The sequence below is a fragment of the Catharus ustulatus genome, chromosome 31, assembly GCF_009819885.2.
Source record: "Catharus ustulatus isolate bCatUst1 chromosome 31, bCatUst1.pri.v2, whole genome shotgun sequence".
NCBI classification, from domain to species: Eukaryota; Metazoa; Chordata; class Aves; order Passeriformes; family Turdidae; genus Catharus; species Catharus ustulatus.
The window spans coordinates 1,434,634-1,705,976 of NC_046251.1; the positions used below are offsets into that span (position 1 = coordinate 1,434,634).

Sequence of the window (271,343 nt, forward strand, 5' to 3'; positions counted from 1 at the left end):
CCCCCATGTCCCCCATGCCATCCATGTGTGTCCCCCGCTTGTCCCATCTGTCCCCCCCATGTCCCCAATGCCACCCCCGTGTCCCCAATGCCACCCCCGTGTCCCCAGTGCCACCCGTGTGTGTCCCCCCGGCTGTCCCTTCAGTCCCCCCCATGTCCCCAGTGCCACCCCCGTGTCCCCAATGCCACCCCCATGTCCCCAATGCCACCCCCAGCAGAGGCAGAGCTGCGATCCAACCCCAGCGCCTTTTATTGGGGACAGACTGGGACAGACTGGGACAGACTGGGACAAACTGGGACAAACTGGGACAGACTGGGACAGACTGGGACAGCCCTGTGCCCCCGGGGGTGCTGCCATGCGGGGGGGGGGGGTCCCGGGGGTCACTCGGGGGGAGGGGCTGAAACCGGAGAAGGTTCTGGATTTTGGGGGGGTTCCGGGGGGTCTCAGGGGGGTCCCGAGGGGCTCAGTTCGGGTAAATGATGAAGCTGGAGAAGGTTCTGGATTTTGGGGGGGTTCCAGGGGGGTCTCAGTGGTCCTGGGGGTCAGTCTGGTTGAATGATGAAGCTGGAGAAGGTTCTGGATTTTGGGGGGGTCTCGGGGCTCCCGGGGGGGTCTCAGGGGTCAGTCCGGGTAGATGATGAACCCCGAGACCGTGCTGGGTTTGGGGGGGCTCAGGGGGGTCTCGGGGTGTCCTGGAGGGTTTTGGGGGGTCCCGAGGGGGTCAGTCCGGGTGAATGATGAAGCTGGAGAAGGTTCTGGATTTTGGGGGGGTTCCGGGGGGGGTCTCAGGGGGGTCCCGAGGCTCAGTCTGAGTAAATGATGAAGCCAGAGAAGGTTCTGGATTTTGGGGGGGTTCCAGGGGGTCTCAGGTGGGTCCCGAGGGGCTCAGTTCGGGTAAATGATGAAGCTGCAGAAGGTTCTGGATTTTGGGGTGTCCCGGGTCAGTCCGGGTAGATGATGAACCCCGAGAAGGTGCTGGGTTTTGGGGGGCTCTCGGTGGGTTTTGGGGGGTCTCAGGGTGGTCTCAGGGTGGTCTCGGGGGTCAGTCCGGGTAGATGATGAACCCCGAGAACGTGCTGGGTTTTGGGGTGTCCTGGGGGGTCTCGGTGGGTTTTGGGGTGTCCCGGGTCAGTCCGGGTAGATGATGAACCCCGAGAAGGTGCTGGGTTTTGGGGGGGATCCCGGGGGTCTCGGGGGTCAGTCCGGGTAGATGATGAAGCCCGAGACCGTGCTGGGTTTTGGGGGGCTCTCGGTGGGTTTTGGGGGGTCCCGGGGGTCTCGGGGGTCTCGGGTCAGTCCGGGTAGATGATGAAGCCCGAGAAGGTGCTGGGTTTGGGGGTGTTCTGGGGGGTCTCGGTGGGTTTTGGGGGGGTCCCGGGGGTCCCGGGTCAGTCCGGGTAGATGATGAACCCCGAGAACGCGCTGGGTTTTGGGGGGCTCTCGGTGGGTTTTGGGGGGGGTCCCGGGGGTCCCGGGGGGTCAGTCCGGGTAGATGATGAAGCCCGAGAACGTGCTGTACTTGTTGGTGTTGCCCCCGTGCACTTTGCCCCCGTCCAGTTTGACGAACACCTCGTCGCCCACGTCCAGGTGCAGGATGACGCTGTTGCTCGCGTAGTCGTAGTTCTGGTCGGCGTCCTGCGCGATGGCGCTGGCCCGGACCTGCGGGGACGCGGCTGTCACCTCCCCTGTCACCTCCCTGTGACACCCAGGGAATGGGGAACACTCCTGTCACCTCCCCCTGTCACCCTCCTGTCACATCCAGGGAATGGGGGACACGGCTGTCACCTCCCCCTGTCACCCTCAGGGAATGGGGGACACTCCTGTCACCTCCCTGTGACACCCAGGGAATGGGGGACACCCCCCTGTCACCCCCAGGGAATGGGGGACACTCCTGTCACCTCCTCCTGTCACCTCCCTGTCACTCCCAGGAATTGGGGGATGCAGCTGTCACCCCCCTGTCACCTCCCTGTCACACCCAGGAGTGGGGGGACACTCCTGTCACCTCCCCTTGTCACCCCCAGGAATTGGGGGACACAGCTGTCACCTCCCTGTCACACCCAGGGAATGGGGGACACTCCTGTCACCTCGTCCTGTCACCTCCCTGTCACATCCAGGAATTTGGGGACACGGCTGTCACCCCCCTGTCACCTCCCTGTCACATCCAGGGAATGGGGGACACGACTGTCACCTCCCTGTCACCCCCAGGAATTTGGGGACACGGCTGTCACCCCCCACCCCCCCAATCCCCACCCTCTCTCTCCTTTCCTGATTGCCCAATTTTGTTCCCCCCCAAGGCCCCAAATCCCATTTCCCCATCCAATCCCCACCCCAAATTCCCATCTTTCCCCATCCCAGATTCCCAATCCCAAATCCCATTTCCCCATCCAAACCCACCCTAAATCCCATCCAGTCCCTCCCCACTTTCCATCCAATCCCCCCCAAAATTCCCATTCTTTCTCCCGTTCCCTGATTCCCAATCCCAAATCCCATTTCCTGCATCCAATCCCACCCTAAATCCCATCCAATCCCCCCCAAATTCCCATCCTCTCCCCTATTCCCTGATTCCCAATCCCAAATCCCATTTCCTGCATTCAATCCCCTCAAATTCCCATTCTTTCCTCATCCCTGATTCCCAATCCCAAATCCCATTTCCTGCATTCAATCCCCTCAAATTCCCATCTTTCCCCATCCCTGGTTCCTAATCCCAAATCCCATTTCCCCCATGCAAACCACCCTAAATCCCATCCAGTCCCCCCCAATTTCCATCCAATCCCCCCTGAAATTCCCATCCTCTCCCCCATTCCCCAATCCCAAATCCCAATTATCATCCAACCCCCCCCAAATTCCCATCTTTCCCCCATCCCTCATTTCCCAAATCCCATTTCCCCCATCCAAACCCCCCCAAATTCCCATCCTCTCCCCCATCCCTGATTCCCAAATCCCAATTTCCATCCAACCCCCCCCAAATTCCCGTTTCTCCCCCGCCCCCGAGCCCGGGACCCCCCCGGGACCCCCCCCGGGACCCCCCCGGGACCACCCCCATCAATCCTTGTTTGTTTTCCTCGTTTTTCCCGGAATAAATGGATGGGAAAAGTCCGGGATGAGCGAACAAAGGGAGCGGGAGGGGCAGAGCCCCCCCGGGAATCCGGGATGGGAGAAAGGGGGGGAAAATTTGAATTTGGGGGAGGAAAAATGGGAATTTGGGGGGGGAAATATGGGAATGTGGGGGGAAATATGGGAATTTGGGGGCGAAAATGGGAATTTGGGGGGGAAAAAGGGAATTTGGGGGAGGAAAAATGGGAATTTGGGGGGGGGAAAATGGGAATTTGGGAGGAAAAATGGGAATTTGGGGGGGAGGATGGGAATTTGGGAGGGGGAAATTATGGGAATTTGGGAGAGAAAATATGGGGGAAATGGGATCTGGGGATGGGGAATCAGGAATGGGGGAAAGAATGGAAATTTTGAAAGGAAAGGATGGAAAATTGGGAAGGAAATTATGGGAATTTGGGAAATAAATTATGGGAATTTGGGAAAGAAAGGATGGGAATTTGGGAAGGAAATTATGGGAATTTGGGAAGGAAATTATGGGAATTTGGGAAAGAAATTATGGGAATTTGGGAGGGAATTGGATGAGGGAAATGGGATGTGGGACTGGAAAGGAACAGAACTGGGATGGGAATTTGGGGAGGGGCTGAATGGGGGAAATGGGATCTGGGGACTGGGAATGGGAAATCTGGGATGGGGGGAGGAGGAGGGTGGGAATTAGATGAGGAAAATGGAATTTAGGGATTTGGGATGGAGCAGAAAGGATGGGAATTGAAAAGAGGATTGGACAGGAAAAATGGGAATGGGGCTGCTGGGGTGGAGGAATCGGGGATTGGATGGGAATTGGGAGGGGATGGGATGGGGAAAACTGGGAATGGGAAATGTGGGAATGGGAAATGTGGGATGAGGGAGAGGAGGACGGGAATTTGGGGGGGGGATGGATGGGAGAAATGGGATCTGGGAATGGGGAGGGACTGGGAAATCAGGGATGGGGGGAGGATGGGAATTTGGGGGCGGATTTAATGGGGGAATTTGGGATGTGGGGATTTGGGGGGGATTTAATGGGGGAATTTGGGATGTGGGGATTTGGGACGGAGCAAAACCGAGGATGGGAAATCAGGAGCAGAACCCGGATGAGAACCCAAAATTCCCAAACCAGCAAAACCGCGGTGGGGTCAAAACAACAACCCCGAGGCTGCTGAAAACCGGGGGGGTGAAAACCGGGGAGTGAAAACCGGGAATGAAATCCGGGAGTGAAAACCGGGAGTGAAAACTGGGGCTAAAAATCAGGGGGTGAAATCCGGGGGATGAAAACTGGGAAGCGAAAACTGGGGCTAAAAACCGGGGATAAAAACCAGGGGTGAAATCCAGGGGTGAAATCCGGGAGGATAAAATTCAGGGATGAAATCCGGGGCTGAAAACAGGGGCTAAAAAGCAGGGGTGGAATCCGAGGCTGAAATAGAACCCGGGGGATAAAATCCGGGGATAAAATCTGGGGATGAGCTCCGGGTGTGAAATCCGGGGGTTGAAATCCAGGGGATGAAAATCCGGGGATAAAAACCAGGGGTGAAATCCGGGGCTGAAATAGAACCCGGGGGATAAAATCCGAGGATAAAATCTGGGGGTGAGCTCTGGGGATAAAATCCGGGGATAAAATCCGGGGGTGAGCTCGGGGGGATAAAATCCAGGAGTCAAACCCGGGGATAAAAACCAGGGGTGAAATCCGGGGCATGAAATCCAGGGGATAAAAATCCGGGGGAATAAAATCCGGGGCTGAAATCCAGGGGATAAAAATCCGGGGGAATAAAATCCAGGGCTGAAATCCAGGGATAAAATCTGGGGGTGATCTCCGGGCGGGGGTCCCGGGTGTCCCGGGGGTTCTGGGGGTCCCGGGGGTGATCTCCGGGCGGGTGTCCCGGGGGTCCCGGGTGTCCCGGGGGTTCTGGGGGTGATCTCCGGCCGGGGGTCCCGGGGGTCGCGGGGGTTCTGGGGGTGATCTCCGGGCGGGGGTCCCGGGGGTCCCGGGGGTCCTGGGCTCCCGTTACCTGCCCGTTCTTCATGAGATCAGCCCACATGCTGGTGCCGTCGCCTCCTCGCATCAGGACGTGGTAGGTGAAGAAGTAAATCCCGGCCAGGGGACACGTGAACTTGCCGCTCGAGGGCTCGTAGTAATTACCCACGTTGGTCACCACATCGTCGAAGCGCAGAACCTCGTAACCCTCGTGCGGCTTCCTCAGGCCGGCGTAAAAAGCGATTTTGGGGCTGTAGAAGGACGGGATGTACCCCCCCGGCCCCGGCCCCGGTGGTCCCGGTGGTCCCGGCCGGCCCGGCTCTCCCGGGGGTCCCCGCGGGCCCGGTGGCCCCGGTGGCCCTCGGAGGCCGGCGCGACCCTTTCGGCCCGGCTCTCCCTTGGCTCCGGGCAGGAAGGGAGGGGGAGAAGCCGGGGCCAGCTCGGGGTAGGGGTCGCAGACCATGCGGCAGCTGCCCAGCATCTCGTAGTGCGCGGCCGCCTTGGAGCCGTGCACCAGCAGCGGGATGGCCACCAGCAGCACCAGCAGCATGGCCACGCCGATGGCCACGCCGGCCACTCGCTTCCTGCGGCTCAGCCGCGACGCGGCCAGCGCCAGCAGGTCCTCGTCGCCCTTGGGAGCGATGGTGGCGAGCGGGGGAGGCGGCCGGGCCTGGGGATGGAGAGCCGGAGGGGACGGGAGGGGACAGGGATGGGGACAGGGGACACTGATGGGGGCAGGGATGGGGACAGGGGACACTGATAGGGACACGGATGGGGACAGGGAGGGGGAGTGAGGCTGGGGATGGGGACAGGGATGGGGATGGGGACAGGGAGGGGGACAGGGGACAGCGGACACTGATGGGGACAGGGGATAGGGACGGGAAGGGGGACAGGGGACACGGATGGGGACAGGGATGGGGATGGGGATGGGAATGGGGACAGGAATAGGGAGACACGGATGGGGCTGGGGACGCTGTTAGGGACAGGGATGGGGATGGGGACAGGGATGGGACAGGGATGTGGCTGTTGCTGGCGTTGGGAGAGGAGGGAATGGCCCTGGGGATGGGGATGGGATTGGGCTGGAATTGGTGGGGACAGGGACAGGGAAAGGGATGGACACAGGGAAAGGGACAGGGATGGGGACAGCGGCTGCAGCTGCGGGTGGAGCCGGGGCTGAAATCAGAGAGCGGATGGGGCCGAGGATGGGATTGGGAACAGGGATGAGCCCGGGAACGGGGCCGAGGATGGGGATGGGGCCGGAGGAGAAGCTGCGGGTGGAGGCGGGGATGGGACCCGCAGCAGAGATGGGGCCGGGAATGGGATTGGGATCGGGAATGGGATTGGGATCGGGAATGGGATCAGGAGCCGGGATGGGGCGAGAATGGAATCGGGAGGAGCCCGGGAATGGGATCAGGAGCTGGGAATGGGATCGGGAGCCAGGAGGAGCCCAGGAATGGGATTAGGAGCCCGGGAATGGGATCAGGAACTGGGATGGGGCGGGAAGGGGATCGGGAATGGGATCGGGAATGGGATCGGGAGCCGGGAATGGGATCGGGAATGGGATCAGAGGCCCGGGAATGGGATCGGGAGCGGGGCCGGAGCCGCGGGCGGGGCCGGCGGTGGCACCGGGAGCGGGGCTGGGGCTGTGGCCGGGGCTGGGGCCGGAGCCGCGGGCGGAGCCGGGACCGGCGCTGGCGGAGGGGACGGAACCGGAGCCGATGGTGCTGGAGGGGCCGGAACCGGTACCGGGAGCGGAGCCGGGAGCGGAGCCGGGAGCGGAGCCGGGAGCGGGGCTGGGAGCGCAGCCGGACACGGAGTCAGAGCGGAGCTCCTGCAGCAGCCAGGACCGGAGCCGGGGTGGGAGCTGGTGATGTAACCGGAGCCGGGATGGAGCCGCCAGGGAGCCGCCACCGGAACCGGGACAGAACCGGGACCCGAGCTGGGATGGAGCCACGAGAGAGCCGGGATGGAACCGGGATGGAAGCGGGATGGAACCGCGATCGGAGCCGGGATGGAGCCGGGATGGAACCGGGAAGGATCCGCGACCGGAGCCGGGATGGAACCAGGGAGGAACCGGGGAGGAACTGGGATGGAGCCGGGATGGAGCCGGGGAGGATCCGTGACCGGAGCCGGGATGGAACCGCGATCGGAGCCGGGATGGAACCAGGATGGAACCGGGATGGAACCGGGGAGGATCCGCGATGGCCCCGCCGCAACTTCTCCCCAAGTTCCCGTGAGCGACACGCGGGGAGCGGCACCCCCGGGATTGTCCCCCCGGGATTGTCCCCCCGGGATTGTCCCCGCGCTGTCCCCGCTGCGTCCCGCGGGGCGGGATCCGGGCGGCAGCACCGGGGGGATCTCCGGGACCCCCCCGCGCTCCTCCCCGGGGACCCGCGGGACCGAGGGACCCCCCCCAAGGCCGGACCCCCCCCCGGTACCTGCGGCCGGTGCCGCCGCCGCGCCCGCAGCGAGCCCCGCTCCGCCCGCTCGCCCGACGGCCCCGGGCACGGCGGGGGCGGGGAGGGGCCGGCGCCGGGGGGGGGAGGGGGGGGTGAGTGTGCAAGGGGGGGGGTGGGGGTGTGCAAGGGCCTGGGATGGGGGGGGGGGTTGGGAATTGGGGGGTGCGGGAGGGGTTTGGGAACCCCAAATTGGGGGTGGGGGGCGTCGGGTCCTTTCCCAGCACCATCCTGGGGGTTCCCTCATCCCCCACCCCCGGTATTGAGGGTCCCACGCGGGGTGGGGTGGGGGGGGTGGGGGGGGTTTGCACACTCGTGTGAGGGGTCTGTGCGTGTCTGTGACTCTGGCTGTGACTCAGGTCCGTGGTTCGTGTCTGTGACTCCTGTCCGTGACTCGTGTCTGACTCAGGTCCGTGTCTCGTGTCCGTGGTTCTGGTCCGTGGTTCCTGTCCGTGTCTCGTGTTTGTGACTCAGGTCTGTGGTTCTGGTCCGTGGTTCGTGTTTGTGACTCAGGTCCGTGTCTCGTGTCCATGGTTCTGGTCCGTGGTTCCTGTCCGTGGTTTGTGTTTGTGACTCGTGTCTGACACAGGTCCGTGGTTCGGGTCCGTGGTTCGTGTCTGTGACTCAGGTCTGTGGTTCTGGTCCATGATTCTGGTCCGTGGTTCGTGTCCGTGGTTCGTGTCTGTGACTCAGGTTCGGGTCCATGTGGGCCCAGGGGTGCGGGGCTGGGGCTGGGCACGGCTCCAGTGCAGGTTCCAGTGCAGGTTCCAGTGCAGGTTCCAGTGCAGGTTCCAGTGCAGGCTCCAGTGCAGGTTCCAGTGCAGGTTCCAGTGCAGGTTCCAGTGCAGGCTCCAGTGCAGGTGTGCAGGGCCTGGGTAGGTGTGGGAGTGAGAGCTCTGAGTGTGAGATCTGTGTGTGAATCCTGTGAATGTCCTGTGTGTGAGCTCTGTGTGAGCTCTGTGTGCAAATTCTGTGTGTGAATCCTGGATGTGTGAACTCTCTGTGTGTGTGACCTCTGTGTGAATCCTGTGAACATCCTGTGTGCTCTGTGTGTGAGCTCTGTGTGTCATGCGGAGTGAGGGAGCTCTGTGTGTGAATCCTGTGAACATCTCATGTGTGAACTCTGAGTGTGAGCTCTGTGTGCGAATTCTGTGTGTGAATCCTGGATGTGTGACCTCTGTGTGTGAGCTCTGTGTGTGTCTGTTCTGTGTTCACACTCAGTTCTCATGTGTGAGCTCAGTTCCCATGTGTGCATCCTCTGTGTGTTCTCTGTGTATGTTCCTGCTCAGTCCATGTGTGTGAGCTCTGTGTGTGATGGGGAGTGCAAGCTCTGTGTGTGAATCCTGTGAACATCCTGTGTGCTCTGTGTGTGAACTCTGTGTGTGAATCCTGGGTGTGTGAACATCCCGTGTGTGAGCTCTGTGAGAGTGTTCATGCTCAGTCAGTGTGTGTGAGCTCTGAGTGGGAATCCTGGATGTGAGAGCTCTGTGTGTGAATCCTGTGAACATCCTGTGTACTCTGTGTGTGAACTCTGTGTGTGAATCCTGTGAACATCTCATGTGTGAGCTCTGTGTGTGAGTTCTATGTGTGAGTTCTGTGTGTGAATCCTGGGTGTGTGAACATCCCTTGTGTGTGGGGCTGTGTGCATTGAGTGAGAGCTCTGTGTGTGAATCCTGTGAATGCCCCATGTGTGAGTTCTGTGTGAGCTCTGTGTGAGCTCTGTGTGTGAATCCTGTGAACATCTCATGTGTGAGTTCTGAGTGTGAGTTCTGTGTGCGAATTCTGTGTGTGAATTCTGTGTGTGAATCCTGCATGTGTGAACATCCCGTGTGTGAGTGTGGGGATGTGTGCATTGAGTGTGAGCTCTGTGTGTGAATCCTGTGAGCTCTGTGTGTGAATCCTGTGAACGTCCTGTGTGCACTGTGTGTGAGTTCTGAGTGTGAATCCTGGGTGTGTGAACATCCCGTGTGTGAGCTCTGGGTGGGAGTGGGAGCTCTGTGAGGGTGTGCTCATGCTCAGTCCATGTGTGTGAGCTGGGTGAGCTCTGTGTGTGAGCTCTGTGTGTGAATCCTGCATGTGTGAACATCCCGTGTGTGAACTCTGTGTGTGACCTCTGTGTGTGTCTGCTCTGTGTTCACACTCAGTTCTTGTGTGTGAGCTCAGTTCACCTGTGTGCATCCTCTGTGTGTTCTCTGTGTGTGTTCCTGCTCAGTCCATGTGTGTGAGCTCTGTGTGTGATGGGGAGTGCAAGCTCTGTGTGTGGATCCTGTGAACATCCTGTGTGCTCTGTGTGTGAGCTCTCTGTGTGAATCCTGGATGTGTGAACATCCCGTGTGTGAGCTCTGTGTGTTCTCTGTGTGCTCTGTGTGTGTTCAGACTCAGCCCATGTGTGAGCTCTGAGTGTGGATCCTGGGTGTGTGAACATCCCGTGTGTGAGGTCTATGTGTGATCTCTGTGTGTGACCTCTGTGTGTGAGCTCTGTGTGTGTCTGTTCTGTGTTCACACTCAGTTCTTGTGTGTGAGCTCAGTTCCCATGTGTGCATCCTCTGTGTGTTCTCTGTGTGTGTTCCTGCTCAGTCCATGTGTGTTCACCCAGCTGATGTGTGTGAGCTCTGTGTGCATCCTCTGTGTGTGTGTTCTGTGTTCGTTCTGTGAGCTCTGTGTGAGCTCTGAGTGAGCCCTGTGGGACTGTGTCTGTGTGTCTGTGTGTCTGTGTGTGTTCTGTGCACGTGTGTTCACACTCAGTTCACACGTGAGGATCCTGTGTGTGTGTTCTGTGTGTGTTCCTGTTCAGTCCATGTCTGTGAGCTCTGTGAGGTCTGTATGTGTGAGCTCCATGCATGTGTGTGCATCCTCTGTGTGATCTCTGTGTTTCATGCTCAGTCCATGTGTGTGAGCTCTGTGTGAGCTCTGAGTATGAACCCTGTGGGACTGTGTCTGTGTGTCTGTGTGTGTTCTGTGTGTGTTCTCTGTGTTTCACGCTCAGCCCATGTGTGTGAGCTCTGTGTGTGAACATCCCGTGTGTGGATGTGAGCTCTGCTCATGTATGAACATCCCACGCATGTGAGAGAGCTCTGTGTAATCCCATGTGTGAGCTGTGTGTAAACTGTGGGTAATCTCTTGTGAGAGCTCTGTGTGTTCATCCTGAGTGAGCTCTGTCTGAGCTCTGTGTGCTCATCCTGTGTGTGTGAGCTCTGTGTGTGTTCTCTGTGTGTTCATGCTCAGTCCATGTGTGAGCTCTGTGTGTTCATCCTGAGTGAGCTCTGTGTGTTCATCTGTGCATGTGTGAGCCCTGTACATGCGTGTGCATGCCCTGTGTGCATCCTGCACGTGTATGTGCATTCCCTGTGCAATTCTGGGTGCATTTCTGGGTGCATTTCCTGCATTTCCAGGGGTATTCTGTGAATTTCCTGCATTTCCTGTGCATTTCTGGATGAATTTCTGAGTGCATTCTGTGCATTTCCTGCATTTCCTGCATGCCTGGATGCATTTCTGGGCAGAGTTCCCATGCATTTCCTGCATTTCCAGGTGCATTCTGTGCATTTCCTGCATTTCCTGCATTTCTGGATGCATTTCTGGGTACATTCTGTGCATTTCCTGCATTTCTGGATGCATTTCCTGCATTTCCCGTGCGTTTCGTGCCCTTTCTGCCCATCCACATGTGGATTTTGGTGCCATTTCTGTGTTTTTTGTATGGTTTTTAATATATTTTCTATATTTCCCACGTATTTCCATGCATTTCCTGTATTTCCTGTGGGTTTTCATGAATTTTCTGTTTTCCGTGTATTTTTAATGATTTTTTTCTATATTTTCCACGTATTTTTAATGCATTTTCTATATATTCCACATTTCTATGCATTTTCTATATGTCCCATCTATTTCTATATATTTCCTATATTTTCTATGTGATTTTTATGCATTTTCTATATTTTCTATGTGTTTTTTATAAATTTTCTATATTTTCCATGTGGGTTTTATGCATTTTCTATATATTCCACATTTCCATGCATTTTCTATATTTTCTATATGGTTTTTACACATTTTCTATATTTTCTATATAGTTTTTATGCATTTTCTATATTTTCTATATATATTTTATGTATTTTCTATATTTTCTATATATATTTTATGTATTTTCTATATTTTCTATATATATTTTATGTATTTTCTATATTTTCTATATATTTTAATACGTTTTCTATATTTTCCATGTGTTTTTAAATGATTTTTCTATCTTAAGTGTATTTTAAAATGACTTTTCTCCATTTCCCACCCGTTTTTAATGAATTTTCTCTATTTCCCACCCGCTTTTTCCACGTTTTCCCTCATTTCCCGTGCCTTTTAAATCGGATTTTCTCTTTTTTTCCGCTCATTTCTCGTCTCTCCCGCTCCTCTCCTGCACTCCCGGCGCGTTTTTGTCCCCCCCCGTCCCTTGGGGACAATCCATCGCGACAATTCCAAAGGTCTCGGATCGCTCGGATCCCGCGATCCATCACGGATTTACGGCCGGGATCGATGTTTGTGCGACAAATCCTGGGGGGGACAAGGGGGGGGACAGTGGGGACAGAGTGACAGCGACACCGCCACCCCCCCCCCCCCCCCCCCCGAGCGGCGACACCGCCGCCCCCGCGCAGCCTCGGCCTTAATGAGAGAATTAATTAGAGAGGAGAGAGGGGGAAACCCTAATTAGCGGGGATGGGGACAGGGGGGGACAGGGGGGACATGGATGGGGACAGAAGGGACAGGGAGGATGGGGGGGACAAAAACAGGGATGGGGACAGGGGGGGACAGGGACAGGGATGGGGGGGACAGGGAGGACAAGGGGGGACAGGGATGGGGATGTGGGGGGACAGAGATGGGGACAGGAGGGGACAGGGACAGGGATGGGGGGGACAGGGAGGGGGACAGGGATGGGGACGGGGGGGGACAGGGACAGGGATGGGGACAGGGAGGGACGGGGGGACGGGGGGGGACAGGGAGGGGGACAGGGGGGACAGGGGGGGACAGGGGGGGACAGGGACAGGGATGGGGGGGACAGGGAGGGGGGGACAGGGGGGGACAGGAGGGACAGAGACGGGGATGGGGACAGGGAGGACGGGGGGACAAGAGGGGACAGGGATGGGGATGGGGACAGGGGGGACAGGCGGGACATGGGGGGACAGAGGGGACAGGGGCGACAGGGATGGGGACGGGGAGGGGACGGGAGGGGACAGAGACAGGGATGGGGACACGGGGGGACAGGGGGGACATGGATGGGGACAGTGGGAGACGGGGGGGACAGGGATGGGGGGGACAGGGAGGGACAGGGGGACAGGGATGGGGACAGAGATGGGGTTGGGGACAGGGGGGGACAGAAACAGGGATGGGGATGGGGACAGAGGGGACGGGGGGGACAGGGATGGGGACACGGGGGGACAGGGGGGACAGGGATGGGGATGGCGGGGACAGAAGGGACAAGGGGGGACAGGAGGGGGACAGGGGGGACAGGGGGGACAGGGATGAGGGGACAGAAGGGACAAGGGGGGACAGGGATAGGGGGACAGGGATGGGGATGCGGGGGACAGGAGGGACAGAGACAGGGATGGGGACACGGGGGGACAGGGGCTACATGGATGGGGACAAAGATGGGGACGGGGGGGACAGGAGGGGACAGGGACGGGGACAGGGATGGGGACAGGGAGGGACAGAGGGGACAGGAGGGGACGGGGGGGACAGGAGGGACAGGGAGGATGGGGGGAACGGGGGGACAGAGATAGGGATGGGGACAAGGATGGGGACTGCGGGGGACAGGGAGGGACAGGCGGGACAGAGACGCGGGTGGGGACAGAGGGGGACAGAGAGGACAGGGATGGGGACAGAAACAGAGATGGGGACGGGAGGATAAGGATGGGGACAGCAGGGACAGGGCCCCAATCCTGTCCCCGTCCCCGTGGGTGGCACCGGGGTTGGGGCTTTGGGGACAGTTTTGGGGTCCCTGGGTTGGTGTCTCAACATTTGGGGGGGTCTCAGCCCCAGTTTTGGGGTCCCTCAGCCCCGTTTTTGGTGTCCCCAAATTGATGCCACCAGGCCTGGGGTGGGGGGAGGGTCTCCTCCCCTCCCTGCCTCAGTTTCCCCCCCGCCCTTTGCCGTCTCCGTGTCGGGATTTGGGGACATTCGTGTCCCCCCCCTTTGCCATCTCCGTGTCCCCCCCAGGTGCCATGGAGGGGTTTGGGGACATTCGTGTCCCCCCCCTTTCCCATCTCTGTCTCCCCCCCTCTCCCAGGACCCGCGGGGGGGGTTGGGGACAGGCGACATTCCTGTCCCCCCCCCGCTGGTGGCGGTCGGGCCCAGCCCATGAATAAAGCATCAGCCACGTCCCCTCGGTGTCCCCTCGTGTCCCTCCCTGTCCCCTCGTGTCCCCCCGTGTCCCCCCCCCGGTGTTCTCTGTGCCCCCCCCGTGTCCCCCCGTGTCCCCCCCGCGCGGTGACAGCGCCACCACCTCGGTCACCAGCTGCCACCGCGGGCCCCCAGGAGCCCCGAGCGCGGCGGCGGCGACGGGAGGGGACAGGGGGGGGGACGGGAGGTGACAGAGAGGGGGGGGACAGAGAGGGACGGGGGGGGGGACATTATGGGGGGCGGGAGGTGACAGATCGGGGGGGGACAGGGGGGGACGGGGGGGGACGGGGGGGCACAGGGGGGTGACAAATGGGAGGGACACGGGGGGGGACGTGAGGTGACAGATCTGGGGGGGGACATGGGGGGGGACAAGGGGGGTGACAGCTCGTGGGGGGGGGGTGAGTGACAGCCCTGGGGGGACACCGGGGAGGACACTGGAGGGGGGACAGTGAGGGGACACTGGGGGGACACCGGGGGGGACAATCGGAGGGGACAGACCACGGGGTGACAAATGGGGGGGGAGTGACAATCCTGGGGAGAGACATCGGGGGGGGACAGGGAGGGGACACTGGGGGGGACAATGGGGGGGGGGACAGTGAGGGGGGGACCCGGGGGGAGGACAACGGGGAGGGGGACAATGGAGGGGGGACACCGGGGGGGACACTGGGGGGGACAGGGGGTGACAGAACGGGGGGGACATTGAGGGGCACAGAGGGGTGACAGCTCGTGGGGGGTGGTGAGTGACAGCCCTGGGGGGACACCGGGGGGGACAGGGAGGGGACAACGGGGGGGGGACAATGGGGGGGGACAGGGAGGGGACACTGGGGGTGACAGTGAGGGGGGACAATGGAGGGGGGACACTGGGGTGGGGACAGTGAGGGGGGACAGGGGGTGACAGAACGGAGGGGGACAGGGAGGGGACACTGGGAGGGGACAGGGAGGGGACACTGGAGGGGGGGACACTGGGGGGACACCGGGGGGGGACACTGGGGGGGACAAGGGGGGGTGACAAATCGGGGGGGGGGCGAGTGACAGCCCTGGGGAGGGACATGGGGGGGGGACAGGGAGGGGACACTGGGGTAGGACAACGGGGGGGGGACAATGAAGGGACACTGGTGGGGGGGACAGGGGGGACAATTTGGGGTCCATTATTGGGAATTAATTATTGGGGATTCATTAATTGGGATTCATTAATTGGATTTTTAAATTGGGAATTAATTATTGGGGATTCATTATTTGGATTCATTAATTGGGATTCTTTATTTGGGATTCTTTATTCAGGATCCGTTATTTGGGGTTCATTTTATGGATTCATTATTTGGGATTCTTTAATTGGGAATTAATTATTGGGGATTCATTAATTTGGATTCATTAATTGGGATTCTTTATTCAGGATCCGTTATTTGGGATTCATTTTATGGATTCATTATTTGGGATTCTTTAATTGGGATTTTTTTATTTGGGATTTTTTTATTTGGGGATTTTTTTATTTGGGGATTTTTTTATTTGGGGATTTTTTAATTGGGATTCTTTATTTGGGATTATTTATTCAAGATTAATTAATCGGGGTTCTTTATTGGGGATTCATTATCTGATTTTTTTTATTTGGGTTTTTTTATTTGGGATTCCTTATTGGGGTTTCTTTATTTGGGATTTTTTATTTGGGATTTTTTATTTGGGATTCTTTATTTGGGATTTTTTATTTGGAATTCTTTATTTGGGATTTTTTTATTTGGGATTTTTTATTTGGGATTCTTTATTTGGGATTTTTTATTTGGGATTCATTTTATGGATTCATTTTATGGATTCATTATTTGCGATTCATTATATGGATTAATTATTCAGGATTAATTATTCGGGATTCATTATTGGGAATTCTTTATTTGGGATTCATTAATTGGGATTCATTAATTGGCATTCTTTATTTGGGATTCATTATTCGGGATTATTTATTCAAGCTTCTTTATTTGGGATTAATTATTTGGAATCCATTATTTAGGATCCATTATTTAGGATTATTTATTCAAAATTAATTATTTGGGATTCTTTATTCAGGATTCATTATTTAGGATTCATTATTTGGGATTCATTATTTAGGGTTTTTTATTCAAGATTCTTTATTGGGGATTCTTTATTTGAGGTTTTTTATTTGGGATTCTTTATTCAAGATTCATTATTTGGGATTCATTTTATGGATCCATTATTTAGGATTATTTATTCAAGATTCATTTTTTAGGATTATTTATTCACGATTCATTATTTAGGATTCTTTATTCAGGATTCATCACTGGGGATTCTTTACTCGGGATCAATTATTTGGGATTCATTTTATGGATTAATTATTTAGGATTCTTTATTCAGGATTCATTATCGGGGATTCTTTATTCAGGATTCATTATTGGGGATTATTTATTCAAGATTCATCACTGGGGATTCTTTACTCGGGATCAATTATTCAGGATTTGGGATTCACTCGGGGGTGTTGTTTGGGATTTATTTCAGGAGATGGATGGGGCTGGAGCCGAGGATTCGGGGTCAGGGATTTGGGATTCATCCCCTGGGATTTGGGGTCCGGGAATTCCAATCCTGCTCCAATTAGGATGCCTAGTTAGGATTTATTTAGGGTTTTTAAAGGGTTTTTAAAGGAATTTTTTAGGATTTTTTTTAGGTTCTATTTAGGATTTTTTAAGGATTTATTTAGGGTTTTTTAAGGATTTTTTTAGGATTTTTTTGGGATTTTTTTAGGATTTTTTTAGGATTTTTTTAGGATTTATTCAGGATTTTTAAAAGGATTTTTTTAGGATTTTTTAGGATTTTTAAAGGATCTATTTAGTATTTTTTAGGATTTATCTAGGTTTTATTTAGGTTTTATTTAGGATTTATTTAGGCTTTATTTAGGATATTTTTAGGATTATTTTAGGATTTTTTAAAGTTTTATTCAGGATATTTTTAGGATTTTTTAGGATTTATTTAGAATTTATTTAGGATTTATTTAGGATTTTTTAAGGATCTATTTAGGTTTTATTTAGGCTTTATTTAGGATATTTTTAGGATTTTTTTTAGGATTTTTTAAAGTTTTTTTTAGGATTTTTTAGGATTTATTTAGAATTTATTTAGGATTTATTTAGGATTTTTTAAGGATCTATTTAGGTTTTATTTAGGATATATTTAAGTTTTATTTAGGCTTTATTTAGGATATTTTTAGGATTTTTTTAGGATTTTTAAAGGATTTATTTAGGATTTTTTAGGATTTATTTAGGGTTTATTTAGGGTCTATGTAGGATTTATTTAGAATCTATTTAAGATCTATTTAGGTTTTATTTAGGATTTATTTAGGTTTTATTTAGGATTTTTAAAGGATTTCTTTAGGATCTATTTAGATTTTATTTAGCATTTTTTAGGATTTTTAAAGCATTTTTTTAGGATTTATTTAGGTTTTATTTAGAATTTATTTAGGATTTATTTAAAATTTATTTAGAATTTATTTAGGTTTTATTTAGGATTTATTTAGGTTTTATTCAGGGTGGGTTATTTGGGATTCAGGGTCGGTTATTTGGATTTGTGGATTCATTCTCGGGGATTTTGGGATTTCAGGAGCTCCAATTAGGGGAGGGGTCCCGGGGGGTCCCAGGGGGGGATTTAGGGGAGATGGATGGGGCAGGGTCAAAGCCCGTTTATGGGAATTGCTGCTTTGGGATTTGGGATTTGGGAATCCCAATCCTGCCCCAATTAGGGCTGGGGGAGCTCTTCCTATTTAGGATTTATTTAGGATTTATTTAGAATTTATTTAGAATTTATTTAGAATTTTTTTAGGATTTTAAAAGGATTTTAAAAGAAATTTTTTAGGATTTATTTAGGTTTTATTTAGAATTTATTTAGGTTTTATTTAGGTTTTATTTAGGATTTATTTAGGATTTTTTTAGGATTTATTTAGGATTTATTTAGAATTTATTTAGAATTTTTTTTAGGATTTTTAAAGGATTTTTAAAGAAATTTTTTAGGATTTATTTAGGTTTTATTTAGGTTTTATTTAGGATTTATTTAGGATTTATTTAGGATTTTTAAAGGATTTATTTAAGATTTTTTAAAGGGTTTTTTAAGGATTTTTTTTAGGATTTATTTAGGATTTCTATAGGATTTATTCAGGGAGATGGATGGGGCAGGGTCAAAGCCCGTTTATGGGAATTGCTGCTTTGGGATTTGGGATTTGGGAATCCCAATCCTGCCCCAATTAGGGCTGGGGGAGCTCTTCCTATTTAGGATTTATTTAGGATTTATTTTGGATTTATTTAGGATTTATTTTGGATTTATTTAGGATTTTTAAAGGATTTTTTTAGGATTTATTTAGGATTTTTTTTATTTTTAAAGGATTTTTTTTAGGATTTTTTTTAATTTTTTTTAGGATTTATTTAGGATTTTAATTTTTTTTTTTTGGATTTTAAAAGGATTTTTAAAGGATTTATTTAGGTTTTATTTTGGATTTATTCAGGGAGATGGATGGGGCAGGGTCAAAGCCCGTTTATGGGAATTGCTGCTTTGGGATTTGGGATTTGGGGTTTGGGAATCCCAATCCTGCTCCAATTAGGATCCCTATTTAGGAATTTTCTTAGGTTTTATTTAGGAATTGTTAAAGGATTTTTTTAGGATTTTTAAAGGAATTTTTTAGGATTTATTTAGGATTTTTTTAGGATTTATTTAGGATTTTTTCAGGATTTATTTAGGATTTTTTTAGGATTTTTTTTTAATTTATTTCGGATTTTTTTAGGATTTATTTAGGATTTTTTAAAATTTATTTAGGATTTATTTAGGTTTTATTTAGGATTTATTTAGAATTTATTTAGGATTTATTTAGAATTTTTTTAGGATTTATTTAGGAATTTTTTAGGATTTATTTAGGAATTTTTTAGGATTTATTTAGGATTTTTTTAGGTTTTATTTAGGATTTTTAAAGGATTTATTTAGGATTTTTTTTTTAATTTTTTGGGCTCCCCCTCCCCGCTCCTCCCCGCTCCTCCCGCCCCGATCGATCCAATAAAAATTCCCGGGATTTGGAAATGTCAACATCGCCTCGGATCGATCGGGGGGGGGGCGGGGCGGCGCCGTCCCCCTCCCCCTCCCCCAAATGGAACAGAACCCCCCCCAAAGGCTCAGACCCCCCCCAATTCTCTCCCAGACCCCCCAAAATGGGTCAGGACCCCCCCTCCAAAATTCTCAGAGCCCCCCCAGATGCTCAGAGCCCCCCCAGTTCTCTGCCAGGTCTGGAGATGGATGAGTCCCCCCAAAATGAGTCTGGACCCCCCCAAATGCTCAGAGACCCCCCCAAACCTCAGAGCTCCCCTCTAACACTCAGAGCCCCCCCCCCCAAATGTCCGTGCCCCCCCAATTCTCTCCCAGAGCCCCCCAAATTCTCAGAGCCCCCCCAGTTCTCTGCCAGGGCTGGAGATGGATGTGCCCCCCCCCCCCAAAATGGGGCTGGACCCCCCAAATGGATCAGAACCCCCCCCCAATTCTCTGCCAGACCCCCCCAGATAGATCAGCCCCCCCCAAATGGATCAGGACCCCCCCCCAAAATTCTCAGAGCCCCCCCAAACACTCAGAGCCCCCCCAATCTGTGCCAGGCAGGAGATGGATGTGCCCCCCCCCCCCCAAAATGAGGTTGGATTCCCCAAAATGGATCAGGACCCCCCCCCCCCAAAACGCTCAGAGCCCCCCCCAATTCTCTCCCGGACCCCCAAATAGATCAGGACCCCCCCAAAATGGGGCTGGACCCCAAAAATGGATCAAAATGCCCCCCCAAATGCTCAGAGCCCCCCCCCCAATTCTCTCCCGGACCCCCAAATGGATCAGGACCCCCCCAAAATGGGTCAGGACCCCCCCCCAAAATGGATCAGGACCCCCCCAAAGGCTCAGACCCCCCAGTCTGTGCCAGCCCGGAGATGGATGTGCCCCCCAAAATGGGGCTGGACCCCCCCAGATTGACCAGAACGCCACCCCAAAACGCTCAGAGCCCCCCCCCCCAATTCTCTCCCGGACCCCCAAATGGATCAGGACCCCCCCAAACAGATCAGGACCCCCCCCAAAATGGGTCAGGACCCCCCCAAACAGATCAGGACCCCCCCAAATGGGTCAGGACCCCCCCAAACAGATCAGGACCCCCCCAAATGAGTCAGGACCCCCCCAAAGGCTCAGACCCCCCCAGTCTGTGCCAGGCAGGAGATGGATGTGTCCCCCCCCCCCTCTGTCCCTCCCCCCTCCCCTCCCCTCCCCCTCTCCCTGACAGCTCCTCCCGCGGGACCCCCGGGCACGCTCGGCTGCCCCCGGCCCGGAACGGCGGGGGGGGCACGGGGGGGGCACGGGGGGGCACGGGGGGGGCACGGGGGGGGCACGGGGGGGCACGGGGGGGCACGGGGGGGCACCGGGGACATCGAGCCGCGGGCTGGCACCGACCGGGGGGGGCTGGGGGGGTTCTGAGCATTTTGGGGGGGGTCCTGACCCATCTTGGGGGGGCACATCCATCTCCGGGCTGGCAGAAATTGGGGGGTCTGAGTGTTTGGGGGGGGTCCAGCCCCATTTTGGGGGGGGGGGGGGGCTGTTCTATTTGGGGGGGTCTGGGAGAGAACTGGGGGGGGCTCTGAGCATTTTTGGGGGCTCCCGGCACTTGGGGGGGGGGTCTGATCCATTTTGGGGGGGCACATCCATCTCCAGCCCTGGTAGAGCATTTTGGGGGGGCTCTGAGCATTTGTGGGAGGGGGTCCTGATCTATTTGGGGGGGTCTGCCAGAAAATTGTTGGGGGGGCTCTGAGCATTTGGGGGGGGTCCAGCCCCATTTTGGGGGGGCCACATCCATCACCAGCACGGCACAGACTGGGGGGGCTCTGAGCATTTAGGGGGGTCCAGACTAATTTGGGGGGTCCTGATCTATTTGGGGGACTCTGGCAGAGAACTGGGGGGGGGGCTCTGAGCATTTGGGGAGGGGTCCTGACCCATTTTGGGGGGGCACATCCATCTTCGGGCTGGCAGAAATTGGGGGGTCTGAGTGTTTTGGGGGGGGGGGGCTCTGAGCATTTTGGGGGGTTCTGACCCATTTGGGGGGGTCTGGCAGGGAATTGGGGGGGTCCTGATGGATTTGGGGGGGTCCAGTCCCATTTTGGGGGGTCCTGATCTATTTGGGGGGTCTGGCAGAGAATGGGGGGGGTCTGAGCCTTTGGGGGGGGGGGTCCAGCTCCATTTTGGGGGGGCACATCCATCTCCAGCCCTGGCAGAGCATTTTGGGGGGGGCTCTGAGCTTTTGTGGGAGGGGGTCCTGATCTATTTGGGGGGGGTCTGTCAGAGCTTTCTGGGGGGACTCTGAGGGTCTGGGGGGGTCCTGATCCATTTTGGGGGGTCCAGATCTATTTGGGGGGGGGTCTGGCAGAGAATTGGGGGGGCACTGAGCATTTTGGGGGGGGTTCTGATCCATTTTTGGGGGTCCTGACCCATTTTGGGGGGCACATCCATCTCCATCCCTGGTAGAGACTTTGACAGGGATGGGAAAAAGGGGGGGACCTCAAAAAATAAAGGAATTGCACCCCAAAAATTTTGGGTGGGTTGGATCCCAAAAATGGGGAATTTGATCTCAAAATCCAGGGTGCCCTTCCAGCAGCGAGGGGAGGGGATTGAACCCCAAAATCCGGGGGGGGGGAAGTTCCCATTGGTGACTTCACCCCCAAATTTCTGGGGGTACCCCAAAATTCCCCCCCAAAAAAACCCAGCCCAGAGACCCCCGGGAACCTCCCCCGGCGGCACCTCCGGGCTCGTTAATTATGGATGAGCCTTAATTGGCCGCTGGATTCCGGAAAACACCCCAAAAATGGGGGGTACCCCAAAAAAGGGGGTGCAAAGCCGGACTAGGCGGGACTCGAACCCGCGACCTCCCGATCTCGGCGCCGCGCGTGGCTTCGGCCGTTCCCGGAGCGCGCTCGGGCGTTTCCGCCGCTCTCGGCAGTTTCCGTCCACGTTCGGCACCCGCCGCTCCACCCATAAAAGGCGTGGTTTGCCAATGCCGCGATATGATTGGTTCACTGCGAGGAGTGGGCGTGGCTTGGTGGCAGAACCGCTCTACCATTGGCTGGCGGCTCCCTCGCGCCTCCGCCCCGCCCCTCTCTGAATGGCGGCGGGAGGGGGGCGGGACAAACGGTGCTTCTCCGCGCTTTGATTGGTGGAAACGCTGAGGGCACCGCGCTCTGATTGGCTGGAGGGCGAAATGCGCTCTCTGATTGGCTGGTGCGCTGTGAGGGCTCTGCCGGGCCGCGGCCCCCGCCCGGAGCGTCGCGGTTGAGGCGGGGCGGGGGGGGCAGAGACCCCCGGGACCCTCAGGACCCCCCGGGAGCCCCCGGTGAGTGCGGGACCCCCGGGAGCTCCGGGGGCAGCGAGGGGAACGCGGCCGAGCGGGCGGAGGGGCCGCCGGAGGGGATGGGGGGGGAAGAACGGTGGGGGCTCGTGAGGGGATGGGGGGAGTTGAGAGGCCTGAGGGGCTTTGGGGGGGCTCTGAGGAGTTTTGTGAGGGGATTTGGGGGCGCTGAGGGGATTTGGGGAGATCTGAGGAGTTTTGTGAGGGGATTTGGGGGGATCTGAGGAGTTTTGTGAGGGGATTTGAGGGGAGTGAGGAGATCTGTGGGGGGATTTGGGGGGGCTGAGGGGATTTGTGAGGGGATTTAGGGGTGGTGAGGGGATTTGGGGAGATCTGAGGAGTTTTGTGAGGGGATTTGGGGGGGTCTGAGGAGTTTTGTGAGGGGATTTGAGGGGAGCTGAGGAGTTCTGTGAGGGGATTTGAGGGGTCTGAGGGGATTTGTGAGAGGATTTGGGGGAGTCTGAGGAGTTTTGTGAGGGAATTTAGGGGATCTGAGGAGTTTTGTGAGGGGATTTGTGGGGGTCTGAGGAGTTTTATGAGGGGATTTGGGGGGGTCTGAGGAGTTTTATGAGGGGCTGAGGGGATTTGGGGTGGTCTGAGGAGTTTTGTGAGGGGATTTTGGGGCGCTGAGGGGATTTGGGGGGAGCTGAGGAGTTTTGTGAGGGGATTTGGGGGATCTGAGGGGTTTTATGAGGGGATTTGGGGGATCTGAGGAGTTTTGTGAGGGAATTTGGGGGGAGTGAGGAGTTCTGTGAGGGGATTTGGGGGGATCTGAGGAGTTTTATGAGGGGATTTGGGGGAGATCTGAGGAGTTTTGTGAGGGGATTTGGGGGATCTGAGGAGTTTTGTGAGGGGATTTTGGGGGATTTGAGGAGTTTTGGGGGAATCTGAGGAGTTTTATGAGAGGATTTGGGGGCGCTGAGGAGTTTTGTGAAGGGATTTGGGGTGGCTGAGGGGATTTGGGGGATTCTGAGGAGTTTTTTTGGGGGGGGTCTGAGGAGTTTTGTGAGGGGATTTGGGGGACTGATAGAATCTAGGGCAACCTGGTGAGGGTTTGGGGGGAATCTGAAGAGTTTTGTGAGGGGATTTGGGGGCCCAGTGAGGATTTGGGGGAGTCTGAGGAGTTTTGTGAGGGGATTTGTGGGGCCTGATAGAACCTAGGGGGACCCAGTGAGGATTTGGGGGGGGGTCTGAGGGGTTTTATGAGAGGATTTTGGGGCTCTGAGGGGTTTTATGAGAGGATTTTGGGGCTCTGAGGGATTTTGTGAGGGGATTTTGGGGCTCTGAGGGGTCTTTTGAGGAGTCTGAGGAATTTTGGGGGGACCCTGAGAGGTTTTTGGGACTCTTTTGGGGTCTGTGGTGCTTTGGAGCAGATTTTGGGGGGCTCTGAGGAATCCCAGGTGAGCTCTGAGGGGATTTTGGGGAGTTCTGAGTGATTTTTGTGGGGTTCTGAAGGAGTCTTGTGAGGTATGAGGGAATTTTGGGGTCTCTGAGGGATCTTTTGTGGGGTTTTGGGGTCTCTGAGTGTTTTTTTTTGAGGAGTCTGAGGAGTTTTTGGGGTCTCTGAGAGTTTATTGTGAGCTCTGAGGGGTTTATTTGAGGTGTCTGAGGAGTTTTTGGAGTCTCTATGAGGTTTTGGGGCTTTTTTTGTTGTCTGAGGGGTTTTGGGGGCTCTGAGGGTTTTTTGTGGGGTGTCTGAGGGGTTTTTTTGGGTCTCTGTGTGGTTTTTTTAGAAGTCTGAGAAATTTTTGAGGTCTCTGAGGGTTTCTTTTATGGATTCTGAGGAGTTTTTGGGGTCTCTGTGGGGTTTTGAGTCTCTTTTTAGGTGCTCTGAGGGATTTTTTAATGTGGTCTGAGGAGTTTTTGGAGTCTCTGTGAGGGTTTGGGGCTCGTTTTTTGTTGTCTGAGAGATTTTGGGATCTCTGAGGGGTTTTTGTGGGGTGTCTGAGGGGTTTTTTGGGATCTCTGGGTTTTTTGGGGGACTCTAAGGACTTTTTTGGGGAGTTTGAGGAGTTTTATGGTGTCTTTTTGTGGGCTCTGAGGGGTTTTGGGGTCTCTGAGGTTTTCTTTTATGGATTCTGAGGAGTTTTTGGGGTCTCTGAGTGTTATTTGTGGAGAGTCTGAGGAGTTTTTGGGGTCTCTGTGGGGTTTTGAATCTCTTTTTAGTCACTCTGAGGGATTTTTTATGGGGTCTGAGGAGTTTTTGGGGTCTCTGAGAGTTTATTGTGAGTTCTGAGAGGTTTATTTGAGGAGTCTGAGGAATTTTTGGGGTCTCTATGAGGTTTTGAGACTCTTTTTTGTTGTCTGAGGGGTTTTGGGGGCTCTGAGGGTATTTTTGTGGGGTGTCTGAGGGGGTTTTTTGGGTCCCTGTGGGGTTTTTTTAGAAGTCTGAGAAATTTTTGAGGTCTCTGAGGGTTTCTTTTATGGATTCTGAGGAGTTTTTGGGGTCTCTGAGTGTTCTTTGTGGGGAGTCTGAGGAGTTTTTGGGGTCTCTGTAGGGTTTTGGGGCTCTTTTTGTGGGGTCTGAGGGGTTTTGAGGTCTCTGAGGGTTTCTTTTATGGATTCTGAGGAGTTTTTGGGGTCTCTGTAGGGTTTTGAATCTCTTTTTAGGCTCTCTGAGGGATTTTTTATGGGGTCTGAGGAGTTTTTGGGGTCTCTGTGAGGGTTTGGGGCTTGTTTTTTGTTGTCTGAGAGATTTTGGGATCTCTGAGGGGTTTTTGTGGGGTGTCTGAGGGGTATTTTGGGATCTCTGGGGTTTTTTGGGAGCTCTAAGGACTTTTTGGGGAGTTTGAGGAGTTTTTTGGTGTCTTTTTTGGGGTCTCTGTGGGGTTTTGGGGCTCTTTTTGTGGGGTCTGAGAGGTTTTGGGGTCTCTGAGAGTTATTTGTGGAGAGTCTGAGGAGTTTTTGGGGTCTCTGTGGCTTTTTGAGTCTCATTTTAGGCGCTCTGAGGGATTTTTTAATGGGGTCTGAAGAGTTTTTGGGATCTCTGAGAGTTTATTGTGAGTTCTGAGAGGTTTATTTGAGGAGTCTGAGGAGTTTTTGGGGTCTCTATGAGGTTTTGGGGCTCTTTTTTTGTTGTCTGAGTGGTTTTGGGGGCTCTGAGAGTTTTTTGTGTGGTGTCTGAGGGGTTTTTTTGGGTCTCTGTGAGGTTTTTTTTGGATGTCTGAGAAATTTTTGGGGTCTCTGTGGGGTTTTGGGGCTCTTTTTGTGAGCTCTGAGGGGTTTTGGGGTCTCTGAGGTTTTCTTTTATGGATTTTGAGGATTTTTGGGGTCTCTGAGTGTTATTTGTGTAGAGTCTGAGGAGTTTTTGGGGTCTCTGAGTGTTCTTTGTGGAGAGTCTGAGGAGTTTTTGTGGTCTCTGAGTGTTCTTTGTGTAGAGTCTGAGGAGTTTTTGGGGTCTCTGAGTGTTCTTTGTGGAGAGTCTGAGGAGTTTTTGTGGTCTCTGGTTGTTATTTGTGTAGAGTCTGAGGAGTTTTTGGGGTCTCTGTGGGGTTTTGAGTCTCTTTTTAGGCGCTCTGAGGAATTTTTTTATGGGGTCTGAGGAGTTTTTGGGATCTCTGAGAGTTTTTTGTGAGCTCTGAGAGGTTTATTTGAGGGGACAGAGGAATTTTTGGGGTCTCTGTGGGGTTTGGGACTCTTTTTGTGAGCTCTGTGAGGTTTTGGGGGCTCTGAGAGTTCTTTGTGGGGTGTCTGATGGTTTTTTTTGGGTCTCTGTGGGGTTTCTTTTGGGAGTCTGAGAAATTTTTGGGGTCTCTGTGGGGTTTTGGGGCTCTTTTTGTGAACTCTGAGGGGTTTTGGGGTCTCTGAGGTTTGCTTTTATGGATTCTGAGGAGTTTTTGGGGTCTCTGAGTGTTGTTTGTGGAGAGTCTGAGGAGTTTTTGGGGTCTCTGTGGGGTTTTGGGGCTCTTTTTGTGGTGTCTGAAAGGTTTTGGGGTCACTGAGAGTTCTTTGTGGGGTGTCTGAGGGGTTTTTTGAGGTCTCTGAGGGATTTTTTTGTGGATTCTGAGGAGTTTTTGGGATCTCTGAGAGCTTTTTTGTGAGCTCTGAGTGGTTTATTTGAGGTGTCAGAATTCTTTTGGGTCTTTGTGGAGAGTCTGAGGAGTTTTTGGGGTCTCTGTGGCTTTTTGAGTCTCTTTTTAAGTGCTCTGAGGGTTTTTTTAATGGGGTCTGAGGAGTTTTTGGGGTCTCTGTGGGGTTTTGAGTCTCTTTTTAAGTGCTCTGAGGGTTTTTTTAATGTGATCTGAGGAGTTTTTGGGGTCTCTGTGGGGTTTTGAGTCTCTTTTTAGGCGCTCTGAGGGATTTTTTTATGGGGTCTGAGGAGTTTTTGTGGTCTCAGAGTTTTTTTCTGAGTTCTGAGAGGTTTATTTGAGGATTGTGAGGAGTGTTTGGGGTCTCTTGGAGTTCTTTGTGAGGTGTCTAAGGGGTTTTTTGAGGTCTTTGGGTCTTTTTGGGCTCTGTGAGGGCTTTTTTTGGGAGTTTGAGGGGGTTTTTGGTGTCGTTTTTGGGGTCTCTGTGGGGTTTGGGACCCTTTTTGTGGTGTCTGAGAGGCTTTGGGGTCACTGAGAGTTCTTTGTGGGGTGTCTGAGGGCATTTTTGAGGTCTCTGAGGGGGTTTTTTTGTGGATTCTGAAGAGTTTTTGGCATCTCTGAGAGCTTTTTTGTGAGCTCTGAGGGTTTTATTTGAGGAGTCTGAGGAATTTTTGGGATGTCTGTGAGGTTTTGAGGCTCTTTTGTGAGGTCTCTGGGTTTTTTTTGGGGTCTCTGGGTTTTTTGGGGGGCTCTGAGAACTTTTTTGGGAGTTTGAGGAGGTTTTTGGTGTCATTTTTGAGGTCTCTCTGAGGGTTTGAGGCTCTTTTTGTGGGGTCTGAGGAGTTTTTGGGGGCTCTGAGGTTTTTTTTTAGGGAGTTTGAGGAGGTTTTTCCTCCCTCTTCTTTTCTCTCTTTTTCTTCTCATTTTTTCCTCTTTTCCCTCTTCTTTTCTGTCTTTTTTTCTCCTTTTTTTCTCTTTTTTATCTCCATTTTTTTCTCCTTTTTTCTCCTTTTTTCTCCTTTTTTCTCCTTTTTTCTCCTTTTTTCTCCTTTTTTCTCCTTTTTTTCTCCTTTTTTTCTCCTTTTTTCTCCTTTTTTCTCCTTTTTTCTCCTTTTTTCTCCTTTTTTCTCCTTTTTTCTCCTTTTTTCTCCTTTTTTCTCCTTTTTTCTCCTTTTTTCTCCTTTTTTCTCCTTTTTCCTCCTTTTTCCTCCTTTTTCCTCCTTTTTCCTCCTTTTTCCTCCTTTTTTTCCCCTCCCTTTCCCCTCTTTCTTTCCCATTTCCTCTGGTTTTTACAGGATTTGGGATTTTTGGGACAATTCTCCCATTTTTAATGATGAATATTTGGGATTTTTGGGATGGTTTTTACAGGATTTGGGATTTTTGGGACAATTTCCCCATTTTAAACAACGAATATTTGGGATTTTTGGGATGGATTTTGTGGAATTTGGGATTTTTGGGATGTTTTCCCCATTTTTAATGATGAACATTTGGCATTTTTGGGGTGATTTTTACAGGATTTGGGATTTTTGGGGTGGTTTCCCCATTTTTAACAGTGAATATTTAGGATTTTTGGGATGGATTTTATGGAATTTGGGATTTTTTGGGATGGTTTTTACAGGATTTGGGATTTTTGGGACAATTTCCCCATTTTTAACAGTGATTATTTAGGATTTGGGGTTTTTGGGATGATTTTTACCAACAGATTTTTTGGGATTTGGGATTTTTGGGATAATTTTCCCATTTTTAATGATGAATATTTGGGATTTGGGATTTTTGGGGTGGTTTCCCCATTTTTAATAATGAATATTTGGGATTTTTGGGATGGATTTTATGGAATTTGGGATTTTTTGGGATGGTTTTTACAGGATTTGGGATTTTTGGGACAATTTCCCCATTTTTAATGATGAATATTTGGGATTTTTGGGATGGATTTTATGGAATTTGGGATTTTTGGGATGTTTTCCCCATTTTTAACAGTGAATATTTGGGATTTTTGGGATGGTTTTTACAGGATTTGGGATTTTTGGGACAATTTCCCCATTTTTAATGATGAATATTTAGGATTTTTGGGATGGATTTTGTGGAATTTGGGATTTTTGGGATGGATTTTACAGGATTTGGGATTTTTGGGATGTTTTCCCCATTTTTAATGATGAGTATTTGGGATTTTTGAGAGGATTTTTATAGGATTTGGGATTTTTGGGATGTTTCCCCCATTTTTAATGATGAATATTTGGGATTTTTGGGATGAATTTTATGGAATTTGGGATTTTTGGGATGGTTTTTACAGGATTTGGGATTTTTGGGATAATTTCCCCATTTTTAATGATGAATATTTGGGATTTTTGGGACAATTTCCCCATTTTTAATGATGAATATTTGGGATTTTTGAGAGGATTTTACAGGATTTGGGATTTTTGGGATGATTCCCCCATTTTTAATAACGAATATTTGGGATTTTTGGGATGGATTTTGTGGAATTTGGGATTTTTGGGACAATTCCCCCATTTTTAACAGTGAATATTTGGGATTTTTGGGATGGATTTTGTGGAATTTGGGATTTTTGGGATGTTTTCCCCATTTTTAATGATGAATATTTGGCATTTTTGGGATGGATTTTGTGGAATTTGGGATTTTTGGGGATGGTTTTTACAGGATTTGGGATTTTTGGGACAATTCCCCCATTTTTAACAGTGAATATTTGGGATTTTTGGGATGGATTTTATGGAATTTGGGATTTTTGGGACAATTCCCCCATTTTTAATGATGAATATTTGGGATTTTTGGGATGGATTTTATGGAATTTGGGATTTTTGGGACAATTTCCCCATTTTTAATAACGAATATTTGGGATTTTTGGGATGGTTTTTACAGGATTTGGGATTTTTGGGACAATTCCCCCATTTTTAATGATGAATATTTGGGATTTTTGGGATGGATTTTGTGGAATTTGGGATTTTTGGGACAATTTTCCCATTTTTAATGATGAATATTTGGGATTTTTGGGATGGTTTTTACAGGATTTGGGATTTTTGGGACAATTCCCCCATTTTTAATGATGAATATTTGGGATTTTTTGGGATGGATTTTATGGAATTTGGGATTTTTGGGGATGGTTTTTCCAGGATTTGGGATTTTTGGGATAATTTCTCAATTTTTAATAACAAATATTTGGGATTTTTGGGATGGATTTTGTGGAATTTGGGATTTTTTGGGATGGTTTTTCCAGGATTTGGGATTTTTGGGATGGATTTGTTGATTCCCCCTCCCAGCCCATGAATCCCCCCAGGATTTAACCCCTCCCTGCCCGGCTCTCTGCAATTCCCAGGCAGTTTTGACCTTTTCCAGGTGAATCCCATGAATTATTCAGGAGCCAATTAAAGAATTCCCCGTTTATTTCCTGCCCAGTGCCTGCATCCAAACTCCCTTTATTCCATTTTATTGCAATTTTTATTCCCACTTTTATTTTTATTCCCATTTTTATTCTCATTTTTATTTTTATTTCCATTTATTCCCATTTTTATTTCCATTTATTCCCATTTTTATTTCCATTTTCCCCCATTTTAATATTTTTATTCCCTTTTTTATTCACATTTTTAATTTTTATTCCCATTTTTGTTCCCTTTTTTATTCCCATTTTTATTTTTATTCCCATTTTTGTTCCCATTTTCCACACTTTTTATTTTTATTTCCATTTATTCCCATTTTTATTCCCTTTTTTCCTATTTTTTGTTTTTGTTCCCATTTTTGTTCCCATTTTTGTTCCCATTTTTGTTCCCATTTTTGTTCCCATTTTTGTTCCCATTTTTGTTCCCATTTATTCCCATTTTTATTTTTATTCCCATTTTTATTCCCATTTTTTTCCATTTTATTTTTATTCCCCTTTTTCATTCCCTTTTTTCCCACTTTTGATTTTATTCCCATTTTTATTCCCATTTTTATTCCCATTTTTATTCCCATTTTTATTCCCATTTTTATTCCCATTTTTATTCCCATTTTTATTCCCATTTTTATTTTTATTCCCATTTTTATTTTTATTCCCATTTTTATTTTTATTCCCATTTTAATTTTTATTCCCAATTTATTCCCATTTTCCCACTTTTAATTTTTATTCCCATTTTTATTCCCATTTTTATTCCCATTTTTATTCCCATTTTTATTCCCATTTTTATTCCCATTTTTATTCCCATTTTTATTCCCATTTTTATTCCCATTTTTATTCACATTTTCCCACTATTTATTTTTATTTCCATTTATTTTTATTCCCATTTTTATTTTTATTCCCATTTTTATTTTTATTCCCATTTTTATTTTTATTCCCATTTTAATTTTTATTCCCATTTTTTTCCCATTTTTATTCCCCTTTTCCCCCACTTTTTATTTCCATTTATTCCATTTTTATTCCCATTTTTATTTCCATTTTTTCCCCCATTTTTCCCTACTTTTTATTTTTATTCCCATCTTTATTCCCTTCTCCCCCCAATTTTTATTTTTATTCTCATTTATTCCCATTTTTTTTCCATTTTATTTTTATTCCCCTTTTTTATTCCCTTTTTTTCCCACTTTTGATTTTTATTCCCATTTTTATTCCCATTTTTATTCCCATTTCCCCACTTTTCCAATTAAAAAATCCTGAGGTTTTTTGGGGATATTTTAATTTAATTTTATTTATTTTTATTTTTATTTTATTTTTATTTTATTTTTATTTTATTTTATTTTTATTTTATTTTATTTTATTTTATTTTATTTTTATTTTATTTTATTTTTATTTTTATTTTTATTTTATTTTAATTTAATTTTACTTTATTTTTATTTTATTTCTTTATTTTTTAGGAACATTCCAGGGTTATTTTTAGGACATTCCTTGGATATTTTTTAGGACATTCCTGAGGCTTTTTTTAAAATATTTATTTATTATATTTTATTTATTTTATATTTTTAATTTCTTTATTTTTGGGGACATTCCAAAGGTTTTTTTTAGGGACATTCCTGAGGTTTTTGGGATTTTTATTTTTATTTTAATTTAATTTAATTACATTTCATTTCTTTTGTATATTAGTTTTTAGGAATATTTCTTTATTATATTTAATCAATTTTATTGATTTGATTTTTTGGGACATTCCCAAATTTATCCCAAATTTATCCCAAATTTATCCCAAATTTATCCCAAATTTATCCCAAATTTATCCCAAATTTTCTCTTTTTTTTCCCCCATTCCAGAGGGGAAATTCCCCTGGAAAATCAAACAGAGAGAGGAGACAAAGGAGAGGAAAAATTCCATTTTTCTTCTGGAAAACTCTGGAAAATCCAAAAAAAATTGGGATTTTGGGGGGCAGGGAATTAAAGTTAATTAGGATTAATTAGGATTAATTAATTAAAGATGGATTTTACAATAAAACTGGGAAAAAATGGGAATTATCCTTTTTTTTTCCTATGGAAAAATCCCCAAAAATTGAGATTTTGGGGACAGGAAAAGCCAGGATTAATTAACAGAAAACTAAAATTAATTAGGGTTAATTAGGGTTAATTAGGATTAATTAATTAAGGATGGATTTTACAATAAAACAGGGAAAAAATTAAGGAATAATCCTTTTTTTCTATGGAAAAATAAAAAAAAATTGGGATTTTGGTGCAGGAAAAGCCAGGATTAATTAACAGGAATCTAAAGTTAATTAGGATTAATTAGGGTTAATTAGGATTAATTAATTAAGGGTGGATTTGTGAATAAAACAGGAAAAAAATCAGGAATAATAATTTTTTTTCTATGGAAAAATAAAAAAAAATTGGGATTTTGGTGCAGGAAAAGCCAGGATTAATTAACAGGAATTAAAGTTAATTAGGATTAATTAGGATTAATTAGGATTAATTAATTAGGGATGGATTTGTGAATAAAACAGGGAAAAAATGGGAATAATCCTTTTTTTCTATGGAAAAATAAAAAAAAATTGGGATTTTGGTGCAGGAAAATCCAGGATTAATTAACAGAAAACTGAAGTTAATTAGGATTAATTAGGGTTAATTAGGATTAATTAATTAAGGGTGGATTTGTGAATAAAACAGGGAAAAAATCAGGAATAATCCTTTTTTTCTATGGAAAAATCCCCAAAAAATTGAGATTTTGGGGCAGGAAAAGTCAGGATTAATTAACAGAAAACTAAATTAATTAGGATTAATTAGGATTAATTAGGATTAATTAATTAAGGAATTTCCCCAGGAAATTAATATTCCAAAATAAAGAAATATCCTAAAATAATGTCCCAAAAATGAATTAATGTCCCTAAAATAAATTTTTAAAAAATTAAATTAATATCTTTAAAATAAATAAATGGCCCAAAAATAAATGTCAAAAAAATAAATTAATGTCCTTAAAATAAATTAATGTTCCTAAAATAAATTAATGTCCCTAAAATAAATTTTTAAAAAATTAAATTAATATCATTAAAATAAATAAATGTCCCAAAAATAAATTAATGTCCCAAAAATAAATTAATGTCCTTAAATTAAATAAATTAATATCCCTAAATTAAAAATTGGGATAAATTTGGGATATTCCAGGATATATTTTTAAAAATTCTTTATTTATTTCCCATTTTTTAATTGTTTTTTTTTCTTTTCTCACTCAAACATTTAATTTGAATTTTTTTATTTTTATTTTCCAGGAAATTTCCTCCTTTTGGACATTCCCATAAATAAAAAAAAATCCAAATTTTCCTGCTCCAAATCCTCTGGAATTGCAGAAATGTCCAGGAAGCAACACAAAGGTAAAAACTAAAAAAAAATAAAAATTCAAAAATATTTCAAAAATAAAAATAAATTTGGGGGTTGGGTGAGAGGAAAATTGGGGAAAAAAGGGAAAAAAATAAGGAGGGAAAAGTGAATAAAAAAATGGAATAAATGAGGGGAAAAGTGAATTAAAAAATGGAATAAATGAGGGGAAAAATGGGAAAAAAAATGGAATAAATGGGGGGAAAAATGGGGAAAAAAGGGAAAAATAAGGAGGGAAAAATGGAAAAAAAAATGGAATAAATGGGGGGAAAATTGGGAAAAAAAATGGAATAAATGAGGGGAAAATTGGGAAAAAAAGGGAAAAAAATAAGGAGGGAAAAGTGAATAAAATAAGGGAAAAATGAGGGGAAAAATGGAAAAAACAATGGAATAAATGAGGGGAAAAATGGAAAAAAAAAATGGAATAAATGGGGGGAAAATTGGGAAAAAAAATGGAATAAATTGGGGGAAAAGTGAATAAAAAAAATGGAATAAATGAGGGGAAAATTGGGGAAAAAAGGGAAAAATAAGGAGGGAAAAGTGAATAAAAAAATGGAATAAATGGGGGGAAAATTGGGGAAAAAAATGGAATTAAAAAAAGGGAAAAATGAGAGGAAAAATGGAAAAATAAGGAGGGAAAAATGGAAAAAACAATGGAATAAATGAGGGGAAAATTGGGGGAGGAAAGGGAAAAAAATGAAAAAAATGAAAAAAATGAGGGGGAAAATTGGGGAAAAATGAGGGGGAAAATAAAGGAGGAAAAAGGAGAAAAATAAGGGAAAAATTGGGAAAAAAGGGAAAAAATGAGGAAAAATAAGGGGGGGAAAGGGAAAAAAAAAGGGAAAAATAAGGGAAAAATGGGGAAAAAAATGGGAAAAAAATGGGAAAAAAATGGAAAAAAAATGGAAAAAAAATGGGAAAAAAATGGGAAAAAAATAAGGAGAGAATGGGGAAGATTGGGGAGAAATAAGGGGAAAAATGAGGGGGAAAAAATGGATTTTTCCCTTTTATTCCAGGTTATTTTGGGTTTTTTCCCTGCATTTTTCCCCTTTTTCCCAGTTTTTTTGTTTTTATTTTTATTTTTATTTTTCCCTGCATTTCCCCCTCTTTTCCAAGTTATTTTTTTTAATTTTCCCATTTTATTTTGAGTTTTATCCTGCATTTTTCTCATTTTATTTTTGTTTTTTTTTTCCCCTGCATTTCCCCATTTCCCTTTTTATCTTTATTTTTATTTTTCCCCTGCATTTTCCCCTTTATTCCCCCTATTTTTAATTTTTATTTTCCCTTCCTTTCCTCTTTTTCCCAGTTTTTTTTAATTTTTATTTTTCCCCTGGATTTTTTTCTTTTCCCCCAGTTTATTTTTATTTTATTTTAATTTTTATTTTATTTTTATTTTATTTTTATTTTTATTTTTATTTTTATTTTTATTTTTATTTTTATTTTATTTTTATTTTATTTTTATTTTATTTTTATTTTATTTTTTATTTTATTTTTATTTTTATTTTTATTTATTTTATTTTTCCCCTGCATTTTTCCCTTTATCCCCCCTATTTTTAATTTTTATTTTTCCCTTTTTATTTTATTTTTTCCCTCCCTTTCCCATTTTTTTTGTGTCTCTGGAGCCTCCCCTGGGATCTCAACCCCCCTCAGTGTTTGCAGAGGGGGAGGGGCCTCGTTTGTCTTTATTTAATTTCAATTAATTCTTGAGAGGCTTCCTGGCAGCAAAATCCCAATTTTCTGTGCCAGATGGGGATGGAAAAATGAGGGAAAAAGGGAAAAAAAATGGGATAAAAATAGGGAAAAATATGGGGAAAATATGGGAAAAATATGGGAAAAAATAGGGAAAAATATGGGAAAAATAGGGGAAAAAAATGGGAAAAAAATAGGGAAAAATATGGGAAAAAATAGGGAAAAATATGGGAAAAAAATAGGGAAAAATGTGGGGAAAAATAGGGAAAAATGTGGGAAAAATATGGAAAAATATGGGAAAAATAGGGAAAAATATGGGAAAAAAATAGGGAAAAATATGGGAAAAATATGGGAAAAATAGGGAAAAATATGGGAAAAAAATAGGGAAAAATATGGGAAAAATATGGGAAAAAATAGGGAAAATATGGGAAAAAATAGGGAAAAATATGGGAAAAAAATAGGGAAAAAAGGGAAAAAAATGGGAGAAATATGGGAAAAATATGGGAAAAATATGGGAAAAAAATAGGGAAAAAAGGGGAAAAATAGGGGAAAATATGGGAAAAAAATAGGGAAAAATATGGGAAAAAATAGGGAAAAATGGGGAAAAAAATAGGGAAAAATAGGGGAAAAATATGGGAAAAATATGGGAAAAAAGGGGAAAAAATGAGGGAAAAAAGGGAAAAAATATGGGATAAAAATAGGGAAAAAAGGGGAAAAAATGAGGGAAAAAGGGGAAAATATATGGAAAAAAATAGGGAAAAAATATGGGATAAAAAATAGGGAAAAAAGGGGAAAAAATAGGGAAAAATATGGGAAAAAATAGGGAAAAAAGGGGAAAAAATAGGGGAAATATGGGAAAAAAATAGGGGAAATATGGGAAAAATATGGGAAAAAATAGGGAAAAAAAATAGGGAAAAATATGGGAAAAAATGGGATTTTTTTTTATTATTTCCTGGGATTATTTCCCAGTTTTCTGTGCCAGATGGGGATGGAAAAATTTGGAAATGGGGAGGAAAAAAAGGGGAAATATAGGGGAAAAAGGGGGAAAAAATAGGGGGGAAAGTAGGGAAAAAATATGGGAAAAAAAGGGAAAAATAGGGGAAAAATAAGGAAAAAAGGGGGGAAATGGGAGAGAAAAAAATGAGAAAAATGGGGAGGGAAAGGGAAAAAGTAGTGAAAAAAATGGGGAAAAAAGAGGGAAAAAATAGGAGGGGAAAAGGGGAAAAAATAGGGGGAAAAAGAAAAAAATAGGGGAAAAATAGGAGGGAAAAAAGGGTGAAAATGGGGGGGAAAAGGGGAAAATAAGAAAAAAATTGGATTTTTTTTTTTTATTTTCTGGGATAATTGTCCCAATTTTTGGTGCCAGATGGGGAATGCAGGATGGGAATGGAAAAAAATGGGATTTTGGGGGGAAAAATGAAGAGGAAAAAAGGGATTTTTGGGGTCAGGGCATTATTTGGGATCAGGGCAGGGTTTGGGGTCAGATCAGGATTTGGGATCAGGGCAGGATTTGGGATTAGAGCTGGTATTTGGGGTCAGATCAGGGTTTGGGGTCAGATCAGGATTTGGGGTCAGGGGTATTTGGGATCAGGACATTATTTGGGGTCAGGGATATTTGGGGTCTCTCACCCCAGGATTTGGGGTCAGATCAGGGATATTTGGGATCAGGGGTATTTGGGGTCAGGGATATTTGGGATCAGGGATATTTGGGATCAGGGATATTTGGGGTCAGGGCAGTTTTTGGGGTTCTCTCACCCCAGGATTTGGGGTCAGATCAGGGATATTTGGGGTCAGATCAGGATTTGGGGTCAGGGATATTTGGGGTCAGGGGTATTTGGGGTCAGGGATATTTGGGGTCAGGGATATTTGGGGTCAGGGGTATTTGGGGTCAGGGATATTTGGGGTCAGGGATGTTTGGGATCAGAGCAGTTTTTGGGGTCTCTCACCCCAGACCTTTCCCTTCCCCCCAGACCCCTCGGGGTTCGTGTTCGACGCTCGCTCCGGGGCCGTGCGGGCGCAGGGCGGCTGCAGCGAGAGCATCAGGGACAAGGTGCCTGAAACCCCAAATCCCAAATCCTGCTAATCCCAAATTCCTGCTAATCCCAAATCCCAATTCCTGCTAATCCCAAATTCCTGCAAATCCCAAATCCCACATTCCCAAATTCCTGCAAATCTCAAATCCCAAATCCCTGCTAATCCAAAATCCCACATTCCCAAATTCCTGCAAATCCCAAATTCCTGCAAATCCCAAATCCCAGTTCCTGCTAATCCCAAATTCCCAAATTCCCAGTTCCTGCAAATCTCAAATCCCAAATTCCCAGTTCCTACAAATCTCAAATCCCAAATTCCCAGTTCCTGCAAATCCCAAATTCCCAATTCTTGCAAATCCCAAATTCACAAATTCCTGCAAATCCCAAATCCCAAATTCCTGCTAAAGCCCAATTTCCTGCAAATCCCAAATCCCAAATTCCTGCAAATCCCAAATCCCAATTCCTGTAAATCTCAAATTCCTGTAAATCTCAAATTCCTGCAAATCCCAAATTCCTTTAAATCCAAATTCCCAATTCCTGCAAATCCCAAATTCCCAATCCCTGCAACTCCCAAATCCCCAATTCCTGCTAATCCCAAATCCCTGCAAATCCCAAATCCCAAATTCCTTCAAATCCCAAATCCCTTTAAATCCCAAATTCCCAGTTCCTGCAAATTGCAAATCCCAAATTCCCAAATTCCTGCAAATCCTAAATTCCAAATTCCTGCAATTCCCAAATTCCCAATGCCCAGAATTCCCAAATTCCCAGAATTTCCAAACAGAGATTTTTTCTCTGGTTTTCCCATGGATTTCCCCCCCAGTTTTCCCGAGTTTTTCCCAGTTCCTTGTCCCCAGTTTTTCCCAGTTCCTTGTCCCCAGTTTTTCCCAGTTCCTTTCCCCCAGTTTTTCCCAGTTCCTTTTCCCAGTATTCCCAGTTATTTTTCCCATTATTCCCAGTTCCCTTTCCCATTTTCCCCCATTATTCCCAGTTCCTTTTCCCATTCCCAGGTCCAGGCCGTCCGTGCCGTGGTTCCCAGTTTTTCCCCCATGGATTTTTCCCATTTTTCCACAGTTATTCCCAGTTACTTTTCCCAGTTTTCCCAGTTCCTTTTCCCGTTATTCCCAGTTGTTTTTCCCATTATTCCCAGTTCCTTTTCCCACTTTTCCCAGTTTTCCCAGTTCCTTTTCCCACTATTCCCAGTTCCTTTTCCCATTATTCCCAGTTCCTTTTCCCATTATTCCCAGTTATTCCCAGTTCCTTTTCCCATTATTCCCAGTTCCTTTTCCCAGTATTCCCAGTTCCTTTTCCCATTATTCCCAGTTCCTTTTCCCATTCCCAGGTCCAGGCCGTCCATCCCATGGTTCCCAGTTTTTCCCCCATGGATTTTTTTCCCATTTTTCCCCAGTTCCTTTTCCCATTATTCCCAGTTCCTTTTCCCAGTATTCCCAGTATTCCCAGTTCTCCCAGTTCCATTTCCCGTTTTTCCCATTTCCCAGGTCCAGGCTGTCCGTGCCGTGGTTCCCAGTTTTTCCCCCATGGATTTTTCCCATTTTTCCACAGTTATTCCCAGTTCCTTTTCCCAGTTTTCCCAGTTACTATTCCCTGTTTTCCCAGGTCCAGGCTGTCCATGCTGTGGTTCCCAATTATTCCCAGTTCCTTTTCCCAGTATTCCCGGTATTCCCGGTATTCCCAGTATTCCCAGTTCCTTTTCCCATTATTCCCAGTTTTCCCAGTTCCTTTTTCCATTTCCCAGGTCCAGGCCGTCCATGCTGTGGTTCCCACTTTTCCCATTTCCTTTTCCCATTATTCCCAGTTCCTTTTCCCATTATTCCCAGTTCCTTTTCCCAGTTTCCCCAGTTCTCCCAGTTCCATTTCCCATTTTTCCCTGTTTTTCCCAGGTGCAGGCCGTCCATGCCGTGGTTCTCAGTTATTCCCAGTTACCTTCCCCATCATTCCCAGTTCCTTTTCCCACTTTCCCCATTATTCCCAGTTACCTTCCCCATCATTCCCAGTTCCTTTTCCCACTTTTCCCATTATTCCCAGTTCCTTTTCCCATCATTCCCAGTTCCTTTTCCCAGTATTCCCATCATTCCCAGTTCCTTTTCCCATTTCCCAGGTCCAGTCCGTCCGTGCCGTGGTTCCCAGTTTTTCCCCCATGGATTTTTCCCAGTTTCCCCATTATTCCCAGTTCCTTTTCCCAGTATTCCCATTAGTCCCAGTTCCATTTCCCATTTTTCCCTGTTTTCCCCAGGTGCAGGCCGTCCATGCCGTGGTTCTCAGTTATTCCCAGTTACCTTCCCCATCATTCCCAGTTCCTTTTCCCACTTTTCCCATCATTCCCAGTTCCTTTTCCCATCATTCCCAGTTCCTTTTCCCAGTTATTCCCAGTTCCTTTTACTAGTTTTTCCAGTTCCTTTCCCCATTTTTCCCATTCTCAGGTCCAGGCCGTCCGTGCCATGGTTCCCAGTTATTTTTCCCATTATTCCCAGTTCCTTTTCCCAGTATTCCCAGTATTCCCAGTATTCCCAGTTCCATTTCCCATTTTTCCCTGTGTTCCCAGGTCCAGGCCGTCCGTGCCGTGGTTCCCAGTTTTCCCACTATTCCCAGTTCCTTTTCCCACTTTTCCCATTATTCCCATTATTCCCAGTTCCTTTTCCCATTATTCCCAGTTTTCCCAGTTCCTTTTCCCATTATTCCCAGTTCCTTTTCCCAGTATTCCCATTATTCCCAGTTCCATTTCCCATTTTTCCCATTCCCCAGGTTCAGGCTGTCTGTGCCGTGGTTCCCAGTTTCCCCAGTTATTTTCCCATTATTCCCAGTTCCTTTTCCCATTTTTCCACAGTTATTCCCAGTTCCTTTTCCCATTATTCCCAGTACCTTTTCCCATTTCCCAGGTCCAGGCCGTCCATGCCGTGGTTCCCAGTTTTTCCCCCATGGATTTTTTTCCCATTATTCCCAGTTCCTTTTCCTGTTATTCCCAGTTATTTTTCCCATTATTCCCAGTTCCTTTTCCCATCATTCCCAGTTCCATTTCCCATTATTCCCATCATTCCCAGTTCCTTTTCCCATCATTCCCAGTTCCTTTTCCCAGTTATTCCCAGTTCCTTTTCCCACTTTTCCCATCATTCCCTGTTCCTTTTCCCATTCCCAGGTCCAGGCTGTCCATGCCGTGGTTCCCAGTTTTTCCCAGTTCCCTTTCCCATTGTTCCCATCATTCCCAGTTCCTTTTCCCATTTTTCCACAGTTATTCCCAGTTCCTTTTCCCATTATTCCCAGTTCCATTTCCCATTTTTCCCATTTCCCAGGTCCAGGCTGTCCATGCCGTGGTTCCCAGTATTCCCAGTTCCTTTTCCCAGTATTCCCAGTTCCTTTCCCCATTATTCCCAGTTCCTTTTCCCAGTATTCCCAGTATTCCCAGTTCCATTTCCCATTTTTCCCATTCCCAGGTCCAGGCTGTCCATGCCGTGGTTCCCAGTTTTTCCCCCCTGGATTTTTTTCCCATCATTCCCAGTTATTTTTCCCATCATTCCCAGTTCCTTTTCCCAGTTTCCCCAGTTCTTCCAGTTCCATTTCCCATTTTTGCCTGTGTTCCCAGGTCCAGGCCATCCGTGCCGTGGTTCCCAGTTTTCCCATTATTCCCAGTTCCTTTTCCCATTATTCCCAGTTTTCCCAGTTCCTTTTCCCATTATTCCCAGTTCCTTTTCCCATTATTCCCAGTTCCTTTTCCCAGTATTCCCATTATTCCCAGTTCCTTTTCCCATTATTCCCATCATTCCCAGTTCCTTTTCCCAGTATCCCTAGTTCTCCCAGTTCCATTTCCCATTATTCCCTGTGTTCCCAGGTCCAGGCCGTCCATGCTGTGGTTCCCAGTTTTTCCCCCATGGATTTTTTTCCCATTATTCCCAGTTATTTTTCCCATTATTCCCAGTTCCTTTTCCCATTATTCCCAGTATCCCCAGTTCCTTTTCCCATTATTCCCAGTTCCTTTTCCCACTTTTCCCAGTTTTCCCAGTTCCTTTTCCCATCATTCCCAGTTCCTTTCCCCATTATTCCCAGTTCCTTTTCCCAGTATTCCCATTAGTCCCAGTTCCATTTCCCATTTTTCCCTGTTTTCCCCAGGTGCAGGCCGTCCATGCCGTGGTTCTCAGTTATTCCCAGTTACCTTCCCCATCATTCCCAGTTCCTTTTCCCACTTTTCCCATCATTCCCAGTTCCTTTTCCCATCATTCCCAGTTCCTTTTCCCAGTTATTCCCAGTTCCTTTTACTAGTTTTCCCAGTTCCTTTCCCCATTTTTCCCATTCCCAGGTCCAGGCTGTCTGTGCCATGGTTCCCAGTTATTTTTCCCATTATTCCCATTATTCCCATTATTCCCAGTATTCCCAGTATTCCCATTATTCCCAGTATTCCCAGTATTCCCAGTATTCCCAGTATTCCCAGTTCCTTTTCCCATTTTTCCCATTCCCAGGTCCAGGCCATCCGTGCTGTGGTTCCCAGTTTTTCCCAGTTCCTTTTCCCACTATTCCCAGTTCCTTTTCCCAGTTTCCCCATTATTCCCAGTTCCTTTTCCCATTTTTCCACAGTTATTCCCAGTTCCTTTTCCCATTATTCCCAGTTCTCCCAGTTCCTTTTCCCATTCCCCAGGTCCAGGCTGTCCATGCCGTGGTTCCCAATTATTCCCAGTTATTTTCCCCATTATTCCCAGTTCCTTTTCCCATCATTCCCAGTTTTCCCAGTTCCTTTTCCCATCATTCCCAGTTCCTTTTCCCATCATTCCCAGTACCTTTTCCCATTTCCCAGGTCCAGTCCGTCCGTGCCGTGGTTCCCAGTTTTTCCACCGTGGATTTTTCCCAGTTTCCCCACTATTCCCAGTTCCTTTTCCCATCATTCCCAGTTCCTTTTCCCATTATTCTCAGTTCCTTTCCCCAGTTTTCCCATTATTCCCAGTTTTCCCAGTTCCTTTTCCCACTTTTCCCAGTTTTCCCAGTTCGTTTTCCCATTATTTCCAATTCTTTTTCCCAGTTTTCCCAGTTCCTTTTGCCAGTTTTCCCATTATTCCCAGTTCCTTTTCCCTGTGTTCCCAGGTGCAGGCCGTCCGTGCCATGGTTCCCAGTTTCCCCAGTTATTTTCCCCATTATTCCCAGTTCCTTTTCCCAGTTTTCCACAGTTATTCCCAGTTCCTTTTCCCATTATTCCCAGTTCCTTTTCCCATTATTCCCAGTTCCTTTTCCCATTATTCCCATCATTCCCAGTTCCTTTTCCCATTATTCCCATCATTCCCAGTTCCTTTTCCCATTATTCCCAGTTTTCCCAGTTCCTTTTCCCATTCCCCAGGTCCAGGCCGTCCGTGCCGTGGTTCCCAGTTTTTCCCCCATGGATTTTTTTCCCATTATTCCCAGTTATTTTTCCCATTATTCCCAGTTCCTTTTCCCAGTTTCCCCAGTTCTCCCAGTTCCATTTCCCATTTTTGCCTGTGTTCCCAGGTCCAGGCCATCCGTGCCGTGGTTCCCAGTTTTCCCATTATTCCCAGTTCCTTTTCCCATTATTCCCAGTTTTCCCAGTTCCTTTTCCCATCATTCCCAGTATTCCCAGTATTCCCAGTATTCCCAGTTCCATTTCCCATTTTTCCCTGTGTTCCCAGGTCCAGGCCGTCCATGCCGTGGTTCCCAGTTTTTCCCCCATGGATTTTTCCCCATTATTCCCAGTTCCTTTTCCCAGTTTCCCCAGTTCTCCCAGTTCCATTTCCCATATTTCCCTGTGTTCCCAGGTCCAGGCCGTCCGTGCCGTGGTTCCCAGTTATTCCCAGTTCCTTTTCCCACTATTCCCAGTTCCTTTTCCCACTATTCCCAGTTCCTTTTTCCATCATTCCCAGTTCCTTTTTCCATCATTCCCAGTTCCTTTTCCCATCATTCCCAGTTCCTATTCCCAGTTTACCCAGTTATTATTCCCTGTTTTCCCCAGGTCCAGGCCGTCCGTGCCGTGGTTCCCAACCGCAGCAACACCGAGATCGTGCTGGTGCTGCAGCACTTCGACAACGCCGTGGACAGGACGGTGCAGGCATTCATGGAGGGTAAAAAATCCAGAATTTGGGAAAAAATGGGAAAATTTGGGAAAAAATGGGAATTTTGGGGTGGGACAGGATGGTGCAGGCATTCATGGAGGGTAAAAAATCCAGAATTTGGGGAAAAAATGGGAAAATTTGGGAAAAAAATGGGAATTTTGGGAGGGGACAGGACGGTGCAGGCCTTCATGGAGGGTAAAAATCCAGAATTTGGGGAAAAAACAGGGAAATTTGGGAAAAAATGGGAATTCTGACAGAGGACAGGACGGTGCAGGCCTTCATGGAGGGTAAAAATCCTGGAAATTTGGGGAAATTTGGGAAAAAATGGGAATTTTGGGGTGGGACAGGATGGTGCAGGCCTTCATGGAGGGTAAAAAATACAGAATTTGGGGAAAAAATGGGGAAAAATGGGAATTTTGGGAAGGGACTGGATGGAGCAGGCCTTAATGGAGGGTAAAAAATGGGGAAAAAATGGGGAAAAATGGGAAAAAATGGGAATTTTGGGAGTGGACAGGACGGTGCAGGCCTTCATGGAGGGTAAAAAATCCAGAATTTGGTGGAAAAATGGGAAAAAATGGGAATTCTGGGGTAGGACAGGATGGTGCAGGCCTTCATGGAGGGTAAAAATGGGGAAAAAATGGGGAAATTTGGGAAAAAATGGGAATTTTGGGAGGGGACAGGACGGTGCAGGCCTTCATGGGGGGTAAAAATGGGGAAAAAATGGGAAAAAATGGGAATTTTTTGGGATTTGGGGTGACTGGAAATGGGAATTTTAAAGGACTGGAGAAATTTTGGGATGGAATTTTAGGATTGAAGAGGATTTGGGGTTGGAATTTTGGGGAATTTTTGGGTTTTGGGGTGACAGAAAAAGGAATTTGAGAGGATTGGAAGAATTTTTGGGATGGAATTTTGGGATTTAAGGAAATTTGGGGTGGAATTTTTGGGATGGAATTTTGGGATTGAAGGAAATTTGGGGTGGAATTTTTAGGAATTTTTGGTTTTTGGGATGGAAATTTTGAGGATTTGGGATGGAAATTTTGGGATTGAAAATAATTTGGGATGGAATATTCAGGAATTCTCATTTTTTTTCCACCTCATTCCCAACTTTTCCCATTTTTTTTCCAGGCAATGCCAGCGAGGTGCTCAAGGAATGGACGGTGACTGGGAAAAAAAAAGTAATTCCCAAAAATCCCAATTTTCTCCCCATTTTTCCCATTAAAATGTGAATTTTTCCCCTATTTTTCCCCATCTTCTCCCCAATTAAAAGATGGATTTTCCCCATTTTTCCTCAATTTTTTCCTCAATTTCTTCCCAATTTCTCCCCATAATTTCCCCCATTTTTCCCAATTAAAATATGAATTTAACCCCCATTTTTACCCCATTTTCCTTTTTTTCCCCCAATTAAAATCTCAATTTTCCCCCATTAAAATTTGAATTTCCCCATTAAAATTTATATTTCCCCATTTTCCCCTTTTCCCCCCATTTTTAGTAATTTTTCCCCATTTTCCCCATTAAAATTTGAATTTTCCCATTTCCCAATTTCCCATTTTCCCCATTGAAATTTGAATTTTCCCCATTTTTCCCCATTAAAATTTCAATTTTTCCCATTTTCCCTCATTTTTCCCCAATTAAAATCTCAATTTTTTCCCCATTAAAATTTGAATTTTCCCATTTTCCCCTTTTTTCCCCCCCATTAAAATTTGAATTTTTCCCATTAAAATTTGAATTTTGCCATTTTCCCCATTTCTCCCATTAAAATTTCAGTTTTTCCCTTTTCCCCCCAATTAAAATCTCAATTTTTTCCCATTAAAATTTCAATTTTTCCCATTTTCCCTCATTTTTCCCCAATTAAAATCTCAATTTTTCCTCCCATTAAAATTTCAATTTTTCCCATTTTCCAATTTCCCATTTTCCCCATTTTCCCCCAATTACAATCTCAGTTTTTTCCCCATTAAAATTTGAATTTTCCCATTTTCCCCATTTCCCCCATTAAAATTTCAGTTTTTCCCATTTTCCCCCATTTTCCTCCCAATTAAAATCTCAATTTTCCCCATTAAAATTTAAATTTCCCCATTAAAATTTAAATTTTCCCCATTTTCCCCCCAATTAAAATCTCTATTTTTTCCCCATTAAAATTCCAATTTTCCCATTTTCTCCCCAATTAAAATCTCAATATTTTCCCCATTGAAATTTGAATTTTCCTTTTTTCCCCCCAATTAAAATCTCATTTTTTCCCCATTAAAATTTGAATTTTCCCCATTAAAATTTAAATTTCCCCATTTTTCCCATTAAAATTTGAATTTCCCCATTTTCACCCCAATTAAAATCTCATTTTTTCCCCATTAAAATTTGAATTTTCCCCATTAAAATTTAAATTTCCCCATTTTCCCCATTAAAATTTGAATTTTCCCATTTTCCCCCCAATTAAAATCTCATTTTTTCTCCATTAAAATTCCAATTTTCCCATTTTTTTCCCCATTTTCCCCCATTTTTTCCCCAATCAAAATCTCATTTTTTTCCCCATTAAAATTTCAATTTTACCCATTTTTCCCATTTTCCCCCCAATTAAAATCTCATTTTTTTCCCCATTAAAATTTGAATTTCCCCATTTCCCCCATTAAAATTTAAATTTTCCCATTTTCCCCATTTTTCCCCATTTTCCCCCCAGTCAAAATCTCATTTTTTCCCCATTAAAATTTCAATTTTATCCATTTTTCCCATTTTTCCCCTCAATTAAAATCTCAATTTTTTCCCCATTAAAATTTCAATTTTCCCATTTTCACCCCAATTAAAATCTCAATTTTCCCCATTAAAATTTGAATTTTCCCCATTAAAATTTAAATTTCCCCATTTCCCCCATTAAAATTTAAATTTCCCCATTTTCCCCATTTTTTCCCCATTTCCCCCCAATTAAAATCTCATTTTTTCCCCATTAAAATTCCAATTTTCCCATTTTCCCCCATTTTCCCCATTAAAATTTGAATTTACCCATTTTCCCCATTTTCCCCCATTTTTCCCCCAATCAAAATCTCAATTTTATCCCCATTAAAATTCCAATTTTCCCATTTTCCCCCCAATTAAAATCTCATTTTTCCCCATTAAAATTTGAATTTTCCCCATTAAAATTTCAATTTCCCCATTTTCCCCATTAAAATTTAAATTTCCCCATTTCCCTCCAATTAAAATCTCATTTTTCCCCATTATAATTTAAATTTCCCCATTATAATTTGAATTTTCCCCATTAAAATTTGAATTTTCCCCATTATAATTTGAATTTCCCCATTTTTTCCCCATTTTCCCCCAGCCCAAGAAGAAGAAATCCAAGCCCCGCCCCCAGCCCGGGCCTGGCCCCGCCCCCTCCGCCCCCGAGCCCTGGCCAGGCCCCGCCCTCAACGGTTTCCATGGCAACGGGGCCGACACCATGGAGACGCTGAGCGACGGCGGGGACAGCGGTGGGGGATTGTGGGATACTGGGGGAGCCTGGGGGAATTGTGGGAAATTCTGGGGGATTGTGGGATACTGGGGGAGTCCGGGGGATTCTGGGAAATTGGAGGAGTCTGGGGGATTCTGGGAAATTCTGGGGGATTGTGGGAAACTGGGGGAGTGTGGGAAACTGGGGGAGTGTGGGGGATTGTGGGAAATTGGAGGAGTGTGGGAAAATGGGGAATTCTGGGAAACTGGGGGAGTGTGGGGGATTGTGGGATATTGGAGGAGTCTGGGGGATTCTGGGAAATTGGAGGAGTTTGGGGGAATTCCGGGAAATTGGGGGAGCGTGGGGGATTGTGGGAAATTGGAGGAGTGTGGGAAAATGGGGAATTCTGGGAAATTGGGGGGATTGTGGGATATTGGAGGAGTCTGGGGGAATTCTGGGAAATTGTGGGGGAATTGTGGGAAACTGGGAGAGTGTGGGGGATTGTGGGAAATTTGGGGAATTCTGGGAAACTGGGGGAATTCTGGGAAATGTGGGGAATTGTGGGAAACTGGGGGAGTGTGGGGGATTGTGGGAAATTGGAGGAGTGTGGGAAAATGGGGAGTTCTGGGAAACTGGGGGAGTTTGGGGGATTGTGGGATATTGGAGGAGTCTGGGGGATTCTGGGAAATTGGAGGAATTTGGGGGAATTCTGGGAAATTGGGGGAGTTTGGGAGTTTGGGGCATTCTGGGAAATTGGGGGAGTGTGGGGGATTCTGGGAAACTGGAGGAATTTGGGAAATTGGGGGAATTCTGGGAAATTTGGGGAATTCTGGGAAACTGGGGGCGTGTGGGGGATTGTGGGAAATTGGAGGAGTTTGGGAAATTGGGGGAATTCTGGGAAATTTGGGGAATTCTGGGAAGTCGGAGAAGTTTGGGGGATTCTGGGAAATTGGAGGATTCTGGGAAATTTGGGGGAAATTCTGGAATTTTGGGGATTTTGGGGAGAAATCTGGGAATTTGGGGGAAAAAAAATGAGAATTTTGGGAGGAGGAAATCTGGGAATTTCTGGGGATTTTGGGGGGAAATTTGGGAATTTGGGGGAAAAAAAATGAGAATTTTGGGAGGAGGAAATCTGGGAATTTCTGGGGATTTTGGGGGGAAATTTGGGAGGGAAAAAAAAATGGAAATGTGGGGGAAAAATCTGGGAATTTTGGGTAAAAAAATGGAATTTTTGGAGGAAATCTGGGAATTTTAGGGGCGAAAATGGGAATTTTGGGGAAAAAATTGAATTTTTTTTGAGGAAATCTGGGAATTTTGGGGGGATTTTTGAGGGAAAACCTGAAAATTTTGGGGGAATCCCAAATTTCTGGGAATTCCTGGAATTACCAAAGGGAATTTTCTGGGTTTTTTTCCTGCAGCTCTGGGGAATGGAATTCCAAATTTTCCCCAAAAATCCCAAATCCCAAATCCCAACCGGAGCAGCCCCGGATCCCCAGGGGGGAAAAAATCGGGTAAGGAGGGGAAAAATGGGGAAAAAATGGGAAAAAATGGGAATTTTTTGGGGGAAAATGGAGAGAAAATGGAAAATAATGGGAATTTGGGGGAGAAAATGGGAATTTAGGGGAAAAACCAGGAAAAATTCAGCTAAAATCCAGGAAAAATGTGGAAAAAAAATGAGAAAAATTTGGAAAAAAAAGAGAAAAAAACCTGTTAAGAAATAGGGGGAAAAGTGGGGAAAAATCAGAAAAAAAAATTTAAAAATGGGGAAAAAAGTGGAAAAAATCAGAAAAAAATTAGAATAAAAACCAGAAACAAACATTTTAAAATTTGGATAAAAAGTAGAAAAAATCAGAAACAAAATCAGAAAAAAGATTTTTAAAATTGGATAAAAAATGGAAAAAAATCAGAAAAAATCAGAAAAAAGAATTAAAAATTGGAAATTGGAAAAAATCAGAAAAATATAAGAAAAAAAATGGAAAAAAAAATTAAAATTGGAAAAATACAGAAAAAAATCAGGAAAAGTAAATTAAAATTGGGAAAAAATGGAAAAAAATCAGAAAAAAAGCCCAGAAAAAATCAGAAAAAAAATCATTAAAATGTGAGGAAAAACCATTTTAAAAATTGGGAAAAAAGTGGAAAAAAATCAGAAAAAAAAACATTTTAAAAATTGGAAAAAAACAGGAAAAAAACCTAGAAAACAACCAGAAAAAAAATCAGAAGAAAACATTTTAAAAATTGGAAAAAATTAGACAAAATGCAGGAAAAAAAAACCATAAAAAACTTTTTAAAAAATGGGGGAAAAAAGTCAGGAAAAAATCATAAAAACCTTTTCAAAAATTGGAAAAAAAACCCCAAAAAATCAGAAAGAAAATCAGGAAAAAAAATTATAAATTGGGGGAAAAATGGAAAAAAATCAGGAAAAAACCCCCAAAAAAAAATTAAAAATTGGAAAAAAAAAAGCGGAAAAAACCATAAAAAATCATTAAAAAGTGAGGAAAAACCATTTTAAAAATTGGGGAAAAAAATGGAAAAAATCAGAAAAAAAAATTAAAAATTGGGGAAAAAAATGAAAAAAAATCTGAAAAAAATCTGAAAAAAATCAGAAAAAAACCAATTAAAAATTGGAAAAGAATTAGAAAAAAAAACAGGAAAAAAATCAGAAAAAAACAGAAAAAAAAAACTTTTTAAAAACTGGGAAAAAAAATCAGAAAAAAAACCATTTTAAAAATAGGGGAATAAAAAAACCAAAAAAATCAGAAAGGAAATAAGAAAAAAAAATTTTAAATTGGAAAAAGAAAATGGAAAAAAATCAGGAAAAATCAGAAAAAAACCAGAAAAATTCAGAAAAAAAATTTAAAATTTGGGGAAAAAAAAGTGGAAAAAACCATAAAAAAAATCATTAAAAAGTGAGGAAAAACCATTTTAAAAATTGGGAAAAAAGTGGAAAAAATCAGAAAAAAAAAACATTTTAAAAATTGGAAAAAAACAGAAAAAAGACTAGAAAACAACCAGAAAAAAACTCAGAAGAAAACATTTTAAAAATTGGAAAAAATTAGACAAAATGCAGGAAAAAAAATCATAAAAAACTTTTTAAAAAATGGGGGAAAAAAGTCAGAAAAAAATCATAAAAACCTTTTCAAAAATTGGTAAAAAACCCCAAAAAATCAGAAAGAAAATCAGGAAAAAAAATTATAAATTGGGGGAAAAACGGAAAAAAATCAGGAAAAAAACCCCCAAAAAAAAATTAAAAATTGGAAAAAAAAAAGTGGAAAAAACTATAAAAAAATCATTAAAAAGTGAGCAAAAACCATTTTAAAAATTGGGAAAAAAGTGGAAAAAATCAGAAAAAAAAACTAAAAATTGGGGGAAAAAATGAAAAAAAATCAGAAAAAAATCAGAAAAAAACCAATTAAAAATTGGAAAAAAATTAGAAAAAAAACCAGAAAAAAAATCAGAAAAAAACAGAAAAAAAAAACTTTTTAAAAACTGGGAAAAAAAATCAGAAAAAAAACCATTTTAAAAATAGGGGAATAAAAAAAGCAAAAAAATCAGAAAGGAAATAAGAAAAAAAAATTTTAAATTGGAAAAAGGAAATGGAAAAAAAATCAGGAAAAATCAGAAAAAAAAAACCAGAAAAAATCAGAAAAAAAAAATTAAAAATCAGAAAAAAAGTGGGGAAAAAAATCAGGAAAAAATCAGGAAAAAATTGTAAAAATCAGAAAAAAATCAGGAAAAAACCCATTTTAAATTGGAAAACAAAATGGAAAAAAAAAATCAGGAAAAGTCAGGAAAAACCCAGAAAAAATCAGAAAAAAAAAAATTTAAATTGTAAAAAAAAGTGGAAAAAAAATAAAAAATCATTTAAAAAATCATTTAAAAAGTGGAAAAAAATCAGAAAAAAAAATCAGAAAAAAACATTTTAAAAATTGGGAAAAAAATTGAAAAAAATCCCAGAGGCAGCAGGGTCAGTTTGGGGGTTGTTCCTCATGGAATATTTTGATTTCCCATGGAATATTTTAATTTCCCCATGCAATATTTTGATTTCCCCATGGAATATTTTGATTTCCCATGCAATATTTTGTTTTTCCCATGCAATATTTTAATTTCCCATGCAATATTTTGTTTTTCCCATGCAATATTTTGATTTCCCCATGGAATATTTTGATTTCCCCATGGAATATTTTAATTTTTCCATGGAATATTTTAATTTTTCCATGGAATATTTTGATTTTCCCATGCAATATTTTTATTTCCCCATGCAATATTTTGATTTCCCATGGAATATTTTGATTTTCCCATGGAATATTTTGATTTTTTTCCCATGGAATATTTTGATTTTTTTCCCATGGTATATATTTTTTTTTCCATGCAATATTTTGCTTTTCCATGGAATATTTGATTTCCCATGCAATATTTTGATTTTTCATGGAATATTTTGATTTTTCCATGCAATATTTTAATTTCTCATGCAATATTTTGATTTCCCCATGCAATATTTTAATTTTTCCATGGAATATTTTGATTTCCCATGCAATATTTTGATTTCCCATGGAATATTTTGATTTTCCATTGAATATTTTGATTTCCCATGCAATATTTTAATTTCCCATACAATATTTTGATTTCCCATGCAATATTTTGATTTCCCATGGAATATTTTGATTTCCCATGCAATATTTTGATTTTTCATGGAATATTTTGATTTTTTTCCCATGGTATATATTTTTTTTTCCATGCAATATTTTGATTTCCCATGGAATATTTTAATTTTCCCATGGAATATTTTAATTTCCCATACAATATTTTTATTTCCCATGGAATATTTTGATTTCCCCATGGAATATTTTGTTTTTTCCCATGGACTATTTTAATTTCCCATGGAATATTTTGATTTCCCATGCAATATTTTGATTTCCCATGGAATATTTTGATTTCCCATGCAATATTTTGATTTCCCCATGCAATATTTTGATTTCCCATGCAATATTTTGATTTCCCATGGAATATTTTGATTTCCCATGCAATATTTTGATTTTTTTCCCATGGAATATTTTGTTTGTTCCCCATGCAATATTTGATTTTTCCCCATGGAATATTTTGATTGTTCATGGAATATTTGATTTTCCCCATGGAATATTTTGATTTTCCCATGGAATATTTTGATTTCCCATGCAATATTTTGATTTCCCATGGAATATTTTGTTTTCCCCATGCAATATTTTGTTTTTCCATTGAATATTTTAATTTCCCCATGCAATATTTTGATTTCCCATGGAATATTTTGATTTCCCATTGAATATTTTGATTTTTCATGGAATATTTTGATTTTTTTCCCATGGTATATATTTTTTTTTCCATGCAATATTTTGATTTCCCCATGCAATATTTTGATTTTTCATGGAATATTTTGATTTCCCATGGAATATTTTGTTTTTTTCCATGGAATATTTTGATTTCCCATGGAATATTTGATTTTTCCCATGCAATATTTTGATTTCCCTTGAAATATTTTGATTTTCCATGGAATATTTTGATTTCCCATGCAATATTTTGATTTTCCCATGCAATATTTTGATTTCCCATGCAATATTTTGATTTTCCCATGCAATATTTGATTTTTTCCCATGGAATATTTTGATTCCCCATGGAATATTTTAATTTTACATGGAATATTTTGTTTTTCCTCATGGAATATTTTGATTTTTCCCCATGCAATATTTTGATTTCCCATGGAATATTTTGATTTCCCATGCAATATTTTGATTTCCCCATGGAATATTTTGATTTTTTTCCCATGGAATATTTTGATTTTCCCATGCAATATTTTGATTTTTTTCCCATGGTATATATATTTTTTTCCATGCAATATTTTAATTTGCCATGCAATATTTTGATTTCCCATGGAATATTTTGTTTGTTCCCCGTGCAATATTTCGATTTCCCCATGGAATATTTTGATTTCCCCATGCAATATTTTAATTTCCCATGGAATATTTTAATTTTTCCATGCAATATTTTGATTTCCCATTGAATATTTTGGTTTCCCATGCAATATTTTGATTTCCCCATGCAATATTTGATTTTTCCCCATGGAATATTTTGATTGTTCATGGAATATTTGATTTTCCCCATTGAATATTTTGATTTTCCCGTGGAATATTTTGATTTCCCATGGAATATTTTGATTTTCCATGGAATATTTTGATTTCCCCATGGAATATTTTGATTTTCCATGGAATATTTTGATTTCCCATGCAATATTTTGTTTGTTCCCCATGCAATATTTGATTTCCCATGGAATATTTTGTTTTTTCCCATGCAATATTTTGATTTCCCATGCAATATTTTGATTTCCCATGCAATATTTTGATTTCCCATGCAATATTTTGATTTTCCATGGAATATTTTAATTTCCCATGCAATATTTTGATTTTCCCCATGCAATATTTTGATTTTTTTCCCATGGAATATTTTAATTTTCCCATGCAATATTTTGATTTTCCCCATGGAATATTTTAATTTCCCATTGAATATTTTGTTTTTCCATTGAATATTTTGATTTCCCCATGCAATATTTTGATTCCCCATGCAATATTTTAATTTCCCATGCAATATTTTGATTTCCCCATGCAATATTTTAATTTTTCCATGGAATATTTTAATTTTTCCATGGAATATTTTAATTTTTCCATGGAATATTTTGTTTTTCCATGGAATATTTTGATTTTTCATGGAATATTTTGATTTCCCCATGCAATATTTTGATTTTCCATGGAATATTTAGATTTTTTTTCCCATGGTATATATTTTTTTTCCATGCAATATTTTGATTTTTCATGGAATATTTTAATTTTTCCATGGAATATTTTGATTTCCCCATGCAATATTTGATTTTCCCCATGCAATATTTTGATTTCCCCATGGAATATTTTAATTTCCCATACAATATTTTGTTTTTCCTCATGAAATAATTTGATTTTTTCCCCCAGGGTGCAGCCTGGAGAAGTCCCTGAAGGACCTGCAGCGCTGCTCCGTGGCCCTGGCGCGGTTCCGGGCCCTGCTCAGGGACGAGGTGGAAAATTCCCTGAGGAGAGCAAGGGCAGCCTTTGGGGAGATCCAGAGCTGGTAAGGGGGAAAAATCCTGAAAAAAATGAAATTCCCAAAAATTCCCAAAGTTCTGGGGGGCTTCAGAGAGATCCAGAGCTGGTAAGGGGGAAAAAAATCCCAAAATCCTGAAATTCCTGAAAATTCCCAGAGATCCAGAGCTGGTAAAGGAGAAAAAAATCCCAAAATTCCTGAAATTCCCAAAAATTCCCAAAGTTCTGGGAGCCTCCAGGGAGATCCAGAGCTGGTAAGGGGGGAAAAAATTCCCAAAATTCCTGAAATTATAAAAAAATCCTGAAAATTCCCAGAGATCCAAAGCCTGTAAGGGGGAAAAAAATCCCAAAATTCCTGAAATTCCCAAAAAAAATCACAAAGATCCAGAGCTGGTAAAGGGGAAAAAATCCTGAAATTATGAAAAATTCCTGAAATTATGAAAAATTCCTTAAATTCCTGAAATTCCCAAAGAATTCCCAGAGATCCAGAGCTGGTAAAGGATGGAAAATCCTGAAATTATCAAAAATTCCCAAAAAAATCACAAAGATCCAGAGCTGGTAAAGGGGAAAAATCCTGAAATTCCTGAAATTATTAAAAATTCCCAAAAATTCCCAGAGATCCAGAGCTGGTAAAGGGGAAAAAATTCCCAAAATTCCTGAAATTCCAAAAAAATCACAAAGATCCAGAGCTGGTAAAGGATGGAAAATCCTGAAATTATCAAAAATTCCTGAAATTCTCAAAAATTCCCAAAGTTTTGGGGGCCTTCAGAGAGATCCAGAGCTGGTAAAGGGGAAAAAAATCCCAAAATTCCTGAAATTCCTGAAATTCCAAAAAAAATCCCAAAGATCCAGAGCTGGTAAAGGATGGAAAATCCTGAAATTATCAAAAATTCCTGAAATTCCTGAAATTCCCAAAGAATTCCCAGAGATCCAGAGCTGGTAAGGGGGGAAAAATTCCCAAAATTCCTGAAATTATAAAAAATTCCAGTGGGTTTGGGAATTCTCTGGGATTTTTCTCTGGGATTTTCTCTGGGATTTTTTGGGATTTTTTCTGGGATTTTTCTGGAAATTCTGTGGGATTTTTTTTCTGGGAATTTTCTGGAAATTCTGGGGGAATTCTCTGGGATTATTTTGGGATTATTTTTGGGATTTTCTCTGGGATTTCTCTGGGATTTTTTGGGAATTCTCTGAGATTTCTCCGGGATTTCTCTGTGATTTTCTCTGGGAATTCTCTGGGATTTTTGTGGGATTTCTTTGGGATTTTCTCTGGGATTTTTTTGGGATTTTTTTTGGGATTTTTTTTGGGATTTTCTCTGGGATTTTCCCTGGGATTTTTTGGGATTTTCTCTGGGATTTTTTGGGATTTTTTCTGGGAATTCTCTGGGATTTTCTGTGGGATTTTTTTGGGATTTTTTTGGGATTTTTTTGGGATTTTCTCTGGGATTTCTCTGGGATTTTGTGGGGAGTTTCTCTGGAATTTTTTGGGATTTTCTCTGGGATTTTTTTAGGATTTCTCTGGGATTTTTAATTGATTTTTTGGGAATTTTTTTGGGATTTTTTTGGGATTTCCCCTGCCCTGTCTCTCCCTTTTCCCATCCCCAATTCCCGATTTTCCCGCGGCTCCGGGCGCCCCCTGGCGGCGCCTCCTGCCCGGAATTCCCCCCTGGAATTTTCTACCTGGAATTTTAATCTGGAATTTCCACCTGGAATTTCCACCTGGAATTTTCCACCTGGAATTTTCCACCTGGAATTTCCCCTCTGGAATTTCCCCTCTGGAATTCCTGTCCAGAATTTTCCCCCTGGAATTTTCCCCCTGAATTTTTCACCTGGAATTCTCACCTGGAATTCTCACCTGGAATTTTCCCCTCTGGAATTCCTGCCCAGAATTTCCCACCTGGAATTTCTGACCTGGAATTTCCCCCCTGGAATTCCCTCCTGGAATTTTCCCCCTGAATTTTTCACCTGGAATTCCTTCCCTGGAATTCTCACCTGGAATTCCTGTCCAGAATTTCCCTTCTGGAATTTTCCACCTGGAATTTTCCCCCTGGAATTTTCCCCCTGGAATTTTCCCCCTGGAATTCTCACCTGGAATTTTCATCTGGAATTTTCCCCTGGAATTTTCCCCTGGAATTTCCACACCTGGAATTCTCACCTGGAATTCCTGTCCAGAATTTCCCCTCTGGAATTTTCCACCTGGAATTTCCCACCTGGAATTTCCCCTTTGGAATTCCCACCTGGAATTTCTCCTCTGGAATTTTCCACCTGGAATTCCCACCTGGAATTTTTCCACCTGAAATTTTCCCCCTGGAATTTCTGACCTGGAATTTCCCCTCTGGAATTCTCACCTGGAATTTTCCCCCTGAAATTTTCCACTTGGAATTCCCACCTGGAATTTCCCCTCTGGAATTTCCCCCCTGGAATTTTCCCCTGAATTTTTCACCTGGAATTCCTTCCCTGAAATTTCCCCCCTGGAATTCCTGCCCAGAATTCCCCCCTGGAATTTCCCCTCTGGAATTCTGACCTGGAATTTCCCCCCTGGAATTTTCCCCCTGAATTTTTCACCTGGAATTCCTTCCCTGGAATTCTCACCTGAAATTCCTGTCCAGAATTTCCCCTCTGGAATTTCTCCTCTGGAATTTCCCACTGGAATTTTAATCTGAAATTTCCCCTCTGGAATTTCCTGCCTGGAGCCTTCCCTGCTTTCCTTCCCTTTTCCCCATTTTCCCCTTTTATTTTTCCCCATTTTCCACATTTTTCTCTTTTATTTTTTTCCCATTTTCCCATTTTTCTCCCCATTCCCCCCTAACCACTCTCTCTTTTCCCATTTTTTCCCATTTTCCATGTTTATTTTCCCATTTTTTTCCCTATTTTCCCAGTTTTTTCCCAGTTTTTTCCCAGTTTTTCCCCAGTTTTTTCCCAGTTTTTTCCCCAGTTTTTTCCCAGTTTTTTCCCAGTTTTTCCCAGTTTTTTCCCAGTTTTTTCCCAGTTTTTTCCCCACTTTTTCCCCACTTTTCCCTCTTTTCTCCTTTCCAGCCTCATGGATCGCGAGGTGGCTCTGCTGGCTGAGATGGACAAAGTCAAGGCTGAAGCAAGTGAGCAAAATCCCCAAAATCCCCTAAATAATTCCCAAAATATACTCCCCAAAATTCCCAAAAGTCATTCCCAAAAAATTCCCCAAAAATTCCAAAAAAATTCCCCAAAATTCCCCAAATTAATTCCCAAAAATTCCCCAAAATTCACCAAAATTCCCAAATTAATTCCCGAAAATTCCCCAAAAATTCCCCCCAAATTCCCCAAAATTCCTCAGATTAATTCCAAAAAAATTCCCCAAAATTCCCCTAATAAATTCCCAAAATAATTCCCAAAAAATTCCCCCAAAATTCCCAAAAAAATTCCCAAAAATTCCCCAAAATAATTCCCCAAATAATTCCCAAAATTCATTCCCAAAAAATTCCCCAAAAATTCCAAAAAAATTCCCCAAAATTCCCCAAATTAATTCCCAAAAATTCCCCAAATTAATTCACCAAAAATTCCCCAAATTGATTCCTCAAATTTCCCCAAAAATTACCCATAATTCCCCAGATTAATTCCCCAAAATTCCCCCAAATCCCCCAAATTAATTCCCCAAAATTCCCCAAAATTCCCCAAATTAATTCCCAAAAATTCCCCAAATTAATTCCCAAAAATTCCCCAAATTAATTCCCAAAAATTCCCCAAATTAATTCCCAAAATTTCCCCAAAAATTCCCCAAAATTCCTCAGATTAATTCCAAAAAAAATCCCCAAAATTCCCCTAATAAATTCCCAAAATAATTCCCCAAAAATTCCCAAAAATTTCCCAAAAATTTCCCCCAAAATTCCCTGAAATTCCCCAGATTAATTCCCAAAAAAATCCCAAAATTCCCCTAATAAATTCCCAAAATAATTCCCCAAAAATTCCCCCAAAATTCCCAGATTAATTCCCCAAAAATTCCCCAAATTAATTCCCAAAATTTCCCCAAAAATTCCCCAAAATTCCTCAGATTAATTCCAAAAAAATTCCCCAAAATTCCCCTAATAAATTCCCAAAATAATTCCCCAAAAATTCCCAAAAATTTCCCAAAAATTTCCCCCAAAATTCCCTGAAATTCCCCAGATTAATTCCCAAAAAAATCCCAAAAATTCCCCAAATTAATTCCCAAAAAAATCCCCAAAATTCCCCAAATAAATTCCTAAAAAATTCCCCCAAAATTCCCCAAAATTCCCCAATTAATTCCCCAAAAATTCCCCAAATTAATTCCCCAAAAATTCCCCAAAATTCCTCAAAATTCACCAAATTAATTCCCTAAATTCCCCCAAAATTCTCCCAAAATTCCCCAAATTAATCCCCAAAAAATTCCCAAAAATTTCCCAAAAAATTCCCAAAAATGTCCCAAATTCCCAGGATTTCCTTTCCCTCATTCCCAAATTCCAGGGCTGGGGAAGGAATTTCCCATTTCCCTTCTGGGTTTTTGTCCTTAATTCCTCATTTCCCACTTTTTTCCTAAATCCAGCCTTTTTTTCCCCATTTCCCATCCATAATTCCCCATTTCCCAATGTTTTTTTTCCCCAGTTCCTGATCATTTTTCCCCAATTTCTGTTTTTTATCCCATTTTTCTCTCCCAGTGGAGCTGCTCTCTCACCAGGCTGGAATTCCCAGTGTAATTCCTGCTGTAATTCCAGGTTTAATTCCCGGATTAATTCCCATTTTTCTCCCATTTTTCCCTGTTTTTATCCCCAGTGGAGCTGCTGTCCCTCCATCAGCACTGGGCCGAGGCGCTGCGCCTGCTGGAATTCCTGCTGGAATTCTTGCTGTAATCCCTGCTGTAATTCCAGATTTAATTCCTGCTGTAACTCCTGCTGTAATTCTAGGTTTAATTCCCAGTTTAATTCCCATTTTTATCCCATTTTTCTCCCCAGTGGAACTCCTGTCTCTCCGGCAGCGCCGTGCCGAGGCGCTGCGCCTGCTGGAATTCCCGGTTTAATTCCCAGTTTAATTCCTGCTGTAATTCCAGGTTTAATTCCTGCTGTAATTCCCAATTTAATTCCTGGTTTTATTCCCATTTTTATCCCCAGTGGAACTCCTGTCCCTGAGGCAGCGCCGTGCCGAGGCGCTGCGCCTGCTGTAACTCCTGCTGTAACTCCCAGTTTAATTCCTGCTGTAATTCCAGATCTAATTCCTGCTGTAATTCCAGATTTAATTCCAGGTTTAATTCCCATTTTTCCCTGTTTTTCCCTGTCCCAGTGGAACTCCTGTCCCTGCGGCAGCGCCGTGCCGAGGCGCTGCGCCTGCTGGAATTCCCGGTTTAATTCCTGCTGTAATTCCTGCTGTAATTCCTGCTGTAATTCCCAGTGTAATTCCTGCTGTAATTCCCAGTTTAATTCCCAGTGTAATTCCCAGTTTAATTCCAGGTTTAATTCCCAGTTTTTATCCCATTTTTCCCTGTCCCAGTGGAACTGCTGTCCCTCCGGCAGCACCGTGCCGAGGCGCTGCGCCTGCTGGAATTCCAGGTTTAATTCCTGCTGTAATTCCAGATTTAATTCCTGCTGTAACTCCTGCTGTAACTCCTGCTGTAATTCCAAATTTAATTCCTACTGTAATTCCCAGTTTTATTCCAGGTTTAATTCCCAGTGTAATTCCCATTTTTATCCCCAGTGGAGCTCCTGTCCCTGCGGCAACACCGTGCCGAGGCGCTGCGCCTGCTGGAATTCCTGCTGGAATTCCCAGTGTAATTCCTGCTGTAATTCTTGCTGTAATTCCTGCTGTAATTCCAGGTTTAATTCCTGCTGTAATTCCTGCTGTAATTCCTGCTGTAATTCCCAGTTTAATTCCCAGTTTAATTCCAGGTTTAATTCCCAGTTTAATTGCCTCTTTTTCCCATCCCAGTAGAGCTGCTCTCTCTCCAGCAGCGGGGGCCGAGGCGCTGCGCCTGCTGGAATTCCCGGTTTAATTCCCAGTTTAATTCTTGCTGTAATTCCTACTGTAACTCCTGCTGTAATTCCTGCTGTAATTCCCAGTTTAATTCCCGGTTTAATTCCCATTTTTATCCCATTTTTCCCTGTTTTTCCCATCCCCAGTGGAGCTGCTGTCTCTCTGTCAGCGCTGTGCCGAGGCGCTGCGCCTGCTGGAATTCCCAGTTTAATTCCTGCTGTAATTCCTGCTGTAATTCCTGCTGTAATTCCAGGTTTAATTCAAGGTTTAATTCCCAGTTTAATTCCCTGTTTTTCCCTGTCCCAGTGGAGCTCCTGTCCCTCCGGCAGCGCCGTGCCGAGGCGCTGCGCCTGCTGGAATTCTTGCTGTAATTCTTGCTGTAATTCCAGGTTTGATTCCAGGTTTCATTCCCAGTTTAATTCCTGGTTTTTCTCCCCCAGTGGAGCTGCTCTCTCTCCGGCAGTGCCGGGCCGAGGCGCTGCACCTGCTGGAATTCCTGCTGTAATTCCTGGTTTAATTCCAGGTTTAATTCCCAGTTTAATTCCCATTTTTCCCTGTTTTTATCCCCAGTGGAACTCCTGTCTCTCCGTCAGCGCCGGGCCGAGGCGCTGCGCCTGCTGCAATTCCCGGTTTAATTCCCAGTGTAATTCCTGCTGTAATTCCCAGTTTAATTCCAGGTTTAATTCCCATTTTTATCCCATTTTCCCTGTCCCAGTGGAGCTCCTCTCTCTCCGTCAGCGCCGTGCCGAGGCGCTGCACCTGCTGGAATTCCTGCTGTAATTCCCAGTGTAATTCCAGGTTTAATTCCAGGTTTAATTCCCAGTGTAATTCCCATTTTCCCTGTCCCAGTGGAGCTCCTGTCCCTCCGTCAGCGCTGTGCCGAGGCGCTGCGCCTGCTGTAATTCCTGCTGTAACTCCTGCTGTAATTCCAGGTTTAATTCCAGGTTTAATTCCCATTTTTCTCCCCCAGTGGAACTCCTGTCCCTGAGGCAGCGCCGTGCCGAGGCGCTGCGCCTGCTGACCGAGGCGGCTCCGGGGATGTCGGAGGAGCAGCTGCTGGAGCTGCGGGCGGACATCAAGGTGGGGCCTGGAATTGTGAGCCAGTCCTGGGGAATTCAGGGAATTCTGATCCCTTCTCTGGGAATTCTGAGCCAGTCCTGGGGAATTCCTGGGATTCTGATCCCTTCCCTGGGAAATCTGACCCCATTCCCTGGGAATTCTGCCCCCATTCCCTGGGAATTGTGACCCATTCCCATAGAATTCCAGGAATTCTGACCCATTCCCTGGGAATTCTGACCCATTCCTGTGGAATTCCAGGAATTCTGACCCATTCCCTGGGAATTGTGACCCCATTCCCATGGGAATTCCAGGAATTCCAACCCCATTCCCTGGGAATTCTGACCCATTCCTGGGGAATTTTGGCAATTCCGTCCCCATTCCCCCATTATTCCATTTTCATTCCCCATTTTCATTCCCCATTTTCATTCCCCATTTTTACTCCCCATTTTTATTCTCCATTTTCATTTCCCATTTTCATTTCCCATTTTCATTCTCCATTTTCATTCCCCATTTTTATTCTCCATTTTCATTCCCCATTTTTATTCCCCATTTTCATTCCCCATTTTTATTCCCCATTTTCATTCCCCATTTTCATTCCCCATTTTCATTCCCCATTTTCATTCCCCATTTTTAATCCCCATTATTTCCCTTCTTTATTCCCCATTATTTTTATTCATCCCTCATTATTTCTATCCCCATTATTTTTATTCCCCATTATCTCCCCATTATTTGTATTTATCCCCCATTATTTGTATTTATTCCTCATTATTTTTATCCCCCATTATTTTTATTTTATCCCTGTTATTTTTATTTAATCCCCATTACTTTTATTTATCCCCATAATTTTATCCCCATTACTTGTATTTATTCCCCATTATCTCCCCATTATTCTCTCCCCATTATTTTTATTTATTCCCCATTATTGTTATTTTTATGCCCACAGTTTCTCTCCTGTCATTTCTCTCCCCATTATTTTCATTCCCCATTATTTTATCCCCATTATTTGTATTTATCCCCCATTATTTGTATTTATTCCCTATTATTTCTCTCCCCATCATTTTTTATTTATTCCCCCATAATTTTTATTTATTCTCCATTATTTTTATTTATTCCCCATTATTTTTATTTTATCCCCATTATTTTTATTTATTCCCCATTTCCATTTCCCATCATTTTTGTTCCCCATTATCTCCTCATCATTTTATCCCCATTATTTTTAATTGTTCCCCATTATTTTTACCCCTATTATTTATATCCTCCATTATTTGTATTGCCCATTAATTTTATTCATTCCCCATTATTTTTATTTATTCCTCATTATTTTTATTTATCCCCCATTATTTTATCCCCATTATTTCTCTCCCCATTATTTTTATTTATTTCCCGTTGTTTTATTTATTCCCCATTATTTCTCTCCTCATTATTTGTATTTATTCCCCATTATTTATTCCCCATTATTTTTATTTATTCCCCCATTATTTTGTATTTATCCCCCATTATTTTTATTTATTCTCCATTATTTTTATTTTATCCCCATTATTTTTATTTATTCCCCAATATTTTTACCCCCATTATTTATATTGCCCATTATTTGTATTCTCCATTATTTTTATTTAGTCCCCATTATTTTATCCCCATTATTTCTCTCCCCATTATTTTTATTTATTTCCCATTGTTTTATTTTATCCCCATTATTTTATCCCCATTATTTGTATTTATCCCCCATTATTTTTATTTTATCCCCATTATTTGTATTTATTCCCCATTATTTATCCCCCATTATTTGTATTTATCTCCCATTATTTTTATTTATTCCCCATTATTTTTATTTATCCCCCATTATTTTTATTTATCCCCCATTATTTTTATTTATCCCCCATTATTTTTATTTATTCCCCATTGTTTCATTCCCCATTATTTGTATTTATTCCCCATTATTTCTCTCCCCATTATTTTTATTTATTCCCCCATTATTTTTATTTACCCCCATTATTTTTATTTATTCTCCATTATTTTTATTTATTCTCCATTATTTTTATTTTATCCCCATTATTTTTATTTATTCCCCATTTCCATTTCCCATCATTTTAGTTCCCCATTATCTCCTCATCATTTTATCCCCATTATTTTTAATTGTTCCCCATTATTTTTACCCCTATTATTTATATCCCCCATTATTTGTATTCCCCATTATTTTTATTCATTCCCCATTATTTATTCCTCATCATTTTTATTTATTCCCCATTATTTGTGTTTATCCCCCTTTATTTTTATCCCCATTATTTGTATTTATCCCCCATTATTTGTATTTATTCCCTATTATTTCTCTCCCCATTATTTTTATTTATCCCCATAATTTTTCTTTATTCCCCATTATTTTTATTTATTCCCCATTATTTTATTTTATTCCCATTATTTATTCCCCATTATTTATTCCCCATTCTTTCTTTCTCCCCCAGCACTTTGTGAGCGAGCGCAAGTTCGATGAGGAGCTGGGCAGGGCCGGGCGCTTCGGCTGCGACCTGGAGGCGCTCAGGGGCAGCATTGGCAACTTTGGACATGGTGAGTGAGGAATGGAATTCCAGAAAATTCCAGAAAAATCTGGGAATTAAATCCTGGGGAAAATTCCAGAAAAATCCAGAAAAATCCAGAAAAATCAGCCCTGGGCAGGGCCGGGCGCTTCGGCTGCGACCTGGAGGCGCTCAGGGGCAGCATTGGGGCCTTTGGACATGGTGAGTGAGAGATTCCAGAAAATTCTGGGAATTCTGGGAATTACATCCTGGGGAAAATTCCAGAAAAATCCAGAAAAATCCAGAAAAAATCAGCCCTGGGCTGGGCAGGGCGCTTCGGCTGCGACCTGGAGGCGCTCAGGGGCAGCATTGGCAACTTTGGACATGGTGAGTGAGAGATTCCAGAAAATTCTGGGAATTCTGAGAATTAAATCCTGGAAAATCTGGGAATTAAATCCTGGGAAATCTGGGGTTAAATGCTGGGAAATCTGGGAAAATTCCAGAAAAATCAGCCCTGGGCAGGGCCGGGCGCTTCGGCTGCGACCTGGAGGCGCTCAGGGGCAGCATTGGCAACTTTGGGCATGGTGAGTGAGGAATTCCAGAAAATTCTGGGAATCCTGGGAATTACATCCTGGGAATTACATCCTGGGGAAAATTCCAGAAAATTCCAGAAAATTCCAGAAAAATCTGCCCTGGGCAGGGGCAGCATCGGCGCCTTTGGGCATGGTGAGTGTGGAATGGAATTCCAGAAAATTCTGGGAATTAAATCGTGGAAAAATCCCAGCAATTCCTGGGAAAATCCAGAGAAAATTCCAGAAAATTCTGGGAATTCTGTGAATGAAATCCTGGGAAATCCTGGGAAAATTCCAGAAAAATCCAGAGAAATCTGCCCTGGGCAGGGGCAGCATTGGGGCCTTTGGGCATGGTGAGTGTGGAATGGAATTCCAGAAATTTCTGGGAAAATCTGGGAATTAAATCCTGGAAAAATCTCAGGAATTCCTGGGAAAACCCAGAGAAAATTCCAGAAAATTCTGGGAATTCTGGGAATGAAATCCTTGGAAATCCTGGGAAAATTCCAGAAAAATCCAGAGAAATCTGCCCTGGGCAGGAGCAGCATCAGTGCCTTTGGACAGGGTGGGTATGGAATGGAATTCTGGAAAGTTCTGGGAATTAAATCCTGGAAAAATCCCAGCAATTCCTGGGAAAATCCAGAGAAAATTCCAGGAAAATTCTGGGAATTCCTGGGAAAATTCTGAGGGAATCTGCCCTGGGCAGGGGCAGCATCGGCGCCTTTGGGCACGGTGAGTGTGGAATGGAATTCCAGAAAATTCTGGGAAAATCTGGGAATGAAATCCTGGGAAAATCTCAGGAATTCCTGGGAAAACCCAGAGAAAATTCCAGAAAATTCTGGGAATTCTGTGAATTAAATCCTCGGAAATCCTGAGGAAATTGCGGGAAAATTCCAGAAAAATCAGCCCTGGGCAGGGGCAGCATCGGTGCCTTTGGACAGGGTGGGTATGGAATGGAATTCTGGAAAGTTCTGGGAATTAAATCCTGGAAAAATCCCAGGAATTCCTGGGAAAATCCAGAGAAAATTCCAAGAAAATTCTGGGAAAATCTGGGGAAATTCTGGGGGAATCTGCCCTGGGCAGGGGCAGCATCGGCGCCTTTGGGCATGGTGAGTGTGGAATGGAATTCCAGAAAATTCTGGGAAAATCTGGGAATTAAATCCTGGAAAAATCTCAGGAATTCCTGGGAAAACCCAGAGAAAATTCCAGAAAATTCTGGGAATTCTGTGAATGAAATCCTGGGAAATCCTGGGAAAATTCCAGAAAAATCCAGAGAAATCTGCCCCAGGCAGGGGCAGCATCGGCGCCTTTGGGCATGGTGAGTGTGGAATGGAATTCCGGAAAATCCTGGGAAATTCTGGGAATGAAATCCTGGGAAAATTCTGGGAATTCCTGGGAAAATTCCAGAAAAATCTGCCCTGGGCAGGGGCAGCATCAGCGCCTTCGGCCAAGGTGGGTCTGGGATTCTGGAAATTAAATCCTGGGAAAATTCTGGGAAAATTCTGGGAATTCCTGGGAAAATTCTGGAAAAAATTGTCCTGGGCAGGGATGGCATTGGCATCTTCCTCCCATTGATCCCAGTCCCTCCCAGTTCCTCCCAGTCCCTCCCAGTCCCATTCCCATTAACCCCAGTCCATCCCAGTCCCATTCCCATTAATCCCAGTCCCTCCCAGTCGCTCCCAGTCCATCCCAGTCCATCCCAGTCCATCCCAGTCCCATTCCCATTAATCCCAGTCCCTCCCAGTCCCATTCCCATTAATCCCAGTCCCATTCCCATTAATCCCAGTCCCTCCCAGTCCCTCCCAGTCCCATTCCCATTAATCCCAGTCCCTCCCAGTCCATCCCAGTCCATCCCAGTCCATCCCAGTCCCTCCCAGTCCCATTCCCATTAATCCCAGTCCCTCCCAGTCCCTCCCAGTCCCTCCCAGTCCCATTCCCATTAATCCCAGTCCCTCCCAGTCCCATTCCCATTAATCCCAGTCCCTCCCAGTCCCATTCCCATTAATCCCAGTCCCTCCCAGTCCATCCCAGTCCCATTCCCATTAATCCCAGTCCCTCCCAGTCCCTCCCAGTCCCTCCCAGTCCATCCCAGTCTCTCTCTCTGCAGTTTCCCACCCCAGGCCGAGCTATTCCAGCCGCTCCCGCTGCAGCTCCGGCCCCGCGGCTCCAGCGGGGTCGGGTTTGGGATCCACTGTGGGGTCAGCTCTGGGATCAGCTTTGGGATCATCTTTGGGATCAGCTCTGGGATCAGCTCTGGGACCACCCCCAGCATTCCCAGGATCCCCCCCGGGATCCCCCCCAGGATCCCCCCCGGGACCCCCCCAGGACAGAGCGGCCCCGGCGGAGCCGCCCCCGGAACCACAGGTGGGGATGGGAATGGGATTGGGAATGGGAATGGGGTTGGGATGGGGGGATTGGGATTGGGAATGAGATGGGAATGGGAATGGGATTGGGATTGGGAAATGGGGGAATGGGAATGGGATTGGGATTGGGATTGGGAATGGGATTGGGATTGGGATTGGGATTGGGATTGGAATGGGAATGGGATTGGGAAATGGGGGAATGAAAACAAGGAAGTGGGATTGGGGAGTGGGAGCAGGATTGAGGGAATGGGATTGGGGGATTGAGATTGGGGTTGGGATTGGGATCAGGGGATTGGGATAGGGGTTGGGATTGGGGATTGGGAATGGGGGAGTGGGATGGGATCAGGGGATTAGGGGAATGGGATTGGGGTTGGGATTTGGGAACAGGGGAGTGGGATTGGGATGGGGATGGGATTGGGGATTGGGGGAAATGGGGTTGGGAACTGGGGGATTGGGAATGGGGGATGGGGGTTGGGATTGGGGGAATGGGATCAGGATCAGGGGTTTGGGAATGGGATTGAGGGAATGAGATTGGGATCAGGGGATTAGGGTTGGGATTGGGATTGGGATGGGGGGAATGGGATCAGGAACAGGGGATTGGGAATGGGGGATTGGGGTTGGGATGGGGACTGGGGTTGGGATTGGGGGAATGGGATTGGTGTCAGGGATTGGGGTTGGGAATGGGATGGGAATTGGGATTGGGATCAGGGGATTTGGAACAGGATTGAGGGAATGGGATTGGGGTTGGGAGAACGGGATTGGGATGGGGATTGGGGTTGGGATGTGGATGGGGATTGGAGGAATGGGATTGAGATGAGGATGGAGATTGGGGTTGGGGGCAATGGGATTGGGAATGGGGGGAAATGGGGTTGGGATGAGGAGATTGGGATTGACATGGGGACTGGGATTGGGGGGCAATGAGATGGGGATTGGGATTGGGATTGGGGAATGGGATTGGAGATTGGAATGGGGGGAATGGGATTTGGGTTAGGATGGGGATTGGGATCAGGGTTGGGATTGGGATCAGGGTTGAGATTGGGATTGGGGAGGAATGGGATTGGGGGTTTGGACTTGGGGGAATGGGATTTGGGGTCACTCCCAGGATTTGGGGTTTGGGATCATTCCCAAGATTTGGGGTTTGGGGTCACTCCCAGGATTTGGGATTCGGGGTTTGGATCATTCCCAAGGTTTGGGATTTGGGATCATTCCGAGGATTTGGGATTTGGGATCATTCCCAGAGTTTGGGGTTTGGGATCATCCCCAGGGTTTGGGGTTTGTGTTTTGGGGTCACTCCCAGGCTCTGGGATCACTCTGGACCCCCCCTCTCCCCACAGCCCCCCCAGCGCCGCCGGAAACCGCCGGGACCTTCGGGGCCGCGCCCGCCGGGGAGCCCCAAACCCCAAAAACCCCCCCAGAGCCCCCCAGGGATCCCCACACCCCAAAAACCCCCCCAGAGCCCCCCAGGGATCCCCAAACCCCAACAACCCCCCCAGAGCCCCCCAGGGATCCCCAAACCCCAAAAACCCCCCCAGAGCCCCCCAGGGATCCCCAAACCCCAAAAACCCCCCCGGGGACCCCGGCGGAGCCGCCCCGAGGGGGCAAATTCCTGAACCCAGAGGGGTTTGGGATTTGGGATTTGGGGTTTGGGGTTTGGGATTTGGGATTTGGGGTCTGGGCTCGACCCCAGCAGCGTTTACAGTTCCCCCTCTGTGCCATTGCCCCTTTTCTGATTTTTTTCCATTTTTTTCTATTTTTTCCCCTCTTTTTTTTTCCACTTTTTCCCCATTTTTTCCTTTTTTTCCCTCATTTTTCCCCACTCTTCCCATCGGGATTTTTGGGATTCATTTCATTTCAATCCCAGAATTTTTGGGGTTTTGATTTCATCCCAATCCCAGATTTTTTTTGATTCATTTCATTCCAATCCCAGAATTTTTGGGGTTTGGTTTTGTCCCAGTCTTGGAAATTTTTGGGATCCATTTCATCCCAATCCCAGAATTTTTGGGATTAATTTCATTTCAATCCTGGAATTTTTGGGGTTTTGGTTTCATCCCAATCCCAGAATTTTTTTGATTAATTTCATTCCAATCCCAGAATTTTTGGGGTTTGGTTTTTGTCCCAATCCTGGAAATTTCGAGATTGATTTCATCCCAGTCCCAGGATTTTTGGGATTTTTGAGTTTCATTTCATTCCAGTCCTGGAATTTTTGGGGTTTGGTTTTGTCCCAGTCTTGGAAATTTTTGGGATTCATTTCATTTCAGTCCTGGAATTTTTCAGATTCATTTCATTTCAATCCCAGAATTTTTGGGGTTTTGGTTTCATCCCAATCCCAGAATTAAATTTCAAGATTTTTGCCTCAATCCCAGAATTTTTAGGATTCATTTCATTCCAATCCCAGAATTTTTGGGGTTTGGTTTTTTCCCAATCTTGGAAATTTTTGGGATTCATTTCAGTCCAATCCCAGATTTTTTTTGGATTTGATTTCATCCCAATCCCAGAAATTTTTGGGATTAATTTCATTTCAATCCCAAAATTTTTTGAGGTTTTGGTTTCATTCCAATCCCAGAATTTTTGGGGTTTGGTTTTGTCCCAGTCTTGGAAATTTTTGGGATTCATTTCATTCTAATCCTGGAATTTTTGAGATTTATTTCATCCCAATCCCAGAATTTTTGGGATTCATTTCATTCCAATCCCAGAATTTTTGAGATTAATTTCATTTCAATCCCAGAATTAAATTTTGGGATTTTTGTGCCAATCCTGGAATTTGGGGTCTCCTAAAATTTGGGATTTGGGGTCTCCCAAAATTTGGGATTTCCCTTCCAGGATTTGGGATTTTCCCTCTGGAACTTGGGATTTTTCCCTTTGGGATTTCCATTTGGAATTTGGGATTTCCCCTCTGAAATTTGGGATTTTTCCCTTTGGGATTTGGGATTTTCCCTTTAGAATTTGGGATTTTCCCTTTGGGATTTGGGATTTTCCCTTTGGGATTTTTTTCCATTTGGGATTTCCCCTCTAGAATTTGGAATTTTTTTTCCCTTTGGGATTTGGGATTTTCACTTTGGGATTTGGGATTTTTTTTCCCTCTGGGATTTGGGATTTTTCCCTTTGAAATTTGAGATTTTTCCCTTTGGGATTTTTCTTTTGGGATTTGAGATTTTCCCTTTGGGATTTTCCCTCTAAAATTTGGAATTTCCATTTGAAATTTGGGATTTCTCCTCTGAAATTTGGGATTTCCCCTCTGGGATTTGGGATTTTTTTTCCCTCTGGGATTTGGGATTTTTCCCTTTGAAATTTGAGATTTTTCCCTTTGGGATTTTTCTTTTGGGATTTTCCCTCTCAAATTTGGAATTTCCATTTGAAATTTGGGATTTCTCCTCTGAAATTTTGATTTTCCCTTTGGAATTTGGGATTTTTCCTTTTGAGATTTGGGATCTCCCTTTGAAATTTGGGATTTCCATTTGGGATTTCCCCTCTGGGATTTGGGATTTTTTTCTCTTTGGGATTTGGGATTTTTTTCTCTTTGGGATTTGGGATTTTCCCCTCTGCAATTCCAGGTTTTCCCCCAATAACACTCCAGGAATTTTTCTTTTTCTTTTTTATTTTATTTTCTCTGGAATTTATTTCAGGAATTTCCTCCTCCCCTCCCCCCTCCCCAAACCCCAAATTTTCGGGAATTTTCGGGAATTTTTGGGAATTTTTGGGGGAGTTCCCCAATTTCCCCCCCCCTTTTTTATTTTTTTTCCCCAATTTTGATTTTTTTGGGATTTTTTTCCCTTCCACCAACGAAAACTTGAGAACAAATCCAATAAAAACTTTGGAGCTTTAAAATCCAAAATATGGGAGAGGTCACTGGGAGAGTCCCAGTCCCAAACTGGGAGCACTGGGAGGTCACTGGGACAGTCCCAGTCCCAAACTGGGAGCACTGGGAGTCACTGGGAGGGTCACAACTCTCAAACTGGGAGCACTGGGAGGGCTCCAGTCCCAAACTGGGAGCACTGGGAGGGTCACAACTCTCAGACTGGGAGCACTGGGAGGGGCACACTCTCAAACTGGGAGCACTGGGATGTTCCCAGTCCCAAACTGGTGTCACTGGGAGAGCCCCAGTCCCAAACTGGGAGCACTGGGAGGTCACTGGGAGAGTCCCAGTCCCAAACTGGGAGCACTGGGAGAGCCCCAGTCCCAAACTGGGAGCACTGGGAGAGCCCCAGTCCCAAACTGGGAGCACTGGGAGGTCACTGGGAGAGTCCCAGTCCCAAACTGGGAGCACTGGGAGGTCACTGGGAGAGTCCCAGTCCCAAACTGGGAGCACTGGGAGAGCCCCAGTCCCAAACTGGGAGCACTGGGAGGTCACTGGGAGAGTCCCAGTCCCAAACTGGGAGCACTGGGAGGGTCACACTCTCAAACTGGGAGCACTGGGATGTTCCCAGTCCCAAACTGGGAGCACTGGGAAGCCACTGGGACAGTCCCAGTCCCAAACTGGGAGCACTGGGAGGTCACTGGGACAGTCCCAGTCCCAAACTGGTGGCATTGGGAAGGTCATACTCTCAAACTGGGAGCACTGGGATGTTCCCAGTCCCAAACTGGGAGCACTGGGAGAGCCCCAGTCCCAAACTGGGAGCACTGGGAGGTCACTGGGATAGTCCCAGTCCCAAACTGGGAGCACTGGGATAGTCCCAGTCCCAAACTGGGAGCACTGGGAAGGTCACACTTTCAAACTGGTTTTACTGGGATGTTCCCAGTCCCATACTGGTGGCACTGGTTGTCACTGGTGTCCCATACTGGTGTCACTGGGCTGTTCCCAGTCCCATACTGGTGTTACTGGTTGTCACTGGTTGTCACTGGTTGTTACTGGTGTCACTGGTGTCCCATACTGGTGTCACTGGGCTGTTCCCAGTCCAGTACTGGTTGTCACTGGTTATCACTGGTTGTCACTGGTGTCACAAACTGGTGTTACTGGTTGTCACTGGTTATCACTGGTCATTACTGGTGTTCCATACTGGTTGTTACTGGTTGTTACTGGTGTCACTGGGCTGTTCCCAGTCCCATACTGGTTGTCACTGGTTGTTACTGGTGTCACTGGTGTTCCATACTGGTTGTTACTGGTTGTTACTGGTGTCACTGGGCTGTTCCCAGTCCAGTACTGGTGTCACTGGTTGTTACTGGTGTCACAAACTGGTGTTACTGGTTGTCACTGGTTATCACTGGTGTTCCATACTGGTTGTTACTGGTGTTACTGGTGTCACTGGGCTGTTCCCACTCCTGTAGAGTCCCATACTGGTTTTTACTGGGACATTCCCAGTCCCATACTGGTTTTTACTGGGACATTCCCAGTCCCATACTGGTTTTTACTGGGACATTCCCAGTCCCATACTGGTTTTTACTGGTCACTACTGGTGGCTGAGGTCTCGCTGCAGATGAGTGCAATCAGAACTGGTGTCACTGGTTGTCACTGGTTGTTACTGGGCTGTTCCCAGTCCTGCACAGTCCCATACTGGTTTGTACTGGTTTGTACTGGTTTTTATTGGTGGCTGAGGCGCGCGGCCTCGCTGCGGATGAGCGCGATCAGAACTGGTGTCACTGGTGTTCCATACTGGTTGTTACTGGTGTCACTGGTTGTTACTGGGACGTTCCCAGTCCCATACTGGTTACTGGTCGTTACTGGTTTGTACTGGTCATTACTGGTTGTTACTGGTTGTTACTGGGCTGTTCCCAGTCCTGCACAGTCCCATACTGGTTTTTACTGGTTTTTATTGGTGGCTGAGGCGCGCGGCCTCGCTGCGGATCAGCGCGATCAGAACTGGTGTCACTGGTGTTACTGGTGTTACTGGTTGTCACTGGTTGTTACTGGGCTGTTCCCAGTCCCATACTGGTTTGTACTGGTTGTTACTGGTTTGTACTGGTCTGTACTGGTGTCACTGGTGGCTGAGGCGCGCGGCCTCGCTGCGGATCAGCGCGATCAGCTCCTGATTGATCAGGAACACGAACCGGAGACTGGCGATCTGAGAGAGAGAGAGAGCCCAAATAGAGAGATCCCAAAAACAGAAACCCCAAATACAGAGAGAGCCCAAATATAGATCCCAAATACAGACCCCAAAAACAGAAACCCCAAAAACAGAGATCCCAAATACAGACCCCAAATACAGAGAGAGACCCCAAATATAGATCCCAAATAGAGACCCCAAAAACAGAAACCCCAACAACAGAGAGACCCCAGAGAGAAACCCCAAAACCAGACCCCAAATACTGAGAGAGATCAGAGACCAAAAACAGAGAGATACCCCAAATCAGAGAGACCCCAAAAACGGACCCCAAATCAATCAGAGACCCCAAATATAGAGACCCCAAATACAGAGAGACCCCAAATACACAGAGAGATCAGAGAGCCCAAATATAGAGAGAGATCAGAGAGCAAAAAGAGAGACCCCAAAAACAGAGTCCAAAAACAGACCCTAAATACAGAGACCCCAAATACAGACTCCAAATACAGAGACAGACCCCAAATCAGAGACCCCACAGACCCGTTCCCAAATGGAGGGACCCCAAAGCCCCTCAGGAACCCCCCCCCGAACTCCTCCAGGCCCCCCAAAATCCCCTGGGGACCCCCCAAAGACCCCCCAGTCCCCCCCCAGTCCCCCCCAAGGACCCCCCAAGGACCCCCTAAAACCCCCCCAAAACCCCCCTGAGGAACCCCCAGGAACCCCCAAACCTCCCCAGGACCCCCCCAAAGCCCCCCCAACCCCACCCAGGGACTCCCCCAAGCCCCCCAAGGACCACCAGACCCCCCCAGGACCCCCCAGAACCCCCCCCCAAACCCCCCCAAGGATCCCCCAGGACCCCCCCAGGACCCCCCAAACCCACCCAGAGCCCCCCAGGACCCCCAAACACCTCCCCAAAACCCCCCCCATGGATCCCCTAAAGCCCCCCAGGACCCCTCCAGGACCCCCCAACCCCCCCTCAATCCCCCCAGGACCCCCTAAACCCCCCCAGGACCCCCTGAGGAAACCCCAGAGCCCCCTCAGGATCCCTCAGAGCCCCCCAGGACCCCCCCCCAAAATCCCCTGGGGATGCCCAAATCCCCCCAGGACCCCCCCCAGGACCCCCCTAAACCCCTCCAGGGACTCCCCCAACCCCCTCAGGACCCCCTGAGGATCCCCCCAGGAACCCCCAAAGCCCCCCAGGACCCCCTCAAAACCCCCCCCCCACCCCCCCAGGACCCCAAACCCCCCCAAGGACCCCCAGGACCCCCTCAGGACCCCCAGCCCCCCCCCAGGACCCTCTGGGACCCCCCCCCAGGACCCCCCAAACCCACCCAGAGCCCTCCAGGACCCCCTAAAACCCCCCCAAAACCCCCCTGAGGACCCCCAAAGCCCCCCAGGACCCCCCAAAAATCCCCTGGGGACCCCCCAAGGCTCCCAGGACCCCCCAGGACCCCCCTGAGGAAACCCCAAAGCCCCCCAGGGACCTCCCCAGGACCCCCTGAGGCCCCCCACAAACCCCTCCAGGACCCCCCAAACACCCCCCAATCCCCCCAGGACCCCCCAAACCCCCCCAGAGCCCCCTCAGGATCCCCCAGAGCCCCCCAGGACCCCCCCCCAAAATCTCCTGGGGATGCCCAAAACCCCCTCAGGGTGCCCCAAAACCCCCCCCAAGGACCCCCAGGACCTTCTGGACCCCCCCAGGACCCCCCAAAATCCCCTGGGGACCCCCCCCAAGCCCCCCAGCCCCCCCAGGACTCGCCTCCACCACGGAGTTGTTGCTCAGTTTCCATTTGTTGCCCCCCAGCACCGGGCGCCCGTCGATGTAAATCGGGCGCCGGCCCTCGTTGGCAATGAAGAAATCGCCGTTGTTCTTCAGCTTGATCACCCCTGGGGGGGAAATTCCAGAGAGTTCCCAACAATTCCAGAAAATTCCCAAAATTTCCAGAGGGTTCTGGGTGGTCCCAGAGGATTTTGGGGTTTTTTGGGGGTTTTTTTTAGTTTTTTTCGGGGGGTTTTGAGGGGTTAAAAGGGCTAAAAATTGACATTGTTCTTGGGGAAATCCCAAAATTTTAGGGAATTTTAGGGAATTCCAAAAAAATCCCAAAATTTCCAGAGGGTTCTGGGCCATCCCAGAGGATTTTGGGGTTTTTTGGGGGGGGTTTCAGGGGTTAAAAGAGTTTTAAATTGTCTTTGTTCTTCAGCTTGATCACCCCTGGGGGGAAAATTCCAGAGAGTTCCCAACAGTTCCAGAGAATTCCCAACAATTCCAGAGAATTCCCAAAAATTCCAGAGAATTCCCAAAATTTCCAGAGGGTTCTGGGCCATCCCAGAGGATTTTGGGGTTTTTTGGGAGATTTTTTTGGGGTTTTTGGGGGTTTTGAGGGGTTAAAAGGGTTTAAAATTGTCTTTGTTCTTCAGTTTGATCACCCCTGAGATGGGAAATCCCAAAATTTTAGGGAATTTTAGGGAATTCCAAAAAAGTCCCAAAATTTCCAGAGGGTTCTGGGCCATCCCAGAGAATTTTGGGGTTTTTTGGGGGGGGTTTCAGGGGTTAAAAGAGTTTTAAATTGTCTTTGTTCTTCAGCTTGATCACCCCTGAGAGGAGAAATCCCAAACATTCCAGAGAATTCCCAACAATTCCCAAAAAATCCCAAAATTTCCAGAGAATTCCCAAAATTTCCAGAGGGTTCTGGGTGATCTCAGAGGAATTTGGGGTTTTTTGGGGGATTTTTTTGGTTTTTTTGGGGGGTTTTGAGGGGTTAAAAAGGATAAAATTTGTCTTTGTTCTTCAGCTTGATCACCCCAAAAAAGTCCCCAAAACCCCGAAAACCTCCCAAAATCCTTCAGAGGGACCCCCTGAAACCCCTGAGGGACCCCAAAAAAACCCCAAATCCCCCAAAAAACCCCAAATTCCCCAGGACAATCTGTGATCCACCCAAAAAAACCCAAATCCCCCAAAAAACCCCAAAAAATCCCAAATCCCCCCCAGATCACCCCGAGATCCCTCCAAAACCTTCAACAATTCCCCAAAAAAACCCAGAAAAAAACCCCAAAAACCCCAAAAACCTCCCCAAACCCCCTCAAGGGATCCCCTAAAACCCCTGAGGGACCCCAAAAAAACCCCAAACCCCCCCAAAAAACCCCCAAAGCCCCAAAAAAACCCCAAACCCCCCAAAAAACCCCCCAAAAAAATCCCAAATCCCTCCCAGATCACCCTGGGAACCCTTCAAAAAATCCCAAGTCCCTACAGAAACCCCCCCCAAAAAACCCCAAAAACCTCCCAATATCCCCTCGAGGGATGCCCCAAAACCTCTGGAGGACCCCAAAAAAACCCCAAACCCCCCAAAAAAAACCAAAAACCCCAAATCCCTCCCAGATCACCCTGAGATCCCTCCAAAACCTTCAACAACTCCCCAAAAAACCCCCAAAAACCCCCCCAAACCCCAAAAATCTCCCAATATTCCCTCTAGGGATCCCCTAAAACCTCTGGATGACCCCAAAAAAACCCCAAACCCCCCAAAAAACCCCAAAAACTCCAAATCCACTCCAAGATCACCCTGGGATCCCCTTCAAAAATCTCAGTAACTCCCCCCAAAAAAAACCCCAAAAACCCACCCAAAACCCCAAAAACCTCCCCAAACCCCCTCAAGGGATCCCCTAAAACCCCTGAGTGACCCAAAAAAACCCCAAACCCCCCAAAAAACCCCCCAAAAAATCCCAAATCCCTCCCAGATCACCCCGGAATCCCTCCAAAAACCTCAACAACTCCCCCCAAAAAACCCCAAAACCCCACCCAAAACCCCAAAAATCTCCCAATATTCCCTCAAGGGATCCCCCAAAACCTCTGGGTGACCCCAAAAAAAACCCCAAAACCCCAAAAACCCCAAATCCCCCTCAAAAAAATCCCAAATCCCCCCCCAGATCACCCTGAGATCCCTCCAAAACCTTCAACAACTCCCCAAAAAACCCAGAAAAAACCCCCAAAAATCTCCCCAAACCCCCTCAAGGAATCCCCTAAAACCCCTGAGGGACCCCAAAAAAAACCCAAACCCCCCAAAAAGCCCCAAATCCCCCAAAAAACCCCAAATCCCTCCCAGATCACCCTGGGAACCCTTCAAAAAATCCCAAGTCCCTACAGAAACCCCCCCAAAAAAACCCCCAAAACCCCAATAAATCTCCCAATATTCCCTCTAGGGATCCCCTAAAACCCCTGAAGGACCCAAAAAAAACCCAAATCCCCCAGAAAAACCCAAATCCCCCCCAAAAAAAACCCCAAAAAACCCCAAATCCCCCCCAAAAAACCCCAAATCCCTCCCAGATCACCCTGAGATCCCTCCAAAACCCTCAACAACTCCCCCAAAAAACCCCAAAAATCAAAAAAATCTCCCAATATCCCCTCGAGGGATCCCCCAAAACCCCTGAGGGACCCCAAAAAAAACCCAAATCCCCCAAAAAAACCCAAATGCACCCCAAAAAAACCCCCAAAACACCAAATCCACTCCAAGATCACCCTGGGAATCTCTCCAGAAATGTCAGCAACTCCCCCAAAAAACCACAAAAAAACCCCAAAAACCTCCCCAAATCCCTTCCAAGAAACCCCCTAAAACCCCTGAGGGACCCCAAAAAAACCCCAAATCCCCCAAAAAAACCCCAAATCCCCCCCAAAAAAATCCCAAATCCCTCCCAGATCACCCCGGGATCCCTCCAAAAACCTCAACAACTCCCCCAAAAAACCCACAAAAAAACCCCCAAAACCCCAAAAACCTCCCCAAACCCCCTCAAGGAACCCCCTAAAACCCCTGAAGGACCCCAAAAAAACCCCAAAACCCCCAAAAAACCCCCAAAACACCAAATCCCCCCCAGATCACCCTGGGATCCCTCCAAAACCTTCAACAACTCCCCCAAAAAACCACAAAAAAAACCCCAAAAACCCCAAAAACCTCCTCAAATCCCTTCCAAGGAACCCCCTAAAACCCCTGAGGGACCCCAAAAAACCCCAAAACCCCCAAAAAACCCCAAAAACTCCAAATCCACTCAAAGATCACCCTGGGATCCCCTTCAAAAATCTCAGTAACTTCCCCCAAAAAAACCCCAAAAACCCACCCAAAACCCCAAAAACCTCCCAATATTCCCTCAAAGGATCCCCTAAAACCTCTGGGTGACCCCAAAAAAAACCCAAATCCCCCCGAAAACCCCAAATGCACCCCAAAAAAAAACCCAAAAAAACCCCAAATCCCTCCCAGATCACCCTGGGATCCCTCCAAAAATGTCAACAACTCCCCCAAAAAACCCACAAAAAACCCAAAAAATCTCCCAATATCCCCTCAAGGGATCCCCCAAAATCCCTGAGGGACCCCAAAAAAAACCCCAAATCCCCCCAAAAAACCCCAAAAACCCCAAATCCCCCCCAGATCACCCCGGGATCCCTCCAAAAATGTCAACAGCTCCCCCAAAAAATCCCACAGAAACCCCAAAAAAACCCCAAAATCTCCCTAAACCCCCTCCAAGGAATCCCCCAAAACCCCTGAGGGACCCCCAAAAAAACCCAAATCCCCCCAAAAAACCCCAAATGCACCCCAAAAAAAACCCCAAAAACTCCAAATCCCCCCCAGATCACCCTGAGATCCCTCCAAAACCTTCAACAACTCCCCAAAAAAACCACAAAAAAAACCCCAAAAATCCAAAATATCTCCCCAAACCCCCTCAAGGGATCCCCTAAAACCCCTGAAGGACCCAAAAAAACCCCAAATCCCCCAAAAAACCCCAAAAAAATCCCAAATCCCTCCCAGATCACCCTGAGATCCCTCCAAAAAAACCCAACTCCCCCCAGAAATCCCCCAAAAAAACCCCAAAAATCCAAAAACTCTCCCAATATCCCCTCGAGGGATCCCCCAAAACCCCTGAGTGACCCCAAAAAAACCCCAAACCCCCCCAAAAACCCCAAATCCCTCCCAGATCACCCTGAGATCCCTCCAAAAAAACCCAACTCACCCCAGAAACCCCCCCAAAAACCCCAAAAATCTCCCAATATTCCCTCTAGGGATCCCCTAAAACCCCTGAGGGACCCCAAAAAAACCCCAAATCCCCCCCAAAAACCCCAAAAGCCCCTCAAAAAAACCCCAAATCCCTCCCACATCACCCTGAGATCCCTCCAAAACCTTCAACAACTCCCCAAAAAACCCCAGAAAAAAAAACCCAAAAACCCAAAAACCTCCCCAAACCCCCTCAAGGAATCCCCTAAAACCTCTGGGTGACCCCAAAAAAATCCCAAATCCCCCAAAAAACCCAAAATCCCCCCAAAAAACCCCAAATCCCTCCCAGATCACCCTGAGATCCCTCCAAAACCTTCAAAAACTCCCCCAAAAAACCCCAGAAAAAAAACCCCAAAAATCCAAAATATCTCCCCAAACCCCCTCAAGGGATCCCCTAAAACCCCTGAGTGACCCCAAAAAAAACCCAACCCCCCCCCAAAAAACCCAAATCCCTCCCAGATCACCCCGGGATCCCTCCAAAAATGTCAACAACTCCCCCAAAAAACCACAAAAAATCCCACAGAAACCCCAAAAAAACCCCAAAATCTCCCCAAACCCCCTCAAAGGAACCCCCTAAAACCCCTGAGGGACCCCAAAAAACCCCAAACCCCCAAAAAAGCCCCAAATCCCCCCCCCAAAAAAACCCAAATCCCTCCCAGATCACCCTGAGATCCCTCCAAAAAAACCCAACTCCTCCCAAAAAACCCCAGAAAAAAACCCCAAAAACCCCAAAACCTCCCCAAACCCCCTCAAGGGATCCCCCAAAACCTCTGGAGGACCCCCAAAAAAAACCCCAAACCCCCCCAAAAAAAACCCCAAAAAACCCCAAATCCCTCCCAGATCACCCTGAGATCCCTCCAAAATCTTCAACAACTCCCAAAAAAACCCACAAAAAACCCCCAAAATCTCCCCAAACCCCCTCCAAGAAACCCCCTAAAACCCCTGAGGGACCCCAAAAAAACCCCAAAACCCCCCAAAAACCCCAAAACCCCCCCAAAAAAACCCCCCAAGCCCACCCTGCTTGCGGGAGATTTTCCAGGCCGGGCCCTCGAGCGCCAGGTCCACGTCGATCTGGTTGTCCTTGGTGGCTCTGCCCAGGGTGATCTGGGGGGGATTTGGGGTTTTTTTGGGGTTTTTGGGGTTTTTGGGATTTTTTTGGGATCACTCAGGGGTTTTGGGGGATCTCTTGTGGGGAATTTTGGGAGATTTTTTGGGTTTTTGGGGTTTTTTTGGGGGTTTTTGGGGGGAGTTGTTGATGGTTTTTGGAGGGATCCTGGGGTGATCTGGGGGGATTTGGGGTTTTTTGGGGTTTTTGGGGTTTTTTGGGGTCACTCAGGGGTTTTGGGGGATCCCTTGTGGGGAATTTTGGGAGATTTTTTGGGTTTTTGGGGGAGCTGTTGATGGTTTTTGGAGGGATCCTGGGGTGATCTGGGGGGAATTTGGGGTTTTTAGGTGGATTTTGGGATTTTTTGGGGGGGTTTTGGGGTTTTTTGGGGGGGTTTTGGGATTTTTGGGGTTTTTTTGGGGTTTTGGGGTCACTCAGAGGTTTTGGGGGATCCCTTGTGGGGAATTTTGGGAGATTTTTTGGGTTTTTGGGGTTTTTTTGGGGGGGTTTTGGGGGAGTTGTTGAGGTTTTTGGAGGGATCCCAGGGTGATCTGGGGGGGATTTGGAGTTTTTAGGTGGATTTTAGGATTTTTTGGGGGTTTGGGGGTTTTTTGGGGTTTTTGGGATTTTTGGGGGGTTTTTGGCGTTTTTTGGGTTTTTGGGGATTTTTTTTTGGGTTTTTTTGGGGTCCCCCAGAGGTTTTGGGGGATCCCTTGTGGGGAATTTTGGGAGATTTTTTGGGGTTTTGGGGGGTTTCTGGGGGGAGTTGTTGAGGGTTTTGGAGGGATCCTGGGGTGATTTGGGGTTTTTGGGGGGATTTGGGATTTTTTGGGGTCCCTCAGGGGTTTCAGGGGAGACTTTTGAGAGGGTTTGGGGAGGGTTTTGGGGTTTTTTTTGGGGTTTTTGGGGGAGTTGTTGAAGGTTTTGGAGGGATCCCGGGGTGATTTGGGGGGATTTGGGGTTTTTTGGGGATTTTTTGGGCTTTTGGGGTTTTTTTTGGGGGTGATTTGGGGTATTTTGGGTGTTTTTAGGGTGGTTTGGGGGTATATGGGGCATTTTTGGGGTATTTAGGGTGTTTCTGAGGTGTTTTGGGTGGTTTTGGAGTATTTTTGGGGTGTTTTTCAGGTGGTTTTGGGGCATTTTTGGTGTTTCTGGGTAATTTTGGGGCATTTTCGGTGGTTTTGGGGTGTTTCTGGGGTATTTTTGGTGTTTTTTGGGGTGGTTTTGGGGTATTTTTGGTGTCTCTGGGATATTTTGGGGTGGTTTTGGGTGTTTCTGGGGTGGTTTGGGGGTTGTTTTTGGGGTATTTTTGGTGTTTCTGGGATATTTTTGGTGTTTTTTGGGGTGGTTTTGGGGTATTTTTGGTGTTTCTGGGATATTTTGGGGTATTTTTGGTGTTTCTGGGATATTTTGGGGTATTTTTGGGTGTTTCTGGGGTATTTTTGGTGGTTTTGGGGTGTTTCTGGGGTGGTTTTAGTGGTTTTGGGATATTTTGGGGTGTTTTTTGGGGATATTTTTGGTGTTTTTTGGGGTGGTTTTGGGGATATTTTTGGTGTTTTTGGGGTTGTTTTTTGGGTATTTTTGGTGTCTCTGGGATATTTTGGGGTGTTTTTTGGGTGTTTCTGGGGTATGTTTTGTGGTTTTGGGGTGGTTTGGGGGTGGTGTTTGGGGTATTTTTGGTGTTTTTGGGCTTGGTTTTGGGGATATTTTTGGTGGTTTTGGGGTGGTTTTGGTGTGGTTTTTGGGGATATTTTTGGTATTTTTGGTGGTTTTGGGGTGGTTTTTGGGGTATTTTTGATGTTTTTGGGGTGGTTTTGGGGTATTTTTGGTGTCTCTGGGATATTTTGGGGTGGTTTTGGGTGTTTCTGGGGTGTTTGGGGTAATATTCGTGTTTTCTGGGCTATTTGGGGGTATCTGAGGGGTGTTTTTGGGGTGTTTTTTGGGTGTTTCTGGGGATATTTTTGGTGGTTTTGGGGTGGTTTTGGGGTATTTTTGGTGTTTTTGGGGTGGTTTTTGGGGATATTTTTGGTGTTTTTGGGGTGGTTTTTGGGGATATTTTTGGTGTTTTTGGGGATATTTTTGGTGTTTTTTGGGTGTCTCTGGGATATTTTTGGTGTTTCTGGGGTGGTTTTTGGGGATATTTTTGGTGTTTTTGGGGCCGCACCTCCCGCGAGCGCATCAGGTACCGAACCATCCGACCCCGCAGCACGGCCAGAGTCTGGCTGTCAAAATCTGGGGAGCTCATCCCTGGGGACAGACAGACAGACAGACAGAGTGAGGACAGACAGACACACAGAGTCTGGCTGTCAAAATCTGGGGAGCTCATTCCTGAAAAGGGACAGACAGACAGAGTGAGGACAGACAGACAGACAGACACACAGAGTCTGGCTGTCAAAATCTGGGGAGCTCATCCCTGGATGGACAGACAGACAGACAGACAGGGTCAGACACACAGACACACAGAGTCTGGCTGTCAAAATCTGGGGAGCTCATCCCTGCAGGGACAGACAGACAGACAGACAGACAGGGTCAGACACACAGACACACAGAGTCTGGCTGTCAAAGTCTGGGGAGCTCATTCCTGAAAAGGGACAGACAGACAGACAGAGTGAGGACAGACAGACAGACACACAGAGTCTGGCTGTCAAAATCTGGGGAGCTCATCCCTGGATGGACAGACAGACAGACAGACAGACAGGGTCAGGACACACAGACACACACAGAGTCTGGCTGTCAAAATCTGGGGAGCTCATCCCTGAAAAGGGACAGACAGACAGACAGAGTGAGGACAGACAGACAGACACACAGAGTCTGACTGTCAAAGTCTGGGGAGCTCATCCCTGCAGGGACAGACAGACAGACAGGGTCAGACAGACAGACAGACAGGGTCAGACACACAGACACACAGAGTCTGGCTGTCAAAGTCTGGGGAGCTCATTCCTGGATGGACAGACAGACAGACAGACAGACACACACAGAGTCTGACTGTCAAAATCTGGGGAGCTCATTCCTGGGAAAGGACAGACAGACAGACAGGGTCAGACAGGGTCAGACAGACACACAGACACACAGAGTCTGACTGTCAAAATCTGGGGAGCTCATCCCTGAAAAGGGACAGACAGACAGACAGACAGACAGGGTCAGACAGACACACAGAGTCTGGCTGTCAAAGTCTGGGGAGCTCATTCCTGCAAGGGACAGACAGACAGACAGGGTCAGACAGACACACAGACAGACACACAGACACACAGAGTCTGACTGTCAAAATCTGGGGAGCTCATCCCTGAAAAGGGACAGACAGACAGACAGACAGACAGGGTCAGGACACACAGACACACAGAGTCTGACTGTCAAAGTCTGGGGAGCTCATTCCTAGGGACAGACAGACAGACAGACAGGGTCAGACACACAGACACACAGAGTCTGGCTGTCAAAATCTGGGGAGCTCATCCCTGGGGACAGACAGACAGACAGACAGACACAGGGACAGACGGACACACAGACACACAGACACACAGAGTCTGGCTGTCAAAATCTGGGGAGCTCATTCCTGGATGGACAGACAGACAGACAGACAGACAGACAGACACACAGAGTCTGACTGTCAAAATCTGGGGAGCTCATCCCTGAAAAGGGACAGACAGACAGACAGACAGACACACAGACACACAGAGTCTGACTGTCAAAGTCTGGGGAGCTCATCCCTGGGGACAGACAGACAGACAGACAGACAGGGTCAGGACACACAGACACACAGAGTCTGGCTGTCAAAATCTGGGGAGCTCATTCCTGAAAAGGGACAGACAGACAGACAGACAGACAGACAGAGTGAGGACAGACAGACAGACACACAGAGTCTGACTGTCAAAGTCTGGGGAGCTCATTCCTGGATGGACAGACAGACAGAGTGAGGACAGACAGACACACAGACACACAGAGTCTGACTGTCAAAGTCTGGGGAGCTCATTCCTGCAGGGACAGACAGACAGACAGACAGACACACAGACACACAGAGTCTGACTGTCAAAATCTGGGGAGCTCATTCCTGGGGATGGACAGACAGACAGACAGGGTCAGACAGACACACAGACACACAGAGTCTGGCTGTCAAAGTCTGGGGAGCTCATTCCTGAAAAGGGACAGACAGACAGACAGACAGGGTGGGTCAGGACAGACAGACACACAGAGTCTGGCTGTCAAAATCTGGGGAGCTCATTCCTGGGGATGGACAGATGGACAGGGTCAGACAGACAGGGTCAGACAGACAGACACACAGAGTCTGACTGTCAAAGTCTGGGGAGCTCATTCCTGGGGATGGACAGATGGACAGGGTCAGGACAGACAGACAGACAGGGGGACACTGAGGGGACAGACAGACAGATGGACGCCAGGGGCACAGATGGACACAGGGACGGACACCAGGGTGGGCAGACAGACAGACAGACGGACACAGGGACAGACGGACACAGGGACAGACAGACAGACACAAGGACAGACAGACAGACAGACGGACACAGGGACAGACGGACACAGGGACAGAAGGAATGACAGATGACCTGTGATGGAATCCACCAGCACTGCAGGATGGACAGACAGACACAAGGACAGACAGACAGACACAAGGACAGACAGACAGACACAAGGACAGACAGACAGACAGACAGACACACAGACAGACACACAGACACACACAAGGACAGACAGACAGACAGACAGACACACAGACAGACACACAGACAGACAGACAGACACAAGGACAGACACACAGACACACACACAGACACACGGACAGACAGACAGACACACAGACAGACAGACAGACAGACACTCTCACCTGTGATGGAATCCACCAGCACCTGCCAGCGCTGCAGGACGGACAGACAGACACAAGGACAGACACACACAAGGACAGACACACAGACAGACACACACAGACAGACAGACACACAGACAGACACACAGACCCTCTCACCTGTGATGGAATCCACCAGCACCTGCCAGCGCTGCAGGATGGACACACAGACACACGGACAGACAGACACACAGACAGACACACAGACAGACACACAGACAGACACACAGACAGACAGACTCTCACCTGTGATGGAGTCCACCAGCACCTGCCAGCGCTGCAGCTCCTGCTCCAGCTGCCGGATCTCGCGCTTCTGGCGCCGGTCAGCGACCGTCAGCTCTGACAGACAGACAGACAGACAGTCAGCTGTGACAGACAGACAGACAGGATCAGACAGACAGACAGAGTGAGCTCTGACAGACAGACAGACAGACAGTCAGCTCTGACAGACAGACAGAGTGAGCTCTGACAGACAGACAGACCGTCAGCTCTGACAGACAGACAGACAGACCGTCAGCTCTGACAGACAGACAGACAGACAGACAGGGTCAGACAGACAGACAGAGTGAGCTCTGACAGACAGACAGACAGTCAGGGTCAGACAGACAGACAGACCGTCAGCTCTGACAGACAGACAGACAGACAGACAGGGTCAGACAGACAGACAGACAGCTCTGACAGACAGACAGACAGACAGACAGTCAGCTCTGACAGACAGACAGACAGGGTCAGCTCTGACAGACAGACAGACAGACACAGTCAGACAAACAGACAGAGTGAGCTCTGACAGACAGACAGGGTCAGCTCTGACAGACAGGGTCAGCATGGACAGACAGGGTCAGACAGACAGACAGAGTGAGCTCTGACAGACAGACAGACAGTCAGGGTCAGACAGACAGCTCTGACAGACAGACAGACAGACAGACAGACAGCTCTGACAGACAGACAGACAGACAGGGTCAGCATGGACAGACAGACAGACAGAGTGAGCTCTGACAGACAGGGTCAGACAGACAGACAGGGTCAGCTCTGACAGACAGACAGACAGACAGACAGACAGACAGAGTGAGCATGGACAGACAGACAGAGAGAGAGACAGGGTCAGCATGGACAGACAGACAGACAGACAGACAGACAGGGTGAGCTCTGACAGACAGACAGACAGACAGACAGGGTCAGCTCTGACAGACAGACAGACAGACAGACAGGGTCAGGACAGACAGACAGACGGACACACGGACACTGGGGGGTCCTGGAAGGTTCTGGAAAGTTCTGGGGAGTTCCCTGGAGGGATCCAAAGGGGCTCCCAGAGGGTCCCTGGAAGGTTCCAGATGGGTCTGGGGGTTCTGAGGGGTCCCAGGGGGTCCCTGGAAGGTTCTGGAAGGTTCCAGGGGGTTTTTGAGGGGCCCCAGGGAGGTTCTGGAGGGGGCTTGGAAGGTTCTGGAAGGTTCCAGATGGGTCTGGGGGTTCTGAGGGGTCCCAGGGGGTCCCTGGAAGGTCCTGGAAGGTTCCAGGGGGGTTCTGAGGGTCCCAGGGAGTTTAGGAGGGGAGGGGTCTGGGGGTCCTGGAAGGTTCTGGAAGGTTCCAGAGGGTTCTCAGAGCGCTGAGCGGGTCCTGGAAGGTCCCAGAGGGGTTTCTGGGGGTCCCAGGGAGGTTTCTGGGGATCCCTGGGGTTTTTTTTGGGGTCCCAGGGGGTTTTTTTGGGGTCCCAGGGGTTTTTTTTTGGGGTCCCAGGGGTTTTTTTTTGGGGTCCCAGGGGTTTTTTTTGGGGGTCCCAGGGGGTTTTTGGGGGTCCCGGGGGTCTCACCGTGCTCCAGCACCTCGTCCCGAACGTCCCTGTGGGGAAGGGGCTGTGAGACGAGGCCACAGAGACCCCAAAACCCCAAAACCCCAAAAATCCCCCAAAATCCCAAATCCCTTCCAAGAGCCCTCCCAGCCTCCCAAATCCCCCCCAAAAAACCCAAAAATCCCACCAAAAACCCCAAAATCCCCCCCAAAAAAAACCCCAAAAAACCAAAATCCCACCCCAAAAAACTAAAAAAAAACCCCAAATCCCCCTGAACAAACCCAAAATCCTCCCCAAGAGCCCCCCCCAAAAACCCCAAATCCCTTCCAAGAGCCCTCCCAGCCTCCCAAATCCCCCTGAAAAAACCAAAAAAAATCCCAAATTCCCCCCAAAACCCCAAAATCCCCCCCCAAAAACCCCAAATCCCTTCCAAGAGCCCTCCCAGCCTCCCAAATCCCCCCCCAAAAACCCAAAAAAAACCCAAAATCCCACCAAAAACCCCAAAATCCCCCCCCAAAAAAACCCCAAAAACCCAAAACTCCCCCCAAAAAACCCAAATCCCCCCAAAAAACCCAAAAAACCCAAATTCCCCCCCAAAAAACCCAAATCCCCCCCCAAAAAACCCCAAATCCCTTCCAAGAGCCCTCCCAGCCTCCCAAATCCCCCCCAAAAAATAAAAAAAACCCCAAAATCCCCCCAAAAAACCCCAAAAAACCCAAATCCCCTCCAAAAAAAAACCCCAAAAAACCCCAAAAAACCCCAAAACCCCCCAAACCTCCCCCAAATCCCCCCCAACCGACCCCAATTCCCCCCCCAGACCCCTCCCCAAATTCCCACCGCAGTTTGCCGTCGTCCAGCAGCTCCTCAGCGTCCGAGAAATTGAGAACCTGATCCCCCTTGGGGAGGGGCTGCACTGCAGGGGGGTCAGCACCCCAAAAAAAACCCCAAAAACCGCCCAGGGACCCCCCCCCAAATCCCCCTTGGGGAGGGGCTGCACTGCAGGGGGGTCAGCACCCCAAAAAAAACCCCAAAATCCCACCCAGGGACCCCCCAAAATCCCACCCTGGGACCCCCCAAAATCCCCCTTGGGGAGGGGCTGCACTGCAGGGGGGTCAGCACCCCAAAAAAAACCCAAAAACCACCCAGGGACCCCCAAAATCCCACCCAGGGACCCCCCCCCCAAATCCCCCTTGGGGAGGGGCTGCACTGCAGGGCCAGGGGGGTCAGCACCCCAAAAAAAACCCCAAAAACACCCCAAAAACACCCAGAGACCCCCCCCCAAATCCCCCTTGGGGAGGGGCTGCACTGCAGGGCCAGGGGGGTCAGCACCCCAAAAAAAACCCAAAAACACCCAGGGACCCCCAAAATCCCACCCAGGGACCCCCCCCAAATCCCCCTTGGGGAGGGGCTGCACTGCAGGGGGGTCAGCACCCCAAAAAAAACCCCAAAAACACCCCAAGGACCCCCCAAAACCACCCCAAAAACACCCAGGGACCCCCAAATTCATCCCCAAAATCCACCCAGGGATCCCAAAATCCACCCTGGGACCCCCAAAAACACCCCAAGGACCCCCCAAAAACACCCCAAAAACACCCAGGGACCCCTCAAAATCCCACCCAGGGACCTCAAAAACACCCCAAGGACCCCCAAACACACCCAGGGCCCCCCCAAAAACACCCAAAACCCACCCAGAGACCCTCAAATTCATCCCCAGGGACCCCCCAGGGACCCCAAAATCCACCCTGGGACCCCAAATTCATCCAGGGACCCTCAAAATCCCCCCCAAAACCTCCCCAAATTCCCTCCAAAACTCGCCCAAATTTCCTAAATATTCCCCAACTCCCCCTAAACCCTTCCCCAGGACCCCCCAAATCCCCCCCAGAACCCCCCAAATCTCCCCCCTGGGACCCCCCAGGACCCCCCCAAATTCCCCCCAGGACCCCCCAGGACCCCCAGGACCCCTCCCCACCTGTCTGCTCCTGCAGCAGGTGCCACTGGCACCGGATCCCAAACACCTTGGGGGATCTCTGACCTTCCAGGACCCTCTGAACTCCCCAAAATTCCCCCTGGGACCCCCCCAGGACTCCCCAAATCCCCCCAGGACCCCCCAGGACCCCCAGGACCCCTCCCCACCTCTCTGCTCCTGCAGCAGCTGTGACCTGGTGCAGGAGTTGCTGCACTTGGGGCATCTCGGACCTTCCAGGACCTTCTGAACTCCCCAAAATCTCCTCTGGGACCCCCAAATCCCTCCAGGACCCCCCAAATCTCCCCCCTGGGACCCCCCAGGACCCCCCAAAATCCCCCCAGGACCCCCTGAGCCCCCTCCCCACCTCTCTGCTCCTGCAGCAGGTGCCACTGGCACCGGATCCCAAATACTTTGGGGATCTCTGACCTTCCAGGACCTTCTGAACTCCCCAAAATCCCCCCTGGGACCCCTCAGATCTCCCCCAGGACCCCCCAAACCCTCCCCAGGACACCCCAGCCCCCTCCCCACCTCTCTGCTCACTGAGCAGGTGCCACTGGCACCAGATCCCAAACACTTGGGGGCATCTCTGAACCTTCCAGGACCTTCTGAACTCCCCAAAATCCCCCCTGGGACCCCTCAAAATCCCCCCTGGGACCCCCAAAATCCCCTCTGGGACCCCCCAGGACCCCCCCAAATCACCCCCAGGACCCCTCCCCACCTCTCTGCTCCTGCAGCAGGTGCCACTGGCACTGGATCCCAAACACCTTGGGGGATCTGTGACCTGCCAGGACCCTCTGAACTCCTCAAAATCCCCCCTGGGACCCCCTCAGGACCCCCCAAATTCCCCCTGGGACCCCCCAAACTCTCCCCAGGACCCCTGAGCCCCCTCCCCACCTCTCTGGTCCTGCAGCAGCTGTGACCTGGTGCAGGAGTTGCTGCACTTTGGGGATCTCTGAACCTTCCAGGACCCTCTGAACTCCCCAAAATCCCCCCTGGGACCCCCAAAATCCCCCCTGGGACCCCCAAATCTCCCCCCCCCAGGACCCTCCAGGACCCCCCAAATTCCCCCCAGGACCCCCTAAACCCCTCCCCAGGACCCCCAGGACCCCTCCCCACCTCTCTGCTCCTGCAGCAGGTGCCACTGGCACCGGATCCCAAACACCTTGGGGGATCTCTGACCTTCCAGGACCCTCTGAACTCCCCAAAATCCCCCCTGGGACCCCCAAATCTCTCCAGGACCCCCCAAATCTCCCCCCTGGGACCCCCCAGGACCCCCCCAAACCCCCCCTGGGACCCCTCCCCACCTCTCTGCTCCTGCAGCAGGTGCCACTGGCACTGGATCCCAAATACTTGGGGGATCTCTGACCCTTCCAGGACCCTCTGAACTCCCCAAATCCCCCCTGGGACCCCCAAAATCCCCCCCAGGACCCCCCAAATCTCCCCCCTGGGACCCCCCAGGACCCCCCAAACCCCTCCCCAGGACCCCCAGGACCCCTCCCCACCTCTCTGCTCCTGCAGCAGGTGCCACTGGCACCGGATCCCAAACACCTTGGGGGATCTCTGACCTGCCAGGACCTTCTGAACTCCCCAAATCCCCCCAGGGACCCCCAAAATCCCCCCTGGGACCCCTCAGATCTCCCCCAGGACCCCCCAACCCTCCCCAGGACACCCCAGCCCCCTCCCCACCTCTCTGCTCACTGAGCAGGTGCCACTGACACTGGATCCCAAACACCTTGGGGGATCTCTGACCTGCCAGGACCTTCTGAACTCCCCAAAATTCCCCCTGGGACCCCCTCAGGACCCCCCAAATTCCCCCCAGGACCCCCAGCCCCCTCCCCACCTCTCTGCTCCTGCAGCAGGTGCCACTGACACCGGATCCCAAACACCTTGGGGCATCTCTGAACCTTCCAGGACCCTCTGAACTCCCCAAAATCGCCCCTGGGACCCCTCAAAATCCCCCCTGGGACCCCCAAAATCCTCCCTGGGACCCCTCAAACCCCTCCCCAGGACCCCCAGCCCCCTCCCCACCTGTCTGGTCCTGCAGCAGGTGCCACTGGCACCGGATCCCAAACACTTTGGGGGATCTCTGACCTTCCAGGACCTTCTAAACTCCCCAAAATCCCCCCTGGGACCCCCAAAATCCCCCTCAAACCCCTCCCCAGGACCCCTGAGCCCCCTCCCCACCTGTCTGGTCCTGCAGCAGGTGGTACTGGCGCAGGAGCTGCCAGTGCAGCTGCAGGGCCTTGGGGGTCCTGGCAGGGTAAAACACGGCGGGGTGGCGCTGCAGCAGCTCCTGGAAGGTGTCCAGCGAGGGGACAGGGCTCTGGGGACACGGGGACAGTCAGGGACAGCAGGGGACAGCAGGGACAGGGCTCTGGGGACACGGGGACAGTCAGGGGACAGCAGGGGACAGCAGGGACAGGGCTCTGGGGACACGGGGACAGTCAGGGGACAGGGCTCTGGGGACACGGGGACAGGTCAGGGACAGCAGGGGACACAAGGACAGGGCTCTGGGGACAGTCAGGGGACAGCAGGGACAGGGCTCTGGGGACATGAGGACAGTCAGGGGACACAGGGACAGGTGAGGGGACATGGGGACAGTTCAGGGGACAGCAGGGACAGGGCTCTGGGGACACGGGGACAGTCAGGGGACAGCAGGGACAGGGCTCTGGGGACACAGGGACAGGGCTCTGGGGACACGGGGACAGTTCAGGGGACAGCAGGGACAGGGCTCTGGGGACATGGGGACAGTCAGGGGACAGCAGGGACAGGGCTCTGGGGACACGGGGACAGTCAGGGGACAGCAGGGACAGGGCTCTGGGGACACAGGGACAGTCAGGGGACAGCAGGGACAGGGCTCTGGGGACACGGGGACAGTCAGGGGACAGCAGGGACAGGGCTCTGGGGACATGGGGACAGTCAGGGGACAGCAGGAGACATGGGGACATTGGAGAGGGCTCTGGGGACACCAGGGGACAGTCAGGGGACAGCAGGGGACACAGGGACAGGGCTCTGGGGACACGGGGACAGTCAGGGGACAGCAGGGACAGGGCTCTGGGGACACCAGGGGACAGTGAGGGGACAGCAGGGGACACTGCAGGGTGACACCACAGCAGCTCCTGGAAGGTGTCCAGAGAGGGGGCAGGGGACAGCAGCAATGGGGTGACCCCTGCTGACCCCTGGTGACATTTGGGGACACTTGGGGACAGCCCTCACCGATGGCACGCGGGTCAGCAGCTCTGGGGTGACTGACACTAGGTGACATTTGGTGACATTTGGGGACATTTGGGGACAGTCCTCACCGATGGCACGCGGGTCACTGACCCCTGATGACCCCTGGTGACATTAGGTGACATTTGGGGACAGTCCCTCACCGATGGCACGTGGGTCAGTGACCCCTGGTGACCCCTGGTGACCCCTGGGGTGACCCCTGGGGACATTTGGTGACATTTGGGGACAGTGCTCACCGATGGCACGCGGGTCAGCAGCCCTGGGGTGACCCCTGGTGACATTAGGTGACATTTGGTGACATTGGGGACAGTGCTCACCAATGGCACGCGGGTCAGTGACCCCTGATGACCCCTAGTGACCCCTGGTGACATTGGGGACACTCCTCACCGATGGCACGCGGGTCAGCAGCCCTGGGGTGACCCCTGGTGACATTAGGTGACACTAGGTGACATTTGGGGACAGTGCTCACCGATGGCACGCGGGTCAGCAGCCCTGGGGTGACTCACACTAGGTGACCCCTGGGGACATTTGGTGACATTTGGTGACGTTGGGGACAGTGCTCACCGATGGCACGCGGGTCAGCAGCCCTAGGGTGACCCCTGATGACCCCTAGTGACATTAGGTGACACTTGGTGACATTGGGGACAGTCTCTCACCGATGGCACGCGGGTCAGCAGCTGCTCCTCGGCCTTGCTGAACAGGACCTTGCTCTGGATGGCGGCCACGGCCTCGGGGTGCAGCTGGCGCATGGCCTGGCACGACAGCCTGGGGACATTGGGGACATTGGGGACAGCCCTGTGACACTGCTGTGACAGCCAACCCCTCGGGGTGCAGCTGGCGCATGGCCTGGCAGGACAGCCTGGGGACATTGGGGACATTGGGGACAGCTGTGTGACACTGCTGTGACAGCCCTGTGACAGCCCTGTGACACCCAACCCCTCGGGGTGCAGCTGGCGCATGGCCTGGCACGAGAGTCTGGGGACATTGGGGACATTGGGGACACTGCTGTGACACTGCTGTGACAGCCCCATGGCCTGGCAGGACAGCCTGGGGACATTGGGGACATTGGGGACATTGGGGACAGCCCTGTGACACTGCTGTGACATCCCTGTGACACTGCTGTGAGAGCCCCATGGCCTGGCACGACAGCCTGGGGACATTGGGGACATCCCTGTGACACTGCTGGGACACTGCTGTGACACCCCTGTGACACCCAAACCCTCGGGGTGCAGCTGGCGCATGGCCTGGCACGAGAGTCTGGGGACATTGGGGACATTGGGGACACCCCTGTGACATCCCTGTGACACACCTGTGACAGCCCCATGGCCTGGCAGGACAGCCTGGGGACATTGGGGACAGCTGTGACACTGCTGGGACACTGCTGGGATACCCCTGTGACAGCCCTGTGACAGCCCCACGGCCTGGCAGCAGAGTCTGGGGACATTGGGGACATTGGGGACACTGCTGTGACACCCCTGTGACACCCCTGTGACAGCCCCATGGCCTGGCAGGACAGCCTGGGGACACAGGTGACACTTCTGGCATCGTCCCCAAACCCCTGAGACACCCCAGGACACAACCCTGGGACAGCTGGGACTGTCCCCAAATCCTCAGGGACACCTGAGACCCCCTGGGGACACCTGGGACACCCTGGGGACACCTTGGGGACACCTGAGATCCCCTGGGGACACCTGAGACCCCCTGGGGACACCCTGGGGACAAATCTGGGGACACCTGGGACACTCTGGGGACACTCTGGGGACACCTTGGGGACACCCTGGACACCCTCAGGGACATCCTGGAACTCTGGGGACACCTGGGACCACTTGGGGACACCCTGGGGACACCCCAGGGACACTGAGACCCCCCTGGGGTCCTAAAGCAGAAGCTCCCAGCGCTCCTGGGTGTCACACAGGTGTCACACAGGTGTCACAGGGGTGTCACACAAGTGTCACACAAGTGTCACCTGTGTCCCCCCAGTGTCCCCCCAGTGTCACCTGTGTCACCTGGCCCCCCAGAGCCCCCCAAATCTCTCACTTGCAGATGACGGGGTCGTAGAGCAGCGAGTGCCAGCACTGCTGAGTGTCACAGGGGTGTCACACAGGTGTCACACACGTCACACGGGTGTCACCTGTGTCCCACCAGTGTCACCTGTCCCCCCAGGACCCCCCAGAGCCCCCCAGATCTCTCACTTGCAATGACGGGGTCGTAGAGCAGCGAGTGCCAGCGCTGAGTGTCACAGGGATGTCACATGGGTGTCACATGAGTGTCACAGGAATGTCACACCTGTCCCCTCGGTGTCACCTGTCCCCCCTGACCCTGCCAGCCCCCCAAATCCCCCCTCACTTGCAGATGACGGGGTCGTAGAGCAGCGAGTACCAGCGCTGAGTGTCACAGGGGTGTCACAGGGGTGTCACAGGGGTGTCACACACAAGTCACACGGGTGTCACCTGTGTCCCCCCAGTGTCCCCTGACCCTGCCAGCCCCCCAGGACCCCCCAGGACCCCCGGGACCCCCCTCACTTGCAGATGACGGGGTCGTAAAGCAGCGAGTGCCAGCGCTGAGTGTCACAGGGGTGTCACACAGGTGTCACAGGAGTGTCACACCTGTCCCCCCAGTGTCCCCCCAGTGTCACCAGTGTCCCCTGACCCTGTCACACCTCTGGGACCCCCCAAAGCTCCCCAATTTCCCCCTCACTTGCAATGACAGGGTCGTAGAGCAGCGAGTACCAGCACTGAGTGTCACACGGGTGTCACACAGGTGTCACACACATGTCACACGGATGTCACACCTGTCCCCCCAGTGTCACTTGTCCCCCCTGACCCTGCCAGCCCCCCAAAGCCCCCCAGGCCCCCCCTCACTTGCAATGACGGGGTCGTAGAGCAGCGAGTGCCAGCGCTGCTGAGTGTCACACAGGGGTCACAGGGGTGTCACACAGGTGTCACATGGGTGTCACAGGAGTGTCACAGGAATGTCACACCTGTCCCCTCAGTGTCACCTGTCCCCCCTGACCCTGCCAGCCCCCCAGATCTCTCACTTCCAATGACAGGGTCGTAGAGCAGCGAGTACCAGCGCTGCTGAGTGTCACAGGGATGTCACACAGGGGTCACAGGGGTGTCACAGGGGTGTCACAGGGATGTCACACCTGTCCCCTCAGTGTCACCTCTGTCCCCTGACCCTGCCAGCCCCCCAAAGCCCCCCGGGTCCCCCCTCACTTGCAGATGACGGGGTCGTAGAGCAGCGAGTACCAGCACTGCTGAGTGTCACAGGGGTGTCACACTGGTGTCACACACATGTCACACGGGTGTCACAGGGGTGTCACACGGGTGTCACCTGTGTCCCCTCAGTGTCACCTGACCCAGCCAGCCCCCCAAAGCCCCCCAGAGCCCCCCAGATCTCTCACTTGCAGATGACGGGGTCGTAGAGCAGCGAGTACCAGCACTGAGTGCCAGCACTGAGTGTCACAGAGGTGTTACAGCAGTGTCACACACATGTCACATGGGTGTCACCTGTGTCCCCTGACCCCCCAGAGCCCCCCAATCCCCCCTCACTTGCAGATGACGGGGTCGTAGAGCAGCGAGTACCAGCGCTCCTGGATCTCCCGCAGGGTGAAGCGGCAGCTGAACTTCACCCCCAGGTGCACCGAGGTCAGGTCGTTGGTCTGGGGGGGATCCCCAAAATAAATCAGCTCAGGGGTGAAGGGAGGGGTCCTGGGGGGGCTGGGGTCTCCCCTAAACCTCACAGGTGAGGGGGGGGTCCCCAAAATCCCCCCAAAATCCCCCCAGGTGTGCCCTCACCTGCAGCACAAAAATCCAAGTGACCGTTCTGGGGTGATCTCCCCAAAATTCCCCAAAATTCCCTAAATTCCCCAGCTCAGGGGGGGTTTCCCGAATTGAGGGGGGTCTCCACAAATGGGTGGGGGTCTCCAAACCCCTCCAGGTAAGAGGAGATCCCCAAAATCCCCCGCAACCCCCTCACCTGCAGCACAAAAATTCATTGGGTCCCGAGTGACCATTCTGGGGTGAAACCCCAAAATCCCCCCAAATTCCCCAGGTCAGGGGGGTCTCCCCGAATTGAGGGGGGTCTCCATAAATGGGTGGGGGTCTCCAAACCCATTTCAGGTGAGAGGGGGTCCCCAAAACTCCCCAAACCCCCCAGGTGTGCCCTCATTGATGAATCCCCACCCGCCCAGGTCCTTCCATGGGGTTCCCCCCAAAATCTCCCCCAAATTCCCCAGCCCAGGGGGGTCTCCCTGAATTGAGGGGGGTCTCCCCGAATTGAGAGGGGTCTCCCCAAATTGAGGGGGGTCCCCAAACCCCTCCAGGTGAGAGGGGATCCCCCAAACCCCCCAGGTGTGCCCTCACCTGCAGCACAAAAATCCAAGTGACCATTCTGGGGTGAACCCCCAAAATCCCCCCAAATTCCCCAGGTCAGGGGGGTCTCCTCGAATTGAGGGGGGTCCCCAGTTTGAGGGGGGTCTCCACAAATGGGTGAGGGTCTCCCAAACCCCTTCAGAAGAGAGAGGATCCCCAAACCCCCCCAAACCCCCCAGGTGTGCCCTCACTGATGAATCCCCACCTGCCCAGGTCCTTCCATGGGGTTCCCCCCAAACTCTCCCCAAATTCCCCAGCCCAGGGGGGTCTCCCCGAATTGGGGAGGGTCTCCCCAGGTGAGGAGGGGTCTCCCCAGCCCCCCCAGCCCCCCTGACCTGCAGCACAGCGTTGATGAGCAGCAGATCATCGGCGGGTTTCCACCTGCCCAGGTCGCGGGGGGCGGGGCTGGGTTTGCTCTTCTTGAGCCTCTTGGGCAGCGCCGGGGGGGGGCCGGGCCCGGGGGGGGCCGGGGGGGGCACGGCCCGGGACACCTGGGGGGACACGGGGGGGGTGGCACCTGGGGACACCTCAGGGACACCTGGGGGGGGTGCCAGGTAACAGCTGAGGGGCACCTGAGTGACCCCAGGATGTCCCTGACTGATGGGGGGACATGGCCTGGAACACCTTGGGGGGCACAAGGTGGGGGGTGGCAGCTGGGGGACACCTGGGGGACACCTGGGGGACACCTGAGAGGTCCCAGGTAACACCTGAGGGACACCTGGGGGTCCTGGGGGACACCTGAGTGACCCCAGGATGTCCCTGACTGATGGGGGACACAGCCCAGGACACCTGGGGGACACCTGAGATGTCCTGGGTGGCACCTGGGGGGTCCTAGGGTGCATGTGGGGGGTCCTGGGGGACACCTGTGGGTCCCAGGTAACACCTGAGGGGCACCTGAGGGTGCTGAGGGGCACCTGAGATGTCCTGGGTGGCACCTAGGGGGTCCTGGGGGGCACCTGAGTGACCCCAGGATGTCCCTGACTGATGGGGGGACATGGCCTGGAACACCTGGGGAGGCACAGGGGGGGTGGGTGGCACCTGAGGGACACCTGGGGAACACCTGGGGGGTCCTGGGGGGCACCTGAGGGACACCTGGGGGGTCATGGGGGACACCTAAGGGACACCTGGGGGGTCCCAGATAAACCTGAGGTGTCCTGGGGGACACTTGGGGGGGTCCTGGGGGGCACCTGAGAGGTCCTGGGGGGCTCCCAGGTAACACCTGGGGGGTCCTGGGGGGTCTCAGGTAACACCTGAGGGATCCTGGGGGACACCTGAGTGGCACCTGAGTGACCCCAGGATGTCCCTGACTGATGGGGGGGCACGGCCCAGGACACCTGGGGGGGCACAAGGCAGGGGGTGGCACCTGAGGGACACCTGAGGGGTCCCAGGTAACACCTGAGGGACACCTGAGAGATTCTGGGGGGCACCTGAGGGTCCTGGGGGACACCTGAGGGGTCCCAGATAAACCTGAGGTGTCCTGGGGGACACTTGGGGGGGTCCAGGGGCACCTGGGGGGTCCCAGGTGGCACCTGAGAGGCCCTGGGAGGTCCCAGGTAACACCTGGGGGACACCTGAGATGTCCTGGGGGGCACCTGAGAGGTCCTGGGGGGCACCTGAGTGACCCCAGGATGTCCCTGACTGATGGGGGGACATGGCCTGGAACACCTGGGGAGGCACAGGGGGGTGGGTGCCACCTGGGGGACACCTGAGGGGGTCCTGGGGGGCACCTGGGGGGGCCTGGGTGGCACCTGAGTGACCCCAGGATGTCCCTGACTGATGGGGGGGCACAATCTGGAGGGGCACAAGGCGGGGGGTGGCACCTGAGGGACACCTGGGTGGCACCTGGGGGGTGTCAGGTAACACCTGGGGGACACCTGAGATGTCCTGGGAGGTACCTGAGGGGTCCTTGGGGACACCTGGGGGTCCCAGGTAACACCTGAGATGTCCTGGGTGGCACCTGGGGGATCCTGGGGGGCACCTGAGTGACACCTGGGGGGTCCTGGGTGGCACCTGAGTGACCCCAGGATGTCCCTGACTGATGAGGGAACATGTCTGGAACACCTGGGGGTCCCAGGTAACACCTGGGGGGTCCTGGGGGGTCTCAGGTAACACCTGAGGGGCACCTGGGGGATCCTGGGGGACACCTGAGTGGCACCTGAGTGACCCCAGGATGTCCCTGACTGATGGGGGACACAGCCCAGGACACCTGGGGGGTCCCAGGTAACACCTGGGGGTCACCTGAGAGGACCTGGGGGTCCCAGGTAACACCTGAGGGGTCCCCAACACCCCTGGGATGTCCCCAAGAGCCCCAAAATCCCTCCCCCAAATCCCCCCTTTACCCCAAACCCCCAAATTTCCCGATTTTTTTCCAAAACCCCATTTCCCCCATTTTTTCCCAATCTCATTTCCCCCCATTTCTCCCCATTTTTCCCATTTTTCCCCCCAAATTCCCCCATTTCCCCCCCACTTTCCCCCAATTTTCCCCTCATTTTTCCTCATTTCACCCCATTTTTCCCCCATTTTTCCCCATTTCCCCCCATTTTTTCCCCAAATCCCTTCCTTTCCCCCCATTTTTCCCCATTTTCCCCAATTTCCCCCCACTTTCCCCCCACTTTTCCCCTTTTCCCCCCCATTTTTCCCCAAATTTCTCCCTTTTCCTCCCCATTTTTCCCCAATTTCTCCCCATTTTTCCCCATCTCCTCCCCATTTTCCCCTCATTTTTCCTCATTTCCCCCATTTTTTGCCATTTTCCCCCAATTTCCCCCCATTTCCCTCCATTTTCCCCCCCTTTTCCCCCTGCTGACCTTTTTCCTCTCCCCAGGGGAGGGGTCTCCGGCCGCCCCTCCCCCTCCCGCGGTCCCCGCGGTGCCCCCGGGCCTGGGGGGGGGCTCGGGGCCGCCCTTGGCCCGGGAGGACTTGGCCAGGCTGCTCTCCACCAGTTCATCATCGAACTTCCTCCTCTTGATGAACCTGGAACAGACTGGGAGGCACTGGGAGGAACTGGGAACAAACTGGGAGGGACTGGGAGGGACTGGGAGAGCGGCACGGGGCACTGGGAGGGACTGGGAACAAACTGGGAGGGACTGGGAACAAACTGGGAGGGACTGGGAGGCACTGGGAACAAACTGGGAGGGACTGGGAACAAACTGGGAGGGACTGGGAACAAACTGGGAGGGACTGGGAACAAACTGGGAGGGACTGGGAGGGACTGGGAACACACTGGGAGGGACTGGGAGGCACTGGGAACACACTGGGAGAGCAGCACGGGGCACTGGGAGGGACTGGGAACAAACTGGGAGGGACTGGGAGGCACTGGGGGACTTGGCCAGGCTGCTCTCGACCAGCTCATCGTCGAACTTCCGACGTTTGATGAACCTGGAACAGACTGGGAGGCACTGGGAGGAACTGGGAACAAACTGGGAGGCACTGGGAGGCACTGGGAACAAACTGGGAGGGACTGGGAGAGCAGCACGGGGCACTGGGAGGGACTGGGAACAAACTGGAAGGTCACTGGGAGGTCACTGGGAGGGACTGGGAGACTTGGCCAGGCTGCTCTCGACCAGTTCATCGTCAAACTTCCTCCTCTTGATGAACCTGGAACAGACTGGGAGGCACTGGGAGGGACTGGGAACAAACTGGGAGGCACTGGGAGGGACTGGGAACAAACTGGGAGGGACTGGGAGGGACTGGGAGGGACTGGGAGGGACTGGGGGACTTGGCCAGGCTGCTCTCGACCAGCTCATCATCGAACTTCCGACGTTTGATGAACCTGGAACAAACTGGGAGGCACTGGGGGAAACTGGGAACAAACTGGGAGGGACTGGGAGGGACTGGGAGAGCAGCACGGGGCACTGGGAGGGACTGGGAACAAACTGGGAGGGACTGGGAACAAACTGGGAGGGACTGGGAGGGACTGGGAGGGACTGGGAGAGCAGCACGGGGCACTGGGAGGCACTGGGAGGCACTGGGAACAAACTGGGAGGGACTGGGAACAAACTGGGAGGGACTGGGAGGTCACTGGGAGGGACTGGGAGGCACTGGGGGACTTGGCCAGGCTGCTCTCCACCAGCTCATCGTCGAACTTCTGATGTTTGATGAACCTGGAACAGACTGGGAGGGACTGGGGGAAACTGGGAACAAACTGGGAGGGACTGGGAGGAACTGGGAGAGACTGGGAGAGCAGCACAGGGCACTGGGAGGGACTGGGAACAAACTGGGAGGGACCACAGGGTCCCCCTCAAGTGTCCCCGAGTGTCCCCAAGTGTCCCCATCGCCATCCTGGGCTGGGCTCAGCCTCAAACCCCCCAACCCCCCTCAAGTGTCCCCTCTTGTGTCCCCTCCTGTCCCTCACCATCACTGTGTCCCCTCCTGGTGTCCCCTCCCCTGTCCTGGTGTCCCCTGTGTCCCCTCTTGTGTCCCCTCCTTGTATCCCCTCCCCTGTCCTTGTGTCCCCTGTGTCCCTTCCCTGTGTCCCCTCCTGGTGTCCCCTCCCCTGTCCTGCTGTCCCCTGTGTCCGCTCTTGTGTCCCCTCCTTGTATCCCCTCCCCTGTCTCTCCTCTGTCCCTTCCCTGTGTCCCCTCCTGTCCCTGTGTCACCGTACCTGGAGGAGCTGCGCCGTTTGGGGACAGTCCCTGCCCTGTCCCCTCCCTGTGTCCCCTGTCCCTGTGTCCCCTCTCTGTCCCTGTGTCCCCTGTCCCTGTCCCTGTGTCCCTGCCCTGTCCCCTCCCTGTCCCTGTGTCCCCTCCTTGTGTCCCCTCTCTGTCCCTGTGTCCCCTCCTGTCCCTCACCATCACTGTGTGCCCTCCTGGGGTCCCTTCCCCTGTCCATATGTCCCCTGTGTCCCCTCTTGTGTCCCCTCCCTGTCCCTGTGTTCCCTGTGCCCCCTGTCCGTACCTGGACGAGCTGCGCCGTTTGGGGACAGTCCCTGTCCTGTCCCCTGTCGCTGTGTCTCCTGTCCCTGTGTCCCCTCCCTGTCCCTGTGTCCCCTTCTGTCCTTTCCTGTCCCCCACCATCACTGTGTGCCCTCCTGGTGTCCCCTCCCCTGTCCTGGTGTCCTCTCTCCTGTCCCTCCTGTCCCTCCACTGTCCCTTCTCTGTGTCCCCTGTGTCCCCTGTCCGTACCTGGATGAGCTGCGCCGTTTGGGGACAGTCCCTGCCCTGTCCCCTGTGTCCCCTGTGTGTCCCCTCCTTGTCCCCTGTGTCCCCTGTCTCTGTGTCCCTGTCCCTGTGTCTCCTGTCCCTGTGTCCCCTGTGTCCCCTCCCTGTCCCCTGTCCGTACCTGGATGAGCTGTGCCATTTGGGGACAATCCCTGTGTCCCCTCCCTGTCCCTGTGTCCCCTCCCTGTCCCCTGTGTCCCCTCCCTGTCCCCTGTGTCCCCTCCCTGTCCCTGTGTCCCCTCCCTGTCCCTGTGTCCCCTCCCTGTCCCCTGTCCGTACCTGGACGAGCTGCGCCGTTTGGGGACAGTCCCCGCGGGGGTGGCCGGGCCCCTCTTGGGCCCCGCCAGCGACTCCTCGTCCTCGGAGCGGCTCGTGGCCATCGCGGCAACCTGGGGACACCTCACTGTCACCTCGGTGTCACCTCGGGGTCACCCCAGGGGTCACAGCACAGCCGGGGGGGTTGGGGACACGGGGCAGGGGGACAGGGAGGGGACAAAGCACCCCCAGTGCCACCTCCCCCGGTGCCACCACACCCTGGGGACAGCCGGGGCGGGGTGGGGACACTGAGGGGACACTGAGAGTGACAGAAGGGGTCTGGGGACACTGAGGGGACACGAGAGGGCCCAAAGAGCCCGCGGGGCCCTCAGGGCGCCCCCAGCCCCAAACCCCGGCCTGGCGCGGCCACGATCGCGGGCCCCCCGCCCCGACCGCCGCCACCGGTGTCCCCAAGGTCCCCTCGGTGTCCCCAAATCCCTCCCGGTGTCCCCAAATCCCCCCCGGTGTCCCCAAATCCCCCCCGGTGTCCCCAAGGCCGCCCCGGCCTCACCAGCCCCGGCAGCTCCGGGCCGCCACGGCCGCGCCACTTCCGGCACGCACCGGAAGGAGAATGACGTCACTGATGCCGTCGCAGGATGCAGTAGGAGTCGCCATATTGGAGGTCCCGGTGAGGCCTCAGAGTGCGGCGCCATCTTGAGTGTGGGCAGGGCCGCGCTCGTGGCGCTTCAGGCGCCGTTACCGGGGTTGTGGCGGGTCCGGAACGGCCGTACGGGCCCGCGTGGCGCGGATGTGTCCCGTTAGTCCGGGAGACACGGCCTGGCCTGACGGAGAACAGGCCATTTTCGTGTGGAGGCTGACACACCCATCATGGCGGCTGTCACACCCATCATGGCAACCACCACTCTCATCATGGCGGCTGTCACACCCATCATGGCGGCCATCCCGGGACACTGAAGGAGCACTCGGGGTCTGTGTGGGGTCAACGCTTTTTATTGGGGACAAAAAGTGACCCCTGGGGACAAAAAGTGACCCCTGGGGACAAAGTGACCCTTGGGGCGATAGCTCTGTCTGACCACTGCCCGTCCTGGTTGCTCCAGGACATGGTGGGGCCTCCATGGGGCCTTCGCAGGGCACAGCCGGTGACCGTCCTGTGTCCCTGTCTCGTGCTGTGTCCTTGTCCTGTGTCCGTGCCCCCATCCCCTGTCCATGTCCTGTGTCCCTTATCCCATGTCCTGAGTCCATCCTGTGTCCACCCCGCACATGTCCCTCAGGTGGATCTGAGTGTCCGTGGTCTGTCCCTGTTCCCATCCCTACCGTGTCCATATTGAGTCCATCCCCATGTCCGTTTGTCCATACTGTGTCCATTTGTCCATCCCCGTGTCCATGTTCTGTGTCTATTTGTCTATCCCATGTCCTTCCCATGTCCCTTGTGTGTCCTTCCTCTATCTGTTGGTCTATCCCGTGTCCATTTGTCCATCCCTGTGTCCATCCCATGTCTATCTGTCCATCCCGCATCCATCCTGTGTCCGTTTGTCCATCCCTGTGTCCATCCCTGTGTCCATGTGTCCATCCCTGTGTCCATCCCTGTGTCCATCCCCTGTCCATGTGTCCATCCCCTGTCCATGTGTCCCTCCCGTGTCCGTGTGTCCACGCCAGGGTCCCTCAGGCGCTGCCCGGTCCGCGGGGCCCGTCGGCGTCGCCGTCGCGGTGCCCGTGTCCGGTTGCGGTTCCGGTTGCGGTTCCGGTTCCGGTGGCGGTTCCGGGGCTGGCCGCCCACTCGCGCCGCTGGATGGTGCCGGTGCGGCCCTCGCGCGCCTGCGGCCGCTGCTCCCGCGGGATCCGCACGGCCCGGAACCGCGGCACGGCCGGAGGCGGCGGCGCCCGCGCCCGCCTGAAGAACCCCAGCTGCGGAGAGAGGGCATGAGGTATCGCGATATGGTGTGAGATATCGCGATACAGCATGGGATATCACGATAAGGCACAATATATTGCTATATGGCACGAGATATAGCTATATGTCACGAGATATCGCGATATAGTGTGAGATATTGTGATACAGCATGAGATATCGCGATACGGCACACGATATTGCTATATGGCACGAGATATCGTGATATGGCACGAGATATCGTGATATGGTACAAGATATCGCAATATGGCATGAGATATCACAGTATGGCACGAGATATTGCGATATGGCACAAGATACCACGACACAGCACGAGCTATCGCGATATGGCACAAGATGCTGCGATATGGCACAAGATGCTGCAATACAGCACAAGATATCATGATACGATATATCATGATATGGCACCAGATACTGCACTGTAGCACAAGATATCGTGATATGGCATGAGATATCGCAATATGGCACGAGAGATGATGATGTGGCACAAGATATCACGATATGAATGAGATATTGCGATATGACACAACATAGCGTGATATGGCACAAGATACCGTGATACGACACGAGATACCATTGTATGTCGCAATGTATCATGACATGGCATGAGCTATCATGATATGGCATGAGATATCACAATATGCCACGAGATACCGTTATCTGTCACGATATATCACAATATGCCATGAGATATCGTGATAGGTCATGACACAGCACCATATATCGCGATATAACATGATATGACACAGGACACGGTTGGGGTGGCACGACACGATGGGGTATGTCATGATATGTTGCGATATGTCACGATATGACAACCGGGGCAGCACAGCGTGACATGACACGGCGTGGCACAGCACGACACACACGATGTGGCAGGGCATGTCGCGATATGCCACAACATGACATGGTGATATATCGCGATATATCACAGCCCTGTCGCGATAGCCGCTCACCTTCCAGAGCGCCAGCACGAGCAGCGCCAGCAGCAGCAGCCCCAGGAGCGCGGCCAGGGCCAGAACCCACCAGGGGACAGCGGTGACGGCCACACCCGGGTCCAGGTGCAGGGACAGCGACATCTGGGGACAGCGACAGGGTCAGGGGTCACTGGGGTCAGGGGTCAGTGGGGTCAGTGTGACATCCACCAGGGGACAGGGACAGGGGTCAGTGATGGGGTCAGGGGGACAGTGATGGGGACAAGGACAGGGGGACAGGGACACCAGGACACGACCAGGGGACAGCGGTGATGGCCACGCCCGGGTCCAGGTGCAGGGACAGCGACATCTGGGGACAGTGACAGGGGTCAGGGGTCAGGGGGACAGGGGGATGGGGACAGGGACACCAGGACACCACCAGGGGACAGCGGTGACAGCCATGCCCGGGTCCAGGTGCAGGGACAGCGACATCTGGGGACAGGGACGGGGTCAGGGGTCAGTGTGACAGGGGTCAGGGGGACAGGGACACCAGGACACCACCAGGGGACAGCGGTGACGGCCACGCCCGGGTCCAGGTGCAGGGACAGCGACATCTGGGGACAGCGACAGGGACAGGGGTCACTGGGGTCAGGGGACAGTGATGGGGACAGGGACAGGGGGACAGGGACACCAGGACACCACCAGGGGGCAGCGGTGACAGCCACGCCCGGGTCCAGGTGCAGGGACAGCGACATCTGGGGACAGGGACAGGGACAGGGTCAGGGGTCAGGGACACCAGAGGTCAGTGTGACATCCACCAGGGGACAGGGTCAGGGGTCAGTGATGGGGTCAGGGGACAGTGATGGGGCCAGGGGGACAGGGGACAGGGACACCACCAAGGGACAGCGGTGACGGCCACGCCCGGGTCCAGGTGCAGGGACAGTGACATCTGGGGACAGGGGACAGGGATCAGGGGTCAGTGTGACCATCCACCAGGGGGACAGCGGTGACAGCCACACCCGGGTTCAGGTGCAGGGACAGCGACATCTGGGGACAGCGACAGGACAGGGGTCACTGGGGTCAGGGGGACAGGGGGATGGGGACAGGGGTCAGTGTGACATCCTCCAGGGGACAGCGGTGACGGCCACGCCCGGGTCCAGGTGCAGGGACAGTGACATCTGGGGACAGGGGGTCACAGAGGGGTCACAGAGGGGTCACAGAGGGGTCACAGAGGGGTCACAGGGGTCATGGGGACACCAGGAGGGATCAGAAGGAACTGGAGGGTTTGGGGGGGATCTGGGGCCATTTTGGGGACATCCAGGGACATCAAGGGACATCAGGGAAGGCTGAAGGTGTCCAGAGGGGTCAGGGGTCATCAGGTGGGGTCAGGGAGGTCAAGGGGGCCTGGAGGGCTTGGGGACATCAGGGGGACATCGAGGGGGGGTCTCTGGGGGGATCCTGGGGAGGTTATGAGGGGTCTGGGGGTGTCCAGGGGTGTCTGGGGATGTCCGGGCTGTCCCCCCGGGGGTCTCGGGGCTGTCCCCGGGCTGTCCCCGGGGTGTCCGGGTGTCCCCCGGGGGTCTCGGGGCTGTCCCCAGGCTGTCCCCGGGGGCCTTGGGGCTGTCCAGGGGTGTCCGGGCCTGTCCGGAGATGTCCGGGATGTCCCCAGGGGTCTCGGGGCTGTCCCCGGGCTGTCCCCCCGGGTGTCCGAGCTGTCCCCGGGGGTCTCGGGGCTGTCCCCGGGGTGTCCGGACTGTCCCCCCGGGGTGTCCGGGCTGTCCCCGGGGGTCTCGGGGCTGTCCCCGGGCTGTCCCCACCTGCGCCACCGCGTCCTTGATGACGACGTTGCCGCGGGGGGACGCGACCGAGACCTCGGCGCGCACGATCAGCTCCAGGTTCTGCACGTCCAGGAACTCCTGCGAATTCGGGGAGGGGTCCAGGCCGGGCTGAGCCCCCTCCCCACCCCCGGGACCCCCCCCCCGGTTCCCCCCGGGGGTCTCTCACCTCCAGGAAGGTCCCGTTCCAGAGGCGGCCCCGCGCCCGCAGCTCCGAGCGCTCCAGGGACGGCAGCGGGCACCGGAACGGGACACAGCGAGCGGTGCCGCGGGCACAGTCCTGGGGTGGGGACACAGAGTGGGGTGACAGGGGGGGGACACCCCGGGAATGGGGGACACCCAGGGAATGGGGGGGACACCTCGGGATGGGGACGGGACACCCCGGGAATGAGGGGACACCCAGGGAATGGGGGGACATTGGAACGGGCACCGGAACGGGACACAGCGAGCGGTGCCGCGGGCACAGTCCTGGGACGGGGACACGGCGGGGGGTGACAGCGGGGGGACAGCCAGGGATGGGATGGGGACACCCCGGGAATGAGGGGACATTGGAACGGGCACCGGAACGGGACACAGCGAGCGGTGCCGCGGGCACAGTCCTGGGGTGGGGACACGGCGGGGGGTGACAGCGTGGGGACAGCCAGGGATTGAGGGGACACCCAGAGATGGAGGGGACACCCAGGGAATGAGGGGACACCGGAACGGGACACAGCGAGCGGTGCCGCGGGCACAGTCCTGGGGTGGGGACACAGGAGGGGGTGACAGCGGGGGGACACCCCGGGGTTTGGGGGACACCCCGGGATGGGGAGGGGACACCCAGGGAATGGGGGGACACCGGAACGGGACACAGCGAGCGGTGCCGCGGGCACAGTCCTGGGGTGGGGACACAGCGTGGGGTGACAGCGTGGGGACAGCCAGGGATTGAGGGGACATCCAGGGATGGGGGACACCCCCAGGGAATGAGGGGACATTGGAACGGGCACCGGAACGGGACACAGCGAGCGGTGCCCCGAGAACAGTCCTGGGGTGGGGACACGGCGGGGGGTGACAGCGAGGGGACACCCAGGGAATGGGGGGTGACACCTCGGGGATGGAGGGGACACCCAAGGTATGTGGTGACATCCTTGGAATGGAGTAGGGACACCCCGGGAATGGCGAAATCCCAAAACGGGGCAGTGACAAAGTGGGGACACCGCAAAATGGGGATACCCCAAAATGGGGCAGTGCCAGAACGGGGACACCCCAGGCTTGGGGACACCCCAGGCTTGGGGACACCCCGGGCTTGGGGACACCCCAGGAACGGGGACACCCCAGGCTTTGGGACACCCCAGGGACGGGGACACCCCAGGGACGGGGACACCCCAGGGACGGGGACACCCCACGAGCAGGAGGAGGTCACCCCAGCCCTGGGGACACCCCCGGGTCCCCCCCGGCCGCCCCCTCCTCACCAGGGTCACGTTCCTCCTCCTCCTCCCCGCCGCGGGCACCCACCACGAGCGGCCCGGGGGCTCCTGGGGGGGGTCCCCCCGCTCCGGCGGCTCCTGGGGGGGAGGGTGGGCGTGGGGAGGGGGACAGGGACCCCCGGGAACCCCGGGGAACGACCGGGAACACCGGGAACAACCGGGAACCCCCGGACACCCCTGGGAACCCCTGGACACCACCCCAAGCATGCCTGGGCACCCCCTGGACACCCCTGAACCCCTCTGGCCACCCCTGGACACCCCCTGGCCACCTTTGGTCACCCCTGAGCACCTCTGGTCACCCCTGGACACTCCTGAAGCCCTTTGGACACCCCTAGGACACCCCCTGGACACCACCCCAAGCACCCCTGGACACTTTTGGGTACCCTTGAACCCCTCTGGACATCTTTGGACACCTCTGGACACCCCTGAACCCCTCTGGTCACCCCTGGTCACCCCTAGACACCCTCTGGACACCCCTTGAACCCCTCCGGGCAACCCCTGGACACCTTTGGCCACCTCTGGACACCTTTGGACACCCCCAGGACCCCTTTGGCCACCTCTGGATACCTCTGAACCCCTCTGGTCACCCCTAGACACCCTCTGGACACCCTCTGGACACCCCTGGACAACTCTGGTCACCCCTGGCCACCCTTGAACCCCTCTGGTCACCCCTGAACCCCTCTGGACACCTTTGGACACCCCCTGGACAACACTCCAAGGACTCCTGGCCACCCCCAGAACCCCTTTGGCCACCCCTGGACACCCCTGGACGCCTCTGGTCACCCCTGAACCCCTCCGAGTACCCCCTGGACACCTCTGGACACCTTTGGCCACCTCCGGACACCCCCAGGACCGTTTTGGCCCCCCCTGGGCACTCCCAGGACCTCTTTGGACACCTCTGGACACCCCCTGGACACCTCTGGTCACCCCTGGACACCCCCCCGGCCACCCCTGGGCACCTCTGGACACCTCTGGCCACCCCCAGAACCCCCTTTGGCCACCCGTGGACACCCCTGAACCCCTCTGGTCACTCCTGGGCACCCTCTGGTTACCCCTGGACACCTTTGGACCCCCCCCAGGACCCCTTTGGCCACCTCTGGGCACCCCTGGACACTCCCTGGACACCTCTGGACACCTCTGGCCACCTCTGGTCACCTCTGGACACCTCTGGTCACCCCCAGGACCCCTTTGGCCACCCCTGGGCACCCCCTGGACACCCCTGAACCCCTCTGGTCACCCCTGGCCACCCTTGAGCCCCTCCGGGCACCCCCTGGACACCTCTGGACACCTCTGGTCACTCCCAGGACCCTTTTGGCCACCTCTGGACACCCCCTGGACACCCCTGGACACCCCGGGACACCTTTGGCCACCTCTGGCCACCCCCAGGACCCCTTTGGCCACCCCTGGGCACCCCCTGGACACCCCTGAACCCCTCTGGTCACCCCTGGACACCTCTGGACACCTCTGGACACTTCTGGACACCCCTGGCCACCCTTGAACTCCTCTGGGCACCCCCTGGACACCTCTGACCACCTTTGGACAACCCCTGGACACCTCTGGACCCCTTTGGCCACCTCTGGCCACCCCCAGGACCCCTTTGGCCACCTCTGGTCACCCCTGAACACCCCCCTGACCACCCCCTGGACACCTCTGGTTACCCCTGGACACCCCTGAACCCCTCTGGTCACCCCTGGACGCCTCTGGCCACCCCCAGGACCCTTTTGCCCACCCCTGGCCACCCCAGGACCCCCTTTGACCACCCCAGGACCCCCCAGGACCCCCCGGTCCCCCCCAGTTCTGACCAGGGCGAGGCGCAGGGGGTTGGCCGGGGGGCTGCAGGGCAGGGGGGGGGTCCCCAGCTCCAGGCTCAGGGGGTACAGGAGCCACTTCCCGTTGGGCAGCTCCAGCGGCCACTGCAGGGTCAGCGCGGCCGAGCCGGGGGTCCTGAGCACCGGACCCCGCTGTGACACCTGGGGGGGGACAGAGAGGGGACCCCCCGATGGTCAGGGACGGCCGAGGGGAGGCCCCGACCCCAAAATTACAGCCCTGGCCTCAAAATTATAACCCTGACCCTAAAATTATAGCCCTGACCCCAAAAAGAGTCCCTGTATGGAACCCCGACCCCGAAATTACAGCTCTGTCCCTAAAAATTACAGTCCTGACCCCAAAATTACAGCCCCGACCCCAAAAACAGCCCCTGCCCCGAAATTACAGCTCTGTCCCTAAAATTACAGCCCTGACCCCAAAAACAGTCCCTGTATGGAGCCCCCACCCCAAAACCAGCCCCCCCTCATTTTCTCCCCACCCCAAATCCCCCCACGAACCCCAAAGCGCTCGGGGCTCAGCCAGACCGAACCCCCGGGGGTCCCGCACCCCCTCCCCGTTTTGGGGTCCCTGTTTGGGGTCCGTGTTTGGGGTCCCTATTTGTGGTCTCTATTTTGAGGTCCCTGTTTGGGGTCCTGTTTTGGGGTCCTGGTCCCGGGGGTCTCAGTTTTGAGGTCCCTGTTTGGGGTCCCGATTTCGGAGGGTCTCTGTTTGGGGTCTCTGTTTGGGGTCTCTATTTTGGAGTCGCTGTTTTGGGGTCTCTGATTGGGGTGTCTGTTTGGAGTCCCTGTTTTGGGGTCTCTGTTTGGGGTATTTATTTTGGAGTCCCTGTTTGGGGTCCCGGTTTCGGGGGGGTCTCTGTTTGGGGTCTCTGTTTTCGGGTCTCTATTTTGGTGTCCGTATTTTGGGGTCCCTATTTTGGGGTCTCTGTTTGGAGTCCCTGTTTTAGGGTTCCGGTCCCGGGGGTCCCTGTTTTGGGTCCCTGATTTGGGGTTCCTGTTTTGGTATCCCGATTCCTGGGTTCTCTATTTTGGGGTCCCTATTTTGGGGTCTCTATTGGGTGTCTCAGTTTTGGGGTCCCTGTTTTGGAGTCTTTATTTTGGGGTCCCGATTTCGGGGGTCTCAGTTTTGGTGTCCCTATTTGGTGTCCCTGTTTTGGGGTCCCTGTTTGGGGTCCCTATTTGGGGTCCCTGTTTTGGGGTCCCGGTCCCGGGGGTCTCTATTTTGGTGTCCCTGTTTGGGGTCCCTATTTGGGGTCCGGTCCCGGGGGTCTCTCACCGTGACCTCGAAGCGGACGGCGCTGCCCACCTGGCTCTCCCTCCTCATGGCGCTCTCCCCCCGCACCTGCCCCCCAAAAAACAGCCGGGGGGGCACGGCCAGGCTGCGGGGACAGCGCTGCTGTCAGGGGGATCCCCGGCCCCAAAAGCGCCCCCCAAAACCCCAAAATTCCGTCCCCACTCACCCCAAAACCCCAAAACCCCAAAACCCCGTCCCCAAAACCCCAAAACCTCAAAGCCCGTCCTCAAAATCCCAAACCCCGTCCCCAAAACCCCAAAACCCCAAACCCCGTCCCCACTCACCCCAAAGCCCCAAAGTCCGTCCTCAAAACCCCAAAGCCCGTCCCCATTCACCCCAAAACCCCAAAGCCCGTCCCCACTCACCCCAAAACCCCAAAATCCCGTTCCCCAAAACCCCAAAGCCCCGTCCCCACTCATCCCAAAGCCCCAAAACCCCAAACCCCGTCCCCAGAACCCCAAAACCCCAAAACCCGTCCCCACTCACCCCAAAACCCCAAAGCCCGTCCCCACTCACCCCAAAACCCCAAAGCCCCGTCCCCACTCATTCCAAAGCCCCAAAACCCCAAACCCCGTCCCCAAAACCCCAAAACCCCAAGCCCCCGTCCCCAGTCAACCTAAGCCCCTTCCCCACTCACCCCAAAACCCCAAACCCCGTCCCCAAAACGCCAAAGCGCCGTCCCCAAAACCCCAAAACTCCAAAACCCCGTCTCCACTCACCCCAAACCCCAAAACCCCAAATCCCGTCCCCAAAACCCCCAAACCCCGTCCCCGCTCACCCCAAAACCCCAAAGTCCCGTCCTCACTTACGCCAAAACCCCAAAACCCCAAGACCCCAAACCCCAAAACCCCAAACCCCAAAGCCCGTCCCCACTCATCCCAAAGCCCCAAAACCCCTTCCCCAAAACCCCAAACCCCGTCCCCGCTCACCCCAAAAGCGTCCCCCACTCACCCCAAAACCCCAAAGTCCGTCCCCAAAACCCCAAAGCCCCGTCCTCACTCACCCCAAAATCCCAAAACCCCAAAGCCCCAAACCCCGGCCCCACTCATCCCAACACCCAAAACCCCGTCCCCAAAACCCCAAAACCCCAAAGCCCCGTCCTCACTCACCCCAAAGCCCCGTCCCCAAAACCCTAAAACCCTAAAACCCCGAGCCCTGTCCCCACTCAACTCAAAACCCCAAAGCCCCAAACCCCGTCCCCAAAACCCCAAACCCCAAAGCCCGTCCCCACTCATCCCAAAGCCCCAAAACCCCTTCCCCAAAACCCCAAACCCCGTCCCCGCTCACCCCAAAAGCGTCCCCCACTCACCCCAAAACCCCAAAGTCCGTCCCCAAAAGCCCAAAGCCCCGTCCCCACTCACCCCAAAACGCCAAAACCCCAAGCCTCGGCCCCGCTCACCCCAAACCCCAAAAACCCGTCCCCAAAACCCCAAAGCCCGTCCCCACTCACCCCAAAACCCCAAAATCCCAAAACCCCAAAGCCCCAAACCCCGGCCCCACTCATCCCAACACCCCAAACCCCGTCCCCAAAACCCCAAAGCCCCGTCCTCACTCACCCCAAAGCCCCGTCCCCAAAACCCTAAAACCCTAAAACCCCGAGCCCTGTCCCCACTCAACTCAAAACCCCAAAGCCCCAAACCCCGTCCCCAAAACCCCAAACCCCAAAGCCCGTCCCCAAAACCCCAAAACCCCAAAACCCCGTCCCCCAAAACCCCAAACCCCAAAGCCCGTCCCCAAAACCCCAAAACCCCAAAGCCCGTCCCCATTCACCCAAAGACCAGTCTCCAAAACCCCAAAAGAGCCCCCCACTCACCCCAAAACCCCAAAATCCCGTCCCCACTCATCCCAAAGCCCCAAAACCCCAAACCCCGTTGCCACTCACCCCAAAGCCCCAAAACCCGTCCCCAAGACCCCAAAACCCTAAAACCCGTCCCCACTCATCCCAAAGCCTCAAAACCCCAAAGCCCCGTCCCCAAAGCCCCAAAACCCCAAACCCCGTCCCTAAAACCCCAAACCCCAAACCCCGTCCCCAAAACTCCGTCCCCGCTGACCCCGTCACGGCCAGGGGCAGCTCGATGACCACTCGCGCTCGGACCACCACGGGCTCCAGCCCCGGCTGCTCGCTGGTTCTGGGGGGGAATTTTTGGGGTCGGGGGTGAAATCTCCCCCCAAAAAAAACCCCAAGGACACGTGTGTGGGGTTGGATCCCCAAATTGCAGCCCCCGGTCCTAAATTTTGGGGGCCGGACTCTAAAACTACCCGGGTTTGGCCCCCAAATCCTGCAGGGCTCTGGTTCCCAAAATCTGGGGGGTCTGACCCCAAAATTCCCCTGGGATTCCAAACCCCAAATCCTGGGGGTTCCAAACCCCAAATCCTGGGGGCTCCAAACCCCAAATCCCCTGGGATTCCAAACCCCAAATCCTGGGGGTTCCAAACCCCAAATCCTGGGGGCTCCAAACCCCAAATCCCCTGGGATTCCAAACCCCAAATCCTGGGGGCTCCAAACCCCAAATCCTGGGGGCTCCAAACCCCAAATCCTGGGGGCTCCAAACCCCAAATCCCCTGAGATTCCAAACCCCAAATCCTGGGGTCTCCAAACCCCAAATCCTGGGAGCTCCAAACCCCAAATCCTGGGGGCTCCAAACCCCAAATCCCCTGGGATTCCAAACCCCAAATCCAGGGGTCTCCAAACCCCAAATCCTGGGGGTTCCAAACCCCAAATCCTGGGAGCTCCAAACCCCAAATCCCCCGGGGTTCTGACCCCAAATCCTGGGGGCTCCAAACCCCAAATCCAGGGGGCTCCAAACCCCAAATCCTGGGGGCTCCAAACCCCAAATCCTGGGGGTTCCAAACCCCAAATCCCCTGGGATTCCAAACCCCAAATCCCCCGGGGCTCTCACCCTCAGCATCCCCGGGTTTTGGCCCCCAAATCCTGGGGGTCTCATCCCCAATCCCGGTCCCATCCTCAATTCCGGGGGTCCCATCCCCACCCCGGGGGTCCCATCCCCAATTCCGGGGGTCCCATCCCCAATTCCAGGGGTCTCCATCCCCATTCCTGGTCCCATCCCCACCCTGGGGATCCCATCCCCACCCCGGGGGTCCCATCCCCAATTCCGGGGGTCCCATCCCCATTCCCGGGGGTCCCATCCCCACCCCGGGGGTCCCATCCTCAATTCCGGGGGTCCCATCCCCAATTCCAGGGGTCTCCATCCCCATTCCCGGGGGTCTCAACCCCAATTCCGGGGGTCCCATCCCCATTCCTGGTCCCATCCCCATCCCGGGGGTCCCATCCCCAATCCCGGGGGTCTCCATCCCCAATTGCAGTCCCATCCCCACCCCCGGGGGTCTCCATCCCCACCCCGGGGGTCCCATCCCCAATCCCGGGGGTCTCCATTCCCACTCCCGGGGGTCTCCATCCCCAATTCTGAGGGTCTCCATCCCCATTCCCGGGGGTCTCCATCCCCAATCCCGGGGGTGTCCATCCCCAATCCTGGTCCCACCCTCACCTCGGGGGTCCCATCCCCAATTCCGGGGGTCTCCATCCCCACCCCAGGGGTCTCCATCCCCATTCCCGGGGGTTCCATCCCCAATTCCGGGGGTCCCATCCCCAATCCCGGTCCCATCCCCAATCCCGGGGGTCTCATCCCCAATCCCGGGGGTCCCATCCCCAATCCCGGGGGTCCCACCCCCACCTCGGGGGTCCCATCCCCAACCCCGGGGGTCTCCATCCCCAATTCTGAGGGTCTCCATCCTCCATCCCGGGGTTCCCATCCCCAATTCCGGGGGTCCCATCCCCATTCCCGGGGGTCCCCATCCCCAATTCAAGTCCCATCCCCAATCCCGGGGGTCCCATCCCCACTCCGGGGGTCCCCATCCCATCCCGAGGGTCCCATCCCGGGGGTCGCAGCCCCCCGCCCGCTCACGTGGACAGCTCCAGCCGCACCGCCAGCTCCGTGGTGTGGATTGAGACCCCCGAGGTGCTGAGGATGAGGAAGAAGCGAACCTGGGGGGGCGCGGGTGAGCGCTGGGGGGGGCTGGGGGCCGGGGGAGGGGTCGGGGGGGGTTGGGGAGGGGGCTGCGCCCACCTGGGCCCCGCGTTTGAGGGGGTTCCCCAGCTCGCACTCCACCCGGGAGCCGTTCTGGTTGGCCAAGCACAGAACCTGGAAATGGGGGGGGGGACAGGGCTGAGCCCCCCTGCGGGCACCGGAGTGACCCCCGAGACCCCAGAGACCCCGGAGTGACCCCGGAGTGACCCCAGAACCCCAGAGTGACCCCAGAGACCCCAAAATCCCGGAGTGACCCCCGGAGTGACCCCAGAGACCCCGGGGTGACCCCCGGAGTGACCCCAGAGTGACCCCCGGAGTGACCCCCGAGACCCCAAAATCCCGGGGTGACCCCCGGAGTGACCCCCGAGACCCCAAAATCCCAGAGTGACCCCCGGAGTGACCCCAGAGACCCCGGGGTGACCCCCGGAGTGACCCCCCGAGACCCCAAAATCCCGGGGTGACCCCCGGGGTGACCCCAGAGACCCCAGAAGCCACAGAATGACCCCCGGAGTGACCCCAGAGTCCCCAGAACCTCGGGGTGACCCCCAGGACTGACCCCACCCTCCAATTCCATCTTCCCCGTCCCCACTGTCCCCGAGCCCCGAGCCCCCCTGTCCCCCCTGTCCCTTTGTCCCCCTGTCCCCTATGTCCTCTCCCGTCCCCTCTGTCCCCCCTGTCCCCCGCCCCCTGTCCCCTGTCCCCGCACCCCGAGCTCCCCTGTTCCCCCCGTCCCCCCTGTCCCCGCTGTCCCCTCTGTCCCCTTCCGTCCCCCCGTCCCCCTTGTCCCCCTGTCCCCGCGTTCCCCTTGTCCCCTCTGTCCTCGCACCCCTGTTCCCCCTGTCCCCTCTGTCCCCTGTCCCCTCACTCCGCATCCCGAGCTCCCCTGTCCCTTGTCCCCGCACTCCTGTCCCCTCTGTCCCCTCCCGTCCCCACCCTATCCCCTGTCCCCCTGTCCCGTGTCCCCTGTCCCTCACCCCGATCCCCCCGCTGTCCCCCTCCTGTCCCCACCCTCTGTCCCCTGTCCCTGCACCCCGAGTCCCGCTGTCCCCCTGTCCCCCCTGTCCCCCCTGTGTCCCCTGTCCAGTGTCCCTGTCCCCGAACCCCGATCCCCCCTGTCCCCTGTCCCCTGTCCCTGTCCCCTGTCCCCTGTGTCCCCTGTCCCTGACCCCTGTCCCTTGTCCCCTGTCCCCTGTCCCTGACCCCTGTCCCGTGTTCCCTGTCCCTGTCCCCTGTCCCCTGTCCCTGTCCCGTGTCCCCTGTCCCTGTCCCTGTCCCTGTCCCGTGTCCCTGACCCCTGTCCCCGCTGTCCCCTGTGTCCCCTGTCCCCCCTGACCCCTGTCCCTGTCCCCTGTCCCTGTCCCCCCTGTCCCCTGTCCCTGTCCCCCCTGTCCCCTGTCCCTGTCCCCTGTCCCCGCTGTCCCCTGTCCCTGTCCCGTGTCCCTGTCCCTGTCCCTGACCCCTGTCCCCCCTGTCCCCTGTCCCTGTCCCCCCTGTCCCCTGTCCCTGTCCCCTGTCCCCGCTGTCCCCTGTCCCTGTCCCGTGTCCCTGTCCCTGTCCCTGACCCCTGTCCCCGCTGTCCCCTGTCCCCTGTCCCTCACCCCTGTCCCCCCTGTGTCCCCTGTCCCGTGTCCCCTGTCCCCGAACCCCGATCCCCCCTGTCCCCTGTCCCTGTCCCCTGTCCCCTGTCCCTGTCCCTGTCCCGTGTCCCCTGTCCCCTGTCCCCTGTCCCATGTCCCCTGTCCCTGACCCCTGTCCCCTGTGTCCCCTGTCCCCTGTCCCCTGTCCCCTGTCCCCTGTCCCCTGTCCCGTGTCCCCTGTCCCTGTCCCCTGTCCCCTGTCCCCTGTCCCCTGTCCCTGACCCCTGTCCCCTGTGTCCCCTGTCCCCTGACCCCTGTCCCCTGTCCCTGTCCCCTGTGTCCCCTGTCCCTGACCCCTGTCCCTGTCCCCTGTCCCTGTCCCCTGTCCCTGTCCCCCCTGTCCCCTGTCCCTGTCCCGTGTCCCGTGTTCCCTGTCCCTGTCGCTGACCCCTGTCCCGTGTCCCTGTCCCCTGTCCCGTGTCCCTGTCCCTGTCCCTGTCCCCTGTCCCGTGTCCCTGTCTCTGTCCCTGACCCCTGTCCCCTGTCCCCTGTCCCCCCCGATCCCCCATGTCCCCTGTCGCTGACCCCTGTCCCCGCCGTGTCCTCCCTCAGGGCAGCGTAGGGCAGCTCGGGTGGCAGCGCGGCCACCAGCAGGGCCTGGTGCGCATCGTCCCCGTCCCGCAGCGGCTGCGCGGGGTCCGAGGGCTCGTTGGTCACCGCCACCTCCAGGGCCACGTCCTTCTGCTCGCTCATGGCGAAGATGGCGGTGCCATCCTCGTCCCTGCGGGCAGTGCCACCGTGAGAGCCTTGGGGACATCCCGGGGCACTCACAGAGAGGGGACAGTGCCACCGTGAGAGCCTTGGGGACATCCCGGGGCACTCACAGAGAGGGGACAGTGCCACCGTGAGAGCCTCGGGGACATCCCGGGGCACTCACAGAGAGGGGACAGTGCCACTGTGACAACCCTGGGGACATCCCGGGGCACTCACAGAGAGGTGGCAGTGCCACCGTGAGAGCCGGGTCACTCACAGAGAGGGGACAGTGCCATCCTCGTCCCTGTGACTCCCCTGGGGACATCCCGGGTCACTCACAGAGTGCTGGCAGTGCCACCGTGAGAGCCGGGTCACCCACAGAGAGGGGACAGTGCCACCGTGAGAGCCTTGGGGACATCCCGGGGCACTCACAGAGAGGGGACAGTGCCACCGTGAGAGCCTTGGGGACATCCCGGGTCACTCACAGAGAGGGGACAGTGTCACCGTGAGAGCCGGGGCACTCACAGAGAGGTGGCAGTGCCACCGTGAGAGCCTTGGGGACATCCCGGGGCACTCACAGAGAGGGGACAGTGCCACCGTGAGAGCCGGGTCACCCACAGAGAGGGGACAGTGCCACCGTGAGACCCTTAGGGACATCCTGGGTCACTCACAGAGTGGTGGCAGTGCCATCCTCGTCACTGTGACTCCCTTGGGGACATCTCCGGTCACTCACAGAGAGGTGGCAGTGCCACTGTGACAACCCTGGGGACATCCCCAGTCACTCACAGAGAGGTGGCACTGCCACCGTGAGAGCCTTGGGGACATCCCGGGGCACTCACAGAGAGGGGACAGTGCCACCGTGAGACTCTTGGGGACATCCCGGGGCACTCACAGAGAGGGGACAGTGTCACCGTGAGAGCCGGGTCACCCACAGAGAGGGGACAGTGCCACCGTGAGAGCCTTGGGGACATCCCGGGTCACTCACAGAGAGGTGGCAGTGCCATCCTCGTCACTGTGACTCCCTTGGGGACATCTCCGGTCACTCACAGAGAGGGGACAGTGCCACCGTGAGACCCTTAGGGACATCCTGGGTCACTCACAGAGAGGTGGCAGTGCCATCCTCGTCCCTGTGACTCCCTTGGGTACATCCCCGGTCCCTCACAGAGAGCTGGCAGTGCCACCATGACAACCCTGGGGACATCCCGGGGCACTCACAGAGAGGTGGCAGTGCCATCCTCGTCACTGTGACTCCCTTGGGGACATCCCCGGTCCCTCAGTGACAGTGCCACCCTCGCCCCTGTGCCCTGGGGACATCCCCGGTCTGACTCAGGGTGAGGTGGCAGTGCCACCCTCGCTCCTGTCACTGCCCTGGGGACATCCCCGGTCCCTCAGTGCCAGCCCAGCCCCCCGGGGTGCTGGGGACAGCCCCGGTGACCTCTGGGGACAGCCCCGGTGACCGCTGGGGACATCCCCGGTGACCTCAGGGGACAGCCCGGTGGCCGCTGTCCCCTCACCTGGGCAGGGGCACGAAGTCGCTGTCGCCCAGGCGGGCGCAGAAGCGCGGCCGCAGCTCCAGGTGGCTCTGGCAGATTTTGTCATCGCCGCAGCCCTGGCGCAGGAAATGCACCTGGGGGGACACGGGGACAGTGCGGGGACAGTGCGGGGACACCCCGGGAATGGCAGGGGGACACTGCAGGTGTCCCCAGAGGGGAAGGGAGGGACACGGGGGGGACACGAGAGACACGAGGGACACGAGGGACACTCCAGGTGGCCCAAACTGGGACGGGAGGGACAGTGAGGGGACACGGGGGGGGACACAGGTGACACTCCCGGTGTCCCAAACTGGGATGGGGACACAGAGACAGACAGGAGGACACGGGGGGGACACAGGTGACACTCTCGGTGTCCCAAACTGGGATGGGAGGGACACTGGGTGACACGGGGGGACACAGAGGTGACACAGAGGTGACACACAGGTGACACACAGGTGACACAGGTGACACACAGGTGACACACAGATGACACACAGGTGACACACAGGTGACACAGAGGTCACACAGGTGACACACAGGTGACACACAGGTGACACAGAGGTCACACAGGTGACACAGAGATGACACAGGTGACACAGATAACACGGAGGTGACACAGGTGACACACAGGTGACACACAGGTGACACGGGTGACACACAGGTCACACACAGGTGACACACAAGTGACACACAGGTGACACAGAGGTCACACAGGTGACACAGGTGACACAGGTGACACACAGGTGACACACAGGTGACACGGGTGACACAGGTGACACACAGGACACACACAGGTCACACACAGGTGACACACAGGTGACACAGGTGACACAGGTGACACACAGGACACACAGGTGACACACAGGTGACACAGAGGTGACACACAGGTGACACAGAGGTGACACACAGGTGACACAGAGGTGACACGGAGGTGACACAGGGGTGACACAGGTGACACAGGGGACACGGGGGTGACACAGAGGTGACACGGAGGTGACACAGGTGACACACAGGTGACATTAATGACACACAGGGGGACACGGAGGTGACACAGGTGACACACAGGTGACACACAGGTGACACACAGATGACACAGGTGACACACAGGTGACACAGGTGACACAGGTGACACACAGGTGACACAGGTGACACACAGGTGACACGGAGGTGACACAGGTGACAGGGAGGTGACACACAGATGACACGGGTGACACACAGGTGACACAGGTGACACAGAGATGACACAGGTGGCACAGATAACACGGAGGTGACACAGGTGACACACAGGTGACACACAGGTGACACACAGGTGACACACCGGTCCCCACCTCGGCGCGGTGCGTGCTGGGCTGCCGCGGGCTGAGCGCAGGTGACAGCGGGGGCAGCGCTGTCCCCCGGCCCGCCCGGTGCCACCCCCGTGTCCCCACGATGGCGTAGGACAGGGTGACAGCGACAGGGCGCAGCTTGTCCCGGATGTCGTCCTGCACGGGAGGAGGAGGAGGGGGGGAGGAAGGTCAGGGTGGCACTCGGGGACACGGGAGGGGCTGGCACACCTGGGGGGTGGGGACAGGGGTGAGGAGGAGGAGGAGGAGGAAGGTGAGGAAGGTGAGGAAGAGGAAGAGGAAGAGGAAGAGGAAGAGGAAGAGGAAGAGGAAGAGGAAGAGGAAGAGGAAGAGGAAGAGGAAGAGGAAGAGGAAGAGGAAGAGGAAGAGGATGAGGATGAGGATGAGGAAGAGGAGGGTGAGGAAGATGAGGACAGGGCTGATGGTGAGGAAGATGAGGATGAGGAGGCTGAGCAAGAGGCGGATGAAGCCGAGGAAGGTGAGGAAGAGGAAGAGGAGGAAGATGAGCGTGAGGACGAAGAAGGCGAGGATGAGGAAGGTGAGGCTGAAGTTGAGGAGGATGAGGAAGGTGAGGATGAGAAGGGTGAGGATGAGGAGGGTGAGGATGAGGAGGGTGAGGATGAGGAGGGTGAGGATGAGGATGAGGAAGGTGAAGATCAGGAAGGTGAGGGTGAGGGTGAGGAGGGTGAGGATGAGGAAGGTGAGGAGGAAGGTGAGGCTGAGGCAGAGGCTGAGGCAGAGGAAGGTGAGGCACAGGAGGGTGAGGACGAGGATGAGGAAGGTGAAGATGAGGAAGGTGAGGATGAGGGTGAGGATGAGGAAGGTGAGGATGAGCAGGGTGAGGACGAGGATGAGGCCGATGCCGAGGCCGAAGCACGCACGTGCAGCCGGAACGTGAGGATAAGGATGAGGAAGGTGAGGCTGAGGAAGGTGAGGATGAGGATGAGGGTGAGGAAGGTGCCGAGGCCGAAGCACGCACGTGCAGCCGGAACGTGAGGATAAGGATGAGGAGGATGAGGATGAGGAAGGTGAGGATGAGGAAGGTAAGGATAAGGAGGCTGAGGATGAGGATGAGGATGAGGAAGGTGCCGAGGCCGAAGCACGCACGTGCAGCCGGAACGTGAGGATAAGGATGAGGAGGATGAGGATGAGGAAGGTGAGGATGAGGAAGGTAAGGATAAGGAGGCTGAGGATGAGGATGAGGATGAGGAAGGTGCCGAGGCCGAAGCACGCACGTGCAGCCGGAACGTGGCCGTCACGCAGCGGCGCTCGCGCTGCCGGGGCAGCTCCAGGCTCCCCGAGATTCGGTTCTCGGGATCCGCGGGACCCCGGCCCAGGAACGAGACCCGCGGGGGCAGCGCCCGGGCCCGGCGCTCCGAGTCCGCCTCCAGCACGAACTGCAGCTCTGCGGGAAAACGGGGGAACCGGGGGGGAACCGGGGGGTAAGGGGGGGAACGGGGGGAACCGGGGGGTCATGGGGGGCTCCAACACTGGGGGGTTGGGGGGCACCCCAGGGGAGGGGGGTGCTGGGGATTGGGGGTCCTGGGAATTGGGGGTGCTGGGGTTTGGGGGTGCTCAGGGATTGGGGGGCAGTTCAGGGTTGGGGGGAACCTCAGAGGATGGGGGTGCTGGGGATTGGGGGGTCCTGGGGATTGGGGGTGCTCAGGGATTGGGGGCAGTTCAGGGCTAGGGGGAACCCCCCCATAGCTCGGCGACCCCAGGACTCAGGGACCCCCCAGAACTCGGGACCCCCCAGAACTTGGGACCCCCCCTTGACTCAGGGACCCCTCCCACGATTCGGGACCCCCCAGAACTGGAGGACCCCTCACGACTCGGAACCCCCCAGAACTCGGGGTCCCCACGATTCAGGGTCCCTCCCCGTGACTCAGGAACCCCTCCCCATGTCTCGGGACCCCCCCCCATATCTCGGGACCCCTCCCCTCTCCGGGTCCCCCCGCTCTCACCCAGCCGCGGGCTGTAGCTCTCCGGGCTCGCGCTGTAGCTGAAACACGCTCGGACCTCCACGCTGGGGAGGGGGCGGTCAGGGGGGTCCGGGGGGACCCCGGGGGGGGACAGGGGGGGACAGGGGGGGGACAGGGAGGGGACGGGGGGGGGACACGGGGGGGACACGCGGGGGAGAAGGGGGGACACGGTGGGAACACGGGGAGACACGGGGATGGACAGAGGGGGACACGCGGGGGAAAAGGGGGGGACACGGCGGGGACACGAGAAGGGACAGGGAGGGGACACGGGGGACACGGGGAGGACAGGGAGGGGACAAGGCGGGGGACAGGGAGGGGGACACAGGGGGGAAAAAGGAGGGACACGGGGCGGACAGGGAGGGGGACATGGGGACACGGGGGGGACACGAGGAGGACACGGGGGGACACGGGGAGGACAGGGAGGGGACACGAGGGTGACGGGGAGACACGGGGATGGACAAGGAGGGGACAGGGAGGGGACAGGGAGGGGACAGGGAGGGAAAGGGAGGGGACAGATGGGGGACACGGCGGGGAAAAAGGGGGGACACGGAGGGGCAGGGAAGGGACACGGGGGTGACAGGGGGGGACAGTGAGGGGGACGGGGGGGGACAGTGACGGGGACAGGGAGGGGACAGGGAGGGGGACACGAGGGTGACAGGGAGGGGACACGGGGGGAACACTGAGGGGACACGGGGGGGAAAAGGGGGGGACACGGGAGGACACGGGGAGGACAGGGAGGGGACACGGAGGGGACAGGGAGGGGCACATGGGGGGACAAGGTGTGGGACAAGGGGAGGACACGGGGGGGACAGGGAGGGCACAGGGAGGGGACACGGAGGGGACACGATGGGGACAACAGGGGTGACGCGGGGGGACAGGGAGGGGACAGGGAGAGGGACATGGGGGGACACGAGGAGGGCACGGGGGCACAAGGAGGGACACGGGAGGGGGACGGGGGAGGACAGGGAGGGGACACAGAGGTACACGGGGTGACACGGGGTAACACGGGGTGACACGGGGATGACACGGAGGTGACACAGAGGTGACACGGGGTGACACAGAGGTACACGGGGTGACACAGGGTGACACGGGGTGACACGGGGGACACAGAGGTACACGGGGTGACACGGAGGTGACACAGAGGTGATACGGGACACAGCGCCACCCACCAGACGCCCTCCTGGTCGCGACAGTTGCTCTGCTCCAGGTCGATGTGCGGCGGCAGCAGCGACACGTTCCGGGACACGTGAACCACGGGGCGAGCCCTGGGGGGGGGAATGGGGGTCCCAGGGGGAGACCCCGGCCCTGAGTGCACCCCCGGGGGAGCCCCCCAATCCTGAGTGCACCCCCAAACCCCGGGGGGAGACCCCACCCCTGAGTGCACCCCCAAACCCGGGGGGAGACCCCAGCCCTGAGTGCACCCCCAGGGGGAGACCCCACCCCTGAGTGCACCCCCAGGGGGAGACCCCGGCCCTGAGTGCACCCCCAGGGGGAGACCCCAACCCTGAGTGCACCCCCAAACCCCGGGGGGAGACCCCGGCCCTGAGTGCACCCCCAGATCCGGGGGGAGACCCCAGCCCTGAGTGCACCCCCGGGGAGACCCCGGCCCTGAGTGCACCCCCGGGGGAGACCCCAACCCTGAGTGCACCCCCAAACCCCGGGGGGAGACCCCGGCCCTGAGTGCACCCCCAGATCCGGGGGGAGACCCCAGCCCTGAGTGCACCCCCAGGGGAGACCCCAACCCTGAGTGCACCCCCAGGGGGAGCCCCCCAGCCCTGAGTGCACCCCCAGCCCTAAGTGCACCCCCAAACCCCGAGGGGAGACCCCAACCCTGAGTGCATCCCCAAACTCCGGGAGGAACCCCCAAAGGGGCGGGGGGAGTCCCCAGGGGAGGGGGATTGGGGAGGGGGATTGCCGGGAGTGGGGGGCAATTGGGGCTGGGGGTTCTGAAGGGTTTGGGGGTCCCAAGAATGGGAATTCCCGGGATTGTGGGGAGGGGGCCTGAAGGGTTTGGGGGTCCTGAGAGATTTGGGGGTCCCAGGAATGGGGAGGGGGCGCTCCAGGGATTTGGGATTTTCAGGGATTGGGGGATTCTGGGGGTCTCAGGAATGAGAAGGAGGCGCTCCAAGAGTTTGGGATTTTCGGGAATTGGGGAATCCCAGGAATGGGGAGGGGTCGCTCCAGGAGTTTCGAATTTTCAGGAATTGGGGGATCCTGGAGGTGCCAGAAATGGGGAGGGGGCGCTCCAAGAGTTTCGAATTTTCGGGAATTGGAGGATTCTGAGGGTCTCAGGAATGGGGAGGGGACGCTCCGGAGATTTGGAATTTTTGGGAATTGGGGATCCTGGAGGTCCCAGAAATGAGGAGGGCGCTCCGGGGGTTTCGAATTTTCAGGAATTGGGGGATCCCGGAGGTGCCAGGAATGGGGAGGGGGCGCTCCGGAGGTTTGGGATTTTCGGGAATTGGGGGATTCTGAGTGTGTCAGGAATGGGGAGGGGGCGCTCCGGGGATTTGGGATTTTCGGGAATTTGGGGATCCTGGGGGTCCAGGAATAGGGAGGGGCCACTCTGGGGATTTGGGATTTTCGGGAACTGGGGATCCTTGGACCCCCCAGGGCTGGGGGGTCCCGCTCTGTGGATTTGGGATTTTCAGGAATTGGGGGATGCTTGGGATCCCAAGAATGGGGAGGGGGCGCTCCAGGGGTTTGAGATTTTCGGGAATTTGGGGATTTGGGGGACCCCAGGAATGGGGAGGGGTCGCTCCAGGGGTTTGGGATTTTCGGGAATTGGGGAATCCCAGGAATGGGGAGGGGGTGCTCTGTGGATTTTGGAATTTTCGGGAATTGGGGAATCCTGGGGGTCCCAGGAATGAGGAGGGGGCGCTCCGTGGATTTGGGATTTTAGGGAATTGGGGGATTCTGAGGATCCCAGGAATGGGGAGGGGGTGCTCTGGGGATTTCGAATTTTCGGGAATTGGGGGATCCCGGAGGTGCCAGAAATGGGGAGGGGGCGTTCCAGGGGTTTCGAATTTTCGGGAATTTGGGGATTTGGGGGACCCCAGGAATGGGGAGGGGGCGCTCCGGGGATTTGGGATTTTCGGGAATTGGGAGATTCTGAGGGTCCAGGAATGAGGAGGGGGTGCTCCAGGGGTTTGGGATTTTCGGGAATTTGGGGACCCCAGGAATGGGGAGGGGTCGCTCTGTGGATTTTGGGATTTTCGGGCATTGGGGGATGCTTGGGATCCCAAGAATGAGGAGGGGGCGCTCCAGGGGTTTCGAATTTTCGGGAATTTGGGGATTTGGGGGTCCCAAAAATGAGGAGGGGGCGCTCTGGGGATTTGGGATTTTCGGGAATTGGGGATCCTTGGACCCCCCAGGGCTGGGGGTTCCCGCTCTGTGGATTTGGGATTTTCAGGAATTGGAGGATCCTTGGGATCCCAAGAATGGGGAGGGGGTGCTCCGGGGGTTTGAGATTTTTGGGAATTTGGGGATTTGGGGGACCCCAGGAATGGGGAGGGGGCGCTCCAGGAGTTTCGAATTTTCAGGAATTGGGGAATCCTGGAGGTGCCAGGAATGGGGAGGGGGCGCTCCGGGGATTTGGGATTTTCAGGAATTGGGGGATCCTGGAGGTGCCAGAAATGGGGAAGGGGCGCTCCAGGGGTTTCGAATTTTCGGGAATTTGGGGATTTGGGGGACCCCAGGAATGGGGAGGGGGCGCTCGGGGGATTTGGGATTTTCGGGAATTGGGAGATTCTGAGGGTCCAGGAATGAGGAGGGGGTGCTCCAGGGGTTTGGGATTTTCGGGAATTTGGGGACCCCAGGAATGGGGAGGGGTCGCTCTGTGGATTTTGGGATTTTCGGGAATTGGGGGATGCTTGGGATCCCAAAAATGGGGAGGGGGCGCTCCGGGAGTTTGGAATTTTCGGGCATTGGGGGATTTGGGGGTCCCAAAAATGAGGAGGGGGCGCTCTGGGGATTTTTGAATTTTCGGGAATTTGGGGATTCTGAGGATCCCATAAATGGGGAGGGGGCGCTCCGGAGATTTGGGATTTTCGGGAATTGGGGATCGTGGAGGTCCCAGGAATGAGGAGGGGTCGCTCCGGGGGTCTCACCTGTAGAGCACCACGGTGTCCGACAGGGACCCCACCAGCAGGTCGGGGTACAGGTTCCCATCCACGTCCAGCCCCCCCGACAGCGAGTACCCAAAGGCCGAGACCCCCACGGCCTCCCCGTCCAGCACCTGGGCAGGGGGCGGCTCTGGGTGACCCGAGACCCCCCGGGACCCCCCGGGACCCCCCCCCAGGGACCCCTCGGACCCCTCACCTGCGCCGGGCTGGTGACGATGCCCAGGGCGCTGCCGTGGTAAATGAAAACTTTGCCCGCGCCGTCAAAAGGAGCCCCCACGGCCAGGTCTGGGGGGATTTGGGGGGATTTGGGGGGATTTGGGGGGATTTGGGGGGTCAGACCCTCCCCGGTTCCTTCTCGGCAGGACCCCAAAAAGCCCCTGAGCCCCCCGGGCTCGGTCCTGCCGTGGGGTCATCCCCGGATCTTGGGGACCCCCGAAAAAAATCCCCAAATCCCCCCAGGACAGAGGTCATGGTCGGGGTCTGCAATTCCAACACGTCCAGGTCTTGGAGACCCCAAATCCAACCCCAAAACCCCCCCAGCCCCTCACCCTCAAACCCATCGCGGTTCAGCTCCATCCCCACACCCCAAATCCCCCCGAAATCCCCCCCAAATTCCCCCCAAGACCCCTCACCCTCAAACCCATCGTGGTTGAGGTCCACCCCTAGACCCCAAATCCCCCCTCAAACCCCCCCAAATCCCCCCGAATTTCCCCCCCAAACCCCTCACCCTCGAACCCGTCGCGGTTCAGGTCCATCCCCACACCCCAAATCCCCCAAATCCCCCCCAAATTCCCCCCAAGACCCCTCACCCTCAAACCCATCGTGGCTTTGATCCATCCCCACACCCCAAATCCCCCCAAATCTCCCACAAACCCCTCCAGAACCCCCCAGCCCCCCCAGCCCCTCACCATCGAACCCATCGTAGTTTTGGTCCATCCCTAGACCCCTAACCCCTCCGAAATCCCCCCAAATCCCCCTCAAACCCCCCCAAAATCCCCCCGAAATCCCCCCCCAAACCCCTCACCCTCGAAGCCGTCCAGGTTCAGCTCCATCCCCACACCCTGAAATCCCCCCAAATCCCCCCCAAACCCCCCCGAATTTCCCCCCCAGCCCCTCACCCTCGAACCCGTCGCGGTTTTGGTCCACCCCTAGACCCCAAATCCCCCTCAAAGCCCCCAAAATTCCCCCTCAGACTCCCCCAACCCCTCACCCTCAAATCCATCGAGTCTGAGGTCCATCTCCACACCCCGAAAAGCCCCCAAATCCACCCAAACCTCCCAAATCCCCCTCCAACCCCCCCAAATCCCCCCGAATTTCCCCCCCCAACCCCTCACCCTCGCAACCGTCCCGGTTCAGGTCCATCCCCACATCCTGAACCGTCCCCCCAGACCCCCTCAGACGCCCCCAAATCCTCCCCAGCCCCTCATCCTCAAACCCATCGTGGTTGGGGTCTATCCCCACACCCCAAATCCCCTCCAAATCCCCCTCAAACCCCCCCGAATCTCCCCGAATTTCCCCCCAAAACCCCTCACCCTCAAATCCATCGTGATTGAGGTCCATCCCCACATCCCAAATCCCCTCGAAATCCCCCCAAAACCCCCTCAAACCCCCTCAAACCCCCCCGAAATCCTTCCCCAGCCCCTCACCCTCAAACCCAACGTGCCTTTGATCCATCCCCACACCCCGACTCCCCAAATCCCCCCGAAATCCCTCCCCAGACCCCTCACCCTCAAACCCGTCACGGTTCAGGACCATTCCCCACACCCCAAATCCCCCCCAAATCCCCCTCAAACCCCCCCAAATCCCCTCGAATTTCCCCCCCAGCCCCTCACCCTGGAACCCGTCCCGGTTCAGGTCCATCCCCACTCCACTCCCACACCCCAAATCCCCCCAAAACCCCCTCAAATCCCCCCGAAATCCCCCCAAAACCCCCTCAAATCCCCCCAAACCCCCCCAAATCCCCCCCCAAACCCCTCACCCTCGAACCCATCACGGTTGAGGTCCATCCCCACACCCCAAATCCCCCCGAATTTCCCCCCCAGCCCCTCACCCTCAAACCCATCCCGGTTCAGGTCCATTCCCCACACCCCGAACCCCCTCCCCAAACCCCCCCAGCCCCTCACCCTGGAATCCGTCCCGGTTGAGGTCCCCGGCCGCGCTCAGCGCCGCCCCGAACGCGGACCCCCGGGATCCGCTGAGCCTCAGGGGGGTGGCGCTGTCCCACAGCCCCCCCGGGTTGATGTACACGTACACCGCCCCCCCGAGCTCCTCCTGCCGCTCGAAAAAGTGGGGGGCACCCACGGCCAGGTCCGTCCAGCTGGGGAGGGGGCGAGGGACACGGAGCTGGTACCCCCAGGATGTGGGGGGGTGGATTCGACCGGCCGTGGGGGAAAAAAGGGGTTTGGGGGGGAAAAGGGGTTTGGGGGGGGAAAAGGGATTTGGGGGGGCTCGGAGGCTTGGGGGGTCCTGGAAGTGGGGGGGTTCAGGGTTTGGGGGTTCAGGGGGTGGGGGGGGTTCAGAGATTTGGGGGGTCCTGGGAGTGGGGGGGTTCAGGATTTGGGGGGTTCTCAGGGGTTTGGGGGTCTCAGGGATTTTGGGGGAACTCAGGGGTTTGGGGGGGTTCAGGGGGTTTGGGGGGGCTCAGGGGTCTGGGGGGTCTCAGGGATTTTGGGGGGCTTGGGGGTTTGGGGGGTTCAGGGGTTTGGGGGGGCTCAGGGGGTGGGAGGGTTCAGGGGTTTGGGGGTTCAGGGGTTTGGGGGGTCCCGGGCTGGGATTTGAACGAGGGGGGCTCAGGGATTTGGGGGGGCTCTGGGGGTGGGGAATCCCGGGGTGGGGGGCTTACTTGGATTTTGGGGGGGTCTCAGGGATTTTGGGGAGTCTCAGGGGTTTGGGGGGTCCTGGGGTGGGATCTGCACGGGGCGGGGGGGTCTGAACGGGATTTCGGGGGTGCCAGAATTTGGACAATCCTCGAGGATTTGGAGTCTGGGGATGGAGGTGTCCCCACAGTGACAGAGGTGACACGGACATGTCCCACAATGCCATGTGTGACACAGAGGTGTTCCCACAGTGACAGAGGTGACAGTTGTCCCCTCAGTGCCAGGTGTGACACAGAGGTGTCCCCACAGTGACAGAGGTGACACGGACACGTTCCACAGTGACAAAGGTGACAGAGTTGTCCCCACAGTGACAGAGGTGACACAGACATGTCCCACAGTGGCAGAGGTGACAGAGATGTCCCCACAGTGACAGAGGTGACAGAGGTGTCCCACAGTGACAGAGGTGACAGAGGTGTCCCCACAGTGACAAAGGTGACAGAGTTGTCCCCACAGTGACAGACGTGACACGGACGTGTCCCTCAGCGCCAGGTGTGACACCGAGGTGTCCCCACAGTGACAGAGGTGACACGGACACATCCCACAGTGACAGAGGTGACAGAGATGTCCCCACAGTGACAGAGGTGACACAGACGTGTCCCTCAGTGCCAGGTGTGACACCGAGGTGTCCCCACAGTGACAGAGGTGACAGAGGTGTCCCCACAGTGACAAAGGTGACAGAGGTGTCCCCACAGTGCCAGGTGTGACACGGACACATCCCACAGTGACAAAGGTGACAGAGGTGTCCCACAGTGACAAAGGTGACACTGACGTGTCCCTCAGTGACAGAGGTGACAGAGGTGTCCCACAGTGACAGAGGTGACAGAGGTGTCCCCCCGCACGCACCCGTCGCTGTTGAGGTCCAGCACGGCCAGGCTGTGGCCGAAGGCCGAGCTCAGTTGGTGGCCGGCCAGCACGGCCTCGGCCACCAGGCGGCTGGCGCTGTCGCGGCGCAGGATGACAACGGCGCCCGTGTGGTTGGCGCGGGGGGCGCCGGTGACAAAACTGAGCTGCTGCTGTCGCGTCAGCCCCGCCCCGGAGTCCACCGAGAACCCTGCGGGGACATCACGGGGACAGCGGGTGACACCGGGAACATCCCCAGAGCCACCGAGAGCCCTGCGGGGACATCACGGGGACAGCGGGTGACACCGGGAACATCCCCAGAGCCACCGAGAACCCTGCGGGGACATCACGGGGTTGGGGACAGCGAGGTGACAAAGGGAACCATCCCCAGAACCCTGCGGGACACGCGTGGGGACAGCGGGAATTGGGGACATGGGGACACCGGGAATTGGGGACACTGGGAATTGGGGACACCGGGAATTGGTGACACGGGGACACCGCAGGGTTGGGGACAGCCGGGTGACACCCGGAACCATCCCCAGAACCCTGAGGGACACGGGGACACCGGGAATTGGTGACATGGGGCCACCGGGAATTGGGGACACCGGGAATTGGGGACACGGTGGCACCGCAGGGTTTGGGGACAGCCGGGTGAGACCCGGAACCATGCCCAGAACCCTGCAGGACACGGGGAATTGGGGACACGGTGACACCGCAGGGTTTGGGGACATCCTGGTCGCCACCAGAACCCTGCAGGACACGCGTGGGGACAGCGGGTGACACCCGGAACCATCCCCAGAGCCACCGAGAACCCTGCAGGACACGGGGACACCGGGAATTGGGGACACGGTGACACCGCAGGGTTTGGGGACAGCCGGGTGACACCCGGAACCACCGAGAGCCCTGAGGGACATGGTGACACCATGGGGGTTGGGGACAGCCCGGTCACCACCAGAACCCCGTGGGACACGCGGGTGACACCGGGAACCATCCCCGGAACCCTGCGGGACACGGGGACACCGGGAATTGGGGACACGGTGACACCGCAGGGTTTGGGGACAGCCGGGTGACACCCGGAACCACCGAGAGCCCTGAGGGACACGCGTGGGGACAGCGGGTGACACCCGGAACCATCCCCGGAGCCCTGCGGGACACGGGGACAGCGGGAATTGGGGACATTGGGACACCGCGGGGTTTGGGGACACCGGGAATTGGAGACACGGTGACACCGCAGGGTTGGGGACAGCCCGGTCACCACCAGAACCCTGTGGGGACATGGGTGGGGACAGCCTGGTGACACCCGGAACCACCGAGAACCTTCGGGGACACGGGGACACCGGGAACTGGGGACACCGGGAATTGGGGACACGGTGACACCGCAGGGTTGGGGACAGCCCGGTCACCCCCCAGTCCCGGAATTCTCGTGGGGAGATTGGAGAAAAAACGGAGCAGAACGGGGGGAAATTGGGAATTGGGGGGAAATTGGGGGAAGAGGAGAAATGGGGGAATTGTCTTTGTGGGACTGGGGGGAATTTCCTTCTGGGAATGGGGAAATGAGGGAATTCTCCTGGTGGGAATGAGGGGAATGAGAATCGGCCCCGGCAGAATTTGGGGTGGAAATTGCAGAATTTGGGGTGGAAATTGCAGAATTTGGGGGAGAAATGACAGAATTTGGAGGGGAAATTACAGAATTTGGGGTGGAAATTGTAGAATTTGGGGGGAAATTGCAGAATTTGGGGTGGAAATGGCAGAATTTGGGAGAAATTACAGAATTTGGGGGAGAAATGACAGAATTTGGGGTGGAAATGACAGAATTTGGGGTGGAAATGGCAGAATTTGGGGGGGAAATGGCAGAATTTGGGGTGGAAATGGCAGAATTTGGGGTGGAAATTGCAGAATTTGTGGGGGAAATTACAGAATTTGGGGTGGAAATGGCAGAATTTGGGGGGAAATTGCAGAATTTGGGGGGGAAATGGCAGAATTTGGGGTGGAAATGCAGAATTTGGGGTGGAAATGTCAGAATTTGGGGGGAAATGGCAGAATTTGGGGGGAAATGACAGACTTTGGGGGGAAATGACAGAATTTGGGGTGGAAATTGCAGAATTTGGGGGGAAATTGCAGAATTTGGGGGGGAAATGGCAGAATTTGGGGAGGAAATTACAGAATTTAGGGTGGAAATTACAGAATTTGGGTGGAAATTGCAGAATTTGGGGGGAAATTGCAGAATTTGGGGTGGAAATTGCAGAATTTGGGGGGAAATGGCAGAATTTGGGAGGAAATTGCAGAATTTGGGGGGGAAATTGCAGAATTTGGGGTGGAAATTGCAGAATTTGGGGGGGAAATGACAGAATTTGGGGGGAAATGGCAGAATTTGGGGTGGAAATTACAGAATTTGGGGTGGAAATTGCAGAATTTGGGGTGGAAATGGCAGAATTTGGGGGCCAGAGCAGCAAAGTGCAGAGCAGAGCCCCCTCCCCACATGCGGTGGTTACCGTGAGCAGCCCCCCAAAGCCCCCCCGAGCCCCCCCGAGCCCCCCCGAGCCCCCCAAAGCCCCCCCCGAGCCCCCCCGAGCCCCCAGCCAGGCTCCAGCCCCCCCCAATCCATGCACCCCCCCCATGCAAAAACATCACGGGGGGACAAGCGGGGACACGGCGGGTGCGGGGACACTCCAGGCGCTGGGACCCCCCCCCAAAAAAAGCTCTGGGACCCCCCCCCAAGCCTGGCAGTGCCCCCAGCACAGCCCTGGCACAGCGAGGGGACAGGGACAGGGACAGGGACAGGGACAGGGACAGGGACAGGGACAGGGATGGAGACACAGGGACAGGGACAGGGGAGGGGGACAGGGATGGGGACACAGGGACAAGGGACAGGAATGGGGACAGGAATGGGGACAAGGGACAGGGGACAACGGAGGGGGACAAGAGAGGGCAACAGGGATGGGGACACGGGACAGGGGACAGGGGAGGGGGACAGGGACAGAGGACAGGGGTTTGGGGACACGAGAGAGGGACAGGAATGGGGACAAGGAATGGGGACACGGGAGGGGGACAGGGATGGGGACAGGGGACAGGGGACAAGGGAGGGGGACAAGAGAGGGCGACAGGGATGGGGACACAGGGACAGGGGACAGGAAATGGGGACAGGAATGGGGACAAGGGAGGGGGACAGGGACAGAGGACAGGGATGGGGACAAGGGACAGAGGACAGGGATGGGGACAAGGGACAGGGGACAGAGGTTTGGGGACTCGAGAGAGGGGCAGGAATGGGGACAAGGAATGGGGACACGGGAGGGGGACAGGAATGAGGGACACAGGGATGGGAGCACGGGGACGGGGGACAGGAATGGGGACAAGGATGGGGACACAGGGATTTGGGGACACGGGGATTTGGGGAGAAATGATTTGAAGGGACAGGAAGTGGGGGACACAGGGATTGGGGGACAGGAATGGGGACAAGGGAAGGGGACAAGAGAAGGGGACAAGGGAGGGGGACAGGGAATGGGGACAGGAATGAGGGACACGGGTGGGGACACGGTTTGGTGACACTGGGACGGTGACACAGAGGTGGTGACACAGAGGTGGTGACACAGCCCAGGGGAGGTGACAGACACGAGAGGCGGGCGGTGATGCGGCCACACGTGTGCGGGGCTGCGTGTGCGGGGGTGACATCCGTGGGGACAGCTGTGGGGACAGAGTGACATCCGTGGGGACAGGGGCGTGTTTGGGGACAGCTCTGGGGACAGGGTGACATCCGTGGGGACAGAGGCGTGTTTGGGGACACCGGGGATGGATCTGTGTCCGGAGGGGACACTCGTGGGGACAGGGGCGGGTCTGGGGACAGTTGTGGGGACAGGGTGACATCCGTGGGGACAGGGGCGAGTTTGGGGACACCGGAGGATTATCTGTGTCCGGAGGGGACAGCTGTGGGGACAGGGGCGAGTTTGGGGACACGGGGGGTGGATCTGTGTCCAGAGGGGACACTCGTGGGGACAGGGGCGAGTTTGGGGACACCGGGGATTGATCTGTGTCCGGAGGGGACACTCGTGGGGACAGGGGCGGGGCTGGGGACAACTGTGGGGACAGAGTGACATCCGTGGGGACAGGGACGTGTTTGGGGACACCAGAGGGTGGATCTGTGTCCGGAGGGGACACGAGCGCACAGGTGACACCCGAGTGCGTCACGGACACACCTGACACAGGTGCCACCCGTATCCACGTGACAAAGGGACACTCATGAGGGGACACGTGTGACACGCGGGGACAGCGCCACACGCGTGTGCCCGCAGGACCTTTCCGGGGAGGGGACGGCGACACGGGGAGGGTCACACACGGCACACAGGTGGCACACGGGTGGCACACAGGTGGCACACAGGTGGCACACGGGTGGCACACGGGTGGCACACGCGTGGCACGCACGAACCCAGGTAGGAATTGTGCGCCACGTCCGCGGCCGCGCCGGGGACCCTCTCTCCGGGCTCGGGGGTCCGGAACACCCGCTGGTCGGGGGTGGAGCTCTCAATGTTTGTCACAAAGAGCAGCCCTGGGACACGGGGAGGGGGCGTCAGGGGGGCTCGGGGGGCGCGGAGGGGCCGCGGCTGCCGTGGGGGGATCCCCGGGCCGGGCCCCCCCCGTACCGAAGTAGCTGTTGGCGGGCACGGGGATGAGCGAGGGGTCCTGGTCCTTCTCGCCCCCCGCCTCGAACGGGCCCGCGTCCGGCCGCAGCAGGTCCAGAGAGCTCTGCTCGAGCTGCTCCACGCGCACCGTGCCTGCGGGGCCCGGGGGACAGCGGGGACAGCGTGGGGACAACGTGGGGACACCGCGGGGACACCCCGAGACCCGAGGGTTTCGTGGGCAGGGACCCCTCCCCAGGTGAGGGGACACCGAGGGGACACCGAGGGGACACCGTGGGGACACCGTCTGGACACCCCGAGACCCGAGGGATCCGTGGGCAGGGAGCCCTCCCCAGGGTGAGGGGACGTGGGGACACCCCGGGACACCACAGGGGACACCGAGGGCACACCGAGGGACACCGAGGGGACACCGAGGGATCCCCCGAGACCCTCCCGACACCCTCGAGATCCGTGGGCAGGGACCCCTCCCCAGGTGAGGGGACACCGAGGGGACACCGAGGGCTCTGGGGAGCTCTGGCTGAGCCGCTACACCCGCGTGGGGACCCCAGGGGACAGCGGGGACACCGTGGGGACCCTCCCGAGACCCTCCCGAGCTCTGGGGAGTTCGGGCTCCATGGGCAGGGGACCCCTCCCCAGGGTGAGGGGACGTGGGGACCCCCAGGGACACCACAGGGGACACCCGGGGACACCACAGGGGACACCGAGGGGGCACCAAGGGACCCTCCGAGACCCTCCCGACACCCTCGAGATCCGTGGGCAGGGAGCCCTCCCCGGGTGAGGGGACACCGAGGGGACACCGAGGGGACACCGAGGGCTCCGGGGAACTCTGGCAGAGCAGAGACCCCTCCCCAGGGTGAGGGGACATGGGGACCCCCAGGGACACCACAGGGGACCCCCGGGGACACCGCAGGGGACACCGAGGGACCCTGGTGCTGCAGCCCCAGCATCCCCTGCACACAGCTGGGCACATCTGGGCACATCTGGGCACATCTGGGCACATCTGGGCACACCTGGACCCCACCCACCCCTCACACCCCTCCCCCTTCCCCGGGACATCCCCGAGCCCCCTCTGTGCCCCACTGGGGAGGGGTCCCAGCAGTGACACCCACCCAGACCCCCAAACCCCATTGGGGAGGGGTCCCAGCGCCCCTCACCCTTCCAGTTGTAGGTTTGGGGCTCTCCCATCAGTGACACCCACCCAGACTCCCAAACCCACCCAGGGCAGGGGTCCCGCCGCCCCTCACCCCCCCAGCTGTGAGTACCAGGCTCTCCCATCAGTGACACCCACCCAGACCCCCAAACCCCATTGGGGAGGGGTCCCACCGCCCCTCACCCTTCCAGTTGTGAGTACCGGGGTCTCCAACCAGTGACACCCACCCAGACCCCCAAATCCTCCCCGAGGGTGGTCCCGCCGCCCCTCACCCTTCCAGTTGTAGGTTTGGGGGTCTCCCATCAGTGACACCCACCCAGACCCCCCAAACCCCATTGGGGAGGGGTCCCACCGCCCCTCACCCTTCCAGTTGTATGTTCCGGGTGCCCCCATCAGTGACACCCACCCAGACCCCCCAAACCCCCCCTGGGCAGGGGTCCCACCGCCCCTCACCCTCCCAGCTGTGGTTACCAGGCTCTCCCATCAGTGACACCCACCCAGACCCCCAAACCACATTGGGGAGGGGTCCCGCCGCCCCTCACCCTCCCAGCTGTGAGTGTGGGGGTCTTCCATCAGTGACACCCACCCAAACTCCCAAACTCTCCCCGGGGGGTGGTCCCAGCGCCCCTCACCCTTCCATCTGTGGGTACCAGCATCTCTGAGCAGTGACAGCCCCCCAGACCCCCAAACCCCACTGGGGAGGGGTCCCGCCGCCCCTCACCCTCCCATCTGTGGTCACCAGGCTCTCCCATGAGTGACGCCCACCCAGACCCCCAAACCCTCCCCGGGGGGGAATCCCAGCGCCCCTCACCCTTCCAGTTGTAGGTTCCGGGCGCCCCCAGCAGCACGTAGCGGCGGTCGGGGCTGAAGGCGGCCGCCAGTCCCTGCTGGCAGGTGCCGAATCTCTCGTGTCCCTGCGCTCGCCCCTCGCAGAATTTCCACTCGCCGCCGTCCAGCTCGTCCCGCACCCGCAGGTCCTGGCTCAGCACGAAGCAGCGCCCGATCACGTCCCGCGTCTCCAGCGGCTGCCGCACGCGGTGCCGCACCTCGTACCGGTGCGCGCAGGTCTGGGGGACACCGGGGGATGTCACAGCGAGCCGGGATCCCCCTCTTCAAGGTGTCCCCGGTGTCCCTTCGCCACCCCCCGGCGCTCACCACGATCTTGCCGCCGGGCCCTTGGCTCTTGACGCTGACCCCGAGCCACTGGTTCTCTTTGCTCTCCCGCTGCGGGTCCGCTGGGGGGCACGGGGAGGGGTCAGCCCGGCCGGGAACCCCCTCTGGGACCCCCCCGGAGCCCCGGCTCACCTCCCTCATCGATGGGCACCCGCCAGCAGTCGGAGGGCTCGGGGCTCAGCGGGCAGGCGAACAGACCCCCGGTGCGGTTCGCCCCTTGGCTGGGCAGGGCCGGAGCTTGGGGGGCTCCCACCAGCAGCCTGGGGGGGTGACAGGGACCCCCTCAGGGTCTGGGGGGGACTGAAGGGCACAGAGACCCCCCCTCGGGGACCCCCGAGCAGCTGTGCCACCCCCGCATCCAGCTGTGCCACCCTCGCATCCAGCTGTGCCACTCCCGCATCCAGCTGTGCCACCCCCGCATCCAGCTGTGCCACCCCCACATCCAGCTGTGCCACCCTCGCATCCAGCTGTGCCACCCCCGCACCCAGCTGTGTCACCCCCACATCCAGCTGTGCCACCCCCGCATCCAGCTGTGCCACCCTCGCATCCAGCTGTGCCACCCCCGCACCCAGCTGTGTCACCCCCACATCCAGCTGTGCCACCCCTACATCCAGCTGTGCCACCCTCGCATCCAGCTGTGCCACCCCCGCACCCAGCTGTGCCACCCCCGTACCCAGCTGTGCCACCCCCGCATCCAGCTGTGCCACCCCCGAGCAGCTGTGCCACCCCCGCGCCTGTCGCGACACGCGTGGGGACACGAGGGGACACAGCCGGGACACCCCCCAGACCCCCGGGAGGGGACACGCAGGGGACACGAGGGGACACAGCCAGGACACCCCCCAGACCCCCGGGAGGGGACACGAGGGGACACAGCCAGGACACCCCCCAGACCCCCGGGAGGGGACACGCGTGGGGACACACCCCGAACACCCCCAGACCCCCGGGAGGGGACACGCGTGGGGACACGAGGGGACACAGCCGGGACACCCCCCAGACCCCCGGGAGGGGACACGCGTGGGGACACACCCCGAACACCCCCAGATCCCCGGGAGGGGACACGCAGGGGACACCCGCGGTGCCACCACCGGCGGTCCCGGTGCTCGCGGCCACCCGCGGTCGCCCCGCCAGGGGTGGCGGTGGCCTTGGGGACACGGCGGAGCCCCGGGGGGTGGCGGTGGCCTTGGGGACACGGCGGAGCCCCGGGGGTGGCAGGGAGGCAGAGGCGGTAAAAATAAACTGGAATTCTCTGGAAATAACCCCGCAGCAACGTGCCCAAAAAAGGACGGAGCGCGCGGAGCCCCACGGAGCCGGGCCAGGGCACCCTGAGAGGGGACAGGCGACAAAGCCGGGCCGGGGGACGGGGGGACAGGCAGGGGACAGGCAGGGGACAGCGGGGACAGCGGGGACACCTGCACCGGGCACCGGCAGCCAAACCGCCCCCGGTGCCAAGAACGCGGCGCGGGCGGCAGCGCTGCGACACCGCGGCGACAGCGGCGACACCGGGCTGGGCGGGGGGGGGGGGCGGAGGGGACGAGGGGTGGGGACACGCGGGTGACAGTGCGATGTGACAGTCCCGATTCGGGGGTTCCTGTGGTTGAGACTGGAGGGTGTCGGCGGGGACAGGGGGACACGGGGACAGAGACACGGGGACAAGGGGTGGGGGGACACGGGGACAAGGGGACATGGGAACTGTGGGACATGGGGACATGGGGACAGGGGGGCTGGAGGACACGGAGCTGGGGGACACAGGGACACGGGGGACAGGGGGAGAGAGAGAGATAGGGACAAGGGCTGGGGGGACATGGGGACAGGGGGACACGGAGACATGGGGTAGTGGGACACAGGGACATGGGGACATTGGGACATGGGGGACACAGGGACATGGGTACACGGGGACAGGGAGACACAGGGACAAGGGGACAGGGGGGGCTGGGGGGACATGGGGGACACGGAGACATGGGGACAAGGGGACAGGGGGACATGGGGACAGGGGGACACGGGGTAGTGGGACACAGGGACATGGGGACATTGGGACATGGGGGACACAAGGACACGGGCACACGGGGACAGGGAGACACGGGGACAAGGGGACAGGGGGGTTGGGGGACATGGAGGACATGGGGGACACGGGAACACAGGGACAGGGGGACACAGGGACAGGGGGACATGGGGGACACGGGAACACAGGGACAGGGAACACGGGGACACAGGCACACAGGGACAAGGGACAGGTGACACGGGTCCGTGGTGGCAGTCGCGGGTGGGCGCTCGCAGGGCCGGTCTCGGGGGGGTCCCTCCAGCCGAGCGCTCCGGGGCAGCGCCCCCCGAGCCCCCCCAGGACCCCCCTGCCCGGTTAATGCTGAATAATCCCGGCGGCGCGGCCGGCCCGGCCCTGCCACTGCCACTGTCACTGTCACTGTCGCCTGGCGCTGCCACTGTCGCCTGGCCCTGGCGCTATCCTTGTCCCTGTCGCCTGTCGCTGTCCCTCCTGTCACCGGGGGTCTCGGTCCCCCCCAGCCCCGCGGCTCCCGAGCCCCCAAATCCCGGGGATCGCGGTCCCGCCCTATCCCCGGTGTCCGGTTCTGCTCTCCCCATTCCCGGGGGTCCTGGCGACCCCAGCCCCATTTCAGTCCCATCCCAATCCCATCCCAGGTGGTCGCGAGTCCCCAGCCCCATTTCAGCTCCATCCCAGCCCCATTCCCGGGGGTCGCGAGCCCCCAGCCCCAAGCTTTCGTCCCACCAGACCCCTCCAAATCCCGGCAATAGGATCCCAAATCCCCCAAATCCCAGCAGTAGGATCCCCCCAGAACTCCCCAAATCCCCCAAATTCGGGTAATAGGATCCCCCCCAGACCTAGAACTCCCCAGATTCCCCAAATCCCGGCTATAGGATCCCAAACCCCCCAAATCCCGGCTATAGGATCCCAAACCCCCCAAATCCCGGCTATAGGACCCCGATCCCCCAAATCCCGGCTATAGGATCCCGATCCCCCCCCAAATCCCAGCAGTAGGATCCCCCCAGAACTCCCCAAACCCCCCAAATCCCGGCTATAGGATCCCAAATCCCGGCTATAGGATCCCAAACCCCCCAAATCCCGGCTATAGGATCCCAAATCCCCCAAATCCCAGCTATAGAATCCCAAACCCCCCCAAATCCCGGCAATGGGATCCCAAATCCCGGCTATAGGATCCCAAACCCCCAAATCCCGGCTATAGGATCCTAAATCCCCCCAAATCCCGGCTATAGGATCCCAAATCCCGGCTATAGGATCCCAAATCCCGGCTATAGGATCCTAAATCCCCCCAAATCCCGGCAATGGGATCCCAAATCCCGGCTATAGGATCCCAAACCCCCAAATCCCGACTATAGGATCCCAAATCCCGGCTATAGGATCCCGATCCCCCAAATCCCGACTATAGGACCCCCCTGCTCTCCAAACCCCTCTCCCCTCTTTCCCCCATTCCCGGGGGTCTCCATCCCTCCGCTCCCCCACGGCCGCGTCCCCCCGATCCCCCCGATCCCCCCAATCCCCCAGACCCCCCAGACCCCCCAGACCCCCCGGGACCCCCGGGACCCCCACTCACCACCCCGCGGGCTCGGGGCTCAGCTGCCGGTGCAGCGCCACGGCCGCTCCGAAGAGGCTCCCGCGCTCCCCGTCCTTGAGCACCGGGCTGCTCCCGTCCAGGTTGAAGGCGGCGGCCGCCGGTAGCCACAGGGCCAGCCACGGTAGCCACAGGGCCGGCCACGGTAGCCACAGGGCCGGCCGAGGTCGCCAGCCGCAGCCCCAGCTCGCCATCCCCGCGCTGCCGCCGCCGCCGCCCGCGGGAGGAGCCGCGGAGATCCCGGGGGCGGCTCCGGGACCGCCCCGAGGAACGGGAACGGCACCGGGAGGGGAGGGGGGGACCGAAAACAGGGGAGGGGGGATGGAAAATACCGGGAACGGCACCGGGAGGGGACGGGGGGGACCGAAAATAGGGGAGTGGGATGGAACCGGGAACGGCACCGGGACGGGGGGACACCGAAAATAGGGGAGGGGGATGGAAAATACCGGGGGGTGACCCCAAATAGGGGGAGGGAATGATCTTATAGGGGAGGGGGGACAGAAAATACAAGGGAGAGACCCCAAATAGGGGAAGGGGCACCGAATGGGGGAGGGGGGTACAGAAAATACGGGAGGGGGGGATCGAAAATACCGGGGGGTGACCCCAAATAGGGGACGGGGGTGACCAAAAATAGGGGAGGGGGGAACCGAAAATAGGGGAGGGGTGACCGCAAATACCAGAGTGACCCCAAATAGGGGAGGGAGAGACCCCAAATAGGGGAGGGGGGAACCGAAAATAGGGGAGGTGGGATCGAAAATACCAGGGGGTGATCCCAAATACCGGAGAGTGACCCCAAATAGGGGAGGGAGGACCTCAAATAATAGAGGTGATACCCCAAATAGGGGAGGGAATGACCCTATAGGGGAGGGGGTGACCCCAAATAGGGGAGAGACCCCAAATACGGGAGGGGGAGACACCGAATGGGGGAGGGGTGACCGAAAATACCGGGGGGTGATCCCAAATACCGGAGAGTGACCCCAAATAGAGCAAGGGGGGACCCCAAATAGGGGAGGGGGTGACCCCAAATACCAGAGAGCGACCCCATAGGGCAGGGACTGACCCTGCTGGAGAGGAGATTGAACCCAAATATCGCAGGGACTGCACCCCGTATCGCGATATTGCACCCCGTACCAGATTTATTGAATCCCATATCGCGATATTGCACCCCTTATCAGATTTATTGCATCCCGTATCAGAATTATTGCGCCCCATATCGCCGATATTGAACCCTATATCGCCGATATTGCACCCCGTAGTTGGGATTTGGGGGGGTCCTGGGGGCTTTTGGGGGGTCCTGAGGAGTTTTGGGGGGGTCCTGAGGGGGTTTGGGGGGTCCTGAGGGGGTTTGGGGAATTCTGGGGGGTTTTGGGGGGTCATCAGGGGGTCCTGAGGGGGTTTGGGGGGTCCTGAAGGGTTTTGGGGGGGTCCTGAGGGGGTTTGGGGGGTCCTGAAGGGTTTTGGGGGATATTCTAGGGGGTTTAGGGGGGTCCTGAGGAGTTTTGGGGGGGTCCTGAGGGGGTTTGGGGAGATTCTCGGCGGTTTTGGGGGGTCCTGGGGGGGTTTGAGTGGTCCTGGGGGGTTTTGGGGGGATTTTAGGGGGTCCTGGGGAATTCTGGGGGGGTCCTCAGGGGGTCCTGAGAGGTTTTAGGGGATCCTGGAGAGGTTTTGGGGGGTCCTACAGCCCCAGGACCCCCCCCCGACCCCCAAATCCCGGAGGGGAGGAGCCAAACCCAAAGGGGCGGGGCCGGGACCCCCTGGATTATTTTTTTGAGGAGGGGTCGCGACCCTCCCGTGCCTTTCCCCCCCCCCCCCAGATTTTCGGGAGGGGTTTCGGGGGTGGGGAGGGGGCTCTGTCACATTTTCCAGGCCCGGGTTATTTTTAGCCCCTCCCCAAATCCCGGGAGGATCCGCGGAGCTGCGGGGCCGTGGGAACGGAGCGGCCCCAAACGGGGGGGGTTGGGGGGTCCTGGGGGGGTTTGGGGGGGGTCCTGGGGGAATTTGAGGGGGTCCCGGAGGGGTTTGGGGGGGTTGAGGGGGTCCTGAGGGGAGTTTGGGGGGGTTCTGGGGGGGTTTGGGGGGATTGAGGGGGTCCTGAGGGGGGTTTGGGGGATCCCGGAGGGGGTTTGGGGGGAGGTTTTTGGGGGGTCCCGAGTGGTTTTTTGGGGTCCTGAGGGGATTTGGGGGGGGTCTCGAGGGATTTTGGGGGGGTCCTGGAGGGGTTTGGGGGGTCCTGAGTGTATCTGGGGGGGGGTTCGGGGGGGTTTCGGGGTCCTGAGTGCATTTGGGGGGGGGGGGAGAGGTCCTGAGGGGGTTTTTGGGGTCCCGAGTGGATTTGGGGGTCCTGAGGGGGTTTTTGGGGTCCTGAGTGTATTTGGGGGGGTCCCCGGGGGGTTTTCACGGGGGTCTCGAGGGGTTTTGGGGGGGTCCCGAGTGGGTTTGGGGGGTCCTGAGTGTATTTGGGGGGGTCCTGAGGGGTTTCGGGGGGGTCCCGAGTGGGTTTGGGGGGTCCTGAGGGGATTTGGGGGGGTTTTGAGGGGGTCCCGAGGGGGTCCTGAGGGGTTTCGGGGGGGTCCCAAGCGGATTTGGGGGTTCTGAAGGGATTTTGGGGGGGGTCCCGGGGGGGTTTGAGGGGGTCCCGAGCGGATTTGGGGTGTCCAACCCCCCCCAATTTCCCCTCCCCATCCCAATTCTTTCCAATTTTTTTCCAATTTTTTCACCCCAAAACCGCCCCGGGTGCGGATCCCGCCCGGTCTGACCCAGGTCGGGGGGAAATTTTGGGGTTCGGTTTTGGGGTTTGGTTTTGGGGTTATTTTTGGGGTTTGTTTTTGGGGTTATTTTTGAGGATTTGGGGGGTTATTTTGGGGGTTCATTCTTGGGGTTTGTTTTTGGGAGTTTAATTTCCAGGTTTATTTTGGGAGTTTGCTTTCGGGATTTATTATTGGAGTTTATTTCTGGGGTTATTTTTGGGATTTATTTAGAAATGAAATCCAGGAAATCCTGGGAGCAGCGACCCCGTCCCGCTGGGATCAATCCCAAATTTCCCATCACAGGATTTACCCGGAATAAATCATAAATTTCCCCTCAATCCCAGGATTTCCATGGAATTAATCCCAAATTTCCCAATCCCGAATTTCCCCCCAATCCCAGGATCTCACTGGACTCAATCCCAAATTTCCCATCCCAGAATTTCAGTGGGATCAATCCCAAAATTTCCCAATCCCGGGATTTCTCTGGAATAAATCTCAAATTTCTCCCCGATCCCAGGATTTCCCGGGACTCAATCCCAAATTTCCCATCCCAGAATTTTTCTGGGATCAATCCCAAATTTCCCACCCCAGGATTTCCCGAATTTCCCCCCAATCCCAGGATTTCTCTGGAATAAATCCCAGTTTTCCCCCCAGTCCCAGGATTTACATCCCAGGATTTCTCTGGAATAAATCCCAAATTTCCCATCCCTAGATTTCCCAAATTTCCCCCCAATCCCAGGATTTCTCTGGAATAAATCCCAAATTTCCCACCCCGGAATTTCCCGAATTTCCCATCCCGGGATTTCTCCGGACCCGATCCCGTTGCCCCTCCCGAGTTCCCGGGCTCGGTCCGGGATATTCTCACCCTCATTCCGGGTTATTTTGGGTTATTTTGGTTATTTTGGGATATTTTCGGTTATTTTTGGGTTATTTTTGGCCGCGTTCCCCACCCGAATTCCTGCGGCCGCGGGCGGAATTTCGGGATCCGCTGGGAGAACTGGGAGGGACTGGGAGGGACTGGGAGGGACTGGGAGGGACTGGGAGCGGCAGAGCGGGGGCGGCGGAGCCCGAGGTGACCCCCGGCTTCGGGCTGAGCCTTCCTCATCCTCATCATCATCATCATCTTCATCATCTCATCTTCATCCTCATCTTCATCCTCATCCTCCTCTCATCCTCCTCATCCTCATCTCACCTTCATCCTCTTCATCCTCCTCTTCTCACCCTCATCATCATCATCCTCTTCCTCATCCTCTTCATCCTCATCCTCATCTCACCTTCATCCTCTTCATCCTCATCCTCCTCATCCTCATTCTCATCTCTTCCTCTTCTTCATCCTCATCATCTCATCTTCATCCTCTTCCTCATCTCACCCTCATCTTCATCTTCCTCTTCCTCATCCTCATCTTCTTCATTTCTTCCTCATCATCCTCATCCTCCTCTTCATCCTCATCTCATTCTCCTCTTCCTCATCTCTTCTTCATCCTCATCATCCTCATCCTCTTCCTCATCATCTCATCTTCATCCTCTTCATCCTCCTCTTCCCATCCTCATTCTCATCTCATCCTCATCTTCATCCTCCTCTTCCTCATCTCACCCTCATCCTCATCTCATCCTCATCTCCTCTTCCTCCCCCTCCTCCCCACACCATTTCCCTCCTCATCCTCTCCGTTCTCCTGGCACCAAATCCCGGCAATTTTGCGGCTCCCAGGATTTCAAATCCCGGTTTTAAATTTTTGGGGTTTTTTTGGGTTTTTTTTTGGTGGGTTGGTTTGGGTTTTTTTTGGGGGGAGGAGTTTGTTTTTGGGTTTTTTGTTTGTTTGTTTTTTGGTTTCTTGTTTTATTTAGTTTTTATTTTTTTTGTTCCCAGGGTTTCCAGTCCCGGGTTTGGTTTTTTGTTTTTTTATTTATTTGTTTTTGGGTTTTGTGAGTTTTTTGTTTTGTTTTATTTTGGTTTTGTTTTATTTTTTTCCGGTTTCCAGTCCCGCCGTTTCCCAGCGCCCCCTCCCGCCTCTCCCGGTTTCGTTCCCAGGGAATTTCCCGGCAGCGGCTCCAGTCCCCTATAGAACCACCCCCCCATCCCCTATAGAACCCCCAGTCCCCTATAGAACCCTCAATCCCCTATAGAACCCCCATCCCCTATAGAACCCCTGTCCCCTATAGAACTCCCTGTCCCCTATAGAACCCCTGTCCCCTATAGAACTCCCTGTCCCCTATAGAACCCTCATCCCCTATAGAACCCCCAATTCCCTATAGCCCCCCCAATCCCCTATAGAACTCCCATTCCCTATAGAACCCCCTGTCCCCTATAGCCCCCCCCAATCCCCTATAGCCCCTATAGGGCTCCCCCCACTCCCCTATAGAACTCCCCCCAATCCCCTACAGTCCCCCCCGATTCCCTATATCCCCTATAGGACTCCCCTATAGCGCCCCAATTTCCTACAGCCCCTATAGCTCCCAGTCCCCTATAGCCCCTACAGAACACCCCCCAATCTCCTATAGCCTCTATAACTCCCCAATCCCCTATAGCCCCCCCAGTCCCCTATAGCCCCCCCAATCCCTTATAGCCCCTATAACGCCCCTCAATCCCCTATAGCTCCTATAGCCCCTCCAGTCCCCTATAGCCCCTATAACTCCCACCAATCCCCTATAGCCCCTATAGCCCCCCAATCCCCTATAGCCCCCCAATCCCCTACAGCCCCCCCATCCCCTATATCCCCTATAGCCCCTCAATCCCCTATAGCCCCCCAATCCCCTATAGCTCCCCCAGTCCCCTGTATCCCCCCATCCCCTATATCCCCTATAGCCCCCCAATCCCCTATAGCCCCCCAATCCCCTATAGCCCCCCCAATCCTTTATGTCCCCTATAGCTCCTATATCCCCTATAGCTCCCCCAATCCCCTATATCCCCCCCCATCCCCTATATCCCCTATAGCCCCTCAATCCCCTATAGCTCCCCAATCCCCTATAGCCCCTATATCCCCCTCATCCCCTATATCCCCTATAGCTCCCCCAGTCCCTATAGCCCCCCCATCCCCTATATCCCCCCAATCCCCTATAGCCCCTATAGCTCCCTCAATCCCCTATATCCCCCCCATATCCCCTATAGCTCTCCCAATCCCCTACATCCCCTATATCCCCCTCATCCCCTATATCCCCTATAGCTCCCCCAGTCCCCTAAATCCCCTATAACTCCCCCAATCCCCCATAGCACTCCCCTGTATCCCCTATAGCCCCCCCATCCCCTATATCCCCTATAGCTCCCCCATCCCCTATATCCCCTATAGCCCCTATAACCCCCCCATCCCCTATAGCCCCCCAATCCCCTATAGCTCCCCAATCCCCTATAGCCCCCCCAATCCTTTATGTCCCCTAGAGCCCCTATATCCCCTATAGCTCCCCCAGTCCCCTAAATCCCCTATAACTCCCCCTATATCCCCTATATCCCCCCTATATCCCCCATAGCACTCCCCTATAACTCCCCCAATCCCCTATATCCCCTATAGCTCCCCCAGTCCCCTATATCCCCTATAGCTCCCTCAATCCCCTATATCTCCCCCAATCCCCTCAATCCCCTATATCTCCCCCAATCCCCTATATCCCCTATAGCTCCCCCAATCCCCTATAGCCCCTATATCCCCCCCAATCCCCTATATCCCCCCCATATCCCCTATAGGACTCCCCTCACCCACTATAGGCCGGGTCACGTGACTCTCCGCGGGGCGGTCACGTGCCGCTGACGCGCGGGAGGGGGCGTGGCCTCAGCTCACGCGCTGTGCGGTCACGTGAGGCGCGGCGGTCACGTGGGGCGGGCCCGCCATGCTGTCCCGGCTGCTGAAGGAGCACCAGGCCCGCCAGAGCGAGCGGCGCGAGCTGCAGGGTGAGCCCCGCCCCCGTCCCCATGGCAACAAACCCCGCCCGCCGCCTCCTATTGGCTGCCGGAGCTGCCGCTCACCGCAGAGCGGCACCCCATTGGCTGGCGCGGCTGTCCGTCAAGAGTGGGGGAAAGGGCGGGAAGCCTGAGGGGCTCTGAGGGGGGGAGAGGCCGGTGAGGTCACGGCTCCGCGCGGTGACGTCACACGGCATTATGATGACGTCATGCACTAGCATGGTGACGTCACGCATGGCGGGTGGGGGTCCCGCCGCCCCTCACGGCGCTGTCCCCGCTGTCCCCTCGCAGAGCGGCGCCGCAGGGACGCGATCGCGGCCGCCACCCGCCTCACCGAGGCCTTGGTCGATCACCTCAACGTGGGGTGAGCCCGGGACCCCCCGGACCCCAAATTCCTCTGGGACCCCCCCCGGACCCCAAATTCCTTCTGAGACCCCCCCGGGACCCCCCCGGACCCCAAATTCCTTCTGGGACCCCCCCCGGGACCCCCCCGGACCCCAAATTCCTTCTGAGACCCCCCCCGGACCCCAAATTCCTTCTGGGACCCCCCCCGGGACCCCAAATTCCTTCTGGGACCCCTCCCCGGGACCCCAAATTCCTTCTGGGACCCCCCCGGGACCCCCCGGACCCCAAATTCCTTCTGGGACCCCCCCGGGACCCCCCGGACCCCAAATTCCTTCTGGGACCCCTCCCCGGGACCCCAAATTCCTTCTGGGACCCCCCCCGGACCCCAAATTCCTTCTGGGACCCCCCCCCGGACCCCAAATTCCTTCTGGGACCCCTCCCCGGGACCCCAAATTCCTTCTGGGAGCCCCCCCGGACCCCAAATTCCTTCTGGGACCCCCCCCGGGACCCCCCCCGGACCCCAAATTCCTTCTGGGACCCCCCCCCAATCCCCATAACCCCTCCTGGAGACCCCAGACCCCACCTGGGAGCGCCCAGCCCCACAGAGACCCCCCCGGGCACCCCAGACTCTGCCTGGGGACCCCCGACCCTGCAAAGCTCACAGGGCTGTGCCCCCCGAGACCCCCAGACCCACAAACACCCCCAACCCCACAGACCCCCACAGACCCACAGACACCCACAGACCCCACAGACCCCGTTTTTATGGACCCCCAGCCCCACAGACCCCCTTTCTCAGGACCCCCAGCCCCCCAAATCCCCCTCCTCACAATCTCCATCCCCCCAAATCCCTCTTTCCTGAAGACCCCCAACCCCATAAATCCCCATCCTCACGATCCCCATCCCCTCAAATCTCCCTTCTCAGGACCCCCAGCCCCCTCCTCACGACCCCCATCCCCCCAAATCCCCCTCCTCAAGACCCCCAGTCCCATAAATCCCCCTCCTCAGGACTCCCAGCCCCCCAAATCCCCATTTCCAGGGACCCCCAGCCCCATAAATCCCCTCCTCACTATCCTCATCCCCCCAAATCCCCCTCCTCACAATCCCCAGCTCCATAAATCCCCCTCCTCAGGATTCCCAGCCCCTCAAATCCCCCTCCTCAGGACTCCCAACTCCCCAAATCCCCCTTTCCAGGGACCGCCAACCCCATAAATCCCCATCCTCGGGACCCCCAGCTCCCCAAATCCCCCTCCTCAGGACCCTCATCCCTCCCAAATCCCCCTCCTCACAATTCCCAGACCCCCAAATCCCCCTCCTCAGGAACCCCAAATCCCCCTCCTCACGACCCCCACCCCCCAAATCCCCCTCCTCACAATCCCCACTCCCCCAAATCTCTCTTTCCTGAAGACCCCCAGCCCCCCAAATCCCCCTCCTCACAATCCCCAGCTCCATAAATCCCCCTCCTCACGACCCCCATCCCCTCAAATCCCCCTCCTCAGGACCCCCATCCCCCTCCTCAGAACCCCCAGATCCCCAAATCCTCCTTGCCAGGGACCCCCAGCCCCATAAATCCCCCTCCTCACCACCCCCACCCCCCAATCCTCCTTTCCTTCCCCCCTCCCCTTCCCCTCCATTCCCCCCCCAATCCCCCTCCCCACCTCTCCCCTCCCCTCTCTGGTGTCCCCCCTCCCTCGGGGGATATTGGGGAGGGGTCCCCACGCCCCCTGCGACCCCCGTGTGTCCCCCCAGGGTGGCCCAGGCCTACGTGAACCAGCGCAAGCTGGACCAGGAGGTGAAGACGCTGCAGGTGCAGGCGGCGCAGTTCGCGCGCCAGAGCGGCCACTGGATCGCCATGGTGGAGAGCTTCAACCAGGCCCTCAAGGTGCGACCCCAGACCCAAAACACACACCGGGGGGAGGGGAGGGACCCCAGACCCAAAATACACCGGGCAGGGGGAGGGGAGGGACCCCAGACCCAAAATACACCTGGGAACGGACCCCAGAGCGGCCACTGGATCGCCATGGTGGAGAGCTTCAACCAGGCCCTCAAGGTGCGACCCCAGACCCAAAACACACACCTGGGAACGGACCCCAGACCCAAAACACACCTGGGAACGGACCCCAGACCCAAAATACACACCAGGGCGGGGGAACAGACCCCAGACCCATATGGGGACGATGTTGCCCCCAGACCCATATGGAGAGGGGAATGAAGCCCCCAGACCCATATGGAGAGGGGAATGAAGCCCCCAGACCCATATGGGGAGGGAATGAGGCCCCCAGACCCTTAAATGGCAGGGGTAATGAAGCCCCCAGACCCATATGGGGAGGGGAATGAAGCCCCCAGACCCATATGGGATGGGAATGAAGCCCCCAGACCCATATGGGATGGGAATGAAGCCCCCAGACCCATATGGGGAGGGAATGGAGCCCCCAGACCCATATGGGGGTGGGAATGAAGCCCCCAGACCCATATGGGATGGGAATGAAGCCCCCAGACCCATATGGGGAGGGAATGGAGCCCCCAGACCCATATGGGGAGGGGAATGAAGCCCCCAGACCCATATGGGGAGGGGAATGAAGCCCCCAGACCCATATGGGGAAGGGAGTGAAGCCCCCAGACCCTTAAATGGCAGGGGTAATGAAGCCCCCAGACCCATATGGGGGAGGGAATGAAGCCCCCAGACCCATATGGGGAGCTCTGAGGGGGTCCTGAGGAAAATCTTGGGGGTCTTGGGGAGCACCTGGGGGGTCCTGGGCTCCTCTTAGGGGGTCTGGGCAGAACCTGAGGGGTCTTAGAGGACCTTGAGGAGCACCCAGAGGGTCCCAGGGGGATGGAATAGATGAGACACCCCCTCCCCAAACCCCCCTCGAGCCCCCTCCCCAAATTCCCACAGGAGATCGGGGACGTGGAGAACTGGGCCCGCAGCATCGAGCTGGACATGAGGACCATTGCCACCGCCCTGGAGTACGTCTACAAGGGACAGCTGCAGCCCTCCTGCTCCTGAGGGACCCCTGGGACCCCCCCTGACCCCCCCTGACCCCCCCAGACCCCCCCCAAAACCCCCCAGCCCCCCAGGTACCAGGGGGGTCTCCCCGCAGCCTCCTGGGCACCCCCAGCGCTGGGATGATGGAATAAATCGGGGGGGGGGCTCAGGGGGGTGTGAGGGGGGGTCAGGCCGGGTCAGTGGGGCCCTGGCACAGCCCCCTCCCCAATCCCCCTAAGCCCCCTCATCCTCTTTAGTGCTTAACGGGGCTCTGAGGCTGCTTTGATTCACACAAAGGGGCTCTGTGGGGCTGAGTGCTCCTGGGGGGTGGGAGGGGGGAATTCCATCGGGGGGGGGGCAGGGGATCATTGGGGGGGGGTGGGAGGGGGGAATTCCATCGAGGGGGGGGGGCAGGGGATCGTTGGGGGGTGGTTCCCTGCCAGATCCCAAAAGGGGAGGGGGTTAATCCCCTCCTTGGGGGGGGGTCAGAGCCCTGTTTTGGGGTGATGCCCCCCCAGATCCCAGCATGGGAAGGGGTTCATTCCCTCCTGGGGGGGACTCAGAGCTTGGTTTTGGGGTGATTCCCCCCCAGATTCTGGCACAGGAGGGTTTTAATTCCCTCCTGGGGGGGTCAAGGGTTTATTTTGGGGTGGTGCCCCCCCAGATTCTGGCACAGGAGGGTTTTAATTCCCTCTTTGGGGGGGTCAGGGGTTAATTTTGGGGTGGTGCCCCCCCAGATCCCAAAAGGGAAGGGATTAATTCCTTCCTGGGGGGGGTCAGGGATTTATTTTGGGGGTGGTGCCCCCCGAGATTCTGGCGTGGGAAGGGGTTAATTCCCTCTTTGGGGGGGTCAGGGATTTATTTTGGGGGTGGTGCCCCCCAGATTCTGACATGGGAGAGGGTTGATTCCCTCCTGGGGGGGTCAGGGCCCCATTTTGGGGGTGGTGCGCCCCCAGATTTCAGCATGGGAAGGGTTAATTCCCTCCTGGGGGGGTCAGAGCTCTGTTTTGGGGTGGTGCCCCCCAGAGTCTGACATGGGAGGGTTTTAATTCCCTCCTGGGGGGGTTCAGGGGTTAATTTTGGGATGGTGCCCCCCCAGATCCTGAGGACAGAAGGGATTTAATCCCCTCATGAGGGAGTCAAGCCCAAATTTTGGGATGGTGTCCCCCCCAGATCCCAAAAGGGGAAGGGGTTAATTCCATCGTGGGGGGGGTCAGAGCTTGGTTTGGGGGTGATTCCCCCCGAGATTCTGGCACAGGAGGGTTTTAATTCCCTCCTGGGGGGGGTCAGGGATTGATTTTGGGATGGTGCCCCCCAGATCTCAAAAGGGGAAGGGTTAATTCCATCGGGGGGGGGGTCAGGGATTTATTTTGAGGGTGGTGCCCCCCGAGATTCTGGCGTGGGAGGAGGTTGATTCCCTCCTGGGGGTTCAGAGCTCTATTTTGGGGGTGGTGCCCCCCCAGATTCTGGCACTGGAGGGTTTTAATTCCCTCTTTGGGGGGGTCAGGGGCCAATTTTGGGGTGGTTCCCCCCCAGATCCCAGCGTGAGAGGGGGGTAATTCCATCGGGGGGGGGTCAGGGGTTTATTTTGGGGTGGTGCCCCCCAGATCCCAAAAGGGGAAGGGGTTAATTCCTTCCTGGGGGGGATTAGGGCCCAATTTTGGGGGTGGTGCCCCCCAGATTCTGACATGGGAAGGGATTAATTCCCTCCTGAGGGGGGGTCAGAGCTCTGTTTTGGGGTGGTGCCTCCCCAGATCCCAAAAGGGGAAGGGGTTAATTCCCTCTTTGGGGGGTCAGAGCTCTATTTGGGGGTGATGCCCCCCCAGATCCCAGCGTGGGAAGAGATTAATTCCCTCTGGGGGGGTCAGAGCTCTGTTTTGGGGGTGGTGTCCCCCCAGATTCTGGCACTGGAGGGTTTTAATTCCCTCCTGGGGGGGGGGGTCAGGGATTCATTTTGGGGTGGTGCCCCCCAGATCCCAGCATGGGAAGGGTTAATCCCCTCCTGTGGGGTCAGGGATTTATTTTGGGATGATGCCCCCCAAAATCCCAGCATGGGAAGGGTTAATCCCCTCCTGGGGGGCTCAGGGTCCCATTTTGGGGCTGGGGGGGGCTTCAATCCCTAAATGGGGAGGGGTCTCACCCCCCCAATCCCAGGCACTGCCCCCCCCCATCCCAGCACCCAGGGGAGGGGTCTCAATCCCAGTGAGGGTCCCCCACAAACCCAGGGGTGTCCCAACCCCCCAAATCGCTGCCCCATCCCCCCCTCCCCCCCCGGAGCGTTCAGGGGGGGTCTGGGGGCAGGGGGGGCCCAACCCCCGAGCTTTGGCCGTGCCAGGCACGGGGAGGAGCTGCTGTGCCCCCCCCCCAAAATCCCCCAGACCCCTCCCCTGACCCCCCCCAAAATCCCCCAGACCCCTCCCCTGATCCCCCCCCAAAATCCCCCAGACCCCTCCCCAATCCCCCCCAAAATCCCCCAGACCCCTCCCCTGATCCCCCCCAGAATCCCCCAGACCCCTCCCCTGTTCCCACCCCCAGAATCCCCCAGACCCCTCCCCTGATCCCCCCCAAAATCCCCCAGACCCCTCCCCTGATCCCCCCCAAAATCCCCCAGACCCCTCCCCTGTTCCCACCCCCCCCCGGCTCACACGGCCCCGAGGGCACGGCCAGAGCAGAGCCCGAGGTACGTGGGGACCCCCCTGGGGATTGGGGACCCCCCCTCTGCCCCCCCAGGGACATGGGGACCCCCCCTCTGCCCCCCCAGGGACTTGGGGACCCCCCCTGCCCAGGGACCCCCCCTGTGCCCCCCCGAGGGACTTGGGGACCCCCCCCTCTGCCCAGGAGGGACTTGGGGAACCCCTGAGGAACATGGGGACCCCCCCCCCTTGCCCCTCGAGGGATTTGGGGACCCCCCCCTGCACAGGGACCCCCCCTGTGCCCCCCGAGGGACTTGGGGACCCCTCAAGGGACTTGGGGACCCCCCCTCTGCTTCCGGAGGGACTTGGGGACCCCCCTGAGGATTGGGGACCCCCCTCTGCCCAGGGACCCCCACTCTGCCCCCCCCAGGGACATGGGGACCCCTCAAGGGACTTGGGGACCCCCCCTCTGCCCCCCCAGGGACTTGGAGACCTCCCTGAGGAACATGGGGACCCCCTCTCTGGCCAGAGACCCCCCCTCTGCACCCCCAAGGGATGTGGGGACCCCCCTGAAGTGTGGGGACCCTCCTGTGCCCCCCAGGGACTTAGGGACCCCCCCTCTGCACCCCCCGCGGTGTGAAACCCCCAAATCAACAATGGGGAGGGGTCCTGACCCCCCAAATCAACAATGGGGAGGGGTCCTGACCCCCCAAATCCCGGGTGGGGATCCCGGTGGGGGGCACAGGATCAATCCCGGGTGTCCCCCCCAAATTCCAGGAGGGAATTCAGGGGTCCCCCACCCCCCTTTTGGAGGTTCCGCGGTGTGAGACCCCCGAACCAACAATGGGGAGGGGTCCCGACCCCCCAAACCAGCAATGGGGAGGGGTCCCGACCCCCAAATCAACAATGGGGAGGGGTCCCGACCCCCCAAACCAGCACTGGGGAGGGGTCCCGACCCCCCAAATCAACAATGGGGAGGGGTCCCGACCCCCCAATCCCCGGGTGGGGGTCCCGGATGGGGGCACAGGATCAATCCCGGGTGTCCCCCCCCCAAATCCGAGGGTGGGTCTGGGGTCCCAGCCTCTGCTTTGGGGCTCCCAGCCGCCCCTTTGGGGGTCCCAACCCCCCAAATCAACAATGGGGAGGGGTCCCGACCCCCCAAATCCCGGGTGGGGATCCCGGAGGGGGGCACAGGATCAATCTCGGGTGTCCCCCCCCCAAATTTGAGGGTGGGCGGGGGGTCCCTGCTGCCCTTTTGGGGGTCCCACCCCCAAATCAACAATGGGGAGGGGTCCTGACCCCCCAAACCCCAGATGAGGGTCCCAAAGGGGGGCACAGGATCAATCCCGGGTGTCCCCCCCCAAATTTGAGGGTGGGTGGAGGGTCCCTGCTGCCCTTTTGGGGGTCCCAGCCTCTCCTTTGGGGGTCCCACCCCCCAAACCATCAATGGGGAGGGGTCCCGACCCCCCAAACCAACAATGGGGAGGGGTCCTGAGCCCCCAAATCAACAATGGGGAGGGGTCCCGACCCCCCAAATCCCGGGTGGGGGTCCCGGAGGGGGACACAGGATCAATCCCGGGTGTCCCCCCCCCCCAAATCCGAGGGTGGGTCTGGGGTCCCAGCCTCTGCTTTGGGGGTCCCAGCCGCCCCTTTGGGGGTCCCACCCCCCAATCAACAATGGGGAGGGGTCCCAACCCCCCAAACCCCACATGGGGGTCCCGCAGGGGGGCACACGCGGTCCCTGCAGGGTGACACGACCCCCGCCTGTCCCCTCCCTCCGGGGGGACCCTGGGGGGGCTGGGCCGGGTTGGGGGGTCCCGGGCAGGGCGGGGGTCGCGCCGGGGGTCGCGGGGGGTCTCTGGAGCCGGGGGTGGGGGGGAGGGGACCCCCCCCGGAGCCCCCCCGTGCCCGGCCCGTGACGCGCGGCCCCGCTAATCCCGGCTGGCCCGGCACGGCCCGGCACGGAAAGGTGGGGCTGGGGTCCCGCGGGGGCTGGGGTGACCCCGCACCCACCCCGAGGGGGCAGAGACCCCCCCCATATGGGACAGGGTGGGGACAGTCGTGAGTGACACCTGGGGACAGGGTGGGGACAGTCCTGAGTGACACCTGGGGACAGAGCGGGGACACCCTGCGGTGACACCGGTGGCGCTGGGGACAGGAGCCAGCCCTGGGGTGGGTGGGGGTCTGGGGGTCGCGCCAGGGCCCACATGGGGTGTGGGGGAGGTCCCACGTGTCCCTTGTGTCCCCAGTCGTGTGGCACTGGTGACACTGGTGACACTGGTGGCACTGGTGACAGGCGGGACCCCCGTGGTCCGGGCAGGGTGGGGGTCTCTCCAGACGGCCGGGGGGCTGCAGGGGGGTCCCGGCGGGGGTCCCACAGGGTGGGGGTCTCTCCACACCCCACTCAGGGGTCCCACAGGTCCCTTGTACCCCCAACCATGTGGCACTGGTGGCACTGGTGACACTGGTAGCACTGAGGGGGTGACAGGTGTGACCCTCCTGGTCTGGACAGGGCGGGGGTCTCTCTGGATGACCAAGGAGCTGCAGGGGAGTCCCGAGGGGCTGCAGGGGGGTCCCGCCGGAGGTCCCACGTGTCCCCTGTCCCCCCGCAGGCCATGTGGCTCTACGTGGCCCTGGTGGCCCTGGTGACACTGGTGGCACTGGTGTCACTGGTGACAGGCGGGACCCCCGTGGTCCAGACAGGGCGGGGGTCTCTCCGGATGACCAAGGGGCTGCAGGGCGGTCCTGGCGGGGGTCCCACGTGTCCCCTCCCCCTCCCCGCAGGCCATGTGACACTGGTGGCACTGGTGACACTGGTGACACTGGGGGAGGGTGACAGGTGAGACCCCCGTGGTCCCACAGGGTGGGGGTCTCTCCATATGGCCGAGGGGCTGCAGGGGGGTCCCGGCGGGGGTCCCACGTGTCCCCTGCCCCCCCGCAGGCCATGTGGCTCTACGTGGCCCTGGTGACACTGGTGACACTGGTAGCACTGGTGGCACTGGGAGAGGGTGACAGGCGGGATCCCCGTGGTCCGGGCAGGGCGGGGGTCTCTCCGGCCGGCCGAGGGGCTGCAGGGCGGTCCCGCCGGGGGTCCCACGTGTCCCCTGCCCCCCCGCAGGCCATGTGGCTCTACGTGGCCCTGGTGGCACTGGTAGCACTGAGGGGGTGACAGGTGAGACCCCCGTGGTCCGGTCAGGGCGGGGGTCTCTCCGGATGACCAAGGGGCTGCAGGGGAGTCCCGAGGGGCTGCAGGGGGGTCCCGCCGGGGGTCCCACGTGTCCCCTCCCCCCGCAGGCCATGTGGCTCTACGTGGCCCTGGTGGCACTGGTGGCACTGGTGACAGGCGGGACCCTCCTGGTCTGGACAGGGTGGGGGTCTCTCCATACGGGTGAGGGGCTGCAGGGGGGTCCCGGCGGGGGTCCCACAGGTTGGGGGTCTCTGCACACTCCCACTCAGGGGTCCCTCGTGTCCCCTACCCCCCCAGCCATGTGGCACTGGTGACACTGGTGGCACTGAGGGTGTGAGGGGCGGGACCCCCGAGATCCAGGGAGGGTGGGGGTCTCTCCAGACAGCCAAGGGGCTGCAGGGGGGTCCCGGCGGGGGTCCCACGTGTCCCCTCCCCCCGCAGGCCATGTGGCTCTACGTGGCCCTGGTGACACTGGTGACACTGGTAGCACTGGTGACACTGAAGGGATGACAGGCGGGATCCCCGTGGTCCGGGCAGGGTGGGGGTCTCTCCAGACAGCCGAGGGGCTGCAGGGCGGTCCCGCCGGGGCTCCCACGTGTCCCCTGTCCCCTCGCAGGCCATGTGGCTCTACGTGGCCCTGGTGACACTGGTGACACTGGTAGCACTGGTGACACTGGGAGAGGGTGAGAGGCGGGATCCCCGTGGTCCCACAGGGTGGGGGTCTCTCCGGATGACCAAGGGGCTGCAGGGCGGTCCCGGCAGGGGTCCCACGTGTCCCCTGTCCCCCCGCAGGCCATGTGGCTCTACGTGACCCTGGTGGCCCTGGTGGCCTGGGCGCTGGGCTGGCTGGTGCGGGACCGCCGGACGCTGCCCACGGTGAGCGACAAGCACGTGTTCATCACGGGCTGCGACAGCGGCTTCGGCAACCTGCTGGCCCGGCGGCTCGCCCGGCGTGGCTACCGCGTGCTGGCCGCGTGCCTGACCCCGCAGGGAGCCGAGAGCCTGCGCGGGGACACCGCCGGGGGACACCTGAGGACAACCCTGCTCGATGTCACCCGCAGCGACAGCATCCGCAGGGCGGCCGAGTGGGTGGGGAAGGAGGTGGGGGAGAAAGGTGAGGGGGTCAGGGAGGGGGGAAAAGGGTCTGGGGGCTTGGGGAGGGGCTGGGGGATTGGGGAGGGGCTGGGGGATTGGGGAGGGGATGGGGGACGTGGGGGGGACACGTGGGGACAGCTCTGCTGGATGTCACCTGCGGGGACAGCAGCCACAGGGCTGGGGAAGGAGAAAGGGGAGGGATGGGGGAAAAGGGTCTGGGGGCTTGGGGAGGGGCTGGGGGGATTGGGGAGGGGGTGGGGGATGTGGGGGGGACACGTGGGGACAGCTCTGCTGGATGTCACCTGCGGGGACAGCGGGTGCAGGGCTGGGGAGTGGGTGGGGAAGGAGGAGGTGGGGGAGAAAGGTGAGGGGGTCAGGGAGGGAGGAAATGGGGCTGGGGGCTTGGGGAGGGGATGGGGGATTGGAGAGGGGATAGGGGACGTGGGGGGGACATGTGGGGACAGCTCTGCTGGATGTCACCTGCAGGGACAGCAGCCACAGGGCTGGGGGAGGAGAAAGGGGAGGGATGGGGGAAAAGGGTCTGGGGGCTTGGGGAGGGGCTGGGGGCTTCGGAAGGGGCTGGGGGCTTCGGGAGGGGTGGGGGGCACGGGGGGGACATGGAGGGACAAGGAGGGGACATGGGGGGAGCGGGCTGGGGGGCAGGGGGGACATGGAGGGACAAGGAGGGGCTGGGACACAGGGGGACACAGGGGGACATGGGGAGGGGGTGTGGGGCAGAAATGACCCCCAGGAGGGTGACACAGTGGGGACAGGGACATGGGGAGGGGGTGGATGGACCCCAGGAGGTGCCATGGGGGTGACACAGTGGGGACAGGTCAGGGGACAAGGAGGGGACAGTCCCAGCAGGGCACAATGGCCACGGGGTGGGGGGTCCCAGGGGCACAGGTGGCAGGGTCCTGCCAGGTCACCTTGGGGACACTCTGGGGGTCACACACACAGGGTCACAGGGTCTGTGTCCCTCCAGGGCTGTTCACTAAAGGGACAGGTCCTGCCAAGTCACTCTGGGGACATTCTGGGGTTCCCAGGGGACACTCTGGTGCCACTACAGGGGTCACACACACAGGGTCACAGTGTCTCTGTGTCCCCTCAGGGCTGTTTGGGCTGGTGAACAATGCAGGAGTGGCCAAACCCATTGACCCTGGGTGGCTCTGGGGACACTCTGGGGGTCCCAGGGGACACTGGGGGTGTCACTCTGGGGGTGTCACACGCTCTGTGTGCCCCCAGGGCTGTTCCTTGAGGGGACAGGTCCTGCCAGGTCACTCTGGGGACACTCTGAGGGTCTCAGAGGACACTGGGGATGTCATTACAGAGGTCACACACACAGGGTCACAGTGTCTCTGTGTCCCCAGGGCTGTTTGGGCTGGTGAACAACGCAGGCATAGCCAGCCCCATTGACCCTGGGTGACTCTGGGGACACTCTGAGGATCTCAGGGGACACTGGGGGTGCCACTCTGGGGGATGTCACACCCTCTGTGTCCCCCCAGGGCTGTTTGGGCTGGTGAACAACGCGGGCATAGCCAGCCCCATTGACCCTGGGTGACTCTGGGGACACTCTGGGGGTCTCAGGGGGCACTGGGGGTCACACACAGGGTCACACACACAGGGTCACACAGGGTCACAGGATCTCTGTGTCCCCAGGGCTGTTTGGGCTGGTGAACAACGCAGGAGTAGCCAGCCCCATTGACCCTGGGTGGCTCTGGGGACACTCTGAGGATCTCAGGGGACACTGAGGGTGCCACTCTGGGGGATGTCACACCCTCTGTGTGTCCCCAGGGCTGTTTGGGCTGGTGAACAACGCAGGCATAGCCAGCCCCAGTGACCCTGGGTGGCTCTGGGGACACTCTGGGGGGCTCTGGGGACACTGGGGGTGCCATTACAGAGGTCACACAGGGTCACAGTGTCTCTGTGTCCCCCCAGGGCTGTTTGGGCTGGTGAACAACGCGGGCATTGCCAGCCCCATTGACCCTGGGTGACTCTGGGGACACTGAGGGTGTCACACTGGAGGTCACACACACAGGGTCACACAGGGTCACAGTGTCTCTGTGTCCCCAGGGCTGTTTGGGTTAGTGAATAACGCAGGCATAGCCAGCCCCATTGACCTCAGGTCACACTGGGGACACTCTGGGGGGCTCTGGGGACACTCTGGGGGTGTCATTCTGGGTGTCACACCCTCTCTGTGTCCCCAGGGCTGTTTGGGCTGGTGAACAACGCGGGCATAGCCAACCCCATTGACCCTGGATGACTCTGGGGACACTCTGAGGGTCTCAGGGGACACTCTGGGGGTCACACACACAGGGTCACAGGGTCTGTGTCCCCCCAGTGCTGTTCCCTGAGGGGACAGGTCCTGCCAAGTCACCCTGGGGACACTGAGGGTCACACACACAGGGTCACACACACAGGGTCACAGTGTCTCTGTGTCCCCAGGGCTGTTTGGGCTGGTGAACAACGCAGGCATAGCCAGCCCCATTGACCCTGGGTGACTCTGGGGACACTCTGGGGGGCTCTGGGGACACTCTGGGGGTGTCACACCCTCTCTGTGTGTCCCCAGGGCTGTTTGGGCTGGTGAACAACGCAGGAGTGGCCAGCCCCATTGACCCTGGGTGGCTCTGGGGACACTCTGAGGATCTCAGGGGACACTGAGGGTGCCACTCTGGGGGATGTCACACCCTCTGTGTGTCCCCAGGGCTGTTTGGGCTGGTGAACAATGCGGGCATAGCCAGCCCCATTGACCCCAGGTCACACTGGGGACACTCTGGGGGTCTCAGGGGACACTGGGGACATCACACCCCCTGTGTGCCCCCAGGGCTGTTTGGGCTGGTGAACAACGCAGGCATAGCCAGCCCCAGTGACCTGAGGTGACTCTGGGGACACTCTGAGGGTCCCAGGGGACACTCTGGTGCCATTACAGAGGTCACACAGGGTCACAGTGTCTCTGTCCCCCCAGGGCTGTTTGGGCTGGTGAACAACGCAGGCATAGCCAGCCCCAGTGACCCTGGGTGGCTCTGGGGACACTCTGGGGGTCCCAGGGGACACTCTGGGGGGCTCTGGGGACACTCTGGGGGTGTCACACAGGGTCTGTCCCCTCAGGGCTGTTTGGGCTGGTGAACAACGCGGGCATAGCCAGCCCCATCGGCCCCACGGAGTGGATGGACATCGAGGATTTCCGCCGGGTGCTGGCCGTCAACACCTTCGGGGTCATCGAGGTGACGCTGGCGCTGCTGCCGCTGCTGAAGCGGGCGCGGGGCCGCGTGATCAACACCTCCAGCGTGCTGGGCCGCGTCTCGGCCAACGGCGGCGGCTACTGCATCTCCAAATTCTGCATCGAGGCCTTCTCGGACAGCCTCAGGTGGGGGCTGGGCCCTGGTTGTGTCCTGAGTCCTCTGGTCATCCTGGCCACACCCTGAGTCATCCTGGCCACGCCCTGAGACCTCTGACCACACCCTGAGCCCTCTGACCACACCCTGAGACCACTGGTCATCCTGGCCACACCCTGAGACCTCTGGTCATCCTGGCCACGCCATGAGCCTGCCAGCCATGTCCTGAGTCCTCTGGTCATCCTGGCCACACCCTGAGACCACTGGCCACACCCTGAGACCACTGGCCATGCCATGAGCCCTCTGACCACACCCTGAGCCCTCTGGTCATCCTGGCCACACCCTGAGCCCTCTGACCACACCCTGAGCGATCCTGGCCACACCCTGAACCATCCTGGTCACACCCTGAGACCACTGGCCACACCCTGAGCCCTCTGGTCATCCTGGCCACGCCCTGACCCCTCTGACCACACCCTGAGCCCTCTGGTCATCCTGGCCACGCCCTGACCCCTCTGGTCATCCTGGCCACGCCCTGACCCCTCTGACCACACCCTGAGCCCTCTGGTCATCCTGGCCATGCCATGAGCCCTTCAGCCACGCCCTGAGCCCTCTGGTCATCCTGGCCACACCCTGAGCCCTCTGACCCTCCCATGACCCCCGTGACCATCCCCTGACCCCCCGGCCACCCTCTGACCCCTCTGACCATCCCCTCAACCCCCTTGGTCACCCCCTGACCATCTCCTGACCCCCTGGCCACCCCCTGACCTCCCTGGTCGCCCCCTGACCCTTCTGACCACCCCCTGACACCCCTGGTCACCCCCTGACCCCTGTGACCATTCCCTGACCCCTCTGACCATCCCCTGACCACCTCAGCCACAGCCTGACCCCTCTGACCACCCCCTCAACCCCTGTGGCCACCCCCTGCCCCCCTGGCCACCCTCTGACCACACCCTGACCACCTCAACCATCACCTGACCCCCCTGGCCACACTCTGACCCCTCTGGCCACCCCCTGACCCCCTTGGTCACCCCCTGGTCACCCCCTGACCCTTCTGGTCACCCCCTGACCCCTCTGACCCCCCCTGACCTCCCTGCCCCCCCCCCAGGCTGAACATGCGGCACTTTGGGGTCAAGGTCAGCGTGGTGGAGCCCGGATTCTTCAAGACCCTCCTGACCATGCCCTGACCAACCCAGCCATGCCCTGACCCCTCTGGTCATCCCCTCAACCCCCCTGATCACCTCCTGCCCCCTCTGACCATCCCCTGACCCCTCTGGTCACCCCTGACCCCTCTGACCCTCCCATGACCCCTGTAACCATCCCCTGACCCCCCGGCCACCCTCTGACCCCTGTGACCATCCCCTCAACCCCCTTGGTCACCCTCTGACCATCCCCTGACCCCCCGGCTACCCTCTGACCCCTCCACCCATGCCCTGACTCCTCTGGCCATCCCCTGACCCCTGTGGCCACCCCCTGACACCCCTGGTCACCCCCTGACCCCTGTGACCATCTCCTGACCCCCCTGGCCACTCCCTGACCCCCCTGGTCGCCCCCTGACCTCCCTGGTCACCCCCTAACCCCCCGACCATCTCCTGACCCCTCTGGCCACCCCCTGAGCCCCCTGACACCCTGGTCACCCCTTGACCGTTCTGGTCACCCCCTGACCCCCCTGTGCCCCCCCCAGGCGGGACATGCGGCACTTTGGGGTCAAGGTCAGCGTGGTGGAGCCCGGGTTCTTCAAGACCAACGCCACGGACCTGGAGGCGCTGGAGGCGTCGCTGCGGCAGCGCTGGGAGCGCCTGGAGCCCGAGACCCGCAGCAGCTACGGGGAGAACTTCTTCCCCCAGTGTGAGGGGTCGGGGGGCACGGGGAGAACTTCTTCCCCCAGTGTGAGGGGTCTGGGGGCACGGGGGGAACTTCTTCCCCCAGTGTGAGGGGTCTGGGGGTCTGGGGGCACTTCTTACCCCAGTGTGAGGGGTCTGGGGGCACGGGGAGAACTTCTTCTCACAGTGTGAGGGGTCTGGGGGCACGGGGAGAACTTCTTACCCCAGTGTGAGGGGTCTGGGGTCTGGGGGCACGGGGGGCACGGGGGGCACGGGGAGAATTTCTTCCCCCAGTGTGAGGGGTCTGGGGGCACGGGGGGCACGGGGAGAACTTCTTCAACCAGTGTGAGGGGTCTGGGGGCACGGGGAGAACTTCTTACCCCAGTGTGAGGGGTCTGGGGGCACGGGGAGGGCACGGGGGGCACGGGGGGAACTTCTTCTGCCAGTGTGAGGGGGTTTCTGGGGGGCACAGGGCTCTGGGCTGGGGGCACTCACGCCCCAAACCCCCCCTGGGTCATCCCCGAAGCTCAGTCTCACCCGTGCCTCAGTTTCCCCTTTTTCCAGCCTCCCTTTTCCCCTCTACCCCACACCTCAAAACGCAGAATCTCCTCCTTCAGTTTCCCGTTTCCTGACCCTTTCCCACATCCCACAAAACCCAAAATTGTGTCTTACCCCTGCCTCAGTTTCCCTTTTCCCCAGAGCCCAGAACTCACCCCTGCCTCAGTTTCCCTTTCCCCCAAAGTTCATAACTGACCTCTGCCTCAGTTTCCCTTTTCCCCAGACCCCAGAACTCATCCCTGCCTCAGTTTCCCTTTCCCCAGAGCTCAGAATTCACCCCTGCCTCAGTTTCCCCAAACCCCAAATCTCACATCTCATCCCTGCCTCAGTTTCCCTTTTCCCCAAAGCTCAGAACTCACCCCTGCCTCAGTTTCCCCAGACCCCAAAGCCCAGAACTCACCCCTGCCTCAGTTTCCCCAGACCCCAAAGCCCAGAACTGACCCCTGCCTCAGTTTCCCTTTCTCCCAAAGCTCAGAACTGACCGCTGCCTCAGTTTCCCCTTTCCCCCAGACCCCAGAACTGACCCCTGCCTCAGTTTCCCTTTTCCTGCTCCCCCGTTCCTGCATCCCCCAAACCCCAAACCCCAGAACTGACCCCTGCCTCAGTTTCCCTTTTCCTGCTCCCCCTGTTCCTACATCGCCCAGACCCCAGAACTGACCCCTGCCTCAGTTTCCCTTTCCCCAAAGCTCAGAACTGACCCCTACCCCACTCCCCTTTCCCCCAAATCTCACAGCTGACCCCTGCCTCAGTTTCCCTGTTCCCAGACCCCAGAACTGACCCCCGCCCCTTTCTCACCCCCAGACCCCAAAGTTCATAACTCACCCCTGCCTCAGTTTCCCTTTCCCCAGACCCCAGAACTGACCCCTGCCTCAGTTTCCCCTTTCCCCCAGACCCCAGAACTGACCCCCGCCCCTTTCCCCCCCCAGACCTGCGGGTGCAGCGGCTGCTGCTGTCGCTGCTGTGTGACAGGGACCTGAGCAAGGTGACCAAGTGCATGGAGCACGCGCTGCGGGCGCAGCACCCGCGCAGCCGCTACAGCGCGGGCTGGGACGCCAAACTGCTCTGGCTGCCGGCATCGTACCTGCCCTCGGCCCTGGTGGACCTGGGGCTGGCCCTCATCCTGCCCCGGCCGGCCCAGAGCGCGCCCTGAGAGACCCCAGACCCAAATTAAACCTGGGGTGGGCAGTGGGGAATGAACCCTGCTGGGGTCTGTTACTGTTTGTTCTGCTCGGAAATGGGATTGGGGACACTGAGGTGGCACTTGGGGCCTCATGGACATGGCCCCGTGGCTCTGTTCCCTCATCCTGTCCAGCACTGAGAGCCCCCAGACCCAAATAAACCCCCCAGGGTGGGGAACAAACTCACTAAGTTGTCTGTTCTTGTTCTTGCTCGGGGTCATGGATGGAACGGGATTTGGGGACATTGGGGTGGCACATGAGGGTTTGGGGACACTCAGGTGGCACACACAGCCCCAGGGACCTGGCCCTGGCCATCATCCTGCCCAGGCCGGCCCAGAGCGCGCCCTGAGACCCCAGACCCAAATTAAACCCGGGGTGGGCAGTGGGGAATGAACCCTGCTGGGGTCTGTTACTGTTTGTTCTGCTGGGATATGGGATTGGGGACACTGAGGTGGCACTTGGGGCCTCGTGGAGCTGGTCCTGGCCCCATGGCTCTGTTCCCTCATCCTGCCCAGCACTGAGAGCCCCCAGACCCAAATAAACACCCCAGGGTGGGGAACGAACCTCACAAACTTGTCTGTCCTTGTTCTTGCTCGGGGTCGTGGTTAGAATGGGATTTGGGGACATTGGGGTGGCACGTGAGGGTTTGGGGACACTGAGGTGGCACACACAGCCCCAGGGACATGGCCCTGGCCCTCATCCTGCCCAGGCCGGCCCAGAGCGCGCCCTGAGAGACCCCAGACCCAAATTAAACCCGGGGTGGGGGGATGAACCCCTAAACCCCACCGGGGTCTCACCCGTGCTTGTTCTGCTTGGGAATGGGATTGGGGACACTGAGGTGGCACTTGGGGCCTCATGGACATGGCCCCGTGGCTCTGTTCCCTCATCCTGCCCAGCACTGAGAGCCCCCAGACCCAAATAAACCCCCCAGAGTGGGGAACGAACCTCACAAACTTGTCTGTCCTTGTTCTTGTTCGGGGTCATGGATGGAATGGGATTTGGGGACATTGGGGTGGTACATGGGGATTTGGGGACACTGAGGTGGCACACACAGCCCCAGGGACATGGCCCTGGCCCTCATCCTGCCCAGGCCGGCCCAGAGCGCGCCCTGAGAGACCCCAGACCCAAATAAACACCCCAGGATGGGCAGTGGGGAATGAACCCTGCTGGGGTCTCACCTGTGCTTGTTCTGCTTGGGAATGGGATTGGGGACACTGAGGTGGCACTTGGGGCCTCATGGACATGGCCCCGTGGCTCTGTTCCCTCATCCTGCCCAGCACTGAGAGCCCCCAGACCCAAATAAACCCCCCAGGGTGGGGAACGAACCTTCACTAAGTTGTCTGTTCTTGTTCTTGCTCGGGGCTGTGATTAGAACGGGACTTGGGGACATTGGGGTGGATCCCTGAGGGTTTGGGGACACTGAGGTGGCTCTTGGGGCCTGGCCCTCATCCTGCCCAGCACTGAGAGCCCCCAGACCCAAATAAACCCCCCAGGGTGGGGAACGAACCTCACAAACTTGTCTGTCCTTGTTCTTGTTCGGGGTCATGGATGGAATGGCATTTGGGGACATTGGGGTGGATCCCTGAGGGTTTGGGGACACTGAGGTGGCACACACAGCCCCAGGGACATGGGCCTGGCCCTCATCCTGCCCAGGCCGGCCCAGAGCGCGCCCTGAGAGACCCCAGACCCAAATAAACCCCCCAGGGTCGGGAATAAACACCTCAAACCCGCCCGTCCTTAATGAACCCCTAAACCCCGCCGGGGTCTCACCCGTGCTTGTTCTGCTTGGGAATGGGATTGGGGACACTGAGGTGGCACTTGGGGCCTCATGGACATGGCCCCATGGCTCTGTTCCCTCATCCTGCCCAGCACTGAGAGCCCCCAGACCCAAATAAACACCCCAGGGTGGGGAACGAACCTCACAAACTTGTCTGTCCTTGTTCTTGCTCGGGGTCGTGGTTGGAATGGGATTTGGGGACACTGGGGTGGATCCCTGAGGGTTTGGGGACATTGGGGTGGCATCTGGGGATTTGGGGACACTGAGGTGGCACTTGGGGCCTGGTCCTCAACCTGCCGAGCACTGAGAGCCCCCAGACCCAAATAAACCCCCCAGGGTGGGGAACGAACCTCACAAACTTGTCTGTCCTTGTTCTTGTTCGGGTTGTGGTTGGAATGGGGTTTGGGGACACTGAGGTGGCACATGGGGATTTGGGGACACTGAGGTGGCACACACAGCCCCAGGGACATGGCCCTGGCCCTCATCCTGCCCAGGCCGGCCCAGAGCGCGCCCTGAGAGACCCCAGACCCAAATAAACCCCCCAGGGTGGGCAGTGGGGAATGAACCCTGCTGGGGTCTCACCCGTGCTTGGGAATGGGATTGGGGACACTGAGGTGGCACTTGGGGCCTCATGGACATGGCCCCGTGGCTCTGTTCCCTCATCCTGCCCAGCACTGAGAGCCCCCAGACCCAAATAGACTCCCCAGGGTGGGGAACAAACCTCACAAACTTGTCTGTCCTTATTCTTGCTTGGGGTCATGGTTGGAATGGGATTTGGGGACATTGGGGTGGATCCCTGAGGGTTTGGGGACACTGAGGTGGCTCTTGGGGCCTGGCACTCATCCTGCCCAGCACTGAGAGCCCCCAGACCCAAATAAATCCCCCAGGGTGGGGAATGAACGTCACTAAGTTGTCTGTTCTTGTTCTGCTCGGGGCTGTGATTAGAACGGGATTTGGGGACATTGGGGTGGATCCCTGAGCATTTGGGGACACTGAGGTGGCTCTTGGGGATTTGGGGACACTGAGGTGGCTCTTGGGGCCTTGTCCTCATCCTGTCCAGCACTGAGAGCCCCCAGACCCAAATAAACCCCCCAGGGTGGGGAATGAACCTCACAAACTTGTCTGTCCTTGTTCTTGCTTGGGGTTGTGGTTGGAACAGGATTTGGGGACACTGAGGTGACATGGAGGTGACACACACAGCCCCCAGACCCACCAGGACCAGTCCCCCATCCCCACGGGGTCCATGGGGCACAGGGAGACCCCAAAACCCCAGGGTGGACCCCCCCAAACCCCAGGAGGGTCCCTGTCCCACCCAGGAGGGACCCCCACCCCAAAATCCCCCCCCAAACACCCCCAAACCCCTCAAAGGGACCCCCCACCCATCAGAGACCCCCCCACCCATCAGAGACCCCCCAACCCCACAGGGGACCCCCCCAAGCCCCCCCAAATCTCACTCAGCTCTCCAGAAGCTTTTCCTCTTTATTGCAAACCCGGGGGGGTCCCCGAGCCCCCCCAGGACCCCCGGGTGGGGGGGGGGTGTTGGTGGCACCTGGGCCCTGCTGGGACCCCCCAGAGCCCCCCCAGGACCCCCCGGGGGGGGCAGGAATTTGGGGAGGGGGCTACATGACCTCGTAGCCGCTGCGGATCCCCCGCATGAGGCAGCAGGAGAAAACAACGCCCAGGACCTGGGGGGGACAGGGACAGGGACAGGGGTCAGTGACAATTGGGGACAGGGACAGGGGTCAGTGACACCTGGGGGGGACAGGGACAGGGACAGGGGTCAGTGACACTGGGGGGACAGGGACAGGGGTCAGTGACACCTGGGGGGGGACAGGGACAGGGACAGGGGTCAGTGACAATGTGGGGACAGGGACACTGGGGGGGACAGGGACAGGGGTCAGTGACAATGGGGGGGACAGGGGTCAGGGGTCAGTGACAATGACACTGGGGGGGACAGGGACAGGGGTCAGTGACAATGGGGGGGTCAGTGACAATGGGGGGGACAGGGACACTGGGGGGGACACAGGGACAGGGGTCAGTGACACTGGGGGGGACAGGGACAGGGGTCAGTGACAATTGGGGACAGGGACAGGGGTCAGGGACACTGGGGGGGACAGGGACACTGGGGGGGTTCAAATCTGGGGGGGACAGGGACACTGGGGAGACAGATCTGGGGGGGGTCACCCCACATTAAAGGGGTTCAGCCCAAACTCAAGGGGTCTCACACCTCATTTGAGGAGGGGTCTCAGCCCCACATTTGGGGAAGGGTCTCATCCCACACTGAAGAGAGTTCACTTCCACACTCAGGGGTCTCACCCCCATTTGGGGAGGGGTCTCACCCCCACATTTGGGGAGGGTCTCGCCCTACACTCAGGGTTCTCACTCCCCATTTGGGGAGGGGTCTCACCCCCCAATTGAGGAGGGTCTCACCCCACATTTGGGGAGGGGTCTCATCCCACACTCACAGGTCCCACCCCAAATTTTGGGGAGGGGTCTCAGCCCCCACTCAGGGATCTCACCCCTCATTTGGGGAGGGGTCTCAGCCCACACTCAGGAGTCTCACTCCAAATTTGGGGAGGGGTCTCACCCCCATTTAGGGAGGGATCTCAGCCCTACACTGAAGGGGGTTCAGCCCACACTCAGGGGGTCTCCCCCCATTTTGAGGAGGGGTCTCCCCCATTTTGAGGAGGGGTCTCTCCCCATTTGAGGAGGGGTCTCACCCCACACTCAGGGATCCCACCCCCATTTGAGGAGGGAACTCCTCTCATTTTGAGGAGGGGTCTCCCCCAGTTTGAGGAGGGGTCTCACCCCATTTTGAGGAGGGGTCTCCCCCATTTAAGGAAGGGCCTCACTCCCCCCATTTGGGGAGGGGTCTCACCCCATTTTGAGGAGGGGTCTCCCCCATTTTGAGGAGGGGTCTCCCCCCATTTTGAGGAGGGGTCTCCCCCATTTGAGGAGGGTCTCCCCCCATTTTGAGGAGGGGTCTCCCCCCAATTTGAGGAGGGGTCTCCTCCCATTTGAGGAGGGATCTCCCCCCATTTTGAGGAGGGGTCTCACCCCACACTCAGGGATCCCACCCCCATTTGAGGAGGGATCTCCCCCCAATTTGAGGAGGGGTCTCACCCCACACTCAGGGGTCTCACTCCCCATTTTGAGGAGGGTCTCCCCCCATTTTGAGGAGGGGTCTCCCCCATTTTGAGGAGGGCTCTCCCCCATTTTGAGGAGGGGTCTCCCCAATTTGAGGAGGGGTCTCCCCCATTTTGAGGAAGGGTCTCACCCCCATTTGAGGAGGGGTCTCTCCCCATTTGAGGAGGGCTCTCCCCCAATTTGAGGAGGGGTCTCCCCCCATTTGAGGAGGGGTCTCCCCCATTTGAGGAGGGGTCTCCCCATTTGAGGAGGGGTCTCACCCCCATTTGGGGAGGGGTCTCACCCCACACTCAGGGGTCTCACTCCCCATTTTGAGGAGGGGTCTCCCCCCATTTGAGGAGGGGTCTCCCCCCAATTTGAGGAAGGGTCTTCCCCCATTTTGAGGAGGGGTCTCCCCCATTTTGAGGAAGGGTCTTCCCCCATTTTGAGGAGGGGTCTCCCCCCATTTTGAGGAGGGGTCTCACCCCCATTTTGAGGAAGGGCCTCACCCCCATTTGAGGAGGGGTCTCCCCCCATTTGAGGAGGGGTCTCACCCCCATTTTGGGGAGGGGTCTCACCCCACACTCAGGGGTCTCACTCCCCATTTGGGTAGGGGTCTCCCCCCATTTTGAGGAGGGGTCTCCCCCATTTTGAGGAGGGGTCTCACCCCATTTTGAGAAGGGGTCTTGCCCCACATTTGAGGAGGGTCTCACCCCCCATTTGGGGAATGGTCTCATTCCTACACTCAGGGGTCTCCCCCAATTTGAGGAGGGGTCTCACCCCATTTTGAGGAGGGTCTCCCCCATTTGAGGAAGGGTCTCCCCAATTTGAGGAGGGGTCTCCCCCCATTTTGAGGAGGGGTCTCACCCCATTTTGAGGAGGGTCTCCCCCCATTTTGAGGAGGGGTCTCCCCCCATTTGAGGAGGGGTCTCACCCCCATTTTGGGGAGGGGTCTCACCCCACACTCAGGGTTCTCACTCCCCAATTTGAGGAGGGTCTCTCCCCATTTGAGGAGGGGTCTCACCCCACATTTGGGGAAGGTCTCACCCTACACTCAGGGGGTCTCACCCCACACTCAGGGGTCTCCCCCATTTTGAGGAGGGGTCTCACCCCCATTTTGAGGAGGGGTCTCACCCCCCATTTTGAGGAGGGGTCTCCCCAATTTGAGGAGGGGTCTCACCCCCACACTCAGGGGTCTCACCCCCAATTTGAGGAGGGGTCTCCCCCATTTTGAGGAGGGGTCTCACCTCGAAGAAGGCGATGCCCAGCGCCACGGCCGCCAGCACCACGATGTTCCTCCTGAGCCAGGACTCCAGGCTGGGCAGGCAGCCCTGGGGGGGCACGGGGGGGGTCAGGGGGATTGAGGAGGGGGCGATGGCAATTTGGGGAGGGGTCTCACCTTGTCAAACACCGTGGCCGGGCCGGGCCGGGCGTTGCAGGCCTCGCTGACCACCCGGCAGCAGGACCTGGGCACCGTCCGGTTCCCCACGCTCGCCCAGTCCGTGAAGTTGTTCACCCCACAGCAGGAAAACTGCCCCAAAAAACCCCTCAGCGACGGTTGGGGGGTGGTCTGCAACAGCAGCCCCCTCCCCAAATTGGGGGTGAGCCCCCCCAGCCTCACCTCCTGCTGGAAGGTGTCCAGGGCAGTGGCCAGCGCTGGGTCCTGCTCGTATCTCCTCATTGCCTCCCACAGCCCCTCCTCCACCAGCCCGTGCACCTGGGGGGGTCATTGGGGTCAGGGGGGGTCAGGGGGGGTCAGGGGGGTCAGGGGGGTGCGACCCCCGTGGGGGGTGGGGCAGGGACCCCCCACCTTGTCCTTGAAGACGTAGCCGGCGATGGCAGCGGCGAGCTCCACCAGGAAGATGAGGCTGAGCAGGAGGGCGAACTGGGGAGGGGGCACGGGGGGGTCACTGAGGGGTCTGGGGGGGTCATTGAGGGGTTTAAGGGGGTCACTGAGGGGTCTGGGGGGGTCTGGGGGGGGTCACAGAGGGGTCTGGGGGTGTCCCGGGGTGGGAGATCCCGGGGGGGGCTGGATCAGGGGTCTGGGGGGATCCCGGGGGTGTCCCGGTAGGGTTGGGGAGGGTCTCGGGGGGGTCCCGGGGTGTCCCCGGGGTGTCCCCGTGGGGTCGGGGAGGGGTCCCGGGGCTTGTCCCGATGAGGGGATGGGGCTGGGTCAGGGGTCCCGGGGGTTCAGGGGGTATCCCAGGGGTGTCCCGGGGGATCTCGGGAGGGGTCCCAGGTGTCCGGGGAGGTTGGGGAGGGGTCCCGGGTGTCCCGGCTGTCCCCAGGGAGGTTGGGGAGGGGTCCCAGGGGTGGTCCCGGGGTGTCCCAGGTGTGTCCTGGGTGTCCCGGGGGGGTTGGGGAGGGGTCCCAGGGGTGGTCCCGATGAGAGGATGGGGCTGGGTCAGGGGTCCCGGGGGTTCAGGGGGTGTCCCAGGGGTGTCCCGGGGGGGCTCGGGAGGGGTCCCAGGTGTCCGGGGAGGTTGGGGAGGGGTCCCGGGTGTCCCGGCTGTCCCCAGGGAGGTTGGGGAGGGGTCCCAGGGGTGGTCTCGGGGTGTCCCAGGTGTGTCCCGGGTGTCCCGGGGAGGTTGGGGAGGGGTCCCAGGGGTGGTCCCGATGAGGGGATGGGGCTGGGTCAGGGGTCTCGGGGGTTCAGGGGGTATCCCAGGGGTGTCCCGGGGAGGTCTGGGGGTGTCCCAGGTGTCCCGTGGGGTTGGGGAGGGGTCCCGGCTGTCCCGGGGGTGTCCCCAGGGGGTTGGGGAGGGGTCCCAGGGGTGGTCCCGATGAGGGGATGGGGCTGGGTCAGGGGTCCCGGGGGTTCAGGGGGTATCCCGGGGGTGTCCCCAGGGGGTTGGGGAGGGGTCCCGGGTGTCCGGGGAGGTTGGGGAGGGGTCCCGGCTGTCCCGGGGGGGTTGAGGAGGGGTCCCAGCTGTCCCGGGGATGTCCCCAGGGGTGTTGGGGAGGGGTCCCGGCTGTCCCATAAGGTTGGGGAGGGGTCCCGGGTGTCCCGGGGGGGCTGGGGAGGGGTCCCAGCTGTCCCGGGGGTTTGGGGAGGGGTCCCGGCTGTCCCCAGGGAGGTTGGGGAGGGGTCCCCAGGGGTTTGGGGAGGGGTCCCGGGTGTCCCGTGGGTGTTGGGGAGGGGTCCCGGCTGTCCCGTGGGGTTGGGGAGGGGTCCCGGCTGTCCCGGGGGGTTTGGGGAGGGGTCCCGGCTGTCCCCAGGGGCGCTGGGGAGGGGTCCCGAGTGTCCCGGGGAGGTCTGGGGGTGTCCCGGGGCTGTCCCAGGGGTTTTGGGGAGGGGTCCCGGCTGCCCCCCCTCACCGTGGTGACCATGCAGTAGCTCTCCCGCCAGGCCCCGCAGCAGCCCCAGAAGGAGGTGCAGAAGATGGCGACCCCCAGCACCACGACCCCCAGCGGGGTCCAGCTGGACGCGGCCACCGCGGCCACCGGGGCGCGGCCCAGGGCGAGCAGCGCATAGACCCCGACGGCGATCAGCGCCACGCCGCACACCTGGGGAGGGGGCGCGGGTCAGCGGGACCCCCGGGGCACAAACCCCCTCCTCAAATTCATCCCCGGGCAGAAACCCCCTCCTCAAATACTCCCCAGGGCACAAACCCCCTCCTCAAAAACCCCCCAGGGCAGAAACCCCCTCCTCAAATATCCCCCAGGGCAGAAACCGCCCCCCCAAATATCCCCCAGGGCAGAAACCGCCCCCCCCAAATATCCCCCAGGGCACAAACCCCCTCCTCAAATACCCCCCGGGGCACAAACCCCCTCCCCAGATATCCCCCAGGGCACAAACCCCCTCCTCAAATACCCCCGGGGCAGAAACCCCCTCCCCAGATATCCCCCAGGGCACAAACCCCCTCCCCAAATACCCCCGGGGCACAAACCCCCTCCTCAAATACCCCCGGGGCAGAAACCCCCTTCTCAAATACCCCCCAGGGCAGAAACCCCCTCCTCAAAAACCCCCCAGGGCAGAAACCCCCTCCCCAAATACCCCCCAGGGCAGAAACCCCCTCCCCAAATACCCCCCAGGGCAGAAACCCCCTCCCCAAACCCATCCCAGTGCAGAAACCCCCTCCTCAAATCTATCCCAGTGCAGAGCCCCCCTCCCCAAATATCCCCCAATGCAGAAACCATCCCCAGGGCATAAACCCCCTCCCCAAATACATCCCAGTGCAGAGCCCCCTCCCCAAATACTCCCCCCATTCCAGAAACCCCCCAGTGCAGAAACCCCTCCCCAAATCCCCCCCTCCATTCCAGAGCCCCCCTCCCCAAATCCATCCAAGTACAGAAACCCCCTCCCCAAATCCCCCCAATGCAGAAACCCCCTCCCTAAATCCATCCCATTGCAGAAACCCCCTCCCCAAATACCCCTCCCATTGCAGAGCCCCCTCCCCAAATCCATCCCAATGCAGAACCCCCCCAATGAAGAAACCCCCTCCCCAAATCCCCAAGTGCAGAAACCCCCTCCTCAAATCCTCATTACAGAAACCCCCTCCCCAAATCCCCCCCAAGTGCAGAAACCCCCTCCCCAAATACCCCTCTCAGTGCAGAGCCCCCTCCCCAAATCCATCCCAGTGCAGAAATCGCCCCCAAGTACGGAAACCCCCTCCCCAAATACCCCCAGTGCAGAAACCCCCTCCCCAAATACCCCCAGTGCAGAAACCCCCTCCCCAAATCCATCCCATTCCAGAGCCCCCTCCCAAATCCCCCCCATTCCAGAGCCCCCTCCCCAAATCCCCCCCATTCCAGAGCCCCCTCCCCAAATCCCCATTCCAGAAACCCCCTCCCCAAATCCCCCCCATTCCAGAACCCCCCTCCCCAAATCCATCCCAGGGCAGAAACTCCCCCAGTGCAGAAACCCCCTCCCCAAATACATCCCAGTGCAGAGCCCCCTCCCCAAATCCCCCTCCCATTCCAGAAACCCCCCAGTGCAGAAACCCCTCCCCAAATCCCGCCCTCCATTCCAGAGCCCCCCTCCCCAAATCCCCCCCATTGCAGAGCCCCCTCCCCAAATCCCCCCATTCCAGAGCCCCCTCCCCAAATCCCCGCGCCGCCGCTTTGGGGACAAACGCAGGGGCGGGGGCGGGGGGGGGACACCGGGGCAGCCCCCCCGGGGGAGGGGACACGGGAGGGGACAGCGCAGGAAGTCCGTCCTTCCGGCCACGCCAGAGCCGGGGGAGGGGGGCACTGACCCCGCTCGGGGGTCCCGCCGGTCCTGGGGGGGTCTGGGGGGGTTCATCCCACCGGGAACCCCCTCCCCAAAACGGGTCTGTGCCCCCCCGGAGCCCCCTCCCCACCCCGGGGTGCGCAAACAACGGGGGAAGGAGGGGGGGGAGCTGGGGGGGTTGGCACCGTGTCCCGCCGTGTCACCGTGCGTGTCACCGTGGGTGTCACCGTGTCACCGTGCGTGTCACCGTGTCACCGTGCGTGTCACCGTGTCCCCCCCCGTGTCCCCCGCCACTCCAGGGGTGACTCAGCCCCGGCGGCGCCACCAGGGGTGGGGACAGCCCCGTGCGGGCGGGGGGGGGGGCAGGAAAAGGGCCCCGTGTGTCCCCCCCCGTGTGTCCCCCCCCCCCCGTGTGTCCCCCCCCCGTGTCCCCCCCTTATCTCCCGCCTGTCCCCGCTGTCCCCTCCCGCTCCGGCCGTTGCTCTCGCCGCTCTTTCCTCACCCCGACTTCCCCAAACCCTCCCGGGGGTCCCCCCCTGTCCCCCCCCCGGGGGTCCCCAACCCCCCCCCGGGGGTCCCCAACCCCCCCCTCACCTTGTGACCCCCCCCCCCCCCCCCCCAATCCCCATCCCGGGACAGGATGTGGCTTCACCCAAAGCGACAACAACCCCCCCTCCCCTCCCCCCCCATCCCATCCCCCGCCGCACCGGGACCCCCCCCCAAAGCACCGGGACCCCCGAAATTGGGGGGGTGGGATTTGAGGAGGGGGCTCGGGGGTCCCGCCCGGTTCTCACCCAGAAGATGAAGTTGAAGAAGAAAACCAAGAACTTGACGCATTTCATTCCCCCCTCGATGGCCATGGCCCCTCCGTCCTGCGGAGCCGCCGCTCGGCTCAGCCCCGGAACCGGTACCGGTACCGATCCGAACCGAACCGAACCGAACCGAACCGCCGGCCGGGCCCCGCCCCGCTACCGGTACCGCTACCGGAACCTGCTACCGGCCCGGTCCTGCTCCAGCCGGCCTGGAGTCCCTCCTGGTGCTCCCGGTACCGCTCCCGGTGCTCCCGGTACCGCTCCCGGTGCTCCCGGTACCGCTCCCTCCCCGCTCCCGGTGCTCCCGGTGCCACTCCCGGTGCTCCCGGTGCCGCTCCCGCCTTCCCCCCGGTGCTCCCGGTACCGTTCCCTCCCCACTCCCGGTGCTCCCGGAGGTCCCGGTGCCACTCCCGGTGCTCCCGGTATCACTTTTCCCTACTCCCGGTGTTCCCGGTGCCGCTCCCTCCCAAGTCCCGGTCCCGGTCCCGGTTCCGGTGCTGCTTCACCCCCCGGTTCCGGAGCTCCCGGGGTTGCTCCCCCGCCCTGTCCCGGTCCCGTTCCCGTTCCCTCCCCACTCCCGGTGGTCCCGGTACCACTTTTCCCCACTCCCGGTGGTTCCGTTCCCGTTCCCTCCCCACTCCCGGTGGTCCCGTTCCCGTTCCCTCCCCGGTTCCCGGCGGTCCCGGTGCGGTTTCCCCCCACTCCCGGTGTCCCGGTACCGCCTCCCCCGGCTCCCCGCGGTCCCGGTGCCGGTCCCGGTCCCGGTTCCGGTCCCCACCCGGTCCGGCGCTGCCGCCGCTCCCGGTCCCGCTCACCGCCGCCCTTCCCCGATCATGTGACGGGGGCGAGTCGAGAGGGACACCGGGACCGCCCCGGGACCGCCCCGGGACCGGCACCGCCCCCCCGGCCCGGAGGGACACGGGCGGCTCAGAGGGTCCCTTTATTGGGGGGGACACGGGGGGGACACGGGGGGGACATCGAGGGGACATGGGGGGGCACCGAGGGGACATGAGGGGGACACCGAGGAGACACGGGGGGACACCGAGGGGACACGGGGGGGACACCGAGAGGACACGGGGGGGACACGGGGGGACATCGAGGGGGCACGGGGGGGACACCGAGAGGACACGGGGGGGACACCGAGGGGACACCGGGGGTCCCACGCAGGGGATCCGGGACTCCGAGCTCCAACCGCGCCCCGCACCGAGGTCTCTGTCACCCCCCGACCCCAAACTCGGGGGTCTCTGTCACACACTCGGGGGTCCCTGTCACCCCCTGACCCCGCACCGGGGTCTCTGTCACACCCACCCCAAATCCAGGGGTCCCAGACCCCCCTGATCCTCCACCCAGGGGTCCCTGTCACCCCCTGATCCAGCACCCAGGTGTCCCTGTCACTCCCCGACCCCAAACTCAGGGGTCCTTGTCACCCCCTGACCCCTCACCCAGGAGTCACTGTCACCCCCCGACCCCTCACCCAGGGGTGTCCCCGCTGTCCCCCTGTCTTTGGTCCCTGCCACCCTGGTCCTGCACCCCAAGGTCCTCGGGACCCCCCACCCTTAACCCGGGGTCCCAGCCCCTCCTGACCCCCTAAACCGGGGTCTCAGCCCCCCAAATCTCCCAACCCCGGGGTCTCAGCCCTCCAAATCTCCCACCCCAGTGTCCCCCAGCCCCTCCTGACCCCACATCCCGGGGGTCCCAGCCCCTCCTGACCCCCTAACCCGGGGTCTCAGCCCCCAAATCTCCCACCCCCGGGGTCCCAGCCCCCCCAAATCCCCCACCCCAGTGTCCCCCAACCCCTCCTGACCCCATCCCGAGGGTCCCAGCCCCTCCTGACCCCCTACTCCAACCCCCCCAGCCCCCCAAATCTCCCATCCCCGGGGTCCCAGCCCCCCAAATCCCACACCCCGGGGTCCCAGCCCCCCAAATTCCCCACCCCATTGTCCCCCAACACCTCCTGACCCCCCATCCCCGGGGTCCCAGCCCCCCATACCCCACAGTCGGGGTCTCAGCCCCCCAAATCTCCCACCCCCGGGGTCTCAGCCCCCCCATACCCCCACCCCCGAGGTCCCAGCCCCCCCCCGCCCCCAATGTCCCCCCCGGTGTCACAACCCCCGCAGCTCTCCCAGCGCTGCCAGCACTGCCCGCAGGTGCTGGGGGTGCACGAAAGCCACGAGCCCCTCGCTGTTCGCCCACCGCTCTGGCCCCGCTCGCCCCTCCCGGGGTCGGTGATAAACCAGCTCGGGGGGGTCCCCGGTGTCGCCCCCCTCCCTCTGTGCCCGCAGCGCCCCCTCCAAGGCCACCACGCCCCCGCCCAGGGCTCGCAGGATGGCGTGGGGGGCACACGAGTCCCAGGCGAAGGTGGTGGCCTGCGACAGCACGAAGGCGTCCGCCAGCCCCAGCGCCACGCAGAGCAGTTTGTAACCGGCCCCGGCTGCGAAGAGCGGGGGACCCCCGCCCAAAGAGCCCAGAGCCCCCCGGACCGCCGCCCCCTCGGCCCGGCTCAGCACCACGCGGGGACACGGCCGGGGAGCGGGGGGGGACAGCGAGCACAGCCGGGTGTCACCGTGGGCCACCCCCCAGTGGTAGCGACCCTGCCACCTGCGGGGAGGGGAGGGGTCAGAGGGGGGGGTGGGGTGGGGGGCAGGGGTTATGGGGGGACAGAGAGTCCGGGATGAGGGATTTGGGGGGGTGGGAGACGCGGGATGGGGGATTTGGGGGGTGGGAGACGCGGGATGGGGGGTATGGAGGGCATAGGGACCCCGGGGTGGGGGGTCAGGGGTGACAGGGACCCCAGGGTGAGGGGTTTGAGGGGCTGTGGGGGGTTGGGACCCCCAGGGTGGGGGTTCAGGGGGGACAGGGACCCCAGGGTGGGGGGTTTGAGGGGGTGTGGGGGTGTTGGGACCCTGCGGGATGAGGGATTTGGGGGGCATGGGGACCCCAGGGTGAGGGGTATGGGGTGACAGGGACCCCAGGGTGGGGGGTCAGGGGTGACAGGGACCCCAGGGTGGGGGGTTTGAGAGGGTGTGAGGGGGTTGGGACCCCCAGAGGGGCAGATAGGGGAGGATGGAGACCCCGGGGTGGGGGGTCAGGAGGAATGGGGATCCCAGGGTGAGGGGTATGGGGGGGACAGGGACCAGGGTGGGATGGCCTGGGACCCCCAGGGTGTGGGGTAGAGGGGAATGGGGACACCAAGGTGAAGGGTCAGGGGGATCAGGGACCCCAGGGTGCAGGATCAGGGGTGTCAGGGATCTCGGGGTGCAGGGCCAGGGGTGGCAGGGACCCCCAGTGCAGGGTTTGGGGTGTCAGGGACCCCAGGGTGCAGGATCAGGGACCCCGGGGTGCAGGGTTTGGGGTATCAGGGATCCCGGGGTGCAGGTTCAGGGGTGTCAGGGATCTCGGGGTGCGGGGTTTGGGGTGTCAGGGAGGCCAGGACACAAGTTCAGGGGTGTCAGGGATCTCGGGGTGCCGGGTTTGGGGTGTCAGGGACCCCAGGACACAGGTTCAGGGGTGTCAGGGACCCCCAGTGCAGGATTTGGGGTGTCAGGGATCTTGGGGTGCGGGCTCAGGGGTGTCAGGGATCTCGAGGTGCAGAGTTTGGGGTGTCAGGGACCCCCAGTGCAGGGTTTGGGGTGTCAGGGACCCCAGGACACAGGTTCAGGGGTGTCAGGGATTTCAGGGTGCAGGTTCAGGGGTGTCAGTGATCTCGAGGTGCCGGCTCCGGCCGTACCTGCGGCTCTGGGGGTCCCTCTGGAAGAAGGGCTCGTTGATGACCCCCAGCACGGGGACCCCGGTGCTGCGTTCAAAGGCCCCCACGAGCACCAGGGCCGAGCGCAGCCCCCCGGGCGCGACCCCATCCACAGCGGCCACGTCCTCACGGCCCGCGATGAACTCGTTGGTGGAGTCTGGGGGGGTTTGCCCGGGGGGCTGGGGGCTGGGCCTGGGCCCCTCCCAGCCCACAGTCCCTGGTGCTGTTCCCATCTCTGTCCCTGTTCCTGTTTCTATTCCCTCTATTCCATCCTGTCCCATTCCCTGACCCTGTCCCTGTCCCCATCCCTGTCCCTGTCCGTGTCCCTGTTTCTATCCCCTCCATCCCATCCCCTCCATCCCATCCCGTCCCCATCCCTGTCCCCATTCCCGTCCCATCCCAGTCCCCATCCCAGCGTACAGTCCCTGTCCCATCCCTGTCCCCATCCCTGTCCCTATTCCTGTCCCTGTCCCCATCCTGTCCCAGTCCCTGCTCTCATACCTGTCCCTGTCCCCTCCTGCCCTTGTCCCCTCCCGTCCCTGTTCCCATCTCTGTCCCTGTTCCTGTCCCCATCCCTGTCCCTGTCCTTGTTTGTATCCCCTCCATCCCATCCCCATTCCCGCCCCTGTCCCCACTCCTGTCCCCTCCTGTCCCTGTCCCGTCCCATCCCTGTCCCTGTTCTCATACCTGTCCCTGTCCCTGTTTGTGTCCCATCCCATCCCCTCCATCCCGTCCCATCCCTGTCCCCACCCCTGTCCCTGTCCCCTCCGGTCGCTGTCCCCACCCCACCCCATCCCCCCCAGCCCCTCACCAATGGGGTCTATCCAGATTCCCAGCTCCCCCGGGGACACTCCGGGGTCGATGCCGGCCAGCTCCGTGTCCCCAAGTGTCACCTCCCTGTGCACGGTCTGTGCCAGCAGCTCGGCCGCCCTCGCGTGCTCGGGGCCCAGCACGGCCAGCAGCAGGGCGGCCGTGTCACCAGGGGTGGCACCGACCCGCACTGTCACCGTGCCACCTGCGGGGACCCCGCGTCAGCCAGGGACACGGCACAGACCCGCACTGTCACCGTGCCACCTCCCCCATCAGCCAGGGACACAACACAGGGACCCCCGGGGTGACACCGACCCGCACTGTCACCGTGCCACCTGCGGGGACACCGCGTCAGCCACAGGGACACGGCACAGACCCGCACTGTCACCGTGCCACCTGCGGGGACCCCGCGTCAGCCACAGGGACACGGCACAGGGACCCCCGGGGTGACACCGACCCGCACTGTCACCGTGCCACCTGCCGGGACCCCGCGTCAGCCAGGGACACGGCACCGACCCGCACTGTCACCGTGCCACCTGCGGGGACACCGCGTCAGCCACAGGGACACGGCACAGACCCGCACTGTCACCGTGCCACCTCCCACATCAGCCACAGGGACACGGGACAGGGACCCCCGGAGTGGCACAGACCAGCAGTGTCACCGTGCCACCTCCCCCATCAGCCACAGGGACACGGCACAGGGACCCCCGACTCTGCCACGGCCCCACTGACCCCGGTGTGGGGACCCTGGGACACGGGGACACGGGGCAGGGTGACACTGGGATATGGGGACATGGGACACAGGAACCCTCTCCTCAGCCTTGGCCCCAGGTCCCCACTGATGTCCCCACCCCACTGTCCCCGCTGTCCCCACACTGTCCCGCTGTCCCCACTGTCCCCGCTATCCCCACTGTCCCCGCTGTCCCGTTGTCCCCGCTGTCCCACACTGTCCCCGCTGTCCCACACTGTCCCCGCTGTCCCCACACTGTCCCCGCTGCCTCCACTGTCCCCACACCGTCCCCGCTGTCCCGTTGTCCCCGCTGTCCCCACACTGTCCCCGCGCTGTCCCCGCACTGTCCCCACACTGTCCCCGCTGTCCCCACACTGTCCCCGTTGTCCCCGCTGTCCCCACACTGTCCCCACACTGTCCCCGCTGTCCCGCTGTCCCCGCTGTCCCCACACTGTCCCCACACTGTCCCCACACTGTCCCACACTGTCCCTACACTGTCCCCGCTGTCCCCGCTGTCCCCACTGTCCCCACACTGTCCCCACTGTCCCCACACTGTCCCCACACTGTCCCCCTGTCCCCACACTGTCCCACACTGTCCCCGCTGTCCCCGCACTGTCCCCACACTGTCTCCCTGTCCCCACACTGTCCCCGCTGTCCCGTCGTCCCACACTGTCCCCACACTGTCTCCCTGTCCCCCCGCTGTCCCCGCTGTCCCCACACTGTCCCGCTGACCCCACACTGTCCCACACTGTCCCCCCGCTGTCCCCGCTGTCCCCACACTGTCCCCGCTGTCCCGTTGTCCCCGCTGTCCCCACACTGTCCCCCCTGTCCCCGCTGTCCCCGCTGTCCCCACACTGTCCCCGCTGTCCCCGCTGTCCCCGCTGTCCCGCTGTCCCCACTCACCCTCCGCGTCCCTGAACTCGTTGGACTCCTCCCCGTGGATGTGTCCCCGGAGCTCGGGGAACTGAGGGGACACCGCGGGGACACCGGGGGGGGCTCAGGGGGGGCTCGGGCGGTGCCACCTCCCCTGGGCCACCCCGGGGCTGTCCCCACCTGTGTCCCCAGGTCGTGTTTGATGACCTCCTGGATCAGGACATCCGCCAGCGTTTTGAAGTCCTGCAGGAACCGCGCGTTCCGCTCCGGGCCCGTCTTCTCGGCCACCAGCAGGCGGAAGAGCGGCTCCTCCGCCCGGCACAGCCGCGCCACCTCCGCCGCCTTCTGCGACACCGCCACCAGCGCGGCCAGCAGCCCCGACATGGCCGCGACAGCCGCGACAGCCGCGACACACAGCGCGACAGACAGGGGGACACCTGGAGGGGCGGCGGGGTCAGGGGCGCGCCCCGGAATTGTCACAAATGTGGAGGGGGAGGGTGGGGAGGGGGGGTTTGGGGACAGGGGGACACTGGGAGTGGGGACATGGACATTGGGGATGTGGGGACAGGGGGATTTGGGGACAGGGGGACACTGGGAGTGGGGACATGGACATGGGGATGTGGGGACAGGGGGACACTGGGAGTGGGGACATGGACATGGGGACGTGGACATTGGGATTTGGGGACAGGGGGACACAGGGACATGGGGACAGAGTAACATTGGAATTTTGGGACAGGGGACACTGGGAGTGGGGACAGGGGGATTTGGGGACAGGGAGACACAGGGAGTGGGGACATGGACATGGGGACATGGACATGGGGATGTGGGGACAAGGGAACACTGGAATTTGGGGACAGGGGGACACTGGGAGTGGGGACACTGGGACATGGGGACATGGACAAGGGGATGTGGGCACTGGGATTTGGGGACAGGGGGATTTGGGGACAGGGGGACACTGGGACATGGGGACACTGGGACATGGGGATGTGGGCACTGGGATTTGGGGACAGGGCGACACTGGGAGTGGGGACAGGGGGACAAAGGGACATGGGGACAGGGGGACATTGGAATTTGGGGACAGGGGCATGCGGATGTGGGGCCATGGGGACAGGGTGACACGGGGACACAACTGTGGAGACAGGGGGGACGTGGGAACGTAGGGGTGCGGGGACACGGGACACGCGGGTTTGGGGACACGGGGACAGTGAGGATGTGGATTTGGGCACAAGGGGACACGGGGACAGGGGGACACGCGGGTGGCGGCCATGTGAACACGGGCACAAGGGGGACACGGGGACACAAAGACGCGGCCACACGGCCACGGGGAAATGGCCACGGCGCTGCGGCTGCGGGGACACGGGGCTGTCCCCAGCGTGTCCCCGCCAGGGGGTGGCTCTGTCCCGCGGGGACAGGAAGCGCTCGGGCCGGGGGGGTCCCCGCTGTCCCCCCGGAAGGCGCGGCCCCCCCGGAACGGTCCCGGAACGGCCCCAAACTCCCCCCCCTCCGCCACCCCCCCGCGCAGGGGACACCCCCCAGAGCGGGTCCCCACCCCTGGGGACACCCCGGGGACCCTCGGGGACCCTCGGGGCCGCCCCCCGCCCGCGCTGCCGTTACCGGGGCCGCTGACAGCTCCTGCGGGCAGCCCGTGGGCGGGGACGGGGCCGCGTCACTGCCGCGCTTAACCCGCTCGCTGCCAGAGCCCCGCGAGCCCCGGGTCACAGCGGAGTGCGGGGACACCGCGGGGCGTCGCGACACCCCCGGGGAGGGGACAAAGCGGGACGCGACCCCTCCCCCCAAAATCCCACCGCTTCCCAGGGTGGTGACACGGGTGACACCGTGGCGGCGGGGGACGCTCGGTGGCGGTGCGGGGGTCCCGTGTCGCGTGTCGCGTGTCGCGTGTCCCCAAAGCGCCCCCGCTGCAGTTCCGCCCCTCGCCGCGGGGGGGAGCTCTGCCCGAGCGCTGCGGTACCGGCACCGCCCCCCCCCCCCCAGGACCGGGGGGCAACGGGGCCGCTCCCCCCCCCCCAAAACCCACCGGGACCCCCCCATGGCCGTGTGTGCCCCCCGGGACAGCCCTCCCGAGCCCCCCTGCCCGGGGGTTCTTGCCCTCTCCATGGTTCTGATGGGGCAGGAAATGTGGGGGGGGTTCCTGGTCAGCCGGGGGGTCCCCACGATGATCTCGGGGCCGGGGTCCCCTCGTTTCTCCCCCGGCTCCTCCGGAAAGCGCTGCCCGGTGCCGGTGAGGGGTGAGCGGGCTCCCCCTGTACCCCCCCAGAGCGACCCCCGTGACCCCCGGGGGTCCCCGTGCCCCCCAAGCCGGGGCCGGGTTGGGATGTCCCTGTCCCTGTCCCTGTCCCTGTCCCTGTCCCTGTCCCTGTCCCTCCTGCAGCCCAGCACTCTCCGGACTGGGCAGCCTCCCACCCCCTCCCCGAGTTTCAGCCCCCTCGGGGGTCCCCAAGCCCCCCGAACTCCCGGCCGGGCACCGCTGGGCCGGGATCTGCCGGTCCCGGTCCGTTCTGGAAGCTCCCGGTGCTCCTGCAGCGCTTCCCGGTGCCAGGCTGCTCCCAGAGCGGGCACTGTGACCCCCTCCCCACCCCCGGGGGTCTCCGAGCCCCCCAAAGTCCGATCTGGACACCCCCGGGCCGGGCTGTGCCGGTGCCGGTCCCTCCCGGAGCGATGCTCCCGCAGCGTTTCCCAGCTCCAGGATGCTCCAGCCCCGGCAGCTTCACCCCCTCCCCGAGTTTAACCCCCCCGGGGGTCTCCGAGCCCCCCAACTCCCGTCCGGCCACCCCCGGGCCGGGCTCTGCCGGTGCCGCTCCGTTCTGGAAGCTCCGCTTGGCGGAACCGGCGGCTCCCCGGTTGTGCGGGGCCGGTACCGGGGGGGTGGGGGGGGGCTCCGGGAGGTTTGGGGGGGGGGGTCCCGCACTTGCCGGGACGCGCATCCATCCCGCCGCACTTGCCGGGAGCCGGGGCCGCCCCCCGAGCCCCCCCCGAGGCGAGGGGCGGGCAGGGGGTGCCCGAGCGCACCGGGCGGCGCCGGGGCCGTTCCCGGGGCTCGGGGGGCCGGCGGCGGCTGGTGCCAAGCCCCTGCCAGAACCTCTTTTGTGCGCCCGCAGCCAATCAAGGCCGCTGACGACACACTTCTCTTGGGGTATAAAACCCCGGGGCCGCCGCTACCGCCGCTTTTTTTCATCCCCCCCCCCCCTTCGGCCCCCCCCGGGGTCCCCGCTCCCCGCCCCCGCCGCCGTTACCGCCTTCCCCCCCCTTGCGCGCTGCGGTGGAAGCGGGGCGGGGGGGCGGCCCGGTGGGGAAGGGTTTGCTTATTTTATTTATTTTTTTTATTATTATTTTTTTTCCCCTCCCTCTTTTTTTTTTCTTTTTCTGTGTTTTTTTTTTTTTTTTTTTTTTTCTTTTTCCCTGCCCTCGTCCTTCCGATGTATTTTTTGCTGTCCCCCCCCGGCATGGCCCCGCTGTGGTGGTTGCTGGGCTCGCTGGTGGCCGCGGTGGCGGGGGGGGGGTCGGTGGAGCAGCCCCCCGCCTCCGAGCCCGCCTGCCCCGTGTGCCTGTGGCGGCGGCAGAGCAAAGAGCTGCGGCTGGAGAGCATCAAGTCGCAGATCCTGAGCAAGCTGCGGCTGAAGGAAGCGCCCAACATCACCCGGGAGGTGGTGAAGCAGCTGCTGCCCAAGGCCCCCCCGCTCCAGCAGCTCCTGGACCTCCACGACTTCCAGGGGGACTCGCTGCAGCACGACGAGTACCTGGAGGAGGACGAGTACCACGCCACCACCGAGACCGTCATCAGCATGGCCCAGGAAAGTCAGTGCCGCCCTTTGTTCCGCTGCAAACTTCGCCGGAGGACTCCCCCCCCCCTCCATCCCAGCCCCCCATCCCAGCCCCCCAGCCCCGGACCTCACCCCCCTCGGGTTCCCTCTCGGGTCCCCGCTCGTCACCGATGTCCCCGCGGGGCGCCCCATCCTCGGCCGAGCCCCCCCCGGGGGTCCTGAGCCCCCCTCGGTCCCTTCTGGGCCCCCCCCGGTCCGTGCGGGTCCCGCGGGACGCGGAGAGTGCGCGGGGATGGGGGACAGGGGACGGGGGACAGAGGGACAGAGGGACAGAGAGACAAGGGGACAAGGGGACAGAGGGACAGAGGGACAAGGAGACGGGGAGACGGGGGACAGAGGGACAGAGGAACAGAGGGACAAGGGGACAGAGGGACAAGGGGACAGAGGGACGAGAGGACAGAGGGACAAGGGGACAGAGGGACGAGAGGACAGAGGGACAAGGAGACGGGGGATAGAGGGACGAGAGGACAGAGGGACAAGGGACAAGGGGACAGAGGGACAAGGAGACGGGGGACAGAGGGACAAGAGGGACAAGGGGACAAGGGAACAGAGGGACAGAAGGACAGGACAGGACAGTGCACCGGGAACTGGGAGAGCGGACTGGGACTGCCTGCCAGGGACTGGGAGAGGGGCCCCGTGCTGGGGACCGGGAGCTGGAACAGGGACACAGGACTGGGACTGGGAGCTGGGGACTGGGGACACAGGACTGGGACCAGGAGCTGGCACTGGGGACACAGGACTGGGACTGGGAGCTGGCTCTGGGGACACAGGACTGGGACTGGGAGCTGGAACTGGGGACACAGGACTGGGACTGGGAGCTGGCACTGGGGACACAGGACTGGGACTGGGAGCTGGCTCTGGGGACACAGGACTGGGACTGGGAGCTGGAACTGGGGACACAGGACTGGGACTGGGAGCTGGGGACTGGGACACAGGACTGGGACTGGGAGCTGGCTCTGGGGACACAGGACTGGGACTGGGAGCTGGCACTGGGGACACAGGACTGGGACTGGGGGCTGGGGACTGGGGACACAGGACTGGGACTGGGAGCTGGCTCTGGGGACACAGGACTGGAACCTGGAACTGGGAGCTGGTGCTGAGTGCTGGGAGTCCTTACTGGGAGGTGGCACTGGGGACACAGGACTGGGGCTGGGAGCTGGGGACACAGGACTGGGGCTGGGAGCTGGGGACTGGGGACACAGGACTGGGACTGGGAGCTGGCTCTGGGGACACAGGACTAGGACCCGGTGCTGGGGACCAGGAGCTGGCACTGGGGACACAGGACTGGGGCTGGGAGCCGGTGCTGAGTGCTGGGAGCCCTTACTGGGAGCTGGCACTGGGGACACAGGACTGGGAGCTGGTGCTGAGTGCTGGAATCGTTACTGGGAGCTGGTGCTGAGTGCTGGAAGTCCTTACTGGGAGCTGGCACTGGGGAGTGCTTGGTTTGGGGACTGGGTGCTGACACAGGAAACTGGGAGCTGGGACGTGGGACTGGGAGCTGGGACAGGGACTGGGAGCTGGTTCTGAGTGCTGGGACCAGGAACTAGAACACGGTAGTGGGGCTGGGGACTGGGAACTGGGAACTGGTACTGGAACGTGGTACTGGTACTGAGGACTGGGACCTGGTACTGGGGCTGAGGACTGGGAGCTGGTTCTGAGTACTGGGACATGTTTACTGGAACGTGGCACTGGGAGATGGGACTGAGGACTGGGAGCTGGGACTGGAACGTGGCACTGGGACTGGCACTGGCACTGGGACTGGCACTGGCACTGGCACTGGGACTGGCACTGGGGCTGGCACTGGGGCTGGCAGTAGCACCTGGCCCAGCAGCAGCACTGGGACCCGGCCCTGGGTGCTGGGAGCAGGGACTGGGAACTGAGAGGACACTGGGGACTGGGACTGGGGACTGGGGACTGGGAACTGAGATTGGGGTCTGGGAACTGGGAACTGGGAGCTGAGGGTACATTGGAGAGTAGGAACCGAAACTGGGACTGAAACTGGGAACTGGGGAGCTGGACTGGGAATTGGCAGCAGGGACCGTGCCCGGTCACTGGGACTGGGCACTGGGGACTGGGGACTGTCCCCAGGCGCTGGCACCGCTCAGCAGTGGCACGGGGGCACAGGGCAGGTGGCACAGTGACCTCGCGGTCCCCAGGGCTCGTGGCAGGGTGACAGCAGGGTGACAAGCAGGGTGACAGCAGGGTGACAGCAGGGTGACAGCAGGGTGACAAACAGGGTGACAGCAGGGTGTCGCTACGGTGACATCAGGGTGACGGCAGGGTGACAGCAGGGTGACAGCAGGCCGTGCTGGGGACAGGCCAGCGCCGCCGGGGGTCCCCGCGGGGACAGCGGGGAGGGGACACGGGCACTGGCTCGGCCCCGCCCCCTCCCCTGCCTCAGTTTCCCCCGGGATTTCTCCACCTGCTCCCGGCGCGGGACCCCCGGGGCGACCCCCGGGGGGAGGGGGCTCGGGGCCGGGGGCTCGGGGCGAGCGGAAGGGAGGGAGGTGTGAGGCGCTGCCGCCCCCTCCCCGAATTTCCTTCCCAGGCATTAAATGCACTCGGGCGGCTTTGAAATTTTATTACCCATAAAATTGACGACACGCTGGGGTTTTCCTCCCCGGGCCTCGGGCCCCCCCTCCCCGCCCCTTTCGCAGCTCGGGGGCCCCCAAAATAAAGGGCAGAGCCCCTCCCCCAGCGCCGGGGGTCCCGCGGGCCCGGACCCCCGGCCGGATGCTCCCCGGGGAGGGGGAGAGGGGGGCTCCTCTCCGTTATTATTTTGATTTTTTCACCCCTCTCTCCGCTCGCCCCCCCCGGGCAATTGTGGGGTTTTTATGGTTCCTGAACAGAAGGAGGGGAAAGCGCTTTATGGGCGCAGCAGAGCCATAAAGCTCTCGGGTTCCCCCCGACCCCCCCCCCGGCCCCGACCACCACCCCCAGCCCCCCCCGAGCCCCCCCAGCCCTCCCGGGGGGGGGTTTGGACTGCGGGAGGAGCGGGGGAAGGTTAATTGGCTCCTAAAGCCATCGAGGGGCTACCCGTGACCCCCGCGACCCGCAGGGGGGGTGGGGGAGCTTAATGAGACCCGGGGGGGCTCGGGGTGGGGAGGGGGCTGGAGGGGCCCGGGGGGCGCCGCTCAAGGTCAGAGGGACGTGGGGACACAACCGCAGGGGACACGGGGACAGCGCCGAGCACCTCGGGGAGGGGGGGCCCGGAGCTTGTGGGGAGGGGGGGCCGCGCTCGGGGGCCCCGAATGAGGGAACAAAGAGCAGGGGGGGGGTCCGGGGGCCGCCCCCCGCCCGGCACAGGCCCAGCTGTGACCGGTGTCCCGGTAACCTTTATCCCCCGTTGCCACAGCGACGGGACGAGCATCCTGGCACCGCGGCCGGCGGGGCACGGCCCCCCCGCGGGACCCCCCCTCACCGGTGTCCCCCGGCACGGCAGAGGGACAGCGGGGACAGCGCTGTCCCCAGTGAGGCGTTCTGGTGGCTTCTCCCACCTGGAGCCCCCCGGTGTCACCCCAGCCCCGGGTGACAAAGTGACAAAGCCCCCACCGAGGTGCTGGGAGGGCTGTGAGTGCAGAGGGGGGGGGTCCCCGCAGCCCCCAGCCCCATTTGCGAGCGGCGGGGATGGGCTGAGGAGGGGAGGCGACATTCCCGGTGTCGTGACCCCCGCGGGGCCGGCGCAGCAAATGGCCCCGCGCTGCAGCTGGGCGCTATTAAACCTGACCGGTGCGGGCAGGGGGCGGGGGGCTGCGCTGGGGGGGACACAAATTCCCAGCTCAATTCGACACAGATGTGGGGCCGGGCCGGGAGGGCGGCGGGGGGACCCCCGGAGCCGGGGGATGCTCGGGGGTGTCACCGCTCGGGCGGTGGTGGCGCTGGGTTTTGTCACCTCCCGGGTTTGGGGGGCTGCGGGAGCCTCCCTGAGGTGTGGGGCTGTCCCCTCCCTGAGGTGCGGGGCTGTCACCCCCCGAGGTGCGGGGCTGTCACCCCCCGAGGTGTGGGGCTGTCCCCTCCCTGAGGTGCGGGTTTGTCCCCTCCCCGAGGTGTGGTTTTGTCACCCCCAGGTGTGGGGCTGTCCCCTCCCCTGAGGTGTGGGGCTGTCCCCTCCCGAGGTGCAGGGCTGTCCCCTCCCAGGTGCGGGGCTGTCACCCCCCGAGGTGTGGGGCTGTCACCCCCCCCGAGGTGTGGGTTTGTCCCCCCCCGAGGTGCGGGTTTGTCCCCTCCCCGAGGTGCGGGTTTGTCCCCACCCCAGGTGCGGGTTTGTCCCCCCCTCAGGTGTGGGTTTGTCCCCCCCCGAGGTGCGGGTTTGTCCCCTCCCCGAGGTGCGGGGCTGTCACCCCCCCAGGTGTGAGTTTGTCCCCTCCCCGAGGTGCGGGTTTGTCCCCTCCCCGAGGTGTGGGTTTGTCCCCTCCCCGAGGTGTGAGTTTGTCCCCCCCCGAGGTGCGGGGCTGTCCCCTCCCCGAGGGGTGGGTTTGTCCCCCCTCAGGTGTGGGTTTGTCACCCCCCCAGGTGTGGGTTTGTCCCCCCCCAGGTGTGGGTTTGTCGCCCCCCAGGTGCGGGGCTGCCCCCCAAGCAGGGTGTGGGGTGTTGGGATGTTGGGGATGCTCTCCCGGCTCAGCCCCGAGCAGGTGCTGCTGGCTCGGAGCCCCCCGCCCCAAACAGCCCGGGACCCCCCCCCCGTGATCCCCTGAGCCCCCCGGGGCCGCGGGTCAGGGGCCGAGCCGGGACCTCCTCGAGTGCGACCCCCGGGGCGGCCTCTGACCCGACCTTCACCTCCCAACGAGCGAGGAGGGGCTGCCCCGACCCCCGCCCGCTCGGGGGTCCCAGAGTGGGGCTGGGGGGGCCCGGAGGGCGGCTCGGGGGTCCCAAGGGCTGGGGGAGGGTCAGGGAGAGGAGCGAGGGGGTACCAGAGTGTGGCTCGGGGGTCCCAAGGGCTGGGGGGATCCCGGAGAGGGTCTCGGGTCCTGGTGTGGGGCTGGGGGGGATCCCAGAGTGATGCTCGGAGGTCCCAGAGAGGATCTCGGGTCCTGGCAGAGGGGTCGTGGGTTCAGAGGGCGGCTCGGGGGTCCTGGAGTGGGACTGGAGTGTCCCAAAAAGGGTCTGAGCATCCCAAAAAGGGTCTGAGCATCCCAAAGAGAATCTGAGACATCTCAGAGAGGGTCTGGGGCATCTCAAAGAGGACCTGAGCATCCCAGAGAGGGTCTGAGCACTCCAAGGAGGTTCTGAGGCATCTCAAGGGGGGTCTGGGGCATCCCAAGGAGGGTCTCAGCATCCCAAAGAGAATCTGAGACATCCCAAGGAGGGTTTGAGGCATCCCAGAGAGGGTCTCAGCATCCCAAAGGGGGTCTCGGGTCCCATCACGGGGCTCGGGGGTCCTGGTGTGGGATTGGAGCATCTCAAAAAGGGTCTGAGCATCCCAGAGAGGGTCTGAGGCATCCCAGGGAGGGTCTCAGGTCCCATCACGGGACTCGGGGGTCCCGGTGTGGGACTGGGGTGTCCCAGAGAGGGTCTGAGCATCCCAAAGAGAATCTGAGGCATCCCAAAAAGGGTCTGAGACATCCCAAGGAGGGTCTGAGCATCCCAAAGGGGGTCTCGGGTCCCATCACGGGGCTCGGGGGTCCCAGCGAAGCTCTCGGGGGTCCCATCACGGGGCTCGGGGGTCCCGGTGCGGTACCGGGGCTGTCCCAGGGTGCGGCTCGGGGATCCCAGCGAGTCTCTGGGGGTCCCAACACGGGACCAGCGATGATCCCAAACCCCCCCTGACCCCTCCTCCCTCCTCTCCATCCCACAGCGGACCCGGTGGTGCAGATCGAGGGCAACCCGCACTGCTGCTTCTTCAACTTCAGCCCCAAGATCATGTTCACCAAGGTGGTGAAGGCGCAGCTCTGGGTGTACCTGCGGCCGGTGCAGCACACCTCCACCGTGTACCTGCAGATCCTGCGCCTCAAGCCCGTCACGGACGAGGGCAGCCGCCACATCCGCATCCGCTCGCTCAAAATCGAGCTCAACTCGCGCGCCGGCCACTGGCAGAGCATCGATTTCAAACACGTCCTGCAGAACTGGTTCAAGCAGCCGCACAACAATTGGGGCATCGAGATCAACGCCTTCGACCCCAACGGCAACGACCTGGCTGTCACCTCGCTGGGGCCCGGCGCCGAGGGGCTGGTGGGTGGCATCGGTCTGGGGGGGTGGGGGGCTCCGGGGGTCCCCAAGGGGCTGGGGGTGTCCCCAAGGGGGGCTCAGAGTGTCCCCAGGGAAGCTGGGGGTGTCCCCAGAGGGCTCAGGGTGTCCCCAGAGGGGGTCGGGGTGTCCCCAAGGGGAGCAGTGGGTGTCCCCAGGGGGATCAGAGTGTCCCCAGGGGAGCTGGGGGTGTCCCCAAGGGGCTTGGGGGGTCCCCAGAGGGCTCAGGGGATGTCCCCAAGGGGCTCGGGGGGTCCCCAAGGGGGATCAGTGGAGTGTCCCCAAGGGGCTCAGAGTGTGCCCAGGGGGCTCAGGGTGTCCCCAGGGTGCTTGGGGGAACCAGGGAGAGCAGCGGGGTGTCCCCAAGGGGCTCGGGGTGTCCCCAGGGGGGCTCAAGGTGTCTCCAAGGGGCTCGGGGGGTCCCCAGAGGGCTCAGGGGGTGTCCCCAAGGGGCTCAGGGTGTCCCCAGAGGGCTCGGGGTGTCCCCAGGGGGATCAGTGGGGTGTCCCCAGGGGGCTCGGGGTGTCCCCAGGGGGCTCGGGGTGTCCCCAGGGAGATCAGGGCGTCCCCAGGGGGCTCAGAGTGTCCCCAGGGGGCTGGGGGTGTCCCCAGGGGGGCTCAGGGTGTCCCCAGGGTGCTTGGGGGAACCAGGGAGAGCAGTGGGGTGTCCCCAAGGGGGCTGGAGTGTCCCCAAGGGGCTCAGGGTGTCCCCAGGGAAGCTGGGGGTGTCCCCAGAGGGCTCAAGGTGTCACCAGGGGGGTCAGGGTGTCCCCAGAGGAGCTGGGGGTGTCCTCAAGGGGAGCAGTGGGTGTCCCCAGGGGGATCAGGGTGTGCCCAGGGGGATCAGGGTGTCCCCAGAGGTGCTCGAGGTGTCCCCAGAGGGCTCAGGGGGTCCCCAAGGGGGCAGTGAGGTGTCTCCAAGGGGGGCTCAGGGTGTCCCCAGAGTGCTCGGGGGAACCAGGGGAGCTCAGGGTGTCCCCAGGGGGGCTGGGGGTGTCCCCAGGGGGGCTCAGAGTGTCCCCAGGGGGAGCAGTGGGGTGTCCCCAGGGGGTTGAGAGTGTCCACAAGGGGGCTCGGGGTGTCCCCAGAGGGCTCAGGGTGTCCCCAGAGGAGCTGGGGGTGTCCCCAAGGGGAGCAGTGGGTGTCCCCAGGGGGATCAGAGTGTCCCCAGGGGGATCAGAGTGTCCCCAGGGAAGCTGGGGGTGTCCCCAGAGGGGCTCGAGGGGTCCCCAGGGGGCTCGAGGTGTCCGCAGGGGGGCTGGGGGTGTCCCCAGGGGGGCTCATGGTGTCCCCAGGGGGCTGGGGGGAACCAGGGAGAGCAGTGGGGTGTCCCCAAGGGGAGCTGGGGGTGTCCCCAGGGGGGCTCAGAGTGTCCCCAGGGAAGCTGGGGGTGTCCCCAGAGGGCTCAAGGTGTCACCAGGGGGGTCAGGGTGTCCCCAGAGGAGCTGGGGGTGTCCTCAAGGGGAGCAGTGGGTGTCCCCAGAGGGGCTCAGGGTGTCCCCAGGGGAGCTAGGGGTGTCCCCAGAGGGCTCAGGGTGTCCCCAGGGGGGCTCGGGGTGTCCCCAGGGAGCTCAGGGTGGGTCAGTGGCTCAAGGTGTCCCCCGAGGGCTCGGGGGTCCCCAGGGGTATCAGTGGGAGGTCCCCAGAGGGCTCAGGGTGTCCCCAGGGGACTGAGAGTGTCCCCAGGGGGATCAGAGTGTCCCCAGGGGGCTGGGGGTGTCCCCAGGGGAGCTGGGGGTGTCCCCAGAGGGGCTCAGGGTGGGTGGTGCAGTGGCTCAGGGGGATGGGTGATGAGTCTGGGGGACAGTGACAGCTCCAAGGGGCTGGGGACAGGTCTGGGGGTGGTCACAGGTCATGGGGACAAGTGGCAGTTCCATGGGGCTGGTGGCAGTTTAGGGAGGGAGGTCACAAGTCTGGGGACAGTGACAGCTCCGTGGGGACAGTGACAACTCCATGGGGACAGTGACAGCTCCGTGGGGACAGTGACAACTCCATGGGGACAGGGACAGCTCCGTGGGGACAGTGACACCGCCATAGAGGGGGTGGCAGCTCTGTGGGCCTGGTGCCTGCCCGGGGGACAGTGACAGCTCTGTGGGGCTGGGGACACCTGGACAGGGCTGGGGACACCTGGACAGGGTTGGGGACACCTGGACAGGGCTGGGGACACCTCCGTGGCAGCTCCAGGGTGCCAATGACACCTCCGTGGGGATGGGGACACGTCCAGGGGATGCCACCACCCCCCGGCACAGCAGAGCCGGGCTGGGTGGAGCAGCGCAGTGGGGGGGGTGTGTCACCAGTGTCCTCGCCAGTGTCCCCGCTGTCCCCTCATCATTGTCCCCTCACTGCTGTCCCGTGTCTCTCATGGCTGTCCCCCGTGTCCCCTCACCATTATCCCTCATGTCCCCTCACGGTTGTCCCCTTCATCACTGTCCCCTCACTGCTCTCCCCTATGTCCCTCATGGCTGTCCCCTCACCACTGTCCCTTCACCATTGTCCTGTGTCCCTGACGACTGTCGCCTCACCGCTGGCCCCGTGTCCCCTCCTGCCTGTCCCCTCACTGTCTCATGTCCCTCACTGCCATCCCCTCACGATGTCTCGTGTCCCCTCACGGCTGTCCCCGTGTCCCTCATGGCTGTCTCCTCACGATGTCCTGTGTCCCTTCACCACTGTCCCGTGTCCCTCACGTCTGTCCCCTCACTGCTGTCCCGTGTCCCCACACCGTTGTCCCGTGTCCGTCACGGCTGTCCCCGTGTCCCTCATGATGTCCTGTGTCCCCTCACCGTTGTCCCATGTCCCTCACGACTGTCACCGTGTCCCTGTGTCCCCGCACCGCTGTCCCCTCACCGCTGTCCCCACACCATTGTCCCGTGTCCCTCACGCTGTCCCCGTGTCCCCCACACCATTGTCCCGTGTCCCTCACGATGTCCCCATGTCCCTCATGGCTGTCTCCTCACAATGTCCTGTGTCCCCTCACCATTGTCCCGTGTCCCTCACGGTGTCCCCTTGTCTCCCACCACTGTCCCGTGTCCCCACACCATTGTCCTGTGTCCCCTCACCACTGTCCCCTCACTGCTATCCCACGTCCCTCATCATTGTCCCATGTCCCTCACCACTGTCCTGTGTTCTTCACGGCTGTCCCCGTGTCCCTCATGGTGTCCCCGTGTCCCTCACGCTGTCCCCTCACCATTGTCCCCGTGTCCCTCACCACTGTCCCCTCACTGCTATCCCGTGTCCCTCACGGCTGTCCCCTCACCATTGTCCCGTGTTCCTCACGGTGTCCCCGTGTCCCTCACCACTGTCCCCGTGTCCCCAGCACCCCTTCATGGAGCTGCGCGTCCTGGAGAACAACAAACGCTCCCGGCGGAACCTGGGGCTGGACTGCGACGAGCACTCGACGGAGTCGCGCTGCTGCCGCTACCCGCTCACCGTGGACTTCGAGGCGTTCGGCTGGGACTGGATCATCGCCCCCAAGCGCTACAAGGCCAACTACTGCTCGGGCCAGTGCGAGTACATGTTCATGCAGAAGTACCCGCACACGCACCTGGTGCAGCAGGCCAACCCGCGCGGCTCGGCCGGGCCCTGCTGCACGCCCACCAAGATGTCCCCAATCAACATGCTCTACTTCAACGACAAGCAGCAGATCATCTACGGCAAGATCCCCGGCATGGTGGTGGATCGCTGCGGGTGCTCCTAGAGCCGCCCTGCCTCCCTCCCCTGCCTCCCTGTCCCCCCCAAAAAAAGCGCCGGGGGTTCCCCTCCGAGCGGACCCCCCCGCCCCCCGCGCCGCCGCTGCGGACTCCTCTTTTTTCCGCCTTTTTTTATTTTTTTTTAAATTTTTTTTTTGTTGTTGTTGATGGTTCGGGGCGGGGCGGGAAGCGCAAAGTGACAAAGGCCAAGCGTTGAAATCGGTTTGGATGGCGGAGGAGAGAGAGAGAGAGAGCGGGAGAATCGCACGGAGCAGCGAGCCCGCGATCCCAGCGCATTGTGCAATAAAAGCGACCGGACGGAGAAGGGAAGGACGGGGGGGGCCGGGACCCCCAGAACGCGGTGGCGACACGGGGACACCGCGGGGACACGGCCCCGAGTGGCGGCTCCCCCGGGCCAGCGGCAGCAGCAGGAGGAGGAGGAGGAGGAGGAGGAGGAGGAGGAAGAGCGAGCGCACCCCGCTGGTGCCTCCCCGCGCTCCTGGAGCAGCGCTGGGGACCCCGCTGGTGCCACCCGAGGGGGGGTGACCCCGGCAGCGAGGTCCGGCCGCGGGACCCCCGGCACCGGGAGGGAACCGCCTCCCTTCGTTTAATTTATTTATTTATTAATCACCCTCCCGGCCGGCGCTCGCCCCGCTCCCTCCCCTGGCAGCCCGGAGACCCCCGGGGACCCCCCGGGCGAGCGGGGCCGGAGGGGCCGGAGCCTCGGCCGGGCTTTGGCTGCAGCCCTGGCACCGGCCCCGGGGCTCCGCCGGGGGGTGAGGGCGGTCCGGCCGCCCGGGGGTCACCCGGAGGCGACACCAGAATTGTTGGGAGGCTCCGGCTGGGGCTGAAATTCCGCTTACGCCGCACATTCGCCTCGCGCTGCCCTCGGAGGGGTTTGGGTTTTGTTTTGGTTTTGTTTTTTTTTTTTTTTCCTTTAATTTTTTTTTTCTTTTTGTTGTTTGTGTTTGTTTGACGTGAGAACGAACCCCCCGCGCTCCCGGGGGAGGCTCCGGGAGGGGGAGAAGCCCCCGCGGCCCCAGCACTTATCCCCAGGGTGCCGGGGGGGGGACGCGGGCCCGGCCCGGGGGGCTCCGCAGCACTTAGGGGGACACGAGCGCCGGGGCCCCGCGGGATCTTTAGCACTTGTCACGGAGCCCCGAGGCGCTCACGGGGACGAGGCGGCCCCGGGAGAGGAGGACGCGACCCCCCCCCCCTCCCCTCCCCAAATTCCCCTCCCCGGGCCCCCCCCTCCTCCTGGCGCCGCAGCACTTAAGGGGCCCCTCGTGCCAGGCTGGTGCCACCCGCCCGGTGTCATTGTCACCGCCCCGGTGGCGCCGGCGGGGGCCGGACGAGGGGACGGGGATGGGGACAGCCCGGGGGGGTCCCGGGAAGGGAGGGGAGAGGTCCCCCAGCCCCGCAAAAAGGGGCGCAGCCACGAGGGGGGGACGCGAGTCGGAGGTCGGGGGCTCCGGGGCTGGCAGGGGGTGGGTGACACCCCCGGTGCCCAGCGCTGTCCCCACCGGGAAAGGGCCAGGAGCTGCTGGGAATGGACTGGGACGGACTGGGATGGGACTGGGAGAGACTGGGAATGGACTGGGACAGACTGGGATGGGACTGGGATGGGACTGGGACAGACTGGGACCCCAAAACCCCCCGGGGCTGGCACAGGTCGGTGGCGCTGAAGGGGACAGGACAGGGAGGGCGGGGCACTGGGACCAGTTCAGGACTGGACACTGGGACCAGTTCAGGACTGGGACCAGTTACCCCCGGGCACTGCACCAGTCCCATCAGTCGGCAGCACTGCTCCCAGTACCAGGTCTGACTGGTCCCAGTGTTCAGCACTGACTGGTCCCAGTTCCCAGGTCTGACTGGTCCCAGTACCCAGGACTGACTGGTCCCAATTCCCAGGTCTGACTGGTCCCAGTTCCCAGGTCTGACTGGTCCCAGTGTTCAGAACTGGACTAATCCCAGTTCCCAGGTCTGACTGGTCCCAGCTCCCAACACTGACTGGTCCCAGTACCGAACACTGACTGGTCCCAGTTCCCAACACTGACTGGTCCCAGTGCTGGGTCTGACTCGTCCCAGTGCTGGGTCCAACTGGTCCCAGTACCCAACACTGACTGGTCCCAGTTCCCAGGACTGACTGGTCCCAGTTCCCAGCGCTGACTGGTCCCAGTTCCCAGGTCTGACTGGTCCCAGTTCCCAACACTGACTGGTCCCAGTTCCCAACACTGACTGGTCCCAGTTCCCAACACTGACTGGTCCCAGTTCCCAGTGCAGACTGGTCCCAGTTCCCAGTACAGACTGGTCCCAGTTCCCAGTACAGACTGGTCCCAGTTCCCAGGTCTGACTGGTCCCAGTTCCCAGGTCTGACTGGTCCCAGTTCCCAGGTCTGACTGGTCCCAGTGCCCAACACTGACTGGTCCCAGTTCCCAGCGCTGACTGGTCCCAGCTCCCAACACTGACTGGTCCCAGTTCCCAGGACTGACTGGTCCCAGTTCCCAGGACTGACTGGTCCCAGTTCCCAACACTGACTGGTCCCAGTACCCAACACTGACTGGTCCCAGTTCCCAACACTGACTGGTCCCAGTTCCCAGGTCTGACTGGTCCCAGTACCCAACACTGACTGGTCCCAGTTCCCGGGTCTAACTGGTCCCAGTACCCAACACTGACTGGTCCCAGTTCCCAGGACTGACTGGTCCCAGTTCCCAACACTGACTGGTCCCAGTTCCCAGGACTGACTGGTCCCAGTACCCAGTGCAGACTGGTCCCAGTTCCCAGGTCTGACTGGTCCCAGTTCCCAGGACTGACTGGTCCCAGTTCCCAGGACTGACTGGTCCCAGTTCCCAGTGCAGACTGGTCCCAGTTCCCAGGTCTGACTGGTCCCAGTTCCCAGGTCTGACTGGTCCCAGTTCCCAACACTGACTGGTCCCAGTTCCCAGCGCAGACTGGTCCCAGTTCCCAGCGCTGACTGGTCCCAGTTCCCAACACTGACTGGTCCCAGTTCCCAGGACTGACTGGTCCCAGTTCCCAGCGCAGACTGGTCCCAGTTCCCAACACTGACTGGTCCCAGTTCCCAGGACTGACTGGTCCCAGTTCCCCGGTCTGACTGGTCCCAGTTCCCAGTGCAGACTGGTCCCAGTTCCCAGGACTGACTGGTCCCAGTTCCCAGAACTGACTGGTCCCAGTTCCCAGTGCAGACTGGTCCCAGTTCCCAGCGCTGACTGGTCCCAGTTCCCAGCTCTGACTGGTCCCAGTTCCCAGGACTGACTGGTCCCGCAGGCAGTGGGGGTGGCGGGGGGTGGCGGCCCCCCAGTATATTATTATTATAATTATTATAATTATTCTAATTATTTCCCGCTCTCGGGCTGTGCGTGACGTCTTAGGTTCCTTTTCTGTTGGTCCGTTCGTTGTTTTTGTTCCTCGTTCTGTCGCTCCGGGGGGGGCCCGGGGGGGTCCCGGGGGGGTCCCGGGGAAGGGGGGGGCGGGGCCGAACTCAGCACTTGAACAGCAAAAACATAAAAAGAAAGAATAAAAAAAAAATTAAAAAAAAAAATTAAAAATGTTTTGCAGAAAAAAAGGAGAAATAATCCGAGAGTTGCGAGGTTTCAGCTCCGTGGTGATGTCCCCATTGTCACCTTTGTCACCTCTGGGGGGCCGCTGAAGGGACCTCGGGGGTGACAGAGCTGGGACACGAGGGAGGGGACACAGGGGGACACCTCACAGTCCCAGGGTGGCACGGTGACAACGGCCCTGCTCCTGACTCTGGATCATTGGGGACGTGGACATGGGGACATTGGGCATGGGGACAGTGGGTAAGGGGACAGGGACACAGGGACAACGGCCCCGCTCCTGACCCCTGGATCCTTGGGGACATGGACATGAGGACATTGGGCATGGGGACACTGATATGGGGACATGGGCATGGGGACACAGACATGGGGACATTGAGTATGGTGACAACGGCCCCACTCCTGACTCCTGGATCCTTGGGGACATGGACACGGGGACATTGGACATGGGGACATTGAGCACAGGGACATTGGGCATGGGGACACTGGGCATGGGGACAAAGGCCCTGCTACTGACCCCTGGATCCTTGGGGACATGGACATGGGGACATCAGGCAGGGGGACATCAGGCACGGTGACAACAGCCCTGCTACTGACCCCTGGATCCTTGGAGATGTGGACACAGGGACATTGAGCACAGGGACATTGGGCATGGGAACACTGGGCATGGGGACATGGGGACACTGGGCACGGGGACATCAGGCATGGGGACATCAGGCATGGGGACATCAGGCACGGTGACAACAGCCCTGCTCCTGACCCCTGGATCCTTGGGGACATGGACATAAGGACATTGGGCATGGGGACATTGGATATGGGGACATGGGGATGGGGACACTGAGCATGGGGACACGGGTATGGGGACATGGACATGGGGACATTGGGCATGGGGACATCTGGCATGGTGACAATGGCCCCACTCCTGACCCTTGGATCCTTGGGGACGTGGACATGGGAACACAGACACGGACACATTGGGCATGGGGACGTGGACACGGGGACACTGGGCATGGGGACATGGGTATGGGGACACGGGTATGGGGACATCTGGCATGGGGACACTGGGCATGGGGACATGGGTATGGGGACACTGGGCATGGGGACATCTGGCATGGGGACAATGGCCCTGCTACTGACCCCTGGATCCTTGGGGACATGGACATGAGGACATTGGGTATGGGGACACAGGACAGGGCTGGGGACACTTGGGACAGGACTGGGGACATTTGGGACAGGGCTGGGGACATTCAGGGTACAAGAGGATTTTAACGGGGAACTTGAAGGGGGATTTTTAATGGGATCTTTAAAAGGGAGAATTTGAGGGGGGATTTTAATGGGGGGGAGTTTAGGGGAGGATTTAATGGGGGATTTTTAAGGGGGGATTTTTAAGGGGGGATTTTTAAGGGGGGATTTTAATGGGGGGAGTTTAGGGGCGGATTTTTAAGGGGGGATTTTAATCGGAATTTTTAAGGGGGGGTTTAGGGCAGGATTTAATGGGGGATTTTTAAGGGGGGGTTTTAATGGGGGGCGGTTTTAATGGGGATTTTTCAGGGGGATTTTTAATGGGGGATTTTTAATGGGGGATTTTTAATGGGGGGGTTTTAAGGGGGGTTTTTAATGGGAATTTTACGAGCGGCCGCAGGAGCCGCGCCCGGCGCTTTATGGAGCCTCATTAGGGACTGCAGCTATGCCGGGAATGTCCCCGGCTAATTAGGGCCGGGGGAGGGGACAGGGCTGGCACCAGGGGAGGGGACACGGGGCTGGCACCAGGGGAGGGGACAGGGCTGTCACCGCGGGAGGGGACACAGGACAGGGTGGGCAGTGACCCTCCAGTGTCCGAGTGAGGACTGGACACAAGGATGGGTCAGTGGGTCCTGCTGGGTTGGTGGCCCTGTGGCCACTGGCCATGTCCCCAGTGTCCCCTCTGGCCATGTCCCCTGTGTCCAGCCCTGGCCATGTCCCCAATGTCCCCTCTGTCCCCTCCTCCAGGACACTCCGAGGCCTCCCCAGCTCCTCCCCACAGGTGTGGTCACTCTGAGTGACCTCTGTCCCCTCTGGCCATGTCCCCTCTGTCCAGCCCTGGCCGTGTCCCCTCTGTCCCCTCTGTCCAGCCCTGGCCATGTCCCCTCTGTCCCCTCCAGCCCGGGGGGCTGTGCCAGGGCCAGGACCCCCGCAGTGACCCCGCAGTGACCACGGGGACATCGCCAGCCCTGAGCAGGGGACAGAGGGGACAGAGGGGACAGCGGGGCCAGGCCAGGGCGGCTGGGGGGACACTGGGGGGACACTGGGGGGCACAGGGACACTGGGAGCACTGGGGGGACACTGGGGACACTGGGGGGACAATGGGATTTCGTTTTCCGTTTCTCCAGTCCGAGCACTTTAACGAGCGCTCGCTTTTGTTCTGCTCCCGGCCCTGTTCCCATTTCCCCCATTCCCATTTCCCTGTTCCCATTTCCCATTCCCATTCCAATTTCCCCATTCCCATTTTCTCATTTCCCATTTTCCCATCCCCATTTCCATTCCCATTTCCTTGTTCTGGTTTCCCATTTCCCATTTCCCCATTCTCATTTTCCCATTTCCCGTTCCCCCATTTCCATTCCCCATTTTCTCATTTCCCATGTTCTCATTTCCCTGTTCCCATTTCCCCATTCCCATTCCAATTTTCTCATTTTCTTAGTTCCCACTTTCCCGTTCCCGTTTCCCCATTTCCCTGTTTTCCCGTTCCCATTTTCCTGTTCCCATTTTCTCATTTCCTATTCCCCTGTTCCCATTTCCATTTTCTCATTCCCCATTTCCTGTTCCCATTTCCCCGTTCCCCCGTTCCCATTTCCCCGCTCCCATTTCCCATTTCCATTTTCCTGTTCCCATTTCCCATTCTCTCATTTCCCATTCCCATTTTCTCAGTCCCCATTTCCATTTTCCATTTCCCATTCCCATTTTCCCATTCCCATTCCCATTCCCTCATTCCCCATTTTTTCTCATTTCCCATTTCCATTTTCCATTTCCCTGTTCCCATTTCCCATTTCCCCGTTCCCCCATTCCAATTTTCCCATTTCCCCATTCCCATTTCCCATTCCCCATTCCCATTCAAATTTCCCATTTATTCATTTCCCGTTTTCCCATTCCCATTCTCTCATTTCCCATTTCCCATTCCTGTTTCCCTGTTCCCATTCCCTCATTTCCCATTTCCCATGTTCCCATTCCCCATTTCCCCATTTCCCCATTCCCATTCCCTCATTTCCCCATTTCCCATTTCCATTTTCCATTTCCCCATTCCCCTGTTCCCATTTCCCATTTCCATTCCCTCATTTCCCATTCCCCATTTCCCATTCCCCATTCCCTCATTCCCCATTTCCCATTCCCTCATTTCCCATTCCCTGATTTCCCATTTCCCATTTCCCTGTTCCCATTTTCCCATTTCCCATTCCCCATTCCTGTTCCCATTCCCATTTTCCATTCCCATTTTCCATTCCCATTTCCCATTTCCCATTCCCCATGTTCCCATTTCCCATTCTCATTTCCCGTTTCCCCATTTCCCTGTTCCTCATGTTCCCATTTTCCCATTCCCTCATTTCCCATTCCCATTTTCCCATTTCCCATTCCCTCATTTCCCGTTCCCATTTCCCATTTCCCATTTTCTCATTTCCCATTCCCCATTTTCCCATTTTCCCATTTCCCATTTCCTGTTTCCCCATTTCCCATTCCCCTGTTCCTGTTTTCTCATTTCCCATTTCCCATTTCCCGTTCCCATTTTCCCGTTTCCCATTTCCCGTTTGTTTCCCCGTTGCCGGCCCCGCTCCCCCTGACCTAATTCGAGCCCAGCCCTTGTGACACAAATGAGGCCCGGGGACATCCGGGGGCCACCGGGGCCACCCACGGTGACAGCGGTGACAGCGGCTCCCGGAGCGGCCCCGGCGCTAATTAACGCAATTAACGCAATTAATGAAGGGAATTAATGAAGGGAGTTAATGAACGCGGGGCTTGGCCGCGATCCCGCCTGGACCGGAGCCACCAGAGCTGGGACAGGGAGGGGACAGAGAGAGGGGACAGGGAGGGGACAGAGAGAGGGGACAGGGAAGGGACAGGAAGGGGACAGGGGGGACGGGAGGGACAGAGGGGACAGAGAGAGGGGACAGAGAGAGGGGACAGAGAGAGGGGACAGAGAGAGGGGACAGAGCGGGGACAGAGGGGGGACAGAGGGGACAGAGAGGGGACAAGTGGGACAGGACGGACAGAGGGGATGGTGGCGACAGAGAGGGGACAAGGGACAGAGTGGACAGAAGGGACAGGGAAGAGACAGAGAGGGGACAGAAGGGACAGGGGGGACAGAAGGGACACAGACAGGGGACAGAGGTGACAGGGAAGGGACAGGGGACGGGGAGGGACAGAGGGGACAGAGAAGACGGGAGGGACAGGGAGGGGACAGAGAGGGGACAGAGGGGATGGGGGACACAGAGAGGAGACAAGGGACAGAGGGGATAGCGGGGACAGGGAGAAAAGGGAGGGGACAGAGGGGACAGAGAGGGGACAGAGGGGACAGGGAAGAGACAGAGATGGGGACAGGGAGGGACAGGGGGGACACAGGAGGGACAGGGAAGGGACAGGGGGTACAGGGGTCACAGGGGGGACAGGAGGGACAGAGGGGACAGAGAGGGGACAGAGAGGAGACAGAGGGGACAGAGAGGGGACAGAAAGAGGGGACAGAGGGGACAGGAGGGACAGAGAGCGGACGGGAGGGACAGAGAGGAGAAGAGGGACACAGGGGACAGAGGAGGGACACAGGGGACAGAGGGAACGGGAGGGACAGAGAGGGGATAGAGAGGGGACAGAGAGAGGGGACAGAGAGGGACAGGGAGGAAAGGGAGGGGACAGGAGGGACAGAGAGGGGACAGAGAGGATGGGGGGACAGAGGGGACAGAGAAGGGACAGGGAGGGACAGAGGGGATGGGGGGGACAGGAGGGACAGGGAGGGGGACAGGGAGAGGGACAGGGAGGACAGTGAGGGACAGGGAGGGACAAAGGGAACAGACAGGGGACGGGGGGACACAGAGAAGCGACAAGGGGGACAGAGGGGGGACAGAGATGGGGACAGGGAGGGGACAGAGGGGATGGGGAGGACAGAGAGGGGACAGAGAGGGGAAAGAGAGGAAAGGGAGGGGACAGAAGGGACAGGGAAGAGACAGATGGGGACAGGGGGGACAGGGAGGGACAGGGAAGGGACAGGGAGGGACAGGGAGGGGACAGCAGGGACATTGGGGACAATGGAGGGACAGAGAGGGGACAGGGAAGGGACAGAGAGGACAGAAGGGACAGAGAGAGGGGACAGAGGGAACGGGAGGGACAGGGAGGGGACGGGGATGGGGACAAGGGACAGAGGGGACAGCGGGGACAGGGAGGAAAGGGAGGGGACAAAGAGGACAGGGAAGAGACAGAGAGGGGACAGAGATGGGGACAGGGAGGGGACAGTGGGAACAGGGGGGACAGAAGGGACACAGACAGGGGACAGAGGTGACAGGGAAGGGACAGAGGGGACAGAGAGGGACGGGAGGGACAGGGGGGACAATGGAGGGACAGAGGTGACATTGGGGACACCCAAAGATTCCCGACCATTCCCAACCGATCCCAAAATTCCCGAATTTCCTGTGCCCTCCTCTGGGAAAGATCAGGAAAAACCTGGAGAAAATCTGGATTTAACTCCAGGAATTCCTGGAAAATTTCAGGAAAATCTGAAAAACCTTGGAACACCTGGAATATTCCTGGATAAACTCAAGAAAATGTGAAAAAATCTTGAGAAAATCTGGATTTCATTCCAGGAATTCCTGGAAAATTTCAGGAAAATCTGGAAAACCTTGGAACACCTGGAATATTCCTGGATAAATTCAGGAAAACCTTGATAAAATCTGGATTTAATCCAAGGAATTCCTGGGAAATTTCAGGAAAAACCTTGAGAAAATCTGGATTGAACTCCTGGAAAACCTCAGGAATTCCTGGAATAAAATCAGGAAAATGTGAAAAAACCTTGAGGAAATCTGGATTTTACTCCAGGAATTCCTGGAAAATTTCAGGAAAACTTTGGAAAACCTTGGAACACCTGGAATATTCCTGGATAAACTCAGGAAAACCTTGATAAAATCTGGATTTAATCCAAGGAATTCCTGGGAAATTTCAGGAAAAACCTTGAGAAAATCTGGATTTAACACCTGGAAAACCTCAGGAATTCCTGGAATAAAATCAGAAAAATGTGAAAAAACCTTGAGAAAATCTGGATTTAACTCCAGGAATTCCTGGATAAACTCAGGAATTTTCCACATCCAAACCCCTGGGAAAATGAAAAAACCAAAGCTGGGATTTCCTTGGAAAAGGGAATTTTTTTATTGGGAAATGGATGAGAGGCAGCGCCCGACCCTGCCCAGGGAAAAATGGGAAATAGAAAAAAATGGGAGTAAAAAATTGGGGGAAATGGGGGGAAATGGGGGAAAAAAATGGGGAAAAAATGGGAAAAAAATGAAAAAAAAGGGGGGGAAAAATGGGGAAAAAATGGGGGGAAAATGTGGGATAAAAAGGGGAAAAAAATTTTTAAAAAGGGGAAAAAAAGGAAACAAATGGGAAAAAAATGGGAAAAAAATGGGGGAAAATGGGGGGAAAATTGAGGGAAAGATGAGGAAAAAAAGAGGGAGAAATGGGAAAAAAATGGGAGAAAAATGGGGGAAAAAATGGGGGAAAAAATGGGAAAAAAATGGGAAAAAAATGGGAAAAAAATGGGAAAAAAAGGAAACAAATGGGAAAAAAATGGGGGGAAATGGGAGGAAAATTGAGGGGAAAATTGAGGGAAAAATGGGGAAAAAAGGGGGAGAAATGGGGGAAAAATGGGGGGGGGGGGAAAAACAAAAAAAGGGAAACAAATGGGAAACAAAGGGAAAAAAAAGGGGAAAAAAATGGGAAAAAAATGGGAAAAAATTTTAAAAAGGGGGAAAAAAAGGAAATAAATGGGGAAAAAATGGAACAAAAAAAGGAAAAAAATGGGGGGAAAATTGAGGGGAAAATGGGGAGAAAAATGGGGAAAAAATGGGAAAAAAATGGGAAAAAAATGGGAAAAAAATGGGAAAAAAATGGGAAAAAAATGGGAAAAAAATGGGAAAAAATGGGGAAAAAATGGGGAAAAAATGGGAAAAAATGGGAAAAAAATGGGAAAAAAATGGGAAAAAAATGGGAAAAAATGGGGAAAAAAATTGAAAAAAATGGGAAAAAAATGGGGGAAAAATGGGGAAAAAATGGGGAAAAAATGGGGAAAAAATGGGGAAAAAATGGGGAAAATTTTAAAAAGGGGGAAAAAATGGGAAAAAAATGGGAAAAAAATGGGGGAAAAAATTGAAAAAAATGGGAAAAAAATGGGGAAAAAATGGGAAAAAAATGGGAAAAAAGGGGAAAACTGAGAAAAATCAGGAAAAACTGTTAAAAACTGGGAAAAATCAGGAAAAGCTGGGAGTGAGGGGGGAGGCAGGCAGCAGCAGGACACGGGGATGTCCCTGGATCCCAAGGATTCCCCGAGGATTTTTGGGATGGGAGGAATTTCCCAGAGTGTCCCGAAGTTCCCAAGGGTGGGGAAGGAGAATTCCCCAAAAAAAAATAAAATTTTCTTGTGCTGGGAACGGCTCCAGGGGGAGATTCCTGAAATTCCAGCTGGGAATTGCAAATCCTGGCAGCTCAGGGGTCAGGCAGGGCCCACCTGGAAAGTTGAGAAATTTCTGGAATTTTTGCTCTGATTCCTTGGGGGGTTCCCATGGGGATGGGGTGGGGTGGGAGATGCTGCAGGAATCACCCAAAATTTATGGGAGAACAACCCAAAATTCCCTGGAAAACAACCCCAAAATCATGGGAAAACAACCCAAAATTCCCTGGGAAAAGAGCCCAAAATCCCTGGAAAAACAGCCCCAAATTCCTGGGAAAATAAGTCCAAATTCCAAAAAAAAAAGAGCCCAAAATTCCTGGAAAAACAATCCCAAATCCCTGGAAAAACAACCCCAAAATCCAATTAAAAACAAACCCCAAATCCCTGGGAAAAAGAGCCCAAATCCCTGGAAAAACAACCCCAAATTCCTAAAAAAAGAGCCCAAAATCTCTAGAAAAACAACCTCAAAATCCAATTAAAAACAACCTCAAATCCCTGGGAAAAGAGCCCAAAATCCATTTAAATACAACCCCAAACACTTGGAAGAGCAATCCCAAATTCCTAAAAAAAGAGCCCAAAATCCCTGGAAAAACAACACTAAAATCCAATTAAAAACAACCCCAAATTCCTGGAAGAACAACCCCAAATTCTCTGGAAAAAGAGCCCAAAATCCATTTAAATACAATCCCAAATCCCTGGGAAAACAACCACAAATTCATGGGAAAAGAACCCAAAAATCCTGGAAAAACAATCCCAAAATCCATTTAAATACAACTCCAAATTCCCTGGAAAAACAACCCCAAATTCCCTGGAAAACAATCCCAAAATCCCTAGAGAAACAGCCACAAATTCCTAAAATAACACCCCAAAACCCACTTAAAAAACAACCCCAAAACTAAATTTAGAACATCCCCAAATTCCTGGAAAAACAACCTCAAAATTTCTGAGAAAACATCTCCAAATCCCTGGAAAAACAGCCACAAAATCCTGGGAAAATGGCCAAAAATTCCTAGAAAAACACCCCAAAATCCAATTAAAACATCCCCAAACCCCTGGAAAAAACAAACCCAAATTCCTGGGAAAAGAGCCCAAAATCCATTTAAATACAACCCCAAATCTCTGGAAAAAATAACCCCAAAATTCCTGGGAAAACAACCCCAAATTCCTAAAAAAAGAGCCCAAAATTCCTGGGATAAGAGCCCCAAATTCCCTGGAAAACCAACTCCAAAATTCCTGGAAAATGAGCCCTAAATCCCTGGAAAAGGAGTCAAAAATTCCTAGAAAAACACCCCAAAAATCCATTTAAAAGCAACCCCAAATCCTTGGAAAAAATAACTCCAAATTCCTAAAAAAAAGAGCCCAAAATTCCTGGAAAAACAATCCCAAATCCCTGGAAAAACAACCCCAAATTCCTGGAAAAAGAGCCACAAATCCCCAGAAAAACAACCCCAAAAATCCATTTAAAAACAACCCCAAATTTCAATTAAAACCATCCCCAAATTCCTGGAAAAAACAACCCCAAATCCATTTAAATACAACCCCAAATTCCTAAAAAAAGAGCCCAAAATCCCTAGAAAAACAATCCTAAAATCCAATTAAAAACAACCCCAAATTCCTGGGAAAAGAGCCCAAAATCCATTTAAATACAACCCCAAATCTCTGGAAAAAAATAACCCCAAAATTCCTGGAAAAACAATCCCTAAATCCCTGGAAAAATGACCAAAAATTCCTAGAAAAACACCCCAAAAATCCATTTAAAAACAATCCCAAACCCCTGGAAGAATAACTCCAAATTCCTAAAAAAAGAGCCCAAAATCCCTGGAAAGACACCCCAAAATCCAATTAAAAACAACCCCAAATCCCTGGAAAAACAAACCCAAATTCCATGGAAAAATAGCCCTAAATTCCTAAAAAAAGAGCCCAAAATTCCTGGAAAAACAATCCTAAAATCCAATTAAAAACAAACCTGAAATCCCTGGAAAAACCCAAATTCCTAGAAAAAGAGCCTAAAATTCCTGGGAAAAGAGCCCCAAAATTCCTGGAGAAAGAGTCACAAATTCCTAGAAAAATAACCCCAAATTCCCAGGAAAATGCTCAGAAATTTCTGGAAAAAAAACCCCTAAATTCCTAAAAAAAGAGCCTAAAATTCTTGGGAAAAGAGCCCCAAAATTCCTGTAAAAACCACCCCAAATTCCCATTAAATTCACCCCAAAATCCAATTTAAACCACCCCAAACTCCTGAAAATCCCAAATTTGGGGATTTGGGAATTTTGGGAAATTTGGGGATTTGGGAATTTTGGGAATTTGGGAATTTGGGGATTGGGAGATTTGGGAATTTGTGAATTTGGGGATTTTGGGAATTTGGAAATCTGGAAAATTTGGAAATTTGGGAATTTGGAAATTTGGGAATTGAGGGAATTTGGGAATTGGGGGAATTTGGGAATTTGGAATTTTGGGAACTTGGGAATTTTGGAATTTGGGGAATTTGGGAATATGGGAATTTGGGGATTTGGGGAATTAGGGGAATTTGGGGATTGGGAAATTGGGAAATTTGGAAATTTTGGGAATTTGGGGATTAGGGGAATTTGGAAATTTGGAATTTTGGGAATTTGGGGAATTTTGGAATTTGGAAATTTGGAGAATTTGGGAATTTGGAAACTTGGGAATTTGGGAATTTGGGAATTTGGAATTTTGGGAATTTTGGAATTTGGAAATTTGGGGAATTTGGCAATTTTGGGAATTTGGGAATTTGGGAATTTTGGGAATTTGGAAATTTGGGAAATGTGGGAATTTAGGGATTTGGGGATTTGGGGAATTTGGGAATTTTTGGAATTTGGTAATTTGGGAAATTTGGGGATTTGGGGATTAGGGGAATTTGGGAATTTGGAGATTTGGGAATTTGGAGATTTGGGAATTTGGAGATTTGGAAATTTGGAAATTTTTGGGAATTTGGGAAATTTGGGAATTTGGAAATTTGGAGAATTTGGGAATTTGGAAACTTGGGAATTTGGGAATTTGGGAATTTTGGGGATTTGGGAATTTGGGAAATTTGGGAATTTGGGAATTGGGGAATTTTGGGAAATTGGGAAATTTGGGAATTTGGAAATTCTGGGAATTTGGAAATTTGGAGATTTGGGAAATTTGGGATTTGGGGATTTGGGAAATTTGGGAATTTGGGGATTGGGAAATTTGGGAAATTTGGGAATTTTGGGAATTTGGAAATTTGGGATTTGGAAATTTGGAGATTTGGGAATTGGGAAATTCAGAAATTTGGGAATTTGGGAATTTTAGGATTTGGAAATTTGGGAAATTGGGAAATTTGGGAATTTGGAGATTTGGGAAATTTGGGAATTTGGGGATTTTTGGGGAATTTAGGGAATCCTGACCTGGCCTCAGACGATCCCGAACCTTTCCGCCCTTTTCCGCTTCTTTGCCTGGATTTGGGGAAGGGAAAAAATGAGGGAAAATCCCCCAAAAATCCATGGGGGAGAATCCCAGGGAAGAGAGGAGGGGGAAAATGGGAAATTCCTGATGTAAAGGGAAGGAAAATCCTGGGATTGGGGGGGTTGGAGCAGAGAGAAATGGAAAGAAGAAATTCCTGGGAAAATGATCCTGAAATTCCTGGGAAAACAACCCCAAAATTCCTGGGAAAATGAGTCCCAAAATTCCTGGGAAAATGGACCTGAAAATCCTGGGAAAATGAATCCCAAAATTCCTGAAAAAACAGCCCCAAATCCCAGGATTTTCTCCCAAATCCCAGAAATCCCCTATCCCAATCCCAGGAATTCCCAGCCCCAATCCCAGGAATTCCCAGCCCCAAATCCCAGGAATTCCCAGTCCCAAATCCCAGGATTTCTGCCCCAAATCCCAGGAATTCCCAGCCCCAAATCCCAGGAATTCCCAGCCCCAAATCCCAGGAATTCCCAGTCCCAAATCCCAGGATTTCTGCCCCAAATCCCAGGAATTCCCAGCCCCAAATCCCAGGAATTCCCAGCCCCCAAATCCCAGGAATTCTGTCCCAATCCCATGAATTCCCAGCCCCAAATTTTGGGATTTCTGCCCCAATCCCAGGAATTCCCAGCCCCAAATCCCAGGAATTCCCAGCCCCAAATCCCAGGAATTCCCAGCCCCAATCCCAGGAATTTCCAGCCCCAATCCCAGGAATTCCCTGTTCCCAAATCCCAGGAATTTCTGCCCCCAAATCCCAGGAATTCCCAGCCCCAAATCCCAGGAATTCCCAGCCCCAAATCCCAGGAATTCCCACCCTCAATCCCAGGAATTCCCAGCCCCAAATCCCAGGAATTCCCAGCCCCAAATCCCAGGAATTCCCACCCTCAATCCCAGGAATTCCCAGCCCCAAATCCCAGGAATTCCCAGCCCCAAATCCCAGGAATTCCCAGCCCCAATCCCAGGAATTCCCAGTCCCAAATCCCAGGATTTCTGCCCCAAATCCCAGGAATTCCCAGCCCCCAAATCCCAGGAATTCCCAGTCCCAAATCCCAGGATTTCTGCCCCAAATCCCAGGAATTCCCAGCCCCAAATCCCAGGAATTCCCAGCCCCAAATCCCAGGAATTCCCAGCCCCAAATCCCAGGATTTCTGCCCCAAATCCCAGGAATTCCCAGCCCCAATCCCAGGAATTCCCAGCCCCAATCCCAGGAATTCCCAGCCCCAATCCCAGGAATTTCCCCAAATCCCAGGAATTCCCAGCCCCAAATCCCAGGAATTCCCAGCCCCAAATCCCAGGAATTTACCCCAAATCCCAGGAATTCCCAGCCCCAATTCCAGGAATTCCCAGCCCCAATCCCTGGAATCCCCAGCCCCAAATCCCAGGAATTCCCAGCCCCAATCCCAGGAATTCCCAGTCCCAAATCCCAGGAATTCCCAGCCCCAAATTTTGGGATTTCTGCCCCAATCCCAGGAATTCCCAGCCCCAAATCCCAGGAATTTCCCCAAATCCCAGGAATTTTTCCCCAAATCCCAGGAATTCCCAGCCCCAAATCCCAGGAATTCCCAGCCCCAAATCCCAGGAATTCCCAGCCCCAAATCCCAGGAATTCCCAGCCCCAAATCCCAGCAATTCCCAGCCCCAAATCCCAGAATTCCCAGCCCCAAATCCCAGGATTTCTGCCCCAAATTTTGGGATTCCAGCCCCAAAATCCCAGGATTTCTCTCCCAAATTTTGGGATTCCAGCCCCACCTCGGAGTCCTCGGCCGCGCCGGCCCCGGTGACGATCCCGAACCGTTCCTTCCTCTTCTTCAGCTTCTCGTCCTCCTCACTCTGGGAATGGGATCAGGAATGGGATTGGGATCAGGAATGTTGGGAATGGGATCAGGAATGGGATTGGGATGGGGATGTTGGGAATGGGAATGTTGGGATGGGATTGCGAATGGGATTGGAATGGGATTGGGATTTGGGAATAGGATTGGGAATGTTGGGATTGGGATTGGGAATGGGATTGGAATCAGAAATGGGATTGGGAATGGGATCAGGAATGTTGGGATGGGATGAGGATGTTGGGAATGGGCAATGGGTTTGGGAATGTTGGGAATGAGATTGGGATCAGGAATGGGATTGGGATCAGGAATGGGATTGGAAATGTTGGGAATGGGATCAGGAATGGGATTTGGGAATGGGATTGGAATGTTTGGAATGGGATTGGGATGGGGATCAAGAATGGGATTGGAATGGGATCAGGAATGTTGGGATGGGATTGGGAATGGGATTGGGAATAGGATTGGGATTGGGATCAGGAATGGGATTGGAATGTTGGGAATGGATTGGGATGGGAATGGGAATGTTGGGAATGGGGTTGGGAATGTTGGGAATGGGATTGGGAAAAGGATTGGGAATGGGGTTGGAATTGGGAATGTTGGGAATGGGGTTGGGATGGGATTGGGAATTGAATTGGAATGGGTTTGGAATGGGATTGGGATGGGATCAGAAATGGGATGGGGAACATCAGCAATGGGATCGGAATATTGGGATGGGATTGGGAAGGTTGGGAATGGGATCAGGAATGGGATTGGGAATGTCAGGAATGGATCCCTGAGATCCCTCCTGATCCCATTCCAGGGCAGGGAAACATTCCCGTTATCCCTGGGTGACCCAATTCCCAAAAACCCCAATTCCCAAATCCCAAAATTCCTGAAAAACCCCAATTCCCAAAAAAAAAAAACCCAATTCCAAAAAAACTCTAATTCCCCAAAACCCCAATTCTCAAACCTCAAAATTCCTGAAAAACTCCAATTCCCCAAAAACCCCAATCCCCCAACCCCAGAATTCCTGAAAAATCCCAATTCCTCAAAACCCCAATTCCCAAAAACCCCAAAATTCCCAAATTCCCAAGCACAGGGAAGGTTGGAGTTGGCAGGGCTGGAAAACTTTGGGATTTTGGGACAATCCAGTCCTTGGAATTCCCAAAATTCCCTAAAACCCCAAAATTCCCGAATTCCCAGAACTCCCCAAATCCCCCAAATCCCCCAAAATTCCCAAAAATTCCCAAATTCCCAACTCTCACCTTTTTGGACAGGGAGGAGACGTTGAGGCCGAACCTCTGGGCCCTTTCCTTGAGCTTCTCCAGGTTTATCTGGGAAATTTGGGATTTGGGATTTGGGGGAAAATCCCAGAATAAAATCCCCAAAAATTCCCCCCATTCCTGAGCTCCAGAGGAAAAAACCCTATGGAATTTCTGGGGAATCCCAACCCAAAATTCCAGGTCTGATCCCAAAAATTTCTGTTCCTGTTCCCAAAATTCCAGCTGTGATCCTAAAATTCCAACTGAGATCCCACCCAAAATTCCAGATTTGATCCCAAAATTCCCACTCCTGATCCCAAAAATTCCAGCTGAGATCCCAAAATTCCTGACCCCAAAATCCAGTTGAGATCCCAAAATTCTCACTCCTGTTCCCAAAAATTCCAGGTTTGATCCCAAAATTCCAGCTGTGACCCCAAAATTTCCAGCTGAGATCCCAAAAATTCCAGGTCTGATCCCAAAAAATTCCAACTCAGATCCCAAAATTCCAGCTGAGAGATCCCAAAAATTCCAGATCTGATCCCAAAATTCCAACTCAGATCCCAAAAATTCCCACTTCTGTTCCCAAAATCCAGCTATGATCCTAAAATTCCAACTGAGATTCCAAAAATTCCAACTGAGATCCCAAAAATTCCAGCTGAGATCCCAAAATTCCAGCCAAGTTCCCACCCAAAAGTCCAACTGAATTCCTCAAATTCCATTAAAATCCCCAATTCCATTAAAATTCCCAAAATTCCATTAATTTCCCCCAAATTCCCAGATTTCCTCACCGTGGGTTTGGAGTCTGCTGAGAGCCCTGGGGGAAAAAAGAAAAATTCCCATCAGGAATTGTCCAAAATTCCCAAATTTCACCTCAGAAATGGGAATTTGGGAACATCCCAAAATTCCAGCCCCAAATCCACCCCCAGGAATTCCAGGAAAATCCCAATCCTTGATTTTTTTTGGGATGAGGAATCCCAAATGTGGGATAATCCCAAAATTTCTGCTCCCAAAAATGTGGGAAAAGGGAAATCTGTGATCCCAGGGAATCCCAAAATTCCAGAAATTCCCAAAATTCCAGGAATTTCCATTCCCTGCTCCCCCTCCTCACCTTTTGTGGGAATTGTGGCCAAGCCAAACCTGTGGGAATAAAAAAAAAATGGGAATTAGGGCTGGAATTTTGGGAATTCTTGAAAAAAAAAGGGAATTAGGGCTGGAATTTTGGGAATTCTTAAAAAAAAATGGGAATTAGGACTGGAATTTGGGGAATTCTTAAAAAATAAATGGGAATTAAGGCTGGAATTTTGGGAATTCTCCTTCCCAGGGCTGGAATTTTGGGAATTCTCCTTCCCAGGACTTGGATTGGTTGGAAAATATTTGGAATTCCTGCAGGAATTCCCAAATTTTCTTTTCCAGCTCCATGCAAGGGACTGGAGAGGATTTTTCCATGGAAAAAAAATTTGGGAATGGGATGGGAAGGAGCAGAAATGGCACAAAATTCCCACCTGGAAAATTTCCCAAAATCCCAGGGGTGAGGAATCCCAAAAATATCCCACAAGATTAAAAAAAAAATCCCACAAAATCCCCAAAATTCCCTCAAAATCCCCCAAAAATCCCAACATTTTCCCATCCCAGGTAGGAATCCCATCCTGAATTCCCAGAATTCCCCAAATTCCCCCCAAATTTCCCAGAATTCCCAAAATTCCCATCCTGAATTTTCCCAAAACTCCCCCCAGAATTCCCAAAAATTCCCCAAAACTCCCCTCAGATTCCCCTCAGAATTCCCAAAATGCCCTCAAATTCCTGGAATTTCCCCTCAGCATTCCCAAAATTCCCCCCCAGAATTCCTGGAATTCCCAGAATTTCCCCCAAAATCCCCCCAGAATTCCCCAAATCCCCTCAGAATCCCCCTAGAATTCCCCTCAGAATTCCCAAAAATCCCAAAATCCCCCCAGAATTCCCCCAAGAATGCCCAAAATTCCTCAGAATTCCCCAAATTCCCCCAGAAATTCCCAAAATCCCCTCAGAATCCCCCCAGAATTCCCAAAAGTTCCAAAATTCACCCAGAATTCCCCCAAGAATTCCCAAAATTCCCCCACAATTTCCCCCCGAAATCCCCCAGAAATCCCCAGATTTCTCCCCAAATTCCCAGATTTCCCCCAGAATTCCCAGATTTCCCCCAGAATTCCCAAAAATCCTCCCCAAATTCCCAGATTTCCCCCCTGACCGTGCTGCCCTCGCTGCCTTTTTGCTCTCCAGGCTGACGGGAACATTGAAGCGCTCGGCGCGTTTCTGCATCCGCTGGAATGGGAAATTTGGGAATTTGGGATTGGGGATTTGGGGACAGGGAATGGGGCAGGGAATGGGATTTGGGATTGAGGAATGGGATTTGGGATTGGGAATTTGGGAATGGGAATGGGATTGGCAAATGGGAATGGGATTTGGGAATGGGAATTGGGATTGGGGATTTGGGAGTGGGATTTGGGATTGGGGGATGGAGTATGGGATTGAGACAGGGAATGGGACTGGGATTGGGAATGGGAATTTAGGAACTGGGAATGGGATTTGGGAATTGGGAAACAGGGAATGGGATTTGGGAATTGGGAATGGGATTTGGGAATGGGAATTGGGAATGAAGGACAGGGAATTGGATTGGGAATTGGATTGGGATTGGGAATGGGGCAGGGAATGGGGTTGGGAATGGGGAATGGGACTGGGATTGGGAATTGGGATTGGGGATTTGGGATTGGGGGACAGGGAATGGGATTGGGATTGGGAATTAGGATTGGGAGTGGGAACGGGGGATGGAGTATGGGATTGAGACAAAACATGGGACTGGGATTGGGAATAGGAGTGGGAATGGGGCAGGGATTGGGAATGGGAATTTAGGAACTGGGAATGGGATTTGGGAATTGGGAATGGGAATTGGGGATTGGGAAACAGGGAATGGGATTTGGGAATTGGGAATGGGATTTGGGAACGGGGCAGGGAATGGGACTGGGAATGGGAATTGGGATGGGATTTGGGAATGGGATTTGGGAATGGGATTTGGGAACGGGGCAGGGATTGGGAATGGGACTGGGATTGGAACTGGGAATAGGGCAGGGATTGGGGATGGGAATTGGGAATGGGGATTGGGAATGGGACTGGGAATGGGACTGGGAATGGGATTTGGGAATGGGATTTGGGAACGAGGGACAGGGAATGGGATTGGGAATTGGGAGTGGGATTTGGGATTGGGACTGGGAATGGGGTCGGGAATGGGATTGGGAACAGGACAGGGAATGGGATTTGGGGGACAGGGAATGGAAATTGGGAATTGGGAGTTGGGATTGGGACTGGGGATTTGGGAATTGGGAATGGGAATTGGGAATGGGATTGGAAATGGGGCTGGGATTTGGGAATTGGGATTTGGGAATTGGGATTGGGAACAGGACTGGGAATCAGAGACTGGGACTGGACTGGGATTGGAACTGGGAATAGGATTGGGATTAGGGAACAGGATTGGGAACGGGAACGGGAATGGGGCAGGGACTGGGACTAGGGGACAGGGAATGGGAGTGGGATTGGGAATTGGGAGTGGGATTGGGAATGGGATTTGGGAATTAGGAATGGGATTTTGGATTGGGAATGGGGCAGGGAATGGGGTTGGGAGCGGGGATGGGAGTGGGGATGGGGTTGGAAATTGGGAATGGGATTTGGGATTGGGGTTAGGAATGGGAGTGGGAATGGGAACGGAATGGGATTGGGGTTGGGACTGGGATTTGGGATTGGGAGTGGGAATGGGGTTGGGAACAGGATTGGGAATGAGAATGGGATTGGGACTGGGAACAGGGCAGGGATTGGGAATGGAACTGGGAATCAGGGACTGGGACTGGAACTGGGAATAGGATTGGGATTAGGGAACGGGAATAGGGCAGGGATTGGGAATTGGGATTTGGGATTGGGAGTTGGGATTGGGGCAGGGAACAGGAGTGGGGAACACGGAATGGGGCAGGTATTGGGAGTGTGACTGGGAATGGGATTTGGGATTAGGGGACAGGGAATGGGACTGGGAATTGGGACTGGGAGTTGGGATTGGGACTGGGAGTGGGAATGGGATTGGGAATAGGACAGGGATTGGGAATGGGAATGAGAATGGGATTGGGACTGGGAACAGGGCAGGGAATGGGAATTGGGGGACAGGGAATGGAAATTGGGAATTGGGAGTTGGGATTGGGACTGGGGATTTGGGAACTGGGAATGGGAATTGGGAATGGGATTGGAAATGGGGTTGGGATTTGGGAATTGGGATTTGGGAATTGGGATTGGGAACAGGACTGGGAATCAGAGACTGGGACTGGATTGGGATTGGAACTGGGAATAGGATTGGGATTAGGGAACAGGGTTGGGAATGGGATCGGGAATGGGGCAGGGATTGGGAGTGGGACTGGGGGACAGGGGATGGGAATTGGGAATGGGATTTTGGATTGGGAATGGGGCAGGGAATGGGGTTGGAGATTGGGAATTGAATGGGATTGGGAATAGGAATTGGGAATGGGACTGGGATTTGGGATTGGGAATTGGGAATGGGACTGGGAAATTGGGGTTGGGATTGGAAAGGGGACTGGGATTTGGGAATGGGATCAGGATAGGAATTGGGGACTGGGAATGAGAATTGGATTGGGATTTGGGAATTGTGAATGGGACTGGGAATGGGGCAGGACTGGGATTGGAACTGGGAGTGGGAACAGGACTGGAATTGAGATTGGGAATGGGATTGATATTGGGATAGGGACTGGGATTGGGAACGGGACTGGCAATTCCCAGGGGGAAATCTGGGAGTTTCCAGTGAAAAAAATGGGGATTTACCAGAAAAAAATGGGATTTTCTAGTGAAAAATTGGGATTTTCCAGGTTAAATTTGGGATTTTGCAGAGAAAAATGGGATTGTCCAGGGAAAAATCAAAAAGCAGGAGCAGAGTGCTGGGAATTGCTGCCCAGATCCCGAATTTTCCACCCCAAAGTCACTGTGGGATCCCAGCCAGGCCCCAAATCCCAGCGAACAGCTGGAAAGGAGCACGAGGGAATTCCAGGAATTTGGAGCTTTTCCAGAGGGGCCTCAGGGGGCTTTAGGGAGCCCAAAAAATGGGAAAAAAAGGAAAAAAAAAAGGAAAAAAATTGGGATTTTGGGAAGGGGACGGAGCTGGGGCTGATCCCAACCCAGGGGGATCCCAGGGGTGAGGAATCCTCTGGGAATTCTGTTCCAGGTAGGAATTCCATCCCAAAAATTCCACAAAATTCCCATTTTCCCAGAATTTCCCTATCCCAGATCACTCCAGCCTGGCCTGGGACAATTCCAGGGCTGGAAAATCCCAAAAAAATCGGGATCAGGGAATTTTTTACCTCCATCTGGGAGATTTCTGAGGAGATTTTCACCACCTTCTTCTCCTGGATCCTGGAAAAAGTTTGAGGAAAAAAAAGAGAGGAAAGGTCAGGGATGCTCCAGGTGGGATTTGGAATCCAGGAATTCCCAGCCCCAGGAATCCCAAATTCACAAAATCCCAAATCCCAGGAATCCCAAATCCAAGAATTCCCAGCCCCAGGAATCCCAAATCCAGGAAATCCCCAACTCAAGGGAATCCCCAAATCTAGGAAATCCCAAATCCAAGGAATCCCAAATCCAAGAATCCCCAAATCCAGGAATTCCCAAATCCAGGGAATCCTAACTCCAGGAATTCCCAAATCCAGGAACTCCAGGAAATCCCAAATCTCAAGAATCCCAAATCCAGGAATCCCCAAATCCAGGAATTCCCCAAAACCAGGAATTCCCCAAAACCAGGAATTCCAAATCCAGGGAATTCCAAATCTCACGGAATTCCCAAATGCAGGAAATCCCAAATCCAGAAATTCCCAAATCCAGGGAATCCCAGCCCCAGGAATCGCAAATCCAGGAATTCCCAAATCCCAGGGAATCCCAAATCCAGGAAATCCTAACTCCAGGAAATCCCAAATCCAGGAACTCCAGGAACTCCCAAATCTCAAGAACCCCAAATCCAGGAATTCCCAAATCTCTCACGGAATCCCAAATCCAGGAAATCCCAAATCCAAGGAATCCCAAATCCAGGAAATCCCCAAATCCAGGGAATCCTAACTCCAGGAAATCCCAAATCCAGGAATCCCCAAACCCAGGAAATCCCCAAAACCAGGAATTCCCCAAAACCAGGAATTCCAAATCCATGGAATTCCAAATCTCAGGGAATCCCAAATGCAGGAAATCCCCAAATCCAGAAATTCCCAAATCTCTCACGGAATCCCAAATCCAGGAAATCCCAAATCCAGGAATCCCCAAATCCAAGGAATCCCAAATCCAGGAACTCCAGGAAATCCCAACTCCAGGAAATCCCAAATCTCAAGAACCCCAAATTCAGGAAATCCCAAATCCAGGAATTCCCAAATCTCTCAGGGAATCCCAAATCTCTCAGGAAATCCCAAATCCAGGAAATCCCAAATCCAGGAAATCCCCCAAAACCAGGAATTCCCCAAAACCAGGAATTCCAAATCCAGGAAATTCCAAATCTCAGGGAATTCCCAAATCCAGGAAATCCCAAATCCAGAAATTCCCAACTCCAGGAATCTCAAATCCAGAACTTCCCAAATCCAGGAAATCCCCAAATCCAGGAATTCCCAAATCTCAGGGAATCCCAAATCTCAGGGAATCCCAGCCCCAGGAATTCCCAGCCCCCCCAGTGCCCTCCCCAGCCCCCATTCCCAAGGAATTTTCAGGAATTCTCTCTCACACGTCGGGGGATTTCACCGGCGCCTCCTCCACCTTGGCCGGCGGCTCCGGGGCCTTGGGCTCCTCCTCCTGAAAAAAACAGGGAAAACATGGCAAAAACATGGGAAAAACATGGGAAATCCATAAAATCCATGGGAAAAACATGGGAAATCCATCAAATTCATGGGAAAAATGTGGGAAATCCATGGAAAAACCATGGGAAATCCATCAAATCCAAGAGAAAACCAACAAATCTATGGGGAAAAAAAAAGGGGAATCCATGGGAAATCCATGGGAAATCATCCAGGGGAAATCCATCAAATCCATGGGGAAATCCAGGGGAAATCCATTGGAAATCCATCAAAACCATGGAAAAATCCATGGAAAATCCATGGGAAATCATCCCTGGAAAATCCATGGGAAATCCATCAAAATCATGGAAAAATCCATGAGAAATCATCCCTGGAAAATCAACCATGGAAAACCCATGGAAAACCCATGGAAAATCCATCAAATCCATGGAAAAATCCATGGAAAAATCCACGGAAAAATCCATCAAACCCATAGGAAATCCAGGGGGAATCCATGGGAAATCATCCAGGGGAAATCCATCAAATCCATTATAAAAACATGGGAAATCCAGGGAAAATCCATGAAAAACCCATGGGAAACCCATGAAATCCATGGAAAATCCACAGAACATCCATCAAATCCATGGGAAATCCACGGAAATCCATCAAAACCATGGAAAAATCAATGGAAAATCCATGGGAAATCATCCCTGGAAAATCAACCATGGAAAATCCATCAAACCCATGGAAAATCCATGGAAAATCCATGAATCCATCCCAGGCCAAGGCCATTCTCAAGGACCAATCCCCAAGCCAGCTCCAGAATTCCCAGATTTCTGCACAGCTGGACCCTGGCTCCCACAGAATTCCCAATTTTCCTGAGCTGCAGGAAGTCTGGGATTTACAAGGAGTTGGGAATAATTCCATCCCCATCCCAAATATTCCATGGGAAAATGGAAAATCCCCAATTTCCTTCATCTGTCCTGTGGGGAAAATCGATTCCTGAGTTTTTCTCAGCACAAATTCCCTTTTCCAGGCAGGAATTAATTCCCAAAATCCCAAAAATTCCCCAAAAATCTCCCTTTTCCCAGCCCTCCCCCATCCCAGGGACTCCAGTCTGGTCTGGGATAATTCCAGGGATGGGAATTCTGCTCCAGGCAGGAATTTCATCCCAAAATCCCACAAATTCCCTTTTCCCCAGAATTTCCCTACCCCAGGGAGGGACCAAACCCAAAATCTGAGATCCCAAAATCCGAGATCCCAAAATCTGGGATCCCCCATCTGGAATTCCAGGGATCTGGAATATCCCAGGCACCAAATCCAGCAGATTTAAACCCAAAAAAAAGATGGGAATACAGTTTAAATCCCACAAGGTGTTGGAATGCTGCCTCATTCCCACCCAGAACCTTCTGGAAAACCTGGAATATCCCAAAAATTCCCACCTCAATCTCCTCTCCCAGCACATCCTCCTCGTTGGGCTCCTCCTCAGCTGCAAAAGAAAACCAGGAGCTGGAAAATTCCATGGGAATTCCAGGAAAATTCCACGGGGAATGGCAGGAAAATTCCTTGGGGAATGGCAGGAAAATTCCATGGGAATGGCAGGAAAATTCCATGGGAATGGCAGGAAAATTCCTGGGGGAATGGCAGGAAAATTCCTGGGGGAATGGCAGGAAAATTCCGTGGGGAATGGCAGGAAAATTCCTTGGGGAATGGCAGGAAAATTCCATGGGGATGGCAGGAAAATTCCTGGGGGAATGGCAGGAAAATTCCATGGGGAATGGCAGGAAAATTCCTTGGGGAATGGCAGGAAAATTCCACGGGGAATGGCAGGAAAATTCCATGGGGAATGGCAGGAAAATTCCTTGGGGAATGGCAGGAAAATTCCGTGGGGAATGGCAGGAAAATTCCATGGGGAATGGCAGGAAAATTCCATGGGGAATGGCAGGAAAATTCCTTGGGGATGGCAGGAAAATTCCTCGGGGAATGGCAGGAAAATTCCTTGGGGATGGCAGGAAAATTCCTCGGGGAATGGTAGGGAAATTCCTGGGGAATGCCAGGAAAATTCCTTGGGGAATGGCAGGAAAATTCCTGGGGGAATGGCAGGAAAATTCCACGGAGAATGGCAGGAAAATTCCTGGGGGAATGGCAGGAAAATTCCACGGAGAATGGCAGGAAAATTCCTTGGGGAATGGCAGGAAAATTCCACGGGGAATGGCAGGAAAATTCCACGGGGAATGGCAGGGAAATGAGGATTTTGCTGGAGAAGGGGGCAGGGGGAATTCCAGCCAGGAATTCTGTGGGATTTGTTGGATTTGGGAATGCTCACCGTGCTCCTCCAGGTAGGCCTGCAGCCGATGGATCAGGTCCTGTTTGTTGCCTTTGGCTTCCAGCCCCCGGGCCAGGCACTCCTGCTTCAGCTCGGCCAGCTGGGGAAAGCCGGGGGGGGGAATTAAACAGCTGGGAATTGGGGATTAAACATCCGGGAATTGGGGATTAAACATCCAGGAATTGGGGATTAAAGATCTGGGAATTGGGGATTAAAGATCCAGGAATTGGGGATTAAACATCCTGGGAATTGGGGAATTAAACATCTGGGAATTGGGGATTAAAGATCTGGGAATTGGGGATTAAAGATCTGGGAATTGGGGATTAAACATCCAGGGATTGGGGAATTAAATATCCAGGAATTGGGGAATTAACAGCTGGGAATTGGGGATTAAACATCCAGGGATTGGGGAATTAAACATCCAGGAATTGGGGAATTAAACATCTGGGAATTGGGGAATTGGGGATTAAAGATCCAGGAATTGGAGAATTAAAGATCCAGGAATTGGGGATTAAACATCCAGGAATTGGGGATTAAACATCCAGGAATTGGGGATTAAAGATCTGGGAACTGGGGATTAAACATCCAGGAATTGGGGATTAAACATCCTGGAATTGGGGAATTGGGGAATTGGGGAATTAAACATCTGGGAATTGGGGAATTAAACATCCAGGAATTGGGGATTAAACATCCAGGAATTGGGGAATTGGGGATTAAACACCTGGGAATTGGGGATTAAACATCTGGAAACTGGGGAATTAAAGATCCAGGAATTGGGGATTAAAGATCCTGGGATTGGGGAATTGGGGATTAAACACCTGGGAATTGGGGATTAAACATCTGGAAACTGGGGAATTAAAGATCCAGGAATTGGGGATTAAAGATCCTGGGATTGGGGATTAAACATCCAGGAATTGGGGATTAAAGATCTGGGAATTGGGGATTAAACATCCAGGAATTGGGGATTAAACATCCAGGAATTGGGGATTAAACACCTGGGAATTGGGGATTAAACATCTGGAAACTGGGGAATTAAAGATCCAGGAATTGGGGATTAAAGATCCTGGGATTGGGGATTAAACATCCAGGAATTGGGGATTAAACATCCTGGGAATTGGGGAATTAAACAGCTGGGAATGGGGGAGTTGGGGATTAAACATCCAGGAATTGGGGATTAAAGATGCAGGAATTGGGGAATTAAAGATCCTGGGAATTGGGGAATTAAAGATCCAGGTATTGGGAATTAAAGATGTAGGAATTGGGGAATTAAAGATGCAGGAATTGGGAATTAAAGATCTGGGAATTGGGGAATTAAAGATCCTGGGATTGGAGAATTAAAGATCCAGGAATTGGGGATTAAAGATCCGGGTATTGGGGAATTAAAGATGCAGGAATTGGGAACTAAAGATCTGGGAATTAGGGAATTAAAGATGCAGGAATTGGGGAATTAAAGATCCAGGTATTGGGGGATTAAAGATGCAGGAATTGGGGAATTAAAGATCTGGGAACCAGGGATGTAAGATCCAGGAATTGGGGAATTGGGAATTAAAGATGCAGGAACTGGGGAATTAAAGGTCCTGGGATTGGGGAATTAAACATCCTGGGAATTGGGGAATTAACCGTTTCAGGAATTGGGGAATTGGTGAATTAAAGATCCAAGAATTGGGGATAAAGATCCAGGAACTGGGGAATTAAAGATGTAGGAATTGGGGAATTACAGATCCTGGGATTGGGGAATTAATGATGCAGGAATTGGAGAATTGGGGAATTAAACACCCAGGTTCCCTCAGAGCCCCCGCGGGCCCCGGTTCTCCCTCAGCCCCTCAGGCCCCTCAGAGCCCCCCCGGCCCCAGCGCTCCCTCAGAGCCCCCTCAGAGCTCCCTGCCCGCTTCCCGCCGCTCCCCCGCGCTCTCCCTCAGTCCCAGCCCTGACTCCCGCGCTGTCCCCGCGCGCTGTCCCGGTTGCCGGGCTCTGTCTCCGCTGTCCCCGCCGTTCCCCCGCCGTTCCCCCGCCGTGATCCCGGCCCCGTTCCCGCTCCCTCAGGCACCTTCAGCTTGTGCAGCTCCACCGGCTCCGCCGCCATCTTGGCACCCCCCCGCCGCCGGCCCCGCCCCTCACGGCGCGTCGACCAATCAGAGCCGCGCGTCCTCCGCAGTCCCGCCCAAATCCGCCGCTCGCCATTGGTCAGTGCTGCCGGTAGCTCCCGCCACTGATTGGCCTGTCGGGTTCTAAGGGGCGGAGCTATTTGACTGACGTGCAGATGAACCAATGGAAGGAGATACACGCTGAGAGGCGACCAATGGAAAGAGAGGGCGGGAACGGGGACTTCCGGGAGGTGAGGCCCGGACCGGCCTGGGGGTCATTGAGGGACTCGGGTGTAATTAATAAACTATTGTTGATTGCCGCATTTCATTAAACTGTTAATATTACTAGCTACAGTTCAATATCTAGTTCTCGTTATTATGTGTTTATTGCTTACGATGCTCTTGCATTCCTTGTGATGCTATTATGCATTAATATGTACTAGTTCTTAGGATTTAAACTATTGTATGGATACCAGACAAAACGTGACATTTATTATAACTTAATTTATTTGTATTATTATTTAGTAGTACTGTGTGTGTTATTGGCACTCCTTAAAAACATTTCAAATCTCCGGAACAGCCCCTGTTTCCTGCAGCTCCTGAGACACAGCTAATTAATTATTAAAATAATTTAAATAATTTAGAAAGTACCCCGCCTTGTGGGTGGGCGTGGCAGCAGCCATGATGGGTGTGGCAGCCGCCATGACGGGTGTGGCGACCACCGTGACGGGTGTGGCCGCTTCACCGTCGGGCCAAGCCGTATCTTCCGGACTAACCGGACACATTCTCACCCCACGGGTCGGTCCCGACCGCTCCGGACCCGCCACAACCCCGGTAACGGTGCTTCAAGCTCCACGAGCGCGGCCCTGCCCACACTCAAGATGGCGCCGCACTCTGAGGCCTCACTGGGACCTCCAATATGGCGGCGCCCACTGCGGCGTCGGTGACGTCATTCTCTTTCCGGTGCGTGCCGGAAGTGGCGCGGCAGAGGCAGCCTTGGGGACACCGGGAGGGATTTGGGGACACCGAGAGGGATTTGGGGACACGGAGGGGACCTTGGGAACACCAGGAGGGCCGTAATGAACCCCCAAAGCGCCCCCTGTTTCCCCAACCCCCCCATTCTATTTAACACAAAAACCACCACTCCATTTCTTTAAAAAACCCAAAACCAAAAGAAAAATAGATTTTTATTCCAAGCCCTTTTTTTGGGGTGGGGGTCGGGGGTGGGGGTCTCCTCAGCGCGGCAGCGGCCGCCGCCCCTTCTTCCTCCTCTTGTGCTTCGTGTCCCCCCTGGGGGGGCCCCCCTGGGCCTGGGGGGGTCCCTGGGGGGGTCCCGCAGCCCCGGGGGGGGTGGGGAAAACCCCCCCGGCTTCCCCAGCAGAACCCGGGGTTCCCTGGAAAACGCGAGCCAGGAAATCCTGGATCTCGGTGGGGGAGGGGGGGCTGCCCTTGGGGGGGGCCCTGCAGGGAGATAAAAAAGGGGGGGGAGGTTGGGACACATCTGGATGTACCTGGGACACACCTGGATACCCCCAGATCCCCCTCCCCAAGGACTGACCACTGGTGTCCGGCCACTGGCCACCCTCAGGACACCACTGGACACACCCTGGTCACTCCCCTAGACACCCTGAGGACACCCCTGGTCACTCCTGGCCACCCCTGGACACCCCCTGGTCACTGCCCAGACACCCTCAGGACATCCTTGGTCACTCCTGGCCACCCCCTGGTCATTCCTGGCCACCCCTGGACACACCCTGGACACCCTCAGGACACCCCAGGACACCCCTGGTCACTCCTGGTCACCCCTGGCCACCCCCTGGTCACTCCTGGCCACCCCTGGCCACCCTCAGATCCCCCCAGGACACCCCTGGTCATCCCTGGCCACCCCCTGCTCACTGCCCCAGACACCCTCAGGACACTCTTGTACACCCCATAACACCCCTGGCCACCCCAGAACATCCCCTGGTCACTCTTGGCCACCCCTGGCCACTCCCCCAGACACTCTGAGGACACCCCTGGTCACTCCTGGCCACCCTTACCCAGGACTGACCGCTGATGTCCAGCCCCTGGACACCCCCAGGACACCCCTGGTCACTCCTGGCCACCCCTGCCCAGACTGACCATGGTGTCCAACCCCTGGACACCCTCAGGACACCCCTGGTCACTCCTAGCCACCCCTGGTCACTCCCCCAGGACACCCTCAGGACATCCTCGGTCACTCCTGGCCACCCCCTGGTCACTCCTGGCTACCCCTGGTCACCCCTGGCCATTCCTGGTCACTGCCCCAGACACCCTCAGGACACCTTTGGTCACCCCTGGTCACTCCTAGCCACTCCTGGTCACCCCCTGGTCACCCTCAGGACACCCCTGGCCACCCCCGGTCACTCCCCCAGACACCCCTGGTCAGTCTTGGCCATTCCTGGTCACTGCCTCAGACACTCTCAGGACACCCCTGGTCACTCCTGGCCACTCCTGGTCACCCCTGGCCACCTCCTGGTCACTCCTGGCCACCCCAGAACATCCCGTGGTCACTCCTGGCCACCCCTGGACACTCCTGGCCACCCCTGGTCACTGACCCAGGACACCCCTGGCCACCCCTGGCCACCCCTGGTCACTCCCCAGACACCCCCAGGACACTCTTGGTCACCCCGGCCACTCCTGGCCACTCCAGAACATCCCCTGGTCACCCCTGGCCACCCCCGGTCACTCCCCCAGACACTCTCAGGACACCCCTGGTCACTCCTGGCCACCCCAGAACATCCTCTGGTCACTCCTGGTTACTCCTGGCCACCCCCTGGTCACCCCTGGCCACCCCCTGGTCACCCCTGGCCACCCCCTGGTCACTCCTGGCCACCCCAGAACATCCCCTGGTCACCCCTGGCCACCCCCTGGTCACCCCTGGTCACTCCTGGCCACCCCTGGCCACCCCTGGCCACCCCCAGGCCACCCCTGTCCCCCTGCCCAGACTGACCGCTGGTGTCCGGCCGCCGTGGCTGTCCTGGCGCCGAAGGACAGGTGGTAGGGGACACGGTGGCTGTCCGGGGAGATGGCCACACGCTGGCAGCCCGCCCACTCTGGGGACAGAGAGGGGACACTCGGTCATGGGGACACCAGGGACACCAGGGATGGTGACACCAGGGACAGCAGGGGTGGTGACACCAGGGACACCCCAGGGATAGTGACACCAGAGGGACCCAGGAATGGTGACACCAGCAACCCCAGGGATGGTGACACCAGGGACACCTGGGATGGTGACACCGAGGGACCCTGGTCACAGTGACACCAGGGACCCCAGGGATGGTGGCAGCAGAGGGACCTGGGGATGGCGACACTGGGGACACCCCGGGGATGGTGACACTGAGGGACACCTGGTCACAGTGACACCAGAGAAGTCCCCAGGACGGTGACACCAGAGGGACTTGGAGATGGTGACACCAGGGATGGTGGCAGCAGAGGGACCTGGGGATGGGGACACCAGGAACATCCGGTCATGATGACACCAGAGACCCCCAGGAATGGTGACACCAGGGACACCTGGTCACAGTGACACCAGGGACACTCCAGGGATGGTGACACCAGGGACACTCCAGGGATGGTGACACCAGAGGGACCCGGGGATGGTGGCAGCAGGGACCCCAGGAATGGTGGCACCAGAAGGCCTTGGAGATGGTGACATCTGGTCACAGTGACACCAGAGACCCCCAGGATGGTGACACCAGGGACCCCAGGGATGGTGACACCAGAGGGACGTGGGGATGGTGACACCTGGTCACAGTGACACCCGGGACACCAGGGATGGTGACACCAGAGGGACCTGGGGATGGTGACACCAGGGACACCAGGGATGGTGACACCAGAGGGACCTGGGGATGGTGACACCAGGGACATCCAGTCATGGTGGCACCAGAGACCCCAAGGATGGTGACACCAGGGGGACCTGGGGATGGTGACACCTGGGACACCCCAGGGATGGTGACACCAGGGACACCTGGTCACAGTGACACCAGGGACACCCAGGAACGGTGACAGCAGGGATGGTGGCAGCAGAGGGACCCCAGGGATGGTGACACCACGGACACCAGGGATGGTGACACCGAGGGACCTGGGGATGGTGACACCAGGGACACCCCAGGGCTGGTGTCCCCCCCAGGTGTCTCTGGGGACTCTGTCCCCCCCAGCTGTGTCTGTCCCCTCCCAGCTGTGTCTGTCCCCCCCAGCTGTCCCTGTCCCCTGTCCCTCACCGGTGACATCGTAGACGTGGCCGTCCATGCGGGCCAGGTAGGTGACCTTGAGGCCGAGCAGGCTGGACTCTGCCCACAGGTCGCCGTCCTCGGCCGCGTGCCAGGAGCCGCACTCGGAGCAGTAGCGGGCACTGCGGGGGTCCCTGTCCAGGGGGAACCGCCTGGGGGACATTGGGGACATTGGGGACATTGGGGACACTGTGACACACCCAGGGACATTGGGGACACTGTGACACCCACAGGGCACTGCGCGGGTCCCTGTCCAGGGGGAACCGCCTGGGGGACAGGGGGACATTGGGGACACACCCGGGGCACTGCGGGGGTCCCTGTCCAGGGGGAACCGCCTGGGGGACATTGGGGACAATGGGGACATTGTGACACATCCAGGGACACTGGGGACACTGACATTGGGGACACTGTGACACACCCAAGGCACTGCGGGGGTCCCTGTCCAGGGGGAACCGCCTGGGGGGACATTGGGGACATTGGGGACACTGTGACACACCCAGGGACATTGGGGACATGGGGACATGGGGACATTGGGGACACTTCCAGGGACATGGGGACATTGGGACATGGGGACACTGTGACACCCCCAGGGACATTGGGGACACTGGGACACTGTGACACCCCCAGGGACATTGGGGACATGGGGACACCTCCAGGGACACGGGGACACTGTGACACCCTCAGGGACATTGGGGACACTGGGGACAGGGGGACATTGGGGACACTGTGACACACACAGGGACATTGGGGACATGGGGGACATGGGGACATTGGGGACACTGTGACACACCCAGGGACATTGGGACATTAGGGACATGGGGACATTGGGGACACCTCCAGGGACATTGGGGACACTGTGACATTGTGACACCCCCAGGGACATTGGGGACACCTCCAGGGACATGGGGACATTGAGGACATTGGGACACTGTGACACCCCCAGGGACATTGAGGACATGGGGACACTGTGACACCCCCAGGGACACTGGGGATATTGGGGACATTGGGGACATGGGGACACTGCGCGACACTGTGACATGTCCAGGGACATTGAGGACACTGGGGACATGGGGACATTGGGGACACTTCCAGGGACATGGGGACATTGGGACATGGGGACACTGTGACACCCCCAGGGACATTGGGGACACCTCCAGGGTTACGGGGACACTGTGACACACCCAGGGACATTGGGGACATTGGGGACAGGGGGACATTGGGGACACTGTGACACACACAGGGACATTAGGGACATGGGGGACATGGGGACATTGGGGACACTGTGACACACCCAGGGACATGGGGGACATGGGGACACTGACATTGGGGACACTGTGACACACCCAGGGACATTAGGACATTAGGGACATGGGGACATTAGGGACACCCCCAGGGACATTGGGGACACTGTGACATTGTGACACCCCCAGGGACATTGGGGACACCTCCAGGGACATGGGGACATTGAGGACATTGGGACACTGTGACACTCCTAGGGACATTGGGGCCAGGGGGACATTGGGGACACTGTGACACCCCCAGGGATATTGGGGCACTGTGACACATCCACGGACATTGGGGACATGGGGGACACTGGGGACATTGGGACACTATGACACCCCCAGGGACATTGAGGACATGGGGACACCTCCAGGGACACTGGGCACATTGGGACACCTGTCCCCCCGTGTGCCCCCTGTCCCGAATGTCCCTGCTGTCCCCCTGTCCCCTGTCCCCACCTGTGGCATCCCCCCTGTCCCCTGTCCCCGTGTCCCCCGTGTCCCCCCTGTCCCCTGTCCCTGTCCCTGTCCCTGTCCCCTGTCCCTGTCCCTGTCCCTGTCCCTGTCCCTGTCCCCACCTGTGCCTCCCCCCGCAGCGCGAGCAGCCCATGGCATCCATGGCGTCCCTGAGCTCCTCCTGCAGCCGGCCCAGGAACGCGCCCAGCGCCCGCGCCAGCTCCCCCTGCGCCAGCTGCTTCCTGGAATAAACAAAATGTGGGATTTATACCCCAAAATATGGGATTGGCACCTCAAAATATGGGATTGGGACCCCAAAAAATGGGAATTATAGCCTCAAAAATGAGAATTACAGCCCCAAAACCGCGCCCAGCGCCCGCGCCAGCTCCCCCTGCGCCAGCTGCTTCCTGAAAATAACAAAATATGGGAATTATACCTCAAAATATGGGAATTAGAACCCAAAAAATGGGATTGAGACCCCAAAAATTGGGAATTAGAACCCAAAAAATGGGATTGGCACCCCGAAAAATGGGGTTGGGACCCCAAAAAATGGGATTTATATCGATAAAAATGAGAATTACAGCCCCAAAACCGCGCCCAGCGCCCGCGCCAGCTCCCCCTGCGCCAGCTGCTTCCTGGAAATAAACAAAATGTGGGAATTATACCCCAAAATATGGGAATTAGAACCCAAAAAATGGGATTGGGACCCCAAAAAATGGGAATTAGAACCCCAAAAAATGGGATTGGCACCCCGAAAAATGGGAATTACAGCCCCAAAACCGCGCCCAGCGCCCGCACCAGCTCCCCCTGCGCCAGCTGCTTCCTGGAAATAAACAAAATATGGGCTTTACAACCCAAAAAATGGGATTTATACCCAAAAAAATGGGAATTAGAACCCAAAAAATGAGATTAAAACCCCTAAAAATGGGATTTATATCGACAAAAATGGGAATTACAGCCCCAAAACCGCGCCCAGCGCCCGTGCCAGCTCCCCCTGCGCCAGCTGCTTCCTGGAAAAAAATAAAATATGGGAATTACAACCCAAAAAATGGGATTTATACCCAAAAAAATGGGAATTAGAACCCAAAAAATGAGATTAAAACCCCTAAAAATGGGATTTATATCGACAAAAATGGGAATTACAGCCCCAAAACCGCGCCCAGCGCCCGCGCCAGCTCCCCCTGCGCCAGCTGCTTCCTGGAAATAAACAAAATATGGGATTGGGACCCCGAAAAATGGGATTGGGACCCCGAAAAATGGGAATTATAGACCTAAAAATGGGAATTATAGACCCAAAAATGGGAATTACAGCCCCAAAAATGGGAATTATAGCCCCAAAAAATGGCCTGTGGCAGCTCCCCCTGCACCAGCTGCTTCCTGGGACCCAAAACCCGGGATTCCCACCCCCAAATCCCGAATTTTTCCCCCCAAACTCACGCCTGGAACTCGTGGTGCCTCTCGGGGCTGCTCACCCGCTCCCATCCCGCCCCAAAACCGCAATCCACACCCCAAAATCTGGGATCCACACCCCAAAAATGGAAATTCTCACCCTAAAACTCAGTATTCACACCCCAAAATCAGGATTCCCACCCCAAAAAACGGGATTCACATCCTAAAATATGGGATTTACCCTCCAAAACCGGGATTCTCACCCCAAAAAACAGGATTCAATCGCCAAAATTGGGATCCACACCCCAAAAAACGTGATTCTCACCCCAAAAATGGAGATTTCTGCCCCAAAAAACTGGGATCCACACTCCAAATCCGGATTTTTCCACCCTCAAATCCCGATTTTTTCCCCCCAGACTCACGCCTGGAACTCGCAGCGCCTCTCGGGGCTGCTCACCCACCCCAAAATCGGGATCCAAACCCCAAAAACCGCAATCCACACCCCAAAAATGGAGATTCCCAACCCAAAAACCCGGATTCCCACCCCAAAAAATGGAGATTCTCACCCCAAAACTGGGATCCAAACCCCCAAAAACCACAATCCACACCCCAAAATGGAGATTCTCACCCCAAAACCCGGGATCCACACCCCAAAAATTGGGATCCAAACCCCAAAACTGGAGATTCTCAACCCCAAAACCGCAATGCACACCCCAAAATCCGGATTTTTCCACCCTCAAATTTGAATTTTTTGGCCCCAAACTCACGCCTGGAACTCGCGGCGCCTCTCGGGGCTGCTCACCCTCTCCCACCCCGCCCCAAAAACCGCAATCCACACCCCAAAAACCGGGATCCAAACCCCAAAAATGGAGATTCCCACCCCAAAAACCGGGATCCAAACCCCAAAACCAGGATCCAAACCCCAAAAATGGAGATTCCCACCCCAAAATTCAGCATTCACACCCCAAACCCGGGATCCACACCCCAAAAATCGGGATCCACACCCCAAAATGGAGATTCTCACCCCAAAACCCGGGACCCACACCCCAAAAATCGGGATCCAAACCCCAAAAATGGAGATTCTCAACCCCAAAACCGCAATCCACACCCCAAAATCCGGATTTTTCCACCCTCAAATTGGGATTTTTTGGCCCCAAACTCACACCTGGTACTCGGGGCGCCTCTCGGGGCTGCTCACCCGCCCCAAAATCGGGATCCAAACCCCAAAAACCGGGATCTAAACCCCAAAAAACTGGGATCCACTCCCCAAATCCGGATTTTTTCGCCCCAAATCCAGATTTTTCCACCCCCAAAACCGGGATTTTTTCCCCCCAAACTCACGCCTGGTACTCGCGGCGCCTCTCGGGGCTGCTCACCCGCTCCCAGCCCACCCCAAAACCGGGATCCACACCCCAAAATCTGGGATCCACACCCCAAAAATGGAAATTCTCACCCTAAAACCGGGATTCCCACCCCAAAAATGGAGATTCTAACCCCAAAATCCAGCATTCACACCCCAAAACCCGGGATCCACACCCCAAAAGAACGGGATTCATTTGCCAAAATTGGGATCCATACCCCAAAAATGGAGATTCCCACCCCAAAAACCGGGATCCAAACCCCAAAAAACGGGATCCACTCCCCAAATCCGGATTTTTCCACCCCCAAATTTGAATTTTTTGGCCCCAAACTCACGCCTGGAACTCGCGGCGCCTCTCGGGGCTGCTCACCCGCTCCCACCCCGCCCCAAAACCGGGATCCAAACCCCAAAAATGGAGATTCCCACCCCAAATCCCGATTTTTTCACCCCAAATCCCGATTTTCCCCCCCAAACTCACGCCTGGAACTCGCGGTGCCTCTCAGGGCTGCTCACCCACTCCCACCCCGCCCCAAAACCGGGATCCAAACCCCCAAATCTTGATTTTTCCACCCCAAAATCCCGATTTTTCCACCCCCAAATCCCGATTTTTCCCCCCCAAACTCACGCCTGGTACTCGCGGCGCCTCTCGGGGCTGCTCACCCTCTCCCACCCCACCCCAAAACCGCAATCCACACCCCAAAATCCCGATTTTTCCCCCCAAACTCACGCCTGGAACTCGCGGCGCCTCTCGGGGCTGCTCACCCTCTCCCACCCCGCCCGCAGCACCTTGAACGCCGCCTCCGCCCGGGGGTCTCGGCTCTTATCGGGGTGCACCTGCCAAACAACACACGACCCTCAAACCTCCCAAAAACGTCCCCAAACGTCCCCAAACCCCCGTGTGACCGCGTCCCCAACACCCACCAGCACCGCCAGCCTCCTGTACGCCCTCCGCAGCTCCGCATCGCTCGCTGTCGCTTCCACCCCGAGCACCCTGAACGGGTCCAGCTCCTCCTCGGCCACCTCAGCCATGGCCACCAACCGTGTCACCTCCTGCTCGCCACCACCTCCGGCGGCGACACCAGCAGCGGGACAGCTCGCCCGTGAGCGGATCCACTCGGCCAGGAGCTGCCGGGAGCGGCGGAGCCCCGCGGAGCCCCCGCGGAGGAAGGAGCGGAGCCCCCCGAGGATGAGGAGGAGGAAGAGGAGAAGCAGCGCCACGAGAGCCCCGAGAAAGCGAAGGGACAGCGCGACCCCCGCCCGGGCCACCCGTAGGGCCACCCGTTGTCCCCTCTCGGTGTCGCCTCGTGGATTGTCTCGGTCCTCGTGGCGTTGTCGCGGTCGCCGCCGCGTCGTGCGGGTGTCGCCGGTGTCGTGCGGGGGGTGGCGGTGGCGGCAGCCGAGGCCGCACGGGGTGGGGCGGGTGGGGCTCGGGGGAGCGGCGGGGGGACCCCGGCAGCGACAGCGACCCCCGGGCGTGGGGACATTGTCAGGGTTGGGGACACTCCCGGAACCGGGAATGCCGCAGGGATTGGGGACACCCTCGGGGTTGGGGACACTCCCGGAACCGGGAGCGTCACAGGGGTTGGGGACATCCCTGGGGCTGGGGACACTTCGGGAGTTGGGGACACTCCTGGTACCGGGAACGCCGCAGGAGTTGGGGACATCCCTGGGGTTGGGGACATCCCTGGGGCTGGGGACACTTCGGGGGTTGGGGACACCCCCAGGGTTGGGGACATTGTCGGGATTGGGGACATTGTCAGGGATGGGGACACTCCCGGAACTGGGAACGCCACAGGGGTTGGGGACATCCCTGGGGCTGGGGACACTCCCGAAATCGGGAACGCCACAGGGGTTGGGGACATTGTCGGGGTTGGGGACATCCCTGGGGCTGGGGACACCACTGGGGTTAGGGACACTCCCGGAACCGGGAATGCCACAGGAGTTGGGGACATCCTTGGGGTTGGGGACACTCCCGGGGCTGGGGACATTGTGAGGGTTGGGGACACTCCCCGAATCGGGAACGCCACAGGGGTCGGGGACATCCCTGGGGTTGGGGACATTGTCAGGGACGGGGACACTCCCGAGACCGGGAACGCCACATGGGTTGGGGACATCCCTGGGGTTGGGGACATTGTCGGGGCTGGGGACACTCCCGAGACCGGGAACGTCACAGGAGTTGGGGACACCGGAGCTGGGGACACCCCCGGGGATGGGGACACGAGGGTCGCGCTCGCCGCTTTCGTCGTCGTCGTCGCCCGTCGTGCCGGGGGTGGTGGCGCTGGTGGCGCCGGTGGCACCGCGGGGGTGGCCGCAGGTCCCGTTCCAGGCACCGCTGGAGCCGCTCCCCGCTGGGGGCGCGTCCCGGTACCGGGGCTGCTCCATCGCACCGGGGTCAGGTCACGGCCATCGCTGGGACAGAGGGGACAGCGGGGTCAGCACCGGAACGGGCACGGGACACCCCCGGAACGGGAACGGGACATCCCGGGAACGGGAACGGGACATCCCGGGAACGGGCCCTGAATGGACCCGGGACCCTCCAAATGAGCCCGGGACCCCCTGACCGGACCCGGGACCCCCTAAACCGGACCCGGGACCCCCTGACCGGACCCGGGACCCCGCAGACTCTCGGACCGGCTCTCGGAGCCCCGGTACCGGGGGAGTGTCCGGGATTCACCGTGCCGGTACCGAGGGATGCTCGGGACTCACCACGCCGGTACCGCGGGGATGCTCGGGACTCACCGCGCCGGTACCGGGGGATGCTCGGGACTCACCACGCCGGTACCGGGGGATGTTCGAGACTCACCGCGCCGGTACCGGGGGGATGTTCGGGACTCACCGCGCCGGTACCGGGGGGACGCTCGGGACTCACCGCGCCGGTACCGTGGGGATGTTCGGGACTCACCGCGCCGGTACCGGGGGGTGTTCGGGACTCACCACGCCGGTACCGGGGGGATGTTCGGGACTCACCACGCCGGTACCGGGGGGATGTTCGGGACTCACCACGCCGGTACCGGTGGGGGGGGGGGGGTCACGCCGCCGCCCCCCCCCGGGTCCCCTCACGGCCGCACTTCCGCTTTCCGCCCGCCGCCGCGCTGGCCACGCCCACTTCCGGGGCGGGAGACCGCGCGGGCGTATCACGTGATACTGTCCATAAATGGTAAAGATCACGCCTCTTTCCGGCATGAGCCGGTCCCTAAATGGTCACGGCCACGCCCTTAAGGAATGAAATTAACATTAAATTTGCGTGATCACGCCCATTTCTATAGGGACACGCCCCTTAAAGGGGGCGACGCTTCTTAAAGGGGCAACGCTTCTTAAAGGGGCAACGCCGCCGTGCCGTCATTTTGGTGGGTTCCGCCCCAGTGCTCCCAGTGCCACCCCCCAGTGCTCCCAGTTCAGCGTGTGTCCCCTCCCAGTTTCACTTCCCAGTGCTCCCAGTGCCCCCCCCAGTTCTCCCAGTGCTCCCAGTTTGGTGTCTCCAAATTTCCCCTCCTGTCCTGGGCTCTCCTAAAACCCCAAAATCCCCAAATTCCCCCCAAAATTCCCTCAAAATCCCCCCAAAATCCCAAAATTCCCCCCAAAATTCCCCCCAAATTCCCCCAAAATTCCCCCTCAAAATCCCCCAAATCCACCCAAAATCCCCCCAAAATCAAAATTCCCCCCAAACCCCCCCTAAAATCAAAATTCTCCCCAAATTCCCCCAATATTCCCCAAAATCCCCAAAATTTCCCCAAATTCTTCCACAATTCCCCCTAAAATTCCCCCAAAATTTCTTCCAAATTCTCCAAATTCCCCCAAATTCTCCCAAAACCCCCCAATTTTCCCCAAAATCCCCCAAAATCCCCCCAAAATCCTCAAATTTCCCCCCGAAATTCTCCCAAAATCCCCAAAATTTCCCCAAATTCTTCCAAAATCCCCCCAAAATTCAAAAAAATCCCCCACAAAATCCCCCAAATTCTTCCAAAATCTTCCCAAAATCCCCAAAATTCAAAAAAATCCCCCCAAAAATTCTCCCAAAAATCACCCAAAATCAAAATTCTCCCCAAAATTCCCCACAATCCCCTAAAAAATCCCCCAAATCGCCCCAAAATTCCCCCCAAAATCCCCAAAATCCAAAAAAATCCCCCAAATTTCCCCACAAAATCCCCAAAATTCCCCAAATTTTGGCTCTCCCAACAATCCCAGCCCCACTTTGGGTCACTGGTTTTTTGTTTTTTTTTTTTTTATTCTTCCACCGTTTTTTAAAAATAAAATGGGAAAAAAAAAAAAAAGACAAAAAAGAGAAAATTTGGGGTCACAGAGAGGGGAGGGGTGGGGGGCACGGCCCCTTTTTTTGGGTTTTTTTTTTTGTTTTTTTTTTTTAATTTTGCCCTTTTTTTAAATCCCATTAAAAATCGGGAACGACCTCGGGATGAAGGAACCGAACCCAAAAAAAAAAATTTAAAAAAAATCGTGGAGAAAAGGGAAAATAAAATGAAAGAAAATGGGGGGAAAAAATGGAAAAAAATAGGAAATAAAAAGAAAACAAATAAAAAAAAAAAAGAGGAAGAAAAGAGGAAAAAAAAAATACTAAAAAAATTAAAGAAAAAGAGGAGAAAAAAGAGAAAAATGAGAAAAAAATGGGAAAAAAAGAAAAAAATGAAAAAATTGGAATAAATGAAAAAAAGGAAAAAAAAGAAAGAAAAGGAAAAGAAATTGGAAAAATGGGAAAAAAGGAGGAAGAAAAGAGGAAGAAATTGGAAAAAAAATTGAAAAAATGGAAAAAATGGGAAAAAAAGGAGAAAAAAGGAGAGAAGAAGGAGAGAAAAAGAGGAAAAAAACGAAGGGAAAAAGAGGAAAAAAAGAGAAAAAATAGGAAAAAAATCAGAAAAAATCAGAAAAAAAGAGGGAAAAAGGAGAAAAAAGAGGGAAAAAAGAGAAGAAAATAGAAAAAAGAGGAAAAAAGGAGAAAAAAATAGGAAAAAATCAGAAAAAATCAGAAAAAAATCGAAAGAAAATAAGAAAAAATCAGAAAAAAAAGAAAAAAACAGGAAAAATAGGAAAAAATCAGGAAAAAAACAGGAAAAAAAGGAAAAAAATCAGAAAAACAGAGGGAAAAACAGAGAGAAAAATCAGAAAAAAACTAGAAAAAAAATCAGAAAAAGAAGAGGGGGAAAAAAGAGAAAAAAGAGGAAAAAAAGAGGAAAAAAATATGAAAAAATCAGAAAAAAAAAGAGAAAAAAATCAGAAAAAAATCAGAAAAAAATCAGAAAAAATCAGAAAAAAGAGAGGGAAAAAAAGAGAAAAAAGAGAGAAAAAAAAAGAGAAAAAATCACAAAAAAGGAAAAAAATCGGGAAAAAATAGAGGGGAGGAAAAAGAGAGAAAAAACGAGAAAAAAGATAGGAAAACAAAACGGAAAAAAAAATCAGAAAAATAAAAAGAAAAAAACAAAAAAAATCAGAAAAAAATCAGAAAAAAATCAGAAAAAAATCAGAAAAAAAGAGAAAAAAAGAGAAAAAAATCAGAAAAAAAAGGAAAAAATCAGGAAAAAAAAGAGGGAGAAAAAGAGGAAAAAGAGAGAAAAAACGAGAAAAAAAATAGGAAAAAAAATCAGAAAAAAAAATCAGAAAAAAAACCAAAAAAATCAGAAAAAAATCAGAAAAAAATCAGAAAAAAATCAGAAAAAAATCAGAAAAAAATCAGAAAAAAGAGAAAAAAATCAGAAAAAAGAGGGGGAAAAAGAGAAAAAAAATCAGAAAAAAAGGAAAAAAATCAGAAAAAAAGCCAGAAAAAAAATCAGAAAAATCGAAAAAAAATCAGAAAAAAACCCCAAAAAAATAGGAAAAAAATACTAAAACCCCCCCAAAAAAAACCAGACAACCCCCCCAAACCCCCCTGAATCCCCCTCCCCAAATTAAGAGTCCATCTCCAACCCCCTGAGTTCCTCCTCCAGCGCTTTCCTCCTGCCCAGCTTCTCCAGCTGCTCCTTGGTGGGCTGGGGGATCGCGCCCTGCTCCAGGCGCTGCTGCAGCTCCTGCACCTGCCGCAGCTTCTTCCTCAGGCTCTTCATCCTCCTGCTCCTCTCGCTGCTCAAATCCGAATTTTCCACCTTTTTTTCTTCCTTTTTTCCTCCTCCTCCTCCCCCTAAATCGATTTTTTCCAGCGTTGAGCTCAGTCCGTCCTCGCCCTCCTCATTTTTTAATTTTTCTGGTTGTTCACCCTCCTCGTTTTTTAATTTTTGTTGTTTTTCGCCCTCCTCATTTTTTAATTTTTGTTGTTTTTTACCCTCCTCATTTTTTAATTTTTGTTGTTTTTCGCCCTCCTCATTTTTTAATTTTTGTTGTTTTTCACCCCCTTGATTTTTTAATTTTTCTTGCTGTTCACCCTCCTTATTTTTTAATTTTTTTTGTTCACCCTCCTCATTTTTTAATTTTTGTTGTTTTTCACCCTCTTGATTTTTTAATTTTTGTTGTTGTTCACCCTCCTTATTTTTCAATTTTTGTTGTTGTTCACCCTCCTTATTTTTCAATTTTTGTTGTTCACCCTCCTTATTTTTTAATTTTTGCTGTTTTTCATCCTCTTGATTTTTGAATTTTTGCTGTTTTTCATCCTCTTGATTTTTCAATTCTTGCCGTTTTTCTCCTCGATTTTTCAATTTTTCTCCTTGTTCACCCTCCTGATTTTTGAATTTTTCTTCTTCTTCACCCTCCTGATTTTTTTGCCGTTGTTCACCCTCTTGATTTTTTAATTCCTGCTGTTGTTTCCGTTTTTCTTTGCGTTTCAGGTTCCTGCGGGCGGTTTTGGATAAGGAGGGGGAGGGGTCGGAAGGGGCGCGGCTCGGGGGGGGAGGGGTTGGGATCCGGGTTTAAACCCGGGGGAAGTTCGGGTTTGCTCCGGAAAAATTTCACGTATTTGTTTTCGTAGCTGTTGGGTGGGGTTAAAAAAGAAAAAATTAAAAGAAATTTTTTAAAAAATAATAAAAATTAAAAGGGGGTTTTGGGGGATTTTTTTGGGTTTTTTTTCGATTTTTTAAAGGTTTTATTTCGATTTTTTTTCTGATTTTTAAATTTATTTTTCACTTTTTTTCCGATTATTAAATATTTTTTGGGGGTTTTTTTCGGTTTTTTTTAAGGGTTTATTTTCGATTTTTTTCCAATTTTTAAATTTTTTTTTCATTTTTTTCACCGATTTTTAAATATTTTTTTCGATTTTTTTTTCGATTTTTTTCTCAATTTTTCGCAACTTTTTTCTGATTTTTAATTTTTTTTTCCGTTTTTTCCAATTTTTTTCTGATTTTTAATTTATTTTCCAATTTTTTTCCCGATTTTTTTCCAATTTTAAAAATTTTTTTCTGTGTTTTTCCGATTTTTTTCCGATTTATTTCCAATTTTAAAAATATTTTTTCCAAATTTTAATTTTTTCCCCTTTTTTTCCGATTTTTTTTCCATTTTTTTCTTCCGTTATTTTCCAATTTTTAAATTTTTTTTCTGTTTTTTCTCTGATTTTTTTCCAATATTTTTCCAATATTTTTTCTTTTTTTCCCTTTTTATTTCCAAATTTTTTCCTTTTTTTCCCTTTTTATTTCCAATTTTTTTTCTTTTTTTCCCAATTATTTTCCAATTTTTTCCTCTTTTTTTCCCATTGTTTTTTCCTTCCCCCCCCATTTTTTCCTTTCTTTTTTCCTTCTTTAAATTTTTTTTTTTTTTAGATTTTTCTTTCCTTTTTCCCCATTTCTTTTTTCTCCATGGACAGGGTTTGGAGGGGACAGAAGGGGATGGGGGGGAAGTCCTGGAGAGGGTTTGGAGGGGGTGGGAGAGATTTTGGGGGAAGCCCTAAAAGGGTTTGGGGGTGTCTGGAGGGGTCTGGGGGGTCCTGGAAGGGACAGGAGGGGATTTGAGGGGTCCTGGAAGGGACAGGAGGGATTGGAGGGGTCTGGGAGGTCCTGGAAGGGACAGGAGGGGATTTGAGGGGTCTGGGAGGTCCTGGAAGGGACAGGAGAAGTCCTGGTGGGTCCTGGAAGGGACAGGAGAGGATTTGAGTGGTCTGGGGGGTCCTGGAAGGGACAGGAGTTGATTTGAGGTGTCCTGGAAGGGACAGGAGAGGTCTGGGGGGTCTGAGGGGTCCTGGAAGGGACAGGGGAGGATCTGAGGGGTCTGGGGGGTCCTGGAAGGGACAGGAGGGGATTTGAGGGGTCCTGGAAGGGATCTGAGGGATCTGGAGGGTCCTGGAAGGGACAAGAGGGGTCTGGGGGGTCCTGGAAGGGACAGGAGAGATCTGAGGGGTCCTGGAAGGGACAGGAGGGATTTGAGGGGTCTGGGGGGTCCTGGAAGGGACAGGAGTGGATTTGAGGGGTCCTGAAAGGGACAGGAGGGGTCTGGGGGATCTGAGGGGTCCTGGAAGGGACAGGAGAGATCTGAGGGGTCTGGGATGACTTGGAAGGGACAGGAGAGGTCTGGAGGGTCCTGGAAGGGACAGGAGAGGATTTGAGGGGTCCTGGAAGGGACAGGAGAGGTCTGGAGGGTCCTGGAAGGGACAGGAGAGGTCTGAGGGGGTCCTGGAAGGGACAGGAGGGGTCTGGGGGGGTCCTGGAAGGGACAAGAGGGGATCTGAGGGGTCAGAGAGGTCCTGGAAGGGACAGGAGGGGTCTGAGGGATCTGAGGGGTCCTGGAAGGGACAGGGAAGGATCTGGGGGGTCCTGGAAGGGACAGGAGGGATCTGAGGGGTCAGAGAGGTCCTAGAAGGGACAGGAGGGGTCTGAGGGGTCCTGGAAGGGACAGGAGGAGATCTGAGGGGTCCTGGAAGGGACAGGAGGGATCTGAGGGATCTGAAGGGTCCTGGAAGGGACAGGAGAGATCTAAGGGGTCCTGGAAGGGATCTGAGGGGTCTGGGATGTCCTGGAAGGGACAGGAGGTGTCTGGGGGATCCTGGAAGGGACAGGAGGGGTCTGGGGGGGTCCTGGAAGGGATCTGAGGGGTCTGAAGGGTCCTGGAAGGGACAGGAGGGATCTGAGGGGTCTGGGATGTCCTGGAAGGGACAAGAGGGGTCTGAGGGGTCCTGGAAGGGACAGGAGGGGTCTGAGGGGTCCTGGAAGGGACAGGAGGGGAACTGAAGGGTCCTGGAAGGGACAGGAGGGATTTGAGGGGTCTAGGATGTCCTGGAAGGGACAGGAGGGATTTGAGGGGTCTGGGATGTCCTGGAAGGGACAGGAGGGATTTGAGGGGTCCTGGAAGGGACAGGAGAGGTCTGGAGGGTCTGGGGGGTCCTGGAAGGGACAGCAGGGGTCTGGGGGATCTGAGGGGTCCTGGAAGGGACAGGAGGGGATTTGAGGGGTCCTGGAAGGGACAGGAGAGGTCTGAAGGGTCCTGGAAGGGACAGGAGGAATTTGAGGGGTCCTGGAAGGGACAGGAAGGAATTTGAGGGGTCCTGGAAGGGATCTGAGGGGTCTGAGGGGTCCTGGAAGGGACAGGAGGGGATTTGAGGGGTCCTAGAAGGGATCTGAGGGGTCTGGAGGGTTCTGGAAGGGACAAGAGGGGTGTGGGGGATCCTGGAAGGGACAGGAGAGGATCTGAGGGGTCCTGGAAGGGACAGGAGGGGATTTGAGGGGTCTGGGAGGTCCTGGAAGGGACAGGAGGGGTCTGGGGAGTCCTGGAGGGGACAGGAGTTGATTTGAGGGGTCTGAGGGGTCCTGGAAGGAACAGGAGGGAATTTGAGGGTTCTGGGAGGTCTTGGAAGGGACAGGGGAGGATTTGAGGGGTCCTGGAAGGGACAGGAGGGGATCTGAGGGGTCAGAGGGACCCAGAGCAAGGCCCCTCCCCCTCCCCACCCCCCGGGACCCCTCCCCACCCCCCCGGGACCCCTCCCCACCCCCCAGGACCCCTCCCCACCCCCCGGACCCCTCCCCCCCCCGCCCCACTCACACGGGCACCTCCTCCTGGGGCACGTAGCCCTCCTTGACCCGGCGCTGCTTCCGCCAGGTCCCGTCCGGCCGCTGCGTGGAGGGGATGTACCTGCCTGGGGACACGGGGACACTGTGGGGACAGCCACACACAGCCTGGGGACAGCCTGGGGACAGCCTGGGGACACACCCACACACAGCCTGGGGACACGGGGACACTGTGGGGACAGCCTGGGGACACACCCAGACAGCCTGGGGACACGGGGACAGTGTGGGGACAGCCTGGGGACAGCGTGGGGACACACCCACACACAGCCTGGGGACACGGGGACAGTGTGGGGACAGCCTGGGGACACCCACAGAGAGCCTGGGGACACGGGGACAGTGTGGGGACAGCCACAGAGAGCCTGGGGACATCATAGACACACCCACACACAGCCTGGGGACACGGGGACACTGTGGGGACAGCCTGGGGACACACACAGAGAGCCTGGGGACACGGGGACAGTGTGGGGACACAGCCACACACAGCCTGGGGACACGGGGACAGTGTGGGGACAGCCTGGGACAGCGTGGGGACACCCACAGACAGCCTGGGGACACAGGGACAGTGTGGGGACAGCCACAGAGAGCCTGGGGACACGGGGACAGTGTGGGGACAGCCACAGAGAGCCTGGGGACATGGGGACAGTGTGGAGACACACCCACAGACAGCCTGGGGACAGCCTGGGGACACGGGGACAGTGTGGGGACAGCCACAGAGAGCCTGGGGACACGGGACAGTGTGGGGACATCATGGACACACCCAGGGACAGCCGGGGGACATGGGGACAGCCTGGGGACAGTGTGGGGACACACACACACAGCCTGGGGACACACCCACACACAGCCTGGGGACACGGGGACACTGTGGGGACAGCCACAGACAGCCTGGGGACACGGGGACAGCGTGGGGACAGCGTGGGGACAGTGTGGGGACACCGTGGGGACACCCAGGGAGAGCGTGGGGACATGGGGACACCACAGGGACACCACAGGGACACGGGGACACCATAGGGACACCATGGCGACAGCATGGGGACACCCAGGGACAGCGTGGGGACACCATGGGGACCCTGTGGGGACATCCAAGGACACCATGGGGACACCCATGGGCAGCGTGGGGACAGGGGGACACCGTGGCGGCAGTATGGGGACACGCAGGGACGCCGTGGGGACACCATGGAGACACTTGGGGACAGCCAGGGACAGTGTGGGGACACCCGGGGACAGTGTGGGACATCCAAGGACACCATGGGGACACCACAGGGACATGGGGACACCATGGGGACAGCGTGGGGACAGCGTGGGGACATCCAAGGACACCACAGGGACATGGGGACACCCTGGGGACACTGTAGGGACATGGGGACATCCTGGGGACACTCCTGGGGACACCCATGGACACCAGGGGGGCTCCAGGACACATCCAGGGACACCGTGGGGACATGGGGACACCCTGGGGACACCACAGGGACACCCCTGGGGACATGGGGACACCCCCACAGACACCCTGGGGACACCTGGGGGACATGGGGACACCCTGGGGACACCAATGGACACCACGGGGGCTCCAGGACACATCCAGGGACACCGTGGGGACATGGGGACACCATGGGAACACCTTGGGGACACCCCTGGGGACATGGGGACACCCCCACAGACACCACAGGGACATGGGGACACCTTGGGGACACCCCTGGACGCCAGGGGGGCTCCAGGACACATCCAGGGACACCAGAGGGACATGGGGACACCTTGGGAACACCTTGGGGACACCCCTGGGGACATGGGGACACCCCCACAGACACCACAGGGACATGGGGACACCTTGGGGACACCCTGGGGTCACCCACGGGTACCAGGGGGACCCTGGGCCATCCCAAACCCCCCCCGGGGGGGCGCGGGGACATCCCCAGGGACCACCCCGGGGACACTGGGACACCTCATGGGGACCCCAACACCATCCCAAACGTCCCCAGGACCCCTCCCCAAATCCAACCTCCACTGAGGGACCCCAACCCCCTCAGAGACCCCAAATCCCTCACGGGGACCCCAAACCCCTCACGGGGAGCTCCAAGACCCCTCCCCAAAATTCTCGTTGTCCTCCCCCTCACAATCCTCAGCCCCTCACGGGGGTCCCGGCTCTCCCTCAAACCCCCCTTCGGCCATTCCCGACCCCCAGACCCCCCCTCAGAGACCCCAAACCCCTCACGGGGACCCCGAACCCCTCACAGCAAGCTCCAAGACCCCTCCCCAAAATTCTCATTGTCCCCCCCCGTCAAAAACCTCAATCCCCCACGGGGGTCCCGCTCCCCCTTCACCCCCTCTTCAGCCCTTCCTGACCCCGAGACCCCCTCAGGGGTCCCAAGACCCCCCCTCAGAGACCCCAAAACCCTCACGGGGACCCCAAAATCCTCACGGGGACCATCAAGACCCCTCCCCAAAATTCTCGTTGTCCTCCCCCTCACAATCCTCAGCCCCTCACGGGGGTCCCGCTCCCCCCTCACCCCCACTTCAGCCATTCCTGACCCCGAGACCCCCCCTCAGAGATCCCAAAATCCTCACGGGGACCCCAAAATCCTCACGGGGACCATCAAGACCCCTCCCCAAAATTCTCGTTGTCCTCCCCCCTCACAATCCTCAGCCCCTCACGGGGGTCTCGCTCCCCCTTCACCCCCTCTTTGGCCATTCCCGACCCCGAGATCCCCCCTCAGAGGCCCCAAAACCCTCACCGAGACCCCAAACCCCTCACGGGGAGCTCCAAGACCCCTCCCCAAAATTCTCGTTGTCCCCCCATCCCCTCAGAAACCCCGACCCCTCACGGGGGTCCCGCCCCCCCATTCAGCCCTTCCCGACCCCGGGACCCCCGCGCGGCTCTGGGGGGATCCCGGGGGTCTCGGGGGGGTTGGGGCAGCCCTCGGGGGGGGTCCCGGAGCGCTCCCAGCCCGCGGGGCCCCCCCGCGCTCACCGGTCTCGTCCGTCACATAGGGCGTCGCCATCTTTGCGCGCGCGCCGCGGGGCCGCCCCGGAAGTGACGCGATGACGGCGGAGTGACGGTGGGGGCGTGGTCAAAATGGCGGCATAAGCATATATGGTATATGGAATAGTGGGCGGGGCTAAAAGCGGAAGGGATTAGTTTTATTACTATTATGAGCGGGGGTGTGGCTTTAATATTGAAATTAGGGGGCGTGGTCAATGCTGATGATGGGGTTTAATTACTGTGGAAATTAAGGGGCGTGGTCAAAATGAGAATGTGATCTTAATTAATATGCAAAGTAGAGGGCGTGGTCTTTTGGTATGGAAAATAGTGGGTGTGGTCAAAAGGCAGAGGTGATTTAAATATGGAGATTGGGGGCGTGACCAAATTAAAACGACATTTAATTAATATGTAAGTTGGAGGGGGTGGTCGACAACGATCTGGTTTAAATATGCAAATTAGGGGGCGTGGTCACGGAGCAGAATGGGAATAGCAAGACAAACTATGCATAACCATATATGGAAATTAGGGGGTGTGGTCGACAGGAAACATGATGTGAATATGTAAATTAGGGGCGTGGTAATTACTTTGTTTTTAATATGAGGGTGTGGTCATTGATAGATATGGAAATTAGAGGGTGTGGTCAAATTAAATCTTTAATTAATATGTAAATTAGGGGGTGTGGCCACTGTGGTTGGGGTTGGGGTCTGGGGGCTGCTCTCACCCCTCGGGCCCCCCCAGACCCCCCAAAATCCACCCAGGAGCCCCCAAAATCCATCCCCAAACACCCCAGACCTCCCTGGACACCCCAAAATCCCCAAAACCACCCCAGGACAGCCCCTCTGACCGCCCTAAACTCCCCCAGGCCCCCCAAAACCTCCTCGGGACATCCCCAGGCCCCCCAAAATCCACCCAAAATAGCCAAAAACCTCCCCTGGATCACCTCAGACCCCCAAAACCCACCCAGGACCTCCCAAAATCCCCCAATTTCCCCCCCAGACCCCTCAAAATCCCCCTAATCGCCCCCAGGACCCCCCAAATCCCCCCCAGGAGCACCCAAATCCCCCCCAGGACCCCCCAAACTCCCCCAATTTCTCCTCTAGACCCCTCAAAACCCCACCAAAACCCACCCAGGACCCCCCCAATTTCCCCTCTAGACCCCTCAAAATCCCCCAAATCGCCCCCAGGACCCCCCAAATCCCACCCAGGACCCCCCCAACTTCCCCAATTCTCCCCCCCAGACCCCTCAAAATCCCCCAAAACCCACCCAGGACCCCCCAATTTCCCCTCTAGACCCCTCAAAATCCCCCAAATCGCCTCCAGGACCCCCCAAATCCCACCCAGGGTCCCCCAACTTCCCCAATTCTCCCCCAGACCCCTCTAAATCCCCCCATAACTTCCCAGGACCCCCCAAACTCCCCCAATTCCGCCCCCCAGAACCTTCTAAATCCCCCAAAAACCACCCAGGACTCCCCAATTTCCCCCCCCAGACCCCTCAAAACCCCCCAAATACCCGCCAGAACCTCCCAAAACTCACCTAAGACCCCCCCAAAATCTCCAAACCCCCCTCCCAGGCCCCTTTAAATCCCCCCAAAACCCCCCCAGGACCCCCCGAACTCCCCCAATTTCCCGCCCAGACCCCTCTAAATCCCCAAACACCCCCAGAACACCCCAAAAATCCCCCAGGACCCCCCCAAATCCCACCCCAGGACCCCCCCAACTTCCCCAATTCTCCCCCCCTAGACCCCTCCAAATCCCCCGAACACCTCCAAAACACCCTAAACCCCCCCAGGACCCCCCAAAATCCCTCAGTTTCCTCCCCAGAACCCTCAAAATCCCCCCAAAACCCCCCCAGGACCCCCCAAAATCCCCAAGTGTCCCCTCAGACCTCTCTAAATGCCCCCAAAATCCACCCAGAACCTCCCAAAACCCACCCACTTTCTCCCCCAGACCCCTCTAAATCCCCCCAAACACCCCACAGAACCTCCCAAAACCCACCCAGGACCCCCCCAACTTCTCCAATTCTCCCCCAGACCCCTCAAAATCCCCCCAAAACCCACCCAGGACCCCCCAAACTCCCCCAATTTCCCCTCTAGACCCCGCAAAATCCCCCAAACACCCCCCAGAACATCCCAAAACCCACCCAAGACCCCCCAAAATCCCCCAATTTCCCCTCTAGACCCCTCAAAACCCCCCAAATACCCGCCAGAACCTCCCAAATCCCACCCAAGACCCCCCAAAATCCCCCAATTTCCCCTCTAGACCTCTCAAATTCTCCCCAAATCCTCCCCAGGACCCCCTAAACCCCCCCAATTTCCCCCCCAGGTCCCTCTAAATCCCCCCAAAACCCACCCAGGACCCCCAAACTCCCCCAATTCCCCCCCCCCAGAACCTTCTAAATCCCCCCAAAACCCCCCCAGGACCCCCCAAATTCCCCTAATTTCCCCTCTAGACCCCTCAAAATCCCCCCAAACCCCCCCAGGACCCCCCAAAACCCACCCAGGACCCCCCAAAATCCCTCAATTTCCCCTCTAGACCCCTCAAAACCCCCCAAATACCCCCCAGAACCTCCCAAAACCCACCCAGGACCCCCCAAATCCCACTCAGGACCCCCCAACTTCCCCAATTCTCCCCCCCAGACCCCCCTAGATTCCCCCAAATCCCCCCCAGGACCCCCCAAACTCCCCCAATTCCCCCTCTAGACCCCTCAAAATCCCCCAAATCCCCCCCAGGCCCCCCCAAATCACACACGGACCCAGAGCCGAGGGCACATCTGAGCTTTTAATCTCGGTGCCACCGATGTCACCACGCGTGTCCCCAACCCCCCCCTGCTCCGGGGGGGTCCTGGGGGCTCGGGGGGGGGGGGGGTTGGGGGGCTGGATTTGGGGTGGGGGTCCCTAAACGGAGTGGCCCCGGAGGAGGGGGCTGCTCTCGCCGCTCGGGGTCCCGCCCAGGGCGCGTTGGAGGAGTCGCCGCACGGTGACATTTGGGGACAGCCACCCCCGGGAGCGGGCGGGGGGCGCGGGGGGCGCTGGGGACAGCGCTGTGTACTTGACTCGTCTGGGGGGGGGACACGGGGTGGGGACAGGGTGTGACTGCCAGCCTTGGGAGTGTCCCCAACCCCAGAGAGTGTCCCCAACCCCAGAGAGTGTCCCCAACCCCACAGTGTCACCTGACCCCACAGAGAGTGTCCCCAACCCCACAGAGAGTGTCCCCAACTCCATAGAGAGTGTCCCCAACCCTACGGTGTGACCGCCAGCCTTGTGGGTGTCACCAACCCCACAGTGTCACCCCCACCCCATAGAGAGTGTCCCCAACCCCAGGGTGTCACCCGACCCTATAGAGAGTGTCCCCAACCCCACAGTGTCACCTCCATCCCTTAGTGTCACCCTCACCCCATAGAGAGTGTCCCCAACCCCACAGTGTCACCTCCACCCTTGTGGGATGTCCCCAACCCCACGGTGTCACCTTCCATCCCTTAGTGTCACCTCCACCCTTGTGGAGTGTCCCCAACCCCGCAGTGCCACCCACACCCCATAGAGTGTCCCCAACCCCACGGTGTCACCTTCCATCCCACAGTGTCACCTCCACCCCATAGAGAATGTCCCCAACCTCACGGTGTCACCTCCACCCTTGTGGGATGTCCCCAACCCCACAAGGAGTGTCCCCAACCCTACAGTGTCACCTCCACCCCGTAGAGTGTCCCCAACCCCACAGTGTCACCTCCACCCCATAGAGAGTGTCCCCAACCCCACAGTGTCACCTCCACCCCAGAGAGAGTGTCCCCAACCCCATAGGGAGTGTCCCCAACCCCACGGTGTCACCTCGACCCTTGTGGGTGTCCCCAATCTCACAGTGTCACCCACACCCCATAGAGAGTGTCCCCAACCCCACGGTGTCACCTCCACCCCAGAGAGAGTGTCCCCAACCCCACAGTGTCACCTCCACCCCAGAGAGAGTGTCCCCAACCCCATAGGGAGTGTCCCCAACCCCACGGTGTCACCTCGACCCTTGTGGGTGTCCCCAATCTCACAGTGTCACCCACACCCCATAGAGAGTGTCCCCAACCCCACGGTGTCACCTCCACCCCAGAGAGAGTGTCCCCAACCCCATAGGGAGTGTCCCCAACCCCACAGTGTCACCTCCACCCTTGTGGGGTGTCCCCAACCCCACAGTGTCACCTTTCATCCCTTAGTGTCACCCCCATCCCATAGAGAATGTCCCCAACCCCACAGTGTCACCCCCCCCACCTTAGTGTCACCCCCACTCCATAGCGAGTGTCCCCAACCCCACGGTGTCACCTTCCATCCCACAGCGTCACCCCCACCCCATAGAGAGTGTCCCCAAACCCACAGTGTCACCCCCACCCCACAGAGTGTCCCCAACCCCATAGAGAGTGTCCCAAACCCCACAGTGTCACCTCCACCCCATAGAGAGTGTCCCCAACCCCGCAGTGTCACCTCACCCCATAGAGAGTGTCCCCAACCCCACAGTGTCACCTCCACCCTTGTGGGGTGTCCCCAACCCCACAGTGTCACCTTCCATCCCATGGTGTCACCTCCACCCCATAGAGAGCGTCTCCAACCCCACAGTGTCACCTCCACCCCATAAGGGGTGTCCCCAACCCCAGGGTGTCACTTCCACCCCATAGAGTGTCCCCAACCCCATAGAGAGTGTCCCCAACCCCACAGTGTCACCCCCACCCCACAGAGTGTCCCCAACGCCAGGGTGTCACCCCCACCCCATAAAGAGTGTCCCCAACCCCACAGTGTCACCTCCACCCTTGTGGGGTGTCCCCAACCCCACAGAGTGTCCCCAACCCCACAGTGTCACCCCCACCCCATAGAGAGTGTCCCCAACCCCACGGTGTCACCTCCACCCTTGTGGGATGTCCCCAACCCCACAGTGTCACCTTTCATCCCTTAGTGTCACCCCCATCCCATAGAGAATGTCCCCAACCCCGCAGTGTCACCTCCACCCCATAGGGAGTGTCCCCAACCTCACGGTGTCACCTCCACCCCATAAGGAGTGTCCCCAGCCCCACAGTGTCACTCGACCCCATAAAGAGTGTCCCCAACCCCACGGTGTCACCTCCACCCCATGGTGTCACCTCCACCCCATAGAGAGTGTCCCCAACTCCATAGAGTGTCCCCAACCCTACAGTGTCACCTCACCCCATAGAGAATGTCCCCGATGTCCCCAAACCGGGATCCCTCCCCCACAGAACCCCCCACCCGCATGGAATGTGTCCCCAATGTCCCCGCACCCCACGGGTTGTGTCCCCACAGTGTCCCCAGTGTCCTCTGACCCTTCCCATGTGTCTCTGTGTGTCCCCAGTGTCCCTTGACCCCCTCCCGTGTGTCCCTGTGTGTCCCCCCGGTGTCCCCAGTGTCCCCTGATCCCCTCCCGCGTGTCCCTGCGTGTCTCCGCGGTGTCCCCAGTGTCCCCTGACGCCCTCCCGTCTGTTCCCAGTGTCCCCGCGGTGTCCCCAGTGTCCCTTGACCCCCTCCCTTGTCCCCCCGGTGTCCCCAGTGTCCCCTGACCCTCTCCCACGTGTCCCCGAGGTGTCCCCACAGTGTCCTCAGTGTCCCCCGACCCTCTCCTGGGTCCCCCCAGTGTCCCCTGACCCTCTCCTGCATGTCCCCGAGGTGTCCCTGCGGTGTCCCCGCGGTGTCCCCAGTGTCCCCGCCGTGTCCCCGCGGTGTCCCCGAGGTGTCCCTGCGGTGTCCCCGCGGTGTCCCCAGTGTCCCCTGACCCCCTCCCGTGTGTCCCCAGTGTCCCCGTGGTGTCCCCGCTGTCCCCTCACCTGTAGGTGTACGCGGCCGTGCCCAGAGCTGCCGCCACCAGCACGAGCCCCACGAACAGCGTGGTCCGACCGGAGACCGGAGCGGGCCCTGGGGACAGCGACAGCTCAGTGCCACCCGGGCCACCCTGGGGACATCGCCCCGGGACCTGCCACCCTGTCCTTGTCACCTCTGACGGGGCAGGGACAGCCCAGACCCACCCGGGGCACCTTGGGGACATCGCCCCGGGACCTGCCACCCTGTCCTTGTCACCTCTGACGGGGCAGAGACAGCCCAGGACCTTGTGCCACCTCCTCTGGGGACAGGGGGATAGGGACAGCCCAGCACACCCAGGGGACACCCGGGGACATCCCCAGACCCTGTCACCCCTGTGCCACTTCCTCTGGGGACAGGGACAGCCCAGCAAACCCAGGGGACCCTCAGGACCCTGTCCCCGTGTCACACCTCCGACAGGGGACTTGGGGACATTCCTCGGACCTTCTGCCACCTCCTCTGGGGACAGGGACAACCCAGCCCCACCCAGGCGACCTTGGGGACATCCCAGGACCTTGTGCCACCTCCTCTGGAGACAGGAACAACCCAGCCCCACCCAGGCTAGCTTGGGGACATCCCCGGACTTTGTGCCACATCCTCTGAGGACAGGGACAGCCCAGCCGCACCCAGGGGACCCCAGGACCCTGTCCCCGTGTCCCTGTCACCTCTAGGGGAGCAGTCCCACCTTTACCCCACCCAGGGGACCCTCAGGACCCTGTCCCCGTGTCACATCTCCAACAGGGGACCTTGGGGACACCCCAGGACCTTGTGCCACCTCCTCTGGGGACAGGGACAGCCCAGCCCCACCCAGGGGACCCTCAGGACCCTGTCCCCGTGTCCCACCTCCCACAGCCACTCGGGTGGTGGCCACGGCCAGCCCGTTGCCGTTGGCCAGGGACACGTTGAGGCAGAAGAGGCCGCTCCTGTTGAAGTCCTGGCGCAGCACGAGCTCGCAGCCCGGCGACGGCGACACCGCCGAGCACGACTCCGCCTCGGCCGTGCGACATTCGGCGTCGGCCACCACCGTGCAAACCTCCTCGGGCATCCTGCGGGAACGGCTGTGAGCGGCGGGGACAACGCCCGAGGTGTCCCCCAGGTGTCACCGTGGTTGTCGCCGCGGTTGTCGCCGCTGTCGCCACTCACCCGCCCTCGCAGGTCACCGTCAGCTCCACGCTGCTGCCGCCGCCCTCGGGCAGCACCTGCACGATGGACACGCTCTCGATGCCCTCTGAGGGGTGGGGAGGGGGGGTCAGAGGGGTGGGGACATCCACGGGTTCTGTGGGATGTTCCCAAATTCTCCCGGATCCCACAAATCCTCCCGGGAATCCCCAAATCCTCCCGGATCCCTCAAATTCTCCCAGAACCCCCAAATCCCCCGGATCCCCCAAATTCCCCCAGAATCCCCAAATTCCCCCGGACCCCCTCAAATTCTCCCGGACTTCCCAAATCCTCCCAGGTCCCCCAAATCCCCCCGGACCCCTCAAATTCCCCCGGATCCCCCCAAATCCCCCCAGAACCCCGAAATTCTCCCAGAACCCCCAAATTCCCCCAGATCCCTCAAATTCCCCCGGACCCCCCAAATTCCCCCCAGAATCCCCAAATTCCCCCGGACCCCCCAAATCCCCCCGGATCCCTCAAATTCCCCCATATCCCTCAAATTCCCCCAGAATCCCCAAATTCCCCCCGACACCCCAAATCCCCCCGGACTCCCAAATCCTTCAGGGAATCCCCAAATCTCCCCGGATCCCCCCAATCCTCCCGGATCTCTCAAATCCCCCAGAACCCCCAAATTCCCCCAGAACCCCCAAATCCTCCCAGAACCCCCAAATCCCCCCGGACCCCACAAATCCTCCCCAGAACCCCCAAATCCCCCGGACCCTTCAAATTTCCCCAGACCCTTCAATTCCCCCGGATTCCCCAAATCCCCCCGTACCCCCCAAATCCTCCCGGACTCCCCAAAACCCCCCAGAACCCCAAAATCCTCCCGGACCCTCCAATTTCCCCAGAACCCCCAAATTCCCCCGGACCCTCCAAATTCCCCCCGACACCCCAAACCCTCCAGACCCCCCAAATTCCCCCCGGACTCCCAAATTCTCCCCGGATTCCCCAAATTCCTCCGGACCCTCCGAATCCCCCCAAAAATCTCAAATCCCCCGGACACCCCAAATTCCCCTGGATCCCCCAAATCCCCCCGGACCCCCCAAATTCCCCCAGAATCCCCAAATTCCCCCCGACACCCCAAATCCCCCCGGACCATCCAAATCCTCCCGGACTCCCCAAATTTCCTCAGAACCCCCGAATTCCCCCGGACCCCCAAATTCCCCCAGATTCCCCAAATCCCTCCAGACCCCCCCAAATCCCCCGGATCCCCCCAATCCTCCCCGAATCCCCCAAATTCCCCCAGAACCTCCAAATTCCCCAGAACCCCCAAATCCCCCGGATCCCTCAAATCCCCCGGATCCCCCCAAATCCTCCCGGACCCCCAAATTCCCCCGGACACCTCAAATTCCCCCGGACTCCCCAAATCCCCCCAGAACCCCGAAATTCTCCCAGACCTCCCAAATTCCCTCAGAACCCCCAAATGCCCCAGAACCTCCAAATCCCCCCAGACCCCTCAAATCCCCCAGGACCCCGCACATTCCCCAGACCCCCCAAATTCCCCCAGAACTCCCAAATTCCCCCAGAACTCCCGAATTCCCCGGGATCTCCCAAATTCTGCAGAACCCGCAAATCCCCCCGGATCCCTCAAATCCCCCGGATCTCCCAAATTCCCCCAGAACCTCTAAATCCCCCCGGATCCCCCAAATCCCCCCGTACCCCCCAAACCCCCCCGTACCCCCCACCCCCCCCTGACTCACGGACGATGTCCAGCTGGGTGGCGAAGGTTCCGTATCGATACAGGACACACCCGGGCGCGTCCTCGGCCGGGGCCTGGCGCTTGACCAGCGCCAGCGGCTGTTCCGTGCCTCCAGCTGTGGCTCCAGCTGTGGCTCCAGCTGTGGCTCCAGCTGTGGCAGCAGCCAGGGACACCGCGGTGGCTCCCAAGGTGGCCGCTAGGGTGGCATCCACAGTGACAGCGAGCGTGGCTGCAGCGGTGGCATCGAGGGCCGATCCAGCTGTGGCTGATCCAGCTGTGACCAATCCAGCTGTGGCTGCAGCTGTGGTTGCAGCTGTGGCCGATCCAGCTGTGGCTGCAGCTGTGACATCACCCGCGTCTTCTTCTGTCGCCACATCTGCAGGGACACGCGGGAAACGCTGGCGACACCGAGCCCTTGGGGACACCCCCGACGTGTCCCCTCCCCCGGGCAGGGCCAGCACCCACCTGCAGCCGCTGTCCCCTCCAGGGGGGTGACAGAGGTGTCCCCAGCCGCGGTGGCGACAGCGGGGGACAGGGAGGAGGTGACAGCAGCGGTGGCGGAGGGGACGGAGAGCTCGGTGACAGCGGGGACAGAGGGGTCGATGGCGGCGGTGACGGCGGGGACAGAGGGCTCGGTGACAACAGGGACAGAGGGCTCGGTGACAGCGGGGTCCGAGGGGTCCGCGGGTTCCCCGGACGCTGGGGGGGCTGCGGGGACAGCGGGGTTGGGGTCACCCCCGGGACCCCCCAGAGTCCGGGCTGGGGGTGCTCGGTGTCCCCTTGGGTGACACTGAGGGGACATACCGTGGGTTGGGGGGTCTGGGGGCTCTGTGGGGTGGGGGGCGGCACTGGGGACATTCAGTCTGGAGTGGGGGGACACTGGAGACACAAACTATGGGGTGGGGGACACTGGGGACACACACTATAGGGTGGGGTGACTCCGGGGAGCTGGGGACACTGGGGACACTCTCTATGGAGTTGGGGACACCGGGGAACTGGGGACACTGGGGACACTCTCTATGGAGTTGGGGACACCGGGGACACACGCTATGGGATGGAGGACACTGGGGACACACTCTGTGGGGCGGATCTGGGGACTTGGGGGGACACTGGGGACACATTCTACAGGATAAGGTGACTCCGGGGAGTTGGGGACACTGGGGACAATCTCTGTGGAGTGAGGGACACTGGGGACACATTCTACGGGATGGAGGACACTGGGGACACACTCTATGAGATGAGAGACACTGGGGACACACTCTACAGAACAGGGTGACTCTGGGGAGTTGGGGGGACACTGGGGACATACCCTATGGGCTGGGGGACACTGGGGACACACTCTACGGGATGGGGTGACTCTGGGGAGTGGGGGGGGACACTGGGGACACACTCTACAGGGCGGGGAACACCGGGGACACACCCTACAGGACGGGGTGACTCCGGGGAGTTGGGGGGACACTGGGGACACACTCTATGGAGTGAGGGACACTGGGGACACACCCTACGGGATGGAGGACACTGGGGACACACTGTACGGGGCGGGGTGACTCCGGAGACCTGGGGACACTGGGGACACACTCTATGGGCTGGGAGACACTGGGGACACATTCTGTGGAGCAGGGTGACTCTGGGGAGCTGGGGACACTGGGGACACACTCTATGGGGCGGCTCTGGGGAGTTGGGGGGACACTGGGGACACTCTCTGTGGAGTGGGAGACACTGGAGACACACTCTACAGGATGGGGTGACTCTGGTGAGCTGGGGACACTGGGGACACACCCTACGGGATGGGGGACATTGGGGACACACTCTACAGGATAGGGTGACTCTGGTGAGCTGGGGACACTGGGGACAAACTCTGTGGACCTGGGGACACTGGAGACACACACTACAGGACAGGGTGACTCTGGAGAGTTAGGGACACTGGGGACACACCCTATGGGCTGGGGGACATTGGGGACACACTCTGTGGGATGGAGGACACAGGGGACACACTCTATGGGGTGGGGGACACTGGGGACACGCTCTACGGGACGGGGTGACTCCGGAGACCTGGGGACACTGGGGACACACTCTATAGGGTGAAAGACACCGGGAACACCCTCTACATGACAGGGTGACTCTGGTGGGCTGGGGACACTGGGGACAAGCTCTGTGAAGTGGGGGACACTGGTGACACACCCTACGGCATGAAGGACACCGAGAACACCCCCTACATGACAGGGTGACTCTGGTGAGCTGGGGACACTGGTGACACACCCTACGGCATGAAGGACACCGAGAACACCCCCTACATGACAAGGTGACTCCGTAACCCTGGCGACACCAGCGACACACCCACCCCACCCCATCACCCTCCCTTACCGGTGCTGCCCGCCGCGGTGCTCGGTTCCCCGGCGGGGGTGGTGGCCGCGGGCTCGCTGCCCGTGGGTCCGGCCGAGGGCGCGGCCGTGGGGCCGCAGGGACTGAGCGGGATCGCGGCCTGGAGCACCAGGCGGGCCGAGAACGTTCCGGTGTCCAGGTAGGTGTGGGTGACAGTGGCGCTGCGCGAGATCAACGTCCCGCTCTGGTCGCCGAAGTCCCACGAGTAGGACACGTCGGCGTCGCGCAGGAAGCGGCTCGGGTCGTGCAGCCGCACCGCGAACGACACCGGGCGGTTCCGAACGAAGCGGCCGTCGCTTGTCACCGCGTCCTGCAGCTGCGACACGTCCACGGCCAGCGGGACCTGGTCTGGGGGACAGCGAGGGGACAGCGGTTGGGATGGGCGGAGGGGTGGGGGGCAGCTGGAGGGGTGGCAGGGGGGGTGACCTGTGCTCGGTGTCGCCTACGGTGTCACCTATAGGCTGTGACATCTGTACACAGTGTCACCTACAGTGTCACCTACAGGCAGTGACATCTGTACACAGTGTCACCTACACAGTGTCACCTACAGGCAGTGACATCTGTACACAGTGTCACCTACACAGTGTCACCTACAGGCAGTGTCATCTGTACACAGTGTCACCTACAGGCAGTGTCATCTACAGGCAGTGACATCTGTACACAGTGTCACCTACAGTGTCACCTACAGGCAGTGTCACCTGCACACAGTGTCACCCGTACCCAGTGTCACCTGCACACAGTGTCACCTACAGTGTCATCTACAGGCAGTGTCATCTGTACACAGTGTCACCTACAGTGTCACCTACAGGTAGTGACATCTGTACACAGTGTCACCCGTACTCAGTGTCACCTGCGCCTGGTGTCGCCTACAGGCAGTGTCACTTGCTCATAGTGTCGCCTATAGAGTGTCACCTACAGGCAGTGTCATCTGCACCCGGTGTCACCTACAGAGTGTCACCTACAGGCAGTGTCATCTACAGGCAGTGTCAGCTGCACAGTGTCACCCACAGCCAGTGTCACCTACAGAGTGTCACCCATACCCGGTGTCACCTGCACCTGGTGTCGCCTACAGACAGTGTCAACTGCACCTGGTGTCACCTGGACTCAGTGTCACAGCCCCGAAACCCGGTGTCACCTACGGTGTCACCTACAGGCAGTGCCACCCGCACCCAGTGTCACCTGCAGAGTGTCACCTACAGGCAGTGACATCTGTACACAGTGTCACCTACGGTGTCACCTACAGGCAGTGTCACCTGCACCCGGTGTTACCCACACCCGGTATTACCTACACAGAGTGTCACCTACAGGCAGTGTCACCTGCCCTCAGTCACAGCCCCGAAACCCGGTGTCACCTGCAGTCCCAGCACACGGTGTTACCTGCACCCAGTGTCACCTGCACAGTGTCACCCGTACCCACTGTCACAGCCTCGAAACCCAGTGTCACCTGCATCCTGTGTGACCTACACAGTGTCACCTACAGAGTGTCACCTACATCCTGTGTCACCTGCACACAGTGCCACTTGCACTCAGTGTCGCCTGCACACAATGTCACCTGCACTCAGTGTCACCTGCACTCAGTGTCATCTAGTGCCCCCAAAGTCCACTGTCACAACCCTAAAACCCAGTGCCACCTGCACCCAGTGTCACCTGCAACCCCAAAACCCCAGTGTCACCTTCGGTGCCAACACACAGTGTCACCTGCACCTACAACCCCCACCCTGTGCCCCCCCACCCCATTTCCCACCCCAAAACCCCTCTGCCCCATGTCCCCCATGTCCCCCCATGTCCCCCACCCCGTGTCCCCAACCCCATGTCCCCCGGGTCCCCCCGTGTCCCCCACCCCGTGTCCCCCCGTCCTGTCCTCTGTGTCCCCCCGTGTCCCCCACCCCTTTCCCACCCCAAAACGCCCCTGCTCCATTTCCCCCGTGTCCCCCACCCCGTGTCCCCCACCCCGTGTCCCTGTGTCCCCCCATGTCCCCCTGTGTCCCCCGTGTCTCCCCGTGTACCCTGTGCCCCCCATCCCTGTGTCCCCCCTTGTCCCCGTGTCCTGTTCCCCATGTCCTGTCCCCCGTGTCGTGTCCCCCCGTGTCCCCCACCCCATTTCCCACCCCAAAACCCCCCTGCCTCATTCCCCCCGTGTCCCCCCGTGTCCCCCATGTCCCCCGTGTCCCCCATGTCCCACATCCCGTGTCCCCCACCCCATCCCCCCATGTCCCCCATGTCCCCCATGTCCCCCCGTGTCCCTGTGTCCTGTCCCCCGTGTCCCCCACCCCATCTCCCACCCCAAAATCCCCCTGCCCCATTTCCCCCGTGTCCCCTGTGTCCCCCATGTCCCCCCCGTGTCCCCATGTCCCCCGTGTCCCCCTGTGTCCCACAACCGTGTCCCCCCGTGTCCCCCCATGTCCCCATGTCCCCCCCCGTGTCCCCGTGTCCCCGTGTCGCACCGGTGATGCTGAACTGGGTGCTGGCGTGGCCGATGGGGATGAATTTCTGGCGGCCCCGGTAGTGGTACACGGCCACCTCCATGGTGTAGGAGCCCAGCGCCACCCCCGCCGTGCCCACGGTCAGCCGCGACGCCGCGCCGTCCACCACCTGCCAGTAGCGCCCTGGGGACAGCGGGACAGTGCCACAGTGGGGACAGTGCCACCATGGGGACAGTGCCACCATGGGCTCCCGTCCACCACCTGCCAGTAGCGCCCTGGGGACAGCGGGGACAGTGCCACCATGGGGACAGTGCCACCATGGACCCCCATCCACCACCTGCCAGTATTGCCCTGGGGACAGCGGGGACAGTGCCACCACCACGGGGACAGGGCCACCATGGGCTCCCATCCACCACCTGCCAGTAGCGCCCTGGGGACAGCGGGACAGTGCCACCACCACGGGGACAGTGCCACCGTGGGGACAGTGCCACCATGGGGACAGGGCCACCATGGACCCCCATCCACCACCTGCCAGTAGCGCCCTGGGGACAGCGGGGACAGTGCCACCGTGGGGACAGGGTCATGGTCACTGCCACCATGAGCTCCCATCCACCACCTGCCAGTAGCGCCCTGGGGACAGCGGGGACAGTGCCACCACAGTGGGGACAGGGCCACCATGGGCTCCCATCCACCACCTGCCAGTAGCGCCCTGGGGACAGCGGGGACAGTGCCACCACGGGGACAGGGTCATGGTCACTGCCACCATGAGCTCCCGTCCACCACCTGCCAGTAGCGCCCTGGGGACAGCAGGGACAGTGCCACCGTGGGGACAGGGCCACCATGGACCCCCATCCACCACCTGCCAGTAGCGCCCTGGGGACAACGGGGACAGTGCCACCACCATGGAGACAGGGCCACCACAGCGGGGACAGGGCCAACATGGGGACAGTGCCACCATGGCAGGGACAGTGCCACCACAGCTGGTACAGTGCCACTACGGTGGGGACAGCGCCACCACAGCATGGTCAGCGTCACCATGGGGTCAGTGCCATGGTCAGTGCCACCACGGCAGGGACAGTGCCCCCATGGGGTCAGTGCCATGGTCAGTGCCACCATGGCAGGGACAGTGCCACCACAGCGGTGTCAGTGCCATGGTCAGTGCCACCACAGCAGGGACAGTGCCACCATGGGAACAGTGCCATGGTCAGTGCCACCACGGCAGGGACAGTGCCACCACAACGGGGTCAGTGCCATTGTCAGTGCCACCACAGCAGGGTCAGTGCCACCACATCAGGGACAGTGCCACCATGGGAACAGTGCCATGGTCAGTGTCACCACAGCGGGGACAGTGCCACCACAGTGGGGTCAGTGCCACCATAGGGACAGTGCCATGGTCAGTGCCACCACAGCGGGGTCAGTGCCATGGTCAGTGCCACCACAGCAGGGTCAGTGTCACCACAGCAGGGACAGTGTGACCACAGCAGGGTCAGTGCCACCATGGGGACAGTGCCATGGACAGTGCCACCACAGCGGGGTCAGTGCCGCCACAGCGGGGTCAGTGCCGCCATGGGAACAGTGCCATTGTCAGTGCCACCACAGTAGGGTCAGTGCCACCACGCCATGGTCAGTGCCACCACAGCGGTGTCGGTGCCCCCGTGGGGACACCCCGGGCCGGTTTTGGGGACAGTGCCATGGTCAGTGCCACCACAGTGGGGTCAGTGCCACCACGCCATGGTCAGTGCCACCACAGCGGTGTCAGTGCTCTCGTGGGGACAGCCCGGGCCGGTTTGGGGACAGTGCCACCACAGCGGTGTCAGTGCCCCCGTGGGGACACCCCGGGCCGGTTTTGGGGACAGTGCCACCACAGCGGTGTCAGTGCTCTCGTGGGGACAGCCCGGGTCGGTTTGGGGACAGTGCCATCATGGGGACAGCCCGGGCCGGTTTGGGGACAGTGCCATCATGGGGACAGCCCGGGCCGGTTTGGGGACAGTGCCATCATGGGGACACCCGGGCCGGTTTGGGGACAGTGCCATCATGGGGACAGCCCGGGCCGGTTTGGGGACAGTGCCATCATGGGGACACCCGGGCCGGTTTGGGGACAGTGCCATCATGGGGACACCCGGGCCGGTTTGGGGACAGTGCCATCATGGGGACACCCGGGCCGGTTTGGGGACAGTGGCCGCCGCGCTCACCCCATGTCCACCACACGTAGACGAACTTGCCGCGCCGGTCCCGGGGCAGGGGCTGCCCGTCCGGAAAGGTCCCGGCCGCGTCCGGCTGCTCCGGGAACACCGGGTCACCTTCTGTCACCTGCGTGCCTGAGGGGACAGCGGGGTGAGGGACAGTGTGGGGACAGCGGGGTGAGGGACAGCGTGGGGACAGAGGGGACAGCGGGGTGAGGGGACAGAGGGGACAGCGGGGACAGCGGGGTGAGGGACAGCGGGGACAGTGGGGACAGAGGGGGGACAGCGAGCTGAGGGGACAGCGGGGATATTGGGGACAGCTGGCTGAGGGGACAGCGGGGACACCGCGGGGATAGCGGGGACAGCGGGGTGAGGGGACAGCGGGGACATTGGGGACAAGCGGGGTGAGGGGACAGAGGAGACACTGCAGCCACACCGCGGGGACACTGCGGGGACAGCCGGGGTGAGGGACAGAGGGGACAGCCAGAGTGAGGGGACGGCGGGGACACCGCGGGGACACTGTGGTGCCACTGGGGACAGCCGGGGTGAGGGGACAGAGGGGACACCGCGGGGACAGCGGGAACATTGGGGACAGCGGGGATAGGCAGGGTGAGGGGACAGCGGGGACACCGCGGGGACACTGCGGGGACACCCGGGACAGGAGGGGACAGCGGGGACAGCGGGCTGAGGGGACAGCGGGGACACCGCGGGGACAACCAGGGCGAGGGGACAGCGGGGACAGTCGGGGTGAGGGGACAGAGGAGACATCGCGGGGACAGCGGGAGGACAGCGAGGACACCGCGGGGACACTGAGGGGACACTGGGGTGAAGGGGACACTCCGTACGGGGTTGGGGACATCGGGGACACTCCCTGTGGGGAGGGGGAGGGGCGCGGGGGGGGGTCCCTGGCTGGATTTTCGGGATTTGGGGGAATTTTGGGGGGATTTTGGAGTGGGTTTGGGGGATTTTAGGGGTTTGGGGGCGGTTTTGGGGGGGGTTTGGGGAGGTTTTGGGGGTTTGGGGGTTTAGGGGGTCGGGGGTGTTTTCGAGGCGGTTTTGGGGTTTTTTGGGTTTTGGAGGTTTTGGGGTTTTGGGGGTGGTTTGGAGGGATTTGGGGTGGTTTTGGGGTGGTTCCGGGGTGGTTTTGGGGTGTTTTTGAGATGGTTTTGGGGAATTTCGGGTTGGTTTTGGGGTGGTTTTGGAGGTGGTTTTTGGGGTTATTTCGGGTTGTTTTCGGGGTGGTTTCAGGTTGTTTTTTGGGGTGGTTTTTGGGGGCATTTTGGGGTTATTTCGGGTTGGTTTCAGGGTGTTTTGGGGGTGATTTCGGGTTGGTTTCGGGGTTATTTCAGGTTGGTTTTGGGGTTGTTTTGGGGGGTTATTTTGGGTTGATTCCAGGTTGTTTTTGGGGTTATTTCGGGTTGGTTTCGGGGTGATTTCAGGCTGATTTTGGGGTTATTTCAGGTTGATTTCAGGTTCTCTTTGGGGTTATTTCGGGTTGGTTTCGGAGTGGTTTCAGGTTGATTTTGGGGTTGTTTTGGGGGCGGTTTTGGGGTTATTTCAGGTTGATTTGGGGGTGATTCCAGGTTGGTTTTGGGTTGATTTCAGGTTGTTTTTGGGGTGGTTTCAGGTTAATTTTGGGGTTTTTTTGGGGTGATTTGGGTTGATTTGGGGTTGGTTTCGGGGTGGTTTCAGGTTGTTTTTGGGGCTGTTTCGGGGTGATTCCAGGTTGTTTTGGGGTTATTTCGGGTTGGTTTCAGGGTGGTTTTTGGGGGTGATTTGGGGGTTGTTTCGGGTTGTTTTTGGGTTGATTTCAGGTTGTTTTTGGGGTGATTCCAGGTTGGTTTTGGGGTTATTTCGGGTTGGTTTCGGAGTGGTTTCAGGTTGATTTTGGGGTTGTTTTGGGGGCGGTTTTGGGGTGATTCCAGGTTGATTTTGGGGTTATTTTGGCTTGGTTTCGGGTTGATTTCGGGTTGTTTTGGGGGTTTATTTCAGGTTGTTTTCGGGGTTGTTTTTGGGGTGATTTTGGAGTTATTCCCGGTTGATTTTGGGGTTATTTCAGGTTGTTTTCGGGGTGATTTCTGGCTGATTTCGGGTTGTTTTTGGGGTGATTTCAGGTCGATTTCGGGTTGTTTTTGGGGGTTATTTCGGGTTGTTTTTGAGCTGATCCCAGGTTAATTTTGGGGTTATTTCGGGTTGTTTTTGGGGCGGTTTCAGGGTGATTTCAGGCTGATTTCAGGTTGTTTTTGAGCTGATCCCAGGTTAATTTTGGGATTATTTCCGGCTGTTTTCGGGGTGTTTTCCCCCCCTCACCATTAACGGTGCAGTTCTGCCCCCACACCACGCGGCCGTCGGGCAGCGCTCTCTGCGAGCTCGGGAACCGCAGCGCGATGCTGAACGTGGCATCGGCCCCAGCCATGGTCGGGGCGTCATTGCTGATATCAAAAGTGACATCGCCACCTGCTCGGGGGGGACATCACGACCCTCAGCCACACCCGGTCGGTGACACGGGTGACACGGGTGACACGGGTGGCACCAACCTCGCCAGCAGTCGCGGCTCCCCTCGCTCCAGGGCAGGTAAAGCTCCGAGTTCCAGGTGTGGATCGGTCCCGGCCGTCCCCTCCACGCCGGGCTCCGGCCACGGCTGCGGCTGGTGGCTCCTTGGGACAGGGACAGGGACATCGGAGGGGTGAATGTCACCGGTGTCCATCGTGTTGTCGGTTTTTAGGGGTTTGATGTGTGCTCCGATGTCGTCGGTCTCAGTGGGATGGATGTTGTTGATGTTTCACAGGGGTCTCGCTTTTAGGGCGTTGTCACATCCCTCATGTCACCCGTGTCACCCGTGTCCTCCACTCTTAGGGCATTGTCACATTCCCCGTGTCACCCACTCTGAGGGGTCTGTCACATCCCCTGTGTCCCTCATGCCCCCCATGTCCCCCATGACCCCACTCTTAGGGCATTGTCACATTCCCCATGTCACTCATGTCACCCCACTCTCAGGGGTCTGTCACATGTCTGTCACATCCCCCATGTCCCCCACCCCTAGGGCATTGTCACATCCCCCGTGTCCCCCATGTCACCTCACTCTCAGGGGTCTGTCAGGTGCCCCCATGTCCCCCGTGTCCCCCACTCTGAGGGCATTTGTCACATCCCCCATGTCCCCTTCACTCTCAAGAGTCTGTCACATCCCCCATGTCCCTCGTGTCCCCCACTCTCAGATAATTTCAATGTCCCCCACTCTTCAGGCACTGCCACATCCCCCGCGTCCCCTCACTCTTAGGGCATTGTCACATCCCCCATGTCCCCCATTTTCAGGGCATTGTCACATCCCCCATGTCCCCCATTTTTAGGGCATTGTCACATCCCCCATGTCACCCATGTCACCCACTCTGAGAGGTCTGTCATGTCCCCCATGTCCCCCATGTCCCCCCGACCCAGGGCACTGCCAGGTCCCTCGTGTCCCCCTTGTCCCCCACTCTCAGGCATCTGTCACATCCCTCGTGTCCCCCATGTCCACAATGTCACCCCACTCTTAGGGCATTGTCACATCCCCCATGTCCCCCGTGTCATCCACTCTGAGGGGTCTGTCACATCCCCCATGTCCCTCACCCTTAGGGCATTGTCACATCCTCCATGTCCCCCATGTCACCTGACTCTCAGGGGTCTGTCATGTCCCCCATTTTCAGGGCACTGTCACATCTCCCGTGTCCCCCATGTCCCCCACTCTGAGGGGTCTGTCATGTCCCCCAGGTCACCCATATTTAGGGCTTGTCACACCCCTGTGTCACCCATGTCACCCCGCTCTCAGTGGTCTGTTATGTCCCCCATGTCCCCCATCCTTAGGGCATTGTCACATCCTCCATGTCCCCCATTTTTAGGGCATTGTCACATCCTGCATGTCACTCATGTCACCCCACTCTGAGGGGTCTGTCATGTCCCCCATGTCCCCCATGTCCCCCCGACCCAGGGCACTGCCAGGTCCCTCGTGTCCCCCGTGTCCCCCACTCTCTGATAATTTCCATGTCCCCCATTTTTAGGGCATTGTCACATTCCCCATGTCACCCATGCCACCCACTCTGAGGGGTCTGTCACGTCCCCCATGTCCCCCACTCTTAGGACATTGTCACGTCCCCCGTGTCCCCCATGTCCCTCCCACCCAGGGCACTGCCAGGTCCCTCGTGTCCCCCATGTCCCCCATTCTCTGATAATTTCCATGTCCCCCACTCTGAGGGGTCTGTCTCGTCCCCCATGTCCCCTACTCTTAGGGCATTGTCACGTCCCCCGTGTCCCCCATGTCACCCCATTCTCAAGAGTCTGTCATGTCCCCCAGGTTCCCCATGTCCCTCCCACCCAGGGCACTGCCAGGTCCCTCGTGTCCCCCACTCTTAGGACATTGTCACATCCCCCATGTCACCCCACTCTCAGGTATTTGTCACATCCCCCATGTCCCTCGTGTCCCCCACTCTCAGATAATTTCCATGTCCCCCATGTCCCCCAGTCTGAGGGCACTGTCACAACCCCCATGTCCCCCCCCACTCTCAGAGTAATGCCACCTCCCTCGTGCCCCCCACATCCTCACTGTCCCCACCTCTCAGGGCTATGACAAATCCCCCTTGTCCCCCACTCCAGGACATCATCAGCTCCCCCATTGTCCTCAACTCTGGGGATCTGTGAGGTCCCCAATGTCCCCCACTGCCGGGAGTTTGTCACATCCCCCATGTCCCCCGTGTCCCCCACACCCAGGACATCTCCAGCTCCCCCCGTCCCCAACTCTTGAGGTCTGTGAGGTCCCCAATGTCCCTCATTTGTCCCTCATTTTCAGGGGTCTGTCACATCCCCACGTCCCCCATGTCCCCCCACTCTCAGGGTATTTCCAGGTCCCCATCGTCCCCAACTCTCGGGGGTCTTTGAGGTCCCCTGTGTCCCCCACTCCCAGGAGTTTGTCACATCCCCCACGTCCCCAGTGTCCCCCACTCCCAGGACATCTCCAGCTCCCCCCTGTCCCCAAATCTCGGGGTCTGCGACGTCCCCAATGTCCCCTCCTCACACAGCACCAAACTGTCCCCCCATATCCCCCCCTCCGCCATCCCCCCCACCCTGGGGGTGCCCAGTGGGGTCTCCCCGACCCTGGGGGGACCTTGGGGGGACCCTGGGGGGACCCTGGGGGGACCCTGGGCCGCGTGACGAAGCTCGGGCCAAGCCACGCGCGGGGCAAAGCCATCACATGGAGCCCTAAAGCCCTTTCATGTGACGCTCAGCTGAGCCGGCCCCGCACGGCACGGCACGGCACGGGATGGAACGGGACGGGGAGGGCACCCCCCGTGTGCCCCCACTCGAGGGGGCTGCAAAATCACCCCGGGGTTGGGGGTGCAAAGTCACCCCAGTTTGGGGGTTCAAAAGTCACCCCAGATTTGGGGGGCTCAAAAGTCACCCCAGGGTTGGGGGCTGCAAAATCATCCCAGTTTTGGGGAGGTTGAAAAGTTCCCCCAGGGTTGGGGGGTTCAAAAGTCACCCCGGTGTTGAGGGGCTGAAAAATCAACCCAGGGTTAGGGGACTGAAAAATCACCCCAGGGTTGGGGGGGCTGAAAAGTTCCCCAGGGTTGGGGGGCTGAAAAGTCACCCCAGGGTTGGGGGGTGCAAAATCACCCCAGGGTTGTGGGGGGTGAAAAGTAACCCCGGGGTTGGGGGACTGAAAAGTCACCCCAGGGTTGGGGGCTGCAAAATCATCCCAGTTTGGGGGGAGTTGAAAAGTTCCCCCAGGGTTGGGGGGTTCAAAAGTCACCCCGGTGTTGGGGGGCTGAAAAATCAACCCAGGGTTGGGGGACTGAAAAATCAACCCAGGGTTGGGGGACTGAAAAGTTCCATCAGGGTTGGGGGCTGCAAAATCGCCCCAGGGTTGGGGGGGGGGTGAAAAGTTCTCTCAGGGTTCAGGGGGTTAAAAATAACCCCAGGGTTGGGGGCTGCAAAATCATCCCAGTTTTAGGGGGGTTGAAAAGTTCCCCCGGGGTTGGGGGGTTCAAAAGTCACCCCGGTGTTGGGGGACTGAAAAATCACCCCAGGGTTGGGGGGTTCAAAAGTTCCCCCAAGGTTGGGGGGATGCAAAATCACCCGAGGGTTTGGGGCTGCAAGATCACCCCAGATTTGGGGGGTTGAAAAGTCACCCCGGTGTTGGGGGACTGAAAAATCACCCCAGGGTTGGGGGGTTCAAAATTTCCCCCACTCGCGAGGGGCTGCAGAATTGTCCCCCCACTTTCAGGGCTCTGTGATGTCCCCCCCCTCATTGTCGGGGTCCAAAGGGTTCCCCCCGTGTCCCTGTGTCACTCTCGGGGCACTGCCAGGTCCCGTCTGTCCCCTCACACTCCCCAAAATTCCCCCTGTCCCCCCATTTTCGGGGGTCTCCCAAACCCCCCTGTCCCCTCATTTTCAGGGGTCCCTCAAGCCCCTTGTCCCCTCATTTTCAGGGGTCCCCCCTGTCCCCTCACTCCCCCCCAATTCCCCCTTCTCACGGAGCTGCCACTTCCCCCATATCCAAAAAAAAACCGGTGTCCCCTTCTTGGCGAGAAAAGCGGGGTCCCGCACCCCCCATTTCCAGCGGGATGGTGACCCCCACATCCCACCCCCCACCCGGAGCCCCCCACACCCCAAAACCAAAACCAGGAACCCCAAAACCACCCGCAGGGACCCCAAAACCATCCCCAGGAACCCCAAAACCACCCCTAAAAGCGATTATTTAACCACAAACCCCAACCAAGATTTGGTTCCGCACCCCATAACCCCCAAAGAACGACCCCAAAAAAATCCCCACTCACTTCGCTGAGCCTCAGCCAGGAGCAGGAATGTCCCCAAAATCGCGATGGCCCCGAAGCCCCTCATGGTCCCTGCGCCGTCTCCCCCCTCGCTCGGGCACCGCCGGGGTAGAGGAGCAGGGCAGGGGGACAGCGACACAAAAAGGGGCGCTCATTTGCATGACCCCACCCCAAAAAAAAAAAAAGGGGGGGGGGTTTGGGTCGTACCCCCCTCCCCGTCCCACGTGGGGCCACCCCCGGTCACACGGTCCGGCCCTGCCTTGGGGAGGGGGGTGGGGGGGGGCAGGGATGGGGGTTTGGGGATTTTGGGGGGTCCTGGCGTGTGGGATGGGGGTTTGGGGACCCTCAGAGCAGGGGTGACACCAAGGGGGGGACACTGGGGTTGCGAAATGGGGGGGGGGCTCAATTCTCAATCCTGGGAACGGGGGGGGGGGACCCTGGTTTGAGACCCCAGTGACAGCGGGGGACACTCATGGGGGGACCCCGGTCCTGGGGGGTGACACGGGGGGACCCCAATAACACGGGGGGGACCCCAATAACACGGAGGGGGACCCCCGATAACACAGGGGGACTCCAAATAACACAGGGGGGACCCCCAACGATTCAGGGCGGACCCTGATGTCACAGGGGGACCCCGATCCCAGTGAGTGACACGGGGGGACCCCAAAAACACGGAGGGACCCCCAATGACGCAGGGGGGGACCCTGATGTCACAGGGGGACCCCGATCCCTGCGAGTGACATGAGGGGACCCCGAACTTGTCACACAGGGGGACCCCGATGGCACAAGGGGGACCCCGATCCCTGTGGGTGACAGAGCAGGGGGACCCCAATAACACGGGGGGACCCCGATCTCGGTGGGTGACACAGTGAGGGGACCCCAGTGACACGGGGGGACCTCGATGACTGGGGGGACTCCGATCCCAGTGGGTGACACGGGGGGACCCCAATAACATGGGGGGACCCCCAATGATGCAGGGGGGGACCCTGATGTCACAGGGGGACCCCAATCCCGGTGGGTGACACAGGGGGGACCCCGATCATGGACAAAACGGGGGTCCCCAATTCTGCACACGGAGGAGGACCCCAGACCCAGTGAGTGACACAGAGGGGGGGACCCCAATGACACGGGGGCGTCCCCAATCCCGGTGGGTGACACAGTGAGGGGACCCCAATGACACGGGGGGACCCCAATCCTGGTGGGTGACACAGGGGGACCCCAATGACACGGGGAGACCCCGATACTGGTAGGTGACACAGGAGGACCCCAATCTTGGTGGGTAACACGAGGGTTCCCCAATTTTTTTTCCTTCTCTGGGCATTTTCGTGCCCGCCCGGTCACGTCCGGGTCGTGCGGGGCCGTGTCCGTGAGGCCACGTGTGCCGAGAGCCCCGTGACCCCCGGCGAGCCCCGTGACCCCCGTGTGTCCCCCGGGGCTGCTCCCCGTGACCCCCGTGTGCCCCCCCCGTGTGTCCGCCTGCGGTCCGGCCGCAGCCGCGCTGCGCTCCCGGTGTCCGGTGTCCGGGGCCGGTGTCCGGTCCAGCATCCCGGGCGGAGCGGGAGGAGTCCCGGTACCGACCCCGATCCCGTCCTAATCCCGGCTCCCGATCCCGGTGCTTGTTCCCATCCTAATCCCCGGTCCCGGTCCCTGTCCCTGTTCCAATCTCCGGTTCCGATCTCTGTTCCAATCCCGGTCCCGGTTCCCGTTCCAGTCCCCGGTCCCGGTTCCGATCCCTGTCCCTGTTCCAATCCCCGGTTCCGATCCCTGTTCCAATCTCCGGTGCTTGTCTCGGTCCCAGCCTTTGGTCCCGGTCTCTGTTCCTGTCCTGATTCCAATCCTGATCTCGGTCCCGGTCCCTGTCCCAGTCCCCAGTCCCGGTTCCGATCCTGGTCCCTGTTCCAATTCCCGGTACCGACCCTGATCCCGGCCTAATCCCGGCTCTTGATCCAGATCCCGGTCCTTGCTCCCATCCTAATCCCCGAACCCGATCTCTGTCCCTGTTCCAGTCCTTGGTCCCAGTCTCGGTCCCGACCCCAATCCCGGTCCTGATCCTGATCCCTGTCCCAATCCCCGGTCCTGGTTCCGATCCCGGTCCCTGTCCCTGTTCCAATCCCCGGTTCCGATCTCTATTCCAATCCCCGGTGCCGGTCTCGGTGCCAGCCTTTGGTCCTGGTCCTGGTTCTTGTCCTGATTCCAATCCTGATCTCGGTCCTTTGTCCCTGTCCCAATCCCCGGTCCCGGTCCCGACCCCGATCCCGGTCCTGATCCTTTCCAGTCTCTGTTCCAATCCCCGGCCCCGGTTCCGATCCCGATCCCGGTCCCTGTCCCTGTTCCAATCCCCGGTTCCAATCCCTGTTCCAATCTCCGGTGCTTGTCTCGGTCCCAGCCTTTGGTCCCGGTCTCTGTTCTTGTCCTGATTCCAATCCTGATCTCGGTCCCGGTCCCCGTCCCAGTCCCCAGTCCCGACCCCGATCCTGTCCTAATCCCGGCTCCTGATCCCGATCCCTGTCCTTGTTCCCGTCCTAATCCCCGATCCCGTTCCAATCCTTGGTCCCAGTCTCGGTCCCGACCCCAATTCCGGTCCTGATCCTTTCCAGTCCCTGTTCCTATCCCTGGTACCGGTCTTGGTCCCAGCCTTTGGTCCCGGTCTCTGTTCTTGTCCTGATTCCAATTCTCGGTCCTGATCTCGGTCCTTGTCCCTATTTCAATCCCCAGTCCTGGTTCCGATCCCGGTCCCTGTTCCAATCCCCGGTCCCGGTCCCTGTCCCTGTCCCTATTTCAATCCTCGGTCCCGGTTCCGATCCCGAACCCTGTCCCTATTCCAATCCCCGGCGCCAGTCTCGGTCCCAGCCTTTGGTCCCGGTCCCGGTTCTTGTCCCGATTCCAATCCTCGGTCCTGATCTCGGTCCTTTGTCCCTGTCCCAATCCCCGGTTCCGATCCCTGTTCCAATCCCCGGTGCCGGTCTCGCTCCCAGTCTTTAGTCCCGGTCTCTGTTCTTGTCCTGATTCCAATTCTCGGTCCTGATCTCGCTCCTTGTCCCTGTCCCAATCCCCGGTCCCAACCCCGACCCCGATCCCGTCCTAATCCCGGCTCCTGATCCCGATCCCGGTGCTTGCTCCCATCCTAATCCTTGATCCCGATCTCTGTTCCAATTCTTGGTCCCAGTCTCGGTCCCGACCCCAATCTCGGTCCTGATCCTTTCCAGTCTCTGTTCCAATCTCCGATCCCGGTTCCGATCCCGGTCCTTGTCCTGATTTCCATCCCCGGTTCGGGTCCCTGTCTTTATCCCGATCCTAATTGCCGGTCTCGGTTCCTGGTCCCGGTCCCGGTCCCGACACCAATCCCTGTCCCTGTCCCTGTCCCCAGTGTCCCAGTTCCGATTCCCGGCCCCGGTTCCGATCCTCGGTCCCTGTCCCTGTCCCCAGTGTCCCAATCCCGTGTCCCTGTCCTTGTCCCCAGTGTCCCAATCCCCTGTCCCTGTCCCGGTTGTTGTCCCTGTTCCTGTCCCCAGTGTCCCAATCCCCTGTCCCTGTCCCCAATGTCCCAATCTCTTGTCCCTGTCCCTGTCCCTGTCCCAGCGTCCCAATTCCGATCCCCGGTCCCGGTCCCCAATGTCCCTGTGTCTGTCCTAATCCCATGTCCCTGTCTCTGTCCCTGTCCCCAGTGTCCCAATCCCGGTCCCTGTCCCTGTCCCTGTCCCTGTCCCTGTCCAGGTTCCTGTCCCTGTCCCCAGTGTCCCAATCCCGGTCCCTGTCCCTGTCCCTGTCCCTGTCCCCAGTGTCCCAATCCCCTGTCCCAATCCCGTGTCCCTGTCCCTGTCCCGGTCCCTGTCCCCAGTGTCCCAATCCCGTGTCCCTGTCTCGGTCCCTATCCCCCATGTCCCTGTCCCCAGTGTCCCAATTTCGACCCCCGGTCCCGGTCCCGGTCCCGGTCCCGGTAGTGTCGCTATCTCTTTAAGGGATCTCCCGCGTACGGTGACGTCACGCCTCTCTCAGCCAATGGGCGGCGGCGCGGGGGGCGTGGCCGGCGCCAAGGCGGGAAGCGGCGCGGGCGGGGCCCCGCGGCTTTGGCGCGCGCGGGGGGGACGCGGCGGCCGCGCTCGGGACCCCCAGAACCCCCCCGGGGACCCCCCAAAACCCCCCCGGGACACCCCGACCCTCCAGCGACACCCCCGGGCCCGGGACACCCCCCCTGCCCCACCGGGGACACCCCCGGAGCCCGGATATCCCCCCCGGGACCACCCCCCACCCCCTGAACCCCCCCGGGGACACCGCGGGGACACCGC

General features: G+C 56.4%; 14 protein-coding genes and 1 long non-coding RNA gene across 21 annotated transcripts; 5 read left to right on the top strand and 10 right to left on the bottom strand.

Annotated features, from left to right (window-relative positions):
• Window positions 1–1,037: 1,037 nt before the first annotated feature.
• On the bottom strand, window positions 1,038–5,778 carry C1QL4 (complement C1q like 4). 2 transcript variants are annotated; one of them, XM_033083419.2, is made up of 3 exons: window positions 5,091–5,705; window positions 1,476–1,659; window positions 1,038–1,094 (listed from the first exon to the last, which is right to left on the bottom strand). In XM_033083419.2, the coding sequence occupies exons 1-2, from the start codon at window positions 5,604–5,606 to the stop codon at window positions 1,480–1,482; spliced, it is 696 nt and encodes a 231-aa protein (XP_032939310.1). In that variant the 5' UTR covers window positions 5,607–5,705; the 3' UTR covers window positions 1,038–1,094; window positions 1,476–1,479. The 2 variants fall into 2 exon arrangements, with proteins under 2 accessions (XP_032939310.1, XP_032939311.1); XM_033083420.1 differs by having other exon boundaries at window positions 1,066–1,089; window positions 1,457–1,659; window positions 5,091–5,778.
• A 1,454-nt stretch (window positions 5,779–7,232) lies between these two features.
• Window positions 7,233–12,099, top strand: LOC117009178. Its single transcript, XR_004420435.1, has 3 exons — window positions 7,233–7,289; window positions 7,872–7,921; window positions 11,976–12,099. It is a non-coding gene; the product is annotated as an uncharacterized LOC117009178 (long non-coding RNA).
• A 10,081-nt stretch (window positions 12,100–22,180) lies between these two features.
• On the top strand, window positions 22,181–62,934 carry SPATS2 (spermatogenesis associated serine rich 2). Its single transcript, XM_033083097.1, has 11 exons — window positions 22,181–22,261; window positions 32,964–33,065; window positions 36,729–36,808; window positions 42,748–42,856; window positions 43,973–44,022; window positions 46,152–46,299; window positions 47,678–47,770; window positions 53,249–53,384; window positions 56,390–56,448; window positions 60,276–60,385; window positions 62,824–62,934. Exons 2-11 carry the CDS (start codon window positions 33,044–33,046, stop codon window positions 62,932–62,934), a joined length of 918 nt encoding a protein of 305 aa, XP_032938988.1. The 5' UTR covers window positions 22,181–22,261; window positions 32,964–33,043.
• Window positions 62,935–71,037: 8,103 nt separating this feature from the next.
• MCRS1 (microspherule protein 1) lies at window positions 71,038–101,146 on the bottom strand. Of its 4 annotated transcripts, XM_033083429.1 has the most exons (15): window positions 101,109–101,146; window positions 100,562–100,671; window positions 97,931–98,096; window positions 95,462–95,617; window positions 94,305–94,414; window positions 91,410–91,518; window positions 89,707–89,845; window positions 86,394–86,469; window positions 85,578–85,606; window positions 84,017–84,109; window positions 81,083–81,165; window positions 78,830–78,917; window positions 73,541–73,668; window positions 71,693–71,802; window positions 71,038–71,144 (listed from the first exon to the last, which is right to left on the bottom strand). In XM_033083429.1, the coding sequence occupies exons 2-14, from the start codon at window positions 100,660–100,662 to the stop codon at window positions 71,716–71,718; spliced, it is 1,365 nt and encodes a 454-aa protein (XP_032939320.1). In that variant the 5' UTR covers window positions 100,663–100,671; window positions 101,109–101,146; the 3' UTR covers window positions 71,038–71,144; window positions 71,693–71,715. The 4 variants fall into 4 exon arrangements, with proteins under 4 accessions (XP_032939320.1, XP_032939319.1, XP_032939322.1 ...); XM_033083428.2 differs by lacking the exon at window positions 71,038–71,144 and having other exon boundaries at window positions 71,295–71,802; XM_033083431.2 differs by lacking the exons at window positions 71,038–71,144; window positions 94,305–94,414; window positions 95,462–95,617; ... (1 more) ...; window positions 100,562–100,671; window positions 101,109–101,146 and adding an exon at window positions 93,100–93,133 and having other exon boundaries at window positions 71,295–71,802.
• A 1,074-nt stretch (window positions 101,147–102,220) lies between these two features.
• On the bottom strand, window positions 102,221–139,622 carry ITGA7 (integrin subunit alpha 7). Its single transcript, XM_033083098.2, has 26 exons — window positions 139,411–139,622; window positions 135,959–136,086; window positions 135,809–135,888; window positions 135,465–135,720; window positions 133,507–133,638; window positions 133,293–133,412; window positions 128,876–129,083; window positions 127,280–127,473; window positions 125,353–125,441; window positions 125,142–125,269; window positions 122,202–122,297; window positions 121,015–121,076; window positions 120,286–120,455; window positions 119,036–119,188; window positions 117,690–117,802; window positions 116,008–116,203; window positions 113,885–113,959; window positions 113,723–113,802; window positions 111,851–111,928; window positions 109,782–109,884; window positions 108,482–108,649; window positions 106,665–106,757; window positions 105,386–105,496; window positions 105,199–105,297; window positions 103,424–103,546; window positions 102,221–102,463 (listed from the first exon to the last, which is right to left on the bottom strand). The coding sequence occupies exons 1-26, from the start codon at window positions 139,620–139,622 to the stop codon at window positions 102,221–102,223; spliced, it is 3,510 nt and encodes a 1,169-aa protein (XP_032938989.1).
• Window positions 139,623–145,942: 6,320 nt separating this feature from the next.
• BLOC1S1 (biogenesis of lysosomal organelles complex 1 subunit 1) lies at window positions 145,943–149,653 on the top strand. Its single transcript, XM_033083404.1, has 4 exons — window positions 145,943–146,052; window positions 146,353–146,425; window positions 148,153–148,285; window positions 149,300–149,653. Exons 1-4 carry the CDS (start codon window positions 145,992–145,994, stop codon window positions 149,408–149,410), a joined length of 378 nt encoding a protein of 125 aa, XP_032939295.1. The 5' UTR covers window positions 145,943–145,991; the 3' UTR covers window positions 149,411–149,653.
• On the top strand, window positions 149,465–163,331 carry RDH5 (retinol dehydrogenase 5). Its single transcript, XM_033083402.1, has 5 exons — window positions 149,465–149,481; window positions 156,002–156,323; window positions 159,413–159,671; window positions 161,321–161,484; window positions 162,944–163,331. The coding sequence occupies exons 2-5, from the start codon at window positions 156,005–156,007 to the stop codon at window positions 163,165–163,167; spliced, it is 966 nt and encodes a 321-aa protein (XP_032939293.1). The 5' UTR covers window positions 149,465–149,481; window positions 156,002–156,004; the 3' UTR covers window positions 163,168–163,331.
• Window positions 163,332–166,433: 3,102 nt separating this feature from the next.
• On the bottom strand, window positions 166,434–174,962 carry CD63 (CD63 molecule). Its single transcript, XM_033083403.1, has 8 exons — window positions 174,862–174,962; window positions 174,066–174,143; window positions 171,417–171,605; window positions 169,909–169,983; window positions 169,720–169,815; window positions 169,498–169,629; window positions 169,346–169,429; window positions 166,434–166,657 (listed from the first exon to the last, which is right to left on the bottom strand). The coding sequence occupies exons 2-8, from the start codon at window positions 174,129–174,131 to the stop codon at window positions 166,592–166,594; spliced, it is 708 nt and encodes a 235-aa protein (XP_032939294.1). The 5' UTR covers window positions 174,132–174,143; window positions 174,862–174,962; the 3' UTR covers window positions 166,434–166,591.
• Window positions 174,963–176,172: 1,210 nt separating this feature from the next.
• Window positions 176,173–181,872, bottom strand: INPP1 (inositol polyphosphate-1-phosphatase). Of its 2 annotated transcripts, none has more exons than XM_033083400.2 (5): window positions 181,856–181,872; window positions 180,422–180,678; window positions 180,272–180,332; window positions 177,811–177,985; window positions 176,173–176,681 (listed from the first exon to the last, which is right to left on the bottom strand). In XM_033083400.2, exons 2-5 carry the CDS (start codon window positions 180,623–180,625, stop codon window positions 176,186–176,188), a joined length of 936 nt encoding a protein of 311 aa, XP_032939291.1. In that variant the 5' UTR covers window positions 180,626–180,678; window positions 181,856–181,872; the 3' UTR covers window positions 176,173–176,185. The 2 variants fall into 2 exon arrangements, with proteins under 2 accessions (XP_032939291.1, XP_032939290.1); XM_033083399.1 differs by lacking the exon at window positions 181,856–181,872 and adding an exon at window positions 178,640–178,843.
• Window positions 181,873–183,635: 1,763 nt separating this feature from the next.
• GDF11 (growth differentiation factor 11) lies at window positions 183,636–194,627 on the top strand. The gene is made up of 3 exons (XM_033083401.1): window positions 183,636–184,054; window positions 189,875–190,248; window positions 193,577–194,627. The coding sequence occupies exons 1-3, from the start codon at window positions 183,676–183,678 to the stop codon at window positions 193,955–193,957; spliced, it is 1,134 nt and encodes a 377-aa protein (XP_032939292.1). The 5' UTR covers window positions 183,636–183,675; the 3' UTR covers window positions 193,958–194,627.
• Window positions 194,628–195,899: 1,272 nt separating this feature from the next.
• LOC117008957 (DNA-directed RNA polymerase V subunit 1-like) lies at window positions 195,900–197,951 on the bottom strand. Its single transcript, XM_033083099.1, has 3 exons — window positions 197,925–197,951; window positions 196,053–197,130; window positions 195,900–196,008 (listed from the first exon to the last, which is right to left on the bottom strand). The coding sequence occupies exons 1-3, from the start codon at window positions 197,949–197,951 to the stop codon at window positions 195,914–195,916; spliced, it is 1,200 nt and encodes a 399-aa protein (XP_032938990.1). The 3' UTR covers window positions 195,900–195,913.
• On the bottom strand, window positions 197,420–222,964 carry LOC117009190 (SAP domain containing ribonucleoprotein). 2 transcript variants are annotated; one of them, XM_033083436.1, is made up of 12 exons: window positions 222,907–222,964; window positions 220,860–220,959; window positions 219,976–220,022; window positions 218,485–218,552; window positions 217,091–217,142; window positions 213,934–214,007; window positions 212,818–212,846; window positions 212,498–212,523; window positions 211,713–211,781; window positions 210,392–210,472; window positions 208,580–208,627; window positions 197,420–197,454 (listed from the first exon to the last, which is right to left on the bottom strand). In XM_033083436.1, the coding sequence occupies exons 1-11, from the start codon at window positions 222,940–222,942 to the stop codon at window positions 208,586–208,588; spliced, it is 624 nt and encodes a 207-aa protein (XP_032939327.1). In that variant the 5' UTR covers window positions 222,943–222,964; the 3' UTR covers window positions 197,420–197,454; window positions 208,580–208,585. The 2 variants fall into 2 exon arrangements, with proteins under 2 accessions (XP_032939327.1, XP_032939326.1); XM_033083435.1 differs by lacking the exon at window positions 197,420–197,454 and adding an exon at window positions 204,966–205,250.
• A 1,196-nt stretch (window positions 222,965–224,160) lies between these two features.
• On the bottom strand, window positions 224,161–234,757 carry DNAJC14 (DnaJ heat shock protein family (Hsp40) member C14). The gene is made up of 7 exons (XM_042780074.1): window positions 234,679–234,757; window positions 232,600–234,087; window positions 232,406–232,512; window positions 229,052–229,171; window positions 227,185–227,345; window positions 225,915–226,017; window positions 224,161–224,404 (listed from the first exon to the last, which is right to left on the bottom strand). Exons 2-7 carry the CDS (start codon window positions 234,058–234,060, stop codon window positions 224,179–224,181), a joined length of 2,178 nt encoding a protein of 725 aa, XP_042636008.1. The 5' UTR covers window positions 234,061–234,087; window positions 234,679–234,757; the 3' UTR covers window positions 224,161–224,178.
• A 2,815-nt stretch (window positions 234,758–237,572) lies between these two features.
• On the bottom strand, window positions 237,573–244,605 carry PYM1 (PYM homolog 1, exon junction complex associated factor). The gene is given in 5 exon segments (XM_033083101.1): window positions 237,573–237,828; window positions 238,381–238,476; window positions 238,478–238,582; window positions 241,576–241,669; window positions 244,564–244,605. Coding segments are annotated over 5 exon segments (582 nt in total). The 5' UTR covers window positions 244,595–244,605.
• Window positions 244,606–247,454: 2,849 nt separating this feature from the next.
• On the bottom strand, window positions 247,455–267,176 carry PMEL (premelanosome protein). Its single transcript, XM_033083352.1, has 12 exons — window positions 267,061–267,176; window positions 262,792–262,911; window positions 262,565–262,711; window positions 260,264–260,389; window positions 258,093–258,254; window positions 255,631–255,996; window positions 253,732–253,974; window positions 253,268–253,642; window positions 251,553–251,637; window positions 251,253–251,455; window positions 250,379–250,466; window positions 247,455–247,632 (listed from the first exon to the last, which is right to left on the bottom strand). The coding sequence occupies exons 1-12, from the start codon at window positions 267,122–267,124 to the stop codon at window positions 247,470–247,472; spliced, it is 2,142 nt and encodes a 713-aa protein (XP_032939243.1). The 5' UTR covers window positions 267,125–267,176; the 3' UTR covers window positions 247,455–247,469.
• Window positions 267,177–271,343: the final 4,167 nt, after the last annotated feature.

What these genes read in the sequence shown, in the direction of transcription:
- C1QL4 (XM_033083419.2), bottom strand. Translation starts at nt 5,606, where the DNA reads ATGCTGCTGGTGCTGCTGGTGGCCATCCCGCTGCTGGTGCACGGCTCC. An exon ending in ATCTCATGAAGAACGGGCAG is followed by an intron (nt 1,660 to 5,090) that starts GTAACGGGAGCC and finishes GCGTCCCCGCAG; the next exon opens with GTCCGGGCCAGCGCCATCGC.
- SPATS2 (XM_033083097.1), top strand. Translation starts at nt 33,044, where the DNA reads ATGTCCAGGAAGCAACACAAAG. An exon ending in GTCCAGGAAGCAACACAAAG is followed by an intron (nt 33,066 to 36,728) that starts GTAAAAACTAAA and finishes CCTTCCCCCCAG; the next exon opens with ACCCCTCGGGGTTCGTGTTC. An exon ending in GCGAGAGCATCAGGGACAAG is followed by an intron (nt 36,809 to 42,747) that starts GTGCCTGAAACC and finishes TGTTTTCCCCAG; the next exon opens with GTCCAGGCCGTCCGTGCCGT.
- MCRS1 (XM_033083429.1), bottom strand. Translation starts at nt 100,662, where the DNA reads ATGGCCACGAGCCGCTCCGAGGACGAGGAGTCGCTGGCGGGGCCCAAG. An exon ending in AAACGGCGCAGCTCGTCCAG is followed by an intron (nt 98,097 to 100,561) that starts GTACGGACAGGG and finishes AGTCTGTTCCAG; the next exon opens with GTTCATCAAGAGGAGGAAGT. An exon ending in GAAAATCTCCCGCAAGCAGG is followed by an intron (nt 73,669 to 78,829) that starts GTGGGCTTGGGG and finishes TTTCCCCCCCAG; the next exon opens with GGGTGATCAAGCTGAAGAAC.
- ITGA7 (XM_033083098.2), bottom strand. Translation starts at nt 139,622, where the DNA reads ATGGCGAGCTGGGGCTGCGGCTGGCGACCTCGGCCGGCCCTGTGGCTA. An exon ending in CTGGACCTCAACAGCGACGG is followed by an intron (nt 127,474 to 128,875) that starts GTGCGTGCGGGG and finishes CCCCCTCCCCAG; the next exon opens with CTGGACGGACCTGGCCGTGG. An exon ending in CCAGCACGCACCGCGCCGAG is followed by an intron (nt 117,803 to 119,035) that starts GTGGGGACCGGT and finishes GTGTCCCCCCAG; the next exon opens with GTGCATTTCCTGCGCCAGGG.
- BLOC1S1 (XM_033083404.1), top strand. Translation starts at nt 145,992, where the DNA reads ATGCTGTCCCGGCTGCTGAAGGAGCACCAGGCCCGCCAGAGCGAGCGG. An exon ending in GTCGATCACCTCAACGTGGG is followed by an intron (nt 146,426 to 148,152) that starts GTGAGCCCGGGA and finishes GTGTCCCCCCAG; the next exon opens with GGTGGCCCAGGCCTACGTGA. An exon ending in GCTTCAACCAGGCCCTCAAG is followed by an intron (nt 148,286 to 149,299) that starts GTGCGACCCCAG and finishes AAATTCCCACAG; the next exon opens with GAGATCGGGGACGTGGAGAA.
- RDH5 (XM_033083402.1), top strand. Translation starts at nt 156,005, where the DNA reads ATGTGGCTCTACGTGACCCTGGTGGCCCTGGTGGCCTGGGCGCTGGGC. An exon ending in GAAGGAGGTGGGGGAGAAAG is followed by an intron (nt 156,324 to 159,412) that starts GTGAGGGGGTCA and finishes CTGTCCCCTCAG; the next exon opens with GGCTGTTTGGGCTGGTGAAC. An exon ending in GGAGAACTTCTTCCCCCAGT is followed by an intron (nt 161,485 to 162,943) that starts GTGAGGGGTCGG and finishes TTCCCCCCCCAG; the next exon opens with ACCTGCGGGTGCAGCGGCTG.
- CD63 (XM_033083403.1), bottom strand. Translation starts at nt 174,131, where the DNA reads ATGGCCATCGAGGGGGGAATGAAATGCGTCAAGTTCTTGGTTTTCTTC. An exon ending in GCTACTGCATGGTCACCACG is followed by an intron (nt 169,984 to 171,416) that starts GTGAGGGGGGGC and finishes CCCCCTCCCCAG; the next exon opens with TTCGCCCTCCTGCTCAGCCT. An exon ending in CGGCCACGGTGTTTGACAAG is followed by an intron (nt 169,430 to 169,497) that starts GTGAGACCCCTC and finishes GTGCCCCCCCAG; the next exon opens with GGCTGCCTGCCCAGCCTGGA.
- INPP1 (XM_033083399.1), bottom strand. Translation starts at nt 180,625, where the DNA reads ATGTCGGGGCTGCTGGCCGCGCTGGTGGCGGTGTCGCAGAAGGCGGCG. An exon ending in CGAGTTCAGGGACGCGGAGG is followed by an intron (nt 178,844 to 180,271) that starts GTGAGTGGGGAC and finishes GGGTCCCCGCAG; the next exon opens with GTGGCACGGTGACAGTGCGG. An exon ending in AGGGACCCCCAGAGCCGCAG is followed by an intron (nt 176,682 to 177,810) that starts GTACGGCCGGAG and finishes CCCTCCCCGCAG; the next exon opens with GTGGCAGGGTCGCTACCACT.
- GDF11 (XM_033083401.1), top strand. Translation starts at nt 183,676, where the DNA reads ATGTATTTTTTGCTGTCCCCCCCCGGCATGGCCCCGCTGTGGTGGTTG. An exon ending in CATCAGCATGGCCCAGGAAA is followed by an intron (nt 184,055 to 189,874) that starts GTCAGTGCCGCC and finishes TCCATCCCACAG; the next exon opens with CGGACCCGGTGGTGCAGATC. An exon ending in GGCCCGGCGCCGAGGGGCTG is followed by an intron (nt 190,249 to 193,576) that starts GTGGGTGGCATC and finishes CCGTGTCCCCAG; the next exon opens with CACCCCTTCATGGAGCTGCG.
- LOC117008957 (XM_033083099.1), bottom strand. Translation starts at nt 197,951, where the DNA reads ATGTCCCCAAGGATCCAGGAGTCAGGA. An exon ending in CAAGGATCCAGGAGTCAGGA is followed by an intron (nt 197,131 to 197,924) that starts GTGGGGCCGTTG and finishes AACTGGGACCAG; the next exon opens with TCAGTTCTGGGAACTGGGAC. An exon ending in TCAGTGTTGGGTACTGGGAC is followed by an intron (nt 196,009 to 196,052) that starts CAGTTGGACCCA and finishes CAGCACTGGGAC; the next exon opens with CAGTCAGTGTTGGGAACTGG.
- LOC117009190 (XM_033083436.1), bottom strand. Translation starts at nt 222,942, where the DNA reads ATGGCGGCGGAGCCGGTGGAGCTGCACAAGCTGAAG. An exon ending in GGCCTACCTGGAGGAGCACG is followed by an intron (nt 220,023 to 220,859) that starts GTGAGCATTCCC and finishes TTTCTTTTGCAG; the next exon opens with CTGAGGAGGAGCCCAACGAG. An exon ending in GGCCACAATTCCCACAAAAG is followed by an intron (nt 212,524 to 212,817) that starts GTGAGGAGGGGG and finishes TTTTTCCCCCAG; the next exon opens with GGCTCTCAGCAGACTCCAAA.
- DNAJC14 (XM_042780074.1), bottom strand. Translation starts at nt 234,060, where the DNA reads ATGGAGCAGCCCCGGTACCGGGACGCGCCCCCAGCGGGGAGCGGCTCC. An exon ending in ACAGGAGGCTGGCGGTGCTG is followed by an intron (nt 232,513 to 232,599) that starts GTGGGTGTTGGG and finishes GTTGTTTGGCAG; the next exon opens with GTGCACCCCGATAAGAGCCG. An exon ending in CCACGTCTACGATGTCACCG is followed by an intron (nt 226,018 to 227,184) that starts GTGAGGGACAGG and finishes CTCTGTCCCCAG; the next exon opens with AGTGGGCGGGCTGCCAGCGT.
- PMEL (XM_033083352.1), bottom strand. Translation starts at nt 267,124, where the DNA reads ATGAGGGGCTTCGGGGCCATCGCGATTTTGGGGACATTCCTGCTCCTG. An exon ending in GCAGAACTGCACCGTTAATG is followed by an intron (nt 260,390 to 262,564) that starts GTGAGGGGGGGA and finishes CTGTCCCCTCAG; the next exon opens with GCACGCAGGTGACAGAAGGT. An exon ending in ACGGTGACCTGCGAGGGCGG is followed by an intron (nt 251,456 to 251,552) that starts GTGAGTGGCGAC and finishes CCGTTCCCGCAG; the next exon opens with GATGCCCGAGGAGGTTTGCA.